This window comes from Mastigoproctus giganteus, chromosome 8, assembly GCF_048544385.1.
Source record: "Mastigoproctus giganteus isolate SK-2022 chromosome 8, ASM4854438v1, whole genome shotgun sequence".
NCBI classification, from domain to species: Eukaryota; Metazoa; Arthropoda; class Arachnida; order Uropygi; family Thelyphonidae; genus Mastigoproctus; species Mastigoproctus giganteus.
In genome coordinates this window covers 197,166,964-197,414,865 of record NC_143582.1, presented here as the reverse complement: position 1 = coordinate 197,414,865, position 247,902 = coordinate 197,166,964, and the positions used below count along the sequence as shown (strand labels likewise).

General features: G+C 37.1%; 2 protein-coding genes across 3 annotated transcripts; both read right to left on the bottom strand.

Annotated features, from left to right (window-relative positions):
* Positions 1–15,211: 15,211 nt before the first annotated feature.
* On the bottom strand, positions 15,212–160,373 carry LOC150082151 (proton-coupled zinc antiporter SLC30A1-like). 2 transcript variants are annotated; one of them, XM_090380013.1, is made up of 9 exons: positions 160,143–160,373; positions 129,752–130,096; positions 100,357–100,579; positions 77,280–77,444; positions 75,991–76,132; positions 64,829–64,872; positions 44,835–44,917; positions 36,500–36,694; positions 15,212–15,680 (listed from the first exon to the last, which is right to left on the bottom strand). In XM_090380013.1, exons 2-9 carry the CDS (start codon positions 129,926–129,928, stop codon positions 15,432–15,434), a joined length of 1,278 nt encoding a protein of 425 aa, XP_090236139.1. In that variant the 5' UTR covers positions 129,929–130,096; positions 160,143–160,373; the 3' UTR covers positions 15,212–15,431. The 2 variants fall into 2 exon arrangements, with proteins under 2 accessions (XP_090236139.1, XP_090236140.1); XM_090380014.1 differs by having other exon boundaries at positions 15,212–15,668.
* A 19,817-nt stretch (positions 160,374–180,190) lies between these two features.
* LOC150082150 (ras-related and estrogen-regulated growth inhibitor-like protein) lies at positions 180,191–228,548 on the bottom strand. The gene is made up of 6 exons (XM_090380012.1): positions 228,490–228,548; positions 224,881–225,088; positions 211,052–211,182; positions 210,107–210,300; positions 186,647–186,770; positions 180,191–180,895 (listed from the first exon to the last, which is right to left on the bottom strand). Exons 2-6 carry the CDS (start codon positions 225,005–225,007, stop codon positions 180,713–180,715), a joined length of 759 nt encoding a protein of 252 aa, XP_090236138.1. The 5' UTR covers positions 225,008–225,088; positions 228,490–228,548; the 3' UTR covers positions 180,191–180,712.
* Positions 228,549–247,902: the final 19,354 nt, after the last annotated feature.

The following is a 247,902-nucleotide window of genomic DNA, read 5'->3' as shown; positions in this document are numbered from 1 at the left end:
AAAGGACTCATTTCTGTAGTACTGCCAGAGTGTAGATAGTGTATAATTGTCCAAAAATATCCAAATAGGTAATAAAGCTCATAGTTTCAAGCACTACCACCAGACTGCTTCAATCATACTTCATGGAGGTACAATCCAATAAGTGCTCTCAAGGTATCATCTTCACACCTAAACACATCCAAGCAGAATGAAGCATTATGTAGCAAGATTTATGGCTCCACTGCACCTTCTACCACCATTCGAGTCCATGAATATTGGGAACGATGCCACTCCAAATGCCATTTTGCATTTGTGTTGTTGTATTACTGAATTTATGCACAGTTGCCCTAATTATCAGACTCAAGGTTATGCAGCTTCGTATGGATGACTGATATACTGACACATTTCTAGATTCCTCTCGGGCTGTACCAAGATGTTATTCGCAGATGACACGCAGAGGCATGAACTACCCTTACAGTTCACCAAATATATTACAAAAGTTTGTGAGCTGAACAGACCTTTTGCTGAATGGTTACTGATGTGGCATCCAACCATAATCCCATGTTAAAAGACTACTGATCCATGAACCATATTGGCTTCTAAAACACTGCTGCTGCACAGGCAAACCAATGAAACTGATATTGGTACGCATTAGGCAATATGCATCTGTGGGGAACTTCTCACACAGTTGCATTATTTGCGGAGGAGTATCCAAATACTTCTGGTAATACAGCGTACAAAAGCACAATTTCTTTTAACTGACATACAATTTAGAATTTTTGAATCACTATATCTTAGCTCTTTTAATATTCTTGTATATAATATCGGTCTAAATACACCATAGTTTACCAATAAGCTTAACTACATAGATAATGTAACAACATCGTTTAGATTTTATCTCATATTGTGGCTATCTTCACAACGAGATACCAGGTATTGCACTACTTCAAATAAATAACACTTCTCTAGTAGAGGAGACTACTGTTATTTATTCTCAATAGGTACCACCACCCAGAAGCATTTTGGAGCTTGTTGGTTCACTTGTCAGTGGGTGAGCAGGTACCCTGGTAATGCAGTCATGCTATCACGGTTGCAAAGTTAATTCCACAATACGAGAGATGCCAAATAGTGAAGATAATGATATTTTGAAGACTAAATGCTCAAGGCATAATACGTTATGGGTTGAGGTTAACTATATAATATTAGTGTAAACACACCACAGTTTACCCATAAAAAAAAAATTAATATTCTTGTATACTGAATTCCCATTGTTTTTTTATATGAAATTGATCCCTAAATAAATCTGAGGCAATACAATTTACAATACTAATGACAACTGACAAATTAACCTAAACAAGTAACAAATAAATTTACAACATAAAAGTTCATGGATAATTTTTCAATTTGTATAAAGTGAAACCCTTGAAAGGATCTTGTATACTCCCAAAAGTATGCAACCTATCAGTTGAATGTGATTGGTGTCCAGTGATATTCAACTGATAGTTTAATGTACTGTATATAAAGTACAGGATGATTAACTATTATGCATTTAAAGTAATTAAAATGTTGTCAGTAATAAATGAAATTAGAGAACAATTGTCTAAGAAATAATTTAATTCCAATTGTATCACAATATTACAGGGAAAAATAGGCAAAATCGGCATGAAAAAAAAAAATGAAATCTAGAAAAGCAAAAATTCTCAAACTTATCTCCTTGAGGAGCTTATATTTAATTAGACTGATTGCAAATATGCTAACAGTCAGTTCTATAAAAAGTTTTTTTCTTTCAAAAAAATTCTTAAACTTTTGGGCAAAGTTTATATCACCAGTTACAACTAACATCTCTGCCTGTTCTTAATGTATATAGGTAGGTATTCATGATGCTCAAAATAGTACATAATTATAATTAATACAAGAACCTGCAAAAGTACAGCATTAAAAAACACTTTAATACTTTGACTATTTTAGTAAATTCTATTTATTATTAAACCACTTTGGGAACCAAAAGCATATATACAAAAAATATTTGATACTATTAGTATATATATATTACAGATGGTACTGAATACAATGAATTCATAATTGTGTCATGGATGGACAACAATGCCAAATTACTTGGCATGCAAATATTTCTCCTTATTACTTCTTAATTTGCATGATTCTTCTAAAACCACACAACACTAATAGTTTAAGCTAATTATATAATTAGATATAAATATAAATTAGAAATAACTGCACACAAGTAACATCATTATAGCCAGGGCTGATCCTTACAGGGTGCAACAGGCACCCAGGACCTTGATTTGTAAAAGGACCCAAATCCAAATGTGGTGGGGCTCAGTCAAAGCAAGGACTGGATGGTTTCACATTAATTCTTACACCCAGTCTAATGAACTCTAGGACCAGCCTTGATTATAGCTTTCTTCATAGTAAGAAGGTTGAATAATGAATCAACTCTGATAGATGTACAGCTGTAAATATTACACATAGGCCTCAGGATCAGGGCCACTGTAGCCCTAGACAAATCTATTTTAATTTAAACATATACAATAAGTGAACCAAACATTACTTTCAACAAGTGCAACAGTTAGAAGTAATCTTTTATTGACGTAATTTTTACCGATAATTATAGAGGCTAACTAAAATCAAGTGATTTTTATAGATGAATTTTCTTGTTTTTTTTAAAATGAAACTTATCAGTCCTGAAGGGTTCATCAACAGAAATTTTCAACTGAAAATCAGAGCTAATGTGATAAGAAACTCACTGTGCATCCTAAAAGTAGGCTTTAAGCTAAACTTATTAAAGTACAGGAAAAATTGCAAAAAAATAATTAAATTAGAAAACAAATAATAAAATGTGAATAGCTGAGGGAAAAAAATGGACATAGTTACACAACACAGATATTAATTGCCTGGAGCACTAGTTTGTAGTAACTTTTTATTACACGAGATTTTTAGTGGTTCAAGCATACATAACAGGTCACCTATACCATGGCCCCGTTCAGCATAACAACATTAAATATTACGAAGGTCAGCCATATCTATAATAATTCTACTTATATCCAGAATTTATTTTCATCCTTATGTTTATGCATATGTTTTTCTTGAAAAACAAGGTGTAATGCAATGAGATCAATGCGAAATGTTAAAAAATATATAAATAATTTTACTACTACAGGCAGTTTCTGATTCTGATCAGAGCAGTTCAAGTACAGATTCTCATTGAGTATGAAGTTCTGCTCTATGTGTGCTTCCATTTAAAATAGTTCTTTGAATACAAAATCTTTTTTCACACTTTTTTATATTTTAACAGAAATTCATTGTGCTCATATCTTACATATCTTAAATTGTGCTCATATATTCAATTTAACAGCATTAAATGCATCAGATATGGATTTATTACCAAAATTACTTCATTAATACTAATATTAAAACTCTTCCTGAGTCTTTTAAGAAAGACAGCACATCTTTCTGATATGCAAAAGTTACTTTGCAGGAACACTCTGGAACTGTGAATTAAGAACTCTGTTTATTGCCCTCATTATATATAAAAATGTGCTTAAACATAGGCCATATGTTTAAGCATAGCATAACATTTTATTGTATTGTACATTCTATTATATTTCATTAAAGAAAGATTGTCCAAAACAATCTTTCATGGAATACATATACAGATCCATGTTTTTTTTCAAGGTCAAGCAAATTTCAACTAATGTATTTGTATATGAAAGAATTGTCTTGAAATTTGTCTAGTATATGTTGTCACCTCTTAGTTGTTTCCAAAAAATAACAAACATGCTTTTAATAAATTGCAGCATTAAAACAGATTTGAAAATCAGAGAAGGGCAGCTCACACCTGTCAAATCACTGTTGTCCAATTTTGGTTTACAAAATTCAAAATTGCAGCAATTCTCTGGAATTCAGATCCAAAAACTGACAAAACTGAATTAAATTATACAAAATTAGACACAGAGCATATTGCTTCAACAAAACAGTAATGATGGCGAGTTTATTATTTTTTTAATTATATTTTTGCAATTTTTTTTAAAATTCTGATTTAATTTTTGACAATTTTACACTAACCCTAGACAATCAAATATAAGAGGAAATTAATATATAAAGGCAGAGTGTACAAGGCAAAGTATATAAAATGTACAAAGTTTTCATTTTTACAAAACTTCAAGGAGAGACTCATTCCACAGCACCCAATCCTATTGAAAACTGTCTATAGGGAACCCTACACCCATATTTGGGCAACCCACTTGTAAAATAATTAAAAACATACTACTATCCATTTGTAGAAAAAGGTATCCTATAATTTTAAATGCAGTAATTCTTAATTTCAATAATAATAAAATGGGCAATTGTTTATAGTTTTCATAAATATATAAAATATAAAAAACAAATGAAATTATAAAGGAAAAAAAGTTTTAAAAAATGCAAACTATTTAGAACATAAGTGCATTTTCTCATATGTATAAAAAAAAAGTCAGATAAAAATGATTTGATATAATTTAATGTGGTACATCTGATCTAGCTTGTTCAACTGTTAAGTGGACTACACTGATATCTACTCAAATGAAAAACTGTTGCTTAACAACACTTCCAATAATTCATATTTAGTAAAAGTGATAATTAACAAAACCAAATTTTCAGATATAAACATGTTATTTCAATAAAATAATTTCAAGATAAAAATACTTAAAACATTCAAGATAAATTACAGAAAACACCTTATTTTTTTTCTACTGAAAAACAAAACAAAACAAAGGAAAAAGAAAAGGATGTTTTAAATTTCCATACTCAATCTAGACAATATTATATTGAAAATCTGAAAGCATTTCATAAAGCTACGATTTTAATAAATTTTAAATGACTTCTACAAATAGACTTAGTAGCAGTAACAAATGCATTATACCTTAACATTTAAAATTGATCTCTCTCTCTCTCTCTCTCTCTCTCTCTCTCTCTCTCTCTCTCTCTCTCTCTCTCTGTCTTTTAATTGAATGTTTGGACTGACATTAGATGTAATCAAGTAGGTAAATTGGATAGTCACACAAGCAAACATAAACATTGCTCAAATAATATAAAACAAGCTTAATTACATACAAGTGAATGAAAATGCAGGCATATTACAGGTATGCCTTGAGTTATACAAGTTTGAGATGTGCAACTGCATATACGCAAACTGCATTCTCAGGAACATTCTTTAAAATGTGTGATCTATTTTGAGTTATGTGAATCTGTAATCAATTTTACATTAAGACTTAAGGGAATTTTTAATAAATAAAACTGAATGCACACACAAAGTTTTAAGTGCTCTATAAGTTCTAAATGGTTTAACCATTCTTGTTGAAAGTAGGCTTATACTTGTCTAACTACGCACTACTGTTCTGGAGTATAACCAAAAAACATTATTTTTGAAGAATCAGCAATTAATTTAGTAGGTACAGTATGTAGGTAATATATATTATTTTGTTTATTATCAAAATGTAATCATATTTAGTTTGTTGTGTATAATTATAATCAAGCAAAGTGCCTTTTTTATTCATCATACTATTTCTTTACAGTTTCACAAGGTTCAAATTTTTCATACCTTCATCATTACTCTATGCTTTATAAGCTTGCTTTCTTGCATCTTTTGCCACCACTAATACTAACATTATTACTACTCTAAGAGAAAGGTTTGGAGATTTCACTGACAACACTGAATACTCTCCAGAGTTGTTCTAGAATTGCTGAATGAAATTTTTGACAACAAGGTAGTTTGTAACTAAACCCCGAGGTGTATGGCAAAGGAGTGGTATGGTCTCTAAGGTCATCAGATTTAAACCCATGTGATTTTTATCTCTGGGGTTATGTGAAATAATACAGAATGTTTCAAAAGATTACAAACCATTCCTGTGCTGATGAAAGCAATAAGATTAAATTTTGAAGAATATTCTTCACAACTTCACACTCCAACTGAAACAAATTACTGATAAAAATGGAGGACACAGCGAACATGCTGTGGCATGAGCTTCCCAATACTGCTAAATATAGATCAAGTTTTAATTTCTGTTTCTAAACAATATTTCATGTTCTTCAGATGAATAAAATGGTATGATGAGTAAAAAATAACCTGTGTTTAAAATTCTTAAAAAATTTGTTATGAAATACATCCACAAAAAACAGTCCAATAGTTTTATTCTAAACATAACTAAGCCTTATTAATGTTATTTTCTAAGAAAATATTGTTTTTGTGATGTGCATTCTCATTTCACATGATGATTTCCAGGCAAGCATTAACTTTGTAATGCAAGGGATACTTGAATTCTTTTTTTCTTTTTTTTTTTATTTAAACCACAACTAAAGTTGTTAAAAGCATACATTCAAGACAATATGGAAGTAGAGAGGAAACAGCTAATTCTGTTAGGTACCATCTAAAACAGATCCATGAGATTCAAGAAATTAAATTATATTGCAAAGGGGGGTTAGGAGGAGAGTTCAAAGTGAAAACTAGTTTCTTAGGATGTAATATTATCAATGAGATTCAACATACAGAAACATCATTTCTTGAACAGCAGAAATAAATGAAATGCTTTGAAATAGCTTATCAGAAAATATTCAATCTGCACAGTTTGTGTTGAAATACAAACTGCACAGACTGAATATCTCAGTGCACTCCATATATTATTAATAATATATGGGGACTAAATGGAGGTTAGTACCCTGGTGGTACAAACTCCCATTCAGAGAGAGTACTAACACTGAATACTCTCCAATTATTACACTATTTAATTCACGGTTGAGCTCAAGCAATAATGCAAAATGTGCTTTTCACACCGAGCAGTGAACTGAGCTTATGCACAAAATATAGTTTAAAAAATGTTAACTGCTCAGTTTTCATGCTCTTTTGCATACCTTATGTCATTTATACATTGCAGGAAAGCTGCTTTTGCATTTAGCCATGTGGAAATGATAAGTGCTTTATATACTATTGATTGGTACCTGATAAAAATCCTATCCTTTCTGGTAATGTAAGTGGTTAATGAAAGTAGTTTGAAGGGTGGGTTCTAAAATTACCTAATATCCCAATTACTGTAAACTTATCCTTAAAAAAAAAAAAAAAAAAAACTCATTCCTGATACTTGGGGAGAGGAAACCCTGGGAGTGTGAGACACAAAGAATTTTGCATCTCTTTATACTACAAAAAAGTGTCTTATTGTAAAAAAAATATGGTACGGCACACGTACGCAACTTATTGGAGAACATCAAGTTCAAAAAACCAATGGTCCATTTAGAGCTCACATGGTAGGTAGAACTGGTTTTTTTTTGGGGGGGGGGAGGAACTACAAGAGGACAGAAGATTTGGGATATGTAGTTAGAAGGCTAGAAAAAGTAAGGAAAACAACTTAGAAACCTCCAAAATTGGAATTACAATATAATGATATACTGATATGCATTGTAATACAAGTGCTGAAGGGCTTTTATTTATTCAGATGGGTACATTAATGTAGAAAGAAACACCTCACTACATGTCAGAACTAGGGATCTGTTACATTTAAATAACAAAATTAACAATTTAGAAATAACTAGTCCATACATTATAATATCACCTTGAGCTCCTAATCTGTAATTTTTTTTAATGTTTTTTTGCCAATATAATTTCCTCAAGATGAATTGATCATGAGGAAATTTTAGCATGTGGCCTAGTCATTTCACATTAGAAACTGATTGTTAATTAACTAGTTATTAATATATAAATTCAATAAATCCTTTGTAACCACAAACAAAGTGAAGTTATAAGTTGTTCATCCATCAGAAAACAGAATAAATAGGTTTTCTAAACACTGTGTCAACTGCAGAAAAATATTCTTGTTGACACTGACCAAACAGGAAATATGACTTTAAATTTTTTAAGTAGTATATAAAGTCCACTTGTATAGAAAAAAAGAATAACAGGAAAAGAAGAATTAAAAAACCAAAAACCAGAGAAACAGTACATCTCTTTGCAGGTTTAGAGTTTTCAAAAATGAAACACTGGAAAGAATGGAAAAAAAAATTTCAGAAGTGAAACCTAGGAAACGCTAGTGAGATGATAAGTCTACTTGACAGTTAAACCTATCACAAACTGAAATAAAAATTTCAAAATAGTTAATTGAATAAGATGAAGGTTGCCTAATGAAGAATAAAGAAAATACCTGGAGAAGAATTCTCATATTTTCAAGATGGAATTTTTGATTAAGAGTGTCTTATTTTATACCACATGTGGAGTTCACATTGATATGTTTTTGTTCTTAAGGTGTTCAATTTAGCACCCTTCAGTGTTTATCATTTCCTACGTATTCTCTAGCTAAAATAATGGTCTTTCCGGTCTATTCTGGTTGTATATTTTTATACTGGCACACAAATGTGCTTTCACTATTTCAGACTTCATTATTCCTACTCTTTTGCTTGTTTTAAGTTATTTATTTTACATGTTATTTTCAATACTTTCTAAATTATATAACCTGTGGTTCCTTTTCTCAATATTAATTTGACTGTTAAGATGGAAATGTCAAATATTTTATCCTCAGCAGAGGCACTGTCTTTGAATATTTATATTCATTGTGTATTTTCTATTTTTTTTTTCCCCCACAGCCCCAAATGCATAACTGTTCAGGACTATGTTTGTGTACTGGTTGCATAGTATCGGGAAAAGAGCCACTTGACTCAAGACCATTGAGAGGTTATTGAAGCTACATTCATTCTTCACCCACTGAAGTGCCTACCCCTTGAAAAGATGGGGCATTGATGGGGCATAGAAAACCTTTTCTATTCTTTTCCAGTTATTTTAACTTATTAGGTGACCTTCATTTTATTCAATTTACTCTCTCTAACTTTTTATTTCAGTTTGTGAAAGCTTTAGCCAGTCAAGGAGACATTGTCTCATGAGCATTTTGGAGTTTTCACTTCTGAAAAATTTTTTTCCATTCCTTCTAGTTTTTCATTATTGGAAACCCTGCCATTGTACTGATTTTTGATGTTTTCCTTCTTTCCCGTTATTCTTTTTTTAGTGTAAAGCAATTAAATAAAGTCTGCATTTTTCATAAGCAGATTTTATTTAACTACTTGAAATTTCTTAAGTCGCATACATTTCCCATTTGGTAAATGTCAACTAGGATACTTTTCACATTAAAAGGGGGGGATTAATAACTGTATAAAATGTATGGCAGTGTGGGGGGGAAGAGAAGAGAGAGGTGGGTGATGCTGGCTTTCACCAAAACCTGGTAAATATCAATCATGACTTGTGGAGCCTGTTGGCAATTGAGGTAAATAAGGAATCAAGAAGTCATCCTTATCATGCTCACAACAGAAAGACCTATCAATCAATTACCAAGAGAAAGACTATAAGAGAATTGGATATCATGGCTACGCAGTTGTATGAGCCTGAACTCATCTCGCAACTGCAGTAAACGTCTATATGGTATACAGAACAGATGCAATAAATCTTGCAGCAGTGGCAGGGAGCAATGTTAAATTATGAATCATGATACACAAAGTTCAGTGGCGAAAGTGAAATGGTCTGGCTTTGTTTCATATTGTTTGGTATAGGCCCACTGAACCATAAAAGGTGATGTCAACTGTGGCATTCTGGACTATTCTGTCTCATCTGCATTTGGGAACTCTATTGATAAAGAGACCTGTAGAATCACAAAAATGACCCATGTGATTTGCGGGAAATAACAATGCCTTGGCTAATAACTGAAAGTCATATGCCAAGATGCGATGCATGTGGTGCAAAATTCCATTATCTAAAAGCAAATATATATGGTATATACTGCATATGCACATATGAATCTATAATAAACTACAGCTGCATATACTTCTAAACAGTGTTAACTGTAGAGCATATAATATTTATTCAACCATAATTAAAGAGAAGATTGAATACTACTCAATTTAAACACAAGATACAGGAAGTTAATCTCTTTTAAAAAGGATAATTCAAGGATAAAAGACACAACGATTATTAAATAATAAACTAAATTAAATAGAACTGACAGTAGTGATTTATGTAAATACAGTATTTATATATATTCTGGATGGTCCTACATTTAAGGCAGTGTTGATCTGCTGCAAACTATTTCTAATTATTAGCACATCTGCCAACTTTAGATTTTCAAAATGTTGTTGATTAGTATTTGTAGGCAGGAAGGAAACAGGAAGTTTTTTTTAGCCAAAATAAGTTTTTTTGCAAAAAGCAGACAAGAAACAGAAGGGAAAAAAAGTTTTTCCAAAAAAAGTAGATTTTTTAAAGTCCACATTGCACTAGAAATTAAATTTCACTGATAAAACTATATATTTTGTATTAAAATACAGTCACAAGACTGTTTACCATTACAGTATGCTTTTAAACATTAGCTTACCCAACATTTTTCTGTCTCAATCATCTGTTAGACAACTGATTATGACTGTTCAAGAAAGATACTGTAGCATACTTTGCACCTCTTCAGAAATGTTGAGTCAATTTTGTTTATAATAATGGCATTGCTGTCAGAGGCATCTCCAAAACTGCATCAGGAAGAGAAGATCCATATTCAGTTCCTTCCCCACCCTTATTCCAACAGGCTGAATATTCTATGACATTCAGCATTGCTATGAGGAATTATTAAAATGCCAACAATGACTTTGGATAATTCATTATATTTTATGCCTTCTTGTGCAATTGTCAGTTATCCACCAAGGACCACCATAAACCAATTCTTTCTTCTTTCATAATAGCATTTTATAGGTTCTCACAGTGAACATAATAAAATTGATTTACAAAATATCTATTTCTTAAGTAATAGATTTAATAAAGACTTTTCCAAGTGAAGTATTTTAATCAATTTATGGGTATGTGGAGGACAGTATAATCAGATTTCAAACAATCTCAATACCTCAATAAAATTGGCTATGCTTAGGATTTCAATGGCATTTTTTTTTTGGTATTAAACTACTTTCGAAAAATGGAATTGCCAAAAGGTTATAATACACCATTTAGTTAAAAAGATCTGTTTGAAACCAGTGCAATACCAGGGCAACATGTTCTATTTTGGACAGCTGCTCCCTGTCTATTTCTTTTTCCTGTCTACAAATATTTGCTGTTTTCTACTCTATCAGAAGCCCTTTTGAGATTTTTAGTTATGTTATCCCTAAATTAAAACAGGCTTTCAAATAGCAGGGTCTCTCATCTTTTAAATAAATGGCAAAATTAACATTTTTTGTAATACTCTTTGTTGAAGGAAATGCTATACCACATAATTAGCTGCAAAGGCAATGCTTGTTCTGCTGTCAGCAATACGTTTATTGCGTTAACTGCAGAGATTGGAATTGTGCTGCTCGCAAACACTAAAAAGGATGGGTTAGTCCTCCTAATTGACACAATAAAGTGTACAATCTCGCTCTCTCTTTTTTTCTCTCTCCCCCACAGTCTGCATGTATTTGTGTTTTCAATATTTTTTTTTTTTACTTTAAAATCTGAAAACATACAGCATGTGTATTCCTTTTAAGTGAATAAACTATTTAATAAACTATATTTTTAAATAATGTTCACATGATCTGATTATTATCAGCATATTAAAAAAAAACAAAAAAAAAAAAAAACGACAACTCTGCATATTTATTTGCTGGTCCCCAGAAAAATGTAAATATGGAGTTTCCTTGTATATTTTCCCTTCCTCCCCATGCTATCAAATTATTCAAGATTGGGGGATTGTTTCATTTTTTAAAAAAAAAATATCCATCTATGTCCCATTTTTTGTGCTTTCACAAATGTAATTCTTTCTTCACTGAGAAAGAACGAGCTTTGCAAGTTCACAACATTCTTGTTCCTACAATTTTATTAAAAAAAGCAAGGTAAATATTTATCTTAACTGCACAAGTATTTGAGGATGTCAAAATTCTATCCATCTTTTTGGGGCCACAAGTATTTAGGGAAGATATGGTCATAATGTTCTTAATCAAGTTTTTTGTATCACCACTATCTTTGCTCAATTACTGTTAGAAATTAAGAGTCAACAATACTGAATAATAGATGATTAACATGGCTATAAAAACTAGACCTATTAAACATTAAAATCACTCAATCCCATTGGAGGGGAAGGGGACAAATGTGTGTGTAAGTACCAGAAGAGTCATGAATAAGACAATTTATTAAAGTAATAGTGTTCCTTTCATCACATAGCTCAGTTGTTTTGAAAGTTATATGACTTGTAAGAAACAATTACACTATTTAAATTTGAAAACTCATCATTAAACCAATACAAAATTATCAACTGAGTATGGTCAGAGTGGGTAATGAAATAGGGAATTAAAAGCTACAAAAACAACAGATATCCCCTCAATTGTATTTTGTTATATCAAAAGATGATAATTAACTGAGCACTGGTTAAAAGAAAGTCTAATAGTTTGAGTTCAAAGAGTTAAGTTTTTACAATAGGTTTGATAAATTATTTTAATTGTGTATATGGGGGGGGTTTCAAATTTAAACTTATTATTATCTAGGAGGGGGTGTTAATTTATGGCTTTTAAAAAGAACCTGAACACAGGAACACAAGCTTGAAAAGGAATTTGGTAATCAATTTTTTTACAAAATTAATGAAAGTGAGAAAAATGAAATAAAAAAAAAACCAAGTTTCACAGTCTGAACTAGAATGGGGTCTCTACATCATCTAAGCATAGTCAACTTATTTGAAATTGCCATCTGAAAATAAGAAAGAATATTTGACAAATTTATAAAGTTAACAGAAACACATTGTTAATAATAAAAAATTAAATGCATTTCCTGTATATGGAGATTAGCTTAAAAAATGCATGAAATATTTTTACTAACATAATGTTGGAAATAGCAGTCCACTGCCTATAAATTCAGCTTAAAGTTATGCTCAGATTATCAGAAAGTCTTCTACACTTAGCAGATTTTAATGGTTTAAAGTGATAAGACAGCAAAATAATAAATAGTATTAACACTGACCAGATTACTTTCAAGAAGTATTTCAAACTTCATCTAGTAAAAATAAAATTCAACATAAAAATGCAGTAAATAAATAAAGCACATTATCTACTGTAAGAACCTAATTAACAAAACAACAAAAAATTCTTGTTAAAAACAAAATTCTTAAATGAAAACTCAATGTACTCTATAAAACAGAATGAAAATTCTTCTTTTTCCAAAAGAGAAAGCACATTCTGAACATAAACACCATAAAATGATATTTTATTCCCCTGCTATAAAGTTAATTCATATTATTCAAGAAATATCACTGTTGTTTAGGAAATGTTTTTTTTTTCCTTATAGAGGAATTTAATCAGCTTTTTGGAAGGAATTTTTACTTCTGATTTCTCAATATAATGATAATTCTAAATTTCTAAATTATGCTGTATGTTGGCAAAATTTCAACATACAACATAATTTTCACATATCCATTTAATAATTTAATCACTTCATTTGTGATTCCAAACACAAACAGCTTGTGAATTCTACAGCACTCTTAATGCTATGAATAAACTAAGGATTAGAAAGAGGAATAAGTTAACAATGCATCTATGTTTTTCTAGATTGAAATTATTTTCCGAATAATTATGAAGAAAGGTTGCTCCAAAGAATGGAAGCAGACAGAATGAATAAAGAAAAAGATGAAGAAAAATTAGTTTGGCCAGGGTAAAGCTTAACTGTAAACACATACTGGCTGGTAACAAGTGGTCCATAATCAACATATGCTTACTAACACAAATTAATTAATTTAAAATCTTATGATTTTAAAACTAATTTAAATATAAATTTGAAAGGAGTTTATTACCCCCCCAAGTCCAAACAGGAAAAGGAAGCAAATGGCTTTCATATTCACTGTTATTTTATATATATCTACCAGCTGAACAGTGTTATAACAGAATCTTAATGTTAATCTTATTCATTATAAGTGACAAAACAAATGGCATCAAAATTAAACTTTTAATAATAAGAAAAAATTCAAACATCTAAATTTATAAAGCAACATGATTTGGGGGGAGGGGGAGTCAACTCTGGATGGAACTACTTAAGAAAGTATATGAAGAAATTTTTAGAAAATCAATATCATTAAATTTACATCTCAACTGATGACTACCACTGTATTTACTAACAGTGAAGCTCTTAATTTGTCCAATTATATTTAAAATATGCTATTCTTCAAGGGAAAACAAAGTGATTTAATACTTTAAATTTATAGTCATTACCCAAAGAAAAGTTTTACATAGTATATCAGTCTAATATCATTCAGCATATTTCATACCTTAATATAAGGTATGAAAGTTCAAAATAAGTTATTTTTAGAAAGTGCGCACAATTCTGATGCCATTTAACAATATCTTCCAAATCACACCACCGTTATGCACAACCATTTACACTGATACATGAAACTGCACTACATTCATATCATGAAACCAAATGAAATATGATATGAGCACATACTGACAATTTTATATTCATCTGTAAGTCAGTAGCAAATATATTTCTTTCAACAATAAAGATGGTTAGAAACCCTATACAAAGATAAAATGCAGCTTTGGCTCACTAATACAAGCCCAGCACTTTCGTTGTAAACTTACATATCTGTGAACAGATTTTAAAATATTTATTTTTACTTTGGATAAAAGGAAGACTGGATATAGTTCATGAATATATTCCACATATCTAATTTTCACTGCTTGGTTAATTTTATAAATTAGACAATTTATCCTTGAATACAACTAATGACATGAACAATCACAAAAAGCCATTTCTATTTACTTAATTAATTAGACATTGACAAGGATTTCAATTATCATGAAGGAAACCATATTTAAATTAAAGTAAACTATAAAATTCCAATAAAAAGCAATGTTCTGTAACAAAAAAAAAAAAAAAAAAAAATCTGAAAAAACTGACACTATAAACGAAGAACAAAACAAAAAAAATGTCTGTTTAACACACTTTCATTTCTTGACAGAGTACTATGAAAGACTTAACTAAAATAAAATAAGCCAGTCATACTAAAGTGATAGTTAAAAGAATACTAGACTATCTGTAAATAATTTTAATTAAACCTGAATGGTATTTATGTCTAAAATTGAAAAATGGCTATGGATTTTTTAAAGCACCAAAATTTCAACATTTCAATTATTCAGTACAGATAAAAAGCAATATGTACCCTGCACCAAAATACCAGTTTTTTTTTTTTTTCGGGAATGTTTCTATTAACATAATATAATTTTGTACGTATACACGTCTTGAAAAGAAAAATGTCTCAATGGCATTTGCAGGAAATTGTTTTGCATCCACCACAGTAAAAAAGCTACCCTTTTAAAAGTCAGATGTCTCTAACTTGCTCACCCTCCCCTCCCAAACTTTTATACACAGCTCTTTAATTTTAAATAAAATAAGGGCTGCACCATTTATAAGATATTATTTACAGATATTGTTAACTTAACTATACTCTATCATCTTGAGTTTGGCAGTTCATCTCTCCTGATTCAACAGAAAGACTGACTTCTGGCGTATGGTGTTCACCAGGCACTCCTCCATTAAGTCTCTGTCGGCAAGTAGGAGAAGATCCTGTGCCATGTGGTGCCCTAGGAGAATCTTTTCCTTCTTTCTGGGGTCCACAGCATGTTTGAGCTACACAATTGGTACTGGCAGGACAGTCCAGCATACAATCTTCTTTATCCTGAAATGAATACTGCTTCAATAACACACTTGAACAAACAAAAGAGGACCACCTGCTTTTCTCATACACAAAACTCACAGAAAGGTCAAGTTTTAACTAGTATTACATTACCCTCCAAAAAGTATCCGGACACACACAAACATGCACTGCTTTTACACTGATGTCAATGAAACTCACTCCAATAATATGCTGGTCCCCATTTGGCCAATATGACACACCACCCTCCTGGATGGGCTTTCTGTCCAATAAGTAGTAGTAGTAGTGGCATGTGATGCAAGAAAGCAAGTGTATGAGCTTATGCAGCATCAGCCAAAAAAAAAAAAAAAAAACACACCATTCCCTCGAAAATGCCTGTCCAGTTCCAGTGACAGACTGCAATGAGCACAGTCTTTCATTCCACCTGCAGAATGGTGATTAGTTGAGATACTGATGTAGGACATGTTAGCCTGGCCCTCAAGACATTCCAGTGCATCCCATAGGTATTTCATACATTAAAATCAGAACATTGCACCAGCCATTCTAACTTTTGTGCATTCGTGTTCATGAATCATTCTCAAATAGCACCAGTGGCATGGAATGGACATTATCCTATTGAAACAAACATGGCCTGTACCAAAGAACTGCCACATTGTAGGGAGAATGAAACTGTTCAAAATATTAAGGTAGATACCAGTTTTTATGGTTCCTTACACAACCACCAAAGGTCCTAGGCCATATCATAAGAAACAGTTGCACACAATCCCACCTACGAATGTCATCATTGGCACAATGCACTTTGGCAGCAAATATTCTAATATTCTCCAAGCATCTCACACACCTATATGACTGAAATAGGGTGTCGTGAGATTTATCATTCCACAGAACTAACTTCCACTACAGTGTTCTCCCTGGACCTATCGAATGGGCACACCTCCTGGTGAATTTAGCTGACCAGCTGGCTAAAATTTAAGCAATTCTCACGGTACTGTATGGTACTGCTCACTGATCTTGATAATATTAATTCGAACATACTATAAGATCGAGATCAATGCGACAGGAGCATATAATGTTAAATTATGTAATTACTTTTTGCTCTGGTTCGCTTAAGTCACATTTATAAATAACAGAAAATTTTATAACATTGCGAAGTATTACACTTCCCTACCCAGCTAATTCATAATGCCACCCAGCTGGCAAATTTTTCTGGGGAGAACACTGCACTACTCCATGGAACAATTACTGCATTGGTTTCAACATTCAAGGTGCAAACACTGATTGTGATTGCCAATGATTGTATTATGTGCTACCACTCTCCCAAGAAAACAGACACTGTGGAACTCCATACATGGTGTGTTTGCAAAGGCCCCAACTCCTGTTGCCACATTAAACTACTTGTTGATTTTTTGCAGAAATGTCTGACGTGACTGTTGTACTATCCTTCTGAGTACTGGTTACATGGAGTGAGCTTCTGTGGTCTTCCTATGTGTTGTTTGATTGTGGTGGTGGTACTGTCACTCTTCCAATTCATAATAACATCACCAGCAGTTGAGCAGCCAGTAATGTGAAATGCAACAACAACACCTCTCTCACAATCAGTCAGCTTGGCTCTTATGTACCACAACAAAAATCAATTAACTTGTGTGGCTCACATGCCTGCCTTAATATACTAGTCTGAAACATCCATTTTTCTGGAAGGTTCAACAGACTTAAGAAAACTGGGGTGTCAGGTTACTTTCTAGAGGGTAATGTATCTTAAAATTCAGTTATTAAAATAACTTGATACAAAATAGTTCTGATAGTAAAGTACAAGACAAATTCGGAACCTCCGTAGCCAGGTGGGCAGGAGCAGCAGTGCGAAGCACACGCTTCTTGATTAGACCAGGGTTTGAGCCCGTGACCACCAAATACGGAGGATGTGGAAAGGTCAGGGAATGACAACCGCATAACCCCGGAGAAATATGGCCTTAGTTGCTAATGCTCCTAAAAACCAAATAACAAACAAGACAAATTTTGGCCTATACAATCCAAACATATATTTATCATTTTAAGTTTTAGCCAAAATACCGTATATCTATAATTTCATCAAAATCCATTTATTCAGAGGAGCTGAATAAATGGATTTTGATTTTGGTTATATTCATCTGGAAAAAAGAGAGATACACTAAATCACTACTTCAGAAATCATATACATTAATCCATTGGATACACCCCTGTGAACGCAAGAGACAGGCAGCTATCCACTTAGTGCCACAACTAAATATACTAATTTTTCACAATAATATGATTTGTAGCCAAGTGTTAATATTACTTACCCATTTTTGAGCTAAAAAATTAATATAATGGTGATAAATATTGCTCAACTTGAAAGGCAACTCTTGCAAAAAAATTTTAAGCATTTGTAATATTTATAACTGTAAATAGAAACAGAAATTCATTAGACCAGGGGTGGCCAACAAGTCGATCGCAGCTTTAATTTCGGTCGATCACAACAAATTTTAAATATATATAAAAAATAGATTAGTCAAAATCTAAATGTTATTATTGCATAATAATACAAACATTATTATTACAAATCTGTTGAACCATGTGACTACTCTTGTTGCCACGCAGCCGCTAGGCTTGTCTAGTGAAAATTCAAGCAGTTACGTTGTGGGGAGCACAGAGCATGTGTCAAATTCTTATTTAGCTTACTTAATATTAATAACTGGACCATACTTATACATTAATTTAATACCCTTTGATTTAAAATGAATACTATGAAAAAGAGTAAAACGTATCATTTTCATAAAGAGTGGGAACTAGACTACTTTTTTTAATGATAAAAGAAAAATGATGTTTAATTTGCAATGCTTTCTTGGCTATACCCAAAAAAGGAAATTTAGAAAGGCACTTCAACGCAATCCATGGTAAATACCAATCAGATTTTCTGCCTAATAGTGACCTTAGAAAAACTAAATTAAAAGAACTTAAATCCAGATTATTCGCACAACAAAATTTCTTCATGACACCTAATTTACAATTTTAAGCAGTAACTGTAGCATCATTTAAAGTGAGTCATCTTCTTGAAAAAAAATGCAAACCATTTTCTGATGGTCAATTCATCAAAGATGCATTTTTGGAAATAACAGATTCTCTTTTTGAAAATTTAAGAACAAAAATGAAATTAAAAGTGCTCTTCAAGATCTGCAATTATCTTGAAATACTGTGATGCAATGCATCCAAAAAAAAATGAGTAAAAATGTGAGCGAACAAATTACATGCTCATATTGCTAATTGTGTGTCCTTTTCTTGACAACTGGATGAATCTACAGACATCAGTGATACAGCTCAATTGCTTGTTTTTATTCTTATGGTTTTCGATGATTCTACTGCTAGAGAAGAACTGTGGGTATGGTTTCATTAAAAGAAAGAACTAGAGGTCTTGATATGTTTAACGCATCCAAAAATTTTAATGAAAAAATTAAATTGCCACTATTTAGGCTCGTATCAATAGCAACAGATGGATCTAACGCAATGGAAGGGCATCTTAATGGATTCATCGCATTGTGCCAAAAGGATGATGAATTCCCAATTTTTTTAATTTTCACCTTCATCCACCAACAAGTGTTAGCCAGTAAAAGATTAAATACTAAAAGTGTTGTGGACATCGTTTTCAAAATTGTGAAATCCATCAGAGGACAATCTCTTCAATGGCTGCATGGTGCAAGAAAGCCTATGGCTTATGCTGCACCAGCCAAAAAAAAAAAAAAAAAAAAACCGAACAAAACAATGATATAAAAAAAAATAATAATAATAATAATAATAATTAATAAAAAAAAAAGAAAATTAAATCTATCATCCTATGCGCTTCCCTTACCCGAAAGTACTATCCAGATGACCTTTGAATTTCCCCAAACTGTCGGCCTCTACCACCCATGAAGGCAACTTATTCCGGTAGTTTATAACTCACTGGCTAAAATAAAACTTCCTGCAGTCCAATCTAAACATTTCCCCCCGTAACTTGAATTTATGTTCCCTAGTTCTAGCATCATTTATAATCTTGAAAATTTCGTCCTCATTCATTTTACTGATGCCTCTCAGAGCCTTAAACACCTCAATCAAATCTCCTCTAAGGTGTCTAGTTTCCAAACTCTGCAACCCACATATTCGAAGTCTTTCTTCATAAGGACACCCTTTTGCCGATCTCACCAGGCGAGTTACCCGTCTTTGCACCCTTTCAAGAAGCTCGATGTCTTTCTTTAGGTGCGGTCTCCATACTTGAACACAGTATTCCAAATGTGGTCTAACATAAGCATTATATAATGGGATTACCACGTCCCTATCTCTACTTGCAAAAGTTCGATAGATCATCGATAGGACACCATGGGCCTTCCTTGCAACATGTTTACAATGCTCAGAGAATTTCATGTCTGAACGTATCGTAACACCCAAGTCCCTTTCCTCCAGTACTGGGTTTAGTTGAACTCCACCAAGTGAATAAGTTATTTTGGGATTACTGTTTCCCAGGTGTAATACCTTACACTTCGTTGGATTAAAGCATAGCTGCCATTTTTCTGACCATTCCTGAATTCTATCTAGGTCTCTCTGAAGAAGCTCAGCTTGACAGTGATCATTAACTACTCTACCAATTTTAACATCATCTGCAAATTTAGACATCACGCCCTCTATCTCTTCATCGATGTCGTTTATGAAAATTAAAAACATCAGTTGTCCTCCTAATACTGATCCTTGGGGAACCCCATTTCTTACATCAACCCAATCTGAGGAATAGCCATTTATCACAACCATCTGCCTCCTGCCCTGAAGCCATCCTTCTATCCATCTAAGGATTTTCCCAGTGATTCCAACCTGTTCCAGCTTATAAAGCAACCGCTCATGTGGGACTGAGTCAAAAGCTTTGCTGAAATCTAAATAAACAATGTTGAAATTATTCCCTAAATCCAGCTCGTGAGTGACCCTTTTGAAATAGCGAACAAGATTTGTTAAACACGATTTTCCCTTTACAAAACCATGCTGAGTATCCTTGAGAATTTCAATTCGATCCAACTGATCCTGAATTCCACCCTTGATCATTGCTTCCATGATTTTCCCTACTACTGAAGTCAGACTGACAGGTCGATAATTTCCAACTTCACCTTTAGAGCCACCCTTATGTATGGGAGATACATTTGCACTTTTCCAATCCAAGGGAATCTCCCCAGAGTCTAGTGATGCTCGCATAATTAGCCTCAATGGTTCAATGCACTCGCTTGCCGCCTCCCTTAAGATTATAGGGTATATTCCATCAACTCCAGGAGCCTTACTGGTCTGTAGGCTCTGTAGGGGTAAAATTTAAAACAGTAAAAAGATAAGCAATCAATAACAAAGAACACGGCACACACAAATTGCAAGTAACACAATACGCGCAAGTGAGAACCGAGTAACGAGTTACAAAGCTTTAAAAACAGGAATGAAGAGAAGATCTGAAAATTAATTTTTTTATATGATTGAAGATTTCATGGAAGTGTAAACATATTTCACCATAATAATCCACAGAATTCCAGCTGTCGGTATTATCGCAAATTCAGTAAGATCGAGTTTATTATTCAAATAGGCCTCTGGGGTTGGGTATATTCATACTATGATTTTTTAGTGTTTCTCACCAACCATTGAAGTAAAAACGAAAGACGAAAAACCAAATTCTTAAAATTTTAATATTTACAATAAATTTATTTACAGACAAAACAAAATACCATATTACTGATGACAGCAATTTTAAAATAAGACAACTGTGATATACAGTAAATATACAAGGTGATAATACAGATACCGAATTTAAAATACAATAAAATATACTAGGTTAAAAGCGCTAAAATACTAACTGAAGCTTTCAAAGGCTTCTGCCTTCTTTCTCAACAGTGTACTTCTATTCTGCGGTGCATCATTAAATACCAGCAGGTTCACGGTGCATCTCACGTAAACGTATACTGTTTCCGTCGGAACCGGAAGTGGCTCGGGAGCGTTTCAGGCAAAAACGTTCATCCCCTCCAAGGATTACCACCTCAAAGAGGGGATGAATACGTGTGCCCCTATCTCTATTTATATTATTCTCAATAGAACTAATTCGTAAGCTCTCGAGCCACTTGCGGTCCCAAAATCTATGCGCCCGATCAGTGATGACAGCTTCGTCTGGGGAGATTTGATGTTGCTTCTCCCAGCTGTAGCTGAACATTTCTGGGAGAAGCAACATCAAATCTCCCCAGACGAAGCTGTCATCACTGATCGGGCGCATAGATTTTGGGACCGCAAGTGGCTCGAGAGCTTACGAATTAGTTCTATTGAGAATAATATAAATAGAGATAGGGGCACACGTATTCATCCCCTCTTTGAGGCGGTAATCCTTGGAGGGGATGAACGTTTTTGCCTGAAACGCTCCCGAGCCACTTCCGGTTCCGACGGAAACAGTATACGTTTACGTGAGATGCACCGTGAACTTGCTGGTATTTAATGATGCACCGCAGAATAGAAGTACACTGTTGAGAAAGAAGGCAGAAGCCTTTGAAAGCTTCAGTTAGTATTTTAGCGCTTTTAACCTAGTATATTTTATTGTATTTTAAATTCGGTATCTGTATTATCACCTTGTATATTTACTGTATATCACAGTTGTCTTATTTTAAAATTGCTGTCATCAGTAATATGGTATTTTGTTTTGTCTGTAAATAAATTTATTGTAAATATTAAAATTTTAAGAATTTGGTTTTTCGTCTTTCGTTTTTACTTCAATGGTTGGTGAGAAACACTAAAAAATCATAGTATACAGTTTATTGTCCGTTTAGGATGGATTTCACTAAGAGAAAAGCCCAATAAACAGGTGACTACTAATCGTTTTTATTGTTTTATGGTTGTGACCTCCAAAATTTCGACTGAACCACGTGGTACCGTCAGAGACAATCGTAGGGTAATTTCCAGTGCTGTGGTCTCCTGCCCCAATTAAGCGAAGTGAACCCTGGCTATTTTCTTGATTTGTTTCTGTTTTTTAAGATTTGCCCCAAATAAATGGCTGCCCCGATTAACTGGTGGGCCAAATAACCGGAATCCACTGTGTGTATATATATATATATATACATATAAACCAAGATTAGTATGTGATAATTTTGTAAAAATGTGCCCATGATAGCATTTCAGCTTAAAATTTAAAAACCCTCGATTTATATATTGAATTTATTTATTAGGTAACTCTTCCATATCATGGGGCAATGCATAACGTATTCATATACTTATAGCTGCCAAAATATGTTAATTATACTGGAATAATATTGAAAATAACAGACTGGATGGCTGCTAGATTTATGTCCATCATAAGACCACATACTTAACCTCATAGAGAGTTTGGAATTAATAATGTCCCACAGTTGATGATAATAATTAATTGAACTGAATACTTTTTAAAACCATGAAAAGAAAATTAACTGATGTTTTTGAGACACCAGGACTAGGTTTAACATATTTCTTAGATAAAACTAATGTGGTATATTTCTTAGCATGCCAAAAACAGTCCTTCCACTTACATCAATCAAATAAATGTTTATATACATTCTATAGCATGTAAAAACTGCTGATGCAAACAAGTTAGCATTAGTTGAGGCATATGATGCAAGAAAGGCAAAAAAAAAAAAAAAAAAAAAACCTTTCCCATTTCACCCATCTGGTCACTTCAAATGTTTCTCTAGTTCAGCCTTAAATTTATTTAAGCTATCAACTTCCACAACAACAGATGGAAGTCTGTTCCAGCAATCAACTACCCGCTGGCTAAAGGCAAACTTCTGCACATCGATTCTACAACCGTCTTTCCTCAATTTGAATCTATGCCCCCTCAGATTCTTAATCTGAGCAAGTGGAAGTGTCCTGTCAGTATTGGGCATTGCTCAAACCATTCAAGGAGACTAGGCACCTGTGAGGTGACCTTGATCAGGTCACCTTGTAGGTGCCTAGTCTCCAGATGCTGTAACTTGCAGAACTTAAGCCTTTCTTTGTAAGTGCACCCCTTTGTTCCTCTCAGCAATCTTATTGCCCTTCTCTGTACTCATTCTAGCAACTCTACATCCTTCCTAAAATGAGGCCTCCAGACCTGTATACAGTACTCAAGGCGTGGCCTGACCATTGCCTTATACAAAGGGATAATCACCTTGTTGTGAATACATCAAACATGATCGCTAGCAAATTCCAATATATCATTGACAAGACCCCATGATCTACTCAGAAAACTTCATATCTGACTGCACAATTACACCCAGGTCTCTTTCATTCTCCACTACCCTGAGTGTAGTACCACACAGTTGATACGTTTCTCTTGGGTTACTGCTATCCATAAGGAGTACTTTGCATTTGTCAATGTTAAACTTCAGTTGCCACTTCTCAGCCCATCTGCCTAACTTTTCTAGATCCTGTTGCAGTAGCATACTGTCTTTACTGCCATTAACAACCCTGCCAACCTTTGTATCATCTGCAAACTTGGACATTAAGCCTCCATTGATATCATTGATAAATACACAAAACAACAATGGGCCCAGCACCGAACCCTGGGAGACTCCGCAAATAACATTAGTCCACATAGAGCAGTGTCCATTTGTTACCACTCTCTGCCGTCTCCCACTCAACTATCCCTTTATCCACTGCAGTAACTTGTCCTTAATGCCATACTGTTCCAATTTGTAAAGCAGTCTTCCACGTGCAACAATATCAAAAGCTTTCCTGAAATCCAAGTACAGTAGACTCTCGATTTTCCGGGATAGATGGTAAAAAACAAATCCTGGATAATCAATTTCACGGTTAATCCAAAAATATAGAAGTCCTCGACATACGTAATAGTAACGTAAGATGTAACGTCTTACTTTGTCGAGTTTTACGTAACTCGGGAATGACTAATATCATATTGCTACTATATTATTATTGACAAATCTGAATTCAGCACGATACCTGTTATTAATATTTGGCCATTTTCGTACATTCTTATTAGTTTAATTTTCTGATCCAAATCGATCACTTTCCTTTTCTTGGTAAATTTACTAGTACCGCTGTAATTATTCTCTTAGTTGGCACCACGATAATGGTCAAAATGAAATTTTCTGTAAAGAACTTCACAGGGTTAAGGCGAAAACTCACTATTATCAGTGAGCTCACAATTTACTAAAGCACATTTCTGGAGGTCACTGCCATCAAACAAAAACAATTTGCACTTCCCGAGTTACTGGGCTTTTCTGTTCGTGAATCTAATTATAAACGGTATTAAACTCTATCTTATTGTATTTGCATTAATACCTATAGCTGCAATTGTATGGGTTTTTACGTTATTATGTTGAATTGTTCGTCCCCTTCACAGAAATCTTCAATCATAAAAAACAAACCATAAATAAATTGTAAGAATCTTCTCTTCTTTCTTATTTTTTAAATTGTTACGCCATATTTCACTTGTGCAATTTGTGCGTGTGGTGATTGTTGTTATTGATTACTTATTATTTTTTTTTGTTTTAAATTTTACAATCCTAAAAAAAAAAAAAAAAAAAAAATCGATTGAAAAAGAAATTTACGTAAATCTGTAGTTGCATAAGTCAGGGACTTACTGTATCGAAAAATGTTCAGCAACCTACATAAAAAATATGGTGATAGATAAACCACTTGCCACGCACTACTTGCATGTCCAATATGATGCTTCCCTTTATTTTTTGCGATGTCGATTTTAAATCTAATAGGTTCCCTTTATTTTTTACGATGTTGCATATGATTTGGTCACCAACATTATAATGGTTCATTAGAGATTTAACGGATGCACCAGATTCAAACTTTTGAATAATTTCAATCTCTTTGTTTAACTGAAAGCACAAATCTTTTGCATTTATCCATGATTTTTGCGATTTTTAAACAAAAAAAATAAAATAAAATAAATAAATAAATAATATTTACTATAAAAAAAAAATTGACATTCCTGACATAAATAACGAAACAAAATTTGTTTTTTTGAGGTGCAACGGAACACAACAATCAACGCGATGCACTAAAACGAACTAAATATTTCTTCTCTCTCTCTCTTTTTTTTAAGTGGCAGGTTCTAGTTATTAGTTGAATTTTATGATTTTTGGTTGATTTTTTTTTTTTAATTTGGAGTCTTGTAGTGTCCCAGTTAATCCGATCCCAGTAAATTGAGAGACTGCTGTATATATCAAAATTATTTTTTGCATCCAGTTCCTTTGTGACCACATTATAGTATCCAATCAAATTGGTCAGACAAGACTTCCCCCCTTGGCAAACCCATGCTGTTTCTGAATTATTACTGCCTGTCTTGTCTAGATGATCCTGCAATGCTTCTTTAACCAGTGACTCCATTATTTTCCCTGGAACAGAAGTCAAACTAATGGGTCTGTAATTACTTGTGTCATCCTTTGATCCCCCTTTGTGAATTGGAGACACATTTGCACATCTCCAGTCTAGGGGACCTCCCCTAGAGTCCAAGGATGCTCTCATAATCATGGCTTAAGGTTTGCTTACTTCCTTTGCTGCCTCCTTTAATATAACTGGATAGATCCCATCCAACCCAGGTGGCTTTCTTATGTTTAACTTCAACAATTTCTCCTATACTTTCCTCTCAGTTATTAAAAAATTGCTTAGCTCCCTGTTAGAGTCTGATAAAGTTCTGGCATTCCCCTCCTTGAATAACTCCTCACGTGTGAATGTAGATGCAAAATACTCAAACCATCTATGTTAAGTGAAACAATCTGATTCATCCCCTTCCTTCTAGAATTTACATAAGTAAAGAACTCTTTGCTGTTTTTCTTTGCGTCCTTTGCCAAAGATTTTTCATAATCTGCCTTTGCCTACCTAACCTCCTTTGTGACTTGATTACAGACTAGCTTATATCTGCCGTAGACTTCTGTGTCGCCTGATAATTTATATGCATTCCATGCATTTTTCTTCTCTTCCATGAGCCTCATTAATTCATCCGACATCCATTTAGGCCTGAACCTTGAACAGCATTTCTTAATTGGTATGAAAAGCCTAGTAGCCTCCAAGATTAAGTCCCTGAAGGCTTCCCATTTAGAACTTACCATTGGTAACCTCATCAGTTGATCCCACCGTATAGAATTTCGAAACTGTCTGAGACCACTGTAGTCACCTTTACGGAAAAAATACCCTTCCCTTTACCCTTGATGGTAGTTACATCTTTAAGTAAATCCCACATCAGTACACTGTGATCACTGTCACCTAGTGGTTCCTCTATCTGCAAATTCTTAATGCATGAATAATCACTGCTGATAATCAGATCAAGGGTATTACTCCCTCTGGTTGCCCCTCAAACATGTTGTTGTAGAAAACAATCCTCCAATAAATCCACAAAAGTCTTGCTAGTGTGCGAGTTACCAACTGACAAGTTCCAGTCAATATCCGGAAAGTTTAAATCCCCCATTACAAGACATTCTGATTTACTGGCCCATTTATTTCTCTGCACAACTGTTCATTGTACTCATCAGAGTCATTAGGCCTATAACACACTCCTCTCAATTTTGATTTCCCAGTGCTTATGTCACACCAAACTGACTCGACACTACACTGTCCAGCGATGTCGCACTGGCTGCACTTCCTTGGATTTTATGTGTTTCTTAACTAATAGCATAACCCTTCCTATCCTGTCTATCTTTCCTGTACACATTGTACTCCCAAATTCCAGTTCTGCATTCCTTATATCTGTGTGACACCATGTCTCTAATATCCCAATAGTATCTGCCTTTGATGTCTTGATCAGCATCTCAAATGCATCAATTTTATTTACTATACTTCTAGCATTAGTGTACATGCAAGTATACATGCACTTGTTCTTACTCTTAGTTATTCTAACACAGCCCATGTATTCACTTGTTCCACGATGACTCCCAGCAGTTCTTGAAGTCCCCAGCAACTTGACTTCTAGACTGCTGCTCATTACAATAGAAGCAGTGCAAGAATCACTTTCGACTCAGCCTGCGGCTACTGTTAATCTTTTAGTCTATTAATTCCCTCAATCTAGCAGTTTTCTGACCCACCTAACACTGTCTCGATAGCATCAGAAAATATCCTTATACCCTTTCTATTTAAGTGTATCCCATCCCCGTAGAAGGAGTCTCTCCTGCTAGCAAGCGCAGACCATGCTGAAAAAACACATCATGCGTATGTAAATTACAATTTGACGTGAGAATGCTGGATAAACTATATTTATTTGTGTTCATTTTGCCTCCTTACAAGTTCTGATCAAGGTTAATCACAGGTTTCTACCTTTAAGGTTAGCTGTTTTTAATTAGTTTTTTGAAATTTTAATTCTGGACACTTGTGCATGCAGGTTTACTAGCATCACAAATTATTCAACTGTAGTTTAGTTTTGCTAGTATTGTCAATTCATTTGATATCATTTATATAAAATGATTTTCAGATGCTACTTTAGAACATTCCTTAGTGCAGGTCTTAGATTCTTAAATTTTTTGTAAAATAATAAGAGGAGTTTCCCTCAATATAGTACGTAGAACACTTCCGTATGATACTCTCCAGAAATTAAAACTAAAAAATCGAAAACTTACATTAGAGTAAAAAATAAATAATTAAAAACCAATTTAACATAATTCAAATCAATTTAACATAATTCAAATCAATTTAACACAATTAAAAATTAAAAAGAATCAAAACGATTTTCCTTCCTGAAGCTGACAACGCTTTTTGACCGTATGTCGTGATCACAGGAATGAAAATTACCGAATAGGGTTGAACTTGAAACTTAAATAGTGATTATTTGTCTTTGCGCATGTGCGTAAAGGTTCATGCATCGGAGATCAAATATGGCTGCCGAACATAACAGAATTCTCATGTAATTTAATTTCTACGGTTTCTGCAATTAATAGTCGCGTATAATTACGTTGAACATTAAGTATTTTGGCCTCGTTAAATAAAAAAGTATGTTTTTCATTAATGGCATGAAAGGCTAATCTGACGCTGCTGAACGAGAAGCACGAACTGAGACTTCACGTTGATTTACACGAATATTCAGAGAAAATCACGTTGAACCTTGGTAAGACGAGTCGCAATCACAGCAAGAAATGTTGTATACCAGATCATTAATTTGTGTTCCGAATGCGGAAAGAACCGAGCGATTGTTCAGTATAGTGTGTAATTTCCGTATTGGGCAGGCCACAATTTTAAATTCGGTATCTTTAAAGAATCTATTAAGCTGTTTGTGCCACTGTTCAACATATGGGACATAAATAAAGTATATTTTGATATTACTATTGTTGGTTGGTGTAGTATTTTGTATCCTATCCTTAGCCTGTACCCTAATTCAGTTTATTGTGGCAAGGGAATAACCCCTGTTTAAGAACCTGCTAGTTAATATTTGTATTTCTGAGCCCAAAGCAGATTCCATCATTGAATATTTATAGGTATTTAGAAATTGATTAAAGATAATCGATCTTTGGTAGGTGAACAGGTGATAGCTATTATAATGTAGAAGCATACCGGTGTTTGTAGGTTTTCGATAGATGCTAAATTGGATTTTATTTGAGTCCCAAGTAAGTGTGAAATTTAGAAAGTTTAATGACTTTGTATCCGTATCCACCCTTTCCAATGTAAATTTGAGTCTAGAATAAATATTATTAAACGAATGTAAAATGTCTTGGATAGTACTACTATCGGTAGGCCTGACGTAGCCGAGTGGTCAGGAGCGAGAGTGCATAGCACGTGTTCCTTGAGTGGACCAGGGTTCAAGCCCGTGACTACTAAATACGATAAATATTTGTATTGACGATTTATTGTAAACTGTATTGACTTGGTTGTCGTGCCGGAGTATAAACAGAAAAATTTATTTATAATAACTAGAACATCGTCTAAATACCTCCCATAGTATGTGATACGGGGTCAAAAAGGTGTCAAATGCATATGCTCATTCGTTGAGAGATAGATCTCTGACATTAAGCCGCTCAGGCTCAAACCCATTGGCAAACCAAAAATTTGTTTGTACACCTTGTCTCGAAAGGTGATATAGTTGGCCTCAACTAACAGTTTAATCAAGTGAAAAATTTCCTTAATAGATAGCTTCGTATAATTAATCGGTATCGAGTTTTAATTTAACATATCCCAAATAATATCTAATGTGTATTCAATGTTTATATTCGTATATAACGAGGTAACATCTAGTGAGAATAAATTGTCATTGTCGCCAAGTCTACAGTCTAAGATTATTAAATAATGTATCATAGTTCTTAATCCCAAATTGTATTACCTGTCTAAAGGGTTTTACAATGCTATATACATTTGTGTATAAATATTCAATGACGGAATCTGCTTTGGGCTCAGAAATACAAATATTAACCAGCAGGTTCTTAAACAGGGGTTATCCCCTTGCCACAATAAACCGAATTAGGGTACAGGCTAAGGATAGGATACAAAATACTACACCAACCAACAATAGTAATTTCAAAAAATACTTTATTTCTGTCCCATAAGTTGAACAGTGGCACAAACAGCCTAATAGATTCTTTAAAGATACCAAATTTAAAATTGTGGCCAGGTCAATACGGAAATTACACACTATACTGAACAATCGCTCAGTTCTTTCCGCATTCACAACACAAATTAATGATCTGGTATACAGCATTTTTTGCAGTGATTGCGACTCGTCTTACCAAGGTTCGACGCGATTTTCTCTGATTATTCGTGTAAATCGACATGAAGTCTCAGTTCGTGCTTCTCGTTCAGCAGCGTCAGAATTAGCCTTTCGTGCCATTAACGAAAAACACACTTTTTTATTTAACGGGGCCAAAATACTTAACGTTCAACGTAATTATACGTGACTATTAATTGCAGAAACCGTAGAAATTAAATTACACTAGAATTCTGTTAATGTTCGGCGGCCATATTTGATCTCTGATGCGTGGACCTTTACGCGCATGCGCGAAGACAAATAATCACTATTTAAGTTTCAGGTTCAACCCTATTCAGTAATTTTCATTCCTGTGATCACGACATATGGTCGAAAAACGTTGTCAGCTTCAGGAAGGAAAATCGTTTTGAATATTTTCGTTAGATTCTTTTTAATTGTGTTAAATTGATTCGAATTGTGTTAAATTGGTTTTTAATTATTTATTTTTTACTCTAATGTAAGTTTTCGATTTTTTCGTTTTAATTTCTGGAGAGTATCATACGGAAGTGTTCTACGTACTATATTGAGGTAAACTCCTCATTATTTTACAAATATTAATATCAACTTAGAACGTATTGAGTATTACAGCTCTGATTCATACTATCTAATTCTTAAATTGTAAATTTCATTATAGCATGACATTAATTGCATGCCAAGTTTGAATTGGTTTATAGTTGACACGTTCTATTGGTTTATAGTTTCAGCCTAATATAATAATAATATAAAAAAAAAAAGAAAAGAAAGAATAATATTGGTAAGTAAGCCACCATAATTATTTTAAGAGAATTATAAAAAACTAAATGAAAGCACTTACATAATGCTACAACTTGTCCTACACTCTCAATGTCAATCAAAGCTGAATCTGAAGAAATCAGATATCTTCTCCAGGCAAACACTAGTATACAATACTGAATTGTGAGAAATATAGAACTGTAAGGGAGGTTGCACTGTTATGCAAGTGTTTTTATTTGGTTTTTATGCAATTTCACTAGTCACCGATGATGAATTCAACAATTCTTACCATATGGCAGTCCAATCTTTAAAATTCAAAACTTATATGTAATATCAGTTATCTAAATACTAGTACAATTCTGTACAGGGATTAAAACTGAACAAATACATTAACTAATTAATTTCCTTTGTTTCCACACAGTAAAATGATTTCTTTCAAAATTCAATTAACTCCTATAAGTAACCCCTTCAATTCTCATATTAATCCTCTTTCAGTTGCATTACTGAAAGTAACATATCTGCTCAGACTGGCACTTTTTGTTCAACTGAAAAGGGTGTTTTATTAATTATGATTTACATAATTTATCTCACTTTGCTTTATGCTCTTTTTATTTTTTACTCTTATTCTATTATACCCTACTTCCCTCAATTTTCATTCTGAATACCCCCTTTGAAAAAAAAATAGAAAGAAAGAAAAATACATGATAAGTAAAAAGAGAAGTGTTATACAGGTGACACCCACTTAATGCTGATAATTCGTTCACGAAAAACACAGTGCTAAGTGAATCAGTGCCATATTCCCGTAAGGTAACATATGTATTTGTGAGTCGCGGTCTATACCATAGGATATTTCCTAATCAATAATAAATGGTAGCGAAAAGATGCACAAATGTCGGTCAAAATATTTAATATTAAAAATCTGTACATATAAAATATTATCCGTTACATATGTATATAATTATGTGGTAAGTAACTACATTATGTATCAAAATTAAACTTAAAATGCCAATTAAAATCATGAATTTATTAATCTGATGGCCCTGGGCTGTCGAGTTTTCATAACTTTGGTTGATTTTGGGTTGTACTTTGGCAGTCTTCTTAGTAAACTAAAAGGGGTTTTACTTTAAAATCCCTGCAGCGTTACCACCCAACAATAAAGTCAACCGATCCTTCACCGCTTTGAAGCTTGGCATGTTTTTTTTTTTTTTTTGAGCTTTCTTCAGATCATCATATAGGCTAATCACTTTTTCTTTAATAATATTTAACTAAACAGAATTGTGCATTGGATATTATCTTCAATAAAATTATTTAGAAGTCTCTCCATTTCAATTATAATAGCCAGCCTAGTTGTTTGCAGTGGAACAGCTGTCTTTCCCACTGCTAAAATTAATTCTTTATTTTTTATAATTGTTCTTACAGTTGAACCTGTAAGAACAGTCCTAAATTATGGCACACGTCCACTTGTCGTTAAACAGAATCGATTCGCTTCAAAACGTATAATTTAATTTTCAAATTCAGTATTTTTATTACCTTAGTAGGCTTCGTACTGCATCCAGACGTCATTTCTTTTTAATTCTTATCCATCATTATTAATCTTCGAAAATATAACTGCGTTGCATTAATTATGATACAATGTTCGAGTAAACTGTCTGTTACGGACGATGTCTAACACTGCACCGAGTGATGACTAGACTTCGGATAAGTGCATATAAAGCAAATATTACAAGCAATATACTTGATCGTTTTTTTAAATGTTGATCTTGGAACTAGGTAACAAGTAGTTCCAAGTCAGATTAGGCAAGTAGGATATTGCCTAATCTGACATCAGGGGAAGGTCCTCGATTTATTGAATGATACGTCCCCTTATAAAGTGGTGAATAGGAATCCTTTGGTGGGGCTGGAGCAACAGACCAATAAGCTGGTACAGAAGTGGCACAAGGCGGGCAAGACATTGGAGGAAGTTTCTTGGAGGTTACGTGCGTCGGGTTGTAAATTACTCAGATTCTATGGTTTACCTAAAGTGCATAAGGTAGGTGTGCTGTTGAGGCCGATTGTTTGTGGGCAGCCTGACGCACGCCCTTTCCAGATTTTTGGTGGGTTTAGTTTTCCCTGATTTGGGCCAGACTGGCTGGACAGTAAAGAATAGTCAGGAATTTATACAGTTTGCCCAGGATCAGAAGAAGAAATTTTGAAATCATTTGATGTAGTGTCGTTATTCATGTGCATTCCGGTGGATCATGCTTTGGATTGTGTTCGAACAGCCTTGGAGGGCGATAATACCTTGAGAGATAGGACGAATTTGAGTGTACAGGACATATGTGAAGGTGTTAGCCTTTCTTTGTCCGGTACCACCACGGTATTTGCAGGTGTGATGTACCAGCAGATCCAGGGCGTGGCTATGGGTTCACATATTAGCGCAGTCATTGCTAATTTAGCAATGGAAGAATTTGAGGATAGGATGTTGAGTTCCTCTGGTCCGCTGCCCCTGCAGGTGTGGAAGAGGTATGTGGATGATATGTTCGCTATACTACGTAGGGGACGTGGGCCAGAGGTTCTCAATTGGCTTAATAGTGGCTCCTCCTTTATAAAGTTTACCGCCGAGGTCGAGCGGGTATGCTCTGCCATTTTTGGATGTCTGGATTTATATTGTAGGCCGACAATTAAAAACAAGAGTGTTTAGGAAGGAGATGTGCCGAGCCCAGTATACTCATTTTGGTTCTGCCCAGACTGGAGGTCATAAGAAGAGTGTGGTTAGGGCTTTAATGAGCATGGCTTGGTCGCACTGCTCTGCCTCGGAGGATAGGAAGGAAGAAATCAAACAGGTCACGGCCGACCTCATGAGATATGGATACCCCCAGAACGTGATTGAAGGTTGTTGTGGACATGGTACTCAGAGGGAGGAGGGGGTACGTGGCTCCACCTAATACATTCCCTACTATCTGGGCGTTTCACAGCCAATAGCCTGCATTTTACAGTCGTACCAATTACGTTGTGTTCAGCTTCCAGGTTGGAAGCTGCGCACGGTGATGGCGGCTGTTAAAGACCCTGCTGTGGGAGCTGACAATAGTGCCGTTGTCTACAAAATTCAGTGTCTGGATCGTGGAGGATGTTACATAGGTGAGACTAAGCGCAGAATACATGATAGACTAGAGGAGCATAGCAAGATGCTTAGGTTGGCTAATATCTCCAGGTCGGCTGTGGCGGAACATGCCTGGAAAACCGGGCATGGTATAACAGCCGAAGGAGCTGTAATTTACAGATAAGGTAGAGGGTTTCTGTAAATGGAAGTGAGTGGAGAGCCTAAGGATTTGTTCCTTGGGTGATCATAGCTTGAATAGGGATACGGGTTGTAGGATTAATGTAATGTTTGAGACCGTTATCCTGGATAGGGATGAGCATTTTAAGGTCGTACAGCCCCATGCCAATTCCGGTGCTGATATACAGGAAATGGAGTATGCACTGGTACCATAGTAAACCCTGGGTCTGCTGGGAAGGCAGCAGATGCTGCCGAAAGCTTCAGTTTTACAGTAGTACGAGCTTAATGCTTTTAATGTATAGTATTTTAAAGTTTCATAGTAGTACAGGTTTAACATTTTTTTAATGCATAGTATATTTTGTTTTAAAAGTTTTTATATGATTTGATATGAATTCATATGATTTATTGTATTTTAAATTATACTACATTTTACAGTCGATTTTATTTATTTATTTATTTTAGTTGTAATTTTATTTTATTTATGCTTATAAAGTTATAAATGGTCAGAGTTGGCGGCATCAATTATGGATCTTGAAAGATAAAAAAAAAAAAAAATGCAATATGACATGGTCTCCTAAGAGCTGCTGGTAGGGCTCACCAGTGAAATGGTCCATATGGACCAGGGGTCCTAGTCCTTGCCAGCAAAAGATATCCCATATTAAGCAACCACCTGGATAGTGGGCACCATGCATGATGGGTCCATGGATTCATGCTACTTGCGCCACACACGAAGGTGTCTGCCAGAGTGTTGCACCCAGAATTTTTACTCATCCAACTAGCACACTTGTTTCCAGTCCTCCAGTGTACTTCTGACACCACAGCATTTGCCTTTGATTGTGATCAGCAGTGAGGAGAGTGTCTCTTGGGTCATCTGCTGTGGAACCCCATACATTTGAGTGTGCAATACATCATCATTTGTGATACTGTTCTTGCATTCCCCATATTGTATTCGATATCAACTCTCACACAGTGACCTGCCGTTGAGCCCGTACAATGCGCTGCACCCTTTGTTCGTGACAAAGCTCCACCTTGTGTAATCCTTTACAGTTGTATCGGTGGGAGGTGGTTTGACCCATTCTTTGTACACCTTAACCACGGTGGGCCACGAGCAACCGAAAAGTCATGTCATTTCCGATATAGAAGTACCCGATGCAAGAGCTCCTACAATCATGCCCTTTTGAAACTATGATATTGTTACTACCTCCCATAACTGTTACTTTATCACTTTGACTTGTACAACCAGATGCAAATTACCACTGTTCTAGCATACAAAGCTGTACGGTTTTTAAACTGCAAACTATATAGCAGAGTCCATTACTGATGGGTTGGTCGTAATTCAGTGAACACTGAGTGTATATATGTTTTGTGTGTGTGTGTGTGGGTGCACATGTGCCGTGAGGAGAATATGTATACGTTTTTTCAGGTTGTTTCAAATAACCTTTCAAAATATGTTACAAATCTTCCAGTAAGTGCTGCCATCTCTTACCTGTGGACAGAGATAACAGATAGAAGCACTTACTACACACAGTTTATAATAGATTTCAGCACAAAAAATATATAAATAAATAAAATAAAATAAAATTGGAGGAGGATATTGCACCTGTTACATGTTGCTATCCTATTTTGGGTTGTAAAAGCTGAAATTCTCTGGAATTTAGATTCAGAAGATAATGAAATTAAATTAAAGTGATACAAAAATAGATACAGACAACAGTATTACATCAAAAAAGAAGTAATAACAAGTTTTTTTTAATGACCACAGTGGACTGTGAGCAAACGTTTACAAGTTTTTTCAACTTATTTCAAACTTTTTAATGATTTTTTTTTAAAGTTCTGATTCCAATTTTGAAATAATTTCACTCTCATGCTGGGCTAGCAAGCCAAGATAAGATCAAATTAATATTTAAAATATTATGTGCAGAGGTTTCATTTTCACGGATTTTGAAAATTTGCAGCTTACTCCCGAAATGGTTATTTTCAAGAGTATAACCCCCACCACCCATATCTTTTCTGTGCACTTTATACTCATAGTAGTATTCAAATCAGACCTTTGGTCAGATAAACATCATCCTTATCGTATCACTGTTTCTATGAGAAAAATCAGTATTGACTTATGGGACCTTTTCTAGTAATGTAATCTGACCTTGCATATTGATAATAAATGTTGCAACTTACTTCATTTCCCAAATCTACAAATTCTGGCTGGATAGTAGTAGAATGAATTCCTTCATTGTGGAAGAATTCTTTTACTTTTTCAGCTATATGCATGTAATCCACAAGATTGCGACATCGAATGTGAGCTGAGGCAATAATTCTTTCACCTGCCAGTTGCCACACGTGAAACTCATGAACTGCCAAGACTCCATCTATCTGCAATTAAAGTTAGCATTATAATGGCAGAATGATACAAAGAAGCAGAGTTTATATAACTTCTGTTTATAATAAAAATAAATAAATAAATAAATAATGATAACAAATAAACACAAGGCTTGACAATTAAGTTCCAGGACTGGGTCCATCGCATATATAAGAAAAAACATATGACCATGATGCAATACACTGAGGCAGCTCACCTATGTGACTACTTCCTTCAGGGAGGTGATCTGTGTATTTGTAAATTGTTTTAAGCAATCAGACACTGTATTGTCCAAGGTTATCATTGTGTTGAGTGATGGAAGAAAGAAAGCATATTAATTTTATTTCAAGTTGGGGGAAAGTATAAATGACATAAGGTAATGATGCTCTATCTCACTCAATTGTTTTTCACTGGTTTTCAAGATTTCAGGATGGCCAAATGAGGATCTAGAAGATGAGCACTGTGCATGTCCAATAATGCTTCAAACAAATGTGGATGAAAAAGTTTGCATTATGATTGTCTGATTTTTGAATGAAGGAAGAACAATTTCACATTAAAAGAGAAGCAATTAGTGTAATTCTGACACGAACTGGATAAATGAAAGATCAGTGCTAAGTTCAATTTGCACTGTTTGAGTGATGAACACAAGCTGCTCAGACTGAAAAAAATCAAAGAGCATATTCAAAATATTAGCATTAGCATTAGTAGAGGCATACGATGCAAGAAAGCAAGCTTATGCAGCATCAGCTAAAAAAGGCCTCCCATTTCACCCTTCCATTCATTCCAAATGCCTATCCAACTCAGCCTTAAATTTATTTAGGCTATCAACTTCCACAACAAAAGATGGAAGTCTGTTCACTAATCAACTACCTGCTGGCTAAAGGCAAATTTCTGCACATCTATTCTACAACTGTTTTTCCCCAATTTGAATCTATGCCTCCTCAGGTTCTTAATCTGAGCAAGAGAAGAATCCCATTAGCACTCAGCTTGCTCAACCCATTCAAGGTCTTAAACACCTCAATTAGATCACCTAGAGGTGCCTACTCTCCAGGAGCTGCAATTTGCAGAATTTAAGCCTTTCTTGGTAAGAGTTCCTGTTTGTTCCCCCTCACTAATCTTGTTGCTCTTCTTTGTACTCATTCTAGCAACTCTATATCCTTCCTAAAATGAGGCCCCCAGACCTGTACACAGTACTCTAGGTGTGGCCTGACCATTGCCGTGTACAACAGGATAATCACCTCCCCTGCTAGCAAATTCCTATATATCATTGATAAGACTTCATGACCTGCCCTGGCAGCCCACCTGCACTGTTCAGTGAACTTCAAATTTGACTGCACAACTACCCCCAGGTCTTTTTCACTTTCCACTTCCTTGTAGTACCACACAGTTGGTATGTATCTCTTGGGTTATTGCTACCCATATGAAGTACTTTGCATTTGTCAATGTTTAACTTCAGTTGCCACTTCTCAGCCCATTTATCCACTTATCTAGATCCAGTTGGAGTAGTATACTGTAGTAGTAGTGGCATGTGATGCAAGAAAGCAAATGTATGAGCTTATGCAGCATCAGCCAAAAAAAAAAAAAAAAAATCACACTATTCCCTCCAAATGCCTGTCCAGTTCCTCCTTAAATTTATTCAACCTATCAACTTCCACAACGACAGATGGAAGTTTGTTCCAGCAATTAACCACCCGCTGGCTAAAGGCAAATTGCCGCACATCTATTCTACATCTGTCCTTTCGTAATTTGAATTTATGTCCACTTAGGTTCGTAATCTGAACAAGTGGAAGGATCCCATCAGAATTCAGCGTGCTGAACCCATTCAAGGCCTTATACACCTCAATCAGATCACTGCACAGGTGCCTAGTTTCCGGCCACTGCAATTTGCAGAACTTAAGCCTCTCTTGATAAGAGGATCCCTTCATTCCCCTCACCAATCTTGTTGCCCTTCTCTGTACACGCTCAAGTAAATCTACATCCTTCCTAAAATGAGGCCTCCAGACCTGTACACAGTATTCAAGGCGTGGCCTGACCATTGCCTTATACAGAGGGATAATCACCTCCTTTTCCCTGCTAGCAAAATTCCTATATATCATTGACAAAACCCCATGACCTGCCCTGGCAGCCTGTCTGCATTGCTCAGAAAGCTTCATATCTGCCTGCACAATTACTCCCAGGTTTTTTTCATTTTCTACCACCTTAAGTGTAGTACCACACAGTTGGTACATTTCTCTGGGGTTACTTCTACCCATATACAGTACTTTGCATTTGTCAAGGTTAAACTTCAGTTGCCACTTCTTAGCCCATCTGCCCAAATTATCTAGATCCTGTTGCAGTAGCACACTGCCATTACTGTCATTAACAACCCTGCCAACCTTTGTATCATCTGCAAACTTCGACATTAAGCCTGATATACCTTCATCAATATCATTGATAAATATACAAAACAACAGTGGACCTAACACTGAACCCTGTGGGACTCCACTAATAACATTAGTCCAAGAAGAGCAGCACCCATTGATTACCACCCTCTGTCTTCTCGCACTTAACCATCCTTTTATCCATTGTAGTAACTTACCCTTAATACCATTCTTCTCCAATTTGTACAATAGTCTTCCATGTGCAACAGTGTCAAAAGCTTTCCTGAAATCCAAATATATGATATCAAAATTATTTTTTGCATCCAGTTCCTTTGTAACCACATCATAATAGCCTATCAAATTTGTCAGACAAGACTTTCCCTTAACAAACCCATGCTGTGTCTGAATTATTGCTGCAGTCTTGTCTAGATGATCCTGCAATGCATCTTTAACCAGCGACTCCATTATTTTATCCGGAACAGAAGTTAAAATAACTGGTCTGTAATTACTCTGTCACCCTTTGATCCCCCTTTGTGAATTGGGGGATACATTTGCACATCTCCAGTCCGTGGGAACCTCCCCTGAGTCCAAGGATGCTCTCATAATTATGGCTAAGGGTTTGCTTAGTTGCTTTGCCGCCTCCTTTAATATAACTGGATAGATCCCATCCACCCCAGGTGCTTTTCTTACGTTTAACTTCAACAATTTCTCTTCCACTTTGCTCTCAGTTATTACAAAATCATTAAGTATCCTGCTATAATTTGATAACCTTCTGCCATTTTCAAACCTTAATAATTCCTCATGTGTGAATGTAGATGCAAAATACTCATTCAGTTTGTTTGCTATCTGAGCAGGATCATCAACAGTCGAACCATCGATGTCAAGTGGACCAATCAGATTCATTCCCTTCTTTTTAGAGTTTATATAAGTAAAGAAATCCTTGCTGTTTTTCTTAGCATCTTTTGCCAAGGATTTCTCGTAATCTGCCTTCGCCTGCCGAACCTCCTTTGTGACCTGATTACAGATTAACTTATATCTGCCATAGGCTTCTGAGTCGCTTGATAATTTATATGCATCCCATGCATTTTTCTTCTCTGTTACGAGTCTCATTAGTTCATTTGACAACCATTTAGGCCTAAACCTTGAACAATATTTCTTAATAGGTATGAAACTTTTAGTAGCATCCACGATTAATTCCTTGAATGCTTCTCACTTAGAATTTACTGTTGGTAACATCGTCAGTTGATCCCACTGTACAGAATTTAAAAAATGTCGGTGACCACTGTACTCGCCTTTACGGAATCAAAAACCCTTTCCTTTACTCCTGATGGTAATTAAATCTTTAAGTAAATCCCACGTCAGTACACTGTGATCACTGCCACCTAGTGGTTCTTTTATCTGCAAATTCCTAATACATGAATGATCACTGCTGATAACCAGATCAAGAGTATTACTTTCTCTGGTTGCCTCTCGAACATGCTGCTGCAGAAAACAATCATCCAATAAATCCACAAAAGTCTGATAGTGTGTGAGTGCCCAAACCACAAGTTCCAGTCAATATCTGGGAAGTTAAAATCCCCCATTATAAGACATTCCGATTTACTAGCCCACTCTATTTCTCTGTACAATTGTTCATTGTACTCATTCAAATCATTAGGCCTATAACACACTCCTACTCTTATTTTTGCTTTCGCAGTGCTTATGTCACACCAAACTGACTCAACAGTGCACTGTTCATGACCACATCATAGTATCCAATCAAATTGGTGAGACAAGGCTTCCCTTTAACAACCCATGATGTGTCTCAACTATTACTGCAGTCTTGTCTAGATGATCTTGCAATCCTTCTTTAACCAGTGACTCCATTATTTTTCCTGGAACGTAAGTTAACTAACAGGTCTATAGTTAGTTTTCACGTTTTGAACCCCATTCGTGAAATGGTGATACATTTGCACACCTCCAGTCACCATGGACTGGAGGTGTGCAAATGTATCACCCCTGAACCCAAGGAAGCTTTCATAATTATGGCTAAGGGTTTGCTTACTTCCTTTGCTGCCTCCTTTAATATAACTGGATAGATTCCATTCACCCCAGGTTCCTTCCATATGTTTAACTTCAACAATTTCTCCTCCACTTTGCTCTCAATTATTACAAAATCACTTAGCTCCCTGTCAGGATTTTATAAACTTCTGGCATTCCCCTCATTGAATAACTCTTCATGTGTGAATGTAGAGGCAAAATAGTCATTCAATTTATCAGCTACCTGAGCATGATTATCAATAGTCAACCCATCTATGTTAAGTGGTCCAATCTGATTCATCCCTTTCCTTCAAGAGTTTACATAAGTAAAGAACTCTTTGCTGTTTTTCTTTGCATTGTTTGCCAAAGATTTCTCGTAATCTGCCTTCGCTTGCCTAACCTCCTTTGGGACTTGATACAGACTAGCTTATATCTGCCATATGCTTCTGTGTCACCTGACACTTTATATGCATCCCATACATTTTTCTTCTCTGCCACGAGCCTCATTAATTCATCTGACACCCATTAGGCCTAAAGTTTGAACATTATTTCTTAGTTGGAATGAAAAGCCTAGTAGCCTCCAAAATTAAGTCCCTGAAAGCTTCCCTTTTAGAATTCAACGTTGGTGACATCACCAGTTGATTCCACAGTACAGAATATAAAAACTGTCTGAGACCCTTGTAGTCACTTTTACGAAAGCAAAAGCCCTTCCCTTTAGTCTTGATGGTAGTTACATCTTTAAGTAATTCCCACATCAGTACATTGTAATCACTGTCACCCAGTGGTTCTTTTATCTGCAAATTCTTAATCACTGCTGATAATCAGATCAAGTGTATTACTCCCTCTGGTTGCCTCTTGACAATGTTGTTGTAGAAAATAGTCATCCAATAAATCCACAAAAGTCTTCTAGTGTGTGAGTGACCAACCCAAAAGTTCCAGTCAATATCTGGAAAGTTAAAATCGCCCATTATAAAACATTCTGATTTACTGGCCCACTATTTATTTGCACAATTGTTCATTATACTCATCAGATTCATTAAGCCTATAACACACACCTACTCTCATTTTTCCTTTCCCAGTGCTTATGTCACACCAAACAGACTCAACATTGCATTGTCCACCAACATCAATTGGATGCACTTCCTTAGATTTTGTGTGTTTCTTAACTAACAGTATAACCCCTCCTCCCTTCCTGTCCTGTCTATCCTTTCTGTACACGTTGTACTCCCCAAATTTCAATTCTGCACTGCTTACTTCTGTGTGACACCAAGTCTTTGATATCCCGACAATATCTGCCTTTGATGTCTTGACTAGCACTTCAAGCTCATCAAATTTATTAACTATACTCCCAGCATTGGTGTACATGCAAGTATACATGCACCTGTTTCTACTCTTAGTTACCCTAACACAGCCCATGTATTTACTTGTTCCACTATGACTCTCGGCAGTCTGGGAAATCTCCATTGCTTTGCTTTCCAGGTTGCTGCTCATTCTAATAGAAGCAGTGCAAGAATCACTTTTGCCTCTGCCTGCGGCCACTGTTAACCTTTTAATCTGTGTATCTCCCCCTAAGCTAGCAGTTTTCCGAAACACCAAACACTGGCTCGTTAGCATCAGCAAATATTCTTGCACTCTTTCTATTTAAGTGTATCTCACCCCTGTCGAAACATTCTCTCCTGTCAACAAGCACAGACCAGGCTGAAAAAAATTCTACCCTTGAGCACTGCACAATCTCTCCAGGGCCGAATTGATCGACAAGGCTCTCATCATATACTCCCTCCTATCGTGTCTGGGCAGAACTGCAGACACTTTCACATTAAATCCTAACTCGTGACTTTTTTTCCAACGTTGACCAGTACTTGTTGAGTAAATCTGCATATCTATTACTCTTAATGTCATTAGTTCCAATGTGTACAACAATATCACCTTTTATGTCCTTAAAAGATGATATCTGCTCTACAACGTCATCAACTTTTGTCCCTGGCAGACATTCCCTGGTTCTGGTCATCATATTCATGATGACCAGGACCAGGGGATGTCTTCATATTCATGATGACCAGGACCAGGGGATGTCTTCATATTCATGATGACCAGGACCAGGGAATGTCTGCCAGGGACCAAATCAATGGAATCATATTCATGATGACCCCTCCCTTACTTAATCAATCATAATAGATGATGAGTTGTGGTGTTTCTAATATGGTTCGCGAAACAAAGAGACGGTGTATGGGGCCAGGTTCATCATGCTCTCCAAGAAAAGGTTTTTTTTTCCTTCGAAAAACAAAAATGATGTTGATCACTTTTTTTGATTGCAATGGAATCATTAACAAGAAATTTGTTCAACCTAAGTAAAACCAACTTTATTTGGTAGAAGAATTCTCCAAACACAGCCTCAGTTCTCAGAAAATAGGGAGTTAGTTCCTATTGCATGACAATGCTAGGCTGCATTCCATGCCGATTATCAAGATGTTATTAACAAAGCACAGTATGGAGCTATTAAGAATTCAACTCCTATATTATTCTGTTTTCTCTCTACTTCTATACTGAAAGAACAACGATTAGAAGACAAGTGAATAATCAAATTAACTCAGTCCTGGAACTTATTTGTCAAAACTTGTAAACACACAGACAGACAGACAGAGAGAGAGAGAGAGAGAGAGATGGTTAGTAGATATGCAAGTGTTCAATGTATAGCAAAGATCTAAGCATTTATATTTATAATAACATGTAAAAAAAGCTGCAAATAATAGCAGACAAGTGAATAATCAAATTAACTCAGTCCTGGAACTTATTTGTCAAAACTTGTAAACACACAGACAGACAGACAGAGACACACAGAGAGAGAGAGAGAGAGAGAGAGAGAGAGAGAGAGAGAGAGAGAGAGAGAGAGAGAGAGAGAGAGAGAGAGAGAGAGAGAGAGAGAGAGAGAGAGAGAGAGATGGTTAGTAGATATGCAAGTGTTCAATGTATAGCAAAGATCTAAACATTTATATTTATAATAACATGTAAAAAAAGCTGCAAATAATAGCACGAGATTTATACAGAGTGAGTAGCAATTTAGAACAAAAGTAATGCCAAGAGTGAAAGAGAAAACCCAGTTTTTTAGATGCAGAGGAAGCAATATTTGTGATCTTCAAATAGGCCTCTGGGGTTGGGAATATTCATGTTCACAATAACTGTACAATCCTACACCAACTGTTATTAAATAAATTAGAGTTGTGTCAACACAACTCTAATTTATTTAATAATGGTTGGTGTTGGATTATACAGTTACTGCGAATATTTGGGATATACTTATGACAAGAGAAATTAGAAGTTAGGGTAATCCTTAATAGAGATATGTGATCTTGATTAGAAATCTAAGTATCATCAAAGTTAAGTATAGGAGCAAAAGAATCCTTTTTGTGGGATATGACAGGACTAAGTTCATGTTTAATCTTTAAATTTTTCCTTAAAGTAAATAGAAGGATTGAAAGAGTATTATTTGCTATTTCATTGCACTAATAACTGATACATATTACATAAAAGGTGCTTGTTACAGCATTGTGTGATATATGAATAAAGATTTAAAATCTTTATTCATATTTACTTTAAGGAAAAATTTAAAGATTAAAAATGAACTAACTCATAATAAAAAGTTGAATATTGTTTTTTACTAAAATGTTGTTTAACAAAATACTAAATTTGTATGGTATCTTTGCAAGCTAGAATATCTAATAAAATTTGGCTTCAAATGATATACAAAATATTTTTAAATATTTTGTTATCCATATACCTCTTGTAACAGTTTCTTCTGAAGAGAATCAATCTGAATATGTGTAGGTACTGTCTGAAGTAGGATAAGAGCTGATTCTGCCACTGGAAGAAATAAAGAAATAACATTAAACTTGAGGTAAAGGGGAAAAAAATCATTTTAATATGTTGAGTGAAAAAATATAATGAGATGTATAACATCAACTACATGAAAAATAACACTAATCCAACAAGCATCTGATTACTTAGTCAGTTTATCAAATGCTAAATGAAAGATTCATTACAAGAATAACCAATGCCCAGTAGATCCAATGGTATTCTAACTAATTCATGAATTATGCCCATAATGGCTTTGGTAATTGTTTGTTTGGCATCTGCATTGTCTGGCATTTGTTTTTTGTTTTGTTTAAATAAATTATGTTCACATATTTATTTATATTCCTTCTCCATTTAATTCAGCCATCCATGTCTATTCATTATATGTATTATTTCTATAGTCCATCTATATCTTATTATTTTATCTATACAGTAAGTCTCCGACATACGTAACTCGGGAATGACTAATAATATATTGCTACTATATCCCCGATATGCCAAAATTACAAAACCCACATATCCTCAGAAGAATGAAGGAAAATAATTATATATATTTTTTATATACATAGAAAAATAAAGTTTTTAATTGAACTAATTAAAAATATATACCTGGGGACAGCAGTAAAGTAGCCAGAGTGGCACATAAGAAAAGAAAACAATCGTAGCCTTGGTTATTATAGTTGACTTCATTGGTGCCGATCCCTTCACCGCTTCTCATATTCTATCTTTGTCCTTTACTATTTTCACTGCTGACACTGACAAATTTAATTCCGTGCAATACTTATTGTTTGACCATTATCATATCATATATATCCTTATTATTTTAATTTTCTGATCCAAATCGATTGCTTTCCTTTTCTTGGTAGATTTACTAGTACCACTGCATTTATTCTCTTAGTCAGCACCGTGATAACGGTCAAAATGGAAATTTCTGTAAAGAACTACACAGGGTTAAGACAGAAACACACTTATCACCTCACTTGAGCTCACATTTTACTAAAGTACATTTCTGGAGGTCACTACCATAAAACAATAAAAACAATTTGCAGTGTCTGGCTTATTGGGCTTTTCTGTTAATGCAATCTATTATAAACGGGTAGTAACCTCGATCTTATTGCATTTGCAAAAATACTGATAGTTGGAATTCTGTGGGTTTTTATGTTATTATGGTGAAATGTGTCCTCCCCTTCACTGAAATCTTTAGTCGTATAAAAAAACAAATAAAATTTCAGAATCTTGCCTCATTCCTATTTTTTAAGCTTTGTAAATTTATTACTCCGTATCTCACTTGTACAATTTGTGTGTGCCGTGTTCATCATTATTGATTTTTTTTTTTATTGTTTTAAATTTTACAATCCTAAAAAAAAATTATGTAAATCCAACGTTACATAACTCTGACTTACTGCAGTCCGTAGGATGGACTATATTTCTATAGTCCATCCTATATCTCATTATTTTATTTAATCTTACTATTTAATTGCCATATTCTTCAGTAGGAACATCAGAAATATTTTTCTATACTCACCGAATTTTCTGCTATGCAATTTTATTCTCGCACTGCAGTTCCAAGTGATCACTACTGACATTTCTCTCAAACTGATTCTTTCCAATGAAGTAAATTCCTTCTCTTTTTATTTTCTAATCTTTTTCTGCAGTAGCCTGACTATCATCACAGTTCTTGAATTATCAGTCAGAATTTTGATGCATTGACAAGCTGATTTTACTCAATTCTTCAAAGCAATTTAATAACTTCTAAAAAGCATTTTTAGTAAATTTATAAGAATTATTTCTCTTACATTAATGATCAATTAGCAAATGAACAATTTAATTCCAGTAACTTATAACTCTGTTCTACTTATGATTCTTTATTTATTTATTTTCTGATTTAGCATTAACTTAATTTTATGTTACTTTGCAATTTTAAGTACGATAACCTCAAGAAAAATCCATAAACACTACCTACAATTAATTGGTCTGTGAGGTTTGTAGTAGTCATTCTTCCAGTGATGAGAGCTAAGACCACCACCTGGAATCAAAATCACTGCTGAATCTGATATTCAAGTCTCATTTGTGAGTCAATACATCATACACAACTGGATTAGAAGAAAATGACACCAGAAAGGTAGAATGGCCGGCACAGAGCGTAGACCTCAACTTCAATGAACACTTTTGGGACAAACTGGAAGGCCAGATTAGGCTGTAGTCAAAACAGCCAATTCACAGTTAATTTCCTTGCATTCTTCCAAATTTCATCATACACCTGCCTGGTAGAAAGTATGCCCAAGAGGAGGCTGTCATGTAAAAGCCCTTTTTGAAACTAGTTTGTGTCTGGATGCTTTTGGTCATAGTGTAAGTGAATGGGGAATTTTTTTATTTTTTTCTGTCTGAAGCAGAATTTTCTTACATCCTTTGGTCATCAGTGATGCTAATTTCAGAAAATTTAAATTTTGTTTCCATTAGATTTCTTAAAAAATATGTTCCTGATATGTCAAATCGGGCTTGACATATCTGATTGGCAAGAGTGGGGAGTGCAATAGCACTCACATTTGAGTTGACCATGGTTTGGGCCCATATGACTGCTAAATACAGTAAATTCACTGTGAAAATTGTTAGTTTTAAACTCCTTTTGACCTATATGGTCATATATCTTATAGTACTGGGTTTAAATCACATAACCTTATGGCCACGAGCTCTTTTTGAAGTTTATGGTTAATTGTTGGACATTTGACCATACAATGCAACCTGCCTCAATCAAAGTGCTGTTCACTGGAACTGCCCCTGAATTATTTCATATACAGAATGATTTAGAAAAATCAATAAACTACTCTTGTTCTTCAGGTTATTATGATGGAATACTGTTCCCACATCTGGGGTGGTGCCAAAGATGTTAAACTCAGACTCTATCCAAAAGACAGCAGTCAGTTAATTAATGTTCCCTTTCTTAAGACACATTCTGCTCACAGAGCCAATCAGTTTCTCCTGCATGTCTTTTATAGGTAATAATATTTCCACAAGCAATGTTCATCTGAATTAGCATCTGTAATTCCCTTGTTCTTCCAAACCATTCTGAACATGTAAATCAGCTAGTCAATATCCAGTCACAGTTCAAGTCTAAACTTATCAAACTTCTTCATGTATCCCTTCTACTTCTGCTATTTGGAAAACCCTCCTCCTCATGCATTTCCTGAACGTATGATCTACAAAAATAAAGTCCAATATCAGCAAGTATATGTAAGAGTTTTATACTACACTACATCATTTTGAAGAATATTTCTGAAAGTGCAGATGAAAAGCCATATGCTTCCCAAGACATTCTTATCTCCTCTACAGCTAACACATTCAGAGATTGCAAAAAATTTGTAAAAATAAAATAAAATTAAAACAAAATTTAAATTTAATTTCATTTTATTTTACAAATTTTCACATCCTTTGTCAGTTTGAGAAGAACCAAGATAGTCTCAGAAAACAGGTGCCTTCATTGATGCTTTCCAAAATCAGTGTAGTGCAAAATACATACATCTGTAATTCCTACATTCACCACCCTTCACCTTGATAAGCCAGCAAATATCTTGTCTTCAAAACCCACATGCAATACCAAAGTACTACAGACTCCAATGCTCTAAACACAATTTTTTGTGTTTAGAGTGTTACCATAAAAAAAAATTACACCCACTTTACATAGTTTTTAACTAATAAAAAAAAAAAAGTAAAGTGCAGCCATTATCAACCCACTGCAGGATGGAAGCCTCCTCAACAATTCATGCTGAGGGAAATGGACCATAATCTGCCACGCTGGTCCAGTGCGGGTTGGCAGATCGACCGTATTCAGCAGTCAGGGGCTTGAACCCCGGTCTACTCAAAGAGCATGTGCTACTGCACTCCCGCTCCTGCCCACTCGGCTACGGAGGCCTTTTTTTAACTAATAGCTGTTTTTAACACGGCTTTTAATCTCAGAAATGTTATTCGTTTTTTTCTATCAGATATTGTTTTTTCACAAATCACTTAAGCTGGTATCGTGAGTTGTATTAATGAATGTATTAAGTTAGGAATAAATGCTGGGAATCTGTAAACTAAATCCTCACAAGTTGGCAACACTGCTTTCAGCCATTTGTTTCTTAACCTTGAGAGCTCCATGCAGCAGTGTTGATCAGTGTGAACTCAGTTTATTTTTGAGGTTATCCATGCCAAAGTTGTACTGAAAAACAAGTAAATTTCTTCATACAAGTGTTTAAACAATCTGAATTTATTTTGTTATATTCGTGGAAGTTATGTAGTCCTCAAGCAAAGGCAAAATATTATAGAATTTGTAAAAAAAATGTATGTGCAATGCGTTAGTTTGGAGTGAAACTATGTGACCAAGATAAACAATGGGCTCCACAAAGTTTTCCAAACCTGTGTTGAGGCATTGAGATTGTGGAAAAGTGGTAAAAAAAAGGCTACGCCATTTGCAATTCCCATGATTTGGCAGGAGCCTACAAACCACTGTGATGACTGTTAATTAATTTAGAGGGATACAACGCAAAGGGTAAGAAGGGCATTGTGTATCCTAATATTCCATCTGCCAATTAGACTAGTCCTACATGGAGATAACCTGCCTATTCCATGTCCTCCACTTATATTGGACAAAGTAGCAGCAGAGAGTGCTGAAACTGAAGCTTCTGAAGACGAAACTAAAGTCAACATGCCTGGAGACATTGATTCCAGCCCTCAATTCTTTTCAGAGCATGAACTCAATAATCTGGTAAGAGATTTAAATTAACCAAAGGAATCTGCAGAACTCCTTGGCTCTAAACTTAAATCAAAAAATTTTCTACCACATGGGATGTTCTTCTCATGGCACAGACAGAGAGAATGAGAACTAGTCCCCTACTTTTCTGAAGACGATTCTATGGTTTTTGCAATAATATAAATGACTTAGTGAACTACCAACTATTTAGGAATTAGTTACAATCCCACACAGTGGAGACTAGACTATTTATTGACTGATCAAATAGGAGTCTCAAAGGTGCGTTGTTCCACAATGGAAATAAATATGGGTCCATTCCAGTAGTTCACTCTGTACATTTGAAAGAAACATATGAGAACTTGATATTGTTGAAAAATATTAAGTATGAAGAACATGGTTGGTTAGTCTTTGCTGGCTTTAAAGTGACAGGCATCTTACTTGGACAGCAATTTGGCTACACAAAAATGCATTAGCAAAGGCACATGATGCAAGAAAGCAAGCCTATATAGCATCAGCCAAAAAACCCCCTTATTTCACCAATCCACTCACTCCAAATGTTTGTCAAGTTCTGCCTTGAATCTATTTAAGCTATCAACTTCTACAACGACAGATGGAAGTTTGTTCCAGCAATCAACCACCAGCTGGCTAAAGGCAAATTTCCGCACATCTATCCTACAACCGTCTTTCCTCAATTTGAATTTACGCCCTCTCAGGCAATTATTCTGAGCAAAAGGAAGCATCCCATTCGCATTGAGCATGCTCAAACCATTCAAGGCTTTATACACCTCTATCAGATCACCTCGCAGGTCCGTGTCTCCAGACACTGTGATTTGGAAAACTTAAGCCTTTCTTTGTAAGAGCAATCCTTTGTTCCATTCACTAATCTTGTTGCCCTTCTCCGTACTCGTTCCAACAGCTCTACATCCTTCTTAAAATTAGGCCTCCAGACCTATATACAGTACTCAAGGTGTGGCCTGACCATTGCTTTATACAAGGGGATAATCACCTCCTTATCCCTGCTAGAAAAATTCCTGTATATCATTGACAAGACACCATGAGCTACTCTTGCAGACCATCTGCACTGCTCAGAAAACTTCATATCTGCCTGCACACCCCCAGGTCCTGTTCATTCTCTACCACTGCCGGTGTGGTACCACAGAGTTGATACGTTACTCTGGGATTACTGCTTCCCACATGTAGTACTTTACATTTGTCAATGTTAAACTTCAGTTGCCACCTCTCAGCCCATCAGCTCAACTTTTCTAGATCCTGTTGCAGCAGTGTACTGTCATTAGTGTCATTAACAACCCTGCCAACCTTTGTATAGTCTGCAAACATGGACATTAAGCCTGATATACCATCATCAACCATTTATAAATACAGAAAACAACAATGGACCTAACACTGAACCCTGAGTGACTCCACTAATAACATTAGTACACGAAGAGCAGTTTCCATTGATTACCACTCTCTGTCTTCTCCCACTCAACCATCCCTTTATCCATAGCAGCAATTTGCCTTCAATGCCACACTGTTCCAATTTATGGAGAAGTCTTCCATGTGCAACAGTATCAAAGACTTTTCTAAGATCAAAGTTATTCTTTGCATCCAGTTCCTTTGTGACTACATCATAGTATCCAATCAAATTATTCAGACAAGGCTTCCCCTTAACAAACCCATTCTGTGTCTGAGCTATAACTGAAGCCTTGTCTAGATAATCTTGCAATGCTTCTTTAACCAGTGCCTCCATTCATTTCCCTGGAACAGAAGTTAAACTAACAGGTCTGTAATTACCTGTGTCTCCCTTTGATCCTCCATTGTGGATTGGGGTCACATTTGCACATCTCCAGTACATGGGTAGCTCCCCTGGGTCCAGGGAAGCTCTCATAATTATGGCTAAGGGTTTGCTTACTTCCTTTGCCGCCTCCTTTAATATAACTGGATAGATTCCATCTACCCCAGATGCCTTTCTTGTGTTTATCTTCAACAATTTCTCATCCACTTTACTCTCAGTTATTACAAGATTCTCTAGCTTGCTGCCAGAGTCGAATACACCTCTGGCATTCACCTCTGTGAATGTCGATGCAAAATATTCATTTAGTTTGTTAGCTACCTGAGCAGGATCATCAACAGTTGAACCATCTATATCAAGTGGACCAAACTGATTCATCCCCTTCCTTCTAGAGTTTACATAAGTAAAGAACTCTTTGCTGTTTTTCTTTGCATCCTTTGCCAAAGATTTCTCGTAATCTGCCTTCGCCTACCTAAACTCCTTTGTAACTTGGTTACAGACCAGCTTATATCTATCATAGGCTTCCATGTCACCCATTAATTTATATGTATGCCATGCATTTTTCTTCTCTGTCACATGTCTAATTAGTTCATCTGACATCCATTTAGGCCTAAATCTTGAACAATATTTCTTTGTTGGTATGAAAAGCCTAGCAACTTCCAAGATTAATTCTTTGAATGCTTCCCATTTTGAATTTGCTGTTGGTAACATCATCAGTCCGTTCCACCTATAGAATTTAAATACTGTCTCAGACCACTGTAGTTACCTTTACGAAAGCAAAAACCCTTCCCTTTACCCTTGATGGTAGTTACCTCTTTGAGTAAATCCCAATTCAGCACACTGTGATATCACTGCCACCTAGTGGTTCCTTTATCTGCAGATTCTTGTTGCATGAAGAATCACTACTGATAATTAGATCAAGAGTATTACTTCTAGTTGCCTATTAAACATGCTGCTGTAGAAAACAATCATCCAATAAATCCACAAAAGCCTTGCTAGTGTGTGAGTGACAAACCCACAAATTTCAGTCAATATCCAGGAAATTAAAATCCCTCATAACAAGACACTAATTTACTGGCCCACTATTTCTCTGCAGAATTGCTCATTATACTCATCAGATTCATTAAGCCTATAACACACACCCACTCACTCTCATTTTTTCTTTCCCAGTGCTTATGTCACACCAAACAGACTCAACATTGCATTGTCCACCCACATCAATTGGATGCACTTCCTGAGATTTTGTGTTTCTTAACTAACAGCATAACCCCTCCTCCTTTCCTCCTGTCTATCCTTTCTGTACACATTGTACTCCCTAAATTCCAGTTCTGCACTGCTTATGTCTGCGTGACACCATGTCTCTGATATCCCAACAATATCTGCCTTTGATTTGACTGTCCCACCACACATAAAAAGCAAGGCCAATGTCTTGCTTTTTATGTGTGGTGGGACAGTCGGGCAAAGAGTAAGAACTGGGATGATAAGGCCTGTCCAAAGAGGGGCAGTTTGTTGCATGGAAGGAAAGAACATACACCGATGAGTCAAAACATTATGACCACCTACCTAATATGATGTTGGTCCTCCACATGCAGCCAAAACAGCTTGTACCTGGCGAGGCATGGACACTACAAGATTTCTAAATGTCTTGTGGTATCTAGTACCAACATATAACCAGTAGGTCTAACTCATGTAAGGTCCGTGGTTGAGATGCCACAGATTGGAGCTGCTGTTCCAACACAAACCACAGATGCTCGATGGGATTGATGCCTGGGGAATTTGGAGGTTAGGGCATAATGTGGAAGTCTTCCTCATGTTCCGCGAACCAGTCTCAAACAATCCGGGCGGTGTGGCATGGCACATTATCCTGCTGAAAGACGGCACCACCAGAGGGGAAGACCATTGCCACGAAAGGGTGTACCTGGTCAGCAATGATGTTTAGGTAGGTGGCAGACATCAAAGTGCCCAGCACATGGATGACTGGACCCAGGGTATCCCAGCAGAACATGGCCCAAAGTATGACACCACCGCCACCAGCTTGTTTTCGTCCCACGGTGCCCAAGTAAACGACACATGTACTCGGCCGTCCACATGGTGTAACAGGAAACGTGATTCACTGGACCAGAAGACCTTCTTCCAATCACTCAAGGTCCAGTTTCAATGCTCGCATGGCCATTGTAGGTGCTGTTGTGGGTGAACCGTGGTTAGCATGGTCACTCAAAGTGACCTGCGGCTACACAGCCCCATTTTCAGCAGGGTTCGATGTACTGTGTGTTGTGACACATTACTCCCATCACCAGCGAGTTGCGCCACAGTCACCCTTCTGTTGCCATGTACCATCTGGGAGAGCCTTTACTCACCTCGAGCATCGATGAGCTGTGGTCGTCCAACACCTTGCCAGCGGTTCGTGGGTTTTCTCTCCCCAGACAACCCGATAGGTACTAACCATGGCTGACCATGAGCACCCCACCAGCCGCGCCCTTTCAGATGCCTGACCCAGTCATCTGGTCAATACAATTTGGCATTTGTCAACCTCGCTCAAGTCCGCTGCCTTTCCCATCTGAAGAACAAGAGTAACACTGATTAACGGCTAAGTATCAGATGTTTTTTATACTGTGTCCCGACCCACACACGTGTTGTAGTTCACCTGCAGTTTTTTCGATTTGCATAAAGACTTGCTGGTCATAATGTTTTGGCTCATTGGTGTAGTTCGTAAAACACAGGTAGATATTAAAACTGTTCTCCTTCCACCTTTGCACATCAAACTGGGTTGATGAAACAGTTTGTAAAAGCTTTACCACAGGAAGGTCCCTGCTTCAAATACCTTTGAACAAAATTCCCATCAATCACCCAAGAGAAGCTAAAACAAGGTATTTTTGTTGGACTTCAAATTGGCAAACTGATGAGGGACTGGATTTTGAGGGAAATAAGAATAAAAGGAAAAAAGGCATGGATTACCTTCAGGTCTGTTGTTGAGAAATTCTTAGGGAACAACAACAAGGATCCAGACCACAAGAATATACTTGAAAATATGTTGCCAAACTACAAGAAACTGGGCTGCAACACGAGTGTACATTTTTTACACTCCCAACATCCTTTGTAGAAAGGATAGATGGAACAGGACCAGGGTATGTCTGCCAGGGGAAAAGGTTGATGACGTTGTAGAGCAGATATCATCTTTTAAGGGCACAAAAGGCGATATAGTTGTACACGTTGGCACTAATGATATTAAGAGTAGGAGACCGGCAGAATTACTTCACAAGTACAGGTCACTGATGAAAAAAAGCCGTGAATTAGGGTTGAATTTGAAAGTGTCTGCAATTCTGCCCAGACACAATAGGAGGGAGTATATGATGAGAGCCTTGTCGATCAATTCGGCCCTGGAAAGATTGTGCAAGGCTCAAGGGGTAGAATTTTTTTCAGCCTGGACTGTACTTGTTAACAGGACAGACTGCTTCTACAGGGATGGGATACACTTAAATAGAAAGGGTGCAAGAATATTTGCTGATGCTATCGAGGCAGTGTTAGGTGGGTCGGAAAACTGATAGCTTGGGGGATACAAGGGCTAATAGTTTAACAGTAGCCGTAGGCAGAGGTGAAGGTGATTCTTGCACAACTTCTATTAGAATAAGTAGCGACCTGGAGCGAGGGGTGTTGGGGGTTTCAGGGACGGATGTCAGTCATCGTGAAACAGGTGGGTATATGGGATGTGTTAGAGTGGCTGGGAATAGGAATAGGTGCATGTATACTTGCATGTATACCAATGCTAGAAGTATAGTAAATAAATTTGATGAATTTGAAGTGTTGGTCAAGACATCAAAGGCGGATATTGTTGCGATATCAGAGACGTGGTGTCACCCAGATATAAGGAATGCCGAACTGGAATTTGGGGAGTACAATGTGTACAGAAAGGATAGACAGGATAGGAAGGGAGGAGGTGTTATGCTGTTAATAAAGAAAAATATAAAATCAAAAGAAGTGCATCCAGTTGATATAGATGAACAGTGCACTGTTGAGTCAGTTTGGTGTGACATAAGCACTGCAAAAGCAAAAATTAGAGTAGGAGTGTGTTATAGGCCTAATGACTCAAATCAGTACAATGAACAATTGTACAGAGAAATAGAGTGGGCTAGTAAATCAGAATGTCTTATAATGGGGGATTTTAACTTCCCAGATATTGAGTGGAACTTGTGGATTGGGCACTCACACACTATCAGACTTTTGTGGATTTATTGGATGATTGTTTTCTGCAGCAGCATGTTCGAGAGGCAACCAGAGAAAGTAATACTCTTGATCTGGTTATCAGCAGTGATCATTCATGTATTAGGAATTTGCAGATAAAAGAACCACTAGGTGGCAGTGATCACAGTGTACTGACGTGGGATTTACTTAAAGATTTAATTACCATCAGGGGTAAAGGAAAGGGTTTTTGCTTCCGTAAAGGCGAATACAGTGGTCTCCGACAGTTTTTAAATTCTGTACAGTGGGATCAACTGACGATGTTACCAACAGTAAATTCTAAGTGGGAAGCATTCAAGGAATTAATCGTGGAAGCTACTAAAAGTTTCATACCTATTAAGAAATATTGTTCAAGGTTTAGGCCTAAATGGTTGTCAAATGAACTAATGAGACTCGTAACAGAGAAGAAAAATGCATGGGATGCATATAAATTATCAAGCAGAAGCCTATGGCAGATATAAGTTAATCTGTAATCAGGTCACAAAGGAGGTTCGGCAGGCGAAGGTAGATTACGAGAAATCCTTGGCAAAAGATGCTAAGAAAAACAGCAAGGATTTCTTTATTTATATAAACTTTAAAAGGAAGGGGATGAATCTGACTGGTCCACTTTACATCGATGGTTCGACTGTTGATGATCCTGCTCAGATAGCAAACAAACTGAATGAGTATTTTGCATCTACATTCACACATGAGCAATTATTAAGGTTTGAAAATGGCAGAAGGTTATCAAATTGTAGTAGGATACTAATTGATTTTGTAATAACTGAGAGCAAAGTGGAAGAGAAATTGTTGAAGTTAAACGTAAGAAAAGCACCTGGGGTGGATGAGATCTATCCAGTTATATTAAAGGAAGCGGCAAAGCAACTAAGCAAACCCTTAGCCATAATTATGAGAGCATCCTTGGACTCAGGGGAGGTTCCCACGGACTGGAGATGTGGAAATGTATCCCCAATTCACAAAGGGGGATCGAAGGGTGACACGAGTAATTACAGACCAGTTACTTTAACTTCTGTTCCGGGTAAAATAATGGAGTTGCTGGTTAAAGATGCATTGCAGGATCATCTAGACAAGACTGCAGCAATAATTCAGACACAGCATGGGTTTGTTAAGGGAAAGTCTTGTCTGACAAATTTGATAGGATATTATGATGTGGTTACAAAGGAACTGGATGCAAAAAATAATTTTGATATCATATATTTGGATTTCAGGAAAGCTTTTGACACTGTTGCGCATGGAAGACTATTGTACAAATTGGAGCAGAATGGTATTAAGGGTAAGTTGCTACAATGGATAAAAGGATGGTTAAGTGCGAGAAGACAGAGGGTGGTAATCAATGGGTGCTGCTCTTCTTGGACTAATGTTATTAGTGGAGTCCCACAGGGTTCGGTGTTAGGTCCACTGTTGTTTTGTATATTTATCAATGATATTGATGAAGGTATATCAGGCTTAATGTCGAAGTTTGCAGATGATACAAAGGTTGGCAGGGTTGTTAATGACAGTAATGGCAGTGTGCTACTGCAACAGGATCTGGATAATTTGGGCAGATGGGCTAAGAAGTGGCAACTGAAGTTTAACCTTGACAAATGCAAAGTACTGCATATGGGTAGAAGTAACCCCAGAGAAACGTACCAACTGTGTGGTACTACACTTAAGGTGGTAGAAAATGAAAAAGACCTGGGAGTAATTGTGCAGGCAGATATAAAGTTTTCTGAGCAATGCAGACAGGCTGCCAGGGCAGGTCATGGGGTTTTGTCAATGATATATAGGAATTTTGCTAGCAAGGAAAAGGAGGTGATTGTCCCTCTGTATAAGGCAATGGTCAGGCCACGCCTTGAGTACTGCGTACAGGTCTGGAGGCCTCATTTTAGGAAGGATGTAGATTTACTTGAGCGTGTACAGAGAAGGGCAACAAGATTGGTGAGGGGAATGAAGGGATCCTCTTACCAAGAGAGGCTTAAATTCTGCAAATTGCAGTGGCTGGAGACTAGGCACCTGCACGGTAATGTGATTGAGGTGTATAAGGCCTTGAATGGGTTGAGCATGAGCATGCGGGATCCTTCCATTTCTTCAGATTACGAACCTAAGGGGGCATAAATTCAAATTAAGAAAGAACAGATGTAGAATAGATGTGCGGAAATTTGCCTTTAGCCAGCGGGTGGTTAATTGCTGGAACAAACTTCCATCTGTCGTTGTGGAAGTTGATAGGTTGAATAAATTTAAGGAGGAACTGGACAGGCATTTGGAGGGAATGGTGTGATTTTTTTTTTTTTTTTGGCTGATGCTGCATAAGCTCATACATTTGCTTTCTTGCAATCACATGCCACTACTACTACTACTACTACTACTACTACTACTACTACATTGCCTACTTTCTAGAAAATCTAGGAAGTGTTGGTGAAGAACAGGGTAAGAGATTTTACCAGGATATTAAAGACATGAAGATGAGGTACCAGGGAGGTAGAAGGTCAACATGATGGCTGATTATTGCTGGACGTTGAAGAGGGACTGTAAAGTAGCAGAATCTGCAAGAAAATCAAAAAACAAAAATTTGACCTATCACAGGTCAGTTTTTAAAATGAGACATGAGTGTTTAGTGGATTTTTTTTACTAGATTACTCTTTTTAATGGTAAAATGCATTTAAATATAAAAGTCTGGTAAAAGTGGCATTTTGTTATAATTTCAGTGCACAAATTATGCCAAATTAATAAAATTTGTGAAAAATCAAATTTTCTTTTGAATTTTTGAAGAAACCTGATGTGACGGAAACAAACAGAAGTCATTTTTGAAATCAGCATTAGATAGTGATTCAGAAACACCCTTTTCTGAGAAAAATGAATTGAAAACAATGAATTGTTTTCAAAATGCAGAGTAGTATTTTAGTTTAGTCAGCGAGTGTAAGTTATTAAATGTTGGTTAGGGTATTGGTTATTCCTGTAATTATTTAACATTCAGTAAACTTAAATTTCATTTAACATTCAGTAAACTAATTAATCAATTTCATAGGATATTAATGCTGTTTTTCATAAAATTACCTATTTTAGCAATAAAATTTTCTCTATGAAAATCCATTTGCTAATCTTTATGTATCATTATGTATGTGCATAATGATATACATGTAATTATTATGTATGTAGTATGGCAGTACAATCGGTCATTCTGGAATTATCAGCCTTCATTCACTATTACACCTCATGTTATCCTGTTCCTGTTAGATCTTTAGCCCTAGCCCTCTTTCCACTAATGCTTGCTTTTGCTTAGATATCTATTTAGGTAACATCCCTTCTCTCGTTCTTACTATATGTCCATACCATCTTTAAGTTTGCTTCTCTTTCCTTTGATTGGATATTTGTTACCAAGTATTTTTTCTTATTTCTCCATTTGTATATCACAGTAATTTTCTAATTTTTAAAAAGTCTTGCTATTACTTCCATCTTTTCCATCCTTAAAACTCTCATTCCAAGGAGCCTAATGAATTTCTTTAACTGGCCTTTGTGTTTGTGCTATGCTATTATTTATTTCCATACCTAATTTTCATCTTCATATATAAAAAAAAAAAAAAAAACCTGTTCCTTTTTGGTTATTTAGTCTAAATAAAATTTTTCGTGAATCTCACAACTTTTGAAACTTCTGAAATCCTGAAACATGTCAAATTCACTACAACCTATCGAATTTAATCAGAGATTCTTGAATAACTTTTAAAGCTAATATTTAACATTATAATATAAACTGTACATAAAATGGTAATCCAATTTTTACATCTCCAACACTAAACTTTGCTAATAGCTTACATTCTGTCATTAAATGGTCCATAAAAATAAGTGGAAATAAGGTGCAGAATAGTTCACTCACTCTACATTTGCCATTTTTATACTTACTTATCCATTGTCATTTTTATATGTATAAAAATGGCAAATATAAAAATTTTCCATTTTTATACTTACTTATCCATTGTCATTCCAGCATCTTGTTAAGTCAATAAGGAAACAAGTTTTCTCCATTTTCTCCAGCTCCTCCCAGCTAATTCTTGTTCTCTCCACATCACTCTTACCATCTTCTTCTTGGCATTCCTCTTGGTCTTTTACCCTCCATTCACATTTCTAGTATCCTCTTTGGCAGTCCACTATCCTCCATTCTCTTTACTTGCTGAAACCATCTCAATCTATCCTCTCAATCTTTTCTTGTAATCTTTCTTATTCCACTTTCTCCCTAAAGGTTGTGTTTCTTATTCTTTGTCATTTTTAAACAAACTTTTTATTTCCATTAAGAGATTATCTTTGATGCTAAATTCATCTAAAATTTGAAAGAGCAGATTTTAAGGTATTTTGTTGTATGCCTTTTGAAATCAACAAATCCTAAATACTGGTTCTTGTTATGTTCCCATAACTTTTCATTATACTCAATAATACATTTAATCTTCTTCTCAAAGTGTAGTGTGATAAATTCCTTACTGAAGATACTTCTTCTCTAAGGAATTTAACAATCCTAGGAACTTCACCCTTTCACTACAGAGTGAGGTTCCTCAACTGCAACATTTTGCTTAATTTTCCTTCTTTCTTTTTTCCTTGTCGGTATAATTAATGCCTTGTTCTGGAAAAATGACCTCTGGATAATGAGACCACTGCAACACTGTTTTCACTCCCACCTTTCAGTTTTAGATATAATTTTATCTACTCTGCTGCCTTTTCATGGTTGATATTTTCCATAATCTTTTTTACTATAATAACAGTGATAGTATCAAAATTTCTGCTATTTAAATGATGTCGTCAGTTCCTTTGTTTACCATACTTCTAAATAGCATTCTCTTTTGTTTTAACTTTGCCTTTATCACTTTTGATTATGTTAGTATTAGTATTATTTGGGCTGAGAAGTGGCAACTGAAGCTTAACATTGACAAATGATTGACATTTGGGTAGAATACCCATACTGCATATGGGTAGAAGTAATTCCAGAGAAACGTACCAACTGTGTGGTACTGCACTTAGGGTGGTAGAAAATTAAAAAGACGCGGGAGTAATTGTGCAGTCAGATAAGAACTTTCTGAGCAGGCTGCTAGAGCAGGTAATGGGGCTTGTCAATGATATTCAGAAATTTTGCAAGCAGGGATAAGGATGTGATTATCCCCTTGTATCAGGCAATGGCGAGGCCACACCTTGAATACTGTATACAGGTCTGGAGGCCTCATTTCAGTAAAAATGAGGAGCTATCAGAACACATTCAGAGCAGGGCTATGAGATTGGTGAGGGGAACAAAGGGTTGCTCTTACCAAGAACAACTTAAATTCTGCATATTGCAGTGGCTGGAGACTAGGCACCTGTGAGGTTATCTGACTGAGGTGTACAAGGCCTTGAATGGGTTAAGCACACTGAATTCTGATGGGATTCTTCCATTTGCTCAGATTACAAACCTGAGGGGGGAATAAATTCAAATTGAGGAAAGACAGTTGTAGAATAGATGTGCAGAAATTTGCCTTTAGTCAGCAGGTAGTTGATTGCTGGAACAAACTTCCATCTGTCATTATGGAAGTTGATAGCGTAAATAAATTCAAAGAGGAACTGGACAAACTTTTAGAGGGAATGGATGTGTGAAATTGTTTTTTTTTTGTTTTTTTTTTTTCATATGCTTGCTTTCTTGTATCAAAGGCCTCTACTACTACTATTAGTATTGGCCATATGGTGCTAGGAAGCCCAAGACTTATGCTTGCATCAGCAAAAAAAAAAAAAAAAAAAAAAAAAGAGTAAAATAAATAATAAAAGAAAAGGAAATACACAACCTATGTATTTCCCACAGGTAACTATCCAGCTGCCCATTGAATTTCCCCGAACTGTCAGCCTCTACCACACCCATGTAGGTAACTTATTCCAGTAGTTTATAACTTGCAGACTAAAATTAAACTTCCTGTAAATCCAGTCTAAACATCTCCCCATTTATGGCCCCTAGTTCTAGAATCATTTATAAGTGTTAAAATTTTGTCCTCAGCTCTGCTTGGCAGTGATCATTAACTACTCTACCAATCTTCCCATCTACAAATTTAGACATCACGCCTGTATCCCTTCATCAATGTCATTCATGAAAATCAAAAACAGTGGTCCTCCTAATACTGATCCTTGGGGAACCCTACTTCTAACATCAATCCAATCTGGGAAATAACGATTTATCACAACCCTCTGCCTTCTGCCCAGAAGCCATCCTGCTATCCATCTAAAGATTTTCCCTGTGATTCCTACCTGTTCCAACTTATAAAGTAACCACTTATGCGGGACTAAGTCAAATGCTTTGTTGAAATCTAAATAAACAATGTCAAAATTATTCCCTAAATCCAGCTCATGAGTGCCCCTCTCAAAATAACTAACCAGATTTGTTAAACATGATTTTTCCTTTACGTATGTTAGTTATAATTATTCCTCTGTTCTGATATTTTCAGCTTCCTGTGTTTTCCACACCTTTCCTTAAGATTCCTCTTAAATCTTCTTTGAACCATATCTTTCTCTTTTGCTCTTTTTTTAGGATGTTTGCACATTTATGCATAAGCACCTATTATCTCCATCACGTCAGTCAGTCCATCTGTTTGTTTGTTTGTCTGTCCATCCATCCATATGTAATATCCTGACTCCCAGTGGATGGATTTTGATGAAATTTTATGTTTGAGACTTTTAGAAAGATTTGTCCTGCCATCCCAAATTTCATTAACAAAGGACAAACAAAAATCTGGCAATTATTTCCTTCTCCCCCCCTCCCCATATACACCACGCAGGCTATCCATATATTTGTAGCTGAAGCAAGCACTAAATATTATATTTGGTTCTGTGTAATGATGGAGTAATGAATAATTATTACAGTGGATGCACAGAAACAAAATGTTCTCAGTTCAAGCATAACAGTTGCTCTTTGAGAAGCTCATTATTTTCCTCTCGGTTTATTACATATGTACTCCATGAATTATTACTATTTGCTTATTGTATTATTAATCACTGCAGAAATATGAAATCAAATGATTTCAACAGCACATGAAAGACATGTTGCATTTCATGCTCTATTGATGACAAAGTATTACAAAACAAGGAGTGAATATTAAATTGCGAGGTACATGTAGTGAAGTGTAAACAATAACTTTTATATATTATTGGTTAATCAATTAGCTATTAATTGGTAACAAGACAATTCATTATTTTCTTTTAATTTTATTAATAACAGTAAAAGAAAAAATCAATTAGCTTAAAATCTAACTCATTTGAAATGTAACATGCTGCATACTGTGCCTAACTTGTCTTTATATTCCAATAAGGATTTATTAGTTTTATTCACTAAAAATTCTCTTCACATTATAAATCATTTTATTTTCTCTAACTGCCTTTTTATCCTTCTTCAGTCCTTCATGATGTTTCAAATTTGCTGTCATTATATTTGTAGCTTCCATCAAAGTGCTCTTAAATTTTTGCCATTTTAAAGTCATGTTAGCATCAGGAATGCCATTTAACTTTTAAACAAGAAAGTTTTTATATGTAATAATTGTCAACTCTGCGAACATTTTTATTTCTGTCTGTTTTAACACTTTTATATATCTTATCGCTTATGGTCATTTCTAATCTCAAATCATCTATATACCCTTGAACTTCAACTAGTTGTTTAAGATCCTTTACTATAACAATATATTCAATTGTACTTTTCTTGTTTTTATTATTTTCCCTCTATGTAAATCTGTAGCTATCTTTATGCTGAAATATTGTGTTTGTAATTAAAGGTGCATGGTATGCACAGAATTCTAGTAGCCTTTTATCATTACATAAAGGTTTAGTCTTTCTCTCCAAATTTTCCTGAAATATCTGCATAACTATTATTTTAAATGAAATCTTCTACTATTTTTTTTTATTTGTCAGTTTCTATACTCTTTCTAAGCTATTAAAGAACTCTTCTATTTCATCTTTTTTTAAGCCTCCAAATTGGCTTAATACACAGACAAATTTCATTACCCATCTTCATGTGAACTTTTTGGATGGCACAGCAGAACACAGCACATAATTTTTCTCCAAATATTGCATAGTTTGTACTATTGCATTTCAAATTATTCACCTATGTTTAATATTTTGTGGGAAATTTATATAGTTTCAACTGCCTTCTTGTGAGTGAATGGCACGCCCTTCAATTCACCCAGCTGGAATTGCCATTTTGCTTTTGCCCCTTGCTTCAATGTAGACCAAAAGTAATTTTTTACAAACTGATGTCTTTACAACATTTAAGGGCAATTTTCAGTTTCTTGATTGAATTTTAATATAAGTTTTGTATTAAATTTCTTCATCAGATAAATTTTTATCATTAATGTTTATCATGTTACAGCTGAGTGGGTATGGTATTCCTCCACTTACTACTTGTCTGGAGAGGTCCATGACTGGAGGATTTTTTAAGGCTTCTTCAAGAAGGAATGGTTAGCTGATCTCGGGCACAGGGTTAAGGCTTTTCCCAGTGAAAAACTCTGGGTTTTGCAACTCACACAACATGCAAATTAGCTTTTTTTGAACCTTCAACACATATATTGTACTGTCAAAAGACAATTAGGTTTCTTAAAAGGGATCAGAATGAAGTAAGATCTGCAAATGTATAATAAAATAAATGAAAGTGAGGGCATTCAATAATGTTAGAACAATAAAGAACAAGTCTACAGCCAGTAATAATTGGGTTGTAAAAATTTTCCTTTAGTGAGAAAGTTGTTAACCAATGGAATAAGTTAGCTTTATAGGTAGTTGAGGCCGACTGCTTGAAATAATTCCAAAGAAGCCATCTGCACGGGTACCTATGTAAAGATAAAAACATATGGGCTCTGCCTGTGTGGTTCAGCAAAATTCTGGTTTCCTTGCATTATATGGCCAATATTAACAATGATCATCCTTAGATCAGTTACTTCTGAGGATGATGATGCATAATCATCTTTGAAACACTGCATGCAATTAAAAACACTGTTTCTCTTCTGTATTGTTTATTCTTATGTTCTTTTAACTAATCAAAATAAGTAAAATACAAGCCTGAAACACAACTCGCTATTCCTGCTAGTCTTAAAAAAAGAAAACCAAGACAAAATTATTCTATTAGAAAAGAATATCAACAGAAATAACAGCATTAGCAGAAATACAGTTATTAAATAATAATAATAATAATAAATTAATTGCTACTTACACAGTGGCCAAGTTGATTTCATGATAAGGATTACCATCACAATACTGTAAAAAATAAATAAATCATAAAATGCTGCTGTTTATACTATACAAAATTATAGAGGAAAAGAATTTTCTATGAATATATACAGGGAAAAAAAAAAAAATTAAACTGACTGAACTAACTAACATTAATAGTAAAAAATTTAAAATGCTACTATATAAGGTGTAATAAAAAAAGTTCACAGGCTATATTAATTTTCATTTATTGGGTATTCCATATTTTCACCCCAAACGTTCTGACGAGGCTTGATAGAATCCAACGATTCTGCCACCATTGGAAGCATTGTCAACACCCTTCTTATGTGATTTCCTTTGCTACACCCTGAAAATTTTACTCACTCTCTGGAATATGAAACCTTTAACCTCTGAATCCAAAACTTTAGTTTTGAGAAGAACATAGGAGGGAGGAATCAAAAGGATCTAAAAAACACAACCATATCACTCTTGTCAGAACTGCCACTTGTTTAGACTAGCATGAGCAGAAACACTGCTGTGACTGGTTGATGTAACCAGCCTCCAGCATGCCATTTTTTTCAGACATATTTGTAGCATATTCCAGTAGCCACTCTAGAACTTCTTTATAAATTTGCTGACTAAGAGTCCAGTTCAGTGGAACAAATTCTTCATGCATGATCCTAGAGGTCAGAAAACACATCAATATGCTCTTGATATTCAAGTAGACTTGTGATAATTTTTTAGCCAAGAACAAAATGGCTGTGGTCCTTCAATCTCTGTTTCTTGAGGTCTAGTTCTCCATGATTTCTTATTATTCTCAAATTAAAATCTGTGCTGAAGGCCAAAGATTTTGTGACATTTTGGAGATCAGAATGTCACATCAGAAAAAAAACAGCAGCTCCAGAAATGCTACCAGAAGTGACAAAATCTTTATACTTGCTATACAAAGTACTAGCTAATAAACTAAGAATATACCAAGAATTTGCAATATTACAAATATAGCTGTATCCTATGGCACTGATATTTCAGAATTTTTTTCTTGATGAACCTTAACCTGTATTCAAATAATGTGTCCAGGTCGCAGTTCATCCAAGGAAAACTTCTGGAATAGTGATGCTAGAGGAGGTACAGCTTCTGACTTTTGAAAGAACCTAGTAATACCAGATTACATTGGTTTCTCTAGGAATTTTTAGATACTCTTGCAGAGATTCAGCATGGTTTGAAGCTATCATCTGAACTGGGCAATAACCTGAGGTTTAACTATCGCTCAACTTTATGGGCTGTTCCAGTTCTAGCTCTGTTGGCTCCTCCATATGTGATTCATTGAGTTTCTCAATCTCTTCAGCCTTGAGATCCTCAATTCCCTCTCCACCAATTTCTTTGGCCATCTGGTTGTTGTTATTGTTGTTGTTATTATTTTGGTTTTTAGGAGCATTAGCAACTAAGGCCATATTGCTCCGGGGATATGCGGTGGTCATTCCCTGACCTTTCCGCGTCCACAATATTTGGTGGTGACGGGCTCGAACCCCGGTCTAATCAAGAAGCGTTGTGCTACGCACTGCTGCTCCTTCCCACCTGGCTACGGAGGCACCTTTGGCCATCTGGCAAATACCATTGACTTCTTCAGTAACAGTGGGGAAACCTTGAAAGTCTGCATCCATTCACACTTTTCTCCAACAAGCAGAGGGTACAAGGTATTATTTGTTCCAGTGATTCTTTAATGTCAGTGATGCAATTTACTGTTAAAATCTGTTTGCTTTCTGATTGTTGTACAAGGATCAATTCCATAATATTCAAGCCACAAGAGAAAGTATATCTCTTGTGAAACTTAAATGTCACCATCACTCCTTGGTCTAGTGGCTGCTTGTCACATTTGGTGGTAAGAGTAGCATTTCAATACCTAAATTATCTGAATTAAATCAAATCAGTATTTAACCAGAATTCAATATATATGCAGATCAAATATATCAGATTGTTTATGGATGCTCTTGTACGTTACCAAGGATGGGGGAACCCTAAAATCCGGATTTTGCTTCTGTAGATATAAATATAGGATCTTTACCTGCAGAAGCAACCTTAATTGTTCATAAATAGCAAGAAAGCAATTCAAGCCTTTGTGTTAGTTCTCCAAAATAACAGCAATTGTTGATTATTTTTTCCCTTTCAATGCACAAGGATTAAGGGAGCAATAAACTAACATGGTTTTGACCATGAAATTCCTGCCTGCTTCAAGAAGTTTCTTCTAGTTGATATCCTCTTTCCTGGCTTGAGAGTAGCATTTCAATACCTAAATTATCTGAATTAAATCAAATCAGTATTTAACCAGAATTCAATATATAAGCAGATCAATATATCAGATTGTCTATGGATGCTCTTGTACGTTACCAAGGATGGGGGAACCCTAAAATCCAGATTTTGCTTCTGTAGATATAAATATAGGATCTTTACCTGCAGAAGCAACCTTAATGGTTCATAAATAGCAAGAAAGCAATTCAAGCCTTTGTGTTAGTTCTCCAAAATAACAGCAATTGTTGATTATTTTTTCCCTTTCAATGCACAAGGATTAAGGGAGCAATAAACTAACATGGTTTTGACCATGAAATTCCTGCCTGCTTCAAGAAGTTTCTTCTAGTTGATATCCTCTTTCCTGGCTTGTTCAACTCTCGGCTCAATTACGTTAAGAAGTAAGAAAAATTTTTTTTGCAACTTCATAGTCAAGCAATTTAGTAAAAAAGTGGAGTACTTCATAGTCAGCTAATGCCAATTCCCTACTAACCTGACATTATAAAGATAATTGTACAAGAATCAATAATCATTATCAAACCATTTCAATGCACAAGCATTAAAGGACAGTAAACAAACATGGGTTTGACCTCTGAACCCTTGTCTTAGAATAAGTGCTCATACAGACACCTTTACTCTGATATAGTTGCTAAAGAGGGCAATTTTAAAATTAACATTTTTTTTTTTTTTTTTTTTATGAACACCCCAAACATGAGAGGTATTAGAATCTATAGTACTTAGTACCGTGCTTGGGTTGGAGGTTGAGAAGACAAAATAAGATATTTGTTGACATTAGACTTGAGCTGCTGTAGACTGTAATTTTCGGGAAATACATGTGAAGGAAGGGTGTTCCAGAAAATGGCAGTTGAATGAATACTTGAGGAAGATGAAAAGTTGGTTCTGTGAGTTTGAAGTCGTCAGTAAATGGATGTTGGCTGGTGGCGGCACATGTTCGGACTGTTTTGAAAGAGAGAGTGGGAATTATAGAAGCCAATTCAGAAGAACAGTATGTCTATGAGACAGCGAGTGGAGAGACTATGTTAGAGATGAGTCATTAATGAACCTAGCTGCCATCTTCTGAATGGAATCTAGAAGCCTGAGAGAGGTTTTGGGGGTACCGCCACAGATGTCGGAACAATATTCCATGGTAGGGTGGATTTGCAATTTGTACAGAGTGAACAGCTGTTAAGAAGAAAAGTAATGCCGAGAGCAAAAGAGAAAAAAGTTTTTTAGATGCAGCAGAAGCAAAATTTATAATGTGCTTGTGCCAAGAGAGATTAGAAGTCAGGGTAATCCCCAAAAGTGATATATCATCTTGCCTAGAAACTGGAGTGTCACCAAAGATAAGCATAGGAGCAGAAGAAACCTTTTTGCAAGATATAAGACAGGACTGAGTTTTAGAAGGATTGAAATCAACTAAGTTGTCTTTGCCCAACTGGAGAATTACCTGGAGATCAGCATTTATGGAATTGGTAGTAGATATTCAAGAAGTTGAACCTGTTTGAGCAGGGCAAGATTTCTCAAACTGGAAAGTGGAATGCAATTTGCTATTGTCATTAAAACTATGGATAGGATTTCGGTCAATGAAAGAAGGTCATTAATATACAAGAGGAAAAGAGCAGGGGAAAGAACTGAACCTTGGGGGACACCAGCATTAGTGGAGAAGTCAGAAGACAGAGAGCCATCTACCATTACCCTCGGTGAGCAGTCAGAGAGAAAACTGGATAACCAATTACTAAAAACAGTTGGCAAACCATAAGATGGAAGCTTGTTTAGAAGACCTTTATGCCAAACACGATCGAAAGCCTTTGAGATGTCAAGAGAAATTGCTTATGTTTCACCGAACTTTTCCCATTGAATCTGTACATAAATTGGTAATGTAAGCCAGAATATCACCAGTGGATCGACACTGATGATCATTGATCAGACAGAAGGATTCTAGGTAGTTGAAGAGTTGGCAGATAATTGATTTCTCCTTGACTTTAGAAAGAGTAGAAGTAATTGCAATGGGACAATAATTGGATGGGAGGGATTTGTCAAACTTTTTAGGAACTGGCTGGATATGAGCAAATTTCCAAGCAGAAGGAAAAACACTTTGGAATAAGAAAGTGGACAAAGGCGGCAAAGAACAGGAGTAAGTTCAGGACCACAAGTTTTGAGAACAAGTGGAGAAATACCATCAGGACCTCGAACTTTAACACCAAGATTCATCAAAATCCTTCTGACATCCTATTGACGGAAGACCACATGAGTCATTGAATCGAGCGTGTTGGGAATGGTGGGAGGTGTTTTACCAAGATCATTAATACACAAGTTGGAAGAAAAATGGGATGCTAGCAGGTCAGCTTTATCCTTGGCTGAAGTTACAATAGAACCATCTGGTTTTCACAGAGGTGGGAGCAGAGATGCGCAAAAGTCACGGCCAATAGTTTTGGCAAGAGACCAGAATGCTCGGCTACCATTAGGGCAAGAAGCAAATTTTCTACTCTTAGCCTGTTCAAATTCTAGTTGGACTGATTAATAACTGCTTTACAATTGTTGCGAGCTTTGGTGTAGGTAGAAAATGAAACTGAAGAATTGGAAACAAGCCAAATATGGTATGCAACATTCTTCTCTCGAACAGCCTTAGCACATTTATTGGAAAACCAAGGTTTAGATAAAGGATGAGATTTTAAAGTGGAGTGTAGAATAAAGGATTCCATTACTATGAGAATAATTTCACTGACATGATCCGAGCAAACATTGACATCAGAAATTTTGAAACAGTAATCCGACCAAGGAAAAGAAGAAAAGAAATCTGGCAGGTCATCCCATTTCGCATTCTTGTAATGCGAAACAACATGAGGTTGGGAATAGCCATGAGAAGAGACATTGGAGAAGAGTCAATCACCAAGTTGTGATCTGAGGTGCCTAAAGGACCACTCACTTCGACTGTGTACTTAGAAGGGTTGTCTGTGAGAAAAAGATCAAGTGTGTTGGCTGTATGGTTAGGAATATCCGTATTCTGGTAGGTAAATGAACAATGTGTGCGCGGTCATTAGTAATTGCAAAAGCCTTAGCATCTCGACCATCTGGGTCTGTGTGACTAGAGAATGGAAGCCAGCTGGAGTTGTAAACATTAAAATCACCAAGGAAAATTACCACACCGTTAGGAAAGTTGAACTGGAGAAAGTCAAGTTGCAAGGAGAGGAATTCAAGAGCTTCAAGTGTTGGGAGAACGATAGAGACAACAGATGAATTTGACAGAATGAGGTAGAGAGATTTTAAGTCAGAGAAGATCGAAAAGAGGAGATTCCAAATTACCAAGTCTCTGACGGAATATTGGAACGGACATATGCACAAGTACCACCTTTGAGAAGAAAGGAATCATACAGTGAATAATTTGGGCAACTGAGATGAGCAGTGGTTGAATCAACAAATAACTGAGATCCTGTCAGAAAAAGTACATGGTGTTTGGCATATTGCAAGTGGAAATGGACGTCGTTGAGAACAGAACTGAGACCACGTATATTTGTGAAATGGACTAGGAAGTGTTTGGGAAGTTTAGATCTTTTCGCAGATAAGCTAACTTTATTAGTTTGAAAATTCATGGTGCATTCAATAGTAAGAAAAGGGGGGGGGAGACATGCTGTGTGAAGTAATGAAATTTTTGGATAGGGTGTACACATGGTAAGAATATACCGAGATCCTTGACATAACGTGGCCTCGACAATGCCCCTCACATACACACCACTTGGACTCCTTCCAGTCACTATCTGGCAGAGGAGAGGTAGCAAGATTATACACTAGCTGATCCAGAAGCCTCCTAGAGAGTTACCAATAGGTTCAGCCCGGTGTACTAACTAGCGGCGGGCCTGCGAACAGCGTTTTAGAGTTGTACCCTTGAAATGTAACAAAGTTTGGATCTCACCATGATGTTCATCATAACCTCAAAAGACATCAGTCATACTGCACGATGGAAGAGATGGGGAAGGTTTGACTGGAACTAAGCTCTGAAGACTAAGCATGGGTTCCACCATTTCAAGCTTCCAATAAGCAAAGTGGTAGTATTGCACTGGTTGATGAGAGTCATCTATCACCTAGTATTACCTGGTAACACAGAGGGGCGGCATTACTCCATGTGGTGTGGACGCCAACCTTTACCCCTGCTTACATTGGTTCACACCTGGGTGGTCACCCACAGTGTGCTTGTGCATGGGAGTTATACCCAGGATTATTAACAGTCCCACCATTATGAAGGTGCAAGCAGAGGATTTGGCTGTCACGGGCCGACTGGACTTTGCCGAAATTGGGTCCACCTGACTTGAGTGTCACCTGAATATCAGTTCCATCAGCATTTTAGACTTCGAGGAAGCAAGTACAGCTTGTCTGGCATATCTGAGAGAATGTCTGTGACAACCTCAAGGACCATATGGTTTAAAATTAAATGTAAATTATCTAAATTAAATCAAATTAGTATTTAACTTGAATACAGCAAAGCATCCTTCTTTCAAGAAACTTTTACTCATTGTTCCATTAAGGAATACTCTTCTCTGTGACTGGTCCTCCATCCACAAACTTAATACTTTTTCCAAGATGAGGTCACAACTGACAGTAGTAATAGTAGAAGCATATGATGCAAAAAAGCAAGCTTATGTAGCATCAGCAAAAAAGAAAAAAGAAAAAAAAAAAACATTTCACACACCCATTCACTCTAAAAGTTTGTCCAGTTCCTCCTTGTATATATTTAAGCTATCAACTTCCACGACAGTTGAAAGTTTATTCCAGCAATCAACCACCTGCTGTCTAAAGGCAAATTTCTGCATATCTATTCTACAACAGTCTTTCCTCAATTTGAATTTATTCCCCCTCAGTAGTAGTAGTAGTAGTGGCATGTGATGCAAGAAAGCAAGTGTATGAGCTTATGCAGCATCAGCCAAAAAAATCACACCATTCCCTCCAAATGCCTGTCCAGTTCCTGCTTAAATTTATTTAACCTATCAACTTCCATGACAGATGGAAATTTGTTCCAGCAATTAACCACCCGCTGGCTAAAGGCAAATTTCCGCACATCTATTCAACATCTGTCTTTTCTTAATTTGAATTTATGACCCCTTAGGTTCGTAATCTGAACAAGTGGAAGGATCCCATCAGAATTCAGCGTGCTCAACCCATTCAAGGCCTTATACACCTCAATCAGATCACCGCGCAGGTGCCTAGTCTCCAGCCACTGCAATTTGCAGAACTTAAGCCTCTCTTGGTAAGAGGAGGATCCCTTCATTCCCCTCACCAATCTTGTTGGCCTTCTCTGTACACGCTCAAGTAAATCTACATCCTTCCTAAAATGAGGCCTCCAGACCTGTACGCAGTACTCAAGGCGTGGCCTGACCATTGCCTTATACAGAGGGACAATCACCTCCTTCCCCCTGCTAGCAAAATTCCTATATATCATTGATAAAACCCCATGACCTGCCCTAGCAGCCTGTCTGCATTGCTCAGAAAACTTCATATCTGACTGCACAATTACTCCCAGGTCTTTTTCATTTTCTACCACCTTAAGTGTAGTACCACACAGTTGGTACATTTCTCTGGGGTTACTTCTACCCATATGCAGTACTTTGCATTTGTCAAGGTTAAACTTCAGTTGCCACTTCTTAGCCCATCTACCCAAATTATCTAGATCCTGTTGCAGTAGCACACTGCCATTACTGTCATTAACAACCCTGCCAACCTTTGTATCATCTGCAAACTTCGACATTAAGCCTGATATACCTTCATCAATATCATTGATAAATATACAAAACAACAGTGGACCCAACACCGAACCCTGTGGGACTCCACTAATAACATTAGTCCAAGAAGAGCAGCACCCATTGATTACCACCCTCTGTCTTCTCCCACTTAACCATCCTTTTATCCATTGTAGCAACTTACCCTTAATACCATTCTGCTCCAATTTGTACAGTAGTCTTCCATGCGCAACAGTGTCAAAAGCTTTCCTGAAATCCAAATAGCTCAGGTGTGTAATCTGAGCAAAGAGGAAAAATCTGATCAGAATTGAGTCTGTTCAACACATTCAAAACCTTATACATCCTGTTGCAGTAGCACACTGCCATTAACAACCCTACCAACCTTTGTTTCATCTGCAAACTTGGATATTATGCCTGATATACCTTCATCACTATCATTGATAAATATACAAAACAACAGTGGGCCAACACCGATCCCTGGGGGACTCCACTAATAATATCAGTCTACGAAAAGCAGTGTCCACTAATTACCACTGTCTTCTCCCACTCAAGCACCCTTTTATCCATTGTAACAAATTGCCCTTAATACCATACTGTTCCAATTTGTACAGTAGTCGTCCATGAGCAACAGTATCATAAGCTTTCCTGAAATCCAAGTATACGATATCAAAATTATTTTTTGAATCCAGTTCCTTTGTTATTACATCATAGTATCCAATAACTTTGTCAGACAAGACTTTCTCTCAACAAACAGATGACATCTAAACAATTTTTGGAGAAATTGCTGAAACACTAGCCTTTATTCTATTTCCATTTTGTTTAAAGGCATTAATATTTTAATGAATACCTCTCTCTCACTAATTAATAACTCCACTTTTTCTGTTAGAGACACTACTTTATCCATATGGATGGCAAACAAACTGTGAAATGTAACACTTACCCACATTAATTTTTAACTCCTAGAAGAGAACTAATCTATTATATTATTTTTCTCTTGTGGCTGTTTTTAATTGCATTAGCAAGGTTAATTCTGAATTTCATATTTTTTGCTTGGAAACAATTTCAGTAGGATTTAGATAAGCATTATATGTCTCTATTGATGATCCCAGATATTTTTAATATTTTTACATGTTTTATACATTTTTATTTATATGTCATTCTTAATTTAACTTTAATTTCTATTAATGAGAAGCAGTAATTCTAGAATAACATACCAATGGGTTGTAACATGCTCAAGGCAATAGGGAATGTAAAAGAATGTATAACTACCTAGTGGTAATTATAAAGTCAAACATGGAGTCCAGGTCATGGAGGTTCTGTTGATGATATACAGGAACTCTGACAGCAGGATAATCACAAGGAGGTGAGTCAAAATGGCCTATAAGGCAATGTATAGGCCATTTTGAGCATTGTGTACAGGTCTGGAAGGCTCATTTTAGAAAGGATGTAATCTGTTAGAATAGATCTATATCCTTCTTAAAATGATGTCTTAAAATTATATATAATCAACAAGATTAATGAGGGACACAAAAAAGCTACTTTTACAAGAAAGTCTTTGGTCCTATAAACTGCAGCATGTGGAAACTAGAAACTTGCAATGAGACCTGATTAAGTGTTTAAATGCTTTATATTGATTGAGAAAACTAATTTTGGTGGCATCCTTACTCTTTCTCAGATGATGCATATAAGAGGACATAAATTTTAAAAGGATGGTTGTAGGATAGATGTGTGAAAGTTTGCTTTCAACCAGAGAGTAATTGAAACCTCCATCTGGTTTTGTGAAAGTGTGTAGTTTGAATAAATATAAGAAAAGATTAGACAAGTTATAAGAGGAGATGGACATTATTATTATTGTGTTTTTATTTTTTTATTTTTTGGGGCTGATTCTGGATAAGCTTTCTTCCTTGCATCATATGCAACTATTTCAATATGATGAAAAACTATATTTAAGAAAGGATTGCAAAGCAGAATTATTTATAATTATGTTCATATAAGTTTAAATTGGATAATTTATCCAACACTATGCAGTATTATTTGATGACTGAAGTACCAACTGATAGTAATGTAAAATGCGGCAAGGCTCAAATATTGCTGCCTATGTCGCAAACTACTTTAACAAATTAAAATTAAAATAAACTAATGAAAGAAATTTGTGTTGCACATTCTTGATGTTCATTCCCTTGTCTGACACTATCTCATCACCAGCATCTACGGTGGGGATGAGATGACGGGAGAGACTGCTTGGGAACAAAAGGTATTGTCTTTGGTGGCAAATCAGGTTTCTGTTTAGGACTATGTGTTGGCCATATGCACATCTTAAGAAATGCCAGGGACAGAGGTAAACCAGGCCAACGTCTGGAATCGTGGTATGTGAAGCCATTTGTTGTAACAGCCATTTGCCTTTGGTTGTTATTGACAGTAAGACATTACACTGAAACCATTCTAAAACCAATGTTTCTACCTTTTCTACACTTCATCCCAAATGCTATTTTCCAGCAGTATAATGCCTATTCACATATGGCATTCATATCCCAACAATGCCTATGTGAATGCATGCTTTCATAGCTAGCATGTTCACCAGATCTGCTGCCCATTAAACACATTTTGGGATAAGCATTCAATGAACTTTGCTTCTCACCTTGCTATCAATGTTTCCCAACTCACAGCATAAGCACAAAAGCAAGGCTCAGTGTTCATTAAGAAAACATATGCCACTTTTGACTCCCTTTGAGTTTTGGCCACTTAATTGTTGTCCATGGAGGTCATACTTTATCTTGATGTGCATTGCATTTCTGTAAATAAATGCTACTGAATTAATGCACAAACATTAATTTCTTGTCTACTCTAATATCTGCCAGTTTAGTGATGGGCAATGCATTTAAGTAAATACATCAATTCTAAATTATTTCCCTTTTCATATGAAATGCATCCTTTTTACAAATACAAATCAAAGAATCTTACCTATAAGTTTATATTGCATTAAATATTTTTTCTCTCATAATGTAGGAAAAGTATTTAATGCAAAATAACTACTTCTGTTAATCCAAATTTTTAAACTTTGTGCTATTCCTACCAAAAATCACTTCAGCTATTTTAAAATTTGTTGTTTAAAACTGTTGCATACAATTTTATAAAGATAAACACATTACCATACCTAAGGGCAGGATCAACATAAAACCGATATTCCCAATCTGTCAGCCAAATAATAAGTGCACTAATAATGACAATGAGAGAGCCCAAGGCATCAGCCAACACATGAAGAAACACACCTCTCATATTCATCTGGCTACTGGAAGCTAAAAGAAATAAAAAACCTGTTTAATAAATCATAACCTTTAATCTTAACATTTACATTAAAGTATTACTGATTGTACGTTATTACCTCTCCCCACAAACTTCAAGATGGACAATACCTATCTTTAAAATAACTGATTTTAAACCATGTTTAAAGGGCATGAAGTTACATTTAATTTCTATTTTAAAAGGTATAAAGCAATACAAAGTACACAACGAACAACTTTTTTTCTTTTCTTTTCTTTCTTTTTTTTTTTTTTTTAAGAAACTCCAAACATGAAAGGTATTAGAACCTATAGTGCTGTACCAGGTTGAAAGTTGAGAAGACAAAAGATACTTGTTGACATTAGCCTTGAATTTCTGTGAATTGCAATTTTGGGAAATACATGCAAAGAAAAATTTTTCCAAAAACAGAAGTAAAAGGGATAAATCAGGAAGAGGAAATGTTAACTGTGAGTTTGGAGATGAACAGTATGGATGGTGACTGGTTGAAGTATGTGTTCAGGCTGATATGGAAGAGAATAGTAAAATTACGGAAGTCAATTCAGAAGAACAGTGCTAGTGAATGTATCTACAGAAAAGGTACAAAGAAGAAAATGTCTTTTACAGAGTGGAGAGAGTTCATAAGAAGCAGATCACTAATTAACTAAGGGAGGTTTTGGAGGTGCTATCCCAGAAGTGGGAACAATAGTCCATGGTAAGGCAGATTTAAAATTTGTAGCGTGAAGGGTTGTTTAGAAAAAAAAGTAATGACAAGAGCAAAAATAAAACCAGTTTTATAATGCAGAGGAAGTAATATTTGTGATGCAATTATGCCAAAAGAAATTAGAAGTGAGATAGCTGAAAAACTCAATAGTTTTCAGTTGGAAATTTTAGTCCCTCTAACTGAGATCAGCTAACCACAGTCCTGATTCAGCTCCTTTAAGAATTCCTCCAGTTTATGATGGGACTCGAACTCAGAGTTCTCCAAAAGAGTAACAAGTGGGGAAACCGCTATACTGTCACAAGGATAACAACAAATTAAACAAATATAAAGAGAAAAATATAAACATACGGGAAGATACACAAAAAAAAATGTACAGAAAATTATTTGGTCACTGTAAAAAAATCGCTAATACACACAAATTAATGCTTTATCACTATACTTACCAATTTTATGTTTCTTGCCATCATCCTTGAGGGAAGAGTTTGGGAGATTGTCTGAAAGACGGTAATTTTCTTGGTTTTCATTTATATCCTCTTCAGCCATTACTTCTTCTATTGTTCTCAAACTGTGATGATGGCCTCTTCTATGACTATGTCCACCTCCATGTTCTAAGACCAAATAAATAAATTTATGCTTTATGTATGACAAATTATTATTAGAAAATATCTTGATGTAAAATATTACTGAAATATACATTCTATTATATTAAACAAAAGTTGGCTGAAAGTTAGCTTCTGCTATAGTGATAATTGATAATGGACAATTTTGCCTATAAATTTCATTTTATAAAATGGTGTGAGGCATGGTCTTAACTGTTTAAAGATTAGAGATGCTACATCATCCGTAAGCTCTAGCTATACAATTGTGTATGTTTTGTTTTTATAGAGAAAAGGCTATTAATGTCAAATGCCAAAACTTGAAAGAAGCATACACTCTAAAACCCAAATCAACCAATAAGTATGTAGTTTTAAAATTATAAAAAGAATTTTATAATTATATAATGTAATATATTTTGTAAATGCATAGTACATTATTTTCTGAAAAACTGAAAGCAGTAAGATATTTGTAGTTTCAAAAATAAGTCTCTAGATTCTGGAGAAGAATTAAGTTTACCAGTATAACAAAACATGAAATACACATATAAAAACATATGTGAGTTTATAGAAAAAGGATGCATACAGTAGTCCATACAGTCAATAATCACATCTTTTTTATAGGTAATACTGTTTATATTTTTATAGGTAATACTGTTTCGGTATAATTTTATTCCTTCAAGGAATAAATTAATCTTAACATCAGAGAATTAAGATTAATATATTCTAGATTAATATTAATATACACCAGTACATTTAGTATTAGCATTTAATATTAGTCATATACACTGGTGTTCTAAGAAAGTGCATCACCTAGGGATTTCACATTTCTAACCCTTTTTTGCAATGGTATGCTACATTAATGACTAACATCACAAACAGAAATATAAACAAAATATATTTATTAATAGTTAAGGCAAAGTTAAGTAATATTTGAGAGGTTCTCTCAAAATATTCCAAAATGAGCATTTGCAACCTTTATACAAGTTTTGGTAAACACGACAATTATAGCTGAAATGTTATCAGAAGCCCTCAATTTACTTCAGTTTATCATTTTAAATGGAAAACAAAATGAAAAGTTCACCAGGTGCAAACTGGTGGCATTGACAAGATCAATTTCTGAAGATAATCAACTGATAGTTTGTGGTTCCAAACACGAACTATGAAGTTCAAGAAGGGTGAACTTCATAATTTGTGGCATCAACTGCACATAACTTGCCATCCTGACACAAAGCAAGGAATGACTGCAACTCTTGCAGAGCGTGCTTATATATCTGAAAGTAACAGCTGAGGCAATATTATGTCATCACCTGCGCATGTCAATATTATCTGATGCAATCTGTAACAAATATTGCCATACGTTAATTGGATGACAATTACAATTTTAAGTGGTGATGCACTTTGTTTGAACACCAGTGTAGCGCAAAAAGGAACAGCATTTTGCCGAACAGGTCAAAAAATAAATAAATAGATAAATTAATAATAACAATACAGAACAACAAATTTTGGGTAATGTCTTGTTACAGGCATGAAAGTAAGTTTACTTTATAGATTTTGGGGTGCTAAGCACAGAAATGGTGCTTAAAATGGCAGGTCGGCTCTTGTTTTCGAAAAATATAGTTTTTTATATTTATAAAATGTATTTTTATATTTATATGGCAGTAAGATGTAGCTACAAACATACCTGTATCAAACATGGGACTTTTTGCCTTTCACTTGTATTTAGCTTTGGGAGTATCAATTTCACTAACCAACAATAATTGGCTAACACAGTGGCACTCCATTTGCTTTTGTATCTTTGTTTCATTGCCACGATGTCTTGATGAAGCGCTCACCATGTTTGTTATTGATGGCACCACAGATTGGTGGGAAATCTAGGTGTAAGTGCAAGAAACACATCTTCGACGACATGTTGCACCCCAGTTTTTCATAAGAAGTAATGAGATCTTCCACACGCTACCCATAGTTGCCAACTTTAACATTTCCTCGAAAACCAGTCGAAACATTTCAAAAGGCTTTCCACACTGATTTCTCGCTATCACTAAGGGCACATTCGAACTGTTCTTCTTTGAAAGGTTGCCTTATTTGGGGACAAATATTTTAAAATGCCTGCCTTGGAATTACTTAACAAGTACAGGTAACCGTTGAAAAAAGCAGTGAATTAGGGTTGAATTTGAAAGTGTCTGCAATTCTGCCCAGATACGATAGAAGGGAGTATATGATAAGAGCTTTGTCGATCAATTTGGCCCTGGAGACATTGTGCAAGGCTCAAGGAGTAGAATTTTTCTCAGCCTGGTCTGTGCTTGTTGACTGCTTCTACAGGGATGGGATACACTTAAATAGAAAGGGTGCAAGAATATTTGCTGACGCTATCGAGGCAGTGTTAGGTGGGTCGGAAAACTGCTAGCTTGGGGAGATACACTGACTAATAGATTAACAGTATCCGCTGGCAGAGGTGAAAGTGATTCTTGCACTGCTCCTATTGGAATGAGCAGCAGCCTGGAAAACAGGATGCAGGGGATTTCACAGACTGCTGGGAGTCATTGCAGTACAAAGAAACACATGGGATGTGTTAGGGTAGCTAAGAATAGGAACAGTGCATGTATACTTGCGTGTACACCAATGCTAAGAGATTGGTAAAAAATTTGATGAATTTGAGGTGTTGGTAAAAACATCAAAGGCAGATACTGTTGGGATATCAGAGACGTGGTGTAACACAGATATAAGGAATGCAGAACTGGAATTTGGGGAGTACAATGAGTACAGGAAGGATAGACAGGATAGGAAGGGAGGAAGGGTTATGCTATTAGTTAAGAAACACATAAAATCCAAGGAAGTGCAGTCAGTGCGAAATTGCTGGACAGTGTAGTGTTGAGTCAGTTTGGTGTGACATAAGCACTGGGAAATCAAAATTGAGAGTAGGAGTGTGTTATAGGCCTAATGACTCTGATGAGTATAATAAAAAACTGAATAGGGAAAGAGTAAGCCAGTAAATCAGAGTCTTATAATGGGGGATGTTAATTTCATGGATATTGACTGGAATTTGTAGATTGGTCACTCGCACACTAGCAAGGCTTTTGTGGATTTATTAGATGATTGTTTTCTATATCAGCATGTTCAGGAGGCAACTAGAGGGAGTAATACTCTTGATCTGATTATCAGTAGTGATTCTTCAAGCATTAAGAATCTACAGATAAAGGAACCACTAGGTGGCAATGATCACAGTGTCCTGAAATGGGATTTACTCAAAGAGGTAACTACTATCAAGGGAAGGGTTTATGCTTTCATAAAAGCGACTACGGAGGTCTGAGACAGTATTTAAATTCTATATGGTGAGACCAACCGATAATGTTATCAACAGCAAATTCAAAATGGGAAGCATTCAAAGAATTAATCTTGGAAGCTACTAGGCTTTACATACCAACTAAGAAATATTGTTCAAGGTTTAGGCCAAAATGGATGTCAGATGAATTAATTAGACATGTGACAGAGAAGAAAAATGCATGGGATACATGGAAGCCTACGATAGATATAAGCTGGTCTGTAATCAAGTCACAAAGGAGGTTAGGCAGGCAAAGGCAGATTATGAGAAATCTTTGGAAAAGGATGCAAAGAAAAACAGTAAAGAGTTCTTTACATATGTAAACTCTAGAAGGAAGAGGATGAATTAGATTGGTCCACTGGATATCGATGGTTTAACTGTTGATGATCCTGCTCAGGTGGCTAACAAACTAAATGAGGAGTTATTCAGGGAGGGGAATGCCAGAGGTGAACTAAATGCTGGCAGTGCGCTAGATGATTTTGTAATAACTGAGAGGAAAGTGGAGAAGAAATTGTTGAAGATAAACATAAGAAAGGCACCTGGGGTGGATGGGATCTATTCAGTTATATTAAAGGAGGCAGCAAAGGAAGTAAGCAAACCCTTAGCTGTAATCATGAGAGCTTCCTTGGACTCAGGGGAGGTACCCATGGACTGGAGATGTGCAAATGTGACCCCAATTCACAAAGGGAGATCGAAGGGTGACACGAGTAATTACAGACCTGTTAGTTTAACTTCTGTTCCAGGGAAATTAATGGAGGCACTGGTTAAAGAAGCACTGCAGGATAACCTAGACAAGACTTCAGTTATAGCTCGGACACAGCATGGGTTTGTTAAGTGGAAATCTTGTCTGACCAATCTGATTGGATACTATGATGTGATCACAAAGCAAGTGGATGCACGGAATAACTTTGATGTCATATATTTGGATCTTAGAAAGGCTTTTGATACTGTTGCACATGGAAGACTGCTGCACAAATTGGAGCAGTGCGGCATTGGAGGCAAATTGCTGTTATGGATAAAGGGATGGTTGAGTGGGAGAAGAAAGAGACTGGTAATCAATGGACACTGCTCTTCATGGACTAATGTTATTAGTGGAGTCTCTCAGAGTTCAGTGTTGGGTCCATTGTTGTTTTCTGTATTTATAAATGATATTGATGATGGTATAACAGGCTTAATGTCCAAGTTTGCCGATGATACAAAGGTTGGCAGGGTCATTAATGACACTAATGACAGTATGCTCCTGCAACAGGATCTAGAAAAGTTGAGCAAATGAGCTGAGAGGTGGCAAATGAAGTTTAACATTGACAAATGTAAAGTACTACACATGGGAAGCAGTAACCCCAGAATAATGTATCAATTCAGTGGTACTACAATGACAGTGGTAGAGAATGAAAAGGACCTGGGGTTAATTAGATTGTGCAGGCAGATATGAAGTTTTCTGAGCAGTGCAGACAGTCTGCGAGAGAAGCTCATGGTGTCTTGTCAAAGTTATACAGGAATTTTTCAAGCAGGGATAAGGAGGTGATTATCCCCTTGTATAAGGCAATGGTCAGGCCACACCTTGAGTACTGTACACAGGTCTGGAGGCTTCATTTTAAGAAGGATGAAGAGCTGTTGGAACGAGTACAGAGAAGGGCAACAAGATTAGTGAATGGAACAAAGGGCTGCTCTTATGAAGAAAGGATTAAGTTTTGCAGATTACAGTTTTTGGAGACTAGGCACCTGCGAGGTGATCTGATTGAGGTGTATAAAGCCTTGAATGGTTTCAGCATGCTCAGTGCTGATGGGATTCTTTCTCTTGCTCAGAATAATTACCTGAGAGGGCATAAATTGAAATTGAGGAAAGACAGTTCTAGGATAGATGTGCGGAAGTTTGGTTTTAGCCAACGGGTAGTTGATTGGTGGAACAGACTTCCATCTTTTGTTGTGGAAGTTGATAGCCTAAATAAATATACAGCTAAGCTGGTCAGGTACTTGGAACGAACAGAGGGGTGAAATCGGACCATTTTTTTGGCTGATGCTGCATAAGCTTGCTTTCTTGCATCGTATGCCACTACTAATGCTAATCTTCTCTGTACTAAGTCTTGGGAATTTCTCTTGTGAGCATTAGTATTAGCAATGGCCACATGGTGCAAGGAAGCCAAGCATATAGCTTATGCTGCACCGGCCAAAAGAAAAAAAAGAATAAAATTAAAAAAAATAAAATTATAAGAAAATTAAAAAAAAAAAAAAAAAAAAATTAATAAAAGAAAAAGAAATAGACAACCTATGCATATCCATCCTCCCATAGGTAGCTATCCAGATGACCACTGAATTTCCCCAAAACTGTCAGTCTACCACCGATGTAGGTAACTTACTCCAGTAATTTATAACTCGCTGGCTAAAATAAAATTTCCTGCAATCCAGTCTAAACATCTCCCCCGTAACTTGAATTTATGGCCCCTAGTTCTAGAATCATTTATAACAGTGAAAATTTTGTCCTCGTTCAATTTTACTTATGCCTCTCAGAACCTTAAACACCTCAATCAAGTCTCCTCTAAGGTGCCTAGTTTTCAAGATCTGCAATCCACATATTCAAAGTCTTTCCTCATATGGATGCCCTTTTGCCGAGTTACCCGTCTTTGGATCCTTTCTGTTTTGGATGCAGTTTCCATACCTGAACACAGTATTCCAAGTGTGATCTAACAATAGCCTTATATAATGGGATTATGAGTCCTTATCTCTACTAGAAAATGTTCGATAAATCATTGATAGGACACTATGGGCCTTCCTTGCATCCTGTCTACAATGCTCGGATTGTTTGTTTGTTTGTTATTTGGTTTTTAGGAGCATTAGCAACTAAGGCCATATTGCTCCAGGAATATGGGGTGGTCATTCCCTGACCTTTCAGCATCCTCCGTATTTGGTGGTGACGGGATCGAACCCCGATCTAATCAAGAAGCGTGTGTTACGCACTGCTGCTCTTTCCCACCTGGCTACGGAGGCGCCACAATGCTCAGAGAACTTCATGTCTGACCACATCATAATTCCCAAGTCCCTTTCTTCCACTACTGACTTTAGTTCAACTCCACCAAGTGTATAAGATATTTTGGAGTTACTGTTCCCCAAGGTGTAAAACCTTGCACTTTGCTGGATTAAAGCAAAGCTGCCACTTTTCTGACCATCCCTGAAGTCTATCTAGGTCATTCTGAATCTCTGCTTGGCAGTGATTGTTAACTACTCTATCAATCTTTACATCATCTACAAATTTAGACATCAAGCCATTTATCCCTTCATCAATGTCATTTATGAAAATCAAAAACATCAGTTGTCCTCCTAATACTGATCCTTGGGGAACCCCACTTCTTACATCAACCCAATCTAAGGAATAACAATTTATCACAACCCTCTGCCTCCTGCCTTGAAGCCATCCTGCTATCCATCTAAGGAACTTCCCTGTGATTCCAACCTGTACCAGCTTATAAAGTAACCGTTAATGTGGGACTGAGTCAAATGCTTTGCTGAAATCCAAAAAACAATGTTGAAATTATTCCCTAAATCCAACTCATGAGTGATTGTCAAAATAGCTAACCAGATTTGCTAAACATGATTTTCCCTTTACAAAACCATACTGAGAAATCCTTCAGAATTCCATTTATATCTAAATGATCCTAAATTTCACCCTTGATCAGTGCCTCCATGATTTTCCCTACTACTGAAATTAAGACTGACTGGTCGGTAATTTCCCACTTCACTCTTAGAACCACTGAACCATTATATGACAACAGCTCGAGGAGCCTTACTGGCCTGTAGCTCGAAAGTTTTTTCATTAAATAATCCTGTGAAATTTCAATATCATTAATTACATATTTTTCAACCTCACTCCCATAATTTCTCTTTGACCTAAAGGAATTTTCTTCTGCAAAAAATATAGATGCAAAGAAAGTACATGAATGCAGGACCATTCACTACCAAAGCCTTCACAAAATTTTTCATCAGCCCCAGTTTGATGTGGAGTGGTGGAAGCAAAACTTTATTTGGATCTACCAGAGGTTCAACTGCTACATTCTTCATTCCAGGTTAATGATTTTCATCGAGGCCAACTCCTCTTCTCGTAGAGGATATCCTTGGCACAACTATCCCACTCACAGAGAAAGCAACAATACTTAGTGCAACCCTTTTGTAGCCAAATAAAATAGTGATTACCTTTAAATCAACACATCTGACAGTGTACACCTATTCACCATGTCTGTGTATGTTTCTTTTTTGTGGATGGCATACACAAGAGGTATTGAAGGCAGCATATTTCTACTGTGTAATAACACAGTCTTAAGGCTAACTTTAGTAACGTCTATAAATAATTGCCATTCTTTGGGAACGTGTCTCATGTTCATTGCTGCCATTGATTAGACCAGTGCCGCACAAACTTATTTCGCTCGCAACCCCCTTTATTAAATATAAAGTTGATGCAACCCCTCAATGTAAACCCCGAGAGAGGATGACCAGATTTTTAGAGAATAAAAATGGCATTTTATAAATTATGTAGTAGAAAATTTTATTGGAGTGCTGGGAAAGAAATAAAACAATTGTTTCCTTTTTAATTTGCACATTAAAATAATTGTTTAATATTGTAATTGAATATAGCAAAAACAACAGATCAAATTCTTATCCTTCAATTAAGATTACAAAACAATAAAAAATGAACAGTTACAAAACAAAACAATTAATGAGAAGGATGAGCCTGGATAACCAATAATATTTGGATGAAATATTTTTAATTGCTGATCTCATGTTATCTTCTTGATCAAGTCTAGAATGCTGTTTTGTTTTTATAGCTGTCAATTTTGTGAAACAAACCTCACATAAATATGTAGACCCAAAAGGTAGCAATGCTTGTATTACCATTTTTGATAATTATGGATACTCGTCTCGAAGAGAAAGCCAAAATTTTTCACAAGTAGTCTTGGAACGAGCACGTAATGGTCAATGAGATCTTTTTTTTGCTGAATGGTAATGTCGGGACATAAAGAAATTTCAAAAGCAAAGGGATCACGAATCCAATACAACTTTTTTTCTGGAGATACATTAAATCATTTAGAAAAATTCTTAATTCGCATTGTTAGGTAAGTGGCAATGACATCCCTAAATTGTAAAATGTCAATATTATTGTTATTAACAAAATCAGAAAAGCATGGGAACATTTCAGTATTATTATGCTTAAATTCAGTTTTCCAAAGGTTAAGATTATTTTTGAAAGCTTCTATTTTATCACTGAGAATTAATATATTTGTTCCCTGTCCTTGAAGGCTTAAATTTAAACCATTAAGTTTCTGAAATATATCAACAAGGTAGCTAAGTTTTCCAATTTATTTTTGATTTGTAAATAATCGAACAAGGTTCTGATCTGTATCTGATAAAAACAATAAAACTTCATGTTTGAGACCATGAAGGATTCCATTTCATTAAAAAGTATAGCAAAAAGTCTATTTAAGCTTCTACTTTCAATAAAGTTGAAAGCACTTACTGCATCTTTCAAAACATCGTGCAAATCAATTTGCATTTCCTTTGCTACTAATGCTTCCCTATGTATAATGAAATGATTAAAAACTATAATAGGAGAAATTTCCTCTAATTTGCCTTTTAAACCTTTATTTTCTCCTGTTAATGTAGCCATCAGTACAAATCGTAACACAGTTGTTGCACATTAGATTATTTGTTTGAAAGAAAATATTTATAACATCAAAAATCTTCTGGTTTGTCGTTCTTCCTTCCAAAGTTTTGCAAAATAGAAAATCCTCGAAAATATCTCCCTCATAGCAGTATCTGACATATACAATAAGTTGAGCAAGGTTTGAAATATCTGTGGATTCATCTAACTGTATTGCAAAAACTGGACTTTTTCTCAATCGATTTAATAAATTTAATTTCATAACTGTAATACACCGTGAGACTGTGTCTCTGGATAGAGGAATGGTATTTAAATCATTCCTGTACTTTTCTCCATGCATAATTGAAATGATTTTTATTGTAGCAGGGAAAATGCATCGAATTACGAAGCAGAGAAAAGCTTGGCGCGCAACACTTGCTATATACATTTACTGCTACTGTGCATTCGCACCTCTGGCCTTTAGGCAATACAGTACAGGCAATTTAAGAATTTGTGCTGCTGTAGGAAGCATGAAATAAGGGCTAAAGGGATTAATTGAATAGTACTTCTCAGTACTACTCAAATGCTGAGTAGTACTGAGAAGTCGCACTAGTCAGCTGTTTTCTTTGTGTCCATAGCCATCGAGCAAATTAAGGCATTCCCCAACGCGGTGGGCAGTGGGGTTCATTTGTATCTCAGCCTTGGTTCAAATAGCAAGGGCTCTACACCTACAGTATTGAAAAAGTAATTTTAACAAAAGGTTTTTAGCTTCAATGTACACAAAAAATAAATATTTAAAAATTTCCGCAACCCCTCTGGGGTCGTACCCTACAGTTTGTGCACCACTGGATTAGACCATCAACATCCTTACAAACAATGAGTTCACCTTCTGTTTGATAAAATTTATCATAGTCTTTATTTTGAGTACAAAATGTTGTCACTTTCACAGAATGATTTAGAAGATTCTACTTTTGTAGCCTAAAGGCCAAAAGCTCTGCCTTATTCTCTGGCAGTTCCGAGATCCCTGATGAGGTCATTAAGCTCACTTTCTGTGATCTTATGTCGTTCAGGATAAAGGTGTAAACAAAATGGTGGATCCCTTGACATAGATGGCTGCTGTACGTCTTTGTATATATTAAGTTGACATTCAACAGTCAGATGGTTCAGGAATAGGTAGTACTTCACTGTGAGGCATGGGATAAATTGCAGATGGTATATTTGGGTATGTCACTGTCCACTTTTTCTTCACTGTCATCCCTTTTGTAATGAGAGGCACCATACAGAAGTAACAGTCTGTAACGTGATTTGTTGGCTCCCTCCATATCATGGGCACTGCGAAAGGCATAAAATGTCCCTTTCAATTAACACACATGTTGAGTTTTAATGAATAGGTAATGCAGCATATGTGTGGAGCCCATTTCTTGTCCTGGATGCTCACTTTACACCCAAAGTACAAGAAGTAGGCCTTTTTTATGGCTTGAGTTAAATGATGCTTTATTGAAGCTAATGTGACTTCTCCACATATTTAACAGGAGTAATCCACACTTTTCACACAATTATGGGGAATACTAATCTTAAACGACACAAATACTGCACAAAAAGTAGGAATCTCACAGAAAGCAACCGTTAACTGAGAACAAATCACACAGTACCTAGCCATATCGAGGATTACTGCAACAAAGTTGAAGACATATTTGAAGGGTCAATTTATCACGCAATGCAGAACGAGGCAACAGTTGCAGATTATGTGATAAGAGCATGAAGATACTGAAACTGTGGTGTTGCCATGCATTTTGCTGAGAGCCGTAGTTGATAACGAATGTGACTCACTAATATGAGACCCCAACTATACTTTGAAAACAAGAGGCAATCGACAAATTCAGAAGTTAAATATCCAGTTAACCTCTGAATTTCTTCAAACTATTACATTCATGGAGGCAACATGTTCCAGTAATTAACAATTCACTGGCTAAAAGAAAACTTCCTACAATCCAGTCTAAACTCCTTTTCTTGTACTTTGAATTTAGTTCTGGAAACCTTTATAACAATGAAAATTTTCTCTTCATTCATTTTACTAGCACTGCTCAGAGCCTTATAAACCTCAATCGGGTATCCCCTCTAAAGTGCCTAGTTTCCAAGCTCTGTAGCCTACATAATAGAAGTCCTTCAAATTCAAGAGAGGAGGGGTTATGCTATTATTTAAGAAACGCACAAAATTCAAGGAAGTACAGCCAGTCGACAAGGCTGGACAGTGCAGTGTTGAGTCAGTTTGGTGTGACATAAGCACTGGGAAATCAAAATTGAGAGTAGGAGTGTGTTATAGGCCAAATGAATCTCATGAGTATAATAAGCAACTGTACAGGAAAATAGAGTGGGCCAGTAAATCACAGTGTCTTATAATAGGGGATTTTAATTTCCCAGATATTGACTGGAATTGGTGGGTTGGTCACTTACACATTAGCAAGGCTTTTGTGGATTTATTGGATGATTGCTTTCTACAGCAGCATGTTCGGGAGGCAACTAGAGGAAGTAATACTCTTGATTTGATTATCAGTAGTGGTTCTTCATGCATTAAGAATCTACAGATAAAGGAAACACTAGGTGACAGTGATCACAGTGTGCGGAAGTGGGATTTACTCAAAGAGGTAACTACCATCAGGGGTAAAGGGAAGGGTTTTTTTTTTTGAAAAGAAGACTACGGAGGTCTGCGACAGTATTTAAATTCTATATGGTGGGACCAACTGATGATGTTACCAACAGCAAATTCAAAATGGGAAGCATTCAAAGATTTAATCTTGGAAGTTACTAGGCTTTTCATACTAACTAAGCAATACTCGTAAAGATTTAGGCCTAACAGAGAAGAAAAATGCATGGGATACATATAAATTAATCGGTAACACGGAAGACTATGATAGATGTAAGCTGGTCTGTAACCAAGTCACAAAGGAGGTTAAGCAGGCAAAGGCAGATTACAAGAAATCTTTAGCAAATGATGCAAAGAGTTCTTTACCTATGTAAACTCTAGAAGGAAGGGAATGAATCAGATTGGTCCACTGGATATCGTTGGGTCAACTGGTGATGATCCTACTCAGGTAGCTAACAAACTAAATGAGTGATTTGCATCTACATTCACACATGAGGATTTATTCAGAAAGGGGAATGCCAGAGGTGAAGTAAATTCTGGCAGTGAGATAGATGATTTTGTAATAACTGAGAGGAAAGTGGAGGAGAAATTGTTGAGGATAAACATGAAAAAAGCACCCGGAGTGGATGGGATCTATCCAGTTATATTAAAGGAGGCAGCAAAGGAAGTAAGCAAACCCTTAGCCATAATTATGAGAGCTTCTTTGGACTAAGGGGAGATACCCATGGATTGGAGATGTACAAATGTGATCCCAATTCACAAAGGAGGATCAAAGGGCGACACAATTGTTTGAGGTGTTGGTTAAGACATCAAAGGCTGATATTTTTGGGATATCAGAGACATCCCAACAATATCACAGTGTACTGATGTGGGATTTACTTAAAGATGTAATTACCATCAGGGATAAAGGAAAGGGTTTTTGCTTCCGTAAAGGTGAGTACAGTGGTCTCAGACAGTTTTTAAATTCTGTACAGTGGGATCAACTGATGATGTTACCAACAGTAAATTCTAAGTGGGAAGCATTCAAGGAATTAATCATAGATGCTACTAAAAGTTTCATACCTATTAAGAAATACTGTTCAAGGTTTAGGCCTAAATGGTTATCAAATGAACTAATGAGACTCATGACAGAGAAGAAAAATGCATGGGATGCATATAAATTATCAAGTGACTCAGAAGCCTATGGCAGATATAAGCTAGTCTGTAATCAGGTCACAAAGGCGGTTAGGCAGGCGAAGGCAGATTACGAGAAATCTTTGGCAAAAGATGCTAAGAAAAACAGCAAGGATTTCTTTACTTATATAAACTCTAAAAGGAAGGAAATGAATCTGATTGGTCCACTTGATATCGATGGTAGTAGTAGTAGTGGCATGTCATGCAAGAAAGCAAATGTATGAGCTTATGCAGCATCAGCCAAAAAAAAAAAAAAATATCACACCATTCCCTCAAAATGCCTGTCCAGTTCCTCCTTAAATTTATTCAACCTATCAATTTCCACAACGACAGATGGAAGTTTGTTCCAACAATTAACCACCCGCTGGCTAATGGCAAATTTCCGCACATCTATTCTACATCTGTCCTTTCTTAATTTGAATTTATGCCCCCTTAGGTTCGTAATCTGAACAAGTGGAAGGATCCCATCAGAATTCAGCGTGCTGAACCCAATCAAGGCCTTATACACCTCAATCAGATCACCGCGCAGGTGCCTAGTCTCCAGCCACTGCAATTTGCAGGACTTAAGCCTCTCTTGATAAGAGGATCCCTTCATTCCCCTCACCAATTTGTTGCCCTTCTCTGTACACGCTCAAGTAAATCTACATCCTTCCTAAAATGAGGCCTCCAGACCTATACACGCAGTACTCAAGGCATGGCCTGACCATTGCCTTATACAGAGGGATAATCACCTCCTTTTCCCTGCTAGCAAAATTCCTATATATCATTGACAAAACCCCATGACCTGCCCTGGCAGCCTGTCTGCATTGCTCAGAAAACTTCATATCTGACTGCACAATTACTCCCAGGTCTTTTTCATTTTCTACCACCTTAAGTGTAGTACCACACAGTTGGTACGTTTCTCTGGGGTTACTTCTACCCATATGCAGTACTTTGCATTTGTCAAGGTTAAACTTCAGTTGCCACTTCTTAGCCCATCTGTCCAAATTATCTAGATCCTGTTGCAGTAGCACACTGCCATTACTGTCATTAACAACCCTGCCAACCTTTGTATCATCTGCAAACTTCGACACTAAGCCTGATATACCTTCATCAATATCATTGATAAATATACAAAACAACAGTGGACCCAACACCGAACCCTGTGGGACTCCACTAATAACATTAGTCTAAGAAGAGCAGCACCCATTGATTACCACCCTCTGTCTTCTAGCACTTAACCATCCTTTTATCCATTGTAGCAACTTACCCTTAATACTATTCTGCTCCAATTTGTACTGTAGTCTTCCATGCGCAACAGTGTCAAAAGCTTTCCTGAAATCCAAATATATGATATCAAAATTATTTTTTGCATCCAGTTCCTTTGTAACCACATCACAGTATCCAATCGAATTTTTCAGACAAGACTTTCCCTTAACAAACCCATGCCGTGTCTGAATTATTGCTGTAGTCTTGTCTAGATGATCCTGCAATGCATCTTTAACCATCCAATAGAACTGTAGCCATCCAATTTGAAAGAACTGTGAGAAACAACTGAGTCAACATGGACCAGTATCCCATTAGCACGCTTTTGGCATATTGTTGAATCCATGGTAGAAAGAATCCAGGCTGATGAGAGCTAAAGAGCAACCTATTAGATAAGCTTTCCTAATAAATTGGCCACTCAGTGTAGAATCAGTCTAAACTAGACTAAATTTGTTTTATCCTTGTAGATTTTGAAAGAAAACTTATTCCTCCTTATTGAAACACACACACACACAAGGAGGTACGAGAAAAGTAATTATAAAATAAATTGATAAACGAAAACTGCAATGCATCTTTAAGCAGCGACTCCATTATTTTATCCGGAACAGAAGTTAAACTAACTGGTCTGTAATTACTCGTGTCACCCTTCGATCACCCTTTGTGAATTGGGGATACATTTGCACATCTCCAGTCCATGGGAACCTCCCCTGAGTCCAAGGATGCTCTCATAATTATGGCTAAGGGTTTGCTTAGTTGCTTTGCCGCCTCCTTTAATATAACTGGATAGATCCCATCCACCCCAGGTGCTTTTCTTACATTCAACTTCAACAGTTTCTCTTCCACTTTGCTCTCAGTTATTACAAAATCATTAAGTATCCTGCTACAATTTGATAACCTTCTGCCATTTTCAAACCTTAATAATTCCTCATGTGTGAATGTAGATGCAAAATACTCATTCAGTTTGTTTGCTATCTGAGCAGGATCATCAACAGTCGAACCATCGATGTCAAGTGGACCAATCAGATTCATCCCCTTCCTTTTAGAGTTTATATAAGTAAAGAAATCCTTGCTGTTTTTCTTAGCATCTTTTGCCAAGGATTTCTCGTAATCTGCCTTCGCCTGCCGAACCTCCTTTGTTCGACTGTTGATGATCCTGCTCAGATAGCAAACAAACTGAATGAGTATTTTGCATCTACATTCACACATGATGAGTTAAGGTTTGAAAATGGCAGAAGATTATCAAATTGTAGCAGAGTGCTTAATGATTTTGTAATAACTGAGAGCAAAGTGGAGAAGAAATTGTTGAAGTTCAACATAAGAAAGGCACTTGGGGTGGATGGGATCTATCCAGTTATATTAAAGGAGGCAGAAAAGGAAGTAAGCAAACCCTTGGTCATAATTATGAGAGCATCCTTGGACTCAGGGGAGGTCCCCACAGACTGGAGATGTGCAAATGTATCCCCAATTCACAAAGGGCGATTGAAGGGTGACATGAGTAATTACAGACCAGTTAGTTAAACTTCTGTTCCGGGTAAAATAATGGAGTCACTGGTTAAAGATGCATTGCAGGATCATCTAGACAGGACTGCAGCAATAATTCAGACATAGCATGGGTTTGTTAAGGGAAAGTCTTGTCTGGCAAATTTGATAGGATATTATGATGTGGTTACAGAGCAACTGGATGCAAAAAATAATTTTGATATCATATATTTGGATTTCAGGAAAGCTTTTGACACTGTTGCACATAGAAGACTTGTACAAATTGGAGCAAAATGGTATTAAGGGTAAGATGTTACAATGGATAAAAGGATGGTTGAGTGGGAGAAGACAGAGGGTGGTAATTAATGGGTGCTGCTCTTTGTGGACTAATGTTATTAGTGGAGTCCCACAGGGTTCGGTGTTGGGTCCTCTGTTGTTTTGTATATTTATCAATGATATTGATGAAGGTATATCAGGCTTAGTGTCGAAGTTTGCAGATGATACAAAGGTTAGCAGGGTTGTTAATGACAGTAATGGCAGTGTGCTACTGCAACAGGCTAGATAATTTGGGCAGATGGGCTAAGAAGTGGCAATTGAAGTTTAACCTTGACAAACAAAGTACTGGATATGGGTAGAAGTAACCCCAGAGAAACATACCAACTGTGTGGTACTACATTTAAGGTGGTAGAAAATGAAAGAGACCTGGGAGTAATTGTGCAGCAGATATGAAGCTTTCTGAGCAATGCAGACAGGTTGCCAGGGCAGGTCATGGGGTTTTGTCAATGATATATAGGAATTTTGCTAGCAGGGAAAAGGAGGTGATTGTCCCTCTGTATAAGGCAATGGTCAGGTCACGCCTTGAGTACTGCGTACAGGTCTGGAGGCCTCATTTTAGGAAGGATGTAGATTTGCTTGAGCGTGTACAGAGAAGGGCAACAAGATTGGTGAGGGGAATGAAGGGATCCTCTTATCAAGAGAAGCTTAAGTTCTGCAAATTGCAGTGGCTGGAGACTAGGCACCTGCACGGTGATCTGATTGAGATGTACAAGGCCTTGAATGGGTTGAGCACGCTGAATTCTGATGGGATCCTTCCACTTGTTCAGATTACGAATCTAAGGGTACATAAATTTAAATTAAGAAAAGACACGTAGAATAGATGTGCAGAAATTTGCCTTTAGCCAGGGGGTGGTTAATTGCTGGAACAAACTTCCATCTGTCTTTGTGGAAGTTGATAGGTTAAATAAATTTAAGGAGGAACTGGACAGGCATTTGAATGGAATGGTGTGATTTTTTTTTTTTTTTTTTTTGGCTGATGCTGCATAAGCTCATACACTTGCTTCCTTGCATCACATGCCACCACTACTACATGTGTCACACAGATATTAGGAATACAGAATTGGAATTTGGGGAGTTATTTTTTTTGTTATTTGTTTTTTAGGAGCATTAGCAACTAAAGCCATATTGCCCCGGGGATATGCGGTGGTTATTCTTTGACCTTTCCGCATCCTCTGTATTTGGTGGTCATGGGCTTGAACCCCAGTCTAATCAAGAAGCATGTGCTACGCATTGCTGCTCCTGCCCACCTGGCTACGGAGGCACCTATTTGGGGAGTACAATGTGTACAGAAAGGATAGGAAAGGAGGAGGGGTTATGCTGTTAATTATGAAAAACATAAAACCAAAAGAAGTGCCTCCAATTGATATAGAGGTTAAACCAGTGGTTTTCAACCGGGGTGTCACGTAATTTGGGTTTAAGTTAATTAAACTTATTATTTTTTTTTAAATTTATATGTTTATTTCATTATAAAAAGGTATACAGTATCTTTTTAATTTTGTGGTGATCTATAATTTATGTTTACTTAGTACCTCTATATAAAGAATAAAATTATTATATCAGTATATATAATTTGTATTATGAAATGTAATTTTTATAATTATATTATTGTAATATAAATATCATATAACATATATATTTTTTAATATTATATATATATATATAGAGAGAGAGAACTGAGTAGGGGTGCCGAAAAATAAAATAAATTACTTAGGGGTGCCGTTATTAAAAAAGGTTGAAAACCTCTGTGTTAAACAATCAACGCATTTAATATCAACAGTGATCACAAAACAGCATCTAGGTGTTATATCGAAGATGGAAAGCTATTAATAATATGGATGGAAAATCAGATTCAGAAGCAAGTGCACCTGAGTCTAGTCGCAAGCAATGGATGGTTTTATAGGTTCAAGCATCATGCTGGTTACCACAATGTTAGAGTAAAATATTTGGAATTGAACACTTTTGTAATTTTGTACACTTCCTGTGCATGAGATAAAAAAATTGAATTAATAATTCTATTTACATGTTTATCGAACATTTCTTTTTTGCTTCAATCAAATTCAGTGCGCATAGTTGCGAGTGCTGCATAAGCCTTCAGGGAAATTCCGACTTACATAGAATTCCGCAGAATGCAACCCTTACATAAGTCGGGGAGTGGCTGTAGTTCCAAAACTTGTCACAATAGTGCCTTCAGGTTTTTAATGAATACAGGATTCACCTTCTGGATGATGTTATTCAATTAAAAACAAAATTAGTAACTTCATATCAAATAGTAGATAAATATAGTTGTTTCTAAAGCACCTATAGCCTCAGGCAGAAAATGGTACCCTAGTCATTTATAAGTTGAACGACCCAAGCTTGTTTGTCAAACTGATTAAAAACTGACAACTTTAGAACCCATAAAAGCACATAAGTCTTTTTTTTTTTACAATAAAAATTAAGTCTTATTACAAGTGCCAACTCCTCATTACTGAAACAGTATCAAAGGAAAGGCAGCCAGCTCAGCCTTCTCTGATTCTTTCATCCAAGGTGCAAATTCTAGTTCATGCAGCCATCTATATACACTTTGGCAGCTTCTAGGTAATAAATACCTACACGTTGCAATCAATTCGGCCCAGGAGGGAATGTGCAAGGCTCAAGGGGTAGAATTTTTTTTTCAGCGTGGTCTGTGCTTGTTAACAGAAGAGACTGCTTCTACAGGGATACACTTAAATAGAAAGGGTGCGAGAATATTTGCTGATGCTATCGAGGCAGTGTTAGGTGGGTTGGAAAACTGCTAGCTTGGGGGGATTCAGAGACTAAAAGGTTAAAAGTAGCCGCAGGCAGAGGTGAAGGTGATTCTTGCACAACTTCTATTAGAATAAGTAGCGACCTGGAGCGAGGGGTGCTGGGAGTTTCAGGGACTGATGGCAGTCATCGTGAAACAGGTGTGTATATAGGATGTGTCAGGGTAACTAGGAATAGTTGCATGTATGCTTGCATGTATACCAATGCTAGAAGTATAGTAAATAAATTTGATGAATTTGAAGTGTTGGTCAAGACATCAAAAGCGGATATTGTTGGGATATCAGAGAGTGGTGTCACACTGATATTAGGAATGCAGAATTGGAATTTGGGGAGTACAATGTGTACAGAAAGGATAGACAGGATAGGAAGGGAGGAGGTGTCATGCTGTTAATTAAGAAACACATAAAATCAAAAGAAGTGCATCCAGTTGACATAGATAAACAGTGCACTGTTGAGTCAGTTTGGTGTGACATAAGCACTGTGAAAGCAAAAATAAGAGTAGGAGAGTGTTATAGGCCTAATGACTCGAATCAGTACAATCAACAATTGTACAGAGAAATAGAGTGGGCTAGTAAATCAGAATGTCTTATAATGGGGATTTTAACTTCCCAGATATTGACTGGAACTTGTGGATTGGTCACTCACACACTAGTAAGACTTTTATGGATTTATTGGATGATTGTTTTCTGCAGCAGCATGTTTGAGAGGCAACCAGAGAGAGTAATACTCTTGATCTGGTTATCAGCAGTGATCATTCGTGTATTAAGAATTTGCAGATAAAGAAATCACTAGGTGGCAGTGATCACAGTGTACTGATGTGGGATTTACTTAAAGATATAATTACCATCAGGGGTAAAGGAAAGGGATTTTGCTTCCGTAAAGGTGAGTACAGTCGTCTCAGACAGATTTTAAATTCTGTACAGTGGGATCAGCTGATGACGTTACCAACAGTAAATTCTAAGTGTGAAGCATTCAAGGAATTAATAGTGGAAGCTACTAAAAGTTTCATACCTATTAAGAAATATTGTTCAACGTTTAGGCCTAAATGGTTATCAAATGAACTAATGAGACTCGTAACAGAGAAGAAAAATGCATGGGTTGCATATAAATTATCAAGTGACTCAGAAGCCTATGGCAGATATAAGCTAGTCTGTAATCAGGTCACAGAGGAGGTTAGGCAGGCGAAGGCAGATTACGAGAAATCTTTGGCAAAAGATGCTAAGAAAAACAGCAAGGATTTCTTTACTTATATAAACTCTAAAGGGAAGGGGGATGAATCTGATTGGTCCACTTGATATCGATGGTTCGACTGTTGATGATCTTGCTCAGATAGCAAACAAACTGAATGAGTATTTTGCAGCTACATTCACACATGATTAGTTAGTAAGGATTAAAAATGTCAGAAGGTTATCAAATTGTAGCAGGGTGCTTAATGATTTTGTAATAACTGAGAGCAAAGTTGAGGAGAAATTGTTGAAGTTAAACATAAGAAAGGCACCTGGGGTGGATGGGATCTATCCAGTTATATTAAAGGAGGTGGCAAAGCAACTAAGCAAACCCTTAGCCATAATTATGAGGGCATCCTTGGACTCAGGGAAGGTCCCCACAGACTAGAGATGTGCAAATGTATCCCCAATTCACAAAGGGGGATCGAAGGGTGACATGAGTAATTACAGACCAGTTAGTTTAACTTCTGTTCCGGATAAAATAATGGAGTCACTGGTTAAAGATGCATTGCAGGATCATCTAGACAGGACTACAGCAATAATTCAGATGCAGCATGGGTTTGTTAAGGGAAAGTCTTGTCTGACAAATTTGATAGGATATTATGATGTGGTTACAAAGGAACTGGATGCAAAAAATAATTTTGATATCATATATTTGGATTTCAGGAAAGCTTTCGACACTTGCGCATGGAAGGCTATTGTACAAATTGGAGCAGAATGGTATTAAGGGTAAGTTGCTACAATGGATAAAAAGATGGTTGAGTGGGAGAAGACAGAGTGGTGATCAATGGGTGCTGCTCTTCGTGGACTAATGTTATTAGTGGAGTCCCACAGGGTTCGGTGTTGGGTCCACTGTTGTTTTGTATATTTATCAATGATAGTGATGAAGGAATATCAGGCTTAGTGTCGAAGTTTGCAGATGATACAAAGGTTGGCAAGGTTGTTAATGACAGTAATGGCAGTGTGCTACTGCAACAGGATCTAGAAAATTTGAGCAGTTGGGCTAAGAAGTGGCAACTGAAGTTTAACCTGGACAAATGCAAAGTACTGCATATGGGTAGAAGTAACCCCAGAGAAATGTACCAACTGTGTGGTACTACACTTAAGGTGGTAGAAAATGAAAGACCTGGGAGTAATTGTGCAGTCAGATATGAAGTTTTCTGAGCAATGCAGACAGGCTGCCAGGGCAGGTCATGGGGTTTTGTCAATGATATATAGGAATTTTGCTAGCAGGGGGAAGGAGGTGATTGTCCCTCTGTATAAGGCAATGGTCATGCCACGCCTTGAGTACTGCGTACAGGTCTGGAGGCCTCATTTTAGGAAGGATGTAGATTTACTTGAGCGTGTACAGAGAAGGGCAACAAGATTGGTGAGGGGAATGAAGGGATCCTCTTGCCAAGAAAGGCTTAAGTTATGCAAACTGCAGTGGCTGGAGACTAGGCACCTGTGCGGTGATCTGATTGAGGTGTATAAGGCCTTGAATGGGTTCAGCACGCTGAATTCTAATGGGATCCTTCCACTTGTTCAGATTACGAACCTAAGGGGGCATAAATTCAAATTAAGAGAAAGACATGTATAATAAATGTGCGGAAATTTGCCTTTAGCCAGCGGGTGGTTAATTGCTGGAACAAATTTCCATCTGTCGTTGTGGAAGTTGATAGGTTAAATAAATTTAAGGAGGAACTGGACAGGCATTTGGAGGGAATGGTGTGTTTTTTTTTTTTTTTTTGGCTGATGCTGCATAAGCTCATACACTTGCTTTCTTGCATCACATGCCAATACTACTACTAATACCATGTGACCTTAAGTCGTGAAAATTCATATTTTTCATCAATTGGCAGTCTTTAATGCTACTCATCAATTGACAGTCTTTAATTGCTACTCTTGTCCTTATAACAATCAAACAAAAACCAGAATAAAGGTTTAGGTTTGCATTTTTGATCAACCAATTACATAATAAGTGTAAAATTAATTTTACTCTAATGAATAAGCTGCCGGGAGTGCAATGTCTAACTACTGCACTATGATTAAAGATTACAGCAACTGGGCATTTGCATCACCAGCCGGGTGTAGGACATTTCCAATGCACTATAAAAATAAAAGCAGTATCATACTAATCTTAACAAGCAGTTACATTTTTTTTATAGTGCAAGTGTCAAAAAAAAATGAGAGTTCTGTTAAAAGACTGTCTTCTGCAATTAAAACTATGGTTAGCTGGCAACATGAAGTTTTCTGAGCAATGCAGACAGGCTGCCAGGGCAGGTCATGGGGTTTTGTCAATGATACATAGGAATTTTGCTAGCAGGGAAAAGGAGGTGATTATCCCTCTGTATAAGGCAATGGTCAGGCCACGCCTTGAGTACTGCGTACAGGTCTGGAGGCCTCATTTTAGGAAGGATGTAGATTTACTTGAGGGTGTACAGAGAAGGGCAACAAGATTGGTGAGGGGAATGAAGGGATCCTCTTATCAAGAGAGGCTTAAGTTCTGCAAATTGCAGTGGCTGGAGACTAGGCACCTGCACGGTGATCTGATTGAGGTGTATAAGGCCTTGAATGGGTTCAGCACGCTGAATTCTGATGGGATCCTTCCACTTGTTCAGATTATGAACCTAAGGGGGCATAAATTCAAATTAAGAAAGGACAGATGTAGAATAGATGTGCGGAAATTTGCCTTTAGCCAGCGGGTGGTTAATTGCTGGAACAAACTTCCATCTGTCGTTGTGGAAGTTGATAGGTTGAATAAATTTAAGGAGGAACTGGACAAGCATTTGGAGGGAATGGTGTGATTTTTTTTTTTTTTTTGGCTGATGCTGCATAAGCTCATACACTTGCTTTCTTGCATCACATGCCGCTACTACTACTACTACTACTACATATAGTCCATATATTAAATGAACTTAAGCCATGCCATTTATATTAGTTTAATAATGTTTTAATTAAACAATGCTAAAATCATCCATAACGAAAGGAAACATTAGTTTCAAAAACTACATTCTTGCTATTTTTTTAAAGTATAGAAAATGTTTGCATTAGATATTTTGCTAGCTATTATTTGATTCACTATACAAAATGATAACTTCATTCTTACTTACCATGAAATAAAAAGAGACCAATAATATTCACAACAAGACCTGCACTTCCGACATAAAGAATAAGAACAGGGTTATGAATTTCACCATAGTCATAGAAGCGTTTAAGTGCTTCAACCAAAATGGAGAAACAGAGTGCAACTAAGAATACTGCATTAACTAGGGCTCCTAGTACTTCTGCTCGTGCCCATCCAAAAGTGTTTTTTGACCATTTTCTTGGAGACATCTGAAACATAAATCAAGTTAAAGTATAACAAAAAATTATATATAAAAAAAAAAGATAAAACAGATTATGTTACTACTTAATCTTATATTATTAGTATATTTCCATTTCCACCTAAAATATGGTTTGAATGAGACAAAGCTTTCTCTGAAAGAATTTAATAACATTTTAGATACGGTATATAATATATTATCATCATGATTAGTATTCTGCCAAGGGCAGTTCCAGCATACAGTCAACTACTTCTCCATATCTTCCTATCTTTAGCCCTCATCTTCATCTCTCTATATCTACCATTCCCTTTCAATTCATTTATCATGGTTTTCTCAGTCTACCCTCACTGGGTCTCAACCCCTTAACATTCCCTATTTACATCCTTCATCGATCTTTCACTTCACAACACATTCTCATCATGCCTACTGCTTCCCTTATTCCCATTACCCTGCTAAAATAAAACTGTTTTTCTCCTGCATTTTATTCCATCCTTCTATTTTATATTCTTAGCATTACCTTAGCCACATGTGATACCAAACATAGTTTAAAATCTTCACATTTTGCTGTATGGCTTTTCTTTTCTATTGTTATCATTACTGTGGTCTTAAAATTTTCTGACCATTCCCCTTGCTTATACATTAAACTACATAATTCTGTAAATTCCCTTACATATTTATTATTATTGTTGTTATATTATTTCTCCCTGATGGGAAGTTCCACCCCATGACGGGTACTGGTACCAAGTGCATAGGGTGGTTGTTATGTCTGGTGTAACTGTTAGTCAAGGAACTCTCTGACTATCCTACAGGTGTTCAGGATTGAGACTTTCTGGAGTTCCTTGTTATGTGTTCTGTGGGAGAATAATTGCTGCTAGATTGTTATGTAGGGTCTTTGGCACCATACCGGTGGTTGACAAGATGATAGAGATGGTTGCTACTTGTTGCATATGCCACATCTGTTTGATTTCCTGTCTTAGGTCTGTGTACGTCCTGATCTTTTCCTCATGGATTTTCTAGAGGTTGCCAGTGTTCGGCACCGCTATGTCCATCAGTGTGCAAATGAGCTTCTTGTACCAGTAGTTGTGGACGTTACCTACTTCTGGTGTTTGCCACTTGTGGGACTTCCTGATAGACTGTTGTACTCCCTCCTGAACCACCCACCCTCTCATCTCTAGTACGTCCTTGGTTTTCATCTGTTCTGGTTCTATTCGGGGGGGGGGGGGGGGGGGTATGAAACATAAAGAAGGGGCTCACATCTGGTGAGTATGGGCTTGGCACACCTAGAGTCCTGAGCTGGATGTCATCATTCTTTTCTTTCTTGGTGATTCCCTTCTACTTTTCTTTCGCTCTCTCTCGGTAATTCAAATATTTTTTTTTTTTTTTTTTTTTGCCTGGTGCAGCATAAGCCTCAGGCTTTTTGCACCACATGGTTAATAATAATAAAAAAAATAAAGAAACCTTTTCCTTTTTTCGTAACCAAACCTAAATCAACAATATAGTAAAAACACTCATGAACTCCAAAAATCTGCTTTTAATAATGAGGAAAAAAACATAACGAAACGAAACTTTTATTAATTTAGTTTTCATCAAAAAATCAACCAACCTTTTATTTTCCTTACAAATTTCTTCCATCTTTAAAAGATTCATCGCTACTATTACCTGTTTACTGTTCATCACAAAACTATTATGCACCGTTCTTTACTCATAAATATACATTATAATGCCAACCAATGACTACACAGTATCTTGTCGTCTGTTGTGCCCACCACCAATCATTTCACAGTTTGCCACACCTACCTGCCAATCAATATATCCTTCTTGATTTCGGCTCCAGACCAATGACACCTACTGTTTGTTTATCAAGTGAGCAGCACTAGAATCCGGTGTCGGGAAACTAATTTTCCATGTAAGTTATCATACGTTTCTCGTCGTTCTCGTGTTGGCTTTCTTTACCTTAGCCGGAGTATGGTAAATAAATTTGATGAATTTGAAGTGCTGGTCAAGACATCAAAAGTGGATATTGTTGGGATATCAGAGACATGGTGCCACAGAAATTATTGAAGTTAAACATAATAAAGGGAAATGGGGTGGATGGGACTATCCAATTCTATTAAGGGAGGCAGCAAAGTAAGTAAGCACACCCCTAGCCATAATTATGAGAGCATCCTTGGATTCATGGGGAGGTCCCCACGGACTGAAGAAGTGCAAATGTATCTCCAATTCACAAAGGGTGACATGAGTAATTACAGATCTGTTAGTTTAACTTCTGCTCCAGGGAAATTAATGGAGCCATTGGTTGAAGAAGCAATGTAGGATCATTTAGACAAGACTGCAGCTATAATTCAGACACAGCATGGGTTTGTTAAGGGAAAGTCTTGTCTGACAAATTTGATAGGATATTATGATGTGGTCACAAAGGAACTGGATGCAAACAATAATTCTGATATATACATGGATTTCAGGAAACCTTTTGATACTATTGCACATAAAAGGCTGCTATACGAATTGGAACAGTATGGCATTAAGGGAAAGTTGCTGTTATAGATAAAAAGATGGTTGAGCGGGAGAAGACAGAGTGGTAATCAATGGACACTACTCATTGTGGACTATTGTTATTAAGGGAGTCCCCCAGGGTTCGGTGTTGGGACCGTTGTTGATTTCTATATTTATCAATGATATTGATGAAGGTATAACAGGCTTAATGCCCAAGTTTGCAGATGATACAAAGGTTGGCAGAGTTGTTAATGACAGTAACGACAGTATGCAGCTGCAACAGGATCTAGAAAAGTTGGACCGATGAACTGGGAAATGGCAATTGGTAGTATAACATTAACAAATGCAAAGTACTGCATATTGTAGTAGTAACCCCAGTGTAATGTACCAATGTGTGGTAGTGGTGAATGAAAAGTACCCTGGACTATTTGTGCTATCAGATATGAAATTTTCAGAGCAGTGCAGACAGGATGGCAGATCAGTTCATGGGAGTCTTGTCAATGATATACAGGAACTTTGCTAGCAGGGATAAGGAAGTGATTATCCCTTTGTATAAGGCAATGGTCAGGTCACACCTTGAGTACTATATACAGGTTTGGAAGCCTAATTTTAAGAAGGATATAGAGCTGCTGGAAGGGGTACAGAGAAGGGCAACAAGATAGGTGAAGGGAACAAAAGGGTGCTCTTACCAAGAAAGGCTTATGTTCTGCAAATTGCATCATATGGAGACTAGACATCTGAGAGGTGATCTGATTGAGGTGTAGAAGGCTTTAAATGGTTTCAGAAAGCTCTATGCTGATGAGTTCTTCCACTAACTCACATTATGCATTTGAGGGGGCATAAATTCAAATTGAGGAAAGATAGTTGCAGAATGGATGCACAGAAATTTCCCTTTAGCCAGCGAGTGGTTGACTGCTGGAACAAACTTCCATCTGTTGTGGAAGTTGATAGCTTAAATAAATTCAAGGAAGAATGGGACAAACTTTTGGAGTAAATGGAGAGGCGAATGATAAGCAGGTTTTTTTTTTTGGCTGATGCTGTATAAGCTTGCCATCTTGGTCATATGCACTGCTAATGCTAACCACAATCCCAATTTAGAATTTTTTTTTCTGTATCTTCTTGCATATTTAAAAGTACATATAGTACATATACATATAGCTTAATTTAATAACCTTTAAAATTTTTGCAGTACTTAAAATGTGGTTAAAGGTGCTATTAAAATTTTTGATGACAGATCAATTATAGTCACTTTTATCTTCACTGCCACTTATAGAAAATATAATTTATTTAAAATGTCAATAGTTTAATTGAATTTTAATACGGTTAAAAACATCTGAACACCCTCTGTAGTAATGTATGTAACAAAAGCAGAAATATTGAATTTGCACATTTTCACAATATACTGCCTTTAAAAACTAGCATATTGTTTTGAACTATTCTGATTTAAGTCATATAAAAAAATAAATTCTTGAGGATGAGCAGCCACTACAAATAATGTTTGTTTACAAACAGTAAAAATTCAAGTATGAAAAGGGCAGTTTTTCAAAAGAATTCAGAGGTGCCTATTTTGTAGAGAGAAAAAGCATATTTAAAATGCATTCATTTTTACAGAACGTGGTTTAAAGTCGCTATTAAAATTTTTGATGCTAGATCAATTATAGTCACTTTTATCTTCACTGCCATTTATAGAAAATATAAGTGGTACCACTATTTCCCCTTTCAATCATATCATTTTTGACCCTAATAATTATTTTCCAAATTGACACCAGTCAGGTGTCATCTGTATAACACTTCTTGCTATACAGAACTTACATTTGTTTCATTGTACACTCCATCTCTACCAACTTGTTTTTCATAATATGATTTTGCCTGAGTCAACAGAATTCAGTAGGATTAAGGTCACAATGGTACGGTGGTAACCTTAAAACTAAAATAACTGCTCTTCTAAAAGTTCATCTATGACTTAATGATTCACTGCAAGTTTATTTTCTCAAACAAGACTAAACAGTTCTGTTTTCAGTACCTCTGGTGGATAAGAAATGTTATTTTCATTACAACCAAATAATATACTTTTTCCAAACAGTTTTTGGAAAAAGTATGACATATATGGATAAGAGAATGATTGAGTGCCTTGTAAAAGACAATTATGCTTTGTTTTGGAATAACTGGTTTGTAACACACTGCTAAAAATTCTCAGCATTCATTGACTTGTAATCACCCACCTTTTTTTTGAACAAAATAGCAGATTTGGCCCTGGAATTAAATCATTTTCAATACCAGCCTGCATAACAATAAACCAAACACTCTCACTACTACTTGCACTTTTGAAAAGACAGCCCCTAGATTTATCTTATCACCCCTTCCTTGGTTTTGGATGCATACATATGCACACATTCCACCTACGTAAATAACTGGACGTGGAATTTGTGATGAAAGGTTACGTTTCATTTGTCGCAAATATTTTCTTCTGGTAACTGCTATATGTGCATATTCAGACAAAACTTTATGATTATCACGTGTCCACCATTCAAATCCAAGATCTTTAGTGACACAGCATAAAATTGCTCGGCTAACAACAAATTCAGTCTCTGTCTTTAACCCTAAGCAAGTGCACAAGGTCAATGAGACTCCAGACAATATTTCAACTATTCATGCTCTTCCTCTACTCCATCTGCACTGCACCACTGCTGAAACTTCTAACAGCTATTTTTAAAATGTTTTCTTTGATTTCTCCACTGAAAATTCCAGAAATGTCTGTTAATTGTCAGAAAAAATGCAGGAATCAATGTTATGCTTAATTATATGCAAATGCTGAGTGGCATCTGTCATGTACAATTACTGACAGCAAGCTGGCTTTATTGACATGTGCTTTCCATCAATCAGTAACACTATCTTCGTGACACTGAAGCATCATATGGAATACAACTGTTTACAAATGCTTTACATTTCATGAAGCAGTGCTTGTGTTACTGACAAGCTGGTGTCCAATTGCATTCTTCATTGAATGCACACAAGTTTTCTGATTTGTATTTTGCTCACTGGCAGGTCTAAATGGAGTTTAATTTTCAAAAATTAATTAAAAATATATGTTTATAACATAAAAAAATGATTTTTCACAGCTCTGTTCAGAAAAGATTGAAAACAAAGTCAGCATCAAAAAATGAATCATTCTGAATTATTTCTTGCTGATTTTTAAAAATGCAAAGCATGCATGTGGGGTCACTTTGATCCCAGTGCCTAGAGAATTAACAATTCTTCGTGCTACAGGTGATGGGCTAATCAGTTGAAGTAAATTATCTAATGATATTATTAGCATATTTGTTATAAATCAAACACCTTAATCCTTACTGAAATTGTCCATTTTGGTAAACACTTGCACATCTCTTGGGTCATCTTTTCCCTGGCATTGAGAGTAGCTATTCAGTCACTGTTCACTACTGCAACACTTACTCAAGAAATTTCTGACGACTGTGCTGCTCTTTCATAAACTGATGCAACATTTAGTAGAGGTCCTCCATTTTCTTTTCTTTTATGAAATAGATCTCTACATTTCTTAATATAATTTGAACAGTTGGCTATAAGCTTCCTTTCAAAGAAACGGAACCACCTACCTTTGCCATCTGAACTTTTACTATTTGAGGAAGAAGGGTGGGCATAACGCAATCATCTAGTAAGTATCTTTTCTTGTAACAATTTTATTTTAAAATAAAATAAAGATGACTTACTCAACCGAGTTTTCTTCTAAACAACTCTATGTATTTCACATATACAAAATTTAGACTTTAGTGATATCTTTTTTGTCAGTTGCCACAATTCTAATTTGAGATTTGTACAGAGTGATAAGTGGAAATCACTGAGAATGGAACTAAGATCATGTTATAATTGGGAAATGAATGAGGAAGTGTTTGGGAAGTTTAGATCTTTTTGCAGATAGGTTTGTTGTGTTAGTTTGACTATTCATGACATATCAGCAGATAAGAAAAGGTGGAGATGACGTATGAAGTAATGAAATTTTCATATAGAGCATACACACAGAAAGAATATTCCCAGCTTGTTGACATAATGTTGCATTGACAATGACCCTGTCCCCACAAACACATACACTGCTTGAACTCCCACCAGTCACTAACTGGCAGAGTAGAGGCAGTGAGATTATATGCTAGCTGATTCAGAAACCTACTAGAGAGTTACCAATAGGTTCGGTCTGGTGGACTATCTCACAGCCAACCTGTGAACACCATTTTAGAGCTGTACCGTCAAAATATAAGGAAGATTGGATTGTGCCATGATGCCCATCATAACCTGAAAAGATGTAAATCATACTGCATGATGGAAGAGATAGAAGGAGGGGGTTGTTGGAGCTTTGCTATGGAGACTAAACATGGATTCCAACACTCCAATGCTACAATACTTCAGATACACTTCCATTCTATCCACATATCTATCTCTGATAAAATCCCAATGACAGGCAAAGTAATAGGAATAACAGGCAGTAGCAACAGGCATAACTTAGTAGGTTGAAGATGACTTTCATCAATCGGTGCAATACCACCACTGTGCTAACTGGAGGCTTGAAGTGGTGAAGCTGTTTAGTCTACAAAGAAAAGCTCCGGAATCCCCAAAAACTGTTCTGTCATGCAATGCGATTGATGCAGGAATATTTGCTGATGATATCAAGGCAGTGTTAGGCGAGTCAGAAAACTGCTAGCTTGGGGGGATTCACAGACTAATAGATTAATAGTACCCGCAGGCAGAGGTGAAAGTGATCCTTGCACTGCTTCTATTGGAATGAGCAGCAGCCTGGAAAGCAAGGTGCTGGAAATTTGCAGGACTGCTGGGAGTCATTGTGGAACAAGTAAAAACATGGACTGTTAGGGTAACTAAGAGTAGGAATAGGTGCATGTATACTTGCATGTACACCAATGCTAGGATAATAGTAAATAAATTTGATGAATCTGAAGTGCTGGTTAAGACATCCAAGCTGGATATTGTTGGGATATCAGAGACGTGGTGCCACTCAGATATAAAGGATGCAGAATTGGAATTTGGGGAGTACAATGTGTACAGAAAGGATAGGAAGGGAGGAGGGGGTTTGCTGTTAGTTAAGAAACAGAAGATCTAAGGAATTGCATCCAGTTGACATAGGTGGACAGTGCAATGTTGAGTCAGTTTGGTGTGACATAAGCACTGGAAAGGTTGGGATGAGAGTAGGAGTGTGTTATAGGCCTAGTGATCCTGATGAGTATAATAAGCAATTGTGCAGAGAAATAGAGTGGGCCAGTATATCAGAATGTCTTATAATGGGGGATTTTATCTTCTCAGATATTAACTGGAACTTTTGGGTTGGTTACTTGCACATTAGCAAGACATTTCTGGATTTACTGGATGATTGTTTTCTACAGCAGCATGTTCAAGAGGCAACCAGAGGGAGTAAAACTCGTGATCTGATTATCAGCAGTGATTATTCATGCATTAAGAATCTCTAGAGAAAAAAACCACTAGGTGACAGCAATCACAGTGTACTCATGTGGAATTTACTTAAATATGTAACTATTATCACAGGTAAAAGGAAGGGTTTTTGCTTCATAAAGGTGACTACAGTGGTCTCCAACAGATTTAAATTCTATACAGTGGGACCAACTGATGATGTTACCAACAGCAAAGAATTAATTTTGGAAGCTACTAGGCTTTTCATACCAACTAAGAAATACTGTTCAAGGTTTAGGCCTAAATGAAAGTTGGATGAACTAATAAGACTTGTAGTAGTAATAGTAATCATGTGATGCAAGAAAACAAGCGTATGAGCTTATGAAGCAAAAGCGAAAAAAAAAAAAAAAATCGCACATCCATTCCCTCTAAATGTTTGTCCAGTTCCTCCTTAAATTTATTTACCCTATCAACTTCCACAACAACAGATGGAAGTTTGTTCCAGCAATTAACCACCCGCTGGCTAAAGACAAATTTCTGCACATCTATTCTACACCTGTCTTTCCTCAATTTGAATTTATGCTCCCTTAGGTTCGTAATCTGAACAAGTGGAAGAATCCCATCAGAATTCAGCGTACTCAACCCATTCAAGCCTTATACACCTCAATCAGATCACCTCGCAGGTCCCCAGCTGCTGCAGTTTGCATAACTTAAGCCTCTCCTGGTAAGAGGATCATTTCTTTCCCGTCACCAATCTTGCTGCCTTTCTCTGTACACGCTCGAACAAATCTACACCCTTCCTAAAATGAGGCCTCCAGACCTGTACGCAGTACTCAAAGCATGGCCTGACCAGTGCCTTATACAGAGGGACAATCACCTCCTTTTCCCTGCTAGAAAATTCCTGTATATCACTGACAAAACCCCAAGACCTGCTCTTGCAGCCTGTATGCATTGTTCTGAAAACTTCATATCTGACTGCAAAATTACTCCCAGGTCTTTTTCATTTTCTACCACCCTAAGTGTAGTACCATGCAGTTGGTACGGTCCTTCTACCCATATGCAGCACTTTGCATTTTTCAATGTTAAACTTCAGTTGCCACCAGTTCTCAGTCCATCTTCCCAAATTATCTAGATCCTGTTGCAGTAGCACACTGCCATTATTGTCATTAACAACCCTGCCAGCCTTTATATCATCTGCAAACTTCGACACTAAGCCTGATATACCTTCATCAATATCATTGACAAATATACAAAACAGTGGACTCAGCACCGAACCCTGTGGGACTCCACTAATAACATTATTTCACGAAGAGCAGTGCCGATCGATTACCACCCTCTGTCTTCTCCCACTCAACCATCCTTGCTAACGCGCCAATAAAATCTAAACCAAACCAAACTCAACCATCCTTGTATCCATTGTAGCAAATTACACTTAATACCCTTCACACTTAATATCTTAATACCTTACACTTAATTATCAGCATAACCCTTCCTATCCTGTCTATCCTTTCTGTACACATTGTACTCCCCAAATTCCGATTCTGCATTCCTAATATCTGTGTAACACCACGTCTGATATCCCAACAATATCCGCCTTTGATGTCTTGACTAACACTTCAAATTCATCAAATTTATTTACTATACTTCTAGCATTGGTATACATGCACATATTCTTATTCTTAGTTACCCTACCACATCCCGTATACCCCCCTGATTCACGATGACTGCCATCAGTCCCTGAAACCCCCAGTACCCCTCGCTCCGGGCCGCTGCTTATTCTAATAGAAGTAGTGCAAGAATCACCTTCATCTCTGCCTGCGGCTACTTTTAACCTTTTATTCTGTGAATTCCCCCAAGCTAGCAGTTTTTTGACCCACCTAACACTGTCTTGATAGCATCAGCAAATATTCTTGCACCCTTTCTATTTAAGTGTATACCATCCCTGTAGAAGCAGTCTCTCCTGTTAACAAGCACAGACTACGCTGAATATTCCTATTCCATCTATCCTTTTTACGCAATATATTACCTGTCTCTCTGACAGTACAGTCACCAACAATAACTAGTTCCTTTGGGACCAGCGCATTCTGCCCTGGAGATTGCTGCTGTGTTGCCTGATGCACAATAGTAAGCTCTGGTGTTGAGTTGAGGGAGCTGAGAGCTTGACGTGCCCCTCATTAATTTCTTCAAGGGTATCTACCCTACACCTCAATCTCTCATAGATGCCCATCCGAGCGCTGTGTTGATGCCTAATTTCTAGACACTTTGCACCTGGCACACACAGACATCCTCCTTGGCTAGATCATGTTCTGTTCCAGAGAGTTCGGTAAACATTTCACAAGTTGCACATTTTTTTAGGCTGTGATGCATTGGAGAATCACCCCCCTCAGTTGTCCTCCAAGTCACAGCACTCCTGCCACTTTGTGCCTGTTGCTTTGCTGCTCTAGTCTGGGACATGATATTTTAAATTAATAAGATCAATACTACACTATCTAATAGAATCCTAAATGCAGTGGCAAAGAAGGTGACGGAGAAGCCTATGATAGATATAAGCTACTCTTTAATCAAGTCACAAAGGATGTTAGGGAAGTGAAGGCAGTTTCGAGAAATTTTTGGCAAAGGATGCAAAGAAAAACAGCAAAGACCTTTCTACTTATGTAAACTCCAGAAGGAAGGGGATGAATCAGATTGGTCCAATTGATATCAATGATTCGGCTGTTGATTATCCTGCTCAGGTAGCTGACAAACTGAATGAGTATTTTACATTTACATTCACACATGAGAAATTCTGTAGGGAAGTGGAGGGCCAGAAGCTTATCAAACACTAACCTGCAGCTAAATGATTTTGTAATAACTGAGAACAAAGTGGAGAAGAAATTGTTGAAGTTAAACATAGGAAAGGCACCTGAGAGATGGGATCTACCAAGTTTTGTTAAAGGAGGCAGCAAAGAAAGTAAGCAAACCCTTAGACATAATTATGAGAGCATCCTTGAACTCAGGAGAGATTCCCACAGACCGGAGATGTACAAATATATATCTCCAATTCACAAAGGGGTATCAAAGAGTGACATGAGTAATTACAGACCTGTTAATTTAACTTCTGTGCCAGAAAAATAATGGAGTCACTGGTTAAAGAAGCACTGCAGGATCATCTAGACAAGACTGCAGCTTAAGGGGAAATCATGTGTGACAAATCTGTTGGTATACTACAATGTGGTCACAAACGAACTGAATGCAAAAAATAATTTGATATAATATATTTGGATTTCAGGAAAGATTTTGATACTGTTGCACATAAAAGGCTGCTGTACAAATAGGAGCAGTTTGGCATTCAGGGAAAGTTGTGCTATGGATAAAAGGATGGTTGAGTTGGAGAAGTGAAGACAGAGTGATTATCACTCTGTCTTCCCACAGTGGTAACCACACTGCTCTTCATGGACTAATATCAGCATTAGCATTAGTAGAGGCATATGATGCAAGAAAGCAAGGTTTCTTGCATCATATGCCTCATATGTATACAGCATCAGCAAAAAAAAAAAAAAAAAAAAAACACATTTCACTCAAAATGTTTGTCTATTTCTTCTTTGAATTTATTTAAGCTGTCAACTTCTACAACAACAGATGGAAGTTTGTTCCAGCAATCAACAACACGCTGGCTAAATACAAATTTCCGTACATCGATTCTACAACTACATTTCCTCAATTTGAATTTATGTCTTCTTAGGCTATTAATCTGGGCAAGAGGAAGAATCCCATCAGCATTGAGCTTGGTCAAATCATTCAAGGCTTTATATGGCTCAATCAGATCACCTCGCAGGTGCCTAGTCTCCAGACAGTGTAATTTGCAAAACTTAGGCCTTTCTTCATAAGAGTAACCCATTGTTCCATTCACTAATCTTGTTGCTCTTCTCTGTACACGTTCCAGCAGCTCTACAACCTTCCTAAAATGAGGATTCCAGACCTATATACAATACTCAAGGTACAAAAAGGATTCTTCTGCCCCTATGCTTACTCCGATGACACTCAAATTTTTTAACAAAATCGCATGTCACACAGACACTAGGGATTACCTGACTTCTAATCTTTCTTGGCATAAGCACTTCACAAATATTGCTTCTTCTGCATCTAAAAAACTAGGTTTTCTCTTTTGCATTATATTTCTTCAAAGCAGATATCACTCTGTACAAATCTCAGTTTGCTGAATGCTATATACAGACTGAAGTTTTACCCTACTTGTGTAATTACATTTCATAGCTGTCTTGTAGTATGACACTTTTGCTTTCACAGACTCAAATTAAGAAAAGACAACTGTGGATTGGATGTAAGAAAGTTTGCCTTTGTCAAAGAGTAATCAGGTACTGGAACAAGTTCATCACTTTTTTGGGAGATGCTAACTGGAAATTTCTTTATTACTTAAAAGAATTTTTTTTTTTTTTTTAACCTTTGGTTGACAATTAGTATTGTGGTTATTATTCGTGTATCTCTGATTAAGTTGGTGAATCTGTTTGTTAAATAAACTTGGCCTTCAAAGTTTTAAAAAAGCAAAGTGGCAAAGTTGCTATTGTGTTGTATCAATATAAGAATGTTTAAATTCTGCCACCACTGTTCTCATATTGATACAAGTGTCATTAAGGTTTTCTGTTTAGTTTTGTAGGAGTGTAATCAATATCAGCAATATTCTAATTAGGTTTATTAAGCTATAAATATGTATCAGGTAGTACATAACATAATCTGAAATAGCATAGTTTGTACTGCCATCAAATAAGCAGGATTAGTGTAGCGTTGTTATTTTTGTATCTCTTAGTTTTGCGTGTTGTTTTTAAATTAAATTTTGAATAAAATCATGCCCCAGACTAAAGCAGTAAAGCAAAGGCACAAAGTAGCAGGTATTCTTTGATTCAGGGAACTTCAAAGAGCAATGATCTCTTATGAATCAGACATCTATGTGTGTTACCTGTATCTTCTTTGCAAAACTACCGGCGCCTCCGTAGCCAGGTGGGAAGGAGCAGCAGTGCTTAGCACACTTCTTGATTAACCGGGATTCGAGCCCGTCACCACCAAATACGGAGGATGCGGAAAGGTCAGGGAATGACCACCGCATATCCCGGAGCAATATGGCCTTAGTTGCTAATGCTCCTAAAAACCAAACAACAACAACAAAACTACCTTTAGAAGGACATGATACATCCATAGAAGATGCGTTTGGAAAGAGCATGAGGAGGTTAAACACAAATTCAGCATTCCGATGGGCTTATATAAGGGCTTGAAGAATAGGGTAATGCCCTCAAAGGAATAAAAGAGAGGGACACAGCTGTCCAGACCAATGCTCCAGTATCAGAAAACAACCTCCACAGCAGATATCCTTGATCCCAAAGGAAGTAGCTATAGTTGGTGACTTGATTATCAGGCAAATGGAAAATATATATTGCACAAAAAGGATAGATGGAATAGGACCTGGTTACATCTACCTGGGGAGGCTAAAGTTGATGACATTGTAGAGCAGATATCAGCATTTAAGGGCACAAAAGATGATAGTGTTGTACAATTTGACTAATGATTATCACTATATCATTATACAAAAATAATAATAATATTTTAGGAGATCTGAGGATTTAGTTAACAAATACAGAGCAATGTTAAGAAAAAGTTGAAAGTTAGGACTGAAATCAAAAGTGTCTGCAATTCTTCCCAGACACAACAGGAGGGAGTACATCAATGAGAGCCTTTTCAATCAATTCAGCCCTGGATAGACCATGCAAAGCTTGCAGAGTAGAATTTTCCAGGGTAGTCTTTGCATGTTAAAAGGAGAGACTGTTTTAACAGGGATGGTATATGTTTAAATAGAAGGGGTGGAAGAATATTTGCTAATACTATCGAGCCAGCGTTAGGTGGGCCAGCCACAGGCAGAAGTGATCCTTATATGGCTTCTACTGGAACATGTAACAGCCTGGAAGGCAAGGTATCGAGGATTTCAAGGAATGCCGATACATGGGCTATGTTAGAGTTACAAAGAGTAAAAACAAGTGCACGTATACTTGTGTGTACATTAATGCTAGGAGCATAGTAAATAAATTTGATGAATTTGCAGTACTGGTCAAGTCATGTAATGCAGACATCGTGGGCTATCAGAGATAGTGCCAATCAGATATAGAATAGAATAGAATCTTTAATTGCAGCATGATATACATACAATTAGTCCCGTCACGGCATGGTGGTGCCAGGGGTTTACAAAACATATTTACAAAAGAGATATACATGAGAAAAACATATACGTTACATCAGATTATTGGAAGGCAACAAAGCACAGTTTTACATTTTCAGTTCGGCGAGGATTCCCTTCCTGTATTTTTTATTATTGACCACTTCTTGGAGGTCCCCGTCGATGGCTTGCAGTGAGGGCAGCATTTGCTTTGGCAGGAATCTGTCGGTTAGTACTAGCCGGTTACGGTTTGCTAGCAGCTGTGCTGAAGACCGGAGATAAGGGGGAGGAATGCGCCAAGAGCAGTAATCCCAGAAGTTCGGCTCTGTAATTTTACCGGTGGCCATCTTGATGGTGAACAGCAGCCTTCTTTCTCCGATGTAGGATCGGAGCCTGCGTGGTTGAAGGGCTTCTACTAACTGCGTTGATCTGAGAGCTGGGAGATTCGGAAGCGGGGGATATAAGGGATTCGGAAGTTGGATATAGGGAGTAAAATATGTAGAGCAAAGACAAACAGGACAGAAGAGATAGGTTTTGCTCTTAGTTAAAAAGCACCTAAAATCTAAGGCAGTGCTTCTAGGTGACTGGTGCAATGTTGAGTCAGTTTGGTGTGATATAAGCACTGGGAAAGCAAAAAATGAGATAAAAAGCATGTTAGAGGCCTAATAACTCTGATCAGAAGAATGTTATAAGCCTAATAACTCTGATCAGAATAACAAACAGCTGTTAAAAATAAAGTGAATCAGTAAATTGGATTGTCTATATGATGAGGAATTTTAACTTTCCAGATATTTACTTCAACTTGTGGGCTTTTACTGAATGAATGTTTTCTACACCAGTATATTAGAGGCAAAGAAAGAAAGCGGTAGTCTTGATCTGATTATCTGGAGCACCTCCTTGCTAAGTGTTCCACAGCAACAGAGACTTTCACAAGGAATTCTTGAATGAAAAGTGCCAAATGTGCAAAGACATAGACATGATACAAATACCAATTCCCTGAAGGCCACTTTGCAGCTTTTTTTTTTATATATATATATATATATCATTGTAGAACTGTTTTTCAGTATTCCTAGTTCACTGTTTGACCACAAAGGACAAACTGGTGATGTACAATGTCCTGTAAGACAAAAAAAAAAAAAAAAAAAACAATAAATATGATCTCAATATCTGATCAAGGCAGTTATTCTTTCCTGGGCTCTGGAAAAGACAGTCTTCCACTGAGTGACCAGGCTGCTGTTTCTTGGTCATAGCAATACACCCAGAATTCATTACCAGCAGTGGTGTATTCGGGTCGGAATGCACCGGAACAACGTTCTGGTACTTTTTTCTTAACGTCATAATAGAAAATCATTAAATTTATACACATAATATATTGAAACAATGGCATAATCAAAGGGGAGGAAGAAATATCTATTTTACCCATTGCTACTAACAATATATATTAATAGTAATCTTTAAAATTACTAGATTTCTTTAAAACTTTATTTAAAAACAAAAATATAAATTTCACAATGAAACATGAACGTTTCTTACTAAAGTACAATGTGTTAGATAAAGAGATCCAACAAATGAGATATACTGTGATGTGTGTGAATTCTGCATTTTGATTCGCCATGAGCTGAACGCTAGAACTGGTCGTTGTATGATCAGTGAGTCTGAAGTCTGATTCAGTTACTGTACAGTCAATGTGGCGTTATCATATAGTCTTTGGAGAACGAGCGTTCCGGTACTATTTTTTTTTAGCAATACACCTCTGATTACCAGTAATGACAAAGAAACAAAGTGCAAGCCAGCAGCAGCACATTGATGAAGGTTATGCAAGAACTCATCACTTTGTGATCATCAGTAAGGACATGACGTATAACATTTGCTGAAAGGTGTCATATTCCCAAATCTGATACTAAGATTGACTGTATGTCCCATAAGACATACCAAATCCATTGGCAACTTTTCAGATAGTTAAATATTGATAATTCCTGATCAGATCACGAACAGAAGGTATGTCTGCCAGGGGCAAAAGCTGATGACGTTGTAGAGCAGATATCGTCTTTAAGGACACAAAAGATGATTCGTTGTACACGTTGGCACTAATGACAGTGTAGAAGATCTGTAGATTTACTAAGCAAGTACAGGTCAATGCTGAAAAAAAAAAAAAAAGTCGCAAGTTACGGTTAAATTTGAAAGTGTCACCAATTCTGCCCAGACAGGTGGTAGATGACTTTCATCAACCGGTGAAATACCACCGCTTTGCTTATTGGAGGCTTGAAGTGGTGACCACCCATGTTTAGTTTCTAGAGCAAAGTTTCCGGCATCCCCCTCTCCCCATATTTCTCCTTCAACCCATGCACGGTACTAAGTACTATAGGTTTTGATACCTTTCGTGTTTGGGGGTTTCATAAAAAAAAAAAAAAAAAAAGACACAATAGGAGGGAGTATATGATAGAGCCTTGTCAATCAATTGGGCCCTGGAGAAATTATGCAGGGCTCATGGGTAGAATTTTTCTCAGTGTGGTCTGTGTGTTAACAGGAGAAATTTCTTCTGCAGGGATGGGATACACTTAAATAGAAGGGGTGCAAGGATTTTTGCTGATGCTATCAAGGTAATGTTAGGTGGATCAGAAAACTGCTAGCTTGGAGGGATTTGCAGACTAATAGATTAACAGTAGCTGCAGACATAAGTGAAAATGATTCTTGTACTATTTATATTGGAATGAGCATCAGCCCGGAAAGCCAGTTGCTAGGGATTTCAGGAACTGCTGGAGGTCATGAAACAAATAAATTCATGGGTTGCGTTAGAGTAACTAAGAGTAAGAACAGGTGCATGTATACTTGCATGTACACCAATGCTAGGAGTATAGTAAATAAAATTGATGAATTTGAAGTACTGGTTAAGACATTCAAGGCAGATATTGTTGGGATATCAGATACGTGGTGCCACTCAGATATACATGATGCAGAATTGGAATTTGGAGAGTACAATGCATACAGAAAGGATAGGAAAGGAGGAGGGGTTATGCCGTTAGTTAAGAAACACAAAATCTAAGGAAGTGCATCCACTTGACATATATGAACAATGCAATGTTGAGTCAGTTTAGTATAACATAAGCAATAGGAAATCAAAAATGAGGGTAGGAGTTTGTTATAGGCCTAATGGCTGTGATGAGTACAATGAACAATTACACAGAGAAATAGAGGGCCAGTAAATCAGTGTCTTATAATGAGGGATTTTAACTTCCCAGATAAAGACTGGAACTTGTGGGTTGGTCACTTTGCACACTAGAAAGGCTGTTGTGGATTTATTGGACAGCAGTATGTTAGAGAGGCAACAAGAAGGCATAACACTCTTGATTTGATTATCAGCAGTGATTATTCATGCATTAAGAATTTACAAATAAAGGAACCACTAGGTGGCAGTGATCACAGTATACTGATGTGGGATTTACTTAAAGATGTAACTATCATAGGGGGGTAAAGGGAAGGATTTTTGTTTCATAAAGGCAACTACAGTAGTCTCAGAGATTTTTTAGGTTCTGTACAGTGGGACCAACTGATGATGTTACCAACAGTAAATTCCAAATGGGAAGCATTCAAGGAAGTAATTTTGTAAGCTACTAGGCTTTTTGTTCCGACTAAGAAATACTGCTCTATATTCAGCCCCAAATGGAGGTAAAATGAACTAATCAGACTCATGGCAGAGAAGACAAATGCATGGGATGCACATAAATTGTCAGGCGACACAAAAGCCTATGGTAGATACAAGCTAGTCTGTAATCAAGTCACAAAGGTAAGGTTAGGCAAGAGAGGGCAGATTATGAAAAATCTTTGGCAAAGGATGCAAAGAAAAACATCAAAGACTTTTTCACTTATAAAAACTGTAAAAGGAAAGAGGCAAATCAGATTGGTCCACTTGATATCAATGGTTTTACTGTAGATGATCATTCTCAGATAGCTGCTGAACTAAATGAGTATTTTGTATTTACATTCACACATGAGGAGTTATTCAAGGAGGAGAGGGCCAGATGTTCATCAAACTTCAACAGGCAGTTAAATGATTTTGTAATAACTGACAGCAAAGTGGAGGAGAAATTTTTGAAGTTAAACATAAGAACGGCACCTGGGGTGGATGGGATCTATCCAATTATATTAGAGGCAGAAAAGGAAGTAAGCAAACCCTTAGTCATAATTATGAGAGCATCCTTGGATTAGGTGGAAGTCCCCACAGCCTGGAGATGTGCAAATGTATCTCCAATTCACAAATGGGGATGACATGAGTAATTACAGACCTGTTAGTTTGACTTCTGTTCCAAGGAAAATAATGAAGTCACTCCATTATTAAGAAACATTGTAGGATCATCTAGACAAGACAGCAGTAATAGTTCAGACACAGAATGGGTTTCCCAAGGGAAGGTCTTGTCTGACCAATTTGATTGGATACTATGTATGATGTGGTCACAAAGGAACTGGATGCAAAAAATAATTTTGATATCATATACTTGGATTTCAGGAAAGCTTAGATACTGTTGCACATGGCAGATTACTGTACAAATTGGAGGAGGAGGATGGCATTAAGGGGAAGTTGCTACAATGGATAAAAGGATGGTTGAGTGGGAGAAGACAGAGGGTGGTGATCAATGGGTATTGCTCTACATGAACTAATGTTATTAGTGGTGTCCCTCAGGGTTTGGTGTTGGGCCCATTGTTGTTTTGTATATTTATCAATGATATTGATGAAGTTATATCAAGCTTAATGTCAAAGTTTGCAGATGATACAAAGGTTGGCAGGGTTAATGGCAGTAATGGCAGTGTTACTGCAAGAGGATCTAGAAAAGTTGGGCAGATGGGCTGAGAAGTGACAACTGCAATTTAAAATTGACAAATGCAAAGTACTACATATGGGTAGCAGTAACTCCAAAGAAATGTACCAACTATGTGGTGTTACACTCAGGGTAGTGGAGAATGAAAGAGACCTGGGGGTAATTGTGCAGTCAGATATGAAGTTTTCTGAGCAATGCAGACAGGCTGCCAGAGTAGATCATGGGGGTCTTGTCAATGATATATAGGAAATTTTGCTAGCATAGACAAGGAGGTGATTATCCCTTTGTGGCAATGGTCAGGCCACACCTTGAGTACTGTATACCGGTCTGGAGGCCTCATTTTAGGAAGGATGTAGAGTTGCTAAAATGAGTACAGAGAAGGGCAACAAGATTGCTGAGAGGAACAAAGGGGTGCACTTACGAAGAAAGGCTTAAGTCCTGCAAGTTGCAGCACCTGGAGACTAGGCACCTGCTAGGTGACCTGATCAAGGTATTAAGGCCTTGAATGGGTTGAGCACGCTGAATTCTGATGGGGTCCTTCTACTTGTTCAGATTACAAACCTGAGGGGGCATAGATTCAAACTGAGGAAAGACAGTTGTAGAATAGATGTGTGGTAGTTTGCCTTTAGCCAGCAGGTAGTTGATTGCTGGAACAAACTTCCATCTGTTGTTGTGGAAGTTGATAGCTTAAATAAATTCAAGGCAGAACTTGAACAAACATTTGGAATGAATGGATCAGTGAAATCGGAATGTTTTGTTTTTTTTTTTTTTTTGGCTGATGCCAAAGCTTGCTTTCTTGCATCATGTGCCTCTGCTAATGCTCATAAGCAGCTGAATTGTTGGTTTTGAAGGGCAACCAGAGCAAGGATAAGTTTCAATATACAAGTGCCCCTTTAAACTTTGCAAAGCACTGAAAAGTCTTTGAATGACAAATGTAGCATCTTCTCCATGAACTGATTTTAACATTTCATGGGTTTCTGTTGCACTTTTCCGTAATTTGAAAAAAAATTTAATGCAAATTCAGTGTTCTGTAAATTCACTCATTTTAAAATGCAATGAAACACTAAAAACACTTGCTATTCAACATAAATTAATTCAGACTGACTAGATAAACAGGCAATTCACATGTTACTATGGCTAAATGAGTAACTGACCATATTGTGACAAGTCACAACTTGCGATCTGACAGCATGTATTAGTTATGCACAGAAGATTAGTATTTGTATTAGTAATGGCCATATGATGCAAGGAAGCCTAAGGCTTATACTGCACTAGCCAAAAAAAAAGTCTGATGAGTCTCCCTGAGAGAGAGAGAGAGAGAGAGAGAGAGAGAGAGAGAGTAGAAGGGAATCACCAAGGAAGAAGAAGAATGGTGATATCTAGCTCAGGATCCTGGGTGTGCCAAGCCCATACTGGATGTGAGCCCCTGGGGTTTATGGTTAATCTGTTTGTTTTCCACTGGTATTTCCAAGACTGCCAATGAAATTACAGGAATTTCCAACTTGCATCAGGAATGCATTCATGGAAAGCATGCCACCAATCAGATAACCATAATCCCCCCCCCCCACTGATCCACACCTAGAACCATTAAATGTTTTTTCCCAACTATGTAAATTAATTTTATGATACACATTTATAATAAAAAAATAAAACAATTTTATATTTCTAAAACAAAATTTAATATAAGATTAATGAATAAATGTTCATCCTCACAGAATCAATGTTGTTAGTTAGTTAGTTAGTTATTTGGTTTTTAGGAGCATTAGCAACTAAGGCCATATTGCTCCGGGATATGCGGTGGTCATTCCCTGACCTTTCCGCATCCTCCGTATTTGGTAGTGACGGGCTCGAACCCCGGTCTAATCAAGAAGCATGTGCTACGCGCTGCTGCTCCTTCACACCTGGCTACGGAGGCGGCAATCAATGTTGTGAATGGCTCACAAGCACCCCTACTCACCTGTGCTATATTATGCTGTAAGGCAGTAAATATGAGCTGTTAAATATGGTTCCCATCATGATAAAACCCTGGTCAATTTTTGTCAATAAAAGTGGAATTTAAATTCTTTAAGTGCTTTCTGAACTTTTCTGACAGTGATGCACTACACAGGTGCCAAAAATAATTCAACATTACAACTTTCCTTCATTATTTTTAAGTTGATAGAATGCAATGGTACACTATTTCCTTTGTTTCAGGCCAAAAAGCAACACCAGAGAGAGAGAGAGATGTGCAGGTACTAAGCACAATTTTAAGTGAGGCTATCTGAAATTGAGCAGGTTAGTAATTAGCTTTCAAAGAGAAAAAGTGTCCAGAGCACACTGTCCACCAAGTATGAAGCTCATGAAGAAATGTAAATTTTAATATATTTCTCAATAACAGTATTTTAATCAATTACAATAGACTCTCGATTTTCTGGGGTAGATGGTAAAAAGAAATTCCCGGATAATCAATTTCTAGGTTAATAGAAAAATACAGTAAGTCCCGGACATACATAAGAGATACGTTCCAGGACTTATCACGTAAGTAGAGTTTTAACTCAGGAATGACTAATATATCCCTGATATGCCAAAATTACAAAAACCACATAACATCCTCAGAAGAATGAAGAAAAATAGTTATATACTTTTAATTAGTTCAATTAAAAACTTTATCTGGGGACAGCGGTGAAGTAGCCAGAGTGGAATATAAGAAAAGAAAACATAAAAGGAAGAAAAAAACACGTTACTGAACTGTAAAAATGGATACATATTTTGTAGCCTAGTTTATTATAGTTAACTTCGTTGGTGCTGATCGCTTCACTGCTTCTCGTATTCTGTCTTTCTCCTTTATTGTGTTCAACCGTTGCCACTGACAAAACTGAATTCCGTAGAATACTTGTTGATGTTTGGCTATTTTCATACATCCTTATTATTTTAATTTTCTGATCCAACTCTATCGCTTTCCTTTTCTTGACAGATTTACTAGTACCGCTGTCACGTATTCTCTTAGTCGGCACCATAATAATGGTCAAAATTAAATTTTCTGGAAAGAACTTCACAGGGTTAAGGCGAAAACTCACTATCATCACCCCACACAAACTCACATTTTACTAAAGCACATTTCCCGAGGTTACTGCCATAAAACAATAAAAACAATTTTCACTTTCCAGGTTATTGGGCTTTTCTGTTAGTGCAATTCATTATAAACTGGTAATAAACTCGAACACTTATCACGCACTACTCGTGTGAGTAGTGCATGGTAAGTTTCAGTTTATTTATTTTTTAATTTGGAGTCTTCAAGTGTCCCTGTTAATCCGATCCCGGTAAATCGAGAGTCTGCTGTACATCAAATATATGCAATGAAATAAAATCAGAGAACATTGCTGATATGATACCAAAACTTGGCAACACCACTGGAACATGACACAACATCCATTTTGGAAAGCTCTGCTGTATGCATTTTGCTTCATTTCAGATTTTTCAAATTAGCCATACAATTTTTTTTTCACATTGGAAGGCATACCACTTACAAAAGCTGCAGGGGCTAAAAGTGAAATGCATGCTGCAGGTTAGCTAACCCCCCATACTAAACTATACATTATTCATTCCCAGTAGAAGTTTAGATAGTATATTCAGAAAGTACTGCCAAAAACTATGAACTCAGAATTATGAATAATTCCTGTAGCTAATACAACAAACACAAAAAATTAAGAGAATAATAATCATAATTAACCAGATCAAAATAAAGAATTCAGTCACTTTATTAACACCCTTGAGCTTCCGGGGTTCAGATAAATTAACTAAGTAACTAATATTTTGTTATACGGATTTTATGTTGTGTTTTTTTTTTATGTCTAGATATTTTGCTATTTTTATTTTGATTATAAATAAATTCGTGCGCATTTACACTGCTGGCACCATCAGCAGACTTGTGTGTAAAAATTACGAGTGTAATTTTTCCGCACTGTAAATTAATTTAATTATTTTGTTTCAATTTCAGACTTTGGAATTAAATTGATTTATATTTTTTGATAACATGACCTCAGAAAATATCAAAAAACAAAAATACAAACAAGAAAATAGAATCTTTCAAGAAGAATGGGTAGAAAATTTTGCTTTTATTGACAATAATGGAAAGTCGTTGTGTTTTATTTGTAAAGTTACAATTGCAAACTACAAAGTAAGCAATTTACATTGACATTACGAAGTAAGTCATCCCCACTTTTCAACTCAATATCCACTAATTCAAAATTGCAAACAGAGAAACTTAAGTCCTTGCAACTGGTCTTCATAAACAACAAGGACTCGTCTTCTTTTAGTCACGAAGATGACAGAGCAGACGAAGCTAGTTTTTTGATAGCTTGGAATATTGCTCGTGCCAAACGTTCATATCGAGAAGGAGAATTTATTAAAAGGAACTTGGTAGAAGTGGTTAAAGTTTTGGATCCAGATAATATAAATCTGCATAAATTGATCGCACAGGTTCATATGTCATGCCGTACAACTGAGTGTCATATTGGTGCAATTAGTAAAAATGTTGAAAATAGTTTGATGTGCGATTTGAAAAATTGTACACCATTTAGTTTAGCTCTCGACGAGTCTACAGACATTCTGGATGTTCCACAATTGGCCGTTTTTGTCCCCTATGTATATGCAGACGTAAATGTGAAGGAAGAAATGTTAGACCTAGCAGCTCTTATCAAAACAACTCGCGGTATCGATGTTAGAAATGCCCTTGATGAAGTAATGAACAGGTTTGAATTGCCTCGTGATAAACTTGTAAGTGTTGCGACTGACGGAGCACCTGCAATGATAGGGAAAAACCAAGGTCTCATTGGTCTTTTAAACAACGATCCTAAAATTCCACGTTTCTTACCTCTTCACTGCATAATTCACCATGAACATCTCATAGCGAAGTACTTCAAATACAAAAATGTGTGGAAGATTGTTTTGCAGATTGTGAATTTAATTAGAACAAATGCCAAAACACATCGTCAATTTAAGAACTTTTTAGAAGAGTTGCGAGTGAATGACGAAACAGATGAATTGCCCAGTGATTTATCCCTATGGTGTGTTGTAAGATGGCTGTCAACTTACAATGTTTTGAGCCATTTTGTGAACTCCTAAATCTTATCATAACATTTACAAAAGAAAAAGGGAAAAAATACCCAGCATTAGAAAATGAAACTTGGCTTTCTGACTTAATGTTCCTTACAGACATTATAGAACATTTGCAAACACTTAATTTGGCTTTACAAGGAAAGGAAAAAATTATTATTGATTTGTCACAAACTGTATTTAGTTTTGAATCTAAACTTTGGCTTTTTGTGTACGATCTTAGGAACAAAATATTTAATCATTTTTCACGAGTAAAAGCAAATATAATTAATATCAAAGAAGAAAAGTTAGACAAATACAAAGAAAAATTGGAAGAATTGCAAGCAGATTTCAAACATAGGTTTGAAGATTTGAAATCTACATTTGCATATTTTGTGAACCCATTTATTTGTGATATTATTGAAGATGGATTTCCAATTTCTGAAATAATACTTGTTGAACAAGTGGCTGGGGAATTGGAGTTATTAGAGATGAAAGAGGATCAGGCATTACAAATGCAGCACAAATCTACTTCTATAATTGAATTTTGGAAACTCGTGCCAGAATCAAAATATCCACATTTAAAGAAAGCTGCTGGCTGTCTAATTTCAATTTTTGGTACAACATATTGCTGTGAATCTTTGTACTACACAATGAAGTTTGTGAAGTCGAAATATCGTTCACATTTGACCAATCATCATCTCACTGAATTACTGCGAACGGCTTTAACAAATTTTACGCCAAATTTCAAAGATTTGACCAAAGGTCTTCGTTAAAATGTTATATTTTTTATTAATGCACTTTTATTTTTATTATTAAAATTTTGAAATAATTATTTTGTATTTTCTTTCTCTTAATTATATTTTCTTATATATGTATACTTTACATAGCACTTAAGACTTGTGTAGAATATGTAATCATATTAATTAAATTAAATTTGAATTTGTGTGAATTTGTTAATACTATGTAACTATGGTGTGACTCTTTATAATATATGAAAAACCAGAATGTGACTCTCATTGACCTCATGCGTGCCCACTCCTGGCAATAGAGTTTGGGTCAGGCACCACCAGTGGTTTCCCACATCTGCACCATAAGCACTCTTGTGAAGTAATACAGTACCACTGTAAAAGGCAGAGATGTTGTGTGTAGTATTGTGTTGTGTTCTGGCTTTTGCCGCAGGGCCCCAGGCGGTACCCCACGTTACCCACACACTGCTAGGAGGTAGCCAGACTTGCTATTATTCTCTGGTTGGTCTCTGCCAGGGTTGCCTGAGCTTCCTGGATGGAGACAAAAAAAAAAAAAAAAAATGTGAGAGGGGTGGATAGTGCAAAAGTGGGAGTTAAAGTTGAAAGAGGCAGGAGGGAGAAGAGCTGGACACCTCCAGCTTTGGAGCCCACCCAGGGCCGAGGGAAGTAAAAGATGAAAGTATTTCTGAGCTAGAGTACCAGCAAAGTAGAGTCGCAAACTGGCAGGTGACAACACAATTTTGATTGAGGTTCAGTTGGTAATTTCATCCATTGAGCTATTTATGGTGAGTGGTGAAGCTGTGGTTGATAGTTCTTTCTGATGTTAAATTCAGTCTGGGCAAATACAGTCAGTTGTTTGTAGAGTTCCTCTTCAGTGAAAAAGAGGAATTCTTCACCAAGTGAGAGGTATGTGAGCACGTGGCTTCTGGATGGATGATAAAGGTGTCGTAGAGAACATGTTCTCAATTTTCTTTGACTCCACAGTGGCAGAGAGGGTTGTCAGATATACCTAGTTCAGTGAAATTAGCATTAAAGAACCCATGTCCAGTTAGAAGGTATGCTAGGTGGAGTCCAGATGAATACCATGGAAGAGGGCAGGGGTAGGTTATAGATATAGTGGGAATAAATCTGTAAGTAGCTCTTCCCTTAGCTGAGGTATTCCAATCCTGCTGACAGATTTGGACAAGGTGGTTCATTATATTTCTTTTTTCCTGTTCTATGTTGTTAGTAAAGTTGATAGTGTAGCCCATTATAGTCGCTGGCAGTGTTTTCCTGAGATGGTAATGGGGCCCCCTCACAGCCACCTCTAAATATAGAGGTAGTGCAGGAGTGCTAACAGTGCAGCACACTCTGGTTAAATTTTTTTTTTTTTTTTTTTTGTCGAAGCTAATATTAAATACCCGTATATTAACATTATTTTTTGTAGAATAGACAGAAGATAAGGTCTTGTGGTTTGTACTGAATGTCCTTACTTGCCAGCACTTCGATGGCTACCTTAGTTGCTGCAAAAGAGATACACCATGAGCTACTCTTGCAGACCGTTTGCACTGCTCAGAAAACTTCATATCTGACTACACGATTACCCCCAGGTCCTTTTCATTCTCTACCACTGTCGGTGTAGTACCACAGAGTTGATACGTTACTCTGGGGTTACTGCTTCCCATACGTTTTCTGCACATGGTGTACAATGTTTGTGCTTTTCTGCACATGCCGTACAATGTTTGTGCTTATCTGCACATGCCGTACAATGTTTGTGCTTATCTGCACTGGTTACAGTGAGAAGGATTAGCATTAGTAGAGGCATATGATGCAAGAACGCAAGCTTATGCAGCATCAGGCAAAAAAAAAAAAAAAAAAAACATGCTCCAATTTCACCCCCTCTGTTCATTCCAAATACTTGTCCAGTTCAGCCTTAAATTTATTTAGGCTATCAACTTCCACAACACAAGATGGAAGTCTGTTCCGCCAATCAACTACCCACTGGCTAAAGGCAAGCTTCCACACATCTATCCTACAGCTGTCTTTCCTCAATTTGAATGTATGCCCTCCCAGGTGATTATTCTGAGCAAGAGGAAGAGTCCCATCAGCATTGAGCATGCTCAAACCATTCAAGACTTTATACACCTCAATCAGATCACCTCACAGGTGCCTAGTCTCCAAACACTGTAATCTGCAAAACTTAAGCTTTTCTTCGTAAGAGCAACCCTTCGTTCCATTCACTAATCTTGTTGCCCTTCTTCTCTGTACTCATTCCAACCGCTCTACATCCTTCTTAAAATGAGGCCTCCAGACTTGTATACAGTACTCAAAGTGTGGCCTGACTACTGCCTTATACAAGGGAATAATCACCACCTTATCTCTGCAAGAAAAACTCCTGTATATCACTGACAAGACAACATGAGCTACTCTTGCAGACCGTCTGCACTGCTCAGTAAACTTCATATCTGCCTGCACAATTACCCCCAGGTCCTTTTCATTCTCAACCACTGTCGGTGTAGTACCACAGAGTTGATACGTTACTATGGGGTTACTGCTTCCCATATGTAGTACTTTACACTTGTCAATGTTAAACTTCATTTGCCACCTTTCAGCCCATCTGTTCAACTTTTCTAGATCCTGTTGCAGCAACATACTGTCATTAGTGTCATTAACAACCCTTCCAACCTTCATATCATCTGCAAACTTGGACATTAAGCCTGATATACCATCATCAATATCATTTATAAATACAGAAAACAACAATGGACCCGACACTGAACCCTGAGGGACTCCACTAATAACATTAGTCCACAAAGAGCAGTGTCCATTGATTGCCACTCTGTCTTCTCCCACTCAACCATCCCTTTATCCATAGCAGCAATTTGCCTCCAATGCCGAACTGCTCCAATTTGTGCAACAGTATCAAAAGCCTTTCTAAGATCCAAGTATATAATATCAAAGTTAATCCCTGCATCTAGCTCTTTTTTGACTGCATCATAGTAACCAATCAATTGGTCAGGCAAGACTTCCCCTTAACAAAACCATGCTGTGTCCGAGCTATAACTGAAGTCTTGTCTAGATGATCCTGCAGTGCTTCTTTAACCAGTGCCTCCATTAATTTCCCTGGAACAGAAGCTAAACTAACAGGTCTATAATTATTTGTGTTGCCCTTTGATCCTCCTTTGTGAATTGGGGTCACATTTGCACATCTCCAGTCCATGGGTAGCTCCCCTGAGTCCAAGGAAGCTCTCATGATTATGGCCAAGGGTTTGCTTACTTCCTTTGCTGCCTCCTTTAATATAACTGGATAGATCTCATCCACCCCAGGTGCCTTTCTTATGTTTATCTTCAAACTTGGACATTAAGCCTGATATACCATGGATGGTATTAAGCTTTCTTCTAAATCGCTGGATGGTGACAATATGAAACCAGGTGCCTGCATCATAGCAAACTGCCAGTAGAAAGACTGCTTTATATATTATGACAAATGATATGACAGAATAGCCACATTTTAAACATGGGATGATCTTGAGTCTCTGCTGTTTTTTCAGCCAGACCCTTGTTAGAATTTCCACCTTAACAAGAATGGTTTAGCAAATGTTTCATGCTTGATCCCATTTTTCTTGTTTCATCAACGATTAGAAGAATGCTCAAATTTTAACAGAGAAATTAAAAAAAAAAAAAAAAAAAAAATTCTATAAAGATAAATTGAGTTTTAGCTGAGTGGATGGATGTTTGATGATCACAAAAGGGATAAATATTGCATGGGATCAATTCTGGATTCACCATTAACCCACATTAAATATTTTAAAGTAATCGTCAAACTGTTAAGGAGCCCACCTCAACTTCCTTCACAGCACAAGAATTGAGAAATGCTACTCTAGCAAATGTTCACAACCCTTCTGTGTCTCTTTTCGAACTATGTAATACATCAGCTTAACTTCTGAAATTCTAAATGGAGAGTGCTGTTTAGACAATAGATTTTTCATTTGAACAAGTAATGAATAATGAAGCACTCCTACACCTTCGGGTGCCTCCGTAGCCAGGAGCAGCAGTGCGTAGCACACGCTTCTTGATTAAACCAGGGTTCGAGCCCGTGACTACCAAATACGGAGGATGTGGAAAGGTCAGGGAATGACCACCGCATATCTCCAGGGCAATATGGCCTTAGTTGCTAATGCTCCTAAAAACCAAATAACAAACAAACCTACACCTTCCTCCTCCTCATATCCCAGATAGCATATATACTGTACAGTTATTATAGATTTTAGCAATAACCAGTATGATAAAAAATAAAAACAATAATTTAGAGAAATGTTTATAATTATAAAGCCTGCCTATATCAATTATGATTTAGGCAAGCTTTGCTCCTTTTTTACTTTGTCAATACTAATTTACCTGCAAATAGCCTAGCTAGACATGATTTTTATACATATATATGTGGCACTTACCTGTACCGACAAAAAAGCAATGACTAGAGCTATCACATCAGACAACATGTGAAAAGAGTCAGCAATTAATGCCACAGAATTTGTGACATAACCCACAATGATTTCCAACAGGAAGAAGGTTGTAGTTAAGGTGAACATGCTTAGTAAGCGACACTTCTTTCCAGTATAGCGCCCCATGATTATCTAGTTATCAGTTTGAAATTCTGAATGTATGATTACTGAATTTATTGGTCCCTGAGTAATTATACTAGCATTTAAGAATGGAAAAGAAATGTGATGAAATCAAACAGATTTAAGCTGATTCCTTTCTTTTCTGTGGTCCCAAAATGTACTTTGCACAATACCCTGAAACAAAAATAAATAAATAAATAACAATACAAAAAAATAAAAATGCTAGATAAAAGCAAATCTTATTATACACTACAGTACCAAAAGTATTTGGACACCCCTGGGATTTGGGAAAAATTAAGCATAACCACCGTTCACATAGCAGGAATGGGTACAAAAGCAACTGCATTCACATTTCAAGTAAGAAGAGCAATGAAATATAGTAGATGAGTTGAGGCATTCACTTAGTGACTTCCAACAGGGAGGATTCCATAGGATGCCATGTTGGCAATTTCATGGCATCACAGCAAAACTGCAATACCGCAGATCAATGGTGACTGACATAATCACAAAATGGAAATATCATGGTGCTACTACAACCAGGAAACACTTGGGCATACCATAAAAATTGACAGAAAGAGACCAAAAGGAGCTCAGAAAAGTAGTATGTAAATCCTCATCAAGTATATTATGCCAGGGAGGGTAGAGAAACAAATATCAGTACAAGAACAATATGTAGAGAGCTGTGGCACATAAACCAAACATCACAACACAGAATCTACTAGCCTAGTGCACAACGCAATGTAATTTGCCCCTGAAATGTTGGAAAGCTGGGCGCCTCCGTAGCCAGGTGGGAAGGAGCAGCAGTGCGTAGCACACACTTCTTGATTAGACCGGGGTTCGAGCCCGTCACCACCAAATACGGAGAATGCGGAAAGGTCAAGGAATGACCACCGCATATCCTGGAGCAATATGGCCTTAGTTGCTGATGCTCCTAAAAACCAAATAACAAACAATTGGAAAGCTGTTTTATGGAGTGACATATCACAGTACATGGCTTTCTGATCTATGTTTATACCTGGAGGACACCAGGAGAACTTTATTTACCAGTGTACAGTTTCAACTGTGAAGTGCCATGTCAGTGCACAGCACTTGAGTCTTGGTGGAAGTGCTGTCACATCATCTGTCTGAGGCTATTTCTCATGATTTGGGCTTGATCCATTGGAACAATGAATATCACACAGGCTGATATTACTGACAATTCTCATCTACTTACATTGTGGCAGCAGTACTGGGAGGATACTTTTATGTTTTGGCATGAACAGTGCACAATGTCATAGTGCATAGCTTGTAGTACCTTGATTTGAATACATGGGCATACAAACGTTTCACTTTCTGCCCAGAACTTTGCCCTTAATCCCACTGGCCATCTCCAGAATAAAATGGAACATCAGCTTCAGACTAGACTAACATATTTTAGAAAAATATGTTAATCATCTATTGATTTTATTACGTAAAATCAGTAACTCATTTTACTATAATCTTGAAGGAGTCATGGACCAAAATACCCCTTCCTGCTATCAAAAATTGGTTAAGAATCAATCAACAAGGATACATATATAATTAAGGCCAAAGTCGCCCAAGGTATTACTAAATACTGTATCCATAAAAGTTTCTTTGAAATGTGCAGGTGTCCAGTTACTTTTTACAAGGTAGCATGCATTACTTTGCACTAAAATTTTAAACTATGCAGATAACTATAATAAGTAAGAATATTTATAATCATTTAAGATATTTAAGTTAAAATATCTTAAATATTTTAAAATAATTAAAATATCTTAACTTTCTTTAAGTTAAAATTACACATCAGAGAATATATGATCAAACGTGATCCAATTTAAAAAGAAAGCATTCCATACAAAATGTAAAGAAAATTTATAGTAGAGATCAAAACAGCATCTTCAAATATATACATTGTGTGGGCACTTTATTTATTAAATACAACTGTCCTTTCAAAGAATGGAGTGCTCCTTCAATAACAGCTTCACATGTTCATACCATGTGATATAAAGTAGAAATAAGAATGCTGTATGCATGCAATTTCAGCATGAGGATGAGCAAGATGAAAAATTTAAATGATTTTAACATGGTATGACAGTGTCAGCACCAAACACACTGGCAATGGGAAGTTAAAAAAGAAATTCATATTGCCATTGTTAATAAAATTTCAGTGGAAGGATTATGTGAAGCCATTATTTAACAATAAAAATATCAATGGTTTTATTTCCATTTAATTTTTAATAGTTTTATTTCTTTTACAAAACAGTTGTGAAAAATGCTGAAAAAAAAAAAAAAAGGTTCAAATTGTATCATTAAATCCTTGTTTAGAAAAATCTCCATTCTACATAAATAAAATACATACATAAAAATGAAGGCAGTCCAAATTACCCAGGTTACTGTATAATTAGTTTTATTCAATATACTATGATATTTTTGTAATTAATTGAGTTTTGTTGAGCAGTAAATATGATTTCCATTAAAAATGATAGACAGCATGATTTGTGTGTTGGGGGGATTAACATTGGCGATCAGCCTCAGTCAGCCTTACTGCTTGTACTCACTGTCGCATGTGGTAGTGATCACTGTGTACTAATGTGGAATTTAATTAAAGGCAACTACCATCAAGGATAAAGGGAAAGGCTTTTGCAAGGGCAACTACAGTGGTCTCAGAGTGTTTTTAAATTCTATGCAGTGGGACCCACTGATGATGTTACCAACAGCAAATTCTAAATGGGAAGCATTCAGGGAAGTAATCATAAAAGCAAAGATTTTCATAATAACTAAGAAATACGATTCAAGGTTTAGACTTAAATGGATGCAAGATGAACTGATGAGACTTGTGGCAGAGAAGAAAAATGCATGGGTTGCATATAAGAATGTCATACAAGTATACCACAGTCTTCTGTATCACGTGATACAGAAGACTGTGGTATATAAACAATTAATTTGTAATCAGGTTACAGCAGAGGTTAAGCAAGCTAAGGCAAATTATGAGAAGTATCTCATAAAGAATACAAAGAACAGCAGCAGCAGAGACTTCTATTACCCCTTCTACTCTTATATTAAGAGTAGAAGGGGTTGAATTGCATTGGGCCACTTGATGTCAATGATGACCCTGCACAAGATGCTGAAAAATTGAATAGGCATTTTGCATCTACATTCACACATGAGGAATTCTTCAAGGAAGGGGATGCCAGAAGCTTATCAAACTTGAAGTTAAACATAAAAAAGTTGCATGGGGTGGTTGGAATCTATCCAATTATATTAAAGGAGGCAGAAAAAGTGATAAGCAAACCTTTAGTCATAATTATGAGAGCATCCTTGGATTTGGGGGTTCCCTATGGACTGGAGATATGTAAATGTATCCACAATTCACAAAGGGGAATCAAAAGGTGACCTGAATAATTACAGACCAGTGAGCTTAACATCTGTTCCCATCTAGTTAAAAAAGTAATGCAGGATCATCTAGACAGGAATGCAATTATACTGCAGTCACAGCATAGATTTGTTAAGGAGTGGTCTGACCAATCTGTCTAGATATTATGATGCAGTGACCACAGAAATGGATGCAAAAATAATTCTGATATCGTATACTTGGATTTCAGGGAAGCGTTTGACATGGTTGCACATAAAAGACTACAGTACAAACTGGAGAAATGTGCATTAAGGGCAAGTTACTGCTATGGATAAAGGGATGGTTGAGTGGGAGAAGACAGAGTGATTATCAATGGGCACTGCTCATCGTGGATGAATGTTATTAGTGGGGTTCAGTGATGGGCTTGTTGTTTTAATATCTTTAATGATATTGATGAAGATATATCAGGCTTAATGTAAGTTTGTAGCTGATACAAAGGTTGGCAGAGTGGTTAATGACAGTAATCAAAGTGAGCTATTGCAACAAGATCTGGGAAAATTAGGTTAATGAGCTGAGAAATGGCAGTTGAAGTTTAACACTGACAAATGCAAGGTAATGCATATGGGTAGCAGTAATCCCAGATTAATATATCAACTGTGGGATAGTACACTGAGGGAAGTGGAAAATGAAAGAGCTGGGGATAATTGTGCAGTCAGATATGGAATTCTCTGAGCAGTGTAGACAAGCAGCCAGACAGTTCATGGGGTTTTGTCAATGATACAGAGAAACTTTGCTAACAGGGATAGGGAGGTGATTATCTTCTTTTTCAAGGCCATGGTTGATGGCATTCTTTCTCTTTCTGAGACTACACAAATGAGGGGGCATAAATTCAAGTTGAGGAATGATGGTTGAAGGTTGGATGTACAGAAGTTTTCCTTCAACTATCAGGTGGTTGATTATTGGAACAAACTTCCATCTGTTGTTGTGGAAGTGGGTGGTCTAAATTCAAGGAAGAACTAGGCAAATTTTAAGAGGGTAATGGATGGGTGATGTGTGTAGTTTTTTTTTTTTGCTGATGCTTTATAAGTGTGCTTTCTTTCATCATTTGCCATTACTAATTCTATTTCAGCATACTAAATGTAAGTGCAACAATCAAGTTGAAATTTTGGGAATATGAATGACAATGACAACTGAATGATATTCAGTCTCTGAGAAAAACCAATCTGATGCCCCAAAGAGTAATAATTCTGCAGACCCAGAAGTTATTCAAGTGTCCAGTACCAAACTGGTGCTCTCCCTAATGATTTGACCCCAATGATAGGTTTATGCACTCTGTGTTCTGGTTTGAAATGGGGAACTAAATTATTTGGAGGGAACTAACAATTGTTTCATAATAAAACAGATAGAATAGAACCAGTGCACACCTGAGAGATGTACAAATTGATGAAAAGATTACTAATTAGTTGTCAATTCTTAAGGTTACTGAAGGGTATATGATTCTCTACATGGGAACTAACAATATTAAGCAAAAACGAGCTGAGGACTTAGTCATAAAAATTATAATTCATGGGGGAAATCTAGGGAGTCACTGGAAAAATATTGTCTATACTATAATTTTTAGTGTTTCTCACCAACCATTGAAGTAAAAACGGAAACCAAAATCTTAAAAAGTTTATGTTTAAGTTTACGATAAATTTACAGTAGATCAAACAAAATACGATTATACAAAATGTTACTAATAAAATACTGAATTAGGATAAAATAAAACAAATGTATACAAATAAAATGATAATAAAATACTGAATTAAAATGCAACAAAATATACTAGATTAAAAGCGCTAAAATAACTGAAGCTTTCAAAGGCTTCTGCCTTCTTCCTCAACAGTGTACTTCTATACTGCGGTGCCTCATTAAATACCAGCAGGTTCACGGTGCATCTCATGTAAATGTGTACTGTTCCTGTACATGGTGGAACCGGAAGTGGCTCGGGAGCGTTCCAGGCGAAAACGTTCATCCCCTCCCAGGATTACCGCCTCAAAGAGAGGATGAATGTGTGTACCCCTGTCTCTATTTATATTGTTCCCAATAGAATTAATTCGTAGGCTCTCGAGCCACTTGCGGTCCCAAAATCTATGCGCCCGATCAGTGATGATGCTTCGTCCAGGGAGATATGATGTTGCTTCTCCCAAAAATGTTCAGCTACGGCGGATTTACCGTAATCTGCATTTCTTATCGCGTTTGTGTGCTCCCCCAGACGATCTTTGAGGCGTCGTTTTGTTTCCCCCACAATCTGGGCACTTGATGCTATATACGACCCCACTTATATTTTCGTGTGAGATGGGGTCTTTCACCTGTGACACGACCGTGTGCAGCTTCCGACCTGGGAGCTGCACACAGCACGTCTGGTAATTCCTTAGTATACAAGCTATATGCTCGGTTAAACCCGGATAGTAGGGAACGTATGCGGTGGCTATCGGTGTGAAAGGCTCACGTCTGCTCTGCCCTCCACTAATGTATTTCTCTATGATCCTCTGGGGGTACCCACACTTCAAAAGATCCGCCGTAACACGCTCATACTCTATTTTTCTGTCCTCTGAGGTACTACAATGCGATTTTGCCCTATCTACTAGTGCTCTTATCACACTGTTCCTCTGATGGTTGGCCTGAGCTGAGTTGTAATGTGAGTATTGGCCTTTGCACATAGGTTTTCTAAACACTTTTGTTTTCAAACACTGGCCTTCTCTACAGATCAACACATCCAGGAACGGCAAAACCCCTCCTTCTTCTACCTCAGATGTGAATTGTATGAACGGGGAGAAGCTGTTAAGAAAATTCAACGTCTCACCTTCACTCCCCTTCCAAATAATTGAAACGTATCATCAACGTATCTTTTCCACGGATGCACAGGGAGAACCATATCATTGAATAACCTTGCCTCGAGCTCCTCCATAGCTAAATTAGCTATGATCCCACTGATGGGGATGAGTATGAGCACACGCACAGAGTATGAGCGTGTTACGGCGGATCTTTTGAAGTGTGGGTATTCCCAGAGGATCATAGAGAAATACATTAGTGGAGGGCAGAGCAGACGTGAGCCTTTCACACTGATAGCCACCGCATACGTTCCCTACTATCCGGGTTTAACCGAGCGTATAGCTCGTATACTAAGGAATTACCAGATGCGCTGTGTGCAGCTCCCAGGTAGGAAGCTGCACACGGTCGTGTCACAGGTGAAAGACCCCATCTCACACGAAAATATAAGTGGGGTCGTATATAGCATCAAGTGCCCGGATTGTGGGGAGTGTTATGTGGGGGAAACAAAACGACGCCTCAAAGATCGTCTGGGGGAGCACACAAACGCGATAAGAAATGCGGATTACGGTAAATCCGCCGTAGCTGAACATTTTTGGGAGAAGCAGTCATCACTGATCGGGCGCATAGATTTTGGGACCGCAAGTGGCTCGAGAGCCTACGAATTAGTTCTATTGGGAACAATATAAATAGAGACAGGTGTACACGCATTCTTCCTCTCTTTGAGGCGGTAATCCTGGGAGGGGATGAACGTTTTCGCCTGGAACGCTCCCGAGCCGCTTACGGTTCCAACATGTAAAGGAACAGTACACGTTTACGTGAGATGCACCGTGAACCTGCTGGTATTTAATGAGGCACCGCAGTATAGAAGTACACTGTTGAGGAAGAAGCCTTTGAAAGCTTCAGTTATTTTAGTGCTTTTAATCTAGTATATTTTATTGCATTTTAATTCAGTATTTTATTATCATTTTATTTGTATACATTTGTTTTATTTTATCCTAATTCAGTATTTTATTAGTAACATTTTGTATAATTGTATTTTGTTTGATCTACTGTAAATTTATCGTAAACTTAAACATAAACTTTTCAAGATTTTGGTTTCCATTTTTACTTCAATGGTTGGTGAGAAACACTAAAAATTATAGTATGAATATACCCAACCCCAGAGGCCTATTTGAAGAAAATATTGTCTAGTGGCATGGACTGAGGTTACACTTGTGCCACCCTCAATGTGCAATCTCCAATTATGCAGAAAGTGGCAATGATAAGCATAAAGCACTGAAGTCACCAGCAGCAGACACAGTACACAGGGAAGACAGTACTCGGGTGGCTAAAAAACTAAACGAGTATTTTGCATCTACATTCACATGAGGAATTATTCAGGAAGGGGAATGCCAGAGGTGAAGTAAACTCTGGCAGTGAGCTAGATGATTTTGTAATAACTGAGAGGAAAGTGGAGGAGAAATTGTTGAGGATAAACATAAAAAAAGCACCCGGGGTGGATGGGATCCATCCAGTTATATTAAAGGAGGCAGCAAAGGAAGTAAGCAAACCCTTAGCCATAATTATGAGAGCTTCTTTGGACTCAGGGGAGGTATCCATAGACTGGATATTAGCATTAGTAGAGGCGTATGATGCAAGAAAGCAAGCTTATGCAGCATCAGCCAAAAAAAAAAAAACTTCCACTTCACCCCTCCGCTCGTTCGAAATACCTGTCCAGCTGAGCCTTAAATTTATTTAGGCTATCAACTTCCATAAAAAGGGATGGAAGTCTGTTCCACCAACCAACTACCCACTAGCTAAAGGCAAATTTCTGCACATCTATCCTACATCTGTCTTTCCTCAATTTGAATTTATGCCCTCTCAGGTGATTATTCTGGGCAAGAGGAAGAATCCCATCAGCACTGAGCATGCTCAAACCATTCAAGGCTTTATACACCTCTATCAGATCACCTCGCCGGTGCCTAGTCTCCAGACACTGTAATTTGCAAAACTTAAGCCTTTCTTCGTAAGAGCAACCCATTTGTTCCATTCACTAATCTTGTTGCCCTTCTCTGTACCGTTCCAGCAGCTCTACATCCTTCTTGAAATGAGGTTTCCAGACCTGTATACAGTACTCAAGGTGTGGCCTGACCATTGCCTTATATAAGGGAATCATCACAACCTTATACCTGCTAGAAAAATTCCTGTATATCATTGACAAGACACCATGGGCTACTCTTGCGGCCCATCTGCACTGCTCAGAAAACAACTTCATATCTGCCTGCACAATTACCCCCAGGTCCTTTTCATTCTCTACCACTGTCAGTGTAGTCAGAGCCGGTCCGAGGGGGGTGCGAACGGTGCGAGCGCACAAGGCCCCGCGTTTCCGAAGGCCCCGCGCCACTGACTGATTCTGCAAAATAAAAATGGTTTCATTTTTTTTTTGTTTTAATACTGTCGCAAAATCTAGCGACATCGCCATAAAATGGTCATATTTTTAATATACATAGGAAATAAAATATCAATAATCATGTTATTAATATTATCTGAAAGAGCCCGCCAAGAATTCTCCAAAGAACACGGAAAAATATATTTTATTTCAAATATATTTAAAATATCTCTCCTTACAAATCGCTCAGACGTACGATTATATGTTGCCAGCGTTTGCATAGTTATCGTACTCTAAAGGCTGTATATACCACCGACTAGGTTTTCTCGGCCCTTTTTCGCTTTCTACCTTCGAGAGATCGAGTGAATTCGAAATTATTCAAAAAATCGACTTAAATTTTCTTCTGAGAAAATTTTAAGTTAATAATACTGGTTTGACCAAAGCACTTATCCTGCAAAAGAATTCTAAAGCACAGTATATGCCCTGCTGAAGTCATAATTTGAATTTAGTTCTTGTAGACATTTCAAAATTATCTTCTCTTACAAATTCATTTTTTAGGACTTTACAAAGCATATATAATATTTTTGCAAGTTCTGTGATACGCTGGGATATATTAAAAGAGCATGTCAAACATCTTACTCCAAAACCACTGTCAGCAACGAGGTGGGAATGTCGCCTCGAAAGTGTGAAATGTGTGAGATACCAAATACCACAATTTTCTCTAGCTTTGAAATACCTTTACGAACATACCAGTGACATGAAAACGAAATCCGATCAATCGAAAATAAACTTACTTCATTTGAATTTTTATTAAGTTTGGTCATTTGGTATGACATACTAAATGAAGTAAATATTGTGAGCAAGATATTTCAAAATTCAAATATAGATATCGGTACTGCAAATTCCCATTTAAAAGGCCTTTTAAATTTTTTGAACAGTATCGTGAATCGGGATTTAAATCTTCTTTAATAACTGCAAAGGAAATAGCTGAAGAATTACAAGTGACATCTGAATTTAAGAATCAAAGAACTGGACGAAAAACAAAGCAATTTTGTTATGAAGGAACCGATCAGCTTATTTCATCAGGCGAAGAATATTTCAGAATTCAGTATTTTCTAGTCATAATCGATAGTGTGATTATTTCTTTTAAGAAAAGATTCAAAATTTATCACGAACATGAGATCATATGGTTTTTTATATAATTCAGATAATATTCAAAAACTGACTGAAAACGATCTTCTTAAATGTTGCAAAGACTTAAATGCTACCTTGCAAGACGATATTGATTGCATTGATTTATTTAATTAATGAAATCAAAATTTGTCGTCGAGTTTTGCTTTCCAGGATCACAATATTACAAATATTACAATATTTACTGAAAAATAATTTATTTGAACTGCATCCAAATTTTGTTACTGTTCTGAAAATTATATTAACCTTACCAATTACCGTCGCATCTGCAGAAAGATCTTTCTCAAGATTGAAAATAATAAAAAATTACTTGAGATCTAGCATTAGTCAAGAACGATTTACCTCCTTAGCCATTTTATCTATCGAATCCGAAATAGCCAAAAAACTAAATTATGATGATATTATCAACGAATTCGCTCGATTAAGTCGCATACCAAATTGTATTTTATAAGTATATGAAGCAATTATTTTTCTTATTTGATTTATTAAAGATTTTTTTGTGATTTAAATGTTAAGTTTATTAAAATAATTTAATTATTTATCATTTTCATGTAATCCTTACTAAACCAATTTGTGCAATGTAATAAATATCAAAATGCAATAAATTATTTTGTTGTACGAATTTATATCAAGGCCCCGCAAGTCAACTTTGCACCGGGCTCCGCTTTTGTTCGGGCCGGCCCTGAGTGTAGTACCACAGAGTTGATATGTTGCTCTGGGGTTGCTGTTTCCCATATGTAGTACTTGACATTTATCAATGTTAAACTTCATTTGCCACCTTTGCAACCAGAGAAAGTAATACTCTTGATCTGGTTATCAGCATTGATCATTCGTGTATTAAGAATTTGCAGATAAAGGAACCACTAGGTGGCAGTGATCACAGTGTACTGATGTGGGATTTACTTAAAGATTTAATTACCATCAGGGGTAAAGGAAAGGGTTTTTGCTTCCGTAAAGGTGAGTACAGTGGTCTCCGACAGTTTTTAAATTCTGTACAGTGGGATCAACTGACGTTGTTACCAACAGTAAATTCTAAGTGGGAAGCATTCAAGGAATTAATCATAGATGCTACTAAAAGTTTCATACCTATTAAGAAATACTGTTCAAGGTTTAGGCCTAAATGGTTATCTAATGAACTAATGAGACTCGTAACAGAGAAGAAAAATGCATGGGATGCATATAAATTATCAAGCGACTCAGAAACCTATGACAGATATAAGCTAGTCTGTAATCAGTCACAAAGGAGGTTAGGCAGGCGAAGGCAGATTACGAGAAATCCTTGGCAAAAGATGCTAAGAAAAACAGCAAGGATTTCTTTACTTATATAAACTCTAAAAGGAAGGGGATGAATCTGATTGGTCCACTTGACATCGATGGTTCGACTGTTGATGATCCTGCTCAGATAGCAAACAAACTGAATGAGTATTTTGCATCTACATTCACACATGAGGAATTATTAAGGTTTGAAAATGGCAGAAGGTTATCAATTTGTAGCAGGATACTTAATGATTTTCTAATAACTGAAAGCAAAGTGGAGGAGAAATTGTTGAAGTTAAACATAAGAAAAGCACCTGGGGTGGATGGGATCTATCCAGTTATATTGAAGGAGGCGGCAAAGCAACTAAGCAAACCCTTAGCCATAATTATGAGAGCATCATTGGATCCGGGGGAGGTCCCCACAGACTGGAGATGTGCAAATGTATCCCCCATTCACAAAGGGGGATCGAAGGGTGACACGAGTAATTACAGACCAGTTAGTTTAACTTCTGTTCCGGGTAAAATAATGGAGTCACTGGTTAAAGATGCACTGCAGGATCATCTAGACAAGATGATCAAAATGAACAATTCTGCACTGATAACAGAGGGCTAACTGAGACATGGTGACATCCTGTGATAAAGGAAGAAAATTTTCATTAGAGTGAATAATAAGATCTACAGGAGTGAGAGGTAAAGGCAATTCTTATCAAAAGCTGTCTAGAGGAGGCTACGCAGTTACCAGAATCTGATCAATTTCAAGTGGAATTTGAATCTATGCAGTACAAGATGGCCAAACGGTAAAGGAAGGATGATAGTAGGGGTGTGTTAAAGGCTAAACTTCTCAGAGAAGTATGATAAAAATCTGTTAAGACAACTTAAATGGGCAAGCAAGTGTGAATGTCTTGTTATGTGTGAGACTTAAAACTTATATGAACTGGAAATCATAGACTGGCAATGCCCCAAGTATAATCAGATTTTTGAACCAACTAGATGACTTATTTATTTCAACACGACAGAGAACTTCTCACCAAGGATGTGACAGTGCAGAAATTGGTAGCGACTACAGTGTCATAAAGTGATTAGAAGAAAAGGGTAAGGGCTTCAAAATTTTAAAGGGGTGAGGTATTAGCACACAGATATTTCTTGGGCTCTATTAACTAAAGAGAGAACTCCAAGTTTCGGGATATGATTGCACTACAGGAAGTGTTTAAGAGACTTATCCTATTAGCCAATAAATAAATTATTTCAAGGCAAGGCTGTTGTTGTTTAAGGGTTTTAAGACACAAGGGCATCAATGGCCAAGATGTGTCTTTCCAAGCTTTTAATGTAAATCGAACATTTTTTTTAGATTTGTTTATCAAATCTGATTTGCTGAATAAAATTAAACAGTTCATCTAGATTTGCAGCATTGCCTAAGATCTGTTGAAGGGTAAGTGGATTCTGGTTATTGCATGAACTCTGAAAACAAAGGAATCTGGAATTTCTGAATCGGGGGCATACCAAAAGAATGTTTTACTGAAAGCTGAACTTGGCAATGAAAAATCCCCCACACACAGAGTGGGGGATTTTTATTTGCTAATAGATGAAAATGAGTAAGATGAGTATGGCCAATTCTCAGTCTGGCAAGCATTACACTTGTGCTTATTATGTGTGTATTAATAAGCACAAGTGTAACCATATTTGTTACACTTGTGCTTATCCCTAATCCACAAATATGGAACTCACAGAGTTCCATATTTGTGGATTAGGTTTTATTTCCTGTAGTTTATTATTGACTTCATTTTTCCATATCTGAGCCCATTCATTTTCACTAATAATGATTGGACTAAAATCAGTGTGTGGGAGGGACTATCATTGTTCTGTTTGGCAGTTCTGATGCTGACTTAGCTGCAATGTCTGCTTTCTCATTGCCTTCTATTCCGCAGTATCCTGGGATTCAGCAAAGAGTTATTTCAGAGTGTTTCTTTTGACAGAGGTTGATTAGAAAGCCAATTTCTTGTAGGAGAGGATGACGAGAATGTTGTTTACCCTGTATGGTTGAGATAGCACTGAGTGAATCTGAATATATTAGGACAGAGATTGATGACTGTTAACATATTTCATGTAATGCAAGCTGGATAGCATATAGTTCTGCAGAAAGTATGCTGCACTCAATTGGAAGGGATTTTGAGATTACATGCGAAGGGAATACAGCTGCTGCACTTACATGTGGTTGGGACTTAGACCCATCCGTATAGACTATGAGTTTCCCAGTGTGTGTTCCGAAGTATAGTTGGCATGTAACTGTCTGATATTAAGCGGTGTAATGGTATTTTTTGACCACTGAGCGAAGTATAGATCAATGTCTATATCATGTCTATCCCATGGAGGCAAAGGCATATTTTTACTTTCCGCAATTTTATTGAGGTTGATATTCCACTTCTGTATTACTTCTTGAAGACTTATCCCAGCAGGCTTAGGTTCATTGGGCTTGGATTCACAGAGTGATGGCCAAAGAGGATCATTGATGTATACCCAACAGGGGTGAGTTGGAAGGCTTCTTATTTTGGCAGCATATTGGCAGAGTAGGCATTGGCTACTCTTAAGATAAAGTGGAGGGTCATGTGCTTCTACGTACAAGCTCTATACTGGCGAGGTTCTGTAGGCACCTAATGCAGATCGCAGGGCACTGTGTTGGATGGTGTTCAGAGACTGTAAGATGCTGTTTTTAGCTGAAGCATATACTATAGCTCCATAATCTAATCGTGACTGGATTAGAGCACAATATAAATTAAGCATTGACTGCCTATCAGCACCCCAAGAAGTTGAGGATACTGTGCGAAGGATGTTTAATTTATGAAGGCACGTAGTTCACAGGTAGGTTATATGCTTATGAAAATTAAGTCTGGTGTCTAAAATCAAACCCAATAGTCTTATGGAGTTGGTCATTGGTATTTCTCTACCTTTCAGTTTTAATACAAGTTCTGGATGAAGCGATCGTAATTTACAGAAGTGTATTGCCGCTGTTTTCTCTTCGGTTAATTGATAGCCGTTACATTTTGTCCAAGTTTCAATTTTGGTTATTGCTAACTGTAGTTGTCTTTCAATGATAGCCATGTTTGATGATTGACAGGAAATAGCAAGATCATCTGCATACATATAAGTTTCCACTGTAGCTGGGATGTCTCGTGTAATGCTACTGGTACGTAATACAAAAAGTGTGGTACTTAAAATCGATCCCTGAGGTGCTCCTCCTTCTTCTTGCGTGTGAATTTTGGACAGCTCATTCTGGAATCTTACTTGAAAGGTCCTGAGGTGAAGAAAATTCTGAATGAATTTAGACAGGTTACTTCTCAGTCCAAGGTTGTATAATTCTTGGAGGATTCCATATCTCCAGGTTGTGTCGAATGCTTTGGTAATAGCAAAAGTTATCATTACCATGTGATGTTTTTTGACAAAAGCGTTTTGAACGTGAGCTTCGACTTTGACGTGGACATCAGTTGTAGACCTGTTATGGCAGAAACCAAATTTGTGGTGTGTTATAGCATCTTGTTCTTCAATAAACCAGACAAGTCTCCTGTGAACCATCTTTTCTAGTATCTTTCCTAAACAGCTGGTCAATGAATGATATAGGACGATAACTGTTGGGGGAGGATGCATCTTTTCCCGGTTTTGCTATGGCTGCCACTATTGACTGATGCCATGTATCAGGGTAAACATTTTCTTCAAAGATTCTGTTGTAAAATTTTAATAGTGTAGATTTTGAGTTGGAGTTGGGATGGCAAAGCATTATGTAATAAATGCCATCTGGCCCAGCAGAACTATTTTGAGAACTCTGGAGAGCTTCACTGAGTTCAGTAATAGTGAATGGAAGGTTATAGGAATGTGATTGGTTTGTATTGAAGTTAATTTTATATTTTTCTACAGTCATTTTTGTGCGTCTAAATGAAGCTTCATAAGACTGAGAGGATGAAGTGGTGGCGAATGTTTCTGCTAGTGCCTCTGCAATATCAACTGGAGAAGAAATATCCATTCCTTTCCAAGAGAGAATTGGAGCCGAAGTTTGTTGGAGCTTTCCACTGAGGATACAGATCTTTCTCCAGATTATTCTAGGGTCAGTGTTTCTGCAGATGGTAGAAGTGAATCGAATCCATGCATTCTGTTTTGCTTTCCTACGAATTCCCGTGCTTCAGCTTTCAGACGCTTATAATTTATAAGGTTTTCTATTGTAGCATTTCGACAAAAAATGTTCCAAGCTTTATTTTGTTTTCTTTTGGCAAGAAAGCAATCTCTTATCCACCAGCCATTATATCATCATCATCATCATGAACTTGGTCCGGCTTAGGTCTTTTAAGACCTGTTCCATTGTAGCTCTTGGAGGTGGTCTTGATCGACCAACATCTCTCTTGCCTGTAGGTTTAGCAGAGATGGGAGAAATCCCAGGTGCCGTCTGACACGAACATACCTTGCTTGTAGGTTTGTAGTTAAAGGCTAATTTTGGGATCCGGTCTGGGTTCATTCTTTCTATGTGGCTGATCCATTTTTCATGATACCGTTTTATGTCATTTACTATGTTATCTACTTTTAATTTCTCGCGGATATCTAAATTTCTTTGGTGGTCTAGTCTTGTAAAGCCTAATAATGGTCTTAAAAATCTCGTTTGTGCTGCTTCTAGTTTGTGTGCATATTTCTTATTTATGACCCATGTCTCACAGCTGTAGAAGAGGGCTGGTTTTGAAGTGATATTGTGCAGTCATAATTTTGTTTCAGTTATCTTTGTATTTGTTTTCTGAAGTGGCATTTAATCGTTCCATTCATTTTATTATATTTTTGTAGTTTTAGTGTGGATGTCTTTCCCTTCATTTGATATTAAATTTCCCAAATAGGTGAAGTCAGATATTTGTTCTATTATTTTATCATCAATAACAATTTTGACTCTTTGTATGTTTTTCCACATAATCCCATTGATTTTGTTTTTGAGTTGGAGATTTTCATCTCTTACTTTTTACCTATTTTATTAAGTTCATTTGCTGCTATCTGTAGTTCACCTTTGGATTTTGCAATTATAACTTGATCATCAGCATATAATATAGTGTGGATTTTATTCCTGTTGTTCAACTGTATTCCATTGTTAATTGTTTGTTTCCATTCTTTAAGAATTTTATTGATGTAGATATTAAATAAATTTGGTGATAGTCCACATCCTTGTTTCACTCCTTTATTGGTGTTAATTGGGTCTGATAGTTGGCCATTAGAACATTTTATACAGACTTTTCAGTTTTTATAGAGGCTTTGGATCGCTTTCCGGAGTTGGGTTGGGATATTTTCTTCACGTAGAATCTGCCAAAGTTTTTCCCGGTTGACATTGTCATATGCTTTTTCATAATCAATAAAGAGCAGAAATGTTGGTAGATTGAATTCTCTTCTTCTCTCCAAAATTTGTTGTAGTGAGAAAATAGCATCTATTGTGCTTCTCCCTTTTCTGAACCCACATTGTTCTTCTTCTAAGAATTGTTCACTGTATTTATTAAGTTTATTCTTCAGTATATTAGAGTATAGCTTTGCAGCAGTTGACAGCAGTGTTATTCCTCTGTAGTTGTTAGGGTTATTTCTGGAGCCTTTTTTGTGTAAATTGATTACTATTCCTGTTTCCCAATTTTTGGGTATCTGTTGCTTATGCCATATGATGTTAAATAATTTTAGTAGTGCGTTTTTTAGTAAGGTGCCCCCATATTTAAATAGTTCTGCATTCAAATTGTCTATGCCTGGGCTTTTTTGGTTTTTTAAACCAAAAATATAACAATGGAAGAATTCTAGTTCTTCCATTGTTATATTTTTTCCTTCATCTTTGGTTATCACAGATTCATCTTCCAATTTCCTAGTGCCTGGGTTATACCACAGTTTGGAAGTGTTGCTTCCATTCTGCTTTGGAGATGGAGTTGGTTTTTATTTTATCATTTGTGTCTAGTTGTAATTTCTTAAAAATTTTAAAACTTCTTCTCTGTGGGCCCGTGATATCACGTTCTAAAAATTTAACAAATTTATCCCAGTCATCTCAATGACTGGGATAAATTTGTTTGTTTCAATTCTTCATTCCAAGTTCTTAGCCAGTTTTTATTTTTTATAGGTTTATATCCAAGACTTTCTTCAGCAGCTCCCAGAATTGATTTTTTCATGTTTGACCAGATTTCCTCAACATTATCACTTTCATCTGATTTGAGTTTATCTTTCAATCGACTTTCAAACAGGAATTTAGTGCTTTCGTCTTCCAACAAATGTATTTTTAATTTCTTAGTAGTTTTTGTTGGTATTTTCTTCTTTTTATTAAGATAATTTCTTTTTATTTTGAAAGTGCTTTCTACTAGGTAGTGATCACTGTCAATTTCACTGTCTCTGAATACTCTAGTGTCTCTAATTTTGTCATTTAAATTTTCATTAATGATAATATAATCTATTATAGACTTTGTGTTTCTTGCTTCCCATGTGAATTTATGGATATTCTTGTGTCTGAAAAAAGTATTTGTAATTTTAAGTTTATTAAAAATGCAGAAGTCTATCAGGCATCTTCCATTATTGTTGACCACGGGTTCGCCTTCTGATCCTATACATTTGTCTACTGATTGAGCACCAACCCTTGCATTAAAATCTCCTGCTAGTATGAGATACTCGTTTTTGTTAGTTTGGTCTATGATCTGTTGTAATTCGTCATAAAATTCTATGGTTTCATCAATGTTGCCTTCTACTGGTGCATAGATGCCAATGATTGTTATTGTATAAGATAGAATTTTTAGACTTAATTTCAATATTCCTGGGTGATACCAAGAGCAGTCTAATATTTTGTTTTCCAATTCTTTCTTTATTATAACAGCAACTCCCGATGATGCCCACATTTCACTTGGTACGCCGAAGTATATCATTATGAAGTTACCTATTTCTTTGGATCCTTTGTTCTTTTTTGTTTCGGTAATGACTGCTATGTCAATATTTCTATTTTCTAGTTCCATGGTCAATTCATCTAATTTGTGATTTATTCCCCTAACGTTCCAAGTTGCTACTTTTAAGTTCCTTAATCAAAGTCCTATATCTATTGCCTGGGTCGTTACCCTTGAGATCCGTCCAATTTTTTCCCTTGAGCTTATTTCGAGTATTTAGAATGTCCCCCGGATAGGTTACCAGCCTTTTGCGGGGTAATAGTGGTGGGGCTGCCACCTTATAGCCTCTAGACAGGCTTCAGGTACAGCATTTCCTCTGTATGTGATGGGACAGTTATACCGCTGTGACTCGGTCGCCAGAGCCTCATCTGTGGAAACGGGTCAGTTCGCCCCGAGAAGGTGAGGTTGACATTTGGATAGGAGAGGTTATGGAATGCACGTCACCACCCCTTGAACACACCCCCATTATATCTTTGTTTGTTAATATTTGATTTTGGTATTGCAGTGGCAGCAGCTCCAAGTAGCTCTTCTACTATATGCCTAGCGGCATTATTAATAGATGTAGTAAGTATTAGATGACTATCAAATTGGATGGTACTAGAAAACCGTTCCCAGTTTGCTCAGTGGAAATTACACGTAATTCGTTTGTTGGAGGCATAGTTTGTATTTGTCTGTATTTTGCAAATTATGGGAAAGTGATCACTGTTGTGAAGGTTAGTTAATACTGTCCACTCAAAGCTAGGATAAATGGATGAGGAGCATATGGACAGGTCAAGAGCAGAGCTTGATCCTGTGGGCAGGTGGATATATGTGTGTATACCGGTATTCAGCAGGGCTAAGTGATGATTATCGAGTACAGTTTCAATCATCTGCCCTCTCCGATTCATGTTCGCAGAACCCCACAAAGGATGATGAGCATTTAGATCGCCTAGAAGGCATACAGGTTGGGGCAGTTGGTTTAGTAAATCATCAAGTTCTGCAGTGGAACATGAAACGTTTGGTGGAATATAAACAGAGACAATAGTAAATGTAATGCCAAGAACAATGCGAACAGCTACTGCTTCTAGAGTGGTGCAAAGCAGAATAGATTTAGATGGTACGTTTCTACGAACTAGAATTGCTACCCCTCCTCTTGCTGGAGATTCAGAACATCTGTCCCGTCTGTATAGTGTATATCTTGAGAAGTGGGGAGTATAACTTGATGATGTTTCCTGTAGACAAATGCTCGCAGGATCATGCTAGTGTATTAAATATCTTAATTCATCAAAATTGCTTCTTAGGCCTCTACAATTCCATTGAATGATTTTCTGCATTAATTGGGCTTAGGTTAGGTAGATTGGTCCGATTGTTTTGTTTTCCCTTGATCCTGTGTATGTTTTTCACATTAAACTGGACGAGTGATATCCATCTCGTCATCAACATGTAGCTGGAAAGCTGCATCTTCATTATCTGACTTCTCATCAATTTCCATAGTTCGATCAGTAGGTTTATTCTGAGTAAAGTGGACATCTTTCTCCTTTGTTATCGTTCCTGACTTGAGGGCATTGTCTTGTTGTGGTTTCGATGGCTTTGTATTAGTAGAATTTGATGTACTTATGGTCTTTGCCGCTGTCAGTGTCTCACCATCCTTCAGGATGGTTCTGGCCCATTGGACAAGAGGTAATTTAGGAGGAATTGTAATATAAGTCTGTGCTGAAACCTCTTTAGTGTTTTTAACTGCATTAGAGTATGATTTGGAAGGTATCACATTTAATATCTGTTTTCATGCTTCTTGGTATGAGACATTTCTCTCTATCTTGTACTTCAATATTTTTTTACCCATCTTCCATGATTCACAAGTTCTTGAACATGCAGGGTGAGCACCCTGGCAGCTGGGACACTTTGGTGTTGCTGCTGTGCATTCAGTTTGGGAGTGGTCCGGAGAGCCACATGAGAGGCAAATGGACTTTCCTTGACATGCTGTTTGAGAATGACCATACTTCTGGCATTTAAAGCATCTAAGTGGATTCAGAATGTATGGTCGGATCTTACAGGAAAGGTAGCCAGCTTTAACTGATGCAGAAAGATTTGGAGTGTTAAAGGTAAGGATTACATTTCTTGTGGGTGTGAGAACACCATCTTGTTTAGTCATAATTCTTTTAGCACTAATGACACGTGCACTAAGTTTTCAGCAATTTCATCCTCGGTAACATTGAGGGGCCATTCTGAAATGACCCTTTTTGAGGTGTTTAATGTTCTATGCGGGGTTACAGAAATGGGAAGGCCTTCAAAGGTCGTTTGCTTCAGGAGCTGCCTAGAATGAGTAGGATTAGATGTTTCTATGAGGAGATCTCCTGAGCGAAGTCGTTTGACTATTTTTGGAGTGCCTGCTATAGCCTCTATACTTTTCTGAACAAAAATGGATATAAGCTGCTAAGAGGTTTTGTAGACAAAGAATGTAAAATTAGGAAAGCAGGCAGATCAAGTGAAGAATCATCTTTTTTGATTTTTTTTGCTTGAGATGACTCATGTTCACGTGAGCATATAGGCTCTACAGTCGGTGATATCAAGGGATCCATGTTTGCTCCTTTTTGCCCTGAGTACTGAATTTATACTCAGGTTACCAGCCCCACCACACAGGCAGGAGCGGTGCCACCAGTGACCAAGCGATAAGAAGTTAGTGGTTACTGTGTTGAAGTTAGTTATATAAATACAAAAGAAAGGTGTATTTCCTTTTTTGATATAAAGCTTGCCTCTTTTATTTAGAAGGAGCCAAAAATAAATAACTTTGAAAGAAAAGACTAGAATTCTCTTAAACTACTCATTTATAGAAAGGACGCTTTCAAATCACTAGATCACTTCTCTTGGCACTCGGGGCCTATTATTATTATTATTAGCCATATGGTGCAAGGAAGCCTGAGGCTTATGCTGCACCAGCTAAAAAAAATTTCTGGGTTACCCTGTGTGTGTGTGTGTGTGTGTGTGTGTGTGTGTGTGTGTGTGTGTGTGTGTGTGTGTGTGTGTGTGTGTAAGAGAGAGAGAGAAGTAGAAGGAAATCACCAAGAAAGAGAAGAATGATGATATCCAGCTGAGGACCCTGGGTGTGCCAAGCCCATACTCACCAGATGCGAGCCCCTGGGTATAAATTTCAAGGCAAAAGAAAGACAAGAAAAGAGATAACACGAGAGCTAAATGATTTAACTGGGAAAAAGAAAAAAGCAATGAATATTTGCAGACTATCATGAGACACATACATGTAAAAACTGTAATAGATTCATAGAAACCCAGACAAGGTGAGAGTGTGATAAAGAAATTCAGACTGGCAACTAGTATTTCACATATTAATTGAGCAACTGCCAGGTCTTTGTTTCATGATCACCGTCTATAACTTGCAAACTTTGGCACAACAATCAACAATATACAGTACAATGGACTCAGTATGGATGCTAAACTATCAACAGCATTATATACAGAATGAATCCTATTGGCTGAAGGAACATGACAAAGAATACTAGTACAATCACTAGTATTCTTTGTCATGTTTAGCTTTCATTAGGACAGTGTGAATATTAAAATTAACAGGAGAGTATTTGGCAGTTAGTTTCTTAATAATATCAATAGAGAAAACGTTAATCTTTTTTATTTTATCAGGGAAAAAAATAAGTAAGGTTGTTCATTCATAAAACATTATATGGCTTATTATCATATGGAGTTTGTCTCATGTACAGTTGTTGCAAGTTGGATGTTTATTGGGGAGCAACCAGTAATTAAACATTTCTTGTGCTTTTTTGATTTATGTTACTTTTCATAATAGTTAATATATCATTGAAGATTAATTTAACATACAGATAAAAGTTAATCATGTAAAGAAATTTAAAAGCTTTTAATAATTTTTGTAGTTAAATTATAAATGGGCCATCCCATTTATAGATATATGGAGGTCATAAGTCCCACTGTATAAGGCAATTGTAAGACCACATTTGGAATACTGTATTCAAGTATGGAGAACTCATATGATAAAAGACACTGAGCTTATTGAAATGATCCAAAGATGGGCAACTTGCATGGCGAGATCAGCAAAAGGGCAATCATATGAGGAAAGACTCTGTCTATGTGGGTTGCAGAGCTTGGCAACCAGGAACCATAGAGGTGACCTGACTGAAGTTTATAAAGCTCTGAGAAAGGCTAGTAAAATGAATGAACGAAGAATTTTCAGAACTCGTGAGAATAAATTCAAATTAGAGAGGAAGAAGTTTAGACTAGATCATAAGAAGTTTTCTTTTAGCCAGCAAGTCATTGACTGCTGGAACAGGTTGCCTTCACAGGCAGTTGAGGCTGACAGGTTGAATAAATTCAAAGGTCAACTGAATTGTTTCCTACGTGAGGAGGGAAGCAAGCGATTTGTATTTTATTATCTACTCGTTTTTCTTTTTTTTTCCTGGCCAGTGCAGCAAAAGCCTGTGGCTTCTTGACCTGTATGGATATTACTATCCAATAACAGCATGAGGTTGATTGATATTAGGTAGTTTGGGAAGGTGGTATTAATGAATTTAATGCTAACAAGCAAAGTAAGCACCAGTACTTTCAGCTAATCATGTAACATGAATTTATTGCATAATGGCTGTTCAAAAACACTATTTTTTTTTAATATATTCTTCCCCACTCCACCTGGCAACTTTTGGCAGTGGCACTAGATCTTAAATTTACAAGACCTATTTATGAGAAATACAACAGTACACACCAATGTAATATAATAACTGACAGAATGATTTATTAAAATAAAATAAAAATACAAATATATATACACATACTTAATATAAATCTATATATACTGATAAAAATAAACTGAGATTAAAATCATTAAAATTTCAAAGTAAAACACTAAAAAGGAAGATGATTCCATGATCTTGGTTGTAAATACCAAGCTGTGATCCTGCTGTGGTATTTAGTATTAGTATCAGTAATGGCAAATGATGTAGCAAATAACAAAAAGATGTTTTATTTTATGTGAAAACATCCTTGGCTTGGAAGAGGTCAAAGGGTTTTAGGAATGAAAAGAATCCAAACACGTTTGACATTTTAAATATATATTTTTTTTTTCGACAGTGTCATCAATTTGAGATTGCAATACATGTTCAATAGGCAATTTACTTACAATGAGTTTGATAGCTAAAATATGATACATACACTTGGGATTCTAAGCAGTGGAAATTAGAGTTTGATATTACCAGAAGCTTTTGTAGTACAAACTGATACAAGCTGATTTATTATAGCTATTGTTGCATTCATACCGTTTTCCATAGGTTCTTTAGGAGCATTATTAAGCCACAAAAGAATGTGAGCACGTGGACTGACATGATGTTGAAATTCAATCAGTTTAAAATAGTTGACAAAGTAATATTGTCAAAATGGACTGAAGTGATATTCGATCCGTTTCAAATATTACGTTTCAAAACATAATATTGTCGAAATGGACTGAAACACTTAGACTGAAGTAAAGTTAAAATACAATCTACAAGTTTATTAAAATGAATCACACATGTTATGGCATCTTCATTAACTAATGTTGCCTTTTCTACAAAATAAAGAGCTTCTGCTTGCTCGTCAGGGATATCCAAACCATCATGTTTTAATTTATATAAAATTTTTAGCAATTTAAGCCAACCAATTTTGTTTGCACTCAAAGTTAAGAAGAACGTAGGTTTACTCAATTGTCTGATCATCGTAAACAGATCTCTTTTACATTGTGTCCAGTAATAAGTTAAATTAGGAATCGATTTCAAAAACGCTAAATTGTTTTCAATGCAGTTATTGATGTATTCTCGAAATTGGATATGCTCTTTGGTGAGCCTAGTATCTTTTCCGATGTATTTAAAAGAAACTGTTAACGAACCTGGAGTTCATAGTCTCATTATTTTCATGGCTATATAAAAAAATAAGGTGTCACTCCACGAAGTTTACTCAATGCCAGCATAAACAGTGTAACTTTTAAATTACCTGTAAACTCTCAATAGTGACCAAGGTAAATGCTGGGAAAGGAAAATTCTTCAGCATATTCATCAAAAAGTAAACTTTGGGGAACACTTTGTTCGCTTTTTGGAAAATTTCATTTGCCAGGAGCTATTTGTAAATATTTGTCATCGCTCCACAGAGTTTATTGTTGAATGACTAAACTTCATTCAACAGGTATAGGTTCACTCATTTCATCATGTGTAGGAGCACCATCGTGTTCCACGTCTTCTTCGAAGAATGCTTTGTCAATCTCCATATCATACAGACGATACAAAGGAGTCGTAAGTAGATATTTTAACCAAACCCTTACATCTTGTTTACGAACCAAGCCCATTAAATAACTCAATTTACGAATTTTCTTATGTTTGATATGAACGTTAACGCAATAATCGTCATCTATACTCCGAGACAAATGATTGATCATCAAATTAACATTTACAGGAATATTTAAATTTTGTCTGAAATTTTGCCTTAGTCTTCTAATTTGCATGTTTCAGCAAATTTGTCTGAAACCAGCCTTAGTCTTCTAATTTGCATGAATGGTATACGAGGAGAAACGAGGCGCTTGGTCACTAAATCCAATCAAGGCAGATGAGGAGGAATAGCAGGATAAACAAAACCGTTGCTTTTCGAAAATGTTGGAATGGAATCATTTTTGAGAGAGAGGCTCAACATGTATTATGAGCCTTCATAGTTGTTACGTCTGCAGTTTGTGTTTCTAAGAGAAGCAACAGATAACATCCTGGAGTGCACAATTTTACGTCATTCTCATACTATAATCGATCACAGATATCATAAACAGCTCCAAATGTATTTTTCAGAAATTGTTGTTCAAATTCTTTATAGGAGTTACAGTCATGTTCAATGTTATTGTAAATGATTTCATGCTCAACTACAGTTGAAACCTGCAGAGGGTCTACGACAGGCGATTGAGCTGAAATATAATTTTATTTCCTTTTGGTTGATGCAATCGAAGCTGGTTGTTGAAGTATATTCTGTCTAGCCGGTTCAGGAATCAACTGAAAATCCTCAGATAATTCATTTGAACTCAAATCTTCAGGAAGGTCCTGAATATAATTTTGTGACATTAACGGTCCAGCTTCTTGATGAGAATTCAAAGCAGAGGTTGATGTTGAATCAAAATCTTGAGAAGCAGATTTTATTAAACTCTGCATTTTTTTTTTTCAAAATACTCTGAACTAGGTTGTTAACTGAAATTAGATTTGATATTTTTTTAATTCAATAGTTAGCAAAATCCATTTGTAGAATAGTATGACGTCATAATCAAAAACTACTTCAAGAAGTGATTGTTTCATCGTTGCATTCTTAAATCAAAACCATTTAATTTTTGAAAGAGTTTAATTGAACAGCTAGAACCGAAGTTATGAACAATGTAATGTTTTAGCTCATGCCCGCTACTTACTTATGCTACTAGAAGGTTGATGTTGATCAAAATCTTGAGCAGCAGATTTCATCAGACTGCATTTTTTTTCGTTCTCTTTTGTTTTTGAACTCGTTCTTTTATCGACAAGAGAGGCTTCTTCGGTAGCTCTGAAGCTTTTATTCTTGCATAATATTACTACCCGCTACTTACTCTACCGAATCAAAGTTAGTGACTGAGTTAGCATCATTTAGGAAGTGACATCATTTGTGTCGTTTCCGTCTCTTGGTTTGAAGGATGTAACGTTTTATTCTCGAGCCTGCTCAGGGCTGGATTTCCCATTAGTCACCAAAGGCACAATGCCTAAGAAATTTTTAGGGCCTACGAAGGAAGAGAGAAAAAAAAAAAAAAACTAATCAACAGCCCTCTTTTCACCGTAACTAACGAAACTCGAGCTGAGAAAATGTGCGCAATCCACTCTAGGAGCTTCAATTCAATACACATATTCTATCTAGTGACTGTTCTCGAAACTAGAAGAATCGGAGTGATGGCGCTCTGTCAATTGAGGTGGTTTATCATTTATTATAGTTGAAACTTACGAGAAACTTAGGCAGATTACAAGAAATCTTTGGCAAAGGATGCTAAAAAAAACAGCAAAGAGTTCTTTACCTATGTAAACTCTAGAAGGAAAGGGATGAATCAGATTGGTCCACTGGATATTGATGGTTCAACTGTTGATGATCCTGCTCAGGTGGCTAACAAACTAAATGAGTATTTTGCATCTACATTCACACATGAGGAGTTATTCAGGGAGGAGAATGCCAGAGGTGAATTAAACTCTGGCAGTGAGCTACATGATTTTGTAATAACTGAGAGCAAAGAGGAGGAGAAATTGTTGAAGTTAAACATAAGAAAGGCACCTTGGGTGGATGGAATCTATCCAGTTATATTAAAGGAGGCGGCAAAGGAAGTAAGCAAACCCTTAGCCATAATAAGAGAGCATCCTTGGACTCAGGGGAGGTCCCCACAAACTAGAGACATGTGCAATTGTATCCCCAATTCACAAAGGGAGATCGAAGGGTGACATGACTAATTACAGACCAGTAAGTTTAACTTCTGTTCCGGGTAAAATAATGGATTCACTGGTTAAAGATGCATTGTAGGATCATCTAGACAGGACTGCAGCAATAATTCAGACAGAGCATGCGTTTGTTAAGGGAAAGTCTTGTCTGACAAATGTGATTGGATATTATGATGTGGTTACAAAGGAACTGGATGCAAAAAATAATTTTGATATTGTATACTTGGGTTTCAGGAAAGCTTTTGACAGTGTTACACATGAAAGACTACTGTACAAATTGGAGCGGAATGGTATTAAGGTTAAGTTGCTACAATGGATAAAAGGATGGTTGAGTGAGAGAAGACAGAGGGTGGTAATCAATGGACGCTGCTCTTCGTGGACTAATGTTATTAGTGGAGTCCCACAGGATTCGGTTTTGGGTCCACTGTTGTTTTGTATATTTATCATTGATATTGATGAAGGTATATCAGGCTTAGTGTCAAAGTTTGAAGATGATGCAAAGGTTGGCAGGGTTGTTAATGACAGTAATGGCAGTGTGCTACTGCAACAGGATCTAGAAAATTTGGGAAGATGGGCTAAGAAGTGGCAACGTGCACAACATTGACAAATGCAAAGTACTGCATATGGGTAGAACTAACCCCAGAGGAACGTACCAACTGTGTGGTACTACACTTAGGGTGAAAAAGACCTGGGAATAATTGTGCAGTCAGATATGAAGTTTTCTGAGCAATGCAGACAGGCTGACAGAGCAAGTGATGGGGTTTTGTCAATGATATACAGGAATTTTGCTAGCAGGGAAAAGGAGGTGATTGTCCCTCTGTATAAGGCAATGGTCAGGCCATGCCTTGAGTACTGCGTACAGGTCTGGAGGCCTCATTTTAGGAAGAGTGCAGATTTGCTTGAGCATGTACAGAGAAAGGCAACAAGATTGGTGAGGGGAATGAAGGGATCCTCTTACCAAGAGAGGCTTAAATTCTGCAAATTGCAGCCGCTGGAGACTAGGCACCTGTGAGATGATCTGATTGAGGTGTATAAGGCCTTGAATGGGTTGAGCATGCTGAATTCTGATGGGATTCTTCCACTTGTTCAGATTATGAACTTAAGTGGGCATAAATTCAAATTGAGGAAAGACAGCTGTAGAATAGATATGTGAAAATTTGCCATTAGCCAGCGGGTGGTTAATTGCTGGAACAAACTTCCATCTGTCGTTGCAGAAGTTGATAGGTTAAATAAATTTAAGGAGTAACTGGACAAACATTTAGAGAGAATGGTTGTGTGAATTTTTTTTTATTATTATTTTTTTTGACTTATGCTACATAAGCTCATACGCTTGCTTTCTTGCATCACATGCCACAATTACTGCTACTACTACTAGAGTCACGTTAACTGACATGATTCGCAGTCAAAGTCTTAAAATAGATGTAGGTAAAAACATTTATTCCCCTCCCAGCACATTTCAAAATAAAAGTGCCTATGAACGCCAAAATCCAGCCGAGCCTGCTACTCACTCTACCGAATCAATATTAGTGACTGAGTAGAAAGTGACGTCATTCGCATCATTTCATTAAGAAAATGTCGTTACCTATTGGTTTTGCTTCAGTCCGAAAATGTAGCAGGTGCAGCCATAGATGTTTTCACATAAAAAACCTTCCCATTTCACCTATACATCCTCTCCAACAGTTTATCATTCTCCCTTGAATTTATTCAAGCTATCCACATCCACAACATCAAATGGAAGTTTGTTCCAGCATTCAACCACATGCTAGCTAAAGGAAAACTTCTGCACATCTATTCTGCAACCATTCTGCCTCAATTTGAATTTATAATCCATTCAAAGCCTTCAACACCTCAATCAGATCATCTTGCAGGTGCTTAGTCTCCAGATATTGCAATTTGCAGAACTGAACCCTTTCTTCATAAGAGCACCACAATTCACCAAATCTTATTGCCCTACTCTGTGCCTGATCCAGCAGCTCTACATCCTTCTTAAAATGAGGCCTCCAGATCTGTATGCAGTACTCAAGGTGTGGCCTGACTACTGCCTTACACAATGGGATAATCACCTCCTTATCCCTACTAGCAAAATTCCTGTGTATCACTCACAAAACCCCATGAGCTATCCTGGCAGCCTGTCTGCACTGTCAGAAAACTTCATATCTGACAACAAAATTACCCCCAGGTTCTTTTCATTTTCCACTACCCTGAGCATAGTACCACACAGTTGGTTCACTAATCTGGGATTACTGTTACCCATATGCAGTACTTTTCATTTGTCAATGTTAAACCTCAACTGCCATTTCTCAGTCCAAATGCTTAATTTTTCTCGACCTTGCTGCAGTATCATACTATCATTAACCACCCTGCCAACCTTCATATCATCTGCAAGGATGGACATTCAGTAAATTTCACTATTCAAAAGAAGCTGGCCACTTTTGAAAGCTCCAGTGCATATTAGTGTTTCACTTTGAAATTTTAATGTTTTTTTTTGCCCTGTTTTTATTCTTTTAAACAGTGTGTATGTGCATATCAGATTTCATTTTATATTATTTTAAGTATATATTTCTTTAAAACAGTTTACATTTATTTTAATACACCTTCTGTCATTTACTTTGCAATTCTTGAGGCTTATTTGAAGAAGCCAGCAGGTAGTTGATTGGTGGAACAGACTCCCATCTTTTGTTGTGGAAGTTGATAGCCTTAATAAATTTAAGGCTGAGATGGACAGGTATTTGGAACGAATGGAGGGGTGAAATCAGAGCTTTTTTTTTTTTTTTTTTTGGCTGATGCTGCATAAGCTTGCTTTCTTGCATCGTGCCTCTACTAATGCTAATCTCAGTTGAACACGTACTTTGAAATCATCGTTACAAGTGTTTGATCCAGGAAGAAAGAAAAGAGGAGCTAGTTTGCTGTAAAATATATGACAATCTCTAAGAAGCATCTATCGGAAGAGTTACAGAGGGAACAAGGTCCCAGGTGTAGATGGTATGTATGTGTACAGCAAAATAATAATGCCAATACACATACATATATGTGTCGATTAAACTCCACTTAGGTGTTTAAATAACAGTTTGCGTCTATTCATGGTTGTAAAATTAAAATTATTTTAGCAAAATTCAGAATTGCATGCTGTAGGCAAATTATTACCTGTTGCTATATAATAAAACATCAGTTGCTAAAACAAGACCTAAAATAATTCATTCACACTGCTTATGTAGAAATCAATAGACATAATCAATAAAAATGGATGACTGTTGTTGGGCATAAAGTTAAACAATATCAATTAACTAGCAACAAATTACAATTTACAACCAAATGCACATGAGCTTTGCACAATTTTCTTCAAATTGACAAAGGTTTCTGGGAGTGTTCTATATATATATATTTTTTAAGCATTTTAATTTTAAAAAATTGAAAGAAGAAGGGACATGTAAAAGAACTACAGCTTTCTCACTTGGCAAATACATGCAAAAAAGTTATTAGAGAAAACTTAATGTTAGAAGAATGATTATCAATTTTAGACTTGTTATACTTAATAAAGCAGTGTTGACTGCATTAGTTAATTTACGCTAATGTGAATAAACAGTTATCCAACTCCAATATAAATGTTTATACCTTTGGAATATGTCATCCATACCACGATATCGCACCTGAAAATACTAGCAAACTGTAAAATGATGTTGCAGTACACAAATTAAGGTCATACCTACGTGAATTTTCAAAAGTCAAACGCTCTCAATCTTCAAAAAATATAATTGGACGTCCTACTGCAGCTCCACATTTCATACACAGGTGAAGGTGAATACAAGTAAAATTCAATATGAATACATTTAAAAACATAATGAACAAAATCAAGCCTGCCTTTATCAATACTTACCGTTAATTGGTAATACTGCTTTTAAAGTAAAATGCATGAGATAACTCAAGTCAGCAGATAAACAAGGGATTACTTGCTTTATTTTAACCGTTTCTATTACCAACTCAAGGTTTCTAGACTGTCAACATAACACGTCCTTCCGTGGCCGGAACTCAATCCGTATACATTCAGATGGGAAGAAATCTTATCTCTTATTATAGATAAAGTCGACAATCCGTCAACATAAGAACACTTTAGGATCTGGTATGAAAATCCTTTGTCGGTCCCAAGATCCCAGATAAAGCTGTCTTTTGCACACATCACTCTTTTTGCGCCCAGCACAGTCAATGCAGGTCACTAGAAACCGATAATGCAAACTACTAACCATCGAGTCCAGTACAACTGATGGAGAGCTCTGCACTCGCACCCTGTTTAGTGTCTTGTGCAATACAACACTTCGTAGTTTCAATTATACTGTTTACGTAAGATTCAATGATGTAGTCATTATTTCGATCCGATTCCTAATTACTGTACCAATTCGTAAACGCTTGTAATGCTTCTTTACGATCACGTCTTGACAACAACCGGTGACCATACACACAAAACGGAAACGGAAGTGGAATGTCACTAATGGAAGACCAACTTGGATGAGTTTGTCATATACCGATTGAGAAATTGGAGTTCTTAAAAGTAATGTATTGCAACAAAAGTTATTTGCACAAATATATAATTTAACGTAGCATCTCTTTCTTTTTTTAAGAAGTTTGACATAAGTGTTCTTTTTTTAATTATGTAAAAGACAACTAGATTTTAATTCAGTGAGTAATACATATAAAATCATTTATATATGAGTTTACATCGAATAAAAAAAACTAATAATAAAATAAATCTCCAAAAAAAGAATGGTTTCCGTAATAGATTCTCGAAACCGGCAGTTCATATTGCATAAACTCTGTGACCAACCCGATCTCCCTTTATATTTAATAAATAAATTTTTTAAAATTTTCGCCAATCCCCAAACGGTATGTCTACTTAGCGATTTGTAGATACCAATTTGAGAAAGTCTGAGCTAATTTTTTCGTTCATTAATAAAATTGAGAAATTCGAAAGGGTAGGGTGGGGATATCAGTACTGTTTTGGCAATAGAACTAACATCTTATTTTGACCAACATCAATATTGAGGGCCACCTCAATCAGTGTTTATATCTGTTAAGTTAATATATAACAAAAAATGTTCCGGATTCCAACGCGTAATTTACTGAAGTGCAGTCGCAGCGATTCTACAGGGACCAAGAACAACCCAATTACTTTTCGTCCAGTTTCCACATTTACCATATTTTTATGACTTCTATAAATATATAAGTCAGGTCCCCGCACTGTATATATCCGGCATTCCCAGATTCCTGACATGAATCAGGCATGTGTTAAATCGAGGTCTGTTTCACAGAGACCCTTGCAGTTAGAAAAATTGAGCTCTCTCTCATCATCATCACCATCATCACATTGCCTTTTTTGATACTGTGGTCGCGGTAGCCAATTTCGGATGATCGTTGCTTGGCTTCTTCCCCTTCTGGGTGGCTTTTTTCATCACAAACCGGACACTGTAGTCCTGGAGTAACGTATGAGGGCAAGTGTGTGTATGTTGCAAGATGATAAAGTTAGGCTAACACCAGTGATGAAACTACATTGCTCGACAAAATTAACAGAACACGTAGGAAACGTGGTGTAACTCGTGCAGCTTGCGATAAACCACGACAAATTTGTAGGGTGCAAAGATATATGCAGGTACCCAGATTTTACAATACCCTTCACGATGCTAAGCCAGTGGTTAAAAAATTTGGTGTTATGGTGTACCATAGAATAACAAGGAAATGAACAAACAGCGGGAAACGTTGGACAGGTATAAGGGACATTTATAGGAGTTATATATGAATTACCAAAAATATCACATTACAGACGTCGATGCAAGATGCTCGATAATATATGGTCACATGACATCATTACGGTGTATGATATCCTCTTCAATAGCTAAACAGGCCTGACAGCGGTAAACCATGCTCGATATAAGGTTGTGGAGAATTGTCTGTAGTAACAAATCCAATTCTTCGACCAGGGCAGACCTTAGCTCACCAAATGACTGAGAAGTTGACTGTCGGCGTGCAATGAGACGTCCAGGGATGTCCCACATGTATTTGTTTGAATTTAAGACAGGTGATCGTGCTTTCCACGACAGTCGTTGATATCTTCAGTTTCAAGATATTCCTCCACCACTTGAGCTCTATGTGCAGCGGCGTTGTCGTGCATGAAAAGAAAATCTGGACCAACCACACCTCTAAAAAGTCGCACATAGGATTCGAGGATATTTTCTCTGTACTCTGTGCAGTTACAGTACCTCTATCAAAAACATGAAGAGGGATGCGACCGTTAATCATCATTCCGCTCCACATAAGAACAGCGTCACTACAGTAAGTGTTCCTTTCTCTGATGTTTTTAGCATTAGCATTAATGTTGGAGGGACAGTACCGTTCCTCGTTGTCTTCAAATGAAAAACGTCTTCAAACGTCTACAATCTGTTTGTAGGCTAAAACGGGACTGATCAGAGAACAGAACTGCATCCCATTTTTCGGGGCTCCAAGTTATATGTTTATGGCACCAGTCTCGATGAGCTCTATGGTGGTTTGGAGTTAATGGGAAACAGATCACTGGCTTCCTTGTGTAGAGTCCACTTTAATTGAGGCTTTTTAACACAGCCGGTTAGAAATGTTTTCACCTGTGGCTGCAGCAACCTCAAGAGACAGCTGATGATAGAAAATCGTAGGTTTTCGTCTTGTTTTTAGAGCTAGATAGTGGCCTGTTCTGGTTGACGTTCCACTCAGTCAACCTTGTCGAGCTCTTTTTGTAATGGTTCTTGTCTCCTGAAACTGCTTCCATAAAAGAAAATTAAACTATTATATTATGGTCACCTGGAAATTTACTTTCAACTACCCATGTGCTTTGTGTCAGTAAACTGCCTGTGTTCTCTAGTCGATTTGCCTACTTTGGTGGACGAAAAATCAAAGTTTTTCCGAGCTAAAAACCTTGCTATCTACTCCTGAGACTGACTTACTCAGCCACGGAGTACAAAAAGTCCATAAAAGTTCCTCGAGTCATCGAAGGGATTCGAACCTGGGCCTTTTCCACCACGTATGGGGAGGACGGCGACGATACCCTGTGCTACAGCACAAACAAACTGCTTCCATACTGCTGAGACGACACTGCCTGACACATTAGATATCGTGCCCCCTCTGCCTACGAGTTCCCGGCTACAAGCTGTCCAGCTCCCCACCATCTCAAAGAATCATCTAAACGACGATAACCTGCTATCCTGAGTACTAGAGATGTGGCTGTCCCATTGAGCAAGACAGAACGGGAATGAGGTGATGTGGACGCAACGTGTGTTTTTATAAGCATGAATGATTTGCATAATGTGCTGTTCTGTAAGGTGGTAGATCGATTTTTATTGGATACTCGGAAATTGCACGCCTGGATGCCTATTATATCAAATATTCACATTCGGCGATACTGTTCACAATAAACTATTCATGAAAATAATTTCATTCTGTTAATTTTGTCTAGCAGTGTATTTTAGAAAGTATAGTATCTATCACAGCTGATAGTCTGCACGTGTAGCACGTGGTATCGTCACCGTCCTCCCCACACCGGGTGGAAATGGCCATGGTTCTAATCCCGTCGATGACGTGAGGAACTTTAATTGACTTTTTTCACTCCATGGTTGAGTTAGTCGGTCTCATGCATAGATAGCAAGGTCTCCCCCCCCCAAGAAACTAGGGTTGTTTCGTCCAACAAACAGACAAATCGACCAGAGAACACATGCAATTTACCGACAAAATAAATATATGGGTAGATGTAATCATTTAGAGGGAACATTAATATCATAATTTTTTTTATCACAGCTGACACTACACTCAGTGACCACATTATTAGTACCTAATAATGTGGTCAACTACCCTTTAGCACCTACACTTTTCATGAAATGGAGCTGCTTCAGTAACAGCATCACGTGTTCAAGTCATGCTATTTAAAGCAGGTGAGCAGCTAGGTAGGTTGTACGTCTGCAGTTCAGTGCGAGAATGGGCAAGAAGAAAATTTTAAGTGACTTTGAATGCCATGGTGCATCGGCACCACGCGCGCCAGCATGAACATCGTAGAAACTCTAACCCTGCTGAGGTTTTCACGTACGACTGTTTCTCGAGTGTATTGAGATTGGTCCAGTAACTAAATAACATCCAACCAACAAGGGATTTGGTGACGTTGGAAACAGCTAGTTGATGCGAGAGGCCAACGGAAACTGACAAGGCTTGTGTAGGATAACAGAAAGGCTAAAGTCAATGTCATAACAACTCAACACCACAGTCGTAACAAAACAGGCAACGCACAACTCGTCGTAGCTTGTCATAGATGGAGATACGCAGCAGACAACTAAACTGGGTTCCGCTCCTGTGTGCAAAAATAAAAAAAAAAACAGACAGAACGGTGGGCTCAGGAACCAGTAGTACTAGACAGTGGAAGTTGGAAAAACGTCATCTGGGTCTGATAAATTACGGTTCCAACCTGCACGCTGACTGAATGAAAGTATATGACTAAAATAGCATAGATTCATCCTGCCACAATGCATGTTAGTGGCTATCGGAAGTTTTATGGACTTTTTTTCATATTATAGCATCAGTGAGTGTGTTAAATGCCAAATCAGTTAAGGCTGTGAGGCGCTAGTATATTACGTCTATCAATTGCGTGTGTTCTTGGGTCGATTTTCATGTTTGCTGAACGAAAAACCCGAATTTTCAGAGCATTTTCCATCCGGTGTCGTGTGGATGGTGTATATACTCATAGTACTACAGCGAGGGCCACAACTCTAACTGCAATAACAATTCTCTATCTCCAGCCTAACATTCCCTAATATTTAGTTCCCATTCATTGGCAGTAAAGCTTCCCTTAATTTGATTTTTACCATCGTAGTTAGTCTTGTATATACATCTATCTGTGTGCTTTTTTCAAAGCCTCATTTTATGTGCATTCTCCCATTGAAGAAGATTAAGGATATTCTCCAAAAAAAGCAGCCTTTCAGTGTATCAATCTAGTATATTCTCCAAAAAAGCAGCCTTTCAGTGTATCAAAAGGCCAAAATTGTGGAAAATTGATTCCTGGAAACATGAGAATGGATTCAGCCGAATACAGTGATCTCCCTGACCATATCAAACAGATGCTCAATCCTATTGAGCACCTGTTTGATGAGGTGGAATAAGCTCTTCAAAGAAGAGATCTGTAGTCATCCAATTTGAAACAATTATAGAAAGTAATTGAGTCGACATGGAATAAGATTCCAGTTGCACAATTTCAACACCCCTTTGAGTCCATATCTCTTCAAATCTGGTGACAATTGGACACCGAGTTCTTTAACTATAAATGAGCACAGGAATGTAAACTCATACAATGCCAACTGACCAACTGCTCTTCCAACCGTTATTGTTCCTATCTACCATTTTAATTCAAGGTGACAGACTAAAAGGTTTATTAAAAAGTAACTCAATGGGTATGTTTGAAAATTTTGAATTGAAAAGTCTTATTTGATTTATTTACTTTTAAGCAAGCGTGGCTTTTTTTATAATAACTCAAATAGTGTATTTTCCAGATAAAATGTAGTTATAAATCAGATATTATGTATTTCATGTATTTTATAATTGTAACATAGATGTATTTTTGTAACATAGTTGTATATGTATTTTCACCCTCTAGCCAGTAGCTGTAACCGGGTGTTCTCCTAAGAGAAATAAACTGATGATAATAATAATAATAATAATAATAATAAAACAAAATGGATTTCAATTTTTTACCCAGGGAAATTCTTCTCTTATCTATTGTTTATCCAATAATACTTTTTTACTTAGTATGTGAATAATACATTTTTAAGAAAGTAATAATGATATGTTGACTCATTATCTGCAACAATTGTATTGCCGACATTAGGTGGACAGTATATGGTTTCCCAATCGCCATTTTTCTGCCATTTTTTGAAGGAACGGAAAGTTATTTCGCCCAAACCTTACTCTCGCCCATTCCTGATATTCTTCCCAAATTCATGTTCTCAAAATGACGCAAGCAAGGAAACTTATGCAACAGTAGAAAAAAATAAAGAAAATAAAATTACAAGTAACCCATATCACCTGCACTCAGTTCATTGGCATATTTCTTCTGGGTATTTGTCTGCTTCCTCTTTAAATTTAAATACACTTCCAGTATGAAAACTGCAAATTTTGGCGCCCCACAAAATTTGCTCCAGGCCTGAAATCTCGACTTTCCTCCTGTACAGGCTGACCTGGCAGTACAATAGTTTCTTCACTGAACACTTTTCTACTTCAACAAGATTAGATGGGAGTTTATTCCAACAATCAATTACACGTTTAAAGGTAAAATTTTGCGCATTTATTCTACAATTATCCTTTCTCAATTTACGCTTTTTGTCTCCTTGTATATGTTCTCTAAAAACACTGAAAAAAAAAAAAAAAAACAGTAAAGATGCTTTCAGTGTTCAGTTTACAGTACTTCACCTTTTCAAGTCATAAGTACTTTAATAAAACGATCACACTGCTGGTTTCAAGACACAGTCTTATCTCTTGATAAAAATCTGCCTCTGTACTCATGATACATAATCTTGGTGATTTAACGTGCCTGGTTCTACTTCTAAAAGTTTAAATTATTTTGTTCTTACTCAGTATGACTCAATGTCTTTAAGACCCAGTACAAGGGATACCACCATCCTCGACCAAGTTTATACGAATCTAACCTAACTATGCCTGCTCACTTTAAGTCAGACCATGACAATATCTCTAAGTGCCCATTTTATGCACAAATGTATAGAAACATGCATAGAAATGTATTCACAAAGAGGATTAGAGGGTGACACAAGTAATTACAGACCTGTTAGTTTAACTTCTGTTCCGGGGAAAATAATGGAGTCACCGGTTAAAGAAGCATTGCTGGATCATCTAGACAAGACTGCAGTTATAATTCAACAAGAGGTTTGTTAAGGAGAAGTCTTGTCTGAGCAATTTGATTCGATACCATGAGTGGTCACAAAGGAAATGGATGCAAAACCAAGAATGAGATGACAAGACATGATAAAGACTGATGCCATTAAGAGAGGAGGAAACTGGAGTGAAATCAGCGACGGAGAGAAGTACACGGACAGGGCATGGTGGCGAGGCTTCATACGTCGACCCGTGGAACAGCCGAATGATGACAGGTGATGTTGATGATGATGATGATACTTGGATTTTAGGAAAGCTTTTGATACTTTTGCACATGGAGGACTACTATACAAATTGGAGCAGTATGGAATTAAGTTACTGCCATGGATAAAGGGATGTTTGAAATGGGAGAAGACAGAGAGCGGTAATCAGTGGACACTGCTCTTCGTGGATTAACGTTATTAGTGGAGTCCCCCAGGTTTGGACGTTGGGCCCAATGTTGTTTTATATATTTATCTATGATATTGATTAGGGTATATCAAGCTTAATGTCGAAGTTTGCAGACAATACGAAGATTGGCAGGGTTGTTAATGACATCAATGACAGTACACTACAGCAGCAGGATCTAGAAGAGTTGGTATAGTACTTTAGAGAGGCTGAGAGGTGGCAACTGAAGTTTAACATTGACCAATGCAAAGTACGGCATATGAGTAGTTGTAACTCCAGAGTAACGTACCGACTATGCAGTACTACACTCAGGTTAGTGGAGGATGAAAAAGACCTGAGGGTAATTATGCGGACAAATATGAAGTGTTCTGAGAAGTGCAGACAGGCTGCAAGACCATCTCGTGGGATCTTGTCAATGATATACAGGAATTTTTCTAGCAGGGATAAGAAGGTGATTATCCCCTTGTATAAGGCAATGGTCAGGCAACGCCTTGAGTCTGCATACAGGTCTGGAGGCCAAATTTTAGGAAGAATGTAGAGCTGCTGGAACGAGTACAGAAAAGGGCAACGAGATTGATGAGCGCAACAAAGCGTTGCTCTTAGATTGGTGAAGGGAAAGAAGGCGTCCTCTTACCAAGAGAGGCTTAAGTTCTGCAAAATGCAGCGTCTGAAGACTAGGCACCTGCGAGATGATCTGATTGAAGCGTATAAGGTCCTAAATGGTTGAAGCAAGCTAAGCAAGCTCAATGCTGATGGATTCTTCCTCTTGCTCAGATTGCGAATCAGAGAGGGCATAAATTCAAATTGAGCAAAGACAATTGTAGAATAGATGTGCGTAAATTTTTCTTTTATTCAGTGTGTAGTTGATTTCTGGATCAAACTTCAATCTATTGTTGTGGAAGTTGACAGCTTAAATAAATTCAAGGCAGAACTAAACAAACGTTTGGAGCGAATGGATGGGTGAAATAGAAGGGTTTTTTTTTTTTTTTTTGTTTTGTTTTGGCTGATACTGTACAAGCTTGCATTCTTGCATCATGTGCCTCTACTAATGCTAATGACCCTCGAGTACTATTTATAATATAATATAATATAAATGGGCCGCCGTAGCCGAGTGGTCAACGCGCGGGTGCATAAGTACATGTGCCTTAAGTGACTGGGGGTTCAAGCCAGTGACTGCTGAATACGGTGCTGTTTCTTGTATTCTGTCTATCTTGTGAATTCCTTTGGCTGTCCCGGAGTATAAACAGAAATTTTATTTTTTTTTATTTAAATTTATATGGGAGAGAAGCAGTTGGCATTCTCTCCCATTCACACGTTATATTCAATATAACGTTACAAGTTAACTTTAGTATCAGATTCTTTAAAGTCTAACAGTAAAAGATCATAACTGTTTGAGAAAATGGTTGCTGTAACTTTTCCTGAAGAAATCTGGGATAGAAATTCTTTTTATCTTGAAAACTGAAGATTCACTTATATTGGAAAGCATAGCTGTCCATCTGTTGTGAATTTCTTGTTTTTGACATCAACACTTAAAAATCGATTCACTGCAAATTGAAAAAACACATAAAACTGAACAAAGCAGGTCTCATTATGAACTACTCGTTGTTCTCTTTTTGACCAAAGCAAGTAAGGCTGTGAGACATCAATGTATTGTATCAGTAAATTTTGTATATTGTATATTCAACTGTTTTCTACATGAAAAATCCGAGTTTTGAGGCAGGGGAAAGAGGAAAGAGCAGTACTACTGTCGACTGAGAACGATTTACTCAGTCAAGAAATAAACAAAGCCACTAAATATTCCTCCTCTCTTCACAGCATTCAAACCTGAGTATTTTTCACATGGTATGGAAGGACAGTAATCATAAACACTATTCTACCCGCAAAAGTTATGAACTAGCAGGTCGAGATCTTTGTTTAAAACTGCGCGCGTCCTTTTCTCTCCCCTCTCAATCCCAAAAACTGCTCACCTCGAATGTTTTGATCTTAATTGGACAAACCTCGTACTTCCATAGAAAATTTCATTGACTTGTATCAATTATTTAATTGTAAAAATACTGCATTTTTGTCCACCAGTGTACCCTTATTAAGTATCTATTAAAATTGAATGTCTTCTGATGTAGTTTAGAGAGGACATTATTCGAAATTCGAAATAGTATGCATTAGTTTAATTAGGGAAAATTTAAGTCTACATGAGAGAGTGAAATTAAACACTTATAGTCTCTGTGTTAAGTGTTATCGTGTACTGCTGTCTCAAAAATTAGTCTGGGTTCCAGGTATTTTCCCACCCCGAAATACACCTGAATTTTGACGCTCCTTTAAAACACTATTTCATAAAATTCCTCCCTATAGTTTTTTCTGGGTACCGAGCATTGTGTACTGACAATTCACAACTGGAAAGGCGATCTGTAGATATCCCTAGAAAATATTTGAATTTAACATAATTCATGCGGAGAAACTTAGAAATGTAAAGTATAAATCTAATTTAAGGAATATTTTCTCATATTTTTATTAATTTTCATACTTTTTTTTTTGCAGCCATAAAGTTTTTCCGCTTCAGGCCATGCTTCACTGACTTGTCTCACGAGCCCGCTCTTAGTGGAAAGATCCTGGGCATGAAGATGGGATTCGGAAAGAATCCGGAAACGTAGCCAGAGTTGTATGTGTTTGATACAACAGGTTTCCAGGTTCTGTTATATCAGATTTTCAGGTTCTGTTATATCAATTTGAAGAGGTAGCCAAAATGTGATTCGATGGGTATAAATATAGGACCTAGCAATAATGCTTCTGCTGAACAATAAGATACCTTCTGTATGAGAGAGGAATGATGTGCAACAGCATAGACAGTATAGCGTTCAGAGTGACAGTTGCTTCCAAGCTAGTGCAATACAGTATTACTGCAGCAGACAGCTTCCCCACATCAGAAATTCACCAGTGTACGGAAAACGTGCACATCGCGACAGCTATATCCCAAACCCACAAGCGTCAGAAGAGATGAATCTTCACATTGAAGAGAAAAAAATTCTGGAAAATAACCCTCATCCAAGACAAGAACAGGGTTATCACAGAAGAAATTTTTGTCTCGGTAAACAAGGTCCTCACAGCGGATAGGTCTTCTACAGTTGATGATATGATAGAGAGTTGGATATCACGCATGGGTTTGATACACAATCAGCAATAACAAAATTCAAAGAAAAATAATTCAAATTATTATTTCGACGGTTCTAGTGTGGGTCAATTTACTTTTTATTACACGACAATGTACGACTACACAAGACACAACACATTATAGCCTCATCCAGACACCGCACTGGGAAATGGTTGAATGATGCCAATCACTTCCCACTGCAGTTTCCATACACGCCGAATTTGTACCCTTGTCGTTTCGTACTTTTGGAAGATAGAAAAAAAAAAGAATTGATCTGGCTGGACTTCGATTCGACATGGACGATTAAGTGAAGGAAGCCTTTAACAAATGGCGACGAGATAAGTGCCTAAAATGCGGTGGAGTTTTTTTTTTTGAAAAAGAAAGCACCAGTTATTGGTAAGAAAGCAATTCACGTTTCATTCGTTTCACTATCGTACCTTACCCTTTTTTGCGTATGCTTTATAACACAGTATATGCTCCTTCGGGACAGTTTCTAGATGTCTAGGTTCGAGTCCTTTCATAGACTGCAAGAATTTCTAAAGGCTTCTTCAAATGAGGCTGTAGTTGGCGCATTTCAGGTGGAGGTAGGGTTCTCCTTCCCCCAGTGAGTTATACCTGGTTTGCCAGCCCGCTTAACGATGCAATTTAGCCCGTGAACACACACTCGTAAAGACATGATACACAATGTCGCAGTATGGTTTAAGTTGTGGATGCACTCAAACCCTACAAGAACTGTTCCAATTTCTTCACTTTATCAACAGCGCGCAATGAAGTACGGCTCATTTTCATGCATAAAACTTTTAAAACAGATTTTGGGTGACAAAATCTGTGTTTTTTCATAAAGAATTTTCTGTACTGCACAAGCTATCTGAAACATTTTGTTTATAAGTACTGAGCATCCTCTTTCCCTTTCCATCTCAGAATTTAGGAAAACAAATAAGTTAATATATTTTTGGAATTCGACATTTTATATACAGCTTCAGATTTTTAAAAAAATTGACAAAACAACAAAAAAAAATGAAATATTCTTACCTCTGAAGTAAAGAGGCTTTGCTCTTCATGAGCTTTCTCAGCACCCGTTTGTAGATCGCAGTTAAATACACTTATAACTAGGATAAATGCAATAATAGATTCCATAAAGAAGATTGTTTATACCCGTCTAAACTTGTTTATGTAATTCACTGGTCATTAACGATTACTTTTCAATCTAAAGTAATTCACTGACAGTTTTCCCTCTAAAACTCGTATCCCTTAATTTCAATTTCTTTAAACATTTCAAATATTCACTGTTTTCAGTCTTCTAGAAACATCGGCATTTTCTATAGAAGAAAGACTACTCCATTTTTTTCTCAATCATTCTAACAAGCAGCAATCCATAAATAATAAATGTCTCTTTTTCTTGCTGATCCTACAGAAAACAAGTTCTTTCTACCATTTTACCAGAATTTCACTTTGATTTTGTCGGTTCCATCAGAAATGTATGGATAAATCCACACAGTAATCCGCTTACTGTTATTCGATTTATTTTTCACATGATCTCCTTGCCTCTTGTTTTGTTCTCTTTTATATCTATAGGACACTTCCGATAAGCTCAGCAAGATATATAAATATCCCCAATGTCTGCTGCAGTGAACAGGATGTCGACATGGAAGCATAAAGCTATGTACTTCTACATAAATATTTTTATCCTAAGGGGTTTCAAAATCTCTGCCAGTACAGGTTTTCACAGATTGCATTTTTAAATTTATGATGTTCTGTGTACTGTATTTAATAAATTGGTATCCAGTAAAGGCTGCATTAGTCTAAGATAAATCTAATTCACTGCGAGCGCTGATTTATACAAAACACTGGAGGAAAAGAAGTGGGTTGCTGTTACTGTTGCTTTGAATTTTAAAAGATCAAGAAGCCACGCTATATCCATGCTACTCGCGAGAGTATCATGGATATAGCATGGATATATATTTCAGTGAATACAACAGCAAAAACTGAATGGCACCTGGAGACCTCGTTGGAAATATTTCCCGAATTTTTCCTTCCACATGACCTACAATGTCCATATGTCCAGCAATAACGAACCTTATTTGTACTATAAAAAATATATTTTTATTTTGAAGGCAAAGTTGTTGTAGCCTATCAGAAGAGTTCTCAAACTTTAGGATGCCGCGCTCCCTTAAATGATAAATAAATTTGTGCATCTCCCTCAAACCATGGGTCACGACCCATAGATGGCTACGTTTGGTAAGTTTAAGGCCCGTGGAGGTAAAATAAACAGGCTTAAGTTAGATTAAGGATTGGGGTACAAAATCTAAGAAACAAACAAAACATATATAAACCAAAATACTTTTAATGGATTGTGATAAATTTTAGTGAGACATTTGTTTCAACGTGTTTTAATAATGACCCAAAAAATGGACAAATTGCGATCTCAAATTACAGGGTTATGAAAATGAGTTCATGAGTGCCTAAAATTCGATAATCCATATAAACAAAGCGTGATATTCATACATACTGATAACAAGATTGTTAATTAGTGTTAGAGGTATTAGTTTCTATTCTTTCGCAAGGACTTATACAAGTTCATTGAGCTTTCTTAGGGTGGGGAGGGAGCTGTGATTGAAAACACTCATGTCTAGATCAACCCAGGTCTGTTCTATTTAACTGGGGTTACTTATTTTTGTTTATTACATATGGCTGGCCATTTGATACGGATTATAACTCTCTTTCTAGACATGCATTATCTATAGTCTGTTCAAAGAAAGTCTAGACCAATTTTCAACGTAAGAGCGAACATAACTATTGAGAATCTTCTCTTGATACCTCACAGCTGTGAGAGTTCCACGCAGAAACACATGGAGATCATCTCTGATTCCAGACCAAATACGGTCACTTCACCTCAAATAATCATCCAAACGGAGTCTATGAAATTTTTACAATTCTGGCTGTCTTGCAACTGGTTCGCGAATTTTTTAGAGTATCAGACAGAGATTGTTTTGTTTCTTAAATGACGAATATTTGAAACACCACAAGCGAAATAAATAAAACAGAATAAATATGAGAGTATAAATTAAATATCATGTGACGATATTTTTAGACATAAAAGTCGGTTCCAAAAAGCACTGAACTTTCCTTATAATCAAATCCTTAAAATTTTCCATCCTTAAAAAAGTCTTTACATGATTAAAAATTATATACATTTCAGTATTTGAATGTATTTTCATATTTTTTATTATAAATTACGTCTACAAATGCTTTTATAAATGTTTTAAATTTAAAATATAAAAAAAATTATTGACTCACGTAACTGTAGCGCCTAATACAAAAATGCTTGTTGCCAGTATTTTTATTTTGCTTTTCATCCCGTTGAATAAGAAAGAATGCGAAAGGAAAGATGGTCCTCTCCATCACAAAGGGTGCGGTTCCCAGAGAATATTATACCTTGCTTATAGACTTCCTCGAACGCGATATGGTTGAGGACCACTGGTCAACAACGTTCCCTAGACATTTTCATGAATGCATGTGACAAAGTTGACAGTTCACACTCCAAAGGTGAAATAATGGATCGATATCAAAGTGTTTATCGTATAAACAGGAGTACTATGACCAAAGTACTTGATGTATCATAATACTCCAAAGAACCACCAATAAGCTTGCCAAGTGATTTCCGTAAAAATACCGGAAACACACGCGAATAAAATTTGAAGCAAAAAAAAATGAAGGGGTTAGATTTTATTCAGATTTTATTCGTAATAAAACATACTTATCTAAAATAGAAGGAAACTAAATTGAAATTTTATTCAAAATAATAAACTACAACTCGTAATTTTAATTTAATTCGCAACTGTTTTTTTTTTATGTTTTAAGAAAGTATCTTTTAACATATAAACAAATGAAACAATTCTCGATAAATCAGCCTTACAGTAATTGCATTGATCTGAGAAAGCTCTCCCCCCCCCCCACTACGACCTTGGGGTTTTGGAGCATTGCGCCCAACGCATCTCATCTATAGACCCAAAATCAATTTTTGATAACAGAAAAGTTTTCAAAAATCTATTTTTTTTTTTTTTCTTTATGACTGGAATTTTGGACCATTTCTCATTTCAACTTAGTGGCCAATTCAACTACTAATTGCAAAGTGTCCGCTTGGCCCGAAGCCGATGTTTCAGTTTATCCCAAACGTGTTAAACAGGGTTAAGGTCGCAGCTCTGTGCAGACCATCGAAGCTTTTGCACCCCATGTCTTCACACCAATTCACAGCATTCTGTGCAGTATGATATGGCGCATTGTCATACTGAAAGAGAAAAAAGTCTCCCCATACTGCTGCTACAGTGTAAGAAAAAAAAAAAGTCTAAAATGTTAATATACCGCATGGCATTCATCCTACCAGGAACGATGACCAATGGTCCAATCCGAATTGGCGCGAAACAATCCCATGCGGTGACAGCATCTCCACCAAACGTCGCAGCCGAAACAACGCCCTCTGGGCGTCCGCCGGACCTATAAATATGGCCATAAGATCGTAAAACGGTGTACCGTAATTCGTTACTCCATAACACAGCTTTCCAGAGACCAATTACGATGAGTTATGCACCAAGCAAGTCTACTCTGTGCATTGCGTACTATGATGTTTGTTTGTGTGCTGTGAGCCATCCGTAAAATCATATGGTATGCAGGGCAGCTCTCAACCATATTTCGTTAATTCGCTAACTTCGAGCAGTCTATATACAAGGTATGGTTTATTTTTCCCAAAATCCCAGAGGTTTCCAGATACTTAGTAGTAGTAGTAGTGGCAAATGATGCAAGAAAGCATGCTTTTATAGCAACAGCAAAAAAAAAAAAAAAAACAGCCAACGCTTCCCATTTCATCTGTCCATCCCATCTAACAGTTTATCCAGTTCTTCCTTCAATTTGGTAATGTATACCGGCAGATTCAAATATAATGCGAATAATAATTTAATACTCGTGTATTCAATGTTTTATGATTTTTCAAATTTTGTGAATATTGAAATAATGTAACCAGGCCCTTTAGCCATATGCTGTATATCTAATAATAAATTATTATTATTATTATTAATTTATTCAAACCTCCCACCTCGACAATACCAGATGCGATGGTATTCTAACTATATCCGACCTGCAACCATCCTTCCTCAATTTGAATTTATGCTCCTTCATAATCTGAGCAAGAGGAAGGATTCCATCAGCATTACTCAATCTATTCAAGGCCATAAATACTTCAATCAGATTGCCTCACAGACATCTAGTCTCAAGACGCTGCAATTTGCAAAACCTTTCATGTTCCTAGTAAGAGCGCCATTTTGTTCCCCTCAATCTTGAACCCGTTCCAACAGAGCTACGTCCTTCCTAATTATGAAATATTCTTATTATATAGAGATATCTTAAAATCTTAATTTACCACTACTAATTTCATCAGCAACTGCACTAGAGAGCAAGAATGTCGAGGTGTGGAAGTTACACGAGGTAACGCTTCAACAATTTTATTTTATTCTGAGATACTTATGATACAATCCAGTTGCGAGATTCTCGCGAACGTATAATGCTGGCAAGTAACCAGAAACACATCAGATGATTCGTTTCATATGAGAAGGCACTGCATTTAAAGTTGAAAGACATGTTGTTTATTGTGTGCGTTCGAAGAGTAAATTGTATCCAAGAGAAGGCTAATTACAAAAACTTGCTTTACTGTAGTTTAATAACTGTTAACTACTTCCCTTAGGCAGATTGTCATAATTTATTACTCTCTCTAAGTCTAGGTAAAATTGATTTCTTTGTATGAAAAGATCAATAACGTTCTCTGAACGCTAACACTGATTCAGCTTGACTCATGGATTTCGTCACAACACCGCACTGGTGACCTTCAAAATATCACTCACGTAGGCTCAATTTCATCAGTTGTGTTTCATTATTTTCAGAAGAGCCGTGATTCTCATTTAGTCATAGTCCCCACTTCGATGGGCGACTTTTTTAGGGGCTTGCGATAATACCTAACAGTGCCTAATAGCTGAAGAATGTCCTTCCATATGTAACAACTCATTCTCAGTGAACGGATCTCCACGAAGTTTTCAATTTGGCTTTTTTAGAAACATTTGCGGAGAAGGTGAAAATTGAATTAGAATTGGACAAAGGAATCGAAAGAGAATATTTTTTTAAAAGAAATATACCTTGAGTTAATTTGCTTTTATTAAACTTTACTTGTATACAGGGTCATTATAAAGTCCTTGTGCAGTTTTAAATTTTCATAACTTCTGTTCTATATATGATAAAATCAATCTGTAAAAAAACCTTACAGATGTAATTATACTTAGAGTGATTAATTTATTTTATTATTATTTTTTTGCAGAATGAGGCTTGACCAAATGGCTTCAATAGCAGAGAAAGTAAATTGTGTGCTGTGGTTGGCTCAGTTAAAGTCTATAATCGCAGTACAAAAAAGATTTAGAACCTATTACAACAAAGATGCACCATACAGGAATTCCATGACTAACTGGATAAAAAAGTTTAAAGTTTCCGTCAATGATAAACCAGGACGTCAATGATAAACTAAGGACTAGTTATTAACAGTTTGAGTTACTTGGAAATGCTGTAGAATTACTTTATTTCTGAACTAACACGTTTAGGATTTATAGGTGATACAGTGTTTCAGTAAGATGGTGCACTTTGTCACTTTGCTCTCAGTGTTAGGCAGTTTCTGAATGAAAATTTTCCTAGCAGATGGATTGGAAGAGGTGGACCGGTCTCTTGGCCACCACGTTCATCAGATTTGAGTCCATTGGATTTTTTTCAATGGGAGCATGTTAAGATTATTGTTTATTCAACTAAACCTCGCTCTTTAGACGATATTCTTACTAGGATGGGTTTCAGGGTGCCACTGAAAATCAACTGCAAAACGTATTTGTAGAACTTCAGAATCGTATCTCAGTTTGTATATGTAATGACGGTGGACATGTTGAGAATTAACAATTCCAAGAATAAATGTATTCAAAACAGTAATAGTTCTTTCCCTTATCCTTTTCACAGATTGATTTTATTATGTATAGAACGGAAGTTATGAAAATTTAAAACTGCACAAGGACTTTATAATGACCCTGTATATACATTTTTGAATTAATTTAACAGATTTCTTTTATTATAATTATTGAAATAGTTAGCATTAGAATAGGAAAAAATTATACACGAAAGCCAAGTTAATTTGATTTTCGTTCATAGAAGGTAGAAAGTGTTGGTTCCCTATTCAAAGTGTTTTATGGGACAAAAAAACTCCATAAAATGATTCTTTTCTTGATTACGGGCTGTACCCTTGATACACTGATAAATAAAAGAAATAAAACGGTTGCACCTTTTTGTAAAGAATTTGTATCACCATCATTGTCTCTAAACAAAACTGTATTCAACATTATCATATCCTGTGCATGCGGAAGGTCGTCCACTTATCTGAATATTCAATAGCTATACGCGGAACTTCATCTCGGATGCAGACTTTGAACCTTGTGTTGTATATCTATATAAGATGACGGTGAGTAGATACTGGTTTGCTTTTTTTTCTAGCTCATTGACTATCTCTTGTACATATATTGCGACTTTATCTGTTAAAAGTATACATTGTAATTGTTCAGACTGATCATAGAATCTACCATGCAGCTTGGTAAGAGTCAAGTTAACTGAATTCACATATGTGCTGTATTCATAAAATATTAAATTTATAATCATAATACCGTACTCTTAACATTTACTAGCACACATTTTAAAATATCTTTGATTACATTGACTCCATTATTTTTACATGTCTGTAAACCTGACTTCTGTTTGAGGGAAAATAACGGTCAATGGTTAAAAAGGTAATGCAGATTATGGGGAAAAGTTACTGCTGTACTGACAGGAACTATGGGGCAATCGGATCACGGATTTGGTAAGGGGGCTTGTCTGACCAATCTGATTAGCTAATATGATACAGTAACAAAGGAAATGGATAGCAGAAAAGAATATTGACATCATATACTTAGATTTCAGAAAAGATTTGATGCCGTTCCACATGAAAGACTGTTGAACAAATTGGAGCAGTGTGGCATTATGGGCAAGTTACTGCTTTGGCAGAAGACAGAGAGTAGTTATTAATGGACACTGCTCTTCTCGGACTAATATTATTAGTGGAGTCCCTCAGGGTACGGGGTGCTGATCCCTTATTATTCGCAATATTTATTAACGATATTGATGAATGCAAATTAAGCTGATTAAGTTTGTAGATAATGAAAGAGTTGTCAACTACGCTTTGCCAATTTAAATTGACGTCCCCTTTTCTTGTGTCATCTGAGAAGGAGTAGAGATGTCATCGGCATTCAGTTTACTCAGTCCATTTAAAGCCTTATAACTTCAATCAGGTCTCCTTGCAGATGTCTAGTTTCCGAACGGTACAATTTACAGGACTGAAGTCTTTCTTGGCAAGAGAACCCTTTTTGTGTTCCTGGCTAATAATCTCGTTCTTGGCTTCCAGACCTGTATGTAGTATTCAAGATGAAGTATTGCCTTATAACAACAGGCTACTCATCTTGTTTCTGCCCGAAAAATTCCTGCATATCATTAACAGAATCCCATGAGTTGTTCTATCTCCCTGTTGACACTTCTCAAAGAACTTCGTGTCAGATTGTACAGTCGTGTCGTGATTTTAAAGGGTCCCACATGCAAACAAGAAAATGCTTCCTATCTACATGACTACATGAGAAGATCCTAATTGCTACTATTTTTTTTGCCGTTCCTGAGAGCTAGAGTCTGGATACGATCCCCTCCAGGCTTCCATCTTATCACGGCCCAATGAAATATTGGATTATTCGATGCTATGGTTTATTTAATCTTTCAGTTTCTTAATTTATCTCCGATTGTTTTCTAAAATGAGGCCAGCTATTTTTTGTATTATCAAGAAGACATGATACGATCAAAAATTAATACAAAATAAAAATAGATGATAAACTAAGAGCCTTTTACGAGAAGAATCCCTTTCAACTTCCAGTTCAAGATTCTTTTAACTATTCATATTATTTTTATATTTCATCTTTATTTTTAATTTTTATATGTCTATTGTACGTGTCTGATAAGCAAAGAACATCTAAACAAAGCCATCACGAGATATCTGATAAATAGGCTTGGCATATTAGAAATGAATATTGAAAAATAAGAATTGCTCATGCTCTGTTTTATCTTATGTTGGATTCAAATTAGAATAAGTGTATAGCATTGAGAAAATTAAGTTCCATATTGTATACCATTTTCATTTTCGTTATTTCAAATGCTACGAACTCCAAATTTTTGTACGTACACTAAAGGTAATGGAATAATCTACACAACTCCACTGTAGACAGATGTAGTTGAAGATTTATATAATTTATAATTTGATGTCCAGTCTTGTAATAATAATAATAACTGAATGATATTGTGTGGCTAATCATAATGAAAGAATAAGTTTTATGCCAAAAAGAAACAGAAATAATACTTGATTATGGTCAGTATTCGGATAAAGTGATGAAAGAAGTATCAAGGACCTGTCCTTGGGTACGTTGAAAATTTCCAGAACTGGGTATCAGCTGATGAAATCGTGGTATGTGTTGCAATCAAAGGCGAACATGCTCTCTCGTATTCATTACGGAAATCGTTACAGTCAATTAACAGAAAACAGCGTTTGGATCCCGTAATTCTTCTTGCATCAGTGGTTCAGAGGTGTCTGCTGGTCTTGAAGCTTCGTGGAAACCTTTCACGAACAAAACACAACTTTCCCTATTCGCTCTGTTGAACAGAGAAAGTGATGAATTATTTGCAAACGATGGCATTACAAAGGCCCGTTTTAACGAAGGCAATGTCTGGTACCAGTTATGTCCAACCACGAATGTCACCAATCGACGCCAAACCGTTGAAGAACGCACAGCGCCTAGACGGCGTGAAAATTCTGATGTCCATCTTTGCGCGTGATGTCACATAGTAAAAGTTCTAGTCTGGCTTTCCGGACAGTTGTTGCGGGTCGAATTAAAACGTGGTTTACGCCACCAGTTGGTTAGTGTGGAATTTCCGGCACTGTTTCGTCTCGGATTTTGAGTTTTTCCATTCACTGTGAGGAACATTGGATTGTTGCGCCTCTGTTCTTTCACCTGAATGACCTGTAAAATGAAACAGTAAATATAAAAGATCGGTACTCGTTGTACATTTTATTTACTTCCATAAATTTCTAAAATATAACAAATTTTGTACTAAAGAGTAAAGTTTATGTTCTTAAAAATAATATTATGCTATTAATACAAAGTATAGGATATCTATAATCATTTTGCCTCTAAATTTCCGAGTATATTGTATCTTTTTGGTTAAACTGAAACGGTTGGATTATTGCATTCCACCAAAGCCTCTAATGGTAAAAATAAAGTTCTGGTGAAAAGAAAATCGTATTACATCTCTGTTTCACAATTTACAGACACTATATACAGGGCAATATGGCCTTAATCTGTGTTTTGCTTGAAAATATGTGATTTAATATTAAATTAGAAGGCTGATAATTATAGGGCCCCGACTAACTCAAAACGAGAATGTGCAATCTTCGGAATTTCTCTTCCCAAAGAATCTTCCTTGAAGTACCACAGCCTTCTTCGCATCCCTAGGTTTCCTAATAAGCCGATAATAAGAGAAATTTCAGTCTTGTTATGTTTTGAACAATATATTCGAACCAGCTTTGTCCAAGATATATTTGAACCAGCTTTGTCCAACGTTATATTTGAGCCAGCTTCGCGATGTCCAACAGTTTTAGCCGTTTTTTATTAAAAATAGAACATTAAGATTAAAAATAATATTTATAACTTATTTATTTAGAAATTTATTAAAATTTTAAAATAAACAGACTATTAAAAGTTTCAAGGTTCAGTGGAAAATCCCATTAATCTTTATAATGAATAAAAAATATAAATTCTCTGGATTATGTATTGTATTGCGGTATGTATTGTATTAGCAATGGCCACATGGTGCAAGGAAGCCTATGGCTTATGCTGCACCAGCCAAAAAAATTAAAATAATAAAACAAAATAATAAAATAAAATAATAATACAATAAAATAATGGGATTATCACGTCCCTATTTCTACTAGCAATTGTTCGATAGATCATCGATAGGACACCATGGGCCTTCCTTGCAACCTGTTTACAATGCTCAGAGAATTTCATGTCTGACCGTATCGTAACACTCAAGTCCCTTTCCTCCAGTACTGGGTTTAGTTGAACTCCACCAAGTGAATAAGTTATTTTAGAGTTATTGTTCCCCAGGTGCAATACCTTACACTTTGCTGGATTAAAGCATAGCTGCCATTTTTCTGACCATCCCTGAAGTCTATCTAGGTCATTCTGAAGGAGCTTTGCTTGGCGGTGATCATTAACTACTCTACCAATCTTTACATCATCTGCAAATTTAGACATCACACCCTCTATCCCTTCATCGATGTCATTTATCGATGAAGGAATAAATGACATAGAAGAAGGGGTAAATGACATCGAAGATTATATCTACCTTATCTCAAATAATAAAGAAGTCTTATCACTATTCGGCATTTCTCTCTCCAAAAGCATTAAAGTTTCCTTTTTACAACTTTAAGAGCCTCAGAATTGTGCGGTATAGAACGAAAAATAAAATAAAAGTGAAACCAGGAACAGTTGGCAACTCCACAGATAGAGATATTCTCATTAACTCAAGTTCCTCAGTATTCAGACTTCGTCAATGGAATTTTCTTGTATTTCTTCCAAGTACAGTTTTAAAATGTACTTGGAATTCTAATTTGATTTGCTTACTTTGTTTTTCATTAAAATTCACTTCGATATTATCGTTGACTAGTCATTTAAATCTTTGAAATCGATAACTTGGAGTTCAAATTTCATTTTTTTCCATCAATATAATTGAAAGTATGCCGTTGAACTATACACCACTTAATTTTCTGAGACTGTTTGAACTTTATTAAGTTTTCAAGCTTATAGAAAATTGTTTAATGTTTCCAAAACATAATTAGTTTAAAGAATCATAAGATTAAAAATTGAGTATAAATTCCTGGACAGAGACTGAATTGATTTCATCCAAAAATTGCACTCAAATGAAATGCATGACGACATATTATTACCTTATCTATTATGATTTCTATTTTATAATATTCATATTTGTTTGATTGTTTCAAATCTTAAAGATGTGATATAATATTTTATCAATACAGTATTAAAAAACCAAAAATAAATCTGATCAGAAAGGACGATCACTTAAAGGAGTCACAGTCTTTTACTTCAATTGTGAAAGGCTTATCATTGTACATAGTGGAGGCTTATCATTCTTCCAGATAAGACTGATTTTTAGAAAACTGATTCGTTTCTTTTTTCCTCTCTCTCTCTCTCTCTCTCTCTCTCTCTTAGGCTATACCTCTCCCATCGCGGGTCAAGCGTTGAGTAAAGCATGTTGGCTCCTCCGTAATGCGCCAAGAGTGATGCGTAGTAGTAGCAGGGACAGTATGGCGTTCACAGTGACGAATGCGTCTAAGCTAGCGAACGCGTTTCCCCCCTCTCTCTCATTTTAGACACTAAAATACATCCCAGAATTTTTCGCATATAATTTTTGAAACACCACATATAATCCTTTATATTATTATTATTTTCAAAATAAATTTATCAAAATGTTGAACTGCACTATCTGTACACGACCGTTTAATACCGTTGATTCAGCAACTCTTAAGAAAACAGTTAATTTCTTACAACAGTTTTCCAGAATGACTGAGATTTAATCATGTTTTCCTGGTCACACACTTGCTCAATTTTTCTCAGTAACGCGCTACCTGTCAGTTGTTAAATTGATGACTAGTAACCGAACGTGGCATGGTAGTCGGCGTCAGTATCAGTATCTCAGAAATTATAACCCTGCTGGGGTTTACACCTACGACTGCGTCTCTCCGATGTAAGATTTACTTTATAGAGTTTTGCAACCAAAAGATTGGCTTTATAGAGTTTTGCAACCAAATCAGGCCAAAGGTGATCATGTGGTTGGAAACAGCCCCTTGATGCGAGATGCTAAAGGAGGCTGAAGAAACCTGTGACACGGTAACAGAAAGAAGATGCAGTTACAGTGGGCTCCGAAACACCAACATTAGACAGTGGAAGATTGGAAAAACTTGTTTGGTCTGACGAATCCCGATTCCTGTTATGTTTCATTCTGATAGGGGGGGGACCACATGGTGAATCCATATGGTGAAATTAGCATGAATGGCGCTTTCGCCATATTCTAATACACCTTTCGAGCGCCCTAGAAAGATCTCAATCCATGGACCCAGGCGTCAACAATGCAGGCTGGTGCTTGAGGTGTAAAGGTGGTCAGAGAGAGTCTTTTCGTGGTATACATTGGGTCCTTTGATATGAGTGGAGCAACGTTTGAATGTCACCAATCAATTATCTGGAAATTGTTTCCGACCGGGAGCATCCCTTCATAGCTTCGAGCATTATAATAAACCTAACACAAGGCCAGAATTGTACAGAACTGGTTTCAGGAACATGAGAATGAATTCAGCCTACTGCGATAGTCTTCCCAGTTGGCAGATTTCAATCCAGTTGAACACCTGTGGGATAAGGTGAAACAAGCTTTTCGGAGTATAGTAGTAGTAGTAGTAGTAGTGGCATGTGATGCAAGAAAGCAAATGTATGAGCTTATGCAGCATCAGCCAAAAAAAAAAAAAAAAAAAAAAAAAAAAAATCACACCATTCCCTCCAAATGCCTGTCCAGTTCCTTCTTAAATTTATTCAACCTATCAACTTCCACAACGACAGATGGAAGTTTGTTCCAGCAATTAACCACCCGCTGGCTAAAGGCAAATTTCCGCACATCTATTCTACATCTGTCTTTTCTTAATTTGAATTTATGCCCCCTTAGGTTCGTAATCTGAACAAGTGGAAGGATCCCATCAGAATTCAGCATGCTCAACCCATTCAAGGCCTTATACACCTCAATCAGATCACCGCGCAGGTGCCTAGTCTCCAGCCACTGCAATTTGCAGAACTTAAGCCTCTCTTGGTAAGAGGATCCCTTCATTCCCCTCACCAATCTTGTTGCCCTTCTCTGTACACGCTCAAGTAAATCTACATCCTTCCTAAAATGAGGCCTCCAGACCTGTACGCAGTACTCAAGGCGTGGCCTGACCATTGCCTTATACAGAGGGATAATCACCTCCTTTTCCCTGCTAGCAAAATTTCTATATATCATTGACAAAACCCCATGACCTGCCCTGGCAGCCTGTCTGCATTGCTCAGAAAACTTCATATCTGACTGCACAATTACTCCCAGGTCTTTTTCATTTTCTACCACCTTAAGTGTAGTACCACACAGTTGGTACGTTTCTCTGGGGTTACTTCTACCCATATGTAGTACTTTGCATTTTTCAAGGTTAAACTTCAGTTGCCACTTCTTAGCCCATCTGCCCAAATTATCTAGATCGTGTTGCAGTAGCACACTGCCATTACTGTCATTAACAACCCTGCCAACCTTTGTATCATCTGCAAACTTCGACACTAAGCCTGATATACCTTCATCAATATCATTGATAAATATACAAAACAACAGTGGACCTAACACTAAACCCTGTGGGACTCCACTAATAACATTAGTCCAAGAAGAGCAGCACCCATTGATTACCACCCTCTGTCTTCTAGCACTTAACCATCCTTTTATCCATTGTAGCAACTTACCCTTAATACTATTCTGCTCCAATTTGTACTGTAGTCTTCCATGCGCAACAGTGTCAAAAGCTTTCCTGAAATCCAAATATATGATATCAAAATTATTTTTTGCATCCAGTTCCTTTGTAACCACATCACAGTATCCAATCGAATTTTTCAGACAAGACTTTCCCTTAACAAACCCATGCCGTGTCTGAATTATTGCTGTAGTCTTGTCTAGATGATCCTGCAATGCATCTTTAACCATCCAATAGAACTGTAGCCATCCAATTTGAAAGAACTGTGAGAAACAACTGAGTCAACATGGACCAGTATCCCATTAGCACGCTTTTGGCATATTGTTGAATCCATGGTAGAAAGAATCCAGGCTGATTAGAGCTAAAGAGCAACCTATTAGATAAGCTTTCCTAATAAATTGGCCACTCAGTGTAGAATCAGTCTAAACTAGACTAAATTTGTTTTATCCTTGTAGATTTTGAAAGAAAACTTATTCCTCCTTATTGAAACACACACACACACAAGGAGGTACGAGAAAAGTAATTATAAAATAAATTGATAAACGAAAATTATCCATAATTACTCCTACCTGATTTTTACTAACCATTGGAAGTCATCACAAATACTTGTGTGCTTAGAAAAAACTACATTAGCTGTACAAGTTTACAGATAAAAGTTAAGTGAGGAGATAAAAATGCAGAGTGTTTTAATCTCGTTAGTGGAGTAGGGTCAAAGGTATAAATTCCGAAATCAAACTGCCATTCATAACTCAGAGAAATATAAAGAATTAATTTTGAAATGGAATAATCAGTAACCAACAATTTCTATAGCTGCTTCCTTAATTTTTAAGAAGTATTCTCGCAATGTAGAATATAAAACGAGCAAATATTTATTACGCCATCAGAATCACGTTCACCTGTAATTTTTGTTTGCCACAAAAGCCAGATGACTCAGAAAAGATGTCAGCAATTTTTCAATATTTTACTGTACTAAGAGATGTTTTAAAAGCGAAAGGTTTCATTATCTTTAAAAGAGAAATGTTCTGGCACTGCAGCTACTACTTTGTGACCTACTTTTCTTATACTATCTTTTGTCGATAAGAAAGTTGGCAAGAAATCATCACGGTTGAAAAAAATAACAATAATAGAGGCAAAAAAAATTATACATTTAAGTTCTTACTTGGCGAAGGAAGTCCTGAAAAGCTGTCCGAACATTATCAGCTTCTCTGGCTGCTGAACATTCATGAAATGTGCACCTTGGATATATGAGTCCAACACAATGACCTTCTTTGGTGTTCACCGCCCTTGAAAATCAAAACAAAACGGTTGTAAATTTGATGTCTAAATGTTTATTCTAAAAAAAATTTCATTATTCCATAAACAGTTTATCATTTGCATCCAAATAAAAAATAAAATCCCCAGTCATCATACTGTCCTGGCCACGCCAAAAATCCCATTCCTCTTCGAATACGACTTGCGATAACATCATCATAAGTTCTTTGCGAGATGGCAGGTCCACAACAGCCAAAACTAAGTAGCACAACCACCTCTTCCCTGTATCTAGTGGTCTTCTTTAAACCCACGATTCATCAGCCTCTATCAAATCATCCAACATTCCAATTCTTTTTCAAATTTTCTTTATCATCCTTTCTACATTCTCTTATTATTCTCATTACTTTCCTAATTTCTAGCTCGGTTCGTCCATTTCATCCTTACAAACCTCCTCCACACCCGCAACTCAAAAGGCTTCACTTCTATCATCTTCCTTTAGTACCCACGTATGTACGTGCGTTAAGCGCCAAAGCGACTAAGGCTATGAAGCGTCGGTATATTGTTCTTGTAAACTGCGTATATTCTATAGTCGATCTGCATGTAATATCCTCTTATCATCCACTTTAATAGCGATTTCCTTTTCATCTTCTTAAATCATAACTTTATCTTATCAACATTTATTCTCATCCAGCATTCTTTACAACTTTCCTTGAATCTTTCCATTAGATATCAGCGCCATATTGGAAATCTCACTGTACAATTTTAATCCCTATCTTCTCTACCTATGAGGTATTGCTCAAAACATCAAAGGCAGATATTGTTGGGATATCAGAGACGTGGTGTCACACAGATATAAGTAATGCGGAACTGGAATTTGGGGAATACAATGTATATAGAAAGGATAGACAGGACAGGAGGGGAGGAGGGGTTATGATATTAATTAAGAAACACATAAAGTCAAAGGAAGTGAAGCCAGTTGACATCGATGGACAGGGCAGTGTCGAGTCAGTTTGGTGTGACATAAGCATTGGGAGATCAAAATTGAGAGTAGGAGTGTGCTATAGGCCTAATGACTCTGATGAGTATAATAAGAAACTGTACAGGGAAATAGAGTGGGCCAGTAAATCAGAGAGTCTTATAACGGGAGATTTTAATTTCACAAATATTGACTGGAATTTGGGGGCTGGTTACTCAAAACAATCATCCAATAAATCCACAAAAGCAGGGCTTTTGTGGATTTATTGGATGATTGTTTTCTACATCAGCATGTTCGGGAGGCAACTAGAGGGAGTAATACTCTTGATCTGATTATCAGTAGTGATTCTTCATGCATTAAGAACCTGCAGATAAATGAACCACTAGGTGGCAGTGATCACAGTGTGTTGAAGTGGGATTTACTCAAGGAGGTAACTACCATCAGAGGTAAAGGGAAGGGCTTTTGTTTTCGTAAAGGCGACTATGATGGTCTGAGACAGTATTTAAATTCTATACAGTGGGACCAACTGATGATGTTACCAACAGCAAACTCAAAATGGGAAGCATTCAAGGAACTAATCTTGGTGGCTACCAGGCTTTACATACCAACTAAGAAATATTGTTCAAGGTTTAGGCCTAAATGGTTGTCAGATGGACTAATGAGACATGTGGCAGAGAAGAAAAATGCATGGGATACATACAAATTAATGGGTGACATGGAAGCCTATGATAGATATAAGTTGGTCTGTAACCAAGTCACAAAGGAGATTAGGCAGGCAAAGGCAGACTACGAAAAATCCTTGGCAAAGGATGCAAAGAAAAACAGAAAGGAGTTCTTTACATACTTGAACTCGAGAAGGAAAGGGATGAATCAGATTGGTCCATTGGATATTGATGGTTCAACAGTTGAGGATCCTGCTCAGGTGGCTAACAATCTAAACGAGTATTTTGCATCTACATTCACGCATGAGGAGTTATTCAGGAAGGAGAATGATGTAGGTAAAGTAAACATTGGCAGTGAGCTGGATGATTTTGTAATAACCGAGAGGAAAGTGGAGGAGAGATTGTTGAGGATAAACATAAAAAAGGCACCTGGGGTGGATGGGATCTATCCAGTTATATTAAAGGAGGCAGCAAAGGAAGTATGCAAACCCCTAGCCATAATTATGAGAACTTCTTTGGACTCAGGGGAGGTACCCATAGACTGGAGATGTGCAAATGTAACCCCAATTCACAAAGGAGGATCAAAGGCTGACACAAGTAATTATAGACCTGTTAGTTTAACTTCTGTTCCAGGTAAATTAATGGAGGCACTGGTTAAAGAAGCACTGCAGGATCATCTAGACAAGAATTCAGTTATAGCTCAGACGCAGCATGGTTTTGTTAAGGGCAGGTCTTGCCTGACCAATTTGATTGGATACTATGATGTAGTCACAAAAGAACTGGATGCAGGGAATAACTTTGATATTATATATTTGGATCTTAGAAAGGCTTTTGATACTGTTGCACATGGAAGACTGCTGCACAAATTGGAGCAGTGTGGCATTGGAGGCAAATTGCTGCTATGGATAAGGGGATGGTTGAGTGGCAGAAGACAGAGAGTGGTAATCAATGGACACTGCTCAACGTGGACTAATGTTATTAGTGGAGTTCCTCAAGGTTCAGTGTTGGGTCCATTGTTGTTTTCGGTGTTTATGAATGATATTGATGATGGGATATCAAGTTTAATGTCTAAGTTTGCAGATGATACAAAGGTTGGCAGGGTCGTTAAGGACACTACTGACGCTATGCTGCTGCAACAGGATCTGGAAAGGTTGAGCAGATGGGCTGAGAGGTGGCAAATGAAGTTTAACATTGACAAATGTAAAGTACTACATATGGGTAACAGTAACCCCAGAGCAATGTATCAACTCTGCGGTACTACACTGACAGTGGTGGAGAATGAAAAGGACCTGGGGGTAATTGTGCAGGCAGATATGAAGTTCTCTGAGCAGTGCAGACGAGCTGCAAGAGTAGCTCATGGTGTCTTGTCAATGATATACAGGAATTTTTCTAGCAGGGATAAGGAGGTGATTATTCCCTTGTATAAGGCAATGGTTAGGCCACATCTTGAGTACTGTATACAGGACTGGAGGCCTCATTTCAAGAAGGATGTAGAGCTGGTGGAACGGGTACAGAGAAGGGCAACAAGATTAGTAAATGGAACAAAGGGTTGCTCTTACGAAGAAAGGCTTAAGTTTTGCAAATTACAGAGTCTGGAGACTAGGCACCGGCGAGGTGATCTGATAGAGGTGTATAAGGCTTTGAATGGTTTGAGCATGCTGAATGCCAATGGGATTCTTCATCTTGCTCAGAATAATCACCTGAGAGGGCATAAATTCAAATTGAGGAAGGACGGATGTCGGATAGATGTGCGGAAATTTGCCTTTGGCCAGCGGGTGGTTGGTTGGTGGAACCGACTTCCATCACTTGTTGTTGAAGTTGATAGCCTAAACAAATTTAAAGCTCAACTGGACAGGTATTTCGAACGAACGGAGGGGTGAAATGGGAGAGGGTTTTTTTTTTTTTTTTTTTGGCTGATGCTGAATAAGCTTGCTTTCTTGCATCATATGCCTCTACTAATGCTAATGCTAATGCTATCTCTATTTCCGTCTTCATCGCCTTTCTTACGATTAGCTTGCATATAAAATGGCATACTATTATTCTGTAGTTTAGAAAGCGCCCCCCCCCCTAAATTACGTCAAAATCCGTCAGTGTCTAGCCATCCATCCATCCATCTCTGTAGTATAGTTGTATGGAACTCTTTCCATTTCGATTGTAAGAAGCAGACGTACTAAACAGACAATTCTTCTACAAAATCATTTTGAAATTAAGTCTAAATTTGTCGCTTTCTTTCAAATTTTCCAAAATATGAAGGAGATTGAGTCCAGAAAGGAAAGGGATCCAGCCATATCATAAGCAAACTATCTTCCGATCACTTGAGTTATTACTCGCTACTTTAAAACAGTTACATTAGAACTTTCGGCGTAGCTGGACTCTTTCTTTTTGTCATCTCGGTCAATTCGTTTTCTCAACGCAGTTTTTTTTTTACCTCCAAAGCACACCTTATTTTTATGATATTTAATTTTTTTTATATATCTTTATTTATTTCTATTTTATGCCATTTTATTTTCTGTTTTTAGATTGGTCTTTTTTCTCTTTTAATCTGTTTTTAATTTTTTCCTGGTTATTTTTATTATTATTATATATTTTTTTTTTATTTCTATGACTAAAATCATACAGCAACGTATAGTCATTATCGCTAAGGAAATTTAGCTGTAAACTTATTTGCATAATTCAGTAATTGCTAAATGCAACAATGGCGTAACCTCGTGTCCATTCATTCTTACAGACACCACGAAAGCGAATATCCTTACCATGACGTCAGTACATTACCTCATTCAGTTTTTTATGGCGTTTGAGGTTAACAAGATCTGCTACGTATAATAGTGGTTTCAGTTATCTTCAGATATAAGAGAGAAAGGAATGTTGGCGGCTGTTTCTTCTAAGACCAATTTAATGAACGCGTTGTTCATTCATCCATATTTCTCAATGTTACACAATTATTGGATCGAGTTAAATCTCGCAAGTTTTAAGCAGGGTGTTACAGGAAATATATATTGTAGGTCGCCCAGAGGAAGTTCCAGCAATTCATCCGGGACATTGGCAAAGTTCCAAGAATAACTTTGTTTTTACCCCAATATTCACCACTTCCGGTATTTTCCTTCGAGCTACTCATATAACAACACGCCTTTTTACGTGCCAACAGGCGCAGTGTCGATTTAGTAATTTCTTTCGTGATACTAGTCGAAAACAAGAAAACAGGTCAAGTTGAAACAGTCAGGGAGAGAGGACATGAATACGAGTGGGGTGGCCAGGGTAAAATTATCAGGACACAATGAAACAGAAAGGCTGCTTTGAATTTGTTTAATATTTTGTTGAAATTAGATGGAATTTATACAAGGTGATTCAGAACTTTACTGCCAAACTTCAGGAGCACTTTGGATGATCAATAAGTCTCTATCAACACAGATCCCAAAACTCTTTTTGTCTAGTTATAACTACTCGAAATGGTTCAGTTCAAATAAATAAATAATTAAATCAACATTCAGGTTCATTTACTCTGCTGATAGTCTTGTATAATTGCTTGACCAATTAATATAATTAAAACTAAAAATTAGCAAAAGCTTCTATTTTTACGTGATCTTTACTAAACCACTTTAAAAATAAAGTGGTTTAGTAAAGATCTATATTCACTTAGAGACTCTGGTGAGGAACGTTGAAACAAGGCACATTTATTAGTACTTTTTCTATATAGCACCAGGAAGACACATTTCTGTCTCCTACGAATATCGTTGGATTTACTAAAGTCCATGAGTATGTAATGTCAAAAACTGAACCCATCTGACTACACCATAGAAATTTAGCAGATTAGTCAGGCCTGACTTCCCTTTAAGGAATGCTGGGATCTATTTAAGACACCAGCCTTGTCGAGATGGTCCTGGATTGCATTCTTAACCACAAAATTCCTGATCTTCAGAGACCACAGAAGTCAAACTCAGTGGACTATAGTTACTGAAATCCTCTTTAGTACCAAGAACTGCGTATTGGGGAGATATTAGGACTTCTCTATTGCAAGGGGATTTTCTCGAAGGCTGATGGCACTCTCATTAACATTTAAAAAGGTTTGATGTACAGTGAAGTCATTATGATGAGATAACCATATTACTAGCCATTTCAGCTGCTTAAAGAGATTTTTGGTCATACTACTCAAGAGTCATCAGATCTGTAACAAAGCCCAATTTCTTCTTCCCTTTTCTGTAAGTCATTTTACAACTATCATTCGCATTAGTGAGGATTGCACTACGCTGTTTCGAGGACATCGACATCATCACTTTTCCCTGAGATGTCTACTTTCTCCAGAGAGAATGGCTAAGAATTGTTCCACTGTTTGGAACGTTCCTTAGCTTCAATGTCAAAATAGTGAACATTTTGATTCAGAAAAGTTGCTCTGCACAAAAATTTACACCACCGAAATTTAAATAAAGAACCTGCTCCTACACTTATTCTTTCTAGGAAAATATGGAATATTCTTCTACTAAAAATGAATTCAATTTGTATAACTTTAATTTGGAATCCTGTTTAAGAGTACCGGGGGATTGTGTGATAGTAGAATCCATGTGGAGGTTAGCAAGCAAAGATGCAGTTTAATAGATAATTTGCCTTATTAAGAATTACGAAGCTACACAAAAGGCCTTCGTGGGTAGCACAGTTGGTAGAATCTACGTCCTCCACACACCGGGCGGAAAAGAACCGATTTCGAGTCCTATCAATGAAGTGAGGAATTTTTATGGTGGTCCTTTTTCACAACATGGCTGAGTTAGTCCGTTTTAGGCGAGGGTGGCATGGTTTTTCCTCCCGGAAAATCGATCAAACAGTAATAGACTTCAGAACATACGCAATTTACAGACAATATACACGAAACAACATGGCCTTAGTTGCCGATACTCCTAAAACCCAACATAAAAGGCTTTCAATATACTATAAATACTCCTAGCAAAATTATGGGCAGCTACATGGAAAGTTTGTGAATATTTTATATATCTTATCAAACAATAATCAAGTAGTGGTAACGACTAGAGTAGCCCTCGCATAAAATAAATTAACTAATAAATAGATTAATTAAAAATAAATGAATAACAGCAAGCCATATTCATTGCTAAAATATAAATGTTTTCGCGTGACAAGTAGAAGCATACATTCAACTCTAGACGCACGAGCGCTACAATTGCTGCTGCAAACTCCAACGAAACTAAAAAGTAATCAAAACATATTTCCAAACACCATTGTGGAGGAAGTGTTTAAATAAATGGGAAAGACAGAGTGGCTCGAATATAAACTACATATTCGCAGTACGTTTATTGCCACTTAAATATTTTATATACAATTTATATGCGTGGGAATACACAGTTTATAGAGAGGGTGAACGTGTAGGTGAAAATATCATCTTCTATCCTATTGATCGCACTTTGCACGTGCCGCTGTCCCATTCGAGGCAATGGCGTCTACCTTCTGTTCGTCTAACGTTTTGTTTTTTTATTTTAACTCCCCTAGCAAACAACCGTTGGACAGCCATGACTTAGCTGGAAGACGCTTTTTAAGTGAATGACCTTCACGAAAGGTTTTGGTGGCTGTTGTTACTCTACAATTTTTTTCTTTCTTTCTTCTCCGTCTTTTTTGTCCTTGGTAGTTTATTGCATCACATATGGGTGGATACGACCCGTGACATCACTTCCGGTAGCCGGGTGAGAGCGAAGGTGAAAAATAGGCTAATACTGTACGTTAGTTCTCGGTATTCTTTCACCCGAACTTTTGCCATATTTTAAATCCATTGATTGGACTGCTTCGTGTATTTATATTGGCAATTAAGAATTCGTTAATTTAATAATAAAATGCCCCAAGTTGGGGTGAATTCTCGTTCTTGTCGGATACAGAAGTTATACAGGGTGTCCAAAACGCTTGGAACCATCAAATCTAGATTACCCTCAGATAATCAGATCTGATGGTAATCTAGAGCCACTTCCCTCTAGGTCCATCCCATTTTCCAGCTCTTTTCGATGTGTTTCGTGCAACTCTATGAAGAATACGTTCATCAATGGCCCGAATGCAGTTTTCAATATTTGGACATTTATTACCGAATGTCTCTTTGCAATTAAGAATTCGTTAATTTAATAATAAAATGCCCCAAGTTGGGGTGAATTCTCGTTCTTGTCGGATACAGAAGTTATACAGGGTGTCCAAAACGCTTGGAACCATCAAATCTAGATTACCCTCAGATAATCAGATCTGATGGTAATCTAGAGCCACTTCCCTCTAGGTCCATCCCATTTTCCAGCTCTTTTCGATGTGTTTCGTGCAACTCTATGAAGAATACGTTCATCAATGGCCCGAATGCAGTTTTCAATATTTGGACATTTATTACCGAATGTCTCTTTGCAATTAAGAATTCGTTAATTTAATAATAAAATGCCCCAAGTTGGGGTGAATTCTCGTTCTTGTCGGATACAGAAGTTATACAGGGTGTCCAAAACGCTTGGAACCATCAAATCTAGATTGCCCTCAGATAATCAGATCTGATGGTAATCTAGAGCCACTTCCCTCTAGGTCCATCCCATTTTCCAGCTCTTTTCGATGTGTTTCGTGCAACTCTATGAAGAATACGTTCATCAATGGCCCGAATGCAGTTTTCAATATTTGGACATTTATTACCGAATGTCTCTTTGCATTGCAAAAATGATTTGATTGCAAAATAATGTTCCAACATAAACACACGCTTTTCTGGCAAAATACTGCACTATTCTTCAAATACCATTGCTATCACAATACAACTATGTTCTTCTATCTCTCTAAAAACGTATCATTCTGTATCCAACAACACAGAAAGGGCTCAAGAATATTTGCTGATACCATCGAGGCAGTGTTAGGCGGGTTGGAAAACTGCTAGCTTGGAGGGGTATACCCAGACTAATAGATTAACAATAGCCAGCATCGTGGAACAAAGAAAAACATGGGCTGCGTGCATGTATACTTGCATGTGCACCAATGCTAGAAACATGGTAAATAAATTTGATGAATTTTGTGTTTTCCCACAAAATTCTCGCACCATTCAACTTTTTCGCTAGCCTAGATAATCTTTCGTAACCAAACTAAGCTGTTACAGAAAGCCTTCAAATGTTCTTCCATTTCAGATCACCTATAAGAATAACGTTTGCAATTTTTGTGCAAACTATTTCATTACTTTATATGGTATTCCATCTACTCTGGGCAGAAAAGTTCTTGTTATTGTCCCTTTTTCACTGTTCATCCAGTGTGCTTGCCATACGTTTACTAACTCATTCCAAATCCTTTTCTTTTCCTGTTGATTAACAGCCAAGTTCACACCTTTTCTCTCTTCTGATATGGTAACACATTACCCTATATGCCATCCCAACAAAGTTCGTTACCTTTTCTCTTATCCTCTTTACATGACTCTGGAACCTTAAACCCCTATCGATTCGATTTGCAAGCCAAGATATCTTATCTATCGCCCTGCTGTGATACACACCTCATTCAGTTGACCTCTTGGTTGCTGATAGTTTTCCTTAACAGTAATGTTTTCGTCTTATCTTTCAAAACAGTTAATTTATGTCTTTTACACCAGCTACACAGCTCCTTCATTATCGTGTTTTACTGCTCTTCCATTTCTTTTCTCGAGTTTCTCCTTACCAACGTCACCATCTGCATACGCAATCATATCAATTTTTTTTCATATTCTTGCCTCAGCCAATCTTCCAAAAACCATGTTCCACATCAGAGGACCGAAGACTTTTTACAACATAATAGATATTCTTACTAGCTTTTTGCTTGCTTCAGAACAATCAAAACGCTGTCCCAAGAAATACTATCAAAAGCACCCTCAGAATAAGCCCAATACGTACTTACATTGCACCTTACCAATCATTTCTATCAAATGGCAAACTGCACCTCCAGTGCCTACACCCCTTGCTGAATCCACACTGCTTACCAGATATTTTTCTCATTATATTCTTGATGCGCTCTGACAGCAACAGCTCATGCACCTTTCCTAGGGCTGGCAATAACACAACTGGCCTATATGATTCGTAAGAGATTTCAATAATAATTTCACCAATGCTGCTTTCCACTCATCTGGAAAGGTTCCATCTATTAAGTATGTATTGTACAAGTATAATAGATCATTCGATAGAACCTGGAATAACCTTTTTATCATCTCACGCTCAATAAGGTCCATTCCAGGGCGCCTGTTCCCTTTGATCCTGTCAATTGCTCCAGCTAACTCTTCCATCCTAAATTCCTCTTCTTCATCCTTAGTGCAGTAATTTTCATTATCAAATTTTATTTTCCTGCAGTCTCAGCAGATGATCAAAGATAGTCCCTACAATATTTTCCCTTTTAAATCGCTCTTCCTCTCTTTCTTCAACTAAATTCCCAATTTCACTCATATGTTTCATTTTTCCACAAGTTAATTTATAAACCAACCCTCACGGCTCTTGATTAAGATCATACTATATCCAATAACATACTACAATGAAGCCAGCAGTATATAGATAAAACGTAAAACTCATCGTATCCATTATTTATGTGTGCACATACACCATAGTCAGTGCATTGATCATCAGGACTTCATAATTACTATTGCAGAATCTCATCAATCTTTTCACTATTAGCAATAACCCTCATCTCATCATCCACAGCCTTTGACCTTTGTCCATTAAGTTGTATTATTTTGACTTCTTTGTACCCATAAAAATCTTTATAATTACTACGTCTGAATTCTCTGTTCTGCTCGTGTGCATTCTGGACATTTTTTGTGACTTACTGATTGGTTCGCAGGTTTCCCTTTGCGTACAGTAAAACACATTGCTTTCTTATTTAGTTTATTGCATTCCCTGTAGCTATGCCCTTCCATTCCACAATGGCTACAACTGCAACCCACTCTCCTACACGTTTTTGATGCGTGCTCATAACGACAGTGATAGCACATCGTTTCCAAGTAAAAGTCGTTTGTCCTGTAAGATCTACAGCCAACAAACACTGTCTCTTGCTGCCTCATCGTAGCCCGAAGTCTAGGACTCACTTCCAATATCTAGTTCTTCCCTGTTCTGTCTTTATTGCCACAGACAATTCTTACTACTCGTACAGTTTCACCTACTACACCTTCACGCGTCATACTTATATGCCCTAAATTTTTCTGGTACATGTCACACATGAGATCTTCTTTTCGTGGTATCACTGTCCTCATCATAGATTATGATTTTTTTCTTGCTTTTTTGGCCTTCTAATTCTATTATTATAACGCAGTCCACTATTTTTCTCATTCTTCTTATCCTTATCTTCTTCAAACCCTTTTTCAATTCTCTTTTAACCGTATTAAGCAGTTCTTCGCTGTTTTTTAGTGTCGATACTTGTTTAGCCTTCATGATGGACATTTTTTTCTATATTTTTCAAGGTTTATTATTCCCTCCCACTGTTTGCTTATTTACATTTACCTCATTCTTACATTTCCTTTCATCAATCATCAGCACATTGCTATAACTTTTGTCTTTAGTTCTTAAATCCTTGTTTTCCCTCAGAACCTTTATTTCCTCTTCCATACACTTTACGGTTTCCTGAATCTTTCATTCCCTATTCCTAACTCAACTACCACTCCTTCTAGAAGAATCCATTTCCCCAAAATCTCACTGATTATCTTCTTGCGGAGGCTGTTTTCTTATTGATCAAAAACTTTTCCAAATTTCTTGAAATATGTAAGCGAAAGAACATTAATAAATTAAAAATAAGAAATATGTGGACGAATAAAAGCTCAAAGTACGATACAATTGTATACACCACAATGTACAAAGAACATATATGTGGAAACCTAAAAGGTTAATAAGTCATCTTCATGCCATATGGTATTGCTGGCTTGCAGCATTCAGGCGAGCTTTTAGGAGAAGGATCAAGGAGATGGAAGTACAATTTAAGAATGCGGCGTCTGTATTCCCTGTCACAAGAAAACTTATTAAGGTCAGCATCCAAAGACTGGGCACATGAAAGTAGCTGAAATGGCAGAAACCTATCGGATAGGTGGAGACGGCTGAGATGTGGGCACGGGTTGGAGACGCTCTGAGGGAAGGCTGAGGGACTCCCCAAAAGCACAAGTCCCAGAATGATGGTGGTGCCGAAATGTTTCCAGTGATAATTTTTACAGTCATGGTAAGACGTTTCTCCCTAATTAGTGTGAATTTTTATCAAATTGGACATTTCAGGCGTCCTTAACTGTGGAGGAAATTTATGTTTGTATATAGCCCATTTTAAGAGCCAAAACTCAGTAGCAAAAAGTGGTCGAATTCTGTTAGGAACAGTAGATGCCCATACCTCTGCAGCATATAAAAGCGGAGAGTATACTGTGGTTTTTATATATCTTCTGGTAGTTGTGACTTCATTAATATAATGCAGATGCTGTTTGGCCATCCATCGAAGTCGAGATGCCTGGATGAGCAGCTTTTCCTTTTGGTTACCAAAGCAGGGCTAAGGATCAAAAACAACCTCGAGATCAGTATGCTTATTGGCGATGGGGATAGGAGAATTACATAGTGTTGGCTGAATATAAGAAGGCATTTTCTGCAATAAATTCAGACTTTTCTGGATTTATTTTTACTCCAAACTAGTTGGGGTAGTTTGCAAATTCCAGGAATATACAGTATTGCTAATTTATGCTGTTATCACCAGAAGATCATCATGTGGAGAAATCATGTGAGGAGTTTCGTATCATCAGCATAACATAAAGTATTATGCCTGGACTCAACAAGTGGAGAGACAAGTACTGTAAACAAGAGCCTAGATAAGACACCACCCTGTGGCACGTATGAAGAGATACAGCGCTCGTATGTTTGCCGTGGACATTCAGCCGGATTATTCTATTTTGAAGGAGTGAAGTGAGGAACTGTAGAGTGGCTTCTTTGATTTCATAATCGTCTGAAAGTAACTTCAGCATTGCAGGAACGTTTATTGATTCGAAAGCTACTTCGAGGTCTACAAATGTGACTGCAAGCTCTGCATGAGATTCAAACGCAGAGAGGATAGAGCTGATGGTGGTGGTTAAGAGGTTAGTCACAGTGGATCAATGAGGAAGGGAGTAAATGATTTGAGGAAGCTGACGTGGAAGAAATTGTTTAGTTAGAACGGGGAGGAGTACCTTCTCAAGGAGTTTTAGGAGATTTGAGGCGTTGAAGATTGGCCGATAATGCTTAAGAAGAGTAGGAGATTGAATTTTGGGTATATATAGACTTCACAAGGTAGATGTTCCACTGCTGGGGATAGAAATGACTTGACAAAATAGCAATAAAAATAATTAGAAGGGGACCCAAAATGTATGGGCTAAGACATTTAATAATGAATTGGGGTATTCCATCTGCACCTGCCGTAGCAGAAGCTGGTGTAGAATTAATGTCAGCAATAAGCTGTTCCCTGGAGACTGATATTGCGCACAGTGTGTCAGACTGGATTCCAGTTGTTGGTGCCTGAAGATCAGCATTTTGTTCCGGGTTCGAGGCAAATCTAAATATAAAGTCAAGCCACTGGTCAGCTTCAAGATTTAGGGGGAAATCAGAAGTCCCCTCAGAGTAGGGGGTTTTTCCTCTACGAAGGGTTGTGTCCATATAATTCTTAATTGCTTGAGATTTCAGCTTGTTAAATGTTGCACGGGCTTTAGAGTAAGCTATCCTGTCTTGAACACTTTGCGACTGCCTCCACATTTTGTGCAGATGCTGTTTTAACCTGAAACTCATAATAATTGGTTCGTGGTCCGAATTAAAAAAAGTCTCTGGGAGTTAATCAGGTGTGCAAGGAAAGGAGGCAAGGATGAGATCTAGTTGGCTGTTACCTCTGGTCGGGAAATCGTTGATCATTTGTAACCTTGTATAAGATAGGTTTGATAGAGGCATTTGCTGAAGGTTAGCTAGCTGAGAAGGAAGATTAAAGTCTCCACAGACAAAGTGCAAAGCTGAAGGATGAAACTGGTTAATGATCCAGTTTGATATTTCATGGATGGCTTTATATGAAGGTGCTGGAGGTATATAAATAACAATTACGTCTATGAGGACTCTATGGTAGCTGAGAGTATTCTGGTACAAGACTTATTGTGTAATTTTTATGGATCTTTTTAAGGCAAGTGTCTCTAGTATTTTTATTCAAGGCAGGCTTTAGAGTTTGTTGATTCGTGATCCACGTTGGAATGAGCATTCCCGAACTGTTTATCATTGGTGATTGAAGGTTAATGGTACCATTTGGATGATGCCGATGTGGGTTTGGTTTGGTTTGGTTTTTATAGTGCATGGGCGACTAAGGCCATGATGCGCCATTGATGTGAGTCACCACTGGTATAATTTTGAAAAATTACTCGGAACGTGGGGCATTCATGCTTGTTCCCTTGCAGCATTGATTGCTATCGAGGATGATAGCAATTAATGCTGCACTTGCGTGAAACCATTTTAAGGAAGGAGGCATAGCGTGTTTGTCGACTTTTAAGCCGTTTAACGTGAACTGAGAGGTTACGTTCCTCGTTAAACATTCTCCTAATAGATTCAGGAGATGTTCTAGGTCCAAATCTGGAGGCGAAAATCTTGGCTCTAGTGGAAACTACGGAGATATTATATTTCTCAGCCAGTGTCAGACGAGGTTTGGAGGCTGTTACTCGGCGTGGTGAGGAGGTCTTGTTAGGAATAACAGCGTGATGGGGGAGGGCAATCAATATTGGTAGCTCGAAGGCATCCAGAGGAGTTTGAGGCAGGGTTGGTTGTGGTAATGAGGGAATTTTGTATATCTCCAGATGGGATGTATCGCTAGAAGGGTTGTTGGTAAGCATACCAGCATATGAGTTAGCTTGATGGGCGTTAGTTGAATTACTGTTTTGCAGTTGTGGTTGGTCACCAGGCTTCTGCTGAGTGCATGACTGAGCCCTGCTAACGTGCTCAGTCGGAGTGTCTGCAGATCTATCTACTAATTGTCGCTAGTGAATTTGAGTGTGGGAGCCAGGCTTTATAAGGCTAGGAGGTTTAATAGGATGAGTATTTTTTGTCCGTTTAGGCATTATTGATAGCTGAGATGTCAGCTTGTCATTTTGGCTCGCCAAAGAGCAGAGGTCAGAGAGCATATGAGTGATATGCTTATTTTGGGTCCTCAGTGAACAGACCTCACCCTTGAGATCCTTAATTTGGGACCTCAACGGCGTTAATTCTTGTAAAATCACCTTCATCTTGAAAAGTACCTTTCGTGACTAGTGTCTGGTTTGAGGTGGAGAATACATAACGACCGAGGCACAGTTTTGATCATTAGTTTCCGATGGAGAATTGAACTGATTAGAGCTGCATATAGCGTGGTTGGCAGTGCCGTCAGGTGATGTTCCATTGCCCACTGTTTCGTCACATGCGATGGTCATGAGTGAAGGTTCAGACAAACCAGTATTTGAATATGAATGTTGAATGAGATCAGTGAACATCTAGTCGATAGGGCTAGCTTCAGTCTGGGACAGAGGAAGTTCAGATATTTCAGCGTCTTCTCCAAGGCATTTGTCACATGCGAATCTTCTCCAACGTAGTTTAGAAAGATGTGATGTCTGTTTTAACCGAGTGGGCACAAAAGATTATTTTGCATGCATGTAATCGGATGGTTAGTTCCTTCCCGTCGCGGCAGGCTAGGCAGACGGATTGTTGCAAGTTATTCTGTTTCTGTGACATGCCTGATTTCGGGTCTTTACCTCACTTGGATGGGAACAGCAAAAAACAATGCTCACCTTTAAGAGTTAGTCTAATTCCGAGTTGTTTGCTCTGGCACTATTAAGCTTGCAGCTTTTATAATTCACTTTTCCAAAGAGATTACTGAGAGAACACAAGAAAGCATAAATGTTTGAGTCAAGTGTACTTATCACAAAAGAATGAAGAGAGGGCAGACTTCCCTAGGGAACTTGGTAGTGCGATGCTTTGTGACTCGGTCAAGGTTGACGCATTGTCGCCTTTTTAAGTGTAATGGGGCGTTTCTAGATTCGTGAAGGTTAAAGAGCTGTGCATACATCGTAATGAAGGACTTCAAACGTGACAAGCTTGAGCAGAGGAAGAGGAATTCTCTGGTAGGCGAATCATTTTATAACTTTAAGTATAACTATCTAAAACTGAATTAATATCAGGAACGTAAACGAACACCGTATGCCACAACTCGCGCACGCGCACTTTCTTCTCCTACATCCACATTTATCACTTCCTTTGGAGGTTCTTCTATGCCATCCGGTTAAAAATGTAATTCTCCTTCGATTATGAATTTGAACTCTATAAAGTCATCTTGCACCCCTTCATCCTTCCTTCTTTCAGAAGCTTATTTTTCTCAATTAGCGTAAGATCGTTACTTATATTTTCATTAACCCTCTCCATCTACAGCTGATGTCGAATGTTTTTGGTTTCATGGTCTAATAGTGGAGTCTGTGCTGATGTCGGTGTATCAACCTCGGAATCGTCATTTTCCTTCTACAACATCAACCCATTCCTTACATTCACTTTCCTTTATCAGTCAGTTTTGTGTGTTGAGCTGTTACTAGCTTTATTGTCTTTATTTCCCTCATTCTTTGTCCCAATCTGTTTAGAATCTATCTTTGTTTCGGCCTTTTTAAAATCTAACGTCTAGTAACCACCGGACTTTTATGCTTTTGTTTCTCACATGAATTAAATTCATTCCTTGAATTTTTCTATTTCCATTGGAATTAAGGAAAGCTTTTGATACTGTTGCACATAATATTGCTGTACAATTTGGAGTATTAAGGGAAATTTATTGGAGTATTATGGCATTAAAGGAAAATTCAAAAGGAGTTGTTATCAATGGACACTGTTCTTCGTGGACTAATGTTATTAGTGGAGTCACACAGGGTTGGGCCCATTTTTGTTTTCGTTATTTATCGATGAAGGCATATCAGGCTTCATCAATTGTCTTGTCAATGATATACAGGAATTTTTCTAGCAGGGATAAGGAGGTGATTATCCCCTTGTATAAGGCAATGGTCGGGCCACACCTTGAGTACCGCGTACAGGTCTGGAGGCATCATTTTAGAAAGGATGCAGAGCTGCTGGAACTCTCGTTGCTCTCCAGAAGGGCAACGAGATTGGCGAGGGGAACAAAGGGTTGTTCTTACCAAGAAAGGTTTAAGTTCTGCAAATTGCAGCGTTTGGAGACAAGGCGCCTGCGATGCGACCTGGTTGAGATGTTTTAGATTTTGAATGGTTTAAACAAACTTAGTACTGATGAGTTTCTTCCACTTGCTCAGACTACGCACATGAGAGGGCACAAATTCAAATAAAGGAAGGATGGTTGCAGAAGAGATGTGCGGAAATTTGCCTTCAGTCAATGTGTGGTTGATTTCTGGAACAAACTTCCATCCGTTGTCGTGGATGGAAGTTTGTTCCATCGATGTTTAAAGAAATTCAAGAAAGAACTAGAAAAACTATTTGAGGTGATAGGTAGGCGAAACTGGTGTTATTATGTGCCTTTTTCACAACGTGGCTGAGTCAGTCGGTCTCGGGCGAGGGTTGCATGGTTTTTTCTTCAGGAAACTCCAGTTTTTCGTCCAGCAAACATCAAATCGACCACAAAACGAACACTTTACAGACATTATATGAGGCGCAATATGGCCTAAGTTTCTGATGCGCTTAGAAACCCTACACCAATTGATATAGGGGTTATGAATGCTGTTTATGGAACTCATAACCCTGCCCGTGGGGATATTCATTCACTTTTTTTAGTTGTTTTAATTCAAATATACGAAGGATATGTTAATTAACAGCTCCAATGAAGTTATCGTACATCAGGTAGTAACATAATCCATAGAATTCCCAAAATTAAAAGTTAAATTTAAATATAAAACTAAAGGCAATTACATGAACTTGTAGGGGTTTCATTATAAGTACCGTTGTTTTTAAATACATGGAAGAAGTGTCAGAGGATCACACCACAAAACGTATGTTTTTTATATCAATGTTTAAGACCGCAATACCAGTGGCAGGTTGCAGGTACCGTTGCATTTACCACTCAAGGATTGTATTATAGACAGAGAGGTCGATTTATACAATAACGAAAGTTATAGAAAACTAAAAATATCAAACATTAGATGTAGCTTGCATAAAACTGCTTATCTCATATGAATATGAAACGTCTTTGTTTTTTCTGTTCTCAAAGAAATCTGTTTACAATCACATCAAAGATTTCCGGTCCTCGTTAGGAGTAATCCTAATCCATCTTTTTAGGACCACAGAACAACAGAAATAGGTCCTGTGGACCTGGTCTAATAGTGGTGTAGTGTAGTGCAAAAAAACTGTGGAGCGTTGGGTGTAGCGCAAAAAAATTGTGGAGCGACGAGTCGTGTTACACAGTCTTCAGATCAAATCTTTGAGTGTGGGTATGGAGAATGCCCATAGGACGTCATCTACCGCGAAAAACGCTACGCAATAGAATTGGGTGTAGTGCAAAAAAACTATCAATTTCGAATAACTGTCATCTTGGAGAATTCCATGGTACCCAGAGCAAATCTATGAAAATAGGCCATACTTGTTAAGGAAAACGAAGTCCACCAACTCGTCTTGCCGGTCTGGAGTCCAGACATGACTTCGATCGAACACCTTTGATAATCTGGAACGCAGGATTAGCACGTAGTGGCTACGTTACTTTTCTACAAGTGAACTGAAGTCTGTACTCAATGCGGAATGAACACAAATCCCTGCTCCTGCTATCGAGAATCGAATGTGTTCCAAGACGAATCGATGCTGTCGAGCTCAAAGGTGGGCTGCACTTGCTAATTTTTTCCATTAAAATTCGGGATTTTTTTTTTTTTCTTTTTTTTATATATTAGTATTAGTAATGGCCGCATGGTGTAGGCGTATGCTGCACCGGCCAAAAAAAAAAAAAAAAAAAAAGAAGAAAATAATAATAGTTCTTGAATCATTTATAACAGCTAAAATTTCGTCCTTATTCATTTTGCTTATGCCTCCCAGAGCCTTAAACATCTCAATCAAGTCTCCTCTAAGGTGTCTAGTTTCCAAACTCTGCAACCCACATATTCGAAGTCTTTCTTCATAAGGACGCCCTTTTGCCGATCTCACCAGGCGAGTTCCCCGTCTTTGGACCCTTTCAAGAAGCTCAATGTCTTTCTTTAGGTGCAGTCTCCATACTTGAACACAGTATTCCAAGTGTGGTCTAACATAAGCCTTATATAATGGGAATATGACGTCCTTATCTCTACTAGCAATTGTTCGATACATCATCGATAGGACACCATGGGCCTTCCTTGCAACCTGTTTACAATGCTCGGAGAACTACATATCTGACCGTATCGTAATATCCAAGTCCCTTTCCTCCACACCGGCTTTAGTTAAACTCCATCAAGTGTATAAGTTATTTTGGGGTTGCTGTTCCCCAAGTGCAATACCTTACACTTTGCTGGATTAAAGCATAGCTGCCATTTTTCTGACCATTCCTGAAGTCTATCTAGGTCATTCTGAAGTCTAGGTCATGCTTGGCGGTGATCATTAACTACTCTACCAATCTTTACAACGTCTGCAAATTTAGAGAACACGCCCTTCATCGACGTTATCAATGAAAATCAAAAACAACAGTGATCCTAATAATGATCCTTGGGGAACCCCACTTCTTACATCAATCCAATCTGAGGAATAACCATTTATCACAACCCTCTGCCTCCTGTCCTGAAGTCATCCTGCTATCCATCTAAGGATTTTCCCAGTGATCCCAACCTGTTCCAGCTTATAAAGTAACCGCTCATGTGGGACTGAGTCAAATGCCTGCTGAAATCCAAATAAACAATGTCGAAATTATTCCTTAAATCCGGCTCACGAGTAACTTTTACGTTTGATATAAAATTAAGGCCCACCCCTTTTTTTGGGAAGTACACATTGTGTCAGCTACCATCATGCGCCGCTGCCCGCATGTTAATGAAGGCAAAGTCATCCAAGCGGCAAATGTTTCTTCGTTAGCGTTGTAGAATGAAAAGGTTTTCAGAAGTGACTGTTACAAATGGGATGTCTTCCTGTTTCTCTTTCCAAAGAAAGGAATCTTCTACAACCGATTAGAATAAAGTCCTTAGAGGAAAAACTGAATGAAGTATAAGTAAGCAAACAAACAACTTTGGCTTCGTACATTTTTTCCTCAATGATGTAAGGAAGACCAGTTATTTTCTCACTTTGTCAACAGAACATGGAGTTGCACAAAACACCGACGTGCGAGAAATTCTAATGAATTTTCTGAAGTACTGCATTTTTAGGAATGGTACTTTCTCTACATTACACTTATCAAGAAGATATTTATTTGAATTATCAGCTGTTGGTAATTTAAATATTGCGTAATTATAAATATACTATTTATAATTAGTTGAATTGTAAGTTACTTGAAAGGTAGTGCAATACCAGGAAACTCGTTATAAAGGCAAGCTTTGTTCTGCTGTGAGGATTAAGACCTTCGCATTATCTTGTTACTACTAAAACGAGCGTGTTTTTTTCCCCCTTTGGTTCATCAATGATGCATGCCCGAGAATCCATTGTTTTCAGCTCTCAACTATTAATAAAAGAAAGGAATAAAAATGTAATAAGACGTTTTAAAAGGTTGATACGGAGAGTCACATGACCTCGTCTCGGTGCAGTTGTTGAGCGTTGTGAAAACAAAGAACAACATCTGCTCTAACCAGCAAATGTAAGAAAACTAAACGAGCGAATATCTAGAATGTTGGAATTGAGATAAGATTTAAAATATTAAATAGACCAGCTTTCTTCAACTTCGCAGAGCGTCCCGATTAAAAACTCATTATAAACTTCATTTCATCAGCGAATGTTGATGGTAATAAGCCGTTGATTTAAAAGGCACAAGAACTGAGCAAACTAAGATTATTACGTACCTCTATCTCATAAGTGGAGAAACTTCACCACGAGTTACCTTGATATTGAACTACTCGTCAGATGCACCTGCAGTTGAATTAATTACTAGTGAAATATAAGCACATACAGTCATAATTTTATTAATAGATTGTTTAAAGTATCAAATGCGCCCTCCTGAGTGCCCACGCAGTTTCCCTCATGCCTAGGTACAGCTGTAGATTCAGTTCTTTTAATATAATTTCTATCTAAATCATGATTTCGAGTTCTATTGGAAACTAATATTGTTAAATCTATATTTTCCTATGCTTCTAATGAATGAAGAGCGTTGTAGTATTAAATCGTTTCAAGGAATATGTATTTTCATTGATTTATTTACATAGATAATCAGCGTAACTCAAATAACATCCTTTCTTTTCACGTTAATGTCTAGCACCATTGCATAATCTAAAAATCACACTGATCTTGCAATCAGCGCAGAACGAAGTCTATAATTAAATGGTGTCATTATTTGTTCATCGTTGTTAGTGGAATAATAACTTCTACTCTTCAAACATTCCTAGACACATTTCGCCACTATTCGTGGAATTATCCTTGACACGGTCAAATGTTTTTCCCCTATTTTTTTTTTTACTGAAAGCAGGTGTAGCATATTTCTGCAAGGGAAACGTTCTGTCTGACCTTCATTTCAAAATCCTTTACATCCTACTCAGCTACATATTTTTATTGGGGAAAATTTTTGCAATAGTGCAATGAATGAAGTTTGACTTAAAAGCTATATCACTATTAATAAAACTTTGCATGATTTAGATATATGCAGTCATTTCTTTGAGTAAAAAAAATCACGCGACTTCTTTGAACGTTGTTATACTTGTTACAACCAATTTCACGCGTAGTAAATAAGAAAAATGTACTTAAATAAATTACTATTTACTAACAAATAAATTTAAGAAAATTTAAATAAGTGTAAAAACTTTAAATTTCGTTATGCATCTTTTTTTAACTTATTATACTAAAAGTAAAAACATTTTCAATTGAAAATACAAAGCGCAATATTTCACAGAAAACCTGAAAAACACAGAAATGACAACTTTGAATATAAAGCATTACGGGACAAAGTATCACATCACGTGATACTTTGTCACGTGATGCTTTATATTCAAAGTTGTCATTTCTGTGTTTTTCAGGTTTCATTTCTGTGTGCTTACAGGTGCATTTGTTAAAACCCATTTTTCGCGTAGTAAATAAGAAAAAGGTGCCTAAATAGATTACTATTTACTAGCCAATAAATTAAAGAAATTTCAAATAAATCTAAGTTTGGTAAATTAAATTTTGTTATTCATATCTTTTTTAACTCACTATAATAAAAATAAAAGTATTTCCATTGAAAATACTACACAAAGCGTAATATTTCACAGAAAACCTGAAACAGAAATGACAACTTTGGAGATCAAAGTATCACGTGATTATCATAAACATTGTCACATTTGTTACAGCCCATTTTACGCTTTTATAAATAAGGAAAAAAAATAAACAAATTACTATTTACTAAGTAAAAAAGCTCAGAAAATTCCAATGAATCTTAAGTAACCTATAAATCTCAATGTGCATATCTTTTTTAATCCTACCCTAAAAATAATAATAAACTGAAAATGTTACGTGACAATTTCTAACCACGCAAAGCTTAATACTCCAACCGAAAACCTTGGAAATTGTCTTGCTTAACGTAGACACGACAACTTTGAATATTACTCAACATGAAGCTTTAGATCTGCGATCTATGCATACGTGTAACTTTATTTCTTTTATAAATGTTTCCTGTCATTTATTTCTGTCGAGATAACTCTCTTTGTAATATCAGCTATTGGTGAGAATATGTCCTTGGTTCTCTCGTACAGTGTATTTATCATGTCCCTTGAACCACAGGATCATGAATTTGCAATCCTGGCTGAACACCTGCGGAGTTTGCTTTATTCGTCTTGTTACTCGCGACCAAATATCTAATTAACTGCTTTTCTTTCATAAAGCTGCAGAAAAGCGATACAGTACTAAGAACAAGCATACAAACCACCTGGCAAAGAGCCAATAATATTTGATAAGCAGTGCCCAGCTGTCGAAAACGTTTCCAAATATAGCACCGATCAAAGGCCTAACACCCATTTTTGCAAGAAAGAAAATTTGGCTCTAGTCTCAATAATAATGATCACATAGCAGCACCAACTAATATGTTACTCGTCTAAAAAATACATTTTGGTCATGACGAAATCCATATTTTATTAGCATAATGTGTGTCGAGATTGGTTACTGTATTGTCAGCTACAGTGACCAATTCTGTGGACATATCTTATTTTCCTAAATACAGCTTTCATTCCTGAAAGCTGGACTTACTTTATGTCCTAATATAGCTCGTTAAAATTGTCTTTTCTTTTCTAATACAGACCTTATAAAATAAGACCTGTGTTAATATGAATACAGAGAAGGGCAATGAGATTGGCGAGGAGAGCAAAGGGTTGCTCTTATCATGATAGGCTTAAGTTCTGCAAATTCCAGCGTCTAGAGACTAGGCACCTGCTAGGTGATCTGATTGAGGCGTATAAGGGCCTTGAATGGTTTGAGCAGGCTCAATGTTGACGGGATTCTTCCTCTTGCTCAGATTAAGTCTCACATAAAGCACTTAATTTCTAAGCAAGAAACTTTTTCTAAGCAACAAACTTCCAGAGCTGTAAGCATTAATTCTGAACCAAATCAGTATCAAAATTATACTATTTAGCTTATTATAATTATTATTAATATGATGAATATATTGTATTATATTAAATTATAATTTTCTTGTTTTTTCAAGATCGGCTTGGTCGAAGATACACGATGAGAAAACTTACCTCAAGTGAAGAAGATCTTCTTTATTACCAATCAGAGCTGCTGGAATTTTTCTCCCGACACCGTAATTTTCGTGTAACAGCCTAAGAATCTCTCGTGCTTTCAAGTAGCTTCGTCTATCGGTGATGGAATACACCACTACGAATCCATCCACACCTTCCAAAATACCCCTAGCTTTTAGCAAATTGAAAGATTCCTGAAAAATAACAAAGAGACCCGAATTATCTCAACAAGCTACATCTTTTTTCCAGTTAATTATTTTAGACTGCGTAAGCGGAAACAGTTTTTGGGGCATTTCGCAATTGGTATTATTTCTGACCAACAAGAAAATAAACTGTTTTCTTAAAATGGGAAAAAAGAGTGTGACTGGCTATAAGAACGTTAGAAAAGTTCAAAATTATCTAGGCTTCTTACAGCGAACAATAGAGGATAGAACTTAATAGAATGTACTTTGAAGCTTAAAATACGTATATGTTTTTCTTATTGTTGATTAAAACATCCCTCCTTTATGTATACAATGGCTGGCCACTTTATTAGGACTCTGTTAGAATTTTCTAGAGGAAACAAAGGCAGTGCTTCAATAAATCATTAAACTTTGATTAATATGGCGCAGAAATCCAGTTTTTTTTGTCATAATAATCTCTCCAAAGAGTCCGTACCACTGGCACACAAGCGGGATCCATTTGAAACCAGCGTAAAGAGAGATTCATTGACCACAAACCCTCAGATCCTTTCCCTGTTGCTCTAGTGGTACTCCCCTCTCCTGAATAGACCACTCTTCTAAAGCATTACTCGTAATAAAATGGCCAGACAGTACTTATTGTTCTAATGATTATTCGGAATGAGTTGCTCTTTGTTGTTATCATTAGTAAATGACATAAGCATGTATTTTAAGTTTCGTATCGTTGAACACTACTACTTATTCTTACAAGTGTAATAAATCTCACCTTGCCTGACGTATCTGCTACAGTCACTGGTACAAGCTTCCCATCAATCCAAACACTTCTTTCGTAACACGTAGTGCCACTCTGGGCGTATTCAGGCAAATATTTCCACGTAAGATATCGCACCACCAAGGCTACAGGAAAAATAAATTCCACACTTCTATGTGAGTCTGTCATAATGGAAAATAAGCTGTGATATTAAAACGAAAAACGCCTGTAATCTGGACGTATAATCGCTACAGTTTTGCTAACGTCTATATTTCAATAATTATTAATAATAAACATCTAAAGCTGAAAATATAATACCTGTTTTAGCGAACAACTAACATTTGCTTCACCTACTAGTCGAAATACACTCACTGGCCAAAAAATTAGAAATATTTATGGAGTATGTAGTAGGACTACCAAATTACAGCCTGCACAGTGGCATGGATTCCACTACATGTGAGTCTAGCTCCAGATCTGACCATTCTTCTATTAGGATATTTGTTAGCTGATGTATTGTGGTCGGTGGAGAGTTGAGAAGCCGAACCGCCCTTTCCAACATACGCCAGACATCCTCAATTGGATTCAAATTCTTCGAGTCTCAGATTCTTCAACTGCCGCCGCAGAGTTCGATTGGAAATGGGTCTTCCTTTGCGTAAATTTAATTTTACGGCGATTTTCTGCACACTAGACCTTCTCTTCTAACGCCCAATTCACTTTAAAGTCCTGTTGCTTCCTTGGAGTACCGACTTTCTGCCGCATTTCTTCCTTTTAGATCTGCATTCAGGTTGGTTTCGACGCATCAGTGATTTCCTTTGTTTTCTCGGTAGTTTCTGAAAATCGGAAAGATCACTTGTCCTCCCCATGACTAAATCGACCAGGAAGTCCCAGCAAAGCGTACACTATTTATCTGATAACAAGGAACTTGTGATCATACCACGTAACCTTTTGGCCAGTGAATGCAGTTCAAATAAAGAAAGAGGTAGAAGAAATAAAGGTTTCCTTGAGCTTTATTTCCAGGTACCTTTGAGAAACCCAGATCAGCATTACCAAAATACAGAAATCTAATAAATTACTTGTCAAACGGATATCTTCCCTTGACACGCTTGAGTGTAGACCGCAAGAGGTAGAAATGAAAATTGGAGGTTAAGGAACAACGATCAATTAAGGATCATGAAGTCTGTAATTACATTCTTGTAAGGTTTAAGAAGTGTTTTGAGTTGAGATCACGTAAGAGGTCGGTGGAATTATTATTTTCTACAAATGTGATTTAGTGATCAAGCAGTTGATGAAACCAATCTTTGTGAATTCTGCTTTGTACGCATTTTGGAAAAACTTGTTCAGCATGATTTTTGTGTTTATATTTAACAAACCGCCCTCACGAACTCTAAGACAATACTTACTGCAATATACTGACGCCACATAGCCTTAGTTGCTTTGGCACTTAACACACACTTATTGACGTGCACGATAAAATGACACTATAAAGAATCCTCATGGGATTTCTTTCCACCCCTTGACCGGTACTGGTACCAAGTGCATGGGGTGTTTGGTTGTGTCCGGTTACTATTATTATTGTTATTACTGTTGGTTGAGGAACTCTCTTACTATACCACAGGTGTTCAGGATCGCGGCTTTCTGGAGTTCCATATAAGTGTTCTCTAGGAGGCCTATTGCTGCTAGGTTCTTATGGAGGCTCTGTGGCACCATGCCTGTAGTTGACACGATGATCGAGATGGTCATTACTTGTTCCATACGCTGCATATCTTGAATATTAATACTTGATCTTTTCCTCGTATGTTTTCTGTAGGTTGCTGGTGTTGGGAACTGGTATATCGATCAGGTAGGTAGCCGTTTCCTTCTTTTCGATGAGGGTTATGTCCAGTCTATTGTGCGGGATCGTCTTGTCCGTTATTATGGCATGGAGCCAATATAGTTTGTGGGTGGGGGGGTCTCTAGTACAACCTGGGGGTTCATACTTGTAATGTGGTACACTTTCTGTGATCAACTAGTATTTCTGTGCTAACTTCTGATGTATTATCCTAGCGACCTGGTCGTATCTGCGAGTGTACTCCTCATGGCCCCAGAAACAATCCAGCACATCACCCTGCGTCCCGCAGTGATGTGCTGGATTGTTTCTGGAGCCATGTGTCAACGTCGACATGTGTCATCTGTTACTCAGGGATCCTTAGTGATGTATTTCCTGTAGTTCCTGGTGTTATTATTATTTCTTCGGTTAAAGCTTAAACAGTAAACGTAAACACTGAGAGGGCAAGGAGTGCTAGAAGGATGCGAACTGAACACAGAAATGGGATTTGTATGATTATGCGGTACAAAGACAAGTATTTTTTTTTTTCAGAGGAACAGTCAATTTATACCTTTTATCAACGCTCAATTGTCCAAGTCAATGTTGTATAAATTAATGATATTGAGTGAGAACACATTTTGGAGACAGCCAAGGTTTAAGAAATTGCTCTTAAACTTTGAGATTTGAAGATCATTAGGTTATTGTGATATCTAGAATTACTCTTTTAATGGGGTGAGGTCAGTGGAAAGTGGGGTGAACCGGAGAAACAGTGATGCATGTGATAACAAGCTGTTTCCATGGAATGCTTCAAGAGTGAAGAGCAGTACTGCTTTGGAGCTGATGGAAGGGCTTTACCTCGGTCTATTCATTCATCTCAGGACCCAATATTCCAGCTCCAGAATTTCTCAAGGTGGAATACGGGGAGAAGGACCAGATGACTGAACCCTAAAGCATAATGGAATACACACATCTTTGAATACATTGTATAATCCAAGAAATGTTTGTTTCTGTAAACTCTTATTCGGATGGAACAAGGACAAAGCAGCAAAGATTTCTACCTGATGTTTCTGAGGTAGTTTTGAAAGGTAAGGTTAGGATCCAAACAAAAGTCAAAGACAATATGTTTCTCTATATTTGAAACAAGACTTTAGTTAATAGAAACGTTTTGGGTGATTGAACCCAATAGAAAAGCGTTGTCAGAATCGATGATCATCCGCACAGGAGGACAGGAGAGACTCCAGAGAGGAACATTCTCGTTAGAACTTTACTCTACTTAGAACTTTCTGTCCACATCAAATAATTAAGAGTTGTCTTCCATGCCTTTCCCCACCTAAAATGTGTGTGTTCAATGGTGGATTTGCATATTGAGTAGGATGAAAAACCCGGAACAACCCACAGGGGAACAATACTCTCTCAGCCTAAGTTGGGGTAACTACAGTACACATTGAAGAGAACTTTAGAAATTCCTTCAGCCCAGATTTCTCGAAACGAGTGGCCAAACCGCTCTGCTAACACGGATGACTTCCAGCACAGAAAATCGCCATCCTGGTAATTACTGAAGATTGCTTTATAATGCGCAATAAATCTTTTAATTAATGTTTTATCTTCAGCTTTTACAAGGAAAACTCTAGTTAATAAGCTTGTCTACAAATACTTTAGCAAGATTTCCCGTTGCTTCCAAGTATACGCCATCAATGTCCAGTAAACTTTCATCTCAATTATTTGAATATGACGTAAGCGCAACCTTCAAAACCGGTAAAGTAACTTTACACACAATCAGTAAATGGAATGAAAGAAAAGCGCGTGTACAGGAAAATTACCAAAATTATCTGGTAACGCGGCTGGAGTCTTCTAAAAGATATAAAGGAAAAATTAAGTTCACTTCCTTTTGAGAGTTGTGACTTACTGGGTGTGTGATTCATACGTCACAACCACAATCGTGAAATAATGTAAATAATTTGGTTAAAATACTATAATTATGGCGTTAAATCACCACACAATAACTGAATTCGTGCAAGAACATTAATAATACATTGAGTCATGGCTTTGGTTCATTCCGGTATTGTAAATCCTTAAGAATAAAGTTAGCGTTCAGATTTTATAAGCTATTTAATAAAGTCTTATTTGTAACGTAATATTCCTCAAAAACTTGGATTTTTCGTCCACAAAACTGACACCTCATAGCCTTAGTTGCATTGCCACTTAAAATACACGCAGAGATAAAAACAACAAAATAATAATATACGGTTGTTTATGTTTGTGTGTAAAACGCGAAAGCAACCAAGGGCCACATAGGGTCAGAGGAATTTACAAGACAGAGAATACAAAAACATTCGCGTATTTAGCGGTCACACGAGCTCGAACCACGATCAATTCAAACGCTTGTACTACTGTACGCCCAAGATGGCCTCTCGGCTACGTCACTTGATCCTAATTATTATAATTATATATAAAAAAAGTTGTAATTATTAATATTAAGTTTCCTATTATTATTTTTGGAGTAACATTCAAATAGTTCTAGACTTTTGTTGCTGTTGGTATTGGGTTTAAGGACACAATGACTACTGAGGCCAAATTGTGTTCATAGTTTATATACATGGGCAGCAGTTTTAAATATGTACATTCTTCCATAATTGCTTCATTTCCTAAGAAGTGAGACAAATCCTGTGGGATGTTCAACGTGGAGAGTGACTGAAAAGTGTTCGACCGGATGGTTGAATAAGGGACAGAAAATGACGGACCATAAATTGTCTGAGACAGGATGAGCACTGAAATGTGTTTTCTCCCAATAATAGGAAGAGATGAGTACGACCAGTGTGTCCAGTTCTCAGCCTTGCCAATACCACTTCCTCTCTTCTGTTTCATCGGAAACCAGAGAGCATGGCCTTGGATCTTGTTTTATCTGGTAAAATATTTTGGGTAGGCAGTGTAAGGAACCTGAGGATGTCGTGAGGGAGCGGGTAAGGTGTATTTAGTGTCAGACGGCACCAGGGGTTCCCCCCATCTCCGCGTAGTTTTCATTGTGGGTGTACCAGTTCACTGGGAATGCCAGAGATTTAAAAGTGTATGGATATTGTATATGTGTAGTGCCGTGTACCGTTGTTCATCTGGTCGTTTAGCCGCTGGACCCCTGCTGAGGCCCAACGTTGCCCCACCTTAGCCCCGTGGAGGCAGACCAGGAACCCAGTAGACTTAAGTTACTCTGGCAGGTCCTGCCACCTAATTTCCTGAGATTTCAGTGGCTAGGACCTAAAAAAAAAAAAAAATAAATAAATAAAAAAAAAAATAATAAATAAATAAAATAAATAAATAAATAAAAAAAAAATAAATAATAATAATAATAATAAAAAAAATAATAATAAATAAATAAATAAAAGAAAATAAAATAAATAAAGAAATAAAATAATAATAAAAGGATAAATAAATAAAAGGATAATAAGAAAAAAAAAAAGAATGTATTTATATTGCATGCATATATGCATGTATACAAGCACATATATGTACACACAACGTGCATACATGTGCCAACGTCAATCGTGGGGTTGAGGGAGCGGGTTGAGGATGTTTAACGGCAAGGTCAGCACTTTCATTTCCCAGAATGGCGAGGGATCTAGAAAAAAATTGACTGACTGATTGGACTCGCTGACTAGACTTTTCAATATTTAACTTATCCTTATGGCTCATTTGCAGAGAATCTTGACAGTTAAGAATTCGTCCCTCCTCCCTCTCCTCGTTTTCCCACTGTCAATCATACACTGGTGTGCAAAATTTAAGGACCAGTCAGGTTTTCACCTTTAGCTTCTCACAGGAGTGGCCTGGATATGGGAAAAGCATACCAAAGGAACCTCGTGAGGTCCAGAAATGATGAAGGAAACAACAACGGAAACAAAACGGTACAGAGGGACTTTATTCAAAAATGGCAACATAGCACTGGCTGCCACGATACAGATGCATCACTGCCAAAGATGGAACAAAGGGAAGAGGTGGTCCTCAGCAGGAGATATGCCGATGTAGGCTTTGCACCGCCTGTCCATAGTTAGAACAATGTTATTGATATGTTCTTCGGTAACATCGTCCATTCCTGTATCAGCGCCAACTTCAGCTGGTGAACATTTTCTGGTGGGTGTGGACGTGCGCTAGGTCCATATCTGTTCGATGGGATTTAGATCGGTGGAACGGGCAGGCCAATCCATAGGAACAATGTCCTCACTTTCCAAAAGCATATCAACAGCTGCAGTGCTATAGGGTGTGTCGTTATCATCCATAAACACGAACTCGAGGCCAATAGCACATCGTAACAGACGCACATGGGGAAGGATTACCTCAGTACAGTAGCGTGCACCGGTTACAGTATCTGGAGTTGTGTACGTCCATCCAAGATAACGCCTCCCCAGACGAGAACACCTCGACCGCCATATCGATCCCTTTCACTGATGTTTGCGGGGTGATACCTTGTGCCAACCTCTCGCCAGATTAGCTGACGTCCAGAATCGCTGCTGAGACTGAATATACTCTCATCAGTAAGGAGTACCTTAAGTAAAGATTTTGTGATTGTAACCTTTAGAAATAGTGTTGTCCTTAAGTTTTGCGCACCAGTGTATAAATTACGTTATCCAAGCCCGGAATATAAAGTGTAACTCTACTGTTATGTCACGTTTTATGACGCCCATCCCATCAAAATGGTTGAGACCACTAGACGTCACATTGAGGATGAATGATGACCAATACAAAGTCGAATTCGTCGTCTCGTTACAGTAAACGTGTTTTCTCATTTGCTACCGAGCGATGCGCTGTAATTAAGAGAAAACCTAAGACCACTTTCTTAACTTCCAAAGGTCTCGAACAAAATTTAACCCTTCACTTCCGTATTCGAAGAACGTCACTAACGTAAACAGATGAGGTAACTAAGCGATGGCTGATGACGACATAAGTTCCTTTGAGACAAGACGACGAAGCGCGGCAAAATAAATTAGCGTCCAGAAATACCCTCACCTTGGGGAACTCACTCCCACGTGAATATGCGTGCGACGTTGCTGCACTCAAAGAGGCCACTGGTACAATGCATTGTGATCCCAGAACCGACTGCTGCCATGGCAACCCTCTTTCGTCTAGCATTGTCACAGTGAAGTTCCGAGAATTACGTGCAGGGCGTGTGTGCGTGGTCTAGTGTTCTTTTGTTTCTAAGGTACACTTCTCAACTTCTAAGTAATGGAAACTTCCCTTCCACGAATAAATTGAAAGCGTCAGGAAAAGTAAATCTTCCTTAAGAACATTCAAATTTTTCTTCCCCTCACGAGTGCTTTTAAACCATATCAAAATGTGTTTTAAACTCCGGTACTTCCACCTGGTGGAAAGTGGACTAAACTTCATTGTGACTTTTTATGCGTGTGCTACTGCACTCTCTCGCACGTGGCCGCCTACTTCAGACATACAAATCTTCTTTAAAAGTCGTGACACACTGGAAATATCTTAAACGTTTCAAGTGCGCTTTGACTTCCAACTATCCTATATATACACTACCTACAAAAACGTAACTGGACACCACTGTTTGTATTGTCCATTGGATCTTCCCAGATTAAAAAAAAAAGTACTTACTCTATCGAATTTGTCACGGAAATGACGCAAATTACATCATAAGTGACGTAATTTGAGTGATTTCCGTTTCACGTTTTCGTGACAAATTCGTGGAGTAAGTAGGAAGTGACGTCATTTGCGTATTTTTCATTTTCGTTACCAATTGGTTTGCTTCAGTCCGAAAATGTAGTCGCTGCTGCCAAAGATGTTTTCACATCAAAAATGACTCGGACTACTATATAAGGAATTGAATATGAGCAATACAAGATAGTTCTTTTAGTCATAGCATATAGAGCCAAGCTGAATGATTTCGCGAGGGGTATTATTATGAGATGTCATATTATTAGCTTGTCGATTTGTGCAAACGTTGACAGCCTACGCCATCCAAAGTCAACTGTCAGGGATGTTACCATAAAATGAAAGCGCATTGGTACCGCCGCCATCCGGCAACGCTTAAGAAGGCCACAGAAGTTCACTCCTCTTGACCAGAGGGTACTTGGAAGGGATGTGTGACAACACCTTGTCACACATCCCTGTAAAACATCAACCAGGAGTTTAAAATCATCAACAGGGATTAATTCTGTAAGAACATAGTACGTACGGAGCTCCACAGCATCGATTTTCAATGGAGAGCGGCGGCACATAAGCCAAATATTACCAACTGCAATCAGCAATCTCGCCTTGGTATGACGAATGCCATAATTTTTCTCTAGAGAAGTGGAAATAAACTGTGGAGTGGAAATAATTTAGACGCCTCACCAAGGTGAGGCGTCTAAATTATTACAATTACACTAAAACTGCTAAAAATTGTCATTAATTTCAGTGGTGCGGAGGTTCCAATGCGAGACGGTTTCTAGATGTATATTTTAAACCGGAAATTGTCCTCTCTAACTGCATAACACCGGAAGTGGTGTAATAGTAGAAGTTACGGTGGTCACAGTTGAAAAGGTAATGTTTTAGACAAGTCACCGCACATGTAGATGACTCATTGACACCTGCATCCGTTACTTGAGGTAGCTTAGTACATTTTTTTAATCCTGGCAAACTTAGCGCCATCTGGTGCTAAATAAGCTGTTTAATGTAGGGTAAGTGGCGTTTTATTTGCCCAAAAAAACATGGAAGTCCGCTTTCTTATATAATAAATAAACCGGATTAGTTTAATAAACAAAAATACGTTTAAGATTTTGTTACTTTTAATTAAACTAACTTTTTATGTTTCGCGTATACATTCAGATGGGTCTTTAGAACAGGGGATGGTTTCATAAATTGGAATCGCCTTGTAATCACTGCACACGATGATATGAAGCCTGACATTGTATTTATCTTAACCACGATGTTATTGTGATACTCTTTGTGACCAAGAGGGTGAATGGGAGGTTCTGGAGAGACCACCGCAATATTTGTTTCATCTTCTTTCGCAGCATAAAGCAGAAGTTGCCAGTCACAAGTGCTTTCGTTCGATGTGTGGATTTAGGTCAAGGATTTTCATGGCTGACATAAAAAAAACAACAATAAATATTGGTTTATATTAAAAAAAAAGATAAAAACAACAAGAGATGTTGATGAAACGTATTATTACCAGGACACAAATGTGTGATAGACCATTTCGATTTTGTTTTTAACCCATAAAAAGGTGAACTGTAGCGTTGGACTATATTAAAGTATTGAAAGTTAAGAGTAAAAAGCATGAAATTTTACTACGGAACACTTAACCGCTAAGCGGTGACCCTAGCTGTAAGTTCAACTCAATCATAGGATCATGGCGCAAGATTATCTCAGAAACCTCAAAAGACTAATTGAGGAATTTTTTATGGGCCTTTCTCACAACGTAGCTGGGTTAGTCAGTCTCAGGCGAGGGTAGCCTGTTTTTTCCCTCCTGGAAAGTCAGTTTTTTCATCCAGAAAACAGAAAATCAACCTCAGAACACACGCAATTAATAGACAGTATATTTGGAGCAATATGTCCTTAGTCGCTGATTCCCCTAAAACCTTTCTACCATCATCTTGTACATGCCAATGTGGAAAATATCCATAGATGAAAGAAAGATTGCAAAAGTCTCAATGTACTCGCATACTATTAAATGATTGGCCTAATCAGTGTTTCAATGCTTAAAAATATAGATGCGAGTCCTCTAGACTTCAACATAAATATCCAAATTCTTGAAAAGCTGTAGCGTAACCATGTGATGTATAGAGAAATGTCCTCGCTTGCTTACTGCTGAATACTTTTAAGTACTTCCCCTTTCAGTAATCCCCGGAAGAAAACACCAGAAGCAGCTCTGGCTAACAGGTCACCGCAAGTGGACCATCCAGAATATGAAGCCTTATCCAGATCAATTTGAATAATGGCGGTGAACGCTTACGTTGGTTAATGCCAGGATGGTCCACTCCATCATACTAGGGGAAGTATTTTTGAAATGGGAGTGGCGAATTCACGCAGTGTTACTAACAGTCAAATTAGTGCAACAAGCAGATCCGCTGCTTGTGCCAGAACTACTTGACTTTTTCTCAAATTATTCTCGTAGGGCTTCGAGCAAGCAATAATACGATTGTTTTTCATGGTTTGGCCTGGGACCATTGGTGGTTTTGGTTCAAACCATGAACGTTTGGATTTTTCAAGACAGTCTGGACAATAATTTGTTACCTACGTTGTGGCAGCAGGTTGGGGTAGGTCCACACCATTATCAGCAAAATGGTGATAATGGTGTGGGCTCTTTGTCTTCGTGTCAAAATTGTCGCGTTGTGACAGACTGGTTTGAGAACATGGGGGGTTGAAAAAATAGACTAGGAAGCCCAGACCCTTGATCTCACTGCCTACAGAGAATCTCTAGGATGAATTGGATCGCCCGATGCAAGCGAGAAGAGACTGTCCAAAAAACAGAGCTGAACTGGTCACCATTTTGAAAGCCGAATGGCTATTCGTTTTCTTGTAAATAAAGAATATTTGCAGATATGCAGGTGTCCGATTATTTATGGTAGGGTAGTGTATTTCGTGGCATTTATTGTGTAAGTATTAACGATTTCATAATTCCCCTACCTAGTAGAGGTACTTAGCCTTTAAATTCCACGTTTTGCTCTTTCTAACACAAACATTTAAATCTATGTTTCTGATAGAATTTAGGAAGTTGCATATTTTCAGAGGTATTCTTTTGTATTAATAGACCTTGCACAAACGCTGATACGATTGTTCATTCGATGCATATTCTCTTTGCATGAAAATCTAAATGAAGTTACACCGAAAAAAAAAAAACAAGGGCAGCTGTGTGGAGTTGGCTTACATTATATTCACAATACAACGTAAATTTATTAGCAGAGAGTAAATGGTGCGTAGTTCTTAGCTGATACGTCCGTGCATCAAGATGAATTGTTTGTAGAAGTGTAGAAGCATAAATTCTTAAATTTAAAAGGTTAAATAGGAAGAATAAATCAAAGTCCATCTTCTATCTTTGCAGGTGTCAAGCCAAAAATGTGATGATGCGCTGGTGTCCTCTCTATTGGCGTAATACAAGTACTTAGCAAATTTCACTAGAGACCCCTCTAAATCGTTGGGTAGGGTAATGAGATGAAAGTTCCAAACTGGGAAGAATATTCCATTTACTTTAACGAGGGAGTGTACACTGCAGTGAAAGCCTGCTTGCATTTAAAGTTCAATGGCTGCACGAAGTATAGCATCCTATAACCAGGGGAGGTAACGTGTTTGTGAAGGTTGCGTTGGATGTGGAAAGTGATTTCGAGATCCTTTATTTGGTCATTCATAATGAAGAATTTCTTCTTGAGTTTGAGTGAGACAAAGAAAACAAAACATTTGTTTGGGTTAATGAAAATTCCCGTGTTTTGACCAATTCTTGAAGGTTCACTATGCCCTCACCCCTCTAAGGACTAGCAGTCAGGTAATAATCGCTGTTGTATAATTTAGAATGGTAAGCACCTTACACTTGAATCAACCCATAGAAAAATCTGTGATATTTATACATGAAGGTGAGAAGTAATAAGGATTCATAGATCAATCCCTAATAAACCCCAAAGGAATTCACCTTGGATAAGACTGCTTCTGAGCGGCTGCAAAAGAGTCACAAACATCTCCAGTCTTCAGTGTTTTAGACAATTAATGTAAGACTGAGCCTAAGGCCTTGCAGAAGTCTATACGGGCCCCAAAAAAGTTGTAGAGACCTGTGCAAATAGAGAAATAAATGTCGAAAATAATCCAATGAAAATATTTAGCGGAATATTTTCAATGAAAAGTTCAATCTAGCCGTAGAACACAATCAGATTATATACACGAGATCTTACTCTTCATGGAAAGAGTTACTTTAACGCTCATCTGTATATGAATTGAAACTGTCCAAACTCTCTTCACTCATTGTCAGATGTTTCCATATCTTGTTACAATCTTCATATTCGTCAGATGTAGCTCCATGAGGCTTCTTTTGTTTCCTAGTCCAAAAGAAAAAAACCCTCAGTGGATGTCGATTGAAAGACTTACAAAAAATAGTGGAAAAATCATCTCAGAAAAGCACTAGGGGGAGATTAAGTCCCGGGGATTTTGACACAGTTGTCCAGATACTTTTTTGAAGAGATCTCGTATATGGTTCTTGGAGAATTCTTTCTTCTCTAAGTTACCAATAGTGTATTAAATTATTAAAATTATTAACTTCTTCTGAGAAATGCCCTAATTTAGGAGTTTTCCGAGTATGGCATTAAGATCAGTCCCCACCAACAACATAATGAGAAAATTCGCGATTTCATCGATTTCGAAACAACAAATTTTAGTTTGTTTTCTGCGAACTAGCTTTGTGCACACACAGAGAAACTATTTTGGTCTAGCGTTGACAAGATGGTTTAGCTATTTCACACAAATTGTGGTATTGAGACACGCGTCAAGAACACGTCACCAGATATCCAACTCACAGTGGCTTAATTTTAGAAAGTTCGAGGGCAGGAAAAGACACACGGATGAGAGAATGTTGTCATCTTTAAAGATCATACAGGAAAAACATGTTGAAAGCGCTTTGAAAAGTCGTTGGTAGCGGAAAATGTTAAGTACCATTTAGACATCGAACTGGTGGCGAAAATGGAGTGAACCTCTAATGTCGTTTGACACAGTTGGCACTGATGTGAGACTGTTTTGTAATGTAAATATGAAACTAGACTTTTTTTATTTTATTTATTTTTTCTCCCTTTGGAAAAGACAAACAAAAATAGAACCAGAATCTCAAGATGGACTTCGGTAGTTTTCATGCATAATTTCTGGCTGATTTTATGAAATTATTTAATTAAGTTCTCCAATCACATCTCCAGATTTAATTAGGTTTTCTGTCCCTCCAATATTAATTGAATATTTTCATTACTATAAGTGTACTTTCAGACATAACGTCTAAGATTCTTTGGGGATGGGTGGGTGTGCACTGATTTAGAAATGACACTTTATCTGTTTACGTACATCAGTGTAAAAGTAATATTATGACTTCTTGAGATTTTTTTCTTGAATTCTCTTACCTGAAGATGCATAAAATTGCGTAAATAAATTTTCCTATCGATTTTTAGAAGAAAAATATCACTGGAGATTTAGAAGAAGAGAACTTCAGACAGTGACGAACGAAGTCGCATAAAAGTAAGCTAACAAAGGCTGTTTTACGCTTCCATGCGCGCACGTGCACATACATATAAATGTGATGATGCACACCCAAGCCTATGAAGTACGTATTAAATCTCTGGAGGCCAACTGAAAGGAGTTGTTAGTTTTATCTTCAGAGCAAGAATGCTTCTTTTATTAGTTGCCTTCAAACATGCAGAGCAATTATTTTTGCTCTCTATCTAACCGACTAAATTCTATATATCTTCGCACCTCGAGAAAACTGATTTATGTATTTTATTTAATTTTTATGTTTTGTAGCTCTTAAACATTCGTTCTTTTCATAATTAAAGAAAACTTTCCATACGTTCAGTTAAATAAATATTAAAATATGTCACACTGTCGTTTCAGCACTGACTCTTAAAGTTATAAAATATATATTTATCAAATTTAATTTAAATAGTTATATTTACACATATTTATTAGTTAAAAGATATATAACTGCTCATAAAAACAAGTGACAAAATAAATACAACACCAATCATGAAATTATCGTACTGCCATCTACCGGCAAGAAATCAAAATAACCTTACAGTATATTTTAATTTTTTTTTTAATTTATTTTAATGTGTAAAATGGATTATAAAAGTATATAATGGTTTAATTTTTATGTTTATATAATATATAAAATATATTATTCAATTACATACGCTTATGGAACAATAATATAACAGTTTGGATATAATAACGTGTAATAATAAGTTCCCTTTGTATTTGGCATACCTTTTTATTATTTAAAAAAAACAATAATTCGCTTACAAACTTACAGAATACTTTTAAGGTATTAAAATTATTAATATCGTAATCGACACTTCAAACAAAGAGAATTTCCTACCTGTTTTGCCTACTTCTTCAGCTCCCATTACAACTATGCTATACGTATCTGTCCTGGGCGCACGGGCGCTGGAAACACCTAATTTTAAGAACTCTAGTTTTCCTCTTCCAGATTTCTTCGTTTCCATTTATTATTAGATTTATTAATTATCGTTTCCGGGCTTTCTCCAGGTGTGAATATCTTGGCAGACGCTACCGGAAACAGGAAGCTGAAAAATTAGAAAGTTTGAACTTATTAACACCTCTTCCATTGTATTTCTTACTTATCTTTTTGCATTTGAATAATTAGTAATAATAATAATTATTATTATTAACCCTGACATCAGAAAATGAATGCTGCATCCTATGAAGTGTAGGCTGATCCTCAAAGAGAGTAACGTAGTCCTTTTTGATTGTAAAATTTGCCTTAAGTGATCCTATCGATGAAACAGCTGTTATCCTCGAGAATATAGGATAACAGCTGTCATCCTGTGTTCTTGAGAATAACACCTCTAATTCCTCTCTGACTCTAAAAAATCCAGATTTGTAGCCAATGCTGGATATTCACCAAGAGTTTTTTCTCTCTGTCACTTACACAATGAAAACGTTTTGAGCCTGGTCGTTTTTTTTTCAGATGAGCCAACATGTGGAAATCTGTTGCCTGGTCTGATGAATCCGTTTCCAACTGTATCGTGCTGATGGGTGTATTCGCATTTGGAGAAAGCAACAGGAGGCCATGGCACTTGGATGCACTGTTGCTATTCAGGAGACTGAAGGCGGTGGTGTTTTATGGTCTGGGGCCTATGATCACCATTAATAAACTGCACAATGGGAACGCCTACCTTTCTATCGACGACGATCAAGTAAATCCCTTCATGATGATAGTGTATCCAGCCTCTCATGATCCTCCAAGTTAGCCGATCTCAACCCAGTTGAGTATGCTTGTAACTTTAAAAGGACATTCGATGTTACGACCATCCACCTGACAATGTTCGGGCATTATTGGACACAGATACTCTACCAACGCCTTGTGGAGTTCATGCCAAGTAGTGTATTAGGGCAAAAGATAGCCCCAAGAGGTATTAAGTAGATGTTGGTAATGCAAAGCCAACTCAGTGTTTTATTATTAATTGTCAATTGTCAAAAATATTATTAATTTTATTAATTGTCGCACTGTATATACAGTGCGACAATTAATTCTCTGCGAGTAAGGTTTATCGCAAAAATTTGGAAGGCCTCACCTCTTCTGAAAGAGAAACAGCACCGTATTTAGCAGTCACAGACTTGAACCCTGGTCTCTCAAACTCGATCAGATCTTTCCTTGGATGTTTGGTTTATCAAACTTTGTGGTCCACACCTTCTAAGCCGTTCTTCACATGCTCATAAATTTGTACGCTCACTAATTTGCCTCCCTTCTCTGAACTCCCCTACCCCTCCAGAAATTCTGTCCTTTATTAGGTGAGACTTCACGTTCTGTACGTGGACTTTGCTTACAGTCCCGAAAATTGTATGGACTTTTAACGAGTTTACTCTGATATAGCATGTAATCGTTCTGATAAATTTATAATTTATCATTAAAAAGATATTTGCAGGAATATTTTGTCTTTTAATCCGTTTTTTGCAGCCCACAGGATTTAAAAAGCAGCCTTTTTAATTCTTACAACAGAACAAGCATGGCTCTGCAACGAGTTTCCCTAGTGGTGCACTACTTTGAAACAGATGGCCTCGCTAAAATTGGCCATTTATTTAAAAGACGAGACACCATCATGACAGCTTTTATTTGGACTACCTGGTCCCTCATCAGGTGAACCCTAGTGACTACAATCGGACAAAATAATCTTAAATTCAGTGTGAGCTACCGATATTTTCATTGGCTGCGATGTCAATATACATTTAAAAATATTTAATAATTTCTGAAGCGTAGAATCTTTGAAAAAAAGAGATAAGCATCCCCGAAGTCTTTATTCTATCTCTTTAGTGCTTCACACATGGTTGCTACCGGAAACCTAATCACAGAACCGTGCAGTTCAAAGTACAGCTGACCAACAGTGGTTGCCTGCGGGATTAATTAAAAATACCGTAGCATCCTCTTGAACTTTTACTTACACTTGAGTAAGTTAAATGCAGTTTCTGAAATATGTGTGATCTGTTTTATTTCATTATGTAATAAAAAGAAGCGATTTATTCTCTAGTGTTTGTTAATATTTCAAAAATATTCGTTCGAAGTATTTATTTCTTTAATTGGGTTGGGTTGTGTAGATTGATTGATGTAGTGTTCTGGGGACATCGGCGACTTAGACCCTTGCTTGTGACCAACTATCTCAGTCACGTTGTGAAAAAAAGTCCATAAAAATTACTCACGCCATCGACAGAATTCGAACTGAGGGTTTTAGGTAGGAAACCACCCTACTAGGAGGGCTCTCTTAGTGTATATATTCTTATTTAATCGGACATAGGAGATGAGGAGAACGAATCTTGTTCACTCTACCTGGTACTACACTTCCTGGCCACCTTTTTAGGACAATGCAAGTTTCAGCTACATGCAGCCGGGTACAGGTAGATCCAACTAACGCCAAAATCAGTTTATAGGCATTGGAGAATGTACAAGGTCTCAAGGACTTCCAAAGGACATTGGCTGTCAGCTTCAAAAGGAGTGCGACATTCCACAAGGCCAATTATGTGAGGAAGACTTCAAGCCAAAGAGTGGATGATTGAGATCCAACGATTGGATCTCAATCAGTCTGGAAAGGAGGGTTCATTAGTACATATATAGTCTGTTGTCTAGCGGCACCGGGGATTTTCCCTACAAACCACGAAGTATGTTTTGTGACTCAGTACAAACTCTGTAAATGTCAGAGACAGTGTAATGTGAGGGTTGTTGGTCTGTTGTTCCTCTGGAATTTAGCCGCCTAGTGAGCCCTGGCGTTTCTGTCCACCACCTTGTAGAGGCAGCTGAGTACAGTAGAAGAAACACTCTGCGGGGCGTCCCTGGACTGTGCCTGGGTTTGCCAGGGAGGGCACAAAACTTGCTAAAGTAGTTAAATGTACAGTAGTTAACCAGAGTTTTAATGTTTACAAAATATAGGTCTCGACCCACTGTTGGACAAGGTTCCAGATTTATGCATTTATCTTTATATGGATGTTGTAGGACAGCGAACAGCAGCTTGCACATTAGAAGATATTTGAGAAGTCAAACAGTCGGGGAAAGATATAACACCTACCACTTTATAAAAATACTATTTTCGAGGGGGGAGAGGGAGATAGAAATCCAGAAAGTGGATTTTTATGCGGTAAGAAACACTAAATTGTAAATATGCACACTAATAATGTATAATAACTGAACGTCCAAAGAAAGATCTGCACGGATGTTCTTGCTAATGTATTTCTAAGAAACATCCAGCGCATCCTTTTGTATATTAATCTTAGATATGGAGAGATAAAAATGTAAGTTATTTTTCGTATTCAATGGATAACGTACATTTTCTTTTCAAAATACTATTTTAAACTATAACCAGGATGGTTAAATAAGCAAATATTGCACGCTGTTTACAGTTTCTTTAAACAATAATTGAAAAACAACGGGAAAGACACAAAAAACACTTTAAATAAAAGTTAAACAGTTCCATCATACCTGTTACGTTGCGTTACCCAGAGCTGGTTTCTTACAAGCAACTTAGCAAAATATCCTCAGAATGAGTGAAGCATCTCTTTGCACGCAACACTTCAAAGCACGTGACGCTCGTCCGCCTGGAAAAGAAAAAAAAAAAAAAGAGGGGAGGACGCTTGCTTTTAACTTAGAACAGTCGCGCGATGAGCCGAGGGAGACTGAAGCCTTCGGCAATGATACCTTGGAGCAATGAGTTAAGTCTATTGTTTCCTCCACAAGATGTTTAACTTTCAGCGCTTTTCATTTGGACTCTTTTCTAAGAACTTTTTCTGGTGTCCAAGATTGTGAACGCATTAAGAACACCATCAGAATAATGCGATGACTAAATTATTTGTGGCTAAGATTCGGGGAACGTTATAATGAAATTTTGAAAAGAGCAGAAAAAGTCCACGAGCTCTCCTTAAAGTAAAACTCTCTGTGAGGAGGAGCTAGAAAGAGATAAACACGAAAGTATAATATTAGCCACCAAAACTGCTCTTTCCGCAAACTATTGCAGAACCTGAAAATAGTTGCTGCCATCCAAAAATATATATTTAGAACCACGCGAATACTCTACACAAATTATGATCTACTTGTTCTGTTTAAACAGTGAGGATCTATGAGAGGTTCTGGACGCTATTTATACTATACAAGAGGGAGGAGGAGCGGCTAAGTATTTTTTAAAGCAAAAATACTTGAAGATTTGAGCGATACAAAATCGAAACTTGCAAGTGGTGGGTTGCTCTCTTTATATAGGGTGTTGGAGGGAGTTCGACACGCTACTACTGTTTCCATTTTAATCCGAATACTTGATACTATTGTGCTGCTGACAGGGTGTGTTCTATCTTTAACTGTTTCCAATGCATTTAAGTCTTTTCGCTGTTCAATCTGTAGGTCCGACATGGTCCATGTTTCAGGATCCATTCCACTTCGATTTCTCCCCAATTCCTCGCATCTGGAGCAATATATATTAGTTTTGGATATGAAGCATTACTCGGTGTGCATTACTCATAGGTCAGTGTGTCTGGGCAAAAAAAACTTCGAGTTTCTGGGAAGGGGAAACTATGCCCTAAACCCATTAACTGGGCCACAGTTTTAAAAAGCTAGTAAAAGTTTTTCTCGTCACTGATGGGTTTCGAACCGACGGGTTTGCTGCACAAATCCAACCTCATCCCGTGAAATTTTACTTATGTAAAATTTCATTGCGTACTTCATGTTTTTTCCTTTCCAGGACAACAAAAAATTCTAAACATCGATTGAATAAAATATCAAAAGACGATTAAAAATATATCAAAAATCTAAACTTCAAAATTGAAATATAATAATTTATTCTGGCCTCTCAATCTAATATGCTCGGCCTTTTTCTGCCCAATGTGGGCCCTCCCAAAAGGTCTTTTGGAGGGCCTTTCGTGATTATTTTTTTGTTTTAAAGCATCTAATTGCAACGTTTCTTTCCCGAACTACAAACATTCTAATATTAGTACGAGGAGCGTTCAATAAATTATCTATCTAAGATACTTCCGTAGTTATATTTCAATGATTCATGATTTATCGTGTTCCTACATATCTCAACTTGAATCGTACTAATTTTGGTCCCACTATGCCTTCAGGTTGTGCTGCTGTAACAGAAAGAAGGAAGACATCTGTATCAAATTATGGCTGAAATTGGAGAATCGTTCAGTCATCAAGTTTCTCACCAAAGAAGGAAATGGGCCAAAAACTATTCATGAAAGGCTGTGTATGGTAACAGGGCACCTTCGAAGAGTCCATCGAAGATGATCCACGTCCAGGAAGGTCTGTGACAGCGACCACTCCAGAAATGTTCCAAGCTTTAGAAATCCTTGTGATGAATGACAGACGTTTAAAGGTGTCTAAAGTCTCTAGGGAACAGTTATAACCATCCTTCATGAAGACTTGCGGGTTAACTAAGGTCAGTGTAAGTGGGTCCCCAGATTTCCGACCCCAGTGCAGAAGCAATTCAGAGTACGGTGTTGTGAGGATAATTTAGAGCTTTATGGAAGGGATCCTGAAACTTTCATCCCTAGAATTGTTACCGGTGATGAAACATGGGTTCATCACTGGGATACTGAGACCAAGCAAGGATCAATGCAATGGAAACACAAGTGTTCTCCAAAACCTAAAATATTTCGGACACAACCTTCAGCTGGCAAGATTATGGACACCATTTTTTGGGATGCTGAGGGAATTTCGTACATTCACTATTTGGAACACAAGCAGACAGTCACCGGGGAGTCATATGCATCCATACGGTACAACCTAAGGGATATTATAAAGGAAAAACGCGACAACGCACCAGTGCACAGGTCACATGCTGTTGCTGCTGCTCTGAGAGACTGTGACTTTACAGAACTTACCCATGCACCTTACAGTTCAGATCTGGCCCCATTAACTATTTCCTGCTTCGACACCTCAAGAAAATCGTACATGGACGTCGCTTTGCTGATGATAATGAACCAAAGTCTGCTGTTTCTGCGTTCTTTGATGGACAGGACGAAGAATTTTCAAAATGGAACAAGTTAATTGAAGTTCAGGGGAATTACAGTGAAAAATAAAACAGATTTTTTCCTCCATCTCATTTCCTTTACTGTTTGGAATTAAACAAAAATTAAAACTCTATCGACTTCTACTCTGAGTAATACTTAGGTATCATTCACTCGTTTGAAAAGAGTCAAACAATATGACATTATCGGAGTGTGGACAGATGATCGCCAAGTCCTTGAAGCGACGTATTAAAAGCGGTGCATATCGCATGGGAAACAGCTATGAAAGTGAACACCACGGACATATGGTAATCACATGACCGTTCTGTTATTCAACATCTGGCTCCTATTGCTTACAAATACGCTCTCACGTGATGACAGACACTCCCCTTTCTACGGTTCTTTTAATCTAAATGTAAACTTGGGCAGTCGACATAAGCACTCAATTCACCCGTTAATGAAATAACAAAAACAGTTTTATCTCGAAATACGCTAAAACGCTTTTTAAACGGGGCGACGAAATCATCCCGACTTCCGGTGGTGTCCCTTAAAATAATACTCTTCCATTTATACACAATTTTAGTCCGAATACAACAGCGTTCTCTTTGAACTTTCCACTTTCATAGAGTGGTGACTTTCGCTCCGAAGAATCGAGAAATTGCGTTGCTCTTTGACAGACGCGTTCTTCCATTTTCAAAAAAGAAATATTTTAGCAGAGAGCCAAAGTGAAGTTCCCGGTCTCAACGTAGTCCACGTGACATTAAGAGGAATCGCGTCTCGTGCCACTTTTAAAATGTACAATTGTTGCCAGTCGCTGGCTCCGAAATAAAAACCATCGAACGCAGTTAGAAAGAGAACAAAAATTTCCCCTGAATCTTCGTTCCTTCATCTTTTCTTTTCTACTTTATCCTACCAATCTCCAGCGATTACTTTCGCTTCACGTACTAAAAGTCAGCACCTTTTAAAGCGAGATCACGGAGTGTTATTATCCATAGAGGAAATTTTAGATTGGTAGGTGCACTGTGCAGCCATTAATAACCGGCCACCCCACTGATAGATGACAGATTAAGAATCTATCAGATAAGACAGTGCACCATTGTGAATGCAAGATGGAAGTCTGTTAACTCTATTGAGTTATGAGGCTGCTCAGAGGATCTACCTGCCAAACTGTATCATCCCGACAAACTTGTTGGAGGTAGCGTGATGGTCTGGATTTGTTTTTCATAGTTTGGCCCGGAGCAATGTTTTGGACAAAATCATGAATGCTGACGTCTGTGTAAATTTATTAGGCAATAACGCGCTACCTATGTTGTAGCAGGACGTCTGGGAAGGCCTTGTCTGAGGACATGAGCTTAGAAAGTTGGACTGGCCAGCCCAGAGCCCTGACCTCTATCCTACAGAGAACCTTTCAAAGGAATTCGATCCACACGTGCATGTGAGGAGAGCCGCTTAGAAAATAGAGCTGAACTGGTCCCCTCTCTGAAGATTAAATGGAGTGAAATATCGGAGGGCATTTGCAAAAAGTGGCTGAGAGTATTAATGAGAGTTCCTTCATTAATAAAGGAAGACAGATTGGTTAAGTAGCGGCCATTTCTGTGGTTATCTCGAGATTGGGATGGAGTTTGGCATTGACCCACTTCAGTAGCCAATACTCAGTAATGTAAGTCTCTTCATGTTAGAGAGGACCGTTGAGGCCCAAATTTCAGAACCACGAAGAACTGCTATATAGACTGAAGATTGTGGATTGAGGGATCCCAAACATGAAGCCGTTGCTTCTTGGCTCCCATCGATGTGGCTGATGAACGTTTTGGCATCGAAAGCCACACCGAGTTCAGTGTGGGCTGGGACATCACATCCGGAATGCTTATTCCTCTAAGGGAGACAGTTACTTGTGAAGAGTCGTATTTTAATTAAAATACCATTTGCGCAGATTTTAGTGTAATTTATTTGTAGGTTTAAGCAAGACAGGTTCGCTCCAAGGTCCTTGAGGGTTGTATTAGTGATACTCGTCACATGTAGAAGATTTTCTTATTGGGATTGTCTGCACAGCAGATTATACTATCTTTGGATGAGATCAGGGGTACCAGAAGTACAATTACTGCTGTGACCAGGACGCCTAACAAAACTTCTCCCTGAGAAACATTGCTGTGATTTTGTTAGACGGTCGCAAAACGGGTTTGGATTTTTATTCAAAAGACCACTCCTCTGTACTCTCTGCCATTGCGAACCATCTTCCGATAATAAAATATCTAAGCTCAGTCCCCCCCCCCTTGGTATTAAGTATTTCGCAACTGGAGATTGTTTTCATGTACCTCCCAGCATTCTAGATATTAATACCTCACCCGTGGAACACACCTGAATTTATCATTAAGAATAACATCTCTTAGATATGCCCAGCAACTTTGCCGACCAAATTATTTATCTGCTCATGCGCTGTGTTTGTAGAAATATTCCCATAATAAAATGCATTTCGGGAAGTTGGAATTCGTTCCACGAAGATGTCAACTTGGGTATTGAATTCTCTGTAGTAAACCGAAAACCGAATAAGAAATATGTCGAGTTTTCTTGGAATTACTGCCTCTCGAAAATGTTAAATATGTTAGGCACTTATGGAACATTAGAGCATTGTATTAATTTGAGAAGCAATGCTTGTGAAATCGCAAGGTCTCCTTCTGGAATTTAGACTCAAGGACGCATATTTGTATAGTAAACATCTTAGTGCAATGAGATACACTTTTTTTTTTCTATTTAAACTATTTAGCTGTGATGGCATTGTTGAGGCGTTGGTGGGGGTGGAAATATGATGTCATTCTCAAAAAAAGAGTGTGGCTCACATTTTCTGTTTTGCACTCAAAGCGAGTCACCAACAAAAAATACAAATGATGCAAAAAAGACCAGCACTCTGTTAATTCTTTGGATTGTAGATCACATACGTAAGCATGTGTGTAGTGGCGCCATCTGTTACTAATAATTAAAATTAAATCCACATTCTATATCTGTGTCAAAGTAATGCGCGGTGGACTTTCTCAGTCCCATCGAGGGATTAAGAGAAATTTTTCTTCTAATATGTAAAATACTAGAGAGTATTATACCATATAATTACTAAAATAAAACTGATTCATTCCTTTTAAAATAATCAACAATTACGCATCTAAAACGAAATTCTAGTATAATTATCCATGAATATTACAATCAAATTGGGATTAGTTTACACTAAATGTATCAGTCGCATAGAGAGAAGTCATTAAAAAAGAGTTGCCTCGGTTTTGAATTTCAAATAAACGTCTTTGCTTTTTCAGGAAAATATTTAGATAACCGGGTTCATCAGTCTAAATCTTAGTTTTCAAATTTTTCGCTTTTTTTACCACTTTGAAATAATTTCCCTTTTTTTTTTTACTTGTTAATACATTTTAGTAGTGTTTTTCAGTGTAGATAATATTTATACACTTTCTGCAAGAACACGAAGAAACTTTACATACATTTATCTTCAGTTTTACACGCATAACGTAATAGAATAGTCCTAGCCCAATATAATTTAATAATAAAAATTTTATTTTATTTTTTTAATCTAACTAATATTGAATTTTAATTAATTAGATTATTTATTTATATTATAACATAAGTCTAATTTTTTATTCATTTATTAGTCATATTAATTAATAATTTCATTTTATTAAAATAATTCTAAATTGCTTTATCTTCATGCCACATCGACAGGAGTGTTGACTACAGTTGCAACATGGTACACTAGATGGCAGTAGTGTATACAATGATATTTGGAAGTGGTAGATGTCTGAATAACTTTATTAATTTTTGTTATTTAGGGAAAAAATATTTTGAATGAAATGGTAAAAAAATAAGGAAATAAAAGAAATGCTATTTCTCTAATTAAAAATATGAATTGAATTATGTATTCAAAATAAAAGTTTTACTGTTAGATTTACACTTCTGTTGTTCTGTCAGAAATTATTTTAAATGTATAATATACGATGGCTGTTCAATAAAGAATTATCATAGATTTTCATGAACAACCGTACTGCCTGCTATTTCTAGCTGAACTGCGGAATTTAAGACCAAACTAAGACTTGTTTGTGCACGCTGGGTTCCAAGACTACTCACACCTGAGCAATAGCAAGTTCTCATTGAGGTTTGTTAAGAACTGCAACGGATGGTTACAGAAGATGGTGAGGTTCTACACAAGGTCATGACAGCGAATGACACATGGCTTCATCATTTCGATCCAGAAAGTTAACCATCTTAACCATCCCTTTACCCATATTAGCAAGTTACTAATGTGGGTAAAGGGATGGTTAAGTGGTGGAACACAAAGAGTGATTATAAATGACCACTGCTCTTTATGGACTAATATGATGGGTGTGGTACCACAGGGATTAGTGATGGGCCCTTACTGTTTCCAATATTTATTAATGATACTGATATAGTATCTCAAGCTTGGGTAGCGACAAACTCAAGGGTTTTTTAAAGAAAATGAGCTGGGGGTAATTGCATAATCTGACATGAAACTTTTTGAGCAGTGCGAACAGGCTGCTAGTGCGAACAGACTGATAGAACCCATTGGGTTCTATCAGTCTGTTCGCACTAGCAGACCTGCTGGCAAAGTTCCTGTACATCACTGATAGAACCCATTGGGTTCTATCAGTGATGTACAGGAACTTTGCCAGCAGGTTCCATTATATGAGGAAGCGGTTAAGCCAGGTCGTGAATACTACGTACAGGTTTGGAAATCTCCTTTTAGGAAGAATACAGATCTATTGGACAGGGTATAGAGATGAATAGCAAAATTAGTTGAGAGCATAAAGAGGATGTTCTTAACCAAGAGAGCTAGTGACCAGTACAAAGTAACTGAAAATAAGATACAAAAAAGACATCCAGGAGACCCTTTAATGAGTCATGCCTAAACCCTTATGTGGATGTCTAGCAAGAAATAACCCACTGTGTATTCTCACTTGATCCGAGGAACCAGTGGTATTCACCTTGCATTTCTAGAACTCTCCTACCTAAATCCAATTTATCCAATTCTTTATATTTATGTAAATATCAAATAACAATTAAATTAAATAAATCTGATTTGCAGTTCCATTGGAAGGATATCTTTGCTTGGAAAGAAATCTTCGACCAACTGAGTCCTATTTGGAAGAGGATGAACATGAAGGAAGTTAAATTTCACGAAAAGAATTACGAAATTCATAAAAAAAAAAAAAAAAAAAAAATAGTGTACCCTAACTTTTGGACATAGGTGTATACTGAAGTTCAATATCTTATGTAATATTCTATGCGCAATACTGTCTAACAGATCTTTGCAAATAATTACTCTATCTAATATCCGGTACTCACATTATTTTACATATTATTAATTATTAATTATTCATATATTTGATGTAATAAATGGCAGCCATATATATTTTTTAATTTTTGCAATAATTATTTATCAGTCGAAGTTTCATTGAGTTGTTAAATCCTCACCACAGATGGCGCCAGCGTCCTGCTGTTTTTATTGGTTGTTCATTATGCTAAATTTGACAAATTTGACCACACATAAGTACAGTTAGCACTGCTGGCAGGCTACTCAAGTGTAGGACAGCTCTTCTAAGATTTACTCTAATTAAGTGGCATGAACCTTGCAAATTCATTAACCCTGTCAAAGCAAGCAATATACTCTTAATATTTTACTTTCTGTTTAAGAAATAACTCGACTCGAAATGCTTAAATTCATCACTTAAAATATACACCTTTTTCTCACGTTAATATTTCTAACATCGAGCATGTGACATTAAAACAGTTCATTTTTCAGAGATCTATGCTTTCTTATAGAGAATTTTCTTATAAATAATAAAGACAGTTAACTTATTTACATCTGTAAGCCATTTATAATGACTGTCTTTTCCTTTCATCTATTTGCAGCCAGCAGGATTTAAACTGCATGGATAATGCAATGGTCTTAATTCTCACAGAAAAAAATGTCTTTGCAACGAGTTGTTTTGATATTGCGCTATTTTCATCTTATAGCTTTAGCTATATTACAACTTTGAAAACTTTTTCGTATACCCCAAGGCAGCTCACATAAAACAACTTTATGACTACTTTCTGCGCATTGTTACTGGAGATATCTAATGAGGAACCAGGTAGTCCTCAATCAGGCTGTCATGGCTGTTTCATCTTTTAAGAAAACAACCAAATTAATCTTTATAATAAAAATGTTCTGCAAATATTGCTTTAGTGCTTTCCAGTGTATAGCATTTGAAACTGTATTCAAAACGAGCATACAATGGGAAGATTTCATGAGTAAATACGGTAATAAATCGATATATCTTTGATCAGTGGAATATTCGCACTCGTAAGGGACAGCTTTTCTTCTGATTGCAATCTCTTTGGATACTATGATGCAGTACCAAAGGAAATGGATTTTATTATTATTGTAATTAGCCATATGGTGCAATTTGATATCATATACTTCGATTTCAGGGAACCTTTTGATGCTGCTACATATAAAAAAGTGCCATAGAAATTGGAGAAGTAGGACGTTAAGGGCAAGTTACTGCTATGAATAATACAGAGTAAAAGCGTAAAAAGTTAATTTTTACTGTTTTGAGCAGTCTGTTTCTTCTGTGGGAGTACAGTGGAGTAGGTAAGACATTCAGGAGAGTGTTTCCAGATGAGGTCTTGTCAGCTACTGTATGGAGGTTCTTAGTGCTGTTTATTTTTTCCTACATCTGTATCTGCAGGTAGCAGTTCTCGAGAACTTCTTTTCTGTGCAGTGTTTATCAGGGTTGATTTTTAGGGCATTAAACAGCTTTAGAGTGTTTGCTGGAAAGAATCTTCCAGACTATCCAACTGCGTAAATGCGGACTTGAGTTGCTGTTCCTTATCTGCAACTCGTCTTTGTTTTTCTCCGGGTGTTACTATCCACTCTCGGGCTTTCGGTGAATCCAGCCGTCCCGTTAAGATCTGAGCAAGTGTCATCATATTCTTTGTAGTGATCGTTTGTCTCCAAGGAGTGACTTCTAAATTGGAGTATAGTATACCTCTTGAGATGGTAAAAGGCTTAGCTGAAATTCTGTTCAGCCATCTCAAGAGCCAGTATTCTATTCCTAGAAAAGCCTTGATAGTGCTTTCGGGAGCTGAAGACCAGATTTGTGACGCAAATAGAGGAACAGGGATGACACATCTCTGAATCATTAAATTGGGGTTTCTAATACCGGTTAGCTCCTGCCTGGTTGTCCATAGCGCCGCGTATGTTTAGGCCGCATCGAGAACTTAAATATTTTTAATAACTGTCATTTTCTTTCGTCGATCGATAATAATAAAAATAAAAAACGGTGGGATGGCCCAGTGGTTATGACACTGGGCTTCCAGACTGATGAACCCAAGTTCGGGTCCCGCTTTGGCTGAAGGAAACGCTTCTTAATACCACCGAGCAATCACTTTTAAGTTATCTCTCCTTCCGAATACTACAGGTTCTCCTCCTCCAAAAGATCTTAGAAGATTTTCTATCAAAACCATCAAATGGCCTTTATTTATGTTTTCAATTCACCAGGATTTTAACGTTGACACTCGCCGGTCTTTGAACCACTTCAATGGAGGTTCTTAGTGCTGTTTTTTTATGCCTGTACATAGAATATGCATTCTATGTACAGGCTGCCTTACTTCGTGCTACAGAACGCTCCGCTAAGAAGAAAATTAGCAAGCATACTACAGTTCCGTGGTGGACAGCTGAACTTTCCACTCTGCGCAAAAAAGTACACAAAGCACGCAGAGACTTTAAACGGAAAAGTTACTGGCCTGAACCAGAAGTCACCAGACTAAAAAATATCTATAAAGGCCAGCGGAACGATACATAAATACAATTGCAAAACGAAAACTTGCCTCCTGGCAACACTTAGTTCACTCAACAGGAAATTCTGATCCCTGGGTCTATTATATAAAATTAGCAAAAACAAGTATCACTCTCATGAAGTGTTCAACACTGTAGTGAACAAAAACACGGAAATCAATAACTGGAATGACTCAGTTAACGCCATCCTGGATGGCTTGCTTCCCCTGGACGATCTCACCACAGAAACTCCGGAACAAATATCTATCAGGAACAGCAACTCAACCTACCACTCCTCATATGAAACGGATCTCTTCACTCTTCCCGAGCTAAAGCTGGCCCTAAGCAAAATAAATATCCATAAATGTCCGGGTTTAGATCTTGTGGAAAATGCTGTAATTATCAAATTTGCCGAAATCTTTCCAGATATACTTCTATGTACAACAAATGTCTTACTAAGGGGAAATTTCCTAATCTCTGGAAGGTAGCTCTGATCAAAATTATTCACAAGCCGGACAAAAATAAATCAGATCCCAAAGCATACAGACCCATCTCTCTTTTGGAAAACTATTTGAAAGATTGTTAGCACCCAGAGTAGCAGATTTAATTGAAGGTCAAAACTTAATGTCTCCATCCCAATTTGGCTTCAAGAAGGGAAAATCCTGTGAAGACGCCTTGGTCTGTTTAGTTAACCACATATCAGCTTCGAGGGCTAAATATGAAATGGCCATATTCATTGTCTTCGAGGGAGCTTTCGATTCCCTCTGATGGAAGAGCGCTCTCAATCGTCTTACCAAAGCCAAGTGCTCTCAGCAACTGTTCCAAGTTATTCGAAGCTACTTCCAAAATAGACTCATCCAAGTAATCTCGAAACAGCAGTCTCTCTCAAGGACCGTCTCAAGAGGATGCCCCCAGGGATCAGTTCTGGGACCCCTCTTCTGGAACATAGTTTTGGACAGCTGGCTCACGCAAAAACCTGACAATATCTCTGCCTTCGCCTACGCCGATGATTTGGTTCTTCTAATTCCAGGTCGATCGCGTCTTCAACTAGAACAATTAGCCAATATAACTCTTTCTGAGCTAATCAAGTGGTCAAGTATACATAAACTGCGCATATCTGCCACAAAAACAAAACTGATGGTTTTTAAGGGCAAGTTAGATTCCAGAAGACCTCCAAATATAAAGATAGACGGAAAGCAAATCCCTTTTGTTCCTGAATTAAAACATCTTGGCATAATTTTAGATGACAGGTTAACCTTCTCCTCTCATATTAATCACCTCGCCTCGAAGATTAAGAAGTTCACTGCAGCAGTTATCCGAATTTCCAAATCGGACTGGGGACTAAATAGGAAGACTCTCTTATTATATTATACAGCAGTATTCGTACCAATAACAACATATGCTTCGGGAGTCTGGTTTCATAGAGCCGTCAGTGTTAAACTCCGTTCCAAGCTCATCTCCATTCAACGGATTATGCTGCTTGCCATGCTCCGGGCCTGCAAGACAGTGTCCTCTGCTGCTCTCCAGGTTCTTGCTGGAGTCTTACCACTAGACCTGCGTATAATCTTCAAAGGACTATGCTATCATCTAAAGAACAGAGTTCTCGGCGAGATTCTCGGCATCTCATGCAACTTAACTGCTAACATCAAAGACGAGAAACGGAGAATCTGGAATGAACTTATCAGTGTGTGGCAATCGCGATGGGATTCCAGTACTACTGGTCAAGTCACCCGCTCTTTTGTTCTGCAGTTACCTTCCCTCTCAACAAGAACGTCCGCCAATGGTTTTCTCCCAGCCTAACAACATCATATATACTTACTGAGCACGGCTCCATCAACTCCAAACTATTTCAATTTGGCTTGTCTGACACCAATCTCTGCTTGTGTGGTGCTGAGGAAACCTGGACGCACATTCTGTATCGCTGCAGACTGTACCACGATGACAGATCCACACTACAAGCTGCTGTCAGCAACTTCTCTGAAGGAAATGAGGTGGCGCTGACTGAAAATTCTCAATCGTTCTCAGCTCTACAACAATTCTGCTCTGCTGTTTTCACCAAAAGAAAGCAACTCTTCTCAAGTTTATCAACAACAAAGAACCAACCCAACACCTGCAATGTCTATCGATATTTCTTAAAACTGATATCGCCTGCCATCTACTATTTTTTTTCCGTTCTTTCTAGGACAGAAAAAGACTGCTGTCTTGTGGTTCCTGTGCCACAATTAATACTTCTGATTAGTTGCGTGATGTGATTTGCTGTGTGAACATGTTACATGTTCATTAAATTTATAACATTGTAATTAAGACGATTATATGTATATATCATTAATCACACTGGAAGACAGGTATAATAATAATAAAGAAGAAAAAAAAAACATCGCGAAAGTCGCTTCAGGAGACATACCTTCTCCAAGGCCGAATTAACGGCTGAGGAAGATCATCTGGTGTCACTGCGAATTAACGCTACCACTGGACTCAAGTCGAAGCTGACCAGGTCCACCTCCCTAGATGTTGAAGAGAAATAATAATCGTACTGCATCGAGTGTGGCGCAGGATAAAGTCACTCGCGTTCAGGCCTCAGGCAGAGGGTCGGGCGGAAAAGTCGGAGACAGTCTCCCGAGGAAAACAGCAGCGCTATTCCCCATATGGCTACTTCATCATCTTCATCTTTGTTTCTGTTCTATGGTGGCCCCAAGACTCTCGTCCAAATCCACCTAGAATTAAAATCAAACATGTACTCTATGAATATTACAGGTGGCATGAACATTACATTCAGGCCACCTCACCACCAGGAAGCAGTCCTACCTGGGTAGCTGCTTTCTGGTGGGCACCAGGCACATTTCCAACCTGGGTCTATTATGCGAATTGGCACCAATCCCGCACCCACCTGAAGTGCTATACGGGTGGGTGCCAACATCCAGCATCCATGCTATCCAAACCTGAGTGCCAGCAAAAAAAATAAAATAAAATAAATAAATAAATAAAAAATAAAATAAATAATAATAATAAATAAATAAATAAAATATACACAAACAACCTGTGGCCAATCCATTTATAGAAAAACACATTGCAATCCCGCATCAGTTTACTGTTGTTTATTATCATTTTTTATTGTTATTTTCATTGTTCATCATCATTTTTAATTTTTATTTTTATTTCCATTTTCATTAATATAATTTTATATAGGCCGTCCAGGCTAAAGCTAGTTTATTTTTACTAACTTCTTAGTTTGGTCCTTACACACCTAATTCCCTACAGATAGATACCGTTAAATAAAATTGACTAATATATAAGTAAAATAAAAATAAGTAAATAACAATAAAAAATTAAAATTAAATTAAAAAATGAAAATCATCCCCCTCCACAAGGCCAAATTAAGCAAGGAAAAAGAAAAAAAAAAAAAAAGTAAGCATTTATGAACTGTAAGCAACAGAAAAGAGAGTCCTCCTCTTCTTAAAAACTAATCTTGCAAAATTTTGTAAGGCCTGAAAGACTTTTTTGTTATGTAAACATACGTACTCTTGTCTTCTGTCAAGGTGTGGCACAACAAGCATTAACTCCCTCCTGTAGTCCTCATATATGGGGCAATCAAATAAAATATGATCCCACGATTCCGGCAGTGTGCATGTAAAATTAGGATCAGTTTCTAACCCAAAATAAAACAACTTTTGGTTCAAAGACCCTGTAATTAAATACGATGTCTCCATATTTGGATAAACCCATTTCTTATTTCTGACATTGTGATTAAACCGCACACTAGGAATATTTTATTGTCAAACTAATAGAGCAAGCTTATCTGCGAAAAGATCTAAACCTCCCAAACACTTCCTAGTTCATTTCACAAAGATACGTGGTCTCAATTCCAATCTCAACGATGTCCATTTCCACTTGCAGTCTTCCAAACCCCATATACTTTTTCTGACAGAATCTCAGATATCGGTTGATTCATCTACTGCTCATCTCAGATGCCCAAATTATTCGCTGTATGATTCCTTTCGCCTCAAAGGTGGTACTTGTGCATATCTCCGTTCTGATATTCCCTGTCAAAGACTTGGCAATTTGGAATCTCCTCTCTTTGATCTTCTCTGGCTTAAAATCTCTCTACCTCATTGTGTCAAATTCATCTGTTGTCTCTACCGTTCTCCCAACTCCACTAATCACTAGGAACTCTTTGACTTCCTCTCTTTGCAACTTGACTTTCTCCAGTCCAAATTTCCTAACAGTGAGGTAATTTTCCTTGGTGATTTTAATGTTCACAACTCCCGCTGGCTTCCATTTTCTAGTTACACTGACCCAGCTGGTGGAGATACTGAGGCTTTTGCAATTACTAATGACCTTGCACAGATTGTACATTTACCTACAAGAATACCGGACAATCCTAATCATACAGCCAATACGCTTGATCTTTTTCTCACAAACAACCCTTCTAAGTACACGGTTGAAGTGAGAACTCCTTTAGGCACTTCAGATCACAACTTGGTGATGGTCTCTTCTCCAATGGAGCTTTATCTCATGGCTACTCCCAACTTCGTGTTGTTTTCACATTACAAGAATGCAAAATGGGATGACCTGCGAGATTTCTTTTCTTCTTTTCCTTGGTCTGATTACTGTTTCAAAACTTCTGATGTCAGCGTTTGCTCAGATCATGTCAGTGAAATTATTCTTGCAGGAATGGAATCCTTTATTCCACCACTTTAAAATCTCGTCCTATTTGTTATTTGTTATTTGGTTTTTAGGAGCATTAGCAACTAAGGCCATATTGCTCAGGGATATGCGGTGGTCATTCCCTGACCTGTCCGCATCCTCCGTATTTGGTGGTGACGGGCTCGAACCCCGGTCTAATCAAGAAGCGTGTGCTACGCACTGCTGCTCCTTCCCACCTGGCTACGGAGGCGCCAATCTCGTCCTTTACCTACACTGCGCTGCCACTTTATTAGGTACACCCCTTCTGTGCACGCAAATGGCTTGTCCCAAAATGTTCAAGTCACGTGACCACAGCTGTGGATATAAATGCAGCAGAACAACCTTTATAGTATCAGTTAAGCGTACAAACCGTAGCAGGAATGGGGAAAAGGAGTGATCTAACGGACTTCGAACATGGTATGGTAGTAAGTTCAAGACGTGCTGGACAAAGCATCTCTGAAACGGCAGTTCTCCTGAACTTTTCACGCACCACAGTTTCAAGGGTGTATCGAGAATGGTGCAACGAACAGAAAACATCCTTTCAACAGTACTCCTCTGGAAGAAAATCGCTTGTTGATGAGAGAGGTCAGAGGAGGATGGCAAGAATTGTGCAAGCAAACAGACGGGCCACAATGTCGCACATCACGTCAGAATACAACCTTGGTGCGCAGAACAAAATATCGCAACGGACCACTAGTTGCACTTTGGCGCGAATGGGCTACAACAGCCGACGGACACATCGCATACCTTTGTTATCAATGAAGAACAAGAGAGCACGCCTCCTGTGGGCACAGCAACACCAGCACTAGACTATCGAGGATTCGAAAATAGTTGCTTGGTCTGACGAGTCGAAGTTCCTGGTGCATCATGTTGATGTAAGGCTCAGAATTTGGCGAAAACAACATGAATCCATGGACCCGTTATGTCTGACGACTACAGTGCAAGGCGGTGGGGGCAGTGTTATTGTGTGGGAAATGTTTTCTAGGCACACGTTGGGTCCATTGATACCCGTAGATTGACGTCTGAATGCCACATCGTAACTAAACATCGTTGCTGACAAAGTGCATTCGTTCATGTTGACAGTTATCCTCAGTCAGATGGTTAATTCCAGCAGGCTAATGCGTCGGTGCACAAATCCCGAATCACTATGGAATGGTTCCAGGAACATGACAATGACTTTTCTATGCTGCAGTGGCCCGCTCAGTGCACGAATCTCAATCCTATTGAACATCTTTGCGATGAGCTGGAAAGGGCTGTTCGCTACAGGCCTACACCTCCGCTGAATCTCAAGGAACTGCGTGACACTCATGTCTCCATGGTACTCTATTCCTGCACAACGTTTTCAGCATCTTTTTCAATCCATGCCTAGACGAATCCAGGCTGTTTTGAAGGTTAAAGGAGGCTCAACACGCTACTAGGTAGGTGTGTACCTAATAAAGTCGCAGCACAGTGTAAACCTTGGTTTTCCAATAAATGTGCTAAGGCTGCTCAAGAGAACGTTGCATATCGTAATTGGCTTGTTTCCAATTTTCTACAGTTTCTGGTGTTGATAACTTGGTCTTGGATGGCGAGTATGAATCCTTCAGTCTAGGTGAAGAGCGTCCCGCTCGCGTGCCATGCATTGGAAGCCATTTATCTATGTTGTCTTGATGGAGGTCATTAGTGTGACTACCATGGAGTGTCTTCTTTGCCCATCTTTCTAGCTTCGTTTCTTCTAGGCGGAGAGAGACTGTCTCCGGACAGTTACCTTGAAGGATATAAGCCCGCCTGATGCTTTCGCGTTGTTTTTATTTATTTATGTTATTATTATTGTAAAATATTACTATTATGTTGGTCAGAACTGTCTCCATCCCCAACTTGATGGAGACGCGTTCGCTTCCGCCAAAGCACTCAAACCCGGATCCATCAGTCTAGTAGTCCAGTGTCGTAGCCACTGGGCCATCGCGCCCCTTATTATTATTAGTAGTAGTATTAGCAGTTCTATTTAGTAGTTAGTCATATTACTATGAGTACCAACATTAAGGTCGAGACCAGGCCAATCCCCATCAGGAGAGGAATCTTTCAGGGAGATGCCCTGAGCCCACTGTGGTTTTGTCTACCACTCAATCCGGTATCAGCCATGCTCAGCAACAGAAAGTATGGATATAACGTCAAAGATAGAAGGAAAAACCTATATACCCTCTCCCACCTGATGTATATGGATGGCATTAAGCTCTACGTGACAATCGAGAAGCAACGCTCAGCAAATACACTATGAGATCTCAGGAAGGTCAACTATAATTAATCTTGCAACAGCCACACTGCACATCTTAGAAGTCTTTGAACAAAAACAGGAGCTGTCAGTTATATAGCTTGACATCCATTCTGCATTCGATACCATCTATATACCTCAACTCCTACATCTCTTAAAAAGTTATTTCAATTTCCATGGTGATGTTCTCTGGTTCCTAGAATCTTTCCTGTCCAAGACGATCCTTGTGCTAAAGATCGGAATGAAGGCCTTCATGCGTCATATAACTTCTGGTGTGCCTCAAGGAGGGGCCTTGTCCAGAGTTCTCTTCACGGCAATCATGGTGCCGTTTGTGGCCAACAAATGCAATTGGATCACTTATGCTGACGATGTCAAGCTTCTTACTATAATGTCGCCAGCCAAAACTACTCAGCAAATCAACAGGAAACTACAGGAGACGTTGACCACCTCAACGCCTTCAAACTCCAAATTAATCCTCTGAAATCGGCACAAATTATCACATTAGCATGAGTACCAATTATGTGAATACTTCTCACCAAAGGGTAGCCAACAATGTTGGAGTCAGCGCTCAATGGCTTATCAGGTCCAAGTGTTCAAAGGAACAAAGATGTGGGAGTCGTTTTCGACTCCAAGTTATCCTTCACCGAGCACTTTAACCTCATACATTCGAGGCAGGCTTCACTACGCTGGGTCGCCAAACTGCTCCACAACAACGATCCACTTGGTAAAAAAGGTACATAGTATCAAATCTATACCCGACAGTAGTATATGCTTCAGTGACATGGGCCTCGGTTGCCGAATCCAACCTTAAAAAGAATATTTGCTGCCTTATTCTGGCTGTTAAAATTGGCAAAAACCAAACTCCATCTTCCCCCAGCTCTCAGAACAACACAGTCAGCAGATGCCCTTTAACTGTGAAGGCTCCAATTAGCTGCTATTCAAGATAAAGTTAACCACCGGTAAACTTACAGAGCCAAATTTCTGAGATCTCTGCTATTGGCGCATTCCTTCCCCTTATCTCCAGTGTTCAGCAAAACTGCTAGTAGACCATAACTGGCTAATACTCACCGACTGATTCCTGCCAAAGCAAATGTTGCCCTCACTGCAAAGGATCGACGGTGACCTCAAGGAAGTGGTCAACAATATTCGTTGTATATTCGTTGTCCTCTAGATTCTTCCACAATTTCTAGTAGTCAGCATTATATTTGACTCGTCGAATGTCTGCTTTTGGCATGGGAATTAGAATCATTGTAGATCGTGATGGCATAAATGGATCTTCAAAACTCCAAACTCATAAACAAGTAAAACTATGTTTATGACCAGGACTTCCACGATGTTGAAATTCGATCCGTTGAAAATTATTGACGACGTAATATTGTCGAAATGGACTGAAACGCTTAGACTAAAGAAAAAGTTAAAATACAATCCACAAGTTTATTGAAATGAATTGCCCACGTTACACCATCTTCATTAACAAATGTAGCCTTTTCCATAAAATGAAGAGCTTCTGCTCGCTCGTCAGGAATAAAATTTAATTTGTTTAAAATTTTTAGGCCAAACGATTTCATTTCCACTCAAAGTTAAGAAGAACGTAGGTTTGCCCAATTGTCTGATCATCGCAAAAAGATCTCTTTTACGTTGTGTCAAGTAATAAGTTGAATTAGGAATAGATTTCAAAAACGCCAAATTGTCTTCAATGCAGTTATTCTCGAGATTGGATTTGTTCATTGGTGAGCTTAGTCTCCTTTCAGATGTATTTTAAAGCAACTGTTAACGAATCTCGAGTTCTTAGTCTCATTATTTCCATGGCCATATAAAGAAGATGACAAGGCGTCATCTCCACGCCAATCTGAACGACGAATTTCACTCAATGCCATCATAAACGGTGTAACTTTTAAATTATCTTTAAACTCTCGATATTGTCCAAGGTAATTTCTACGAAAGGACCATTCTTCGGCATATTGGTCAAAAAGCAAACTTCCTGGAACATTTCGTCCACCAGGAGCTACTCGTAAATATTTCTCATCGTCCCACAAAAGAGTTTGTTGATGAGCGACTAAACTTTCTTATTGCAATAGTCATTTAATCACGTTTAAGAGCATCACCGTGTTCCATGTCTTCGTCAAGGAATG

What these genes read in the sequence shown, in the direction of transcription:
- LOC150082151 (XM_090380013.1), bottom strand. Translation starts at nt 129,928, where the DNA reads ATGGGGCGCTATACTGGAAAGAAGTGTCGCTTACTAAGCATGTTCACC. An exon ending in AGAAGAAACTGTTACAAGAG is followed by an intron (nt 36,695 to 44,834) that starts GTATATGGATAA and finishes CTTTAATTGCAG; the next exon opens with ATAGATGGAGTCTTGGCAGT. An exon ending in TTGTAGATTTGGGAAATGAA is followed by an intron (nt 15,681 to 36,499) that starts GTAAGTTGCAAC and finishes TTATTGAAGCAG; the next exon opens with TATTCATTTCAGGATAAAGA.
- LOC150082150 (XM_090380012.1), bottom strand. Translation starts at nt 225,007, where the DNA reads ATGGAAACGAAGAAATCTGGAAGAGGAAAACTAGAGTTCTTAAAATTA. An exon ending in GAAGATCTTCTTCACTTGAG is followed by an intron (nt 186,771 to 210,106) that starts GTAAGTTTTCTC and finishes TTGATTTTCAAG; the next exon opens with GGCGGTGAACACCAAAGAAG. An exon ending in TTCAGGACTTCCTTCGCCAA is followed by an intron (nt 180,896 to 186,646) that starts GTAAGAACTTAA and finishes TTCATTTTACAG; the next exon opens with GTCATTCAGGTGAAAGAACA.